At 39.5% G+C, this 288,358-nt stretch overlaps 5 protein-coding genes across 10 annotated transcripts; 4 read left to right on the plus strand and 1 right to left on the minus strand.

Annotated features, from left to right (window-relative positions):
• The first annotated feature begins 15,320 nt into the window (after window positions 1-15,320).
• Window positions 15,321-20,820, plus strand: LOC141803083 (mediator of RNA polymerase II transcription subunit 30). Its single transcript, XM_074686961.1, has 5 exons — window positions 15,321-15,513; window positions 15,908-16,134; window positions 17,846-18,004; window positions 18,226-18,315; window positions 20,035-20,820. The coding sequence occupies exons 2-5, from the start codon at window positions 15,910-15,912 to the stop codon at window positions 20,128-20,130; spliced, it is 570 nt and encodes a 189-aa protein (XP_074543062.1). The 5' UTR covers window positions 15,321-15,513; window positions 15,908-15,909; the 3' UTR covers window positions 20,131-20,820.
• Window positions 20,821-23,675: 2,855 nt separating this feature from the next.
• On the minus strand, window positions 23,676-150,899 carry ext1c (exostoses (multiple) 1c). Of its 3 annotated transcripts, none has more exons than XM_074686650.1 (12): window positions 150,820-150,899; window positions 126,355-127,720; window positions 41,593-41,686; window positions 37,660-37,767; window positions 35,024-35,143; window positions 32,052-32,184; window positions 30,987-31,105; window positions 30,754-30,849; window positions 30,219-30,305; window positions 29,965-30,125; window positions 24,447-24,618; window positions 23,676-24,359 (listed from the first exon to the last, which is right to left on the minus strand). In XM_074686650.1, exons 2-12 carry the CDS (start codon window positions 127,299-127,301, stop codon window positions 24,174-24,176), a joined length of 2,223 nt encoding a protein of 740 aa, XP_074542751.1. In that variant the 5' UTR covers window positions 127,302-127,720; window positions 150,820-150,899; the 3' UTR covers window positions 23,676-24,173. The 3 variants fall into 3 exon arrangements, with proteins under 3 accessions (XP_074542751.1, XP_074542750.1, XP_074542753.1); XM_074686649.1 differs by lacking the exon at window positions 150,820-150,899 and adding an exon at window positions 143,421-143,677; XM_074686652.1 differs by lacking the exon at window positions 150,820-150,899 and adding an exon at window positions 142,510-142,789.
• On the plus strand, window positions 144,488-149,210 carry LOC141803127 (putative thiopurine S-methyltransferase). 3 transcript variants are annotated; one of them, XM_074687035.1, is made up of 9 exons: window positions 144,488-144,589; window positions 146,923-147,045; window positions 147,204-147,296; window positions 147,385-147,517; window positions 147,738-147,790; window positions 147,885-147,959; window positions 148,116-148,201; window positions 148,662-148,706; window positions 148,861-149,210. In XM_074687035.1, exons 2-9 carry the CDS (start codon window positions 146,939-146,941, stop codon window positions 148,977-148,979), a joined length of 711 nt encoding a protein of 236 aa, XP_074543136.1. In that variant the 5' UTR covers window positions 144,488-144,589; window positions 146,923-146,938; the 3' UTR covers window positions 148,980-149,210. The 3 variants fall into 3 exon arrangements, with proteins under 3 accessions (XP_074543136.1, XP_074543134.1, XP_074543135.1); XM_074687033.1 differs by lacking the exon at window positions 144,488-144,589 and adding an exon at window positions 146,054-146,356; XM_074687034.1 differs by lacking the exon at window positions 144,488-144,589 and adding an exon at window positions 146,056-146,267.
• On the plus strand, window positions 150,095-158,245 carry ppp1r36 (protein phosphatase 1 regulatory subunit 36). Of its 2 annotated transcripts, XM_074686653.1 has the most exons (11): window positions 150,095-150,193; window positions 150,373-150,437; window positions 150,538-150,621; window positions 150,844-150,980; window positions 151,099-151,168; window positions 151,274-151,372; window positions 151,468-151,605; window positions 151,960-152,002; window positions 153,173-153,417; window positions 156,456-156,656; window positions 157,729-158,245. In XM_074686653.1, exons 1-11 carry the CDS (start codon window positions 150,164-150,166, stop codon window positions 157,844-157,846), a joined length of 1,230 nt encoding a protein of 409 aa, XP_074542754.1. In that variant the 5' UTR covers window positions 150,095-150,163; the 3' UTR covers window positions 157,847-158,245. The 2 variants fall into 2 exon arrangements, with proteins under 2 accessions (XP_074542754.1, XP_074542755.1); XM_074686654.1 differs by lacking the exon at window positions 151,960-152,002 and having other exon boundaries at window positions 153,220-153,417.
• Window positions 158,246-160,791: 2,546 nt separating this feature from the next.
• sdc2 (syndecan 2) lies at window positions 160,792-226,564 on the plus strand. The gene is made up of 5 exons (XM_074687521.1): window positions 160,792-161,223; window positions 217,230-217,335; window positions 218,091-218,263; window positions 221,182-221,311; window positions 224,238-226,564. The coding sequence occupies exons 1-5, from the start codon at window positions 161,164-161,166 to the stop codon at window positions 224,399-224,401; spliced, it is 633 nt and encodes a 210-aa protein (XP_074543622.1). The 5' UTR covers window positions 160,792-161,163; the 3' UTR covers window positions 224,402-226,564.
• Window positions 226,565-288,358: the final 61,794 nt, after the last annotated feature.

The raw sequence follows: 288,358 nt of genomic DNA on the forward strand, positions 1-288,358 counted from the left end.
TGGCACAGTTGTAGTTCCCTCCTCAGTGGTGGCAGTGGTTGTGGTTGTGAAGATGACTGTACCGTTTGGTGGTGCAGCAGTTGTAGACACTGGTGCAGGTGTAGTTCCCTCCTCAGTGGTGGCAGTGGTTGTGGTTGTGAAGATGGCTGTACTGTTTGGTGGTGCAGCAGTTGTAGTGATGGTGGTGGGCATGCTCGTAGAGCTCACTGTTGTGACTGTTGCAGATATCTTTGTGGTCATTGATCCTGATGTAGTTGGCATTGTTTCTGTTGTGTTAGCAGCAGTAGAATTATCTCCTACAGCCTGAAAAGCAACATTACTCGAATCAATGTTGCAAACAAAAACACTCCACGACACACTCAATAGTTACAATCTGTCTTAACACAATTCCATATCATTATTATAGTAAAAAGAAATTGTTTTCAAACTATTTTCAGCTGCACTTTTTTTGTCCTACTTCTAAGTGATTTTAAAACATTGGGTAACTATGCTGATTCTGCTGATCTTTGATATAAATTTTAAAACATGAAAACCTTTTGGTACAAAAAATAAAAAAAATAAGCAGTGCATTGCAAAGTAAGTTTGATTAAAAAAAAAAAAAAAAAAAAAAAAAAGAAAAAAAGAAAAACAGTTTTTGCAATTGTTTCTTTAAAACTCTGTTAAAGAGGTTTGTGTGAATTTTGGTCCCCTGGACAAATGGGACCAACTTTTTTCTACTGGTTTTTTTTTTTTTTTTTTCAGTTCTATTTATTTGGTTTTATAAATGTTTCTTTAATCTTACTTTATTTTTTATAAATTTATTTGCCAATTTAACTTATTTACCTGGTACATTTTTAGATTATTCCTTATTTCATTGATTACTTATTTCAAATCTATATTTTGTTATTTTATTTTGTTTAATTTTCATTTTATTTTTTCTTATTTTTTTAGCTTCATATACTTTTTTTTCAACTGCCTTTTCCTACTTTACCTTGACTTGTTATATATTTTCTATACTTTCTTGTCCTACACATGCATGAACAGCCTCTTCTGGCTAAATTTTGTCTTGATTGATTTTAACATTCAAACCAAATGTTCATTACTAATTTTCCTGTGCAGAAAAAAAAGGGAAAAGGGAAATTGCTAAAGCAAATTTAAGAAAGCTAGTATGCTAAAGATGGTCTTGTTTCCATATGTAGGTCATCGGGGCATGAATATTACCCCTTATAGAAGCTCTGAGTTTAACTGCTCTTTATATGTGTTCTGTGTCATATGTTTGTCAAATCAAGTATTTGTGAGTATTTTGTGAAAGTATCTCAACATATTTTCCCCAGAATTTAATTTACAGGAGTATCAAAAATATAAACTAATTAAAGTTTATAAGTCGTTACCTGTGAAAATGCCAGCACAGCCAATAAGTAAAACCTCAAAGCCATCATCTTGTTGAAGATCCTGTGATGTGACTGAAAATGTTTCCGATGAGCAGGATTCAAGCTGATGTGTCTCAGACTTCTCCTTGTTTGACCCACTCTGCTTTCTCTCCAGTAAACTGAGCCCAGACTTTTTGTTCCCACTTTTATACAAAAATATCACGTTTCAGGAGGGGCAGGTGTGAATTTATGACGTGCAGTATAACCTGGCTCTTGCTCCAGGAAGTTAGCTGGGGACCTATGCATTGCAGGTGCGTTTTTTTTTTTTTTTTTACTGGCATCGTTTCCATATCTGAGTCATTTTTCCTGAGCAATATAACAGTTAAATGAAAATATGTCATGCTTACGCTAAATATTGAAGTTTACGTTTTTTGATTCTATAAAGTTAATAACAATAAAACTTTCAATGTAACTTTCAAATATGTGAGTTTCTCATTCTCTTCTAACACTCTGAGACATGAGGATTTAGGAATACTTAGTAACGTGCATGAGTTTGAATATTATATAAAGGTTTAACTTTTATTGTCCCAGTGTGTTTAGAAAAGCATCCAACTTCCTTATTGTGACGGTGATGCATGGTTTAATTTTTAATTTGGGTAAATAAACAAGACTACATCCCTGTTGCAGAGGATGTTAAGAAACAAAAAATAAGTTTATTTCCTCCTGGTGGATCATTAGCAAGCTTCAGCTGCAGGATAGAAGTAATTCTTAAGATGCTTGTCCCAGATTAAAAACCTTAAAACCCCCTGCAGGGTGCAGATATGGATCTGTGCTACTAGTACACACTTATCAGCATTTTACAGCTCTTTTTATAAACCTGCTCTAATAGACAAGGTCAATAAATTTACAGAACCTCACGCTGTACAGTTTGTGCTCACAGTGAGTGTATGACTTAAGTTAAGCACATATTGGGCTTTGGGAGAACACAACGTCCAAAAGTTTATGATTTCAGACAAAGGGCTGATATTAAACTTTGAGTAAACACACAAGGTGGGAAACTTACAAAACACTGTTAGTCTTATCCTGGTAAAACCTCTATTTTGTTGAGTTTTTTCATTCCTTCTGTTCCCTGTTACTACTTTTTTTTCACGTAACAAACTTGGTATTATGTTAATAATTTTTATGTCTGACTGTATCTGTTGACCCACAAAGTGTCACCTGAGCACGCTGCTCTTATCTTAATCAGTCACAAGCTCAATAGGTCAACCACGTGTTGACATTCAGTGCCAGTATTTTCATTTATTTATGTGCTGGTTATAAAACGTGTCCAGCAAAAGTGGAGAGCTTTTCTTTTTTTAAAGAATGAAATAAAAACAAAAATTAAAAACAAAAATAAAAAAAAATTAAAGCCAGGGTAAGAATTTTTGATACTTTTTTAGAAATGGTGTCACAGCATGCTTTCAAAGAGCCTTTTCATCACAGTTCCCACAACTTAGTTCTCCTTGAGTGACATTATGAGGAAGGACAGACCACAGATTGCTTTTTTCCCACAAAGGGCAATAAAATTTTGAATTAGCAAAACTTCCTCACAGCAGCTTTGATACTGGGCTGTTGTCTCTGTGTGATATTATCCTCACAGTAGGTGCTTTCCATCAAACACAGGAACACACACAACCTTAACTTTCATTCTCCTACACTTATTGGTAAACACAATACCTATGCTTTTGTCTTCAAGTGTATCTATTGTGACAATAAAATTAATTATGTTTACATCTACATTTACTGTCAAGAGCACAAAGAAAAACAAAGTTTAGTCTGCTCAGTCCCTGTCTCCTGGATCCTGTCTGCTCACAGCAGGTTAAGTTCTTCCAATGTGGCCTTGGGGTCTGGTGTTAGCTCTGTTAGCCATGTCTGTGAATAGCATGATGCTACTCTGCCCTCTGGTATTCCCTCTGTTGCTGGGTTAGCACATCTAGCCTGTCCATCTTATTGGAGATAGATCTTACGTTCCCAATAACAATGGATGGAAGGACAGGTCCATGTCGTCACTTCTTAGCTCGCACCTGAGAACCAGCACGTCGTCCTCACCTCCTTCTCCTCACCTTGAGGGGAAACATCAGGCGTTACACCAGTTAGCATTGACATGCTTCAGACTGCTGACAGCTGATTTCACATGTAAACAATGTAGCCATGGTTACATGAAGGATCTCCAGACAAACACAGGAGAAAAAGAAGTTTGGTGTCCATGACCAACAAATGGGCCATACAAAGTAATGATCCATTCCAAATACAAATGTAAATGTAAATGTAAATGTTCTTTATTTATACAGCCCTTTACAAAAAGGCTTTTCAGTGAAGTGCTTTACAATAGTTGGAAGAAAGCAATAAATAAAACAATAAAAAATAGAAGCAATAAGAGCAATAAAAACAATAAAAGCAATAAAAATAATAAATGCAACAAGAGCAATAAAATACAATTTAAAAAAAGTAAAAACAGACTAAAAGTAAAAGTAAAAGTGTCACCATAATACTGGGTATTAAAAGCCATCCTAAATAAATGTCTTCAGTCTGGATTTGAAAAAGCCCAGGTTAGAAATTAGACGCATTTCAACAGGGAGCTTATTCCAAAGCCTGGGAGCAGCGACAGAAAAGGCTTGATCACCCCAGTGTTTGTATTTTGACCTGGGCACTTCCAGCAAAAGTTGGTTTGAGGACCTCAGTGCTCTACCAGGTTCTCGAACAGTTAAAAGCTCAGTTAAGTACACTGGGACGAGACCATGAAGAGCTTTAATCAATCCTATTAAATTCAAAATCCTGATCCTGCCATTAGAAAGATAAATCAATCAATCAATCAATCGATAAATGAATAAAATAATAATAATAATCCTGATTTATTTCCCCCATTGCGCCCCCTAATGGAAACATTTGCTGTGTGTTTGTTGGTTAGCTGATGTTTAAGACAGTACATAGCACTGCCGAAAACTGACCACTTATCATCTGATATCAAGAGAAAAAAACTACACCGATCAAAAATGACTGTATCTTTCTTGATTTTCACTCTTTATTCAGTGTCAATGTTCAAACAAAGAAATTATTACATACTAATGTACAAATAGATGCACATATGCACACAAAATATATTTGACAAGGGTCTAACTTCAGTCTACACCTGAAAAATGATCAAACTTCATCATATACATGAGTCATATATTTGATTATATAGTATTTTCTTACATTGGAAAATAAGGTTACAAAGTCTAAACATGTATTAGTATCTTCTAAATCAGGCAACACAAACTATATCTATATCTGTCTTCTGTCAGTGAATACATTATCTGTCTCCAACTTCATATAAGTGGAAAAAATATCTACGGACACATTTCCTCAACTGCTAAAATATAGACTCTGGTAAGCAATGTTTTTGACTGTAGTGCTATCGTTCAGGAATCACCTCCACTCCAAGCCACCAAGAGGCGCTTAGTGCCAAAGTACTTGGAGTGCCAATGGCCCAAGCAGCAGAGAGACAGAGGAGAAGAGGTTGCTCTGTCCATTTTTAGGCTTGGTGCATTTCTCCCCACTTCCATGCCCACCTGAACCTGAGCCTGAAGTGGATCCTGTGCCCGAGCCACCTTGGTTCATGTTGCCACCACTTCCGCTGTTGCCACCACTTCCGCTGTTGCCACCACTTCCACCATTGCCACTACTTCCGCCACTGCCACCACTTCCACCGTTGCCACCACTTCCGCCATTGCCATAACTTCCGCCGTTGCCATCACTTGTGCCGTTCCCACCACTTCCGCCATTGCCACCACTTCCACCATTGCCATCACTTCCGCCATTGCCATCACTTCCGTCATCGCCATCACGGTCGCCATTGCCACCTCCCATGTTCTTAGAGCTCTGAGTTTTGTTCGACTCCGTTGAATTGTCGTTTTCCATGTTTGACATCGACAAATCCATCTCTTCTTTCTCTGTAACCTCTTCTTTCTCTGTAATCTCTTCTTTCTCTGTAATCTCTTCTTTCTCTGTAACCTCTTCTTTCTCTGTAATCTCTTCTTTCTCTGTAATCTCCTCTCTGTTCAGCTTTTCATCCAAGAGTGAAAAAAAAACAAGATAGAGACGTTTTTAGATACAGTGCTAGTTTCTTAATCTAACACTTATTTTACCATAACAAATGTTCCATTAACACATTTCAAACTTTTTATTTACTGAATATAGAAAAACAGGAACAAACAAATGAAAACTGGATAAAGATCACCTAAATGTGATAAATAGACCCTATGAATAATCTGAGTCAACATTATAGTCTAATATCTATTCATTGTCAATATTTGGTCATTATTTATTTCATTGACGTAAAATAAAAAAAATCCAGTAATAGCACCATTTACCTGAAAAAGACGATTTTCTTTGGCACAAATCGATCCCAGTAGAGTCACTGAAACCAGTCCCAGCACCAGGTACCTCATTCTGGATTTAACACAATGTCCACTCGAAGAGAAACAGTTGATGATGATTTTATGTGAAGTTTTGTTCTCAGGTCCAACAGGACGTACTTAAGGCGTATCTGTCTTGGGCTTAGAGTTTCTACACTTGTCAAGTGAGACTCTCCTGCATATAAAGCATTCACATTATTCACTTATTTCCATTCAGGCAGCCTTCTGTTTGTCTCCACCCCAGCCTTGGATCACGGATGCAAAACTTCTCACTGAGTTGATATCAATCGAGCAATGGATGGAAGAGATATAACTTTGTCTTTGTTTATCAAAGTGCTTTCAGACACAGGGGCTATTTTTAGTCTGTAAGGCCTGTGAAACTTTCTTAATCTGAAGTCAAGTTTAATGTTAGATTCATATAATTTTTCCCCAATACAAACCACACTTTTAGTCCTCAAAGTTCTTATTTATACATATTTATTGAACATTAATGTTGAATTTTATCAAGTACCAGTAGTTTAAAGATCTCCCCTCACCATAAATATCATCCTCCCCTCTTGAATGAACAGTGAAGCTACATCACAACACAAAGGACACTTTTCAAACAGTTATGGCATACATTGTTCCAAAACTAGCATCCTACACAGTTCACTACAAATCAAATGTTCTTATAATTCTTCAAATGATATAAAGTGAGTTGTAACACTTAAAATCAGAGCTAAAAGCAAACTAACAAAAGTATCTGTGTGTGTGGTTAACATCAGCCTAATTTGAATGGCGCCTCTTCTTCATATCAAGGCCTAAAAACAAATAGGTGTGCATTTCTCGCACAATCACAGCAATTCTCCACATTGTCACTTGTCTCATAGTTTCAAGACTTCAAACAAAAAAAAGGAATGTTTTGGAATATAATTCAGTGGAACATATGCAAAAACTCAGTCGTATTTTCATTTGTTGCTTTTGTGATTTGAATGTCGTTTCTAAACAGGAAGCATGTGATTGGGCATCAATTTTCTAGGCTACGTGTTTTATTTATGACCAAAGTTGAAGAGAGCTCCTCACAGCATCCATGCTGATGACTTGAAACCATGTGGTCGTTGTGATGTGACTCATTACAGTGAGCAGTGGAAGTAGTGGCGTTAATATTAGACTAGCAAACAGTTTAGGCAAGTGAATTTCAACATATGGATTGCAATCCAAAACTGGGGGTTGCAGTTATTTTCCTGGCCAATAAAAAAAGTGGTAAGAAAAAAAATTCCATGCTTCCATTTTTTTTTTTTTTTTTTTTTTGTAGCATTGGGCTTGTTTCACATATTAGACTGTTGTTTCTTAACCGATTGGTCATCCACATGTGCTCATTGGGTGGTAGTCCTTTACCTTGCAAAAAAAAAAAAAAAAAAAATTTACAACAACAAAAAATAAATGATGCTTTTCAATAAATACCCCGTATATCCTGTGATTATATTTTATTTTGAAGGGATTTTTTTTAATGCTGCAACGTGCCATCTATTTACACTCCACACCAGTAGGTGGCGGTAATACATTTTAATGCCAATCGAATGCACTAATTCACAGTGTAGAAAAAGATTTTGTTTGTTTTCATGTGCTAATTGAGCAGCACGAAATGTTGGATTACACCGACTACACGACACATGTATTTTCTTACTTTGAGGGCTATGGGAAACAAAAATTTACTCATTAGCCTATTTTTGATTTTTTTTTTGTCCCTAAGCTGAATTTTTGGTTTTAACTACAATGCAGCTAACTGAGAGTAAAAGCTATCATAACCGCCTACTGGTTGTTTTGGCTTGTCATAAAACTCTATTTTTTTTTCTTTAGGCAAATTTTGATGTGTCTGTACTTCCAGGTTCAAACTGCACCATCTTTTCATATGAATAAATGGGAAGTAGGAAATTTACCTTGATTTGGGTCACAGCTTGGCATTATTGGGTGACGGTGGGTCCCAAGGCTATGACAGGCAAGAACCACTTTTATAGGTTATCATTTTATCTGAAGTGTATTTTGGAGTCATAAAAGTGACAAAAAGCAGCACAGTAGCTTTCACCCACTCTTCCTGAGACAAAAAATAAAATGAAGCTAGGGGAAGCTCTATTCAGAGGTAGGAGCTAGCAACGGGATTGTAACTGCAAAGGTTGTATGGATGTGATCCACACCTTCCTTCCTTTCACTTCTTTAAGCATATAACCAAAAGATCTACAAGCCTTGCCTTGACCCTTAGTACCCTCCACTACACAACAGGAGATAATCATGGTTGAAAATAAGAAAATGCATCTGGTAAGCATGGGGTCCCTTTTGTTGTTTGGATCAGGGCAGAAATTGTGAAGTCAAATGCAAAAGGTCTGGAGTGAGGGTCTGGTGTGAGAGTCAGTTTAAGAGCAGATTATAAGTGGCTTTGATTCAAAAATCAAATATAGCTTTAAATGAATCTGTCCGTTTCAGCATCTTCCCTCTCAGCCCACAGTGCAGTACATCAGCACAGAAATCACAGGCACCAGGAAGTGACTGCAGGACACAGCCAGAGACGCACCCCCTCCTCTTGGCGTCGTCGCCGTAGCTGGAGGGGATGTTGTTTTAGCCATGGTTGTAGGATTCTGAGAAATGGGTGATGTGGTTTTGGAGGACATCGTTGGACCCTGGGATGGAGTGGTGGGCGATGTGGGGGATGAAGCAGAGGTGGGAGATGAAGTGGGGTTGGATGATAAAGTGGATTTGGAGGATGAAGTAGATTTGGAGGATGAAGTGGGTGTGGAGGAGGTGGGAGGAGGTGCTTTGGTCTTCTTGTTGCTGTTTGAGGTATCTCGAGTTGAGGTGAGGAGTTGTGTTGTCATTGTAGTAGGTTGGGTGGTTCTGGCTGAATTCATGGTGGTGCTTGACACTGTTGAATTTGTACCATTTCGATCCTGCAGGAAAAAACAACAGCCGTTACAGTCAAACATTAACAGGAAGTGCTTAATAGCTATGTAAGATTTTTAACAAGTCTTTGTCATTATTACACAGACTGGTGGTCTGTGCTCCATGGCACGGGGTCTTACACTTAATGACCTTTGCTGTGTGCCTGATGGTTAATATATTTATAAATGAAATTTTTGACTGGACTATCATGCTACTTAGGCCAATTTTGAAAATGTAAAAAGATATATTTGTTTATTTTTGACACAGACAGCCAGCCCACATAGACAGCTGATAAATGCCACAAGGAGCACAGTCAGCTGGTCCATGCTGTGACGCATGGACACTCCGTGTCATGTGGAACACAGACAACCTGTGCCACTACCTGCACATCTCATATTGACTGCGACCCCTCCTCACTCACGGTTACAAAACACAGTCTCAGACACTAATGATTTTAAGTTGTGCTTCTTTAAACAGTAACAAAAGTTAAAACTACTGAGAAGTCATCAGTTTTTTACACTGTAAACTGAGACATTTGAGTAAATTGAATTCACTAACAAATTTGAAGTTTTCATAGCTTAATCCAATAAAGTAAATTGAACTTTGGTGTTAACTGTGAAATATTATCTGTCAGCAGAGTTAATATCAACCTTTATCCATTACTTTCAACTGTAAAACTAAATATTTTTCCTGAAATGTTTTCGTGTTGGCTTTTGTCTCTTGAGCCAATAAAACTTTTTGTACTGTCCAGGTGAAAATCTTTTTTAAACTAGAGAGACGAAAGCAAACACTTCATGCTACCATAGAAATGAAAAGAAGAGCATTTAATTATGAATCCAGGAAGCAATCTCTCAGCACTGGTCCACATTGTTATCATTTCCTCCTGTATTGTACTGTACTGTACTGTCAATCGATGTCACAGATAAAGCCACAATACAATGTCTCTGTCTCAGCGGCAAACCTTTTACCTTCACAACATGCAAAGGTCAAGCACTTGCTGCCAAACATGAGGCAGAGGCATGAAGAATTAAACCCGCTTTGCATACTGCTGTGGTTGGAAGAACCCCCACACACACGCACACACGCACACACGCACACATGCACACACACTTACTACATGTTTGCCCTTATTGTCCTCTGACTGCACAATGCTGATGTACATCTGTTCCCTCTTTTCTGATAAGTCACGCTGCGTATATCTGGAAATATTAGCACTCCCAATATTGACATGAAATGAGTTTCTACAGCGGAAGAATAGAGCAGTATGGACTGATAAATCCAAACTGATCTCATATTGTTAGTTTTGTGCAGTCGCACCAAAAAGGAGAAATTTGTTTTCTTAGCTTTGAAAAGTAAAAACTCCAAAAGCGTTTTGGAGTTACTTTTCCAAGTCCCTTACTCATCCCAAATTTTTTTATAAAAGTGTTCAACTGTTAACTTATCTTTAAAGTTAGTTACATATTGGGTCTAATTTAACTCATTGCTCCTCACAGTTTGTTAGAAAAAAAAAAGCACTTTAATATCATTATCTATTATCTTACCTCAGATGTATGTTCTTGATTTTAGAAGAGAATCTCTGAAAACAGCTTTGTGTTATTGCAAAACTACTTCACTTTTTTTTATCCCCCATTTGCCTGGATCGTCCAATGCATGTAAATTATTTGATTTACGTCTCACTGATTTGACTGCAGCCAAGCTCAGGGCTGAAAAACAAAGCCTGCTGTTCTTAAGACAAAAAGTGTCTCTCACTTCTGTCTCAACTCCATCCTGTCTGATTTCAAGATTTCCACATGTGTCTTACCTCAGTGTAGCCCAGAGACATGAAGCTCAAACACACACACAGGACCAGTATCCCAGTCTTCTCCATTATGGTTTACAGATGTTTCTGAAAGTTGAAGGATGTGTGCTTCTTTATGGCGATCCCACCCATGTGTGTGTCCTTTTATACCAGCCAGCTCTCCATAACGCTGATGCTGATAACTGTGAAGCGTCAGAGAGAGCAGAGCAGAAAAAAATCATGTAGGAAAGCGTTTCCAGCTTGACCTGCAGTGTGAATGACAGCAGACAATTGTTATATGTTTGATATGTAAACAAGACTTTTTGCATGTAAACCCTTTACTGAATTGGAAATGCACAAAGTTCATGTCACCCTAACTGACTCTTTATCAAACGTTAAGATAAAACTGAAGCCTGCTGAAAACAATGTTCTCATAATTTTATCTTTTAGCCAAGAACACAAAAAGTAAAGAGTTTGGACATTACCATGGTGTTGCAACATCTCTTCTGAGAACCAAGGACATCAGTTTCTTGAGTTTAGAAAGTGGAATGGTGTCCCTTTCTTGTCTAAACCAACAATGTGCTGTATGGTCCTTCTCCTTTTTGAAGTAGAAGATTTGAAGTTCATGATTTCCAAAAAGAATGTCAGATTGAACCTTGGAACTGTGTCCCACCTCACCCCACTCCATTTTTTAAACTTTTATTTATCCAAGAAATAACTCATTAAGATTAGAAAATTTCTTGTACAAGAGTGTACTTACCAAGATAGGCCCACAAAGCATCCAATTCCATGACACAAAAGAAAAAAAATGGAAATTTTGTCAAATTCATCCAAAGCCACTGGTACATTAAGCAGAACACCTGCAACCCGATGTCTCTGTCTCTTTCTCCAACATTTTGAGTTAACTTTAAACCCAGACAAGTCACGGTCATTTCTGTACCATGTTTAATTGTTTCCTCCTTGTATAATGTTTTTCAGCTACATTTGAAGATTTAGCCACAAACTTTGTTCACAGGTAACAGCTTTTTGGAAGTGATCAAAACAAGTTTTGAGCCCATGCAGTGACTTCCACTACAGAGTCATATCTGATTTTAATGCGGCACCACCCGAGAGCCCAAAGGTCACCACCATCAAGTACTGACTTTTTGTTTTGTCTGTTTTTGTGCACAGATTCTTCCAGATTATCTAAATCTTTTAGTCTAATGATTTTCTGTAGATGATGAAATGGCAAAAGTTTCCCCCAACATAAAAAGACAAAACAAAAAAGAAGAAAAACAAAAATGAAAACAAACAAAAAATCATTATTCAGGAGTTGTTGAACTATTTTCTCACACATTCTCTCACAAAGTGGTGAACCTTTTTCCAACCTATTTTACACCCAGTCATGTTACTAATCTGAATAGCATTTATTTATTTATTTATTTATTTATTTATTTATTTATTTATTTATTTATCTATTTATTTTTAATAACAGCTACCAGTTTACATGGAATCCTGTTTTTTCCGTTTATTTATTCATTTATGTATTTGTTTATTTATGCATTTATTTATTTATTTTTAATTAGAGTGTTTATCAAAACTTAATCATTTAATTCACTGTTTTCAAAGATGGGTGTGATGTACCTGTATTTTTTAGTAGCTATTTTAAACCACTGATTTATTGTCTCGCTTTTGTCAAAGAAGATCCTAAAAGTTAAAACTTAAAAAAATAAAAAAAATCACACATAAACAACTTGAAACAGTAAAATGAAAGAAAAAAATTAAAGAGGTTTTTTTTTTTTTTTTTTTTTGCTTCTTTAAGAAATGATCATAATTTATCAAGACTCAGTGTCTTTATGTATGGCATGCATGTTTTTTGCTCTTGTGTTGCTGAAGTTGGATTAGCTTTCACTTTAACTGAAGTTTCTTTCCCCTTCAGTCTAATCCGTAGGGAATGTAGGTATGCATTTGTAAAGTTTGACTGAAACAGAAACGCACCTGTGTTTTGCTTCATATTTAACATTTCACTTTCAACCAAGCTAAGATAAACAGAACAAAACTGATGTGATAAGATTTATTAAAGCAAACAGAAACCAAGGACCAGAGACCTCTATAGTTAACCCTGAAACACACAGGAATATTGTATTGAATGCCTGACATTGCCCTGCACTTGTGGACATCAGTGTGATGAAATTTTGGGCATAAAGTACGTTTGTTTCCAGCTTTCTCTGACTAACATCTTAGAGGTGTGTACGAATAACTGATGTAAATAACTGTGACTTTTGATAAGAAATTTGGACAAATAGATGAGGTAAAATCACACTTTTTCAGGAAGAAGCAACCACACCACACCCTGTGTCAAAATAACATTACAGTAGTAGTATGCTTGTAGTTTAATCCTGAGGATACGTGGGTCTTAACTTATAAATGTTTCACTTTTACCAGCTTGTAACTCTGCAGTATCTGATTCCCTGTCCTGGTAAAATTCTGCTCACCCATCTGTTAAAGAAAGGCAAACAGAAGATCCCGCTCCAGTTGATTTTATTTGGCTGGAGATGATAGTGGATGAGTCTTAAAGGGAGAAGTTTCACAATACCTGTGTGTCACAAGTACACACACCTTTCCCTCATCCCATCATCTCATCCCTACACAACTTTAAAGGAAGACAGTGAGAATAACAAAGCTGTTCCTGTAACAGAATGTTCAGCTTGCAAATAGTTGAACCTTTGTGGTGCTTTATCATCCGTCTTATCACCGAGCCACATATTTCCTTGTATCTCCCATTTCCATGTTTCTTTCAGATAACCTACAGCTTCATGTCACAGGTACCACTGGCTACTGGAACATACGACAAGAGCTGCTTGTTAAATTAATTTCACAGATTTTGTAAACCTTTCTCAAATTTCTTTTTGTTGACTCAGCTCGGAGTCATTAAACGACATTGTGGTTTCCTTGCTTTGTTCTGATTTCTGAAAGGGTTTTCTCCTCATGCGTGACACGTTTCACCTGATGACTTACTGATTGCATCAAGTGATGCTTTATTGCCTTGACAGGTTCATGGAAATTAACCGTAAAGATAAGAGAACACAATTAGACTGGGGAGGGGCTCCTGTAAACGTTTCATGTGATACTCACTGAGATGACTACGTTCGTATATATTCAAATTACAAAACTTTTTTGAACACAATGGACAAGGGATGACGTCAAAGACAGTCGTGTGATGTATCATGTTACTCATAAACAGGCTTGAGGGGTAACTAGAAGGCAAACAAAACTTAGAGCAAATATTGTGCCATATTAATTGTGGAATAGCCTTCCAGAGGACCTCATGGCTCTGGAGGTCATGTTTTTAAGGACATGCTCATGACCCACCTTTTTAGCTCAGCTTTTGGTCTATTTAATATTTTTAATAAAAATAATATTATTAAATAATGATAATAAAATAATATAATAATAATTAAATTATTTATCAGGCACTTTTCAAAAGCAATGTTACAAAGTGATACAATAATGAAACAAACAATGTAGGAAATAAAAGACAAGAAATTCAAAAGTAAAAGAAATGTGAGGAACAACAACAACAACAACAAAAAAAAACATTATATATAAGATGTTATATATATATATATAATTATATATAAGAAGAAAGGCTAAAAACCCCACCAAATAAAGGAAATGAAAACATCAGAAAAAGAAGAAACAGTGAAAACAATAAAACAGATTAAGACGACGAAAGATAAGACTTTTAGATCCTGCCCATGCACTGTGAAAGAAAAAACAAACACTGTGAAAAAAACAGATAATTATGAAATAACCACCCTTATTACATCACCCAGTGTTAACTGACCTGTGTTTGTTAAGCTCAATAAAACATTTACTTCAGCACGTGAAAAAAACAGCACGTTTTTCCATAAATTACCTGTCACAAGGGCTACAACCTTTGATCCTCATGGATTTGACCCAAACTACACATGGATGAGTTGAGAGGCCTCAGTGTCTAATACTTGAAATGCTTGCTTTTAATAAGTCATATTTATATTCATGGCCTTATCCAAGAATACACAGATAGGTCTTGCTGTTTAGGCCAATTCAAATAAAACAGATGAACACAATTTAGTATAGCCTAATTATTAAGTGTATACAAGTGTTGATATTCAATAGGTGAGGGTAAAAGAGGTAGTTATGCTTACTCTTAAACTCACTCTTTGTATGTGGCAGATATAAAAGCTTGGTTTAATCTTTTATTATTTTATGTAGCTGGCTCAATAACATATGGAAATATGTGTGATTAAAGTGCCTTGAGCTAAAGCCACATGACGTTAACTTTTCAATGAATAATGAAATATGTAATCCATCAACAGTGAACTGGGCACTATTCTGCATTCTTTTTATTTAACCAGATAAAAGACCCATTTAGATCAAGATATCTTTTAGAAGGGCGACCAGACCACAAGGTCAGCATACTTCTGTCTTGTAACTAACGAGAGTGAAGCTCTTATGGGGACTGATCTGCGGTGAATAAAGTAAAAATTCACACAACACAGGGAAACAACAAAACAAATACATGACAATTAACGTTAAATTGAAATGGACAAAAAAATAAAAAATAAAAATAAAAAAAAAACAGTAAAACGTAGCAATGGGAAAATGAAGCGTCTTTGAAGCTTGGAGTTTTAACAGTGCTCTGGTTTTTATGTTGTTGTGTATAATTTGTAGACTAGACAAAAAAAAAAAATCTCATTTGTAATGAATTTTATAAGGGTGAATCATGTTTAAAATATTGGTCAAACCATGAAGGCACAGCTCTAAAATTAGTAATGTGTAGTTGATAGGGAGCCCTTGAATGTAACCACTGACTCCATCTAGTGGCAGGAAATGCGCACTTCTGTATCCGGAAGTGACGCAACGAAAGCAAACCGTGCGGTGCTTTTTGAAAGAACTGGATACAGGATCACACTCATTATCTTATTTCCAACAATGATCAAGTAAATAGTAATTTGTGGTTAGCATAGGAATATATCGATAATTGGAAAGCGTTTTGTCGAAGGAGTTTATTCAGGTGAGACGTTTATTTGATTTTCAGGCAGCTAGCTTTGTTAGCATGAAAACGGCTAACTAGCTTGCAGTTGAATGGGTTTTAACATGGGGTAAGCTCCTTCGCTAGCCTTTTCGGGCTGTCTTTGCTCTTTGGTGCCTTTTTGTCATAAGAGAGCAAAGACACACATTTTTAATGGGTTAATTTTATGAAACAAATAATTTTACGTCTAAGAGAAACATCTGATTTTGCCCAGCTGTATCACTCTTTAACTAGTAGTTCGGTTAGCGCTGCTCACACGCACCAAAATCAGTGTTTACATTTTTGATGAGAAGAAATTGCGACGCCAATAAGTTGTGTGTTCGCCCTTTATTAAGCTATTACCCTAATACTGTATGATCATTTTGCTATTTTTCAGTGATGGCAGCCCCATTACCTCAGAAGCCAGGGATGCCAGGGGTTCACCCCCAGCAGCAACAACACCAGCAGCCCGGTGCTGCTCCAGCCCCAGGACAGCAGCCCATGCCTCCTCAGGGAGCTCTGAGGGAAATCTCTCCTGTGTTCCTCTGCCGGATCGGACAGGAGACGGTTCAGGATATTGTCACCCGAACAATGGAGATCTTCCAGATCACACGGGCTACACAGGTACTGGACGAGAGAGTGTTAAGTATGATTTATGCTTCTGTGTCGAACCTGTGCAGAAGCTTCTGGGGGGGGAAAAAAGCCTGAATACTGGTTAGAAAAACTTGGAATACTAGCTCTGTGGCCTGTATTTACACAAAATGTGACATCTGTTTTTCCACAACTTCCATCCACTTTGACATCTCTATTTTCATCCCTGCAAAAATTGCATTATCAACCTCTAATTCAAATCTATCAGCTTAGACTCCATAATTACATATGCTTGGATTCAGGAGCTGTGCACTGTATTAAATTCTGTTCCTCATCAGACTTAGTTTACAGTGATCAGGTTGAGCTTTAATCTATGCCTAAATAAAAAGAAAAAAGGGTGGATGCTTTATGAAATTTTAAAATAGAACTCAGGGGATTTAACTGGTTTATAACTCAGTCAATTAGAAAATATTGAAATCACTAGTGGGTAGAAACAAGGCTCAAAGCTCACCTTAACTTTGCCTCTTCAGCTTGAGGTTGACCAGGTTTGAGCTCAGTATTTTGAGAATGATGACTGACAATCAAAGGCTTCTAAACTCTGCATCAGAAACAAATGTGTGACATCATCATGTAGACTACGTCTGTTTATTACTTCAATGGCATCACTCTGTAGATGAGTGCGGGTGAACTGGAGCAGCTTGAATCATCTAACGTGCATCAATGGTACATTTCACTTTCAAAACTCCAGAAACTGATCTGCTTTCATTCTTTTCTTTTTTTCTTGCTTCTTTTCTTCTTCATTTCTGTTTTGTTTCTGGTCTAACTAAAGGTCAGTTTGATTAGAAAATAATTTAAATCGTAAGAATTGGCTTATAAAGGTAATTAAACATTAAGAAAAAAATAGTTTGCATTTGTTTGAGGGCAGAGTAGCAGAATAATTTTCAGACTCAAATTGGGGGGTCAAGGCTGGTCTAACATTGTCTGAGAGGTAATTCCAGGTCTGGTTTGCACTATTTTCAATAAACTTAACATTTTAAATGATTTGCAGATCACCAAAGTCTATTTTTATGAACATTTTACACTCAGCTCTTTGACTTCTGTCCAGAAATTGTCATACAAAAAACATAGTCCCACAGTACTTTTTTTGAAAGTGGACTAGACTACTAGAACTAGAGGAAAAGGACAAAATATGAAAAACTCTCATAAGTCACACTTTTGTAGAAATTACTTAAAAAAAAATTTGTCTGAGGGATCTTGCTCCAGCTACTTGGTATTCTTGGATCCATTCTTCGCTGACTCTCATCTCTGTGAACGTTACCGGTACGAACTGCTGCTGTTTTTCCAGCTAACAGGGCTCCTCTGCAGTCTGTCAGTCCACATTCTTCCTGTTCTCCCTTCAGGTTCACCTGCTTGGCACGCCTGTCAGCGTCTGTCTTACTCATCCTTCCATCCCCACCTGATCTGTGTCTCTAATCGTCTCCCTCTGTGTTTCCCAGCATATCGCTCACCTCTTTCAGCTCGTCCTTGTCCATTAAACTGAGCCTCTTCTTCCCTGTGCACTTAAAACTTCAAAAGCAAAGAGCATCATGGGCTCATGTCTAAAACACTGAAACACAAAAAGAGAGGAGAGAGGTTTTCTTCAGATCACTTTTGCTCACTTGGTATAAAAATAAATACTGTATCACTTTTTTTTCATGGTAATATGTAAATGATTGATGAAGGATGTTGGGTATCTCTGATGCAGCTTCCTAACGGTGTGACCCAGAGCCAGGCGATGTATCAGGACCGCTTTGGAAAACTCCAGGAACACCTCCGGCAGCTTGCCCTGCTGTTCAGAAAGCTGCGGCTCCTGTACGAGCGTTGCGTGGAAATGACCGCCGACCTGCAGGAGGGGCCAGCAGAGGTCAGGGAGGAGTTCGTAGATTTCTACTTAGATATTTATTTGCTGTCGTATTCATAGAGGACGGGTCAAGAACTCTGGCTTAAAAAGAATCTTTAATCTTCTCCAGACTTGGTTGAATACATTTACAGAATTTTAGTACACTGTCAAATGTCAGCACAGACACTTTCACACGGCCATGGAAAGCTTGAAAACAAACTCATTTACATGTTTTGTGTCTTCAGCTGCTGCCATATGTCGGGGAGGAGCTGGTTTCTGTCAAAGTCGAAGCCTGCAGTCCTGCCGTCAACCAGGAGAGAAAAGAGGTTCTAGAGGTTTGTTGATATGCATTCATGCTCACAATAACATGATTAAAGCAGAACTAGACAATGAGCTAGGCTATATTAATGTACTTATTAATGAGAATTTACCTCTAAATCATTCATGGTGCATCAAAAAACAATTTATTATCAGGATAACGATGGAAGTAATGTCTCCAAACTGATGTGGTGTGCCGAAAATTTCCAAAGATTTATTTATCAGGCCACTTTTTGATTGATTTGAAATGATTTTTGACACTGAGTGGTTCAAAGCCTACTTGTCTAATCTTAACAGACTTATGAAATCACACCTCACCTGTCCCTCAGTTGTGTCTCGATACCTGATGATAAGTGGTCAGTTTTCTGCAGTGATCCATGCGCAAACATCAGCAAACTCTGTTTCTTCTCAAGGAACATTTTCTCCATTAGGGGGCGATACAGGGGAAGATACGTCACTATTTTTTATGGCAGGATTAGGATCTGGATTTTTTCCAGGCTTGTTTTTCATATTCAGACTATTTTAACCCTTAAATAACCTTTTTAGCCCACTGAACGGCTTTCCTGCACCATTTCAAAACTTAATGTCCTCTGATGTGTTTTTGAACTCTTACATTTACACATAATGATAAAAACACTCATTAAAAGACGTAAGCTGTGAGATTTGGTGAGTTTCTGCAGAATGCATGGAGCTTGAGCTTTATAGAAGTAACCTATGCACAGTCTAAATGTAGTCTGAAATGATACTGGATAGAAGGGGTGGGAGCAAAAAGAAAAATCCATCCTGTTTTTTTTGTTTGACAATATCAAAATCATGGAATCTTTGTCAAAAAAATTTTTTTCAAATTCTTCTTTTCAATCTTTGTTTATAAAACGGATTGTAATAAAAACTCCACTTTTCTCCAGCAGAGGGTGAAATTTTTCTCTCTGACTCATGTGATTTGCATTTTATGGAGAAATATATAGTCTGTAGACATTAACTTCATTTAACTTTTTTACATGGTCTGGTGTTAAAAAAACAAACAAAAAAATGAAAAAATCGTAAATATCAAAGAATCAAAATTTAAATCAAATAGGCACCCCAAAAAACGTAATAGAATTGAACCGTGAGAGTAGCATTTCGTCACAGCCCTACTGGATAGACTTTGGCTTTCTTTGTGCACCTGACAGGGATTGTAAACCCAGAAGCAGGTAGTGTCTCCCTGACTTCACTGATGATTCCAAAACATGATTTTCTTCACAAAGATTCAGAACTTAAGTGTCCCAACCCTGCTGCAGTTTCTTACCTGAATGTAACAGTGACACAGACTGAAACACCGCTTCCCTCAAAGTCTTATAAATGTAACTGAACAAGATGTAGTTCTCTGAGATGCCTCTAGGTGGCAGTCCTGACACTGTCCAACATCACTCCTCACTTTTGTGAGTTGAATTGCAGAGACCATACATCAGGCTCTGTTTAAGCAAATGGTCCAAACCCGATGTTTGTTTTTGTGAACATTACAGACACCATCACAAGCATCCCAGGGTGATGAATATTTAAGATCAAGGTTTGGAAATGGCCCCCAGGCAGCCGGTGGCAACAACGTGTGAAATGTTGCCTGCGGCTGATCTTCTTGTTTGTTTCATCCTCAAACGAATTGCCAAAATCCATCAAAAGTTTCTCTCTTGAATGCTCAAAATCTTCACAAGTAATTGTTTATATTTTTCACTAATGTGTGTGTTGTGCTTCACTTGCAGAAAGTACGCCAGAAGAACCAGGAGATGAAAGTTCTGATGGACCAGATGAGGAACCTACTGTGGGATGTCAACGCGATGCTGACGCTCAGGAAATAGCGCCTCGACCTTCGACTTTGGGACACTTTCTTCAACTGGCACTTCATTCTCAAGACTCTCGATACAAATCACTGAGGGCTGTTTTTTTTTTCTATAGAAGAGTGTTTAAGGGTGAAACTTCTGATTGGGAAAGATCTGAAAACCGAACACTCCAGACTCACAACCTTTCATTTTATTTTGTAAAAATGGTTTCGAGTTTTATTTCTCCTTCCACGTGTCTCCAATCATCATTTTGTCGCTCTGTCTTTTTTCTAATAAGTTATGGAGTCCTGTTTTTTTATTGATGAGCTAAAACCTGAATTGCCTCCAGTCAAAACAATAACAAACTATCTTATAACACCACTCTCATGGTGTTTTGGCCCCAGGTGCTGACAGAGAGCGCAGAGGCTGGTCTGACGGCTGTGTTTCCAAAAGGAACAGTTTCTCTTATTATGCTCTGTCTGCTGTAAAAACACTATACAGTCAGAATTCTAATCAGCCCCTTTGGCAGCTATGTATCTCAGGTGCTTTGTACACATGTGTGTGTTTGTGTGTGTGTGTGTGTAATGAGATTAGCTTCCTGAGTGCTAGACACACACCTGTTTAGCCCGAGGCTGTCGAGACTCGCCTGTGAATTTTATTTTTGTAAACTGTGGCGCTAAAGGAAGGTATCATTTCTTTTTTGTATCAAATAAACTTTTCTTTTTTTAACTCACACATTTCAGAGTCCTGTTTCTAAATCCAGCCGGAGAAGACTTTGCAGCATGTGAACCGCCGTGTCGATTCTGATCCTGAGGCGCTGATGTAGGAACACGTTATGTCATCCAGAGCTGAGATGATATATAAGCACATCAAGGCACATCCTCCAACACAAGTGATGCATAATCTGCCCCTGACCCTTAGTATTCATCCATCTTCACGCAAAAATGGCTTATCAGTGTCGTGCTCCTACACTACAACCAGGCATCAAAAAACCCCGAGAGATTACAAGATACACAAAAACACACTGGATCCGTCACGAGTGGGCAGCACTTTAGCTGCTGTAATCGTATTAAGAATAATTTTGTTGCTAATTCAATCTGCGGGGAAGTGCATTTTTCTGTCCAATCCTAGAATTGCAACAGCATAAGCAGGCGCTTACACACTACAAATCACCAGCAAAGCCATTAAACAGGAAAATGAGTCTCCCAGTTTGCATGAGCTAAAAGTGAAAGTGAAACATCAGTTTTCACAGATTTCTATGACAAACTGAGCAACTTTAGACTCATGGCCAAGCAGAAGCCATTTAAAGTTCTGTCTACTTTCTGACATTTGACTAACAGGGTCTTCTATGAATTTCCAAATCACTGAAGCAAGACAGTCATCGGAGCGTACTCATACTGAACTTCTCCAAGGATGCTGCACACGCCCAACCTCAGCTCCTTTTTTCTCCTGTGTGATCTCTTGCTCTTTGAACACCGTCAAAAATATCGTCACCCAGAACTCACTGTGCATTTATATTTTGCGACTTGTGGCATGGTTTTTAAGCTTTATGCTAAGATAACTGCTGGTTACAAATAGTGTTAAATTCAATATACAGTCACCGGCCACTTTATGAGGCACACCTGTCCAAATGCTCGTTAAAAAATTTCAAAAATCAGCCAATTGCATGGCAGCAACTAAGTGCATCTAGGCATGTAGACATGGTCAAGACGATCTGCTGCTGTTCAAGCCGCGCATCAGAATGGGGAAGAAAGGCGATTGAAGTGACTTTGAACGTGACATGGTTGTTGGTGTCAGAAGACCTGGTCTAAGTATTTCAGAAACTGCTGATCTACTGGGATTTTAACCCACAACCATCCCTAGGGTTTACAGAGAATGGTCCCAAAAAGAGAAAATATCCAGTGAGCGGCAGTTCAAATTGCCTTGTTGATGCCAGAGGTCAGAGGAGAATGGACAGACTGGTTGGAGCTGATAGGAAGGCAACAGTAACTCAAGTAACCACTGGTTACAACCGAGATCTGCAGAAGAGCATCTCTGAACACGCAACACGTCCAACCTTGAGGCAGATGGGCTACAGCAGCAGAAGACCACAGTGGGTGACCCTCCTGTCAGCTAAGAACAGGAAACTGAGGCTACAATTCACACAGCAACACCAAAACTGGACAATAGAAGATTGGAAAAACGTTGCCTGGTTTGATGAGTCTGGATTTCTGCTCCACATTTAGATGGTAGGATCAGAATTTGGCGTCAACAACATGAAAGCATGGATCCATCCTGCCTTGAATTAACAGTTCAGGCTGCTGCTGGTGGTGTAATGGTGTGGGGGATATTTTCTTGGCTCACTTTGGGTCCCTTAGTATGAACTAAGCATAGTTTGAAGTCCACAGCCTACCTGAGTATTGTTGCTGACCATGTCCATCCCTTTATGACCATAGTGTACCCATCTTCTGATGGCTACTTCCAGCAGGATAACGCTCCATGTCATAAAGCTGGAATCATCTCAGACTGGTTTCCTCAACATGACAATGAGTTCTCTGTACTCAAATGGCCTCCACAGTCCTCAGATCTCAATCCAATAGAGCACCTTTGGGATGTGGTGGAACGGGAGATTCTCATCATGGACGTTCAGCCGACAAATCTGCAGCAACTGCGTGATGCTATCATGTCAATATGAACCAAACTCTCTGAGGAATGTTTCCAGTACCTTGTTGAATCTATGCCACCAAAGATTAAGGCAGTTCTGAAGGCAAAAGGGGGTCCAACCCTGTACTAGCAAGGTGTACCTAATAAAGTAGCCCATGAGTGTACATCCCATTCAAAAAACGCACAACTAAACGCTTGATAGATGGTATGCGCTTATTAAAGAGGGGGTATCATGCATTCCCATTTTTTAAACATGGATGTAAAGTAACAATGCTAGATATCCCATGTTCACATGTGGATTTCCAAACAGCTACATGTGTTATTTTTTTGCAGAAATCTCTGAATCAGTCAGTAAGCAGTTCAAAATGTACTGTTCTTAAAAAATGTCACAAGCTCTTCCAAAGACTTGATGAGGTCATCACATAAGGATCTCCTCACTGATTTATGACAGGTTGGAGGGGCGGGCCTCAAACACCAAGGTCTGCCTTTTGCTTCATATGGCTGGCCAATCAGAGGAAAGGGGGTTTGTGGAGCCTTAAAGCGACAGCAGCTGAAAAGAAGCTTTGCAGACAGGAGCGGAAATGAAGGTGAGATTTTTTTTTCCAGCTATACATCATTTAAAGCAGGGTACTGGAGGGACAATATAAAGCCTAAAACAAGCACAGTACCCTCTCTTTAAAGTTATTTCCATGCCCCTGACTTGGAAAATCCTCTCAAACAAAATTCTTTCCCCCCATTTTCTGTAGTGATAGCCCATCAAAGGTATCCAAGCCTCATCCCCTGTAGTCTTGCAGCTACATGCTGAGTTACAACATTCAGGATCTTTTAACGCACCATGAGAAAACCTGCTTCTTTTATCTCTGCAGAGAATCCCACTTCATATGCCAAGAAAAGAAAAAAAACACTCTTATTAATGCAGATCCATGAGTTTGCATTTATAAATCATTTTATTGATTTTACAGTTAGCATTTTGATGTGAAATGATCTGTCTCCATGGCAACAGTCCCTGCACAGTAATGCTCACACGCATGTTGACAGTAAGGGTGCATGGCACCGATACAAGTCCCTTGGTTGCTTTTGGCATGACATCCTTTTTTTTTAACTTTTCTTTGAGGCGTCCGTACATGTTTCTGTGTCCATTGGAGATCGTCCTCTCCCCAGGTCTTTTTGATTTTTTTTTAAGGCCCAGAAAAGAATCTTTTTAGGCTCCTTTAAACTTCAGTGGGCCTGTTTCTCTTCATGTTTCTATCTCTGTAGTCCAGAACAGTCCGCCAGGGTCTGTCTCCTGATTGGAGTTTGTCCTTCTCATGATTTCTTTAATCCCCCGACCTTGAATGTCCTCTCTTGACCTTCCACCTCAGGTTGGTCGCGCTATTTTATCCAAAAGGCCACAAGAAAAGACCTCACTTCTTCCTTGCTTGTCTGTTTTGCTTTTATTTTCATGCTCTCTCTAGATCTTTGTACTTCTTTCTGAGGACTGACACTTGATCTTTGAAGAGCACGGGGTCCAGGCGAAACTGTGAGTGGACCAGGGGCATGTAGCCAAACCAGTTGGCAAAGGTGTTGACACACTCCTGCCGCTGGTTGAAGTGCTCTGGATTGGCCCAGGGGACGCTCTTCGTGCCCTAGAAAGTAAAACAAAGTATTTAGCTCTCAGTTTTGACCACAACATGAGCAGACAAGGTGACACAGAGACAAATGAATCCACCTACCCCTGGACTTGGCAGCTCTTTGTACTGCTTCCTTTGAGCCACTTTGATTGGCGGCATGTGTGTGACAGCAGAAACCAGGAAGTTCATCAGGATGTCCTCACAGTTGGAGGTGCGATCCACCAGAGTCCGCAGAGACTGGGGCAGGTAGTGAGAGAACAGGTAGTGGTAGTACCTGTGGGATGAGTCAAAGTGTTAAACAGGCAATTAAAATTTTCATGAAGTATAAATTTTGCAGCACAGCCCTGTTGGCAAGTCAACCTGGTGGGACGATAAACCACCTCCACAACACTTACAATGAGCTTAAGAGTGTAATTTATCCTGCCAACTGCATTTTGTCCTCCCTGCTTTGTCTTATTTATTTTTGAGGAAACAAAAGCAGCTTCTTTGGATGCACAAACAAATTTGAACTATTATGTCCAAGTTAGACCAAGCTACATGCAGAGAAGTTCCTGTCAAACACGGAAATGAATTGAATTTAAGGGCTCAGCAAGCAATCTCTAATCCAGAGGTCAGAGTTTAAATGACATAACAAAAACAGACTAAGGTTGCTGAAATCTTTCCTCATGCAAACAATATGCAGAATCTGACATGAATTTGATGATTTTACAGAGTGTTTAAAGCTCCTATAAGTGACTTGAGGTTTTTGTTGCTGTTTGCATCATCTGTGTGAATCTTGCTCGGCACATGTGGATGTGGAATTATTTCACAAGAACAAAAAAAATCATCCATGTTACGTAACACATTTGAGATATTTACCCTGAAAAGTGAAAACAAGTTGCTTCAGTAGCATTTTGTTATAGCTGTCCTTGGCAACTTTTGATTTGTATCTGTTTTGCCCCCAGTTGACAAAATTTGTCCCATACAAAAGTACATGTGTTTCAAAAAATCAAAGAGGAACAATTCTACTTACGTTGAGCATCTGAGGGCCTTTTTTCATTAATTGCTTTTATTTTCAATTTTAATTTTTTTTTGTGCTGGCATTTTAAGCACTGAATCCGCCCCACTCTTGTTTTTTTCTTTGTAGACATTCTCCTACCACTCTCAGTTAAAAAATGGTTCAGCATTGGGACCACCAGTTCAATCAATGAAAGTCAAGAAGAGCTGGGACTAAAGATTTCAGTTATCTCCATAACAATAGGAGAAGTCCATATGGAAGAAAAACTAACTAACCACATTTGTCTTTCGAGGTACAGTTTCGAAGTCTGGCACTGCTGCTGATGCTATGACAAAGTTTCTACCAGCTAAATTTGAGTCATCATTGTGAAATTCCATTAACTGAAAGCTCAAATGTAGGCTACAGAGCATTAAAACAATGACTTACAAGTCGCGACTGAGGGCCTGTGTCCATTACATAGTAGCGTTCAATGGACACAGGTACACTTTCTAAGAACGCGGTCACACTGGCCATGCAAACCGTGCTGTGCTTAAGCACGATTGCCCCCCTAAAGCACTATTCCCCAGCTGGAGATTTGCCTACGGTCACACTACTCCAATATGAATCAGACTTTAGCATGTATCACGCATGCCTATGTCTGTTTAAATGAAGCCTGATCACCTCAGAGTCAGCACAATAAGACACAGAGAGCACTGCTACAACTTTAGAGACATTTTGGCTTATAGTAGGTCGTTTTGGTCCGACACGGCCCTCTAACACCCCCCCTTGTTTAAAATGATTGTCAAGAGATGCGCTCCTGGCGATCATACCTCATGGATCTCACGCGCTATCTGTGTGCTTGTGCTCGCGCATGAAGTAAACTGTGCTGAAGCCCACCTCTCTGAAGCTGCCAAAGCAGAGAAGTGAATCGTGCTTGAGCACGGCAAGGCTGCGGTCACACTGGCCATTCAAAACTTGCTTTAGGGCTGAAGCCTACTTAAGCACAAGTACAGTTCACCAGTGTGACCGCGTCCTTAGTCTAGCGCTGCTGCTAATGCTATGACATAAGTTCTCTAAACTATGTTTGTGTATCCTCTGCAAAGTACCTTTGAATGAAAGAAAATATGTAGCATACAGCGCATTCTGAAACAGACTTAAGGCTAACTACTAAGGGCTTGTGTCCATTAACCAACAGTGTTTAGTGAACACAGGCCCATATGTATCACCCATAAAGAAGCTGTGCTGTGGAAAATGTAAAAAAATATCTGTTTTAGTAGGGTACTGTTATTTGTCTGACCCTCAGCTGCATTTTTAGCCATTAATGTCAACAACATAACTACTGTGTAGAAAAAAAATGAATCAACATTTAAAGTTTCAGACTTGTTTGCTTTTGAAATCATGAAGAATCAAGCTTAATTTTAACCTGTTAGACAAATAGTGAAAATGTCAATGTACAGAAGCTTTAAATTAGGATATTACGATGATATAAGCTTGTACTGTATAACCCAACACAGCTTCAGTTTGGTCAAAAATACATGAAAAATGTGATCAAAATAAAGATTGAAAAACAACAAGAGTGTGCAGAAGTATTTAAAGTATGAGCTTGATATTTAGTGGGGCATATGCACTCATTTTCTCCACTCTTCACACCTCTTTGCAGAGGAATTAGACATTTTTGTTGACTTTGGCTCTAATTTTGTGTCTGATAAGAGGAGTAGAAAACAAACAGAATAAAAACAAGCGCTGATTAAACCACGACATCAAAGACTCTCCACATGAAGCTTGGACAGCTTTCTGGAACAAAAACGACACTTCATAAATCATAATGGTATTATTGACTAAACTTATTGTCTTCAAAGACTCTATGATTTCCTCCTCCTGATAGTCATCAGAGTGTTACCAAGCAGCTTAAAAGATTATTGAACTTAAAAAAAAAAGTTAGATACGCTGGGCGAGAAACAAACAGTTTATCTATGTGCTCCATTTTCTCTCCTGCTGGAATATTTCGTCACATCTGTTGCCAGCGAGCAGAACCTTATATGCGCCTCGCTATAATTAGTCTTTGATCACTTTTAGCTTCTTGTACTTCCACTAACAGCACAAATCTCTTTAGACAAGCACATAAGCCACACACCTACACACTGAATAAAGAGATATCCACATGGTTTTATCGTAGGTGGAGGGAGCAGTCACCTGTACGGAAGGATCTACAGAGAAGGGTTGTGCTGTTGTGATGTATGTTGATGATATGTATCTGGGACAGGTTAAGCATTTTACCTCCCACTGGGGCTTTATATTTATAGTGCAAGATAAGCTAAACTGAAGGAACCAAGGAACACGGCGTACTGTATACTCCTTATTCTTGCTTGACATCTTGACAGACTAAGCACCTGTCACTGTTAGAAGAACGTTATTTTAATACTTGAAACTTAAATGGACCACATTCAACTTTTCATACGTTGTCTGAAGTGACACGCTCATTTGATTTCCCCAGACGAAATGTTTTCTTTTCTTTTAGCACAGCAGCTGAAAAAGTCACCCAGTGCACTGTCACATAATTTAATAACCCAATACACAGTCAGTAATTGGATAATTTGCGTGCAAATGACTTAATCGAGCTTTGAGGACAGGTTTTAAATGACAACCCATTGTCATTTCACCGTTTAATTGCTGAAACAGGCGTTTCAGGTAATGCAAATGGACCCCAAATATATCTGTGGGCATAACCCGAGGCCTGCTTAGATTCAAATTAGCATAGAGAAATGTGTTTTCAAAGAAACTGCTGACACCTCGTCTAACTATGTCGCGAGCCTTCTGCAGCATTTAAAACACCCGTCTGTTGAGTAATTACATTCAGATTGTTGAGGAACTCGCGTCCCTCCACAGTCGCACCTTTACACTTCAGGCCTTTTCAAATTAATCACACTGCTCCCAGAAATCCCTGAGTAACTCACCCTCTTTCTCACTCATACATAAAAATAATTATCTTCAGAGCTGTTTTCTATCTGTGAGATTGTCCCTTTTTGGGATTCACAGAAATGTGCTGGCGGCAGATGCTGCATTCATCAAGTTGTCCCCTGTCTGAAGCTGTTGAACTCTGGAAGGAAATCTGTTTTCACCCCTGCTGCATGATCCATGACGGATCTGAATACATAAGTCTAAAAATAAAGAAACGTTCCCAGAATATGAAAACATACTCCATTCTACCTATACTCTTTGAAATCCACAGTTTAAAAAACTGCTGGACAGGGTGTAACTGATAATCTTAACAGTATTTTAGTGTAAAGCAGTAATTTACTGAGAAAGGTCTTTTCAGTATATTACTACCCTATAAAAAACAGTAAAAGGTACAACAAAACACTGTCATAGGGGAGACCGGGTATGGTTGTAACATGGGGAGAATTGTAACATCATGAATTTCACCAATCAAAGTATTTTTTTTTTTACCAAGACTATATTTTGTTTAGTTCTTATACTATTCTAGATAAAACCGTTTGACTTACATCAGAGTAATTTGTAGTTTCTCAGGCAAAATTTGATGTTTTCTTACAGAGGTCTGAATTGGTGCCATTTGTAGTTCACAAATGTGGGTACAGAAGCAAAAAGTGTTACAACCATACCTGGTCTCCCCTATAGCTACGGTAAAGGATCATTAACTTCGCTCACCCTAAGCCAAGTTGTCTTCTACTGCCTAAGATAACAGAATAATCAAGACACTAAAAAAAATAATCTCTGATTTTTACTGTGACAGAAAAATGTAAAAATGATTAAGATTTACTCTAAAAACAAATAAGTATGTACAAATTTATATAAAAAAAATACAGTCGTGGTAAAAATGTCTTAAAACCCTTAAATTATGGTTTAATTTGGGCAAAATTTATCTGGTTATTCCCATTTATATTTACAGTTTGAGTCTATTAGTTGTTAAACTAACAGGAACTTTCATTTTTAGAGATGTTATAAATATGCTCCACTATAAAATATCAACTAAAATTACTATTAAAATTGCAAAAATTAGCAGAAAATGACAAAAAAATTAAAAATGTTATCCTATTATAAGACAGTGAAAATGATGTATTTACAAGAACTTACTGTAAAATACTTTTAAAAGTGTATTTCTCTATTCATTTTTTACAACAATGATTTTCAGTAGAAAACATCTTTCCACAGTCAAATTTTAGGGTTACCAAATCAGTACACCATTTTGTCTTGTAGAAAAAAAGGTACAGTTCATTTCTGGCAACTACAGCTGCTGGTATTTTACTGCAGATGATGCTGTTTTTTTTTTTTTTTTTCTGAAAATTGTTGGAAACACCTGGTTTTGACCTGTATGGTACCACCCTGAAACAACTCCTGGTGCGATTTTGCGTACTTTGATATATCAACTAATTCTTAATTGGGATTTTTTCCTGCTAAAATAGTCTTAACTGATAATATCATACTTAATTGAACTTCTGGTCTTTTTTAGGGTAGGACTTGCCCTCCAAATTTCTTACTTTTGCTGTCTTCTTACTTTTTATCATCCAGTCACACTATCACAATACAATTGTTCAATTAATTAAATAATAGACACATGAGATAATGACATCGACATGAGATTTCTTTCCACCTTGGCTGTACTTTGGGTCTATGCAGTAGTCTAACCTGTGGTAGAAGGCAGCTCCAGTCAGGACGATGGAGTAGTCATTGGTCCATTTGGAGGTGTAGCCCCAGGCACGCTTCAAGGGGTCCCAGAAGTGACTCCTGGGAGGATAACCCACAATCCGCTCGGGGAAGCTCCGCCACACCAAGAAGGCAAAATTCACCTGAAATTACAGAAATGAGACTCTAAGAAAATTGTTTTACCAAGATTGATCAATTTTCAAAATCTTTGCTGCTCTCCTCTATGATTTCATTACCTCGCTGGTCAGCAGGACAGTATCCTCGTCCAGACTCAGCACCGCTTCCGTCTCTATGGCAACATGAGGTAGGAACCGACTGGTTGTCTAAGTGAGGAAAGGAGTCATAAATCTCAGCTCAGTTACTGTAAGATATATGTTTTCTGGTCTGTGCTTGGAGAGATTATAAGACCCAGAAAGAGATGATCATGTTACAGTAAATCATGCTGAGCGACTGAGAGGAGTGAATCACTACGGATCTTTTAGCCTCCGGAGTTAAAAATAAAAGAGAGACAGTGTAAGGGAGACAGAAAGAAATGTCAAGAGTGAGTGACATTTATGAAAGCGCACGCCTCACGGATCGGTGGACACGTCAGATACACACAGATAGCAGGAGGAAAAACATATCCAGGGGAGGGACGAAAAAAAAACTTCAGCAGGGATTTATGAGGTGAAAAAAAGAGGCACATAAACAGAGCGAGCAGCCGACAGTTTGTCACGCTGTCACTCAGACGTCAGAACACAGGGTGAGTCCTGAATGGCACCAGTCCCTCACCTTCCTCCTCCCGTCTGTCACAGTGAGGGGGACGGGCATGGGAGGCCATTTGCTGCGGTTCGGTGGCGGTTTCTCACTGTTCCAGAGGATGATGATCTGAAGGAGCAGTAAAAGGAAATTTAGCAAACTCATAAAGACTCATTTGACTCAACAAAAATAGCTTCTGACATAAATCATACAGATGGAAAGATTGGAGGATGCTTAAAGCTGAAGATGAAGTTTTCTGCGCTTACCTGCGAGCAGTATTTTGACTTGGAGACCACCTGAAGCAGCTTCATGATTGGCTGAGACTGGGAGATCAGGGGGGAGACAGCATGGATGACAGCAGTGAACTCCTGACCTGGAGTGACCCCTGAATAAGAAACAAAAGTATGTGTTTAAAGAGGGGTATTGTGTTTAAAGAGGGGTATTGTTTTTTTTTTCTAAGACTTAATTCTGTCCCTATGGAATCCCTTTGGTAGCTTTACATGATTTACAGCTCAAAAAGTTCTCAATACTGTTTTTTTTTTTTTCAAGAACCCTTATTTCAGCTATTGCCTCTTTAAGGCAGGTTGACAAACCCCCTTCCTTCTGATTGGCCAGGCCTCTGGAGACCTGTCAGGGGGGGCAGAACTATGAGCAGATGCCTTGTTGTTTTAGGCCCTCCAAAATGTCATGAACCAACATCTAACATCCTGGCGAAGATCTCAGTCTACTTCTGAAACTGACTGTTTTCAGCAGTTTAGAGATCCAGGGGTTTCTACAAAATATGACCCCATAGCAGTTTGGAAATTTGTGCAAATCTAGCACCCAGTATTGTTACTTAATGTCCATACCCCCTCTTTAACTGATTATTAATGAAGAGCTATTATATACAAACAGCTTCTAAAAGTATTACAATGGACAACATTTTGTAAACAAACCGTAGAACTGTGGAATATAAAATCATACCCTACATAAAAATAAAAAAATCGAAAAATAAATAAAATCAAGAAGCTCTTTGGTTCCTCAAAAGTGCTTCTGTTGTAGTCAAACCTGCATACTTACAAAAGCTTAAAGCCAACACGTGTATAATTCTGGCCCCTAATGCCTTAAGTATCATCAAACAAATGTCAAATAAATATAGAAATGATTGTTTTCAATTAACCTTGTTGCATTCATACAAAACTAAGACAGGATTAGAGGGATATTTGACAAATCTGCTGGTGTTGATTAATAATCTCTGCCTCCACAGCTCTGGCATAATAGTCTAATCTCCATCCTTAATGAGCAATCAAATCAACATTTGCATGTCTCATTAGAATAACTTGCATATTTACCTAATCCCAGGTAGTAGAAAGGAAAATGAGCGAGGTGAGTGGAGTACTCCGGCAGCACCAGCAGACCTCCTGGCAGCGAGTTCCACATGTACTTATTCCTCGATATGTGCGAGAAAACGCGGTCCTTGATGATCTGGTGAGAGAAAGAGAGACAGGAAGAGAGAAAGAAGCGTGAGTGTTTGTTGTGAAGTGGCTGTTGTGTTCGTCTAAGCCGGCACCAAATTTATTTCCTCCCCACTAAGCCCCTGGATGAGAGTCGTTGAGCTTAATGTAAACTCCGCTGACACTCTTGTGTCTGCATATTACAGCTCTTATGATACACTGTGTGTACTTCCCATTGTGCGCCAACAGGAGGTGTCCACGCAGCAGAAACGCAGACATCGCTGCAGCAGCCTTATGCCTCCCTGACCCCAGGGTGACTGCACAGCTGTCTCCCATGGGGAGAGGTTCCCCTCTGCATGCTGTATGTATATATAAGCAGCTTATCACCAACCTCCAGAACCCCTCCTTTTATTATCTCCAGTATAAATCCTCAGTAGAGAACACATCAGGGACTTGCCTTTTATAAACCTATGTGCAAGCCTCCCCCTGACTGTGATTCCTTTGATTTCAGAGGGGTTAAATGTGCCGTTCCCCCTCTTTTATAAGCTCAAATTGACACTGACAGTCCGTGCAGAAACTACTCATACAAGGGTTTTCTCTTTTTTCATGCCTCATGTAACCCTTGTAACCTTCAAATGACATTCCCTTAGCTGGAGCAGCTACCTTTGAAGAACATTTCTTCCTCAGCGTCTTAAAAAGCCAGACGAGAAAAACAAAAGATGGACAGGGAGAGAAGATTCACCCACGTATGAGAAAGACTGGATGATAGAGCTGTGAAAAATGGAGGAAAACAAGCCAGAAAGTGCTGTTTCTTCTCCGCACTGCAATAATTCTTTCAAAGATGAGATTCTTTCCCGAGCTGGACCTGTAGCTTCAGAAAGGAAACGTTTCTCAGAGTCTAATAACAGCAAGCACAGAGGCAGAAACAAGCAGGTTGAGACTGATATTTCACATGTAATGATATATAATTTCTATACATTAGGGGATTTCTCAGAGACTGCAGGCACATCGGATGTGGACTGCTTTGAAACGTTCCCTCAGACATGGCGCTGAGATAGTAAAAGAGTAGAAATATAGAGGATTGGCCGAGCTCCAACCCCATAATCATAATGATAGAAGGGTGGTTTGATTGAAATGTGGAAGCTCTGCTGGAAAGAGTTTCTGAAAGAGGACTGATCATAGCACACAGGCTGTAAAAAAACACAGAGGTAGCAACTACGGCTGCTGTGTGCTCAATGAAAAGCCTATGTTTACAGCAGTGGCTGCTTTTTGTGGATGTTTTCACTGGATGCTCCTTCACATTCCTCTGCAGAATTGTATAGTGGGAGGACACTGAGTTTTAAAATATAGGCTCAGATAGATTTGAGCCAATAATTAGTGGCCGGTAGCAACTCTGCTGGAGATACACGCTTGAGTGGTGGCACTAGAAGCTAAAGGTAAGATTTACTGGAGATAGGCCCGGATTTAAAACTGCTCAACACTGCAGCACAGTATATGGTGTGATTTTTTTAAATATCAACTGTTTAAGCTTAGGCTTTTATAAACTAAAGGACATATTTTAAAGCTTCAATGCTACGAAGCTTGGTTTTGCTAGCTCCCCCTCTTACAGTAAAATAAACCCTTTTCTCTTTCCGAAAATGAAAAGAACTTTTTGTCCAGTTAGCTAAAAAGGAAGTAACTGACTACTAATGAGCCCTTTCTTTCACTGGTAGAAACACCACTGGAAACACCAAAATGTTACTAGCTAACCAGTATGTTAGCATTCAGTCACCAAGCTAGGACCTTTTCACTTAAGCTCCTTTGACACAATGTTAAAAAATGCACATGGTGGGAAAACTTTAGTTTACTCTAACTGTGTTGACACATCATTCAAACAAAGTTTCCTCAAGTGGTAGTTAACTTGAAATTCTTGCTAAGTGTTTGGCATTTTGTGAGCAAGGATAGCGAACATGAATGTTTACAGCTTCCTTAGAATTTTGCTTAAAGCCAGGTTTTTCCTTACAGGTCTGTTTTGTATTTTATAGTGCTATACTAATCTCAAATTGAGACTAACCTTGACTAACAAGCTGCTTTGTACACTTTGCTAAAAAGCTAATATGCAACTACTTGTTAGCTTCTTTCTGTCACTGCTAAAAAACAGCCAAATGAAATGATTCACACTTCCAAGATCAGAATGTGTGTGCGTTTTGTTGCACTTTTTTACACCAAAATGTTTACAGGTAGCATTTAGTTTTCAAGCTAGGACCTCTTTACTTAAGCTGCTTTTGAAAGAATGCATAGAGCAGGAAAACTTCTCTTTAATCCAACTTTGTTTACGAATTATTCAGAGAAAGCTCCCCCCTAGCATTTGTTAGCTCGTTTCATGTAACTCAATTTAGCAAGTTTTGCTAGGTGAAAAGCTGGGTACTTTTTTACATGTTGGTTGGTCTTTTTTTTTATAGTTTTGTACCTTTATTAATGTAGAATAACTTATAAATTCAAGATATGTCCCACTAGTATTTACAAGGAGGATAAGAGGGAACTTTTGGTAACAGGGTTAGCATGCTAGCTGGCAGCTTGTTATTCGTTTTCGGCTTTGATTGAAAACACTTTTTTAGTTCATAAACTTTTCCCCTCCCATTGTCTGTTTTCAGAGTACAACAATCTAAAGAAACATGCTAGCTGGAAGAAATGATACAGAACAAAAATAAAAGCTTGAAGCTAGCTTGAGTGGTGTACTCAAGCTAGCGTCTTCTCAAATGGTTAAGTACCTTCAGCTGCAGCTGTTTACTGCTTTAAAGAAAGCTTATTTCTCAAAGTCAAGGATGATTTCTAAACTCTTGTTGTGAAGTGTTTATGTTGTGTGTGTGTTAAAGAAAGCTAAATCTTACCTCCAGTGTCGTGAGGACGATCTTGTCCACAGAGGAGAAGTAGGCTTCCCACAACATTTGGGTCCTCTGTCTGAGGGCCAGGACTCGCTCATTCCCCACCGCTCTCACAGTGGATGGCACCTGAGGACAAAATATGAGAGGAGTGAAATTAATTAAGACCAGAAAAGAGCAACAAAGAGCTCACTTGTTCCAAAGCAAGTCTCAAAATAGAGTCAAAAAGAGGAGGAAAAAGGCCTTTCAGTGATCAAAACTGCACCTACTGAATTGAGTGGCTGCTTAATTTGGCCTTCTGAGGAACACTTGACACAAAGCTGATTCTGGGGCTGCTGTTCAGACTATTAGGCTGTAATTAGTAAGGACTACATTGAGAGTTTTCAAGTGAAACACAGAAATTGATTTAATCATTTAAAGAGTAAAGCTCAGCAGCTTAGTCAAAGTGGAAGAGAGCTGGTTGAACTTAAAAAACTGAGCGTTTGACTCCTCCAAAGCCTTTTGTCTTTACGCTGCTAACACATTTTCTAATGAGCGTTGGTTAGAGAACCTAAGGGCAGCTAAATCTCTCTCCTTTTTTTGTCCTTGTTCTTTGAACCTCTGAGTCTCTCTTTGCATACCACCCTTAGCTACATTTCCCCTTCCTTTCCTCACTTGGTAGATCTGAAGGACGGCTCCACTACAGCCTCACTCTTGGTTTGTTTGAAGTACGTGCCCTGACGCGGTTTTAGATCATACACAGTGTGAATATTTGTGTGTTGTGTTCCCATGCAAGGGTTGTGCAGGTGGGCAAAAAGCGCGACCGACAAGGCCAGCTCATTCAAGCCAGGCCTGCTGTTATTTGAAAATGTCTCCAGTCAGAGCTCTCGGGGGCTTGTTCCTGTTCATTAGCTGAATGCCAATTCGTGTCCTCCTTTGGCCGAGATCAAAACGGATCAATGCAGAGGAGACATGATGTAATTTGTGCGAGGGAGAAGAGATAAAGGTTGTAGCCGTAAGAGAGAGCCAGCTTTGCTTGCTCATTGTGTTTATTTGTGTGTGAAAGGAGGCAGACACAGAGGATGAGTGAGCGGGTGCTTTTGAACTGACGCTGGATTAAGGCCTCATGGGGTGCTTAATCTCAGAGGGCTCCAACCTGTAAGCACAGCGTTTGATACAGGTAATAGAGCGTCTGGCTCGTCTCTGTGAAATGAATTTTGAGCAAGGTTTTCTCACATTCTGAACAGTTTGGTAGTGTGCCACTCAAAGGATGACCAAAAACTGCTCAGCCACTCTTTAATAAATACTTAAACTAGGTTTGCTGGCGACCAAAACTGGATTTTAACAAATGAGTAATTTTTATAATATTCTTTTAAGATTCTTATTAAATAGATTTTTTGTCACGTAACTTGTGCATAGATTTTGCATCAGATATCATATCATAACAAATAACTGTAAATACTACAAGTATTAAAGGAGGGGGTGTTGACAGCTCAAAACTAGAAAAGCCCTCAGAGAGCACAGACCTCCGCAAAACATATTGTGATTGTCACCAACACTTTAGTCCTACTTTAATGTTATACTGTAGCAGACTGTCTGCTACAGTTTGGTGTAAGTTGCAGGTTTGTACGATAATTTGTTACCTGACAATGTTGAAAATGATGATGACCCAGTACATATTTCATATTCCAGATCTTAGTATCCAGAATATTGGCAGGATCTGGATCGTTCTTTTACATCTGTCAGAAATTATGGTGACCTTGTCTTGTATTGTTTGGCAAAGCAATCCGACCATTTATTGTGGAGTTATATGCACATATGGTGAGACGGTCCTATCTCACAATGATAAAGAATCCTTTAAAAAAATCCTGGATCCAGACGGTGATCCGGATCACCTCCAAAATTTAATCACTTATTCCTTGTCTCAATTTGAACATTTCCTGAAAATTTCATGAAGATCTGTTGGTTAATTTTTGAGTTATGTTGTTCACAGACAGATAGACAAACTCTCCCAAAACATAACCTCCTTGGTGTAGGTAGGAATAGTTTTTTCCCCTCAAAACTGTTTTTTTTTTTAAATGACAAAAAAAAATAATTAAAAAACAAAAAGAATTAATAAAATTCTCGCTGTCTCCTCTCCACAAACCCCCTTCCCTCTGATTGGCCAGCATTCTGGAGTGGAGCTATGGACAGACTTGGTGTTTGAGTACCTATCCCTCCAACATGTCATAAACCAGTTAAAAGTGCTAAAAGACATATCATCACAACGTTGTGCGTGTGATTTCGGCCAAAGGTGTTGCTCCAATCCACTTCAAACAGATAGACCTCACAGTCTATTTAAAATACTGGAAATCTTAATACCCCCTCTTTAATGACTCTAGTTGTGTGTATTCTAGAAGGAATTTCATCTTTTCTACAGCTTAGACTCAACATATGACCCAAACCATAAGGCCAAAACTATAAAAAAAATATAAAGAATTAAGTCGGTTAATGGATCATATAGAACTATTTTGCTGGGGTGATCTCATTGATGTGCTAATTTCTTGATTAAGTTCTGTTTTTAAAGGTTTTGGTTTTTGATCAGTGGGTCTCAAACATGCTAAAAAAATAAGTTTATGAAGATGTCAGAGTTGTATATGTAAAATGAGAAAGTACAGTAGCGTTACCTGTAGTAGTAACCTCTCGTCGCCCTCTATGACGGCCTGGTTCCACTGTATGACGTCAGAGAACGGCAGCTCCCAACCATTACTCAGCAGCACAGGGATACACGCCGCCTGGAAACAAGCATATGTGGAGAAGAATGTTTTAAAAGACGGTACCCAAATTGAAAACACATACACAAAAAATCCATACACCATGTGACTTAAATTAAGCTGCAGTTTGGCTTCACTCCTCCCTCGCTGCAGGCTCGTCTTTGGCAGAAACCTGTGTAGCATGACATCCTACAGCTGCATGCATACAACACAATCAGCACGAGTCCAGTCCCAGCTGCTTGGCACTGCCACATCCCAGGCTGAGCAGATAAAATGATCAATGCCCTTGTGTGCAAATGTATGTGCAGCTGACTTTGTGTGTGTGTGTGTGTGAGGCGTTTTCACGGTAGCTGCAGTGACTAACATCTCCTATCTCTCCTTTCCCAGGAAGCCCTGGAGGTTTCTTAAAAGACTGTCACTCAGATGTATTCACACACAGATGTGGCTGACAGCGCTGAATCCTTGTGTACTAATTAGCTACATCCACTGAGGGGACGTATTCAGGAGAGGAGGTAAACTGCAGAAAAGGAGAGGAGGATTTGGGGATGGGAGGAGAATAAGAGGAAGCGGCTGGTGCATGGGGGCATCACGCTTTATTGAAGTTGATTTTTGAAGTTGTCTTATCCCCTCGTTCGCTGACAGGTGTTTGATGTTGTTCCACTTCTTTCTCTTTTTGCTATCCGAGCCCCCCTTTGCTCTCTGCACTCCTTTTTTCCTCTCCACTTCACGCCCTACACTCTCATCCCATCCTTGTCTCTTTCTCTTTCTCTTCACAGAAATCTGAGGTGTCAAGAGGTCTTGGGGTTATTTATTTTCCTCCACTTTTTTCCCCTTAATTAAACCACCAGAGAACAGCAGCAGCAGCAGCAGCAGCAGAAGCAGCAGGCGCTGAAGTGGTGGAGATCAAACGCCCCTTTCGGCCCATCGGGGCCGCATTTCATCTGAGAATAACCCCGGCTGAAGGACACTCAAGCAAATAGGGCAGCTTGTATGTGTGTGTCCGTGTCAGAATCAAGCCCCAGGTTACAACAAGGTCACACGCAGACTCCCAGAGTGATAATCCGAGGCCTCTAAAATTTGAAAAGCAGCCCGAGGCGAGCCTGAGTCTCCTCCCCAGGAGCTGAGGCCTTCTGAGCATGACTTTCAAACATTTTGCCCTCTTTTTCGCCTGCAGGAAAGGTGATATGAAAGCGTATGTGCCGCGTAGTTATGTTTGGTTTCGCTGCACAGGGAAGGCTCAGAGTGAATGTGTGCGCGGAAAGCTGGCGCTAAGTTTTCTACCACAACTTGTAATTGCCAGTTCTTTTGTGGGCTTGGCTGGCACAGAAATAAAAAAGAATAACACGAATGAAAAATCCTGAAAAGTGCCTCGGATAGAAAAAGGGGGAGAGGGGAATGACCAAGTGAAAGAGAAAGATAAGAAAATAAATGAGGGGAGGGAAATAGGACCCTGACTGCTGCACCAAAAAAACCATGAAATTTACAAGAAAATAAAAAAGTGCCCAAATGGAAAAAAGTGGACTCTGGGAGGAAAACAACTTAAAGAAGAGAGAGAAGAATGAGGCGAGGAAAACAGGACCCAAACCGCTGCCAAGCCAAGTGGGTAGTGTGTGTATGTGTGTGTGTTTTTGTGTGTGGATTTGTCCATTCAGCAGACATCAGTGGTGGTAAGGGCAGCCTGCCACTCCTATGGATACTTCCGGACCATTCACACACACGCACACACATAAAAACACACAAACGTAGCTCCAGAGAGCAGTGCAGCCAGGGAACATTTGTAGCAGCAAGAGAGTTCAACGTTTGGCAAATCTAAAAACAGCCACTACTGCTTCCTGTGCTTGGTGTGAGACTGTCGACTTGGGTGGCGAAGAAGGGGGATAAAAGTACACCAGACTGACTGCTTTAAACTGTTCTTTCACTCCACTGAGCGCGGTTCCTCCATTGTTTGCCTACTTGCACTTTCCCTGATGGGCTTAAATACCAGTGTTTGCACTCGCCCGTGTGTGTTAATGGACCCATTTTAGCTTAAAAGGCCCGACAAATAGCAAATAAAGCCTTTATAGTGAAATCTCCTCTCAGCACTGCACAATGGTCCGAGGGAAAACACTTGCAGATGTGACCATTAAGGTGTCAATAAGCAAAAGCCTACATAAACACCGGCTATGGAACATAAACATTCGGCTTCCTGTGCATTTCCCTGTTGACACATGAGCTGGATGTCTTCACTGCTTCCTGCGAAAGTATAATTTGGAAACTTTAATGTGTTTGTGTTATGCAGTGGGAAATGTTGCAGATAATGTAGGTTTGATGTCTGCTGCGTTGGCATGTATTCTGAGACGCTCTGAACTGTTTGTGTACGCAGCCTTAGAGAAACACGTGAGTCCTAAAATGCTCACCAGGACAACGGCTTTATGGGGGATACAAATCAAAAAGACAAGTCAGCATCGTTACTTTTATCTGACACGTTAAGCCAGCATGTAACTGAATGATTTATACTTGTTGACACCTTAAGTTTAAACATCAGCTGTAAAAAATGATAAAATTACAGGCATGACATTTTTCTCCTTGTAAAACCCCTGAAAAAAATCAGTTTAAATCCCCAAGTTCTGCTTGTTAACATGAAATATACAGCAAAGGTCTTACACTGTGTTACATCAGGGTCTAATAGCAGCTCATCCACCTCCACCTTCAACCCAGAGTTATTTAATCATGACTAAAAAGGGAACAGTCAGAGGTACAGTCTTGAAAAAGTCCCTCGACGTTAATTATTCATAGTTTAAAGGTCATGAATTCAGCTCATCTGCTTCATTAAAACTGTACTCAACAAACTCTGAGCAAATAACTGCATTAAAACATGGATGGCGTGCCTCTTCTCTCCAGAACTACACAAAAGTGAAGCCAAAATACTCATCACATCCAAAGCTGCTAATATTTGAACGATGGGATATATTTTGAACCAGAGATAGACAAGAGGAGCAGTGGTATTCAGAGACACTTCTTGTCAACAAACAAGGCAGGTAACTGCTCAGGGCCTCAGGCCGGAAAGGGGGCCCACAATAACTGATGACCTTTAAACCAATAGAGTGGCTCAAAATGTGCAATGTTTGAGATGACAGTAATGAACTCCCTGAGGGGTCTCCATCTGAGAGAACTCACAAAAAAAGACAGAGTAGTAAGTGGAACAGACGTTGAATAAATATATACGCTACATAGTGGCTTTTCCTCTTTGACATTATGATGTTAACATTGATTTCTTCAGCTAGCAAACAGCTTTATGTAGCCAGCTCTGTTGGCCAGATTGAGCGTTACCTCTTTAGCATCAAACAGAAGAGTTCAATGACTTGCAGCAAATGGATGAGGCAAGGTGACACTATAACCTTCGTACATGGGGTGCACCGAGCTGTTAATCATGGGGTTATACCCTTTTTTAACTCTTGAATGACTAATCAAGCTCAAATAATTTTGGCTTCACTTTAAGGGGCATGCTGTGCTATCCATTTTTAATAAGTACAGTACTATGCTTAGAACTACTAAAAAAAAAGTAAAACTATTTTCATCATTCTACTCATGGAAAGGGATTTTATGGCGGCCTGTAAATGTCAGATGATTTGCAAAAGCCACAATTTAACAGAAGTATGAAGTACATCCACAACAGAAGCCAAAAGAGGCAAGTTATCCCAACAGACACAGAAAAGTTTTGAAAGTAAGTAAATGACAGCTGTATGAATCAGTCATGTCATAATATTAGCATTAGAGCTATATTTATCATAGCTGAAGTTACAAAAGAAAACAATCATTAACTTACTACACAACCTTTTCTTATACACTGAATGTGTGAATATTTACCTGAAGGGACTCGAGGAAGCGAAAGGAGCCCAGGCGTCGACCCCGAGGAACCAAACAGAAGGTGGAGTTGTGGAGGAGCTCCTGATAATCAAACCTGAAAAGACAAGAAAAAAAAACTTAGTAAAGTGATCCATATATATTCATCCGATAATACACACATACTTTGAAAAAAATGGGGTGTCGTTCCGTTTATGATACCTGTGCTGACCTTAAGCAAAGTTTTTGAAAAGCATGTATGAGATGAAACTGATGAGTGATGTGTCGAATGCACAGCTTAGAATGGAGAAGGTTATTTAGAAGAGGTGTTAAGCTTCAGGAAGGTCACAGAAACACATTGCAAGTGCACATCCAAGGACTACGTTTAAGATGTGAAAGGAACCTGAATGGGGGACAGCATGAGGAATAATGTGAGAAATTCAGAGGGTTTGACTTGACATGATCATTCTATTCAGATATTTAATGTGTTTCTGGGTATGTGCTTTGAAAGTCTTAATGTGGACTCCAAAGCATCGAAAAGCCCTGAATTATAAGTATGTCTGTTGGCCTTGATTGAACAAAACCTTCTAAAAGGATGACAGCAATCGTTTTATGGCATTTAGATGATTGTTAAGAGACGCTTAGTGTGCCTTTAATGTAAGGACTCAAAGTCAGAGGAGATTCTTGTGAGAAAAGCGACAATAAAATTCCATTTTACACTAAAATGTTGTTCTGTTGACTGCAAATCTGAGGCAAACTCAAAAAGGAGTTGTTTTTCAGCACAGACAAATAAAAGTCTGCTGATGCTGAATTGCAATGAGCATTATACTGATAAATAGGACCTCAAAGTAAGCACCCCCAACTCTTGAAATAACCTCATAACAGCAATCAAATCTGATGAATCAGCTGTCACTGTGTCGACTCTCACACACACAAACACACACACACACGCACAGCTTGTGATATATGATACTTAGTGACTGTCACACACAACGTAAACCAGGACTTTTGTGGCTTTTCAATTCTAACGTTTAGCAATAATGGCTCAGATTACATGCTGTAATAAATCTCCCTGAGTTTTTTTTTCTCCTGCCACAGAAACGTTGGCGCCGCTCCAGATAGCTTCTGTACGTTGGAAAAGATATCCATCACTGAGCTGAGAAGTAAATATGCCCTAATCTCTGTTCTCTATTGATTTGTGCTGTAGACAAGAGGGCCTGAACTGCTGCCAAAGTAGGAAATTTTCAGCCCACTTCTTCGGCAAGCCGCTGCCATACGTCAACTCGCCAAGCTCCGACACTTCATGCTCATATTTCAAACTCTGAAAAAGAAGCTGCATGGAAACCTCTGCATCAATGCCGGCCTTCATCGGCTGAGTGAAACGGCTACAGATGAGCGCGGCGGAACAGCCTCATGGTGAAGAACTGCCTGCACAGCGGGGTGAACAGATGGGGAAACAAACAGACTCTTTTATGAGAGGTACACTTCTCCTTTCACTCCTCTTCCCCTCATCTTAAAACCCCACTTCTCCTCCTCATCCTCATTTCAAGGGTAAGGTCGGGTAATTTAAAGCAGGGATGTGAGGAACTCGACAGTACACAGTGTATTATACACATGATGCAGCGCTGCTTCTGTTAAATGAAGCGCACCAAAGTACCCACTGTTAATGTCTGCATTCAGTACGACTGAAGGCCAATATAACAAAGAAGAGAGCTGTGAAATCAGTGAGGTGTTCAGGACACTGTGCCATCTAAAAGACTGAAAAACAACAGTTTAAAAAAAAAAGAGGAAAAAAAAAGAATAAAAGATGTATGACACGACAGATTCCCAAAAGTGAAGCCAAAAACATGGAGCATTTGCATGACTGAAAAGCAACAGAAAAGGTAAAAAAAAACCTGTTCTCACAATGATAACAGATGGCAAAAAAGAAAAAGGCGTGACATCACTAGATGCGTTGTCCATCTTAACATCCAGTTTGTTGTTTCTTACCTAATCAGCTGATTTGCTTAGGAACAGTACTTTGCATGCACAGGATCACAGAACTCCTTGAGTCAAGGCAAGCTTAGTGCCACAGGGAGGGGCTGTCTGAAAACACAGTGTCAACTTTTACTGGTGTGACATTTTTGGTGAGACTTTCCTTCAATCCCTCACAACTGTGCCGAGATTAGCTTCCAAGTTGGTACTCTGAGTAGTTCCCACAAAATAATGACGATGCCAACTGCCATCGACTGTAACTACAGATAAACACCTCGTATGATCCCACTTTGAACAATCCAAGTCATCCTTTAAATCCTGCGTCTTAGCCTCCTCATCTCTCCCTCATTTAAGCATTCAGCTCTGTTTGTTTAACCACTGACAGAACGTCAGGGTAAAATACGCCCGTCATTAATCATTTCACTCCCACAGTCATTTATTCAACCTGCCATGAAAGACAAGATGCAGGCCCTGAAAAAAGAGAGATGTGTGAATGCTCTGCTGGTTTTGGCTTCATAAAACACAACTTTTGGGATTTAAAGCTAATCATTTTTGCTCAACTGTGAATAAATTAGCATCATTACAAAATATATTAACTGAAAAAAGTTTGCAGGTCAATCTGATTTGTTCAAACAGTTAAACAAAGGAGAGCAACTTGAAGGTGAATGTAGCAGGGCACCAAGGCAAACCAGTTACTAGCCCTAAGCCTGGTGTATACTTGTTCGTTGAATCGTTGTTTAGCCTGATGTGCACCTTCTCTCAAATCTTCTGATCACCAGATGTCCATTCAATCTCTTCTCATCTTTCTATCCTTATCCTAAGACAGTTGATAGTTGCTGTTTAATATAAAATGTAGAAAACAAACTATGGATACATCGTGACATTTTAGGTATTTTGTTAATCATACCACAGCAGAAAAATCATATTTGATTTTTAATCTTACACCAAAAGTTCTACTGTATATTTAAAAAAATCTGGAAGGGATTGACTTTTTATTTTTACAGCTGATGAAAAAAACACTACCCTATAATCCACGCATGGTTAGAAAAAAAGGGTTATTATTGGTTTATATGGGCTTTAATGAATTTGTAGAAGTAAACACCTCTTTTACAACAAGAAGTGAAAACATTTACGGGTATTTCTTTCTCATCACTTCACTTCTATCTCACTGACCGTCTAACGTTGGCGTTGATGTGTTGTAGTTATAACACTGACTCATTACAGTAGATGGCAGTAATTCACCGAAACCTGCCACCCGCATTGACAAACAGCATAAGTGCTTTGCATTGTGGGAAACAGTCTGTTGCATTCAGAGAAATTTCCCTGGATCGGTAGGACATTCGGGGATTTCTGGCATACTGCAGATTTTTCAAGTTTTCGCAAACTACCTCCTAAATTTTGGCGAAAATAGTAGGCACTGCTAGTTTAGTATGCGATTTGGAAAGCAGCCATTGACACAGAAGTATGCCGTGCTCATGACTGCATCAGTGACTACTGTGGACGGTAAACGCAGAAGTGCAAAACTTGGCTTATAGCAGGTGGTGGAGACCAAAACTGAGTAAAAGACAACGTGTGACGTTGAAAAAGACTCATCAAATCATAATGTTCTTAGAGGATACCTATTGTGCTGATTCATATTACACGCACTTAAAGTTACAATGGTGAATATCTGCACGTAACCTGAAACTTAGTTGTTTTCATTATCCTAAGATCATTATCCTTTTCAGAAATCCGCTCATCAGCTTGTTTCACAAGACCTGAAGTGAACCTGATGTTGTCCTTTCATGAAAATCTCAAGGACACACCAACGCCAAATCTGGCTTCTCTATTTTACTGCTTTGCCTTTTCCTTGTCTCTGCACTTTGTTTTTTCATATGCCATGGAAAGTTGCTTATAAGTGTTGAAAGGTAGAGTCACAGCTATTCTATCTCCCCAAACTTTGAAAACAGTTGGGAAGTTTTTTGAGACACTAACAGCCACAGCGTCGCTGTTTGTGCTCTCCACTTCATCGATGAATCCTTTGTAAACAAAAGCCGGTATGAGCTGGATTTGCGTCCCAGCGTTCACTGAAACTTGGGGCTGTTCCAACTGTAGAGACCCTCCATGAAGGCTCATGAGTAAAATACAGCAGCAGGTAATTTCACACAGGTCGTTTCATGACTTCAAAGCTGTGTGAAGGTAGCATCTACAGACTGAGTCTAACTTTAAATCAGTGGGAAAAAGCAGCCAACATTATGCTTTCAAGTAGAAGCTGGGTAGTTCTGTAACAAAGGTTTTCAGGGATGCCTGTACGAGACAAACAAGGAGGTTTTAGAGCTTCTCTGCAGGTGTCCCAGACTGACTTAATGAAAGGTGAAAGAAGGTATAAGAGACCTACCCGTGATGTGTAAACAAGCAACTGTTTGCTGCCATACTTGATCAAATATGCAGTTTTATTTGTGCTGCTTCTCCTCCATCTTCAGCACCAGGCTCTGTTTGTTTATTTGCAGACTAAATGTCAGAATGAAATATGTTTATTAGTCTTCTCACTCGCCCCGTCATTTATTTAGCCCTCCGTGAGCGACGCGGGCAGGCCTCCTCTTTGCTCCCTGGATGAGAGAGTTTGGAGAGCAGAGCTGATGTTGGCATCATTTAACACCGCAGTGCTCAGCCCTGGACATCAAGATCTGAATGGATGTCAGTGTGAGAGCGTATATTCAATATGAATGTGTCAAAACACAAATCACACACACACACACACACACACACACACACACACACACACACACACACACACACACACACACACACACACACACACACACACACACACACACACACACACTTCTAGCATCAGTTTACTGAAAGGCAGCCTTGTTTGGTGTTGACTCTGCATGCGCTCCATCTCCACCTGTTGATAGAGCGTACATATATATAGTCAATATGTGCGTGGGGGTTACATTATACGGATCACTGTGCATCTGCAGTTATATAAATCTGTAGCATAAAATGAAAATGTCTATTTCGGATGAGCGAATGTTAAAGAGATTTACACAGTGTATATCTGAGGGATTTAAAGTCCAAATCTGGTTCTGAGCTCTGGATTTAGGGCAAGGCATACATTTGGATATGCAAGAGTAATGAATTTATAGATTCTACTTATGTGACATTTAAAACCTTGTTTTTCATTTGCCCATTTTTTTTTCAAAGAGAACACAAAGCTCAAAAGGTAAACTAATACAAGCTTCCTTTTTATCAAGAAAATGGGATAATTACCTCTGCCAAGGAGGTTATGTATTTGGGAGAGGTTGTTTGTCTGTTTGCTTATCTGCGAACAACATAACACTGCAACAAAGTAACCTGAAATTTTCAGGAAATGTTCAAAATTGGATAAAGAAGAAGTGATCAAATTTTGGAGGTGATCCGGTTCACCGTCTGGATCCAGGATTTTTCTAAATGATTCTTAATCATTGTGAGATAGGGCCGATTTCACCATGAGTGTATATAACTCCACAATAAATGGTCGGATTGCTTTGCAAAATAATACAAGACAAGGTCACCATAATTTCTGACAAATGCCAAATTACAATCCAAAGCCTGCCAATATTCTTGTCATTATGATCCGGAATATGAAAATGTACTAGGTCATCGTAATTTTCAACACTGTCAGGTAACAAATTATCATACAAACCTGTAACTAACACCAAATTGTAGCAGACAGTCTGCTGAAAGGGAGTATAACATTAAAGTAGGACTAAAGTGTTGAATGACAATCACAATATGCTTGGCAGAGGTCTGCACTCTCTGAAGGCTTTTCTAGTTTACTTTTAAATTAACACAAAATCTAAAGTACAGATATAAAGTTACTATATTTTTTCACAGTTTTCCTCATGACTAAATGTTAACTAATAAGCTGACACTTATTACAGTGGCCCATAGACTGTATAAAACATAGACATAGTCTCAGCTACGTCACCCGTCTGTTCCTGATACCAGGAAATGAAGCCAATCCGCCATCGCAGCCACATTGGTTTTGATGCTGGCTGTGAGCTTCCTTTCGTACAGCTACAGGGTGCCTGTCAGTCACATGAGCCAAGCTGTGTCTCCAATCAGACAATCCTAATAACTTCTAAACTGCTGTATTAGCAAAAAATTCACTCCATGTTTAGTGAGTGCCGATGGCGAAATCAGCATTTCAGACCCAAGCTGCTTTTTGAACCACGCTGTAAATATGCTTTTTAATGCCGTAAAAATCTGGGTTTTTTTTTTGTCTGGTGTGCACATGACTTCTGGTCTTTCTTCAGCCAGCCTCAAGCTGATTCTTGATGAACAGCAACTTTTAGCCCTCCTGCATCAGCTTCATTTGGCATTATGCCGACCCTGGCTTATGATCAGGCTTGACCTACTGATTTGATTTTTAGATCACCTGAAGATTTTCTCATTGTCTCATTAAAAAAAGTTTTTTTTTTAAAAGGAGTTTTTTTAAAGTTATACTGAAATTTAGTAGAATATCTTGAGAACAGTTTTTAATCAGGACCTTTTAGGGCTTCCTCACTTTAAAGTGTATGTTGGATTGAAAACTTGTGCCGACATGATTTCAGTAATTGAAGCCTGTTTTTGTGTTTGTGCTTTTCATAAAAGTGGCAGAAAGGCAGTTCGACACGCTGCCTTTCTGCTAATGATAGCGATCAATCTACTGATTTAATAATTACACACACAAAAAATATCATTATCTTAGGAAAAAAAGGATTGTTTTCTCCAGATAAAAAGATATTTTGTGCCATTATTTCATAAAAACCATAGTTATTGTCTTGAGATGACAAGAAAAATAAGTTGTTGTTTTGAAAATACAATATACCTAATCATAACCTTTTAGGCCTTTCATACCAGAGTGTTATCTGCTTTCTTTCAAACAAAGTGAGATACTTTTTCCCATCATCTCGAGAAAAGATCACAAGACCACATTGAATTTATTGTGACATTTTCAGAAAATGGAGAAAATAAAACTTATTATATTACAATCTTTAAGGGCTTCCATACCTTGAATCATGTTTTAGATTTAAAAGTAAATATACTGACCAAACTCATCGAATGTCCTGGTGTGATGTCTGCTCTGCTGATTGTATGTGTGTGTGTGTGTTTGCATGTTTGATATCTAATATGAGACAGTAGAACTCCCTGAATATTGCAAATGTAGTGTGACTGAGCTGGTAATCCTGACCCACGTCTCGCTCTTTTCCTGCTGTCTCTGTGCGTACGTGCGTGCATGTGCACTTGTGCACAAATGCAACAATACATTACAAGGAGTCAGCTTTTGCATGCATGAGGTGACTTTGCGTGTGTATGTCAAATGCATAAGTCTCTCCGTGTGCAATCCTGCAGTCTAGCCGGTCAGTCTGCTGTTCTGTAATGAGCGACTGTGTTTTGATGCAGGGACCGAGTAAATGATTTAACAGCACTTTGTTTCCACAAACAAACTGCTGGGCCTGCCGGGTCTGCCTTACACCCTCTCTTTTCTCTTCTGCACTTCCAATTTCTTACATAATTTCTATTATAATGCATGAATTTGTTGCTTTTCTGCAGGAATTTTAATGCACCTACCCTTATCTGTTGTCTCCAACAGATAGATCCTGGCATTTAGAACGATAGAAAGTGACATATTTATGTTAAAATCACTCACCCAATGCATAAAACACATGATATCTTAAAAAGAAATAAAACTCTAAACCATGAGACACATTTTTCTAGTTTATAGTCATCTCTCAGAGCCAGTATTCACACCTTCCAACCCCTAAATTTGTAATGATCCTCAATTTCTTGGTCTAGCAGCTAAATTTCCAACAGCAGAAGTGAAAAACTGGGCCACTCTGTCTGAAATGGGGGGTTGCCTGCTAGGTAAATGCGGCAAAATAACAATGACTCACTGTGTAATCATGTGTGTATGATTGCATGCATGTCATTTTACATTGTGCAAAGCGAGGAATGTGCAGGCTACACTTGCTGCATTTTAATGTGGGAACGCATCCATACAGTATCCGTGCTGTAATGAACATGTGTCGACGTGCACTTACAGTATAATGAAGGGGTTTTTAAATGAAGGAGACGAGCACTACATGGTCGTTTGAATCACAGTTATCTGTAAGCACTCATTGTCAGTGCGAGTTGGATGTGGTATGTGTGGAGGTGGATTACATAAGATTACAGTATCAAAGAGATATGCTGGCAGATTATTGTGTCAAAGATCATTCCGAGTGAATACACTGGATTTATGGTGTAAGCTTGCAACTTAAACACAATATATATTATACTGTGCACTGTCTATTGAAACCCAGTAATATGCAATTGCAATGATGGCAAATCCTCCTATGATACATCTTTTGGATGACTGTTTTTTTTTTTAAAAAGCCACAGTTATTCTTACTCTCACACTAAGGTCAATCATTACTCCAGGTCTCACTTAAATACACAGAGCCTTTCAGCATCCATCAGCTGCTTGTTTGGATCTTTTTTTTTAGCTGTTTTCATATGTATCTGTTTGTAACCTGGAACTTTAAAATTGACATAAAAGTTTTGATTCCTAATTTTATTCAAACAAATTTTTAAAGAATCATGAGATAGGTCTAAATTCTGACTTTTTCCCAGGATTTCAGACTTTTTTTTTTTTTTAACATCAAATTCCTTTTTTTATTTATTTTTAGTTATTTACTTTTTAAAATTTATTTTTATTTATGTCCTTTTTCATTTATTTTTATTTATTTCCCCTGAATTCTGACCTATTTCTTTATTCTTTTTTTTTTTAATTGTGCTTTTTTTATATTTCGGAATTTGTTTTTGGCCCCTGCCTTCTTACTTTTTTCTTTAAGTCCTACAGCAGGTTTGAATTATGCCTTTTCCCCTCAGAGTTCTTACTTTTTTCTTAGTATTTTGAGTAAAAAGTTAAATAAAATAAAATAAAATAAAATAAAATAAAAAATGTCTTCTTTTTTAAGATTTCTGAATTCCTTTTCCTTAGACTTTTGACGTCTTCAAAGAGCCTTGATACAGATTTGAAAAAGCACTTTTTTCTTTCTTTCCATAAAATTATGACTTTGCTGCTGGCTTTTTCTATTCTTTTTATTTTGACTTCAAAGTGAAATTTCTGGTTTATTTTTCTTTACCTGAGGTGAAGTCTTGATTCCTAATTCTTTTCTCAAAACTTTTGGAGACACTGCACTTACTTAAACCACTGCTGTTTCACAGAAACGCCAACATGAAGCTCAGTGCAGACATTCAGTTATGTCAGGGTGCTTCGCTATCAGCTGCTCGTCACCTTGGTGCTGGTTAATGCTACAGCCACACAGCCAGACTGTTAGTTGGACTGTGTTACAGTGTTTGCTTTGAATGTCTACATCTGAAGCACACGGGAGGAAGTGCTGTGTGAGTCACCAGTGGCTCTATTACTCCTGTCAGAGAGCTGAAACCAGCAAAGATAGAATTACTGACCCAAATAACCAAGCTTTTTAATATCACAAAACATTTATATATATGAAATTATACACCATGAAATCCAATGTGTGAGACGAGCTTTAAGAGTGAACCGCATCCTATGGACAGGAGGGGTTACGTAAATCCTTGAAGTGAATTGAAGGTTTTGTTGTATGATTAAAGATTAAGTATTAATTGATTGGACTTTAAAAAATTATAACAACTGCAGTTAACATAACATCCTCAGCACCAAAACTAAGCTGTTTAAGAAGCTCATATTTTCCTCAGGCGCTGGTGGAGACCAAAACTGAGGTAAAAGAGGTTGAAACGCTTATAAATTTGAATGATTTCCTTGACCTGATAGATAGGTAAACTGGCATTTTTTGCTGAAGAGTTAGCCAAATGAAGTTTTTCTGTTCTGCATAAGCATGTTTTGCAGACTTTAAAGGCTTCACCTCACATATACTTCACATTTTTGTTTATTAGTAGCGCAATAACGTCTCAATCATCAATCAGCTGTTAAATTAATCAAGTGCTTTTTGTTTATTTGTGCGTACGATCTGGGAAAGCGAAGTGTACTTGACATTAAGGGATCTCTGAATACATTTACATTTATATCTCAGTTCTATGCTCTTGATTGCATATTGATGCGCTTGGTTTTTCAGATGAAAGATCCTGATTGTGGACACGTCAGCACTGCTCCTCTGTGTGTGTGTGTGTGTGTGCGATTCTGTGAGTGTATTCCTGTGTATGTGGATGCACACACTCCTTCTGAACCACCTTTCCTCCAATCCCTCGGCCTCTCAGGGGAATACACAGAGTTAAATATTAAAGATCCAATATGGAGCCAATCTATGTCTAAGGATAGTCAGGACACACTTACTCACACAAACACACACACATCAAGGCCTGATGTCATTGCATTGCTGTGATTTTTTCATATTTTTGTCTCATGGGCTGATGTAAATAAAGACACAGGCCTCAGAGCTTCTAACACCCACCGAGAGCCCTGCCCACAGCAAACACGCGCACCAACACACCACAGCAGGGTTCTCCTCTTCATGTTAAGGCATTGGGCTCAGTGTGAGGCTCTATTATCAGAGCTATGTTTACTAAGAAGGCACCATTCTGAGTTGTTGACCAGGCATGTGTTTGTCTGATAAGCCAGTCTCTCTTTTTTAACACTTTAGACTCCTGGTCACCCTCCGTGTCTGGATCCTCATCGCTCCGTACACAGTTAAAAACCTGCCTCTTACTCTCTGGTGTATCTATTGAATAACAGCAGCGATAGAAAAGGATGAAACGAGGCAGGAGAGGGGGTCGTGGGGTGGATGCGTCTTGACTGACAGCAGCTTCTGGTCAGTTGAGCTCCGCTTCGCTTCCTGTAAAAGGTCAGGTGTCAATAGGACTCGTGTGCTTCTGTATGTGTATGCGTCTTCACGGAAACGTCTATGAACAGGACTGCGTGCTCCACAGAGGTTATAGATTAGCCATCACAGCACTAACAGGCAACTGCCAATACTTTTCATCCTCATGCTTGCTTTATTGAGCACAACGAGACCTGGAGCAGGCACCAGGGACTGTCTTGTAATGTCAGCAAAGACGCACATCCGTACTCTGGTAACGATTGATTCATACAGTCATAGTAGCTACTGACGCTGTTGTACCGCAGCTATTTAACAAACACTGGACTATGATTGGTCAATTTTCAGCTTCAAAACATCCAATCTATTTATTTTTTTGTGAAGATTTGAATGGGAAGCTTTCAAAATAGCTTTTATTCGCTCCAGTTAACTTTGCTAGTTTGTGTTTTCGAGTTGGGTGCAGTCCTCACACTCTGATTACAACTTCCCCTGCCTGGTAGTAGACAGCAAATGCCATGTTATGAATTTTTTTCCACAGACATTTTCCAAAGCTTTCCACTTACTTCTGCCAAAATACTTGTGGAAACAAGGAAGAAAATTGCCAGAACTAAAGAAATATGTTTTAACAAGGCAATTTGGGCTTTTTGCATTTCCAGCATTAAAGCTCCAGTAAGGATTTTTTATGCTTAATACAGAAGAGACAGAAATGAGCAGAGATGTCTTATTATGACCCACAAAAGCAAATATGATCATCAGCATATAGATTGACTTTTTCCAAAAAGTTAACTTAAATGCCCTAAATAGCTGCTGCAGGGTAGACGTCAGTTAAAGTGATTATCAGGGACAATTTAATTTCTTTTTTTAAAAGTTTGAAATGGCAAAGTTTTTCAGTTTATTCTCCTTAAAATCAGCAAAGCATATAAAGAAGAACTGCTTCATTCATAGGGTGCGCCAATGTTGATCTACTTAAGATATTCCCCACAGGAGCTTTAACTTAAGCAAACTTCCAATTTCCTGTTTGAACTCTGCAAATAACTTTTCAAAATCTAACTACTGATTATGAAACAGACTGAAATGAACACAGATGCCTCTTCATGACACAAGACTAATTTTCCCCTAAAAGTGCATTTCACCACCTAAAATTGCTGCTACATGGTAGCTAACAAGCTAACAAAACACCTTTACTAACACTTTTTAATAAATATTGTATTAATCTTTTTTTTAAATTACAGGTCTCATTAAACAATAGAAAGAAATTAACATTGATGCTTTTATGTGAACCACAAAAGCAAATATGATCATCAGCATACAGATTGACTCTTTCCAAAATCGCCAAATATTTCAGCTGAGGGCAAGTGTCAGTTAAAGTAAGCAATTTAAGGTATTTAGAGCCAATTTCTAAAGTTTTATGTGACACAGATTCCCAATGATACATTTTGCTGTTGAAATTAGATTTCTTATAGAAAAACCCTTTGTCCATAGGGGGCGCCAAAAACTAAACTTTCCTCACAGAAGCTTGAAATAATCTGAGTTTTCTATTTCTCTTCCCAGGTCTGCAAATTCACAAAATCTGAAGTGCACTCATGGTAACACCTCCCTAGTATATTCAGTTTATATTCAGTCAGAGAATGACACTTTTGCAGAAGAAAAACTGCAGTTCCTCAAGTTTCCACATGAGGATGACCATAGACTGTATATAGAATGGACAGCGTGGCTCCGTCTTTTACCATTGTATAGTTTTGAGGCCAAAATAACCCAGTCACAGGCGCAGCCATTGGTAGCTGTTGTGCAGCCAGAGTCTGCGCAGTAGAGACTGTGAGGGATTCTGGGAGAATCTGAGTGGAGCCGGGTGACAAATAACATTTTCTTTCTTTCGCGACTCTAATCACTTCTTGACTCTACCTCCCAACATATTTTACAATCCCCGAAAAAAATACACAAGAACGGCAGCTGTAAATCATCGTTAAATGTGACCTAAAACCTTGTTTTTAACCTCTTATAACTAATGAAAACAAAACTTTTCTGAAAAAAGAGGACTTGAATACAAGGCAGCCAAATAATATCTTCAAATCACCACAACAATCGGACATGAGAAACATTTCTACGACGTGTGTTAATTTTTTTTATGTTTGACCATAGCCCATCTGGAATGACTTGAGAGACAGATTTTTTTGACCAATACTGCAGCCAGGGGGAGCAGTTTTTATGGTGACCTCACGTCGAGCCGAGCAAAATGACGTCCATTTTCTTTTACAGTCTATGAGGGTGAAGAAAACGTGTTCATAGCCTGGTGCAGATCACAGATTTGGTTTCTGTTGCCCATATGTTGTTCATCTGCACTGGACAGATTTTTTTAAACATCTGTTTTGAAGATATATAATGAACTTTGTGTAATGAGGCATAACAAGGGCAAAAGTAAAGTTGGTCAGCACTTCCAATATGGTGGCCACCATTGTTTGGCTTCTGGGAGGCTTAACATGAACTATGTCCACACTTTATGCACTCTGAGATCTCCACCCATCTCTCTCTTTCTCTGCTGTACAAAATGTGCTGACCACTTAATGACATCCTGTTCTGGCCGCTCCAACAGCACATATATTCTCCGATGTCCTCTAAAACAATATCTTCACTCTAGTTCTTGTGGCTGCATCCTGAACCACGTCCTCTTCTACCTCACGTGAACTCTGCTGCCACTGTCCTTCCTGCGGGCTCCCTTCCCACATGCCCGGCCTCCTCCTAACTGTGTTACACATGAATACGCACTACACATTAGGTTTTATAGCTTCCTCTAAAGCTATCCCAACCCAGGAAAAAATATGCTCCCATCTTGGTTAAAGAAAGATATCACCTTTTGGAAACTGAGACTTGATGCTTTTTTTAGTGTCGTGCTCTGCTACAACCAATCTCTCTGCTACTTCTCATGCTTTTATCAGTAGCCCTGTAAAAAAAAAAAAAAAGTAGTGCACTGTGCAAGACTGTTCCTGAGAGAGAAGGGTGTCTGTATTTAAACATCTCGGGGAGGACAAAGGGATTGTTTGGGAGCAGATGAAGATAAGGGGATGAAGGATAAAAAGGGACAGAAGGAGGATAAGAGAAAGACATAGAGGGAGTGTATGTATGCAGCCAGCTGCTGCTTTCGCCTCTGGGATTCATGGGAAAGGGAGGGTTGGAGGAGAAAAAGTCACAAAACTGCAGCTATGTCTGCAGGCAATGGGTCAGACGCTCGGCTTCTAACCCACAGTGAACACGCCAGCAGACTGAGGCAGAGTCAAAAGGGTCAAAAACTGAAGGACTATTTTATTTAGAATAAAAGAAACCAAATCTAAAGAACACGATGAGTGAAAAATTGAAAAATTAGAGGGTAAGGAAAGGGAAAAGGCAAATAAGATGCAGTTTTCTGGAATAGGAAAGATAGACAGGATGAAAGCCAGGAGTCTAAATAGACAGTTCAGGTTTCAGTGTGCAGGGGAATGAGGTCTTCCAGTATCCGCTTACATTAAACACACAGAGACAGAAACTGAAAGGGAGCTGGAGAGACGAGTATTCATGCTCATCTCAGTGTGGGGGGATGTGTTACAGAAGCAACAGCGTCTGTAATCTTCACTCCTTCTCCCTCATCGTTCCATCTTTTCTCTCATTTCAGTAATCTCCATGCAAAGGAAGAAAACTCAGCAGTGCTGTGTGTGTTCATGTGTGTGTGTGTGAGGGAGACAAATCAAGAAGAGAAAAAGAAGGTGTATCCAGATGTTAAATCCTCTCCTGCAGCTGTTGTAAGAAACTGTTTTACACACAAGGAGACTCACACATATCTACTTCTCAGTTCTAGCAGCAGATGGACAGATAAGCTTCATCCTTCGACCATATTTCCTTTTCATCTCCTCATCCTGTCTCTCTGCCTCCTCTTCTTTCAGCACTTTGTTTGTACTCTTTTGTAGCCCAAACATAAAACTTAAAGTTCTTGCAAACTTCAACTAACACAGAAGTTAACTTTAAGCATGGATAGCACTTACAAAATATTAAAACCAGAAGATAGAGTACAATGACTTTGCTGTCTCTAAACAATTGTACAACAAAATTACACTTAATTACACAAAAGTAAAAAATAGACTTAATAAGGATTAGTTTTGGCTTTGACTTTCAACTAGTGGCTGACTCAAAGAGGAGGGGTAACTATGGCAACCACCTCTGATAGAACCCAAATGTCCAAACAATTTGCAGCAGAAGTGGCCTTTTGGATGCCCCTGAAACATAAAATACCATTTAAGCTGCTCTTTAAGTTGTAAAAAATGTTTTTGCTCGGCCGCCTTTAGGTGGATGAAACATTATCAAGGCCCCTTCGGATGCTCTTCCAGTGGATAAAAATTAAAAAATGCCTGTCGAATGCCCTTTTAGTGTAAAAAAATGTCAAAAAAACATTTCTTTTGATTTACTTTCAAGTACCAAATAAATGTAAAAAAATACCCTGAGGGTGCTGTTCCAGTAAAAAAAAAAAAAAAAACTCTTCTGGATGCCTTTCCAGTGGGTTACACATAAAAAAGGCCGTTTTGAAACCCTTACACTGGATTAAAAAGGTTCCCTGAAAGCTCCACCAGACAAAATTTGACAAAGATTCCCCCCTGGATGCTCTTTCTGTAAAAACAAACCTACTAAAAAGACATCTGGATGCTCTTCCAGTGGTAAAGAACATTAAGAAGTGCTTTTGGATGCCCTTTCACTCTTTGAAAAAGTGCCCACTGGATGCTCTTCCACTGGATTAAACTCACAGATGTAAAAATATTGCCCTCTAGATGTCCTGGAAGTGGGTAAATCAACAGAAGTGCTCTGTGGAAGCCCTTCTAATGGAAAAAAAAGTAAATAAACCCACTGGATGCTCTACCAGGAGCTCAAACATTAAGATTTCTCTTTGGCTGTCTTTACATGGGATCAAAAAAACATGAAACATATGTCCTTACAGTAAAAAAAAACCCTAGCTCTTTCATTAGATAAACAAATCCCACCCCCTGGATGCCCTTCCAGTAGTTTAAACATAAAAAAATACCATTTGAAAGTCATTGAACTGGAAAAAAAGCCCCTCTGGATGCTCTTCCAGTGGCTAAAGCAATAATAGTGCTCCTTGCATTCCCTTCCAGCGAATTAAATGATTTAAAAAGTGCCCTTTAAATGCCCATCCAGTGGGATAGTGCCCTCTGGATGCTCTTCCAATGGATTAAACATTAGGAAAATGTCATAGATGCCCTTTGTGTGACAATAAGAAAATAAAAAAACGCCAGATGCTCTTCTGGAGGAAATGTAAAAAAGTGCCACTAAGGCCCCTTTCGTAGATAAATAGTAATGACACACTCTTCCACGTGTATTTTCTATGGATTAGAGATGATTAAGTTTCCATATTCTTGGTCATTGTGCAAGATTTTCAGAGTTTGAGTTTAATTTTATTCCTCTTTTTTGAAACCCCCAAAGACAGGCATCCTGACATTTTGACTCAATATCTTGGTCAGTCCCTAAATCTAAACCCTGTCCTCCCTTCCCTCTGACCTACACACTTGCTCACACACAAACACACCTCGGCCAGACTGCACAGTGTTTCAGATATTACTCATCCAGCGGGGTTCAGACATTGGGGATAACTCTGCCAGCTTTCTCAGACTCTTGCAATAAAAAAAAGAAAACACAAGGCATTTATTTGTGATGCCTGCAGAGCAGTCGGCCTCGCAGTATCAAAAGCCACCATTCCTCTGTGTCTCTTTGCTATCTCGCAGCAGACTCACTAATGGATTTTCTGCCACGCAGCTTTGTCTTCCTCAGTTACCAAGAGTCATTACTGTGGAGGTCTCGAGTGCTGGGCTAAAAGGGAGAGATTTTTTTTCTCTCTTTGCATTAGGCTGCCTTTCCCTGAAAAGAGTGAAAATTAAACTCTTCTGTAATAATAATGAATCTGAACTTTCCTTTCATGCTTTAAAACTCAATACCCTGATTTACAAATTCTTTAGACGCAGAAAATGTTTCATAAAACCGCTGTCTCACCAGTTTTAACAAACACAAAGACTGAATCACATTAGTTCAGTCACCTCTCTTCATGTCTGACCCTCTGATGCAGCATTTATCAGTAAGCCGTGTTGCATCTACTCACATTTTCGCCTAAATTAACACTTATCAACACCCTCCACAGCAGTAACAGCACCTCAAACACCTGATGTGTGACCACACTGTCAGACTTTGGGCCGTCAAGGTAACACATGACATGCTGTCCTTTCACAAAGTCTGTGCTGTCATTTCAAACTGTAGACCTCATAACAAGAAAGTGATAAATCTCAGGGTTCACAGGAGGTAAAAGCTATCACATAAGTTAAAATCCCTCTCTGGTCAAACTTAATCAAAACTAAAGACAAAAAAGCCTCTGGGTACCCTTTTAGTGTAAAAGTATACCTGCATGCCCTACCTATGGATAGGTTATGCCCCTGGATGCTCTTCTCTTACAGTGAATAAAACATTTTAAAAACACCCTCTTGATGCGGTCAGGTGAAAAATAAACACTAAAAACCCTCTTGGTGCCTTTTAAGTGTATATGTTCTGGAAACAAATGTAATTTGGATGCCCTTCCAGTGGAAAGGAATAAAGAAAATATCCTCTAGATGGAATGTCCTTTGATTGGCTACAAATTTAGAGAATGCTCTCTGAATGCTTTTCTGGTAGATAAAACTTTACAAAAATGCCCCCTGGGTGCTCTTCCAGATGTTAAAACTTAAAAAAGCCATCTGAATGCACTTATGGTGGGTGAACCTTTCAAAAAAATGCACCTGGATGCTCTTACAGCAGATTAAACAGCATAAAGTCCCTACTGGTTGCTCCTTCATTGGTTAAAACATTGCATAAACGCCCTCTGAATACTCTTCCAGGAAATAAAACTTCACAAAAATGGCCCTGAATACCCTTCCAGTAGATTTAACTGTATATAATTTTCCCCTGAATGCTCTTCCAGTGGTTACAACTTCAAACAAATGCCCTCTATATCATTTTCCAGTAGGTAAAACTTTACAAAAATGCCCCTGGATGCTCTTCCAGATGTTACAACTTTACACAAATGCCATTTGAATGCTTTTATGATGGATGAAACTATAAAAAAAAGGTAACTGGATGCTCTTCCAGCAGATTAAACAGTACAAATCCCCCCTTGGTTGCTCTTTTATTGGTTATAACTTTGCAAAAACGACCTCTGGATGCTCTTCCAGTAGATAAAACATCACAAAAATGGCCCTGAATGCCCTTCCAGTAATTAAACTGTATATTATTTTCCCCTGAATGCTCTTCCAGTTGTTACAACTTCACACAAATGCCCTCTATATGATTTTCTAGTAGATAAAACTTAACTAAAAATGTCCCCTGGATGCTTTTCACAAATGTCTTCTGAATGTTCTTCCGGACATATTTACAGCAAGGAACAAAAAATAACTTTTAATATCATGTCTGTTCTGTTTAAATCCACCATTCTGATTATAGTAAAGTCAAAAATTGTGCCTTATTTTATGTAAACAAAAGCAAAACAGATTTGACAGACAGGCTGAATTGTTGAAACTGTTTCCAGGCAGGTGAGCAATGGCCTCAACTCCATGTCTAGATTAGCCAAGTGCTAATCAGCATTTCCAAAATGGCAGCTGCATCCATACTTCCATATCTGAGACAATAAAATATATAACAATGTTTTTTTGGTGTGTGTGTGTAAATAAAAATCTGTTTCTCATACATATAAATGAATAAAAAGTTGACCATGAGACATTACTCTTTCTCAACAACAAAAATGAAAAAGACACTATTTTAATGTAAAGGAACACCAAAAAGTCCAGCCTCCTTCTCAATGACATCTATCATAATTACAAATGTCACTGACGTGTTTTTGTGTGTATGCAGACTCTTTCTTCCGGCGTATTTAAATCTTCATGTGGTTGCATTCCTGCCGTCCTGCAGTCCCTGTGGACATTCTCGAGGTCCTGAACTCCACAAGACAAAACCACAGACCCAGTCCAACCCTTTTACCAACCCTATCTGCTGTTGTTTCTGGACTCAGCACTCGGCTGCACACACGCTCATCATGTACACAAATACACCAACCACTGCGCACCCCGTCATTACACACAATCCCTTCTCTGCTGAGTGTGTTCCTGTTTTTATGCATGTGTACGATTCTTTTTTATAATACCGCTCTCCACGCGTACTCACGCTCCTCTCTGACTCTTTGTCTTTATCTGTTCCTCTCCCTGTCGTTAATTACACAGAGCCGGGAGGACTAAGCTCTCTAATCTGTAAGGATACGACCCCGGCACCAGCTGATCCCTTAACACTGTTACTTAAACCTCCATTGCACACACACAAATACACACATACAGAGCGTGTTAATATGAAAACACACAAGCAGGGGATTAGTTTGCTTAATAGTGTGCATTTCATGACACAAAATGAGGGGTAGACGGAGCAAAAGTGTCATTACTCGACTCTTTTTTTCCGAATTCCAGTACCGGTAGACGCATCCTGCTATTGTAGCCTAAACAATGCAGTTAGTGCAGAAATTCGAAAGACTTAAAAGGCTTTTGTTGCATCCATTTACAAGCAAAATTGTGCTTTTATTCAGATTAAATACCGTGTTTTAAGTAGCTCTAGCCAGGCTTAACAAAGTGCTTTCCACTTAATCTGTTAAATGTTCCTTTATTTGTTCATAAAACCACTTTTTTTTTCATTTTTGGCTAAAAATAGATTGAATTAAGAGAGCAGATATTCAGAGGACAAAAAAACCCAGAGATTTTTGCACAAAAAGGTTACAGATTAAATTTGGGTATTTAGGCCTTATCACTCAAAGAGCACACACACACTCTCACACTCACACATGCAGAGCAGAGATCCTCAGGCATTAGCACGGCGGTCAGCTCTGTAGTAGCTGGAGAGCGGGTGTGACAGACTTCATCATGTGGGGTTGTTAGTTATATATAGAAATGGGAGCACAGCTGTCCGTCCATTAGGCTAAAAGCACAGGAACACGGCCGAGAAGTCGGCGGCCCGCTTCCCTCTTTAGGACAAGACGGCGCAGAGGGGGAAGATCTTAACATAAGAGTGAGGAGAGGAGAGGTTGTAGAGGAAAAGACGTAAGCAGAGGTTTGATTTGAAGGACTTTGGACATCTGTGTAATGTTTGCCAAGACTTAACTGACTCAACGTGATGCAACGCAAAAAAAACCCAAAGAAATTTGAATCAGTATTTGGGTAACTGCCTCGAGGGCCAAGGTCCCTAGAGCCCAAAAAGCCTCAGTCTGAGCACACGTCAAAGGATTCTTGGTCATTGGCTTAATTGCATGAGTCCAAAAGAAACTGCACCATTAAAGAAAACCCTCAGCTACAGCCCATGCTGCAACATTTACTGCTGCTGTTTTCAGGATGGACCCGTCAAAATAAAGTTTTTGGACATTTTGGGAGTTACACACTGTACTGACCGCTCGGGACCTCGCCTCATAAGTTGTATTTGTGGAGCTGAGACACTCTGATGGTCTTTTGATAATCAGCACAACGGTCCTTGCCATCTATTGTTTCAGTAAAACCACTACATTTGAAACAAGGAGGCAGAGGAAAGCATTGGGAAGTAATTATGACACCAGGAAGCTAGGAGACAAAGGACAAACAGTTTGTATCAGGAAAAGGTCTGGGCGGATGGTTTGTTCCCACTAAAGAGGGGAGTTTTCATGGGAGACAGGGGGTTATGTCCCACATCAGACCTGACAGCCAAAGTACAGTTATTTTAGAGAGTGTAAATAAAAATCTAGCCTTCAGGTTTACTCAAGCACACAACATTCTCTATGGAAGAGCCTTTAAGGTCATCTATTGACTTCAAACTGTGATAATGTCACATATCTACAAACTATGGCTCCCAGATGACTTTTCTTGTCTGAAACTTCAGCCAGATCTGCGGATGGTCCATTTCTGCTTTCCCACCGGGTAGAACATGTAAGACAGGAAGTCAGGCATTGCAACAATACAACAGTTAACTATCTGAATAAGTCAGTCTGAGCTGACACTACATTGTATTTAACTTCAGTTTGACATCAAACTTCAGCAAGACAATCAAGACTTTATGCTGGGGATACACCAGATGCATCTCTGGTCTGGCTCTACCTCACTGCGCTTTGACTGTGCTGCTCTCATACCCTTCATCTCACACCTGCTGCCAGTTCAGTCCAGCACCTTGCAGGACCGCCAGACAGATGGAGTTTCAAGACTGAGGAGTTGCCATGCATTGCACTCCATTGATGAGCTTCTTGTTTGTTTTATTTTGAAAGTCACTGGGTCTTTTTTGGGTAGTTTCCCTGCACAACTTCCTGTCCTGCTCAATCAGCTCTATGGTGAGCTGATGCATCACAGCCAGAGATGAGTACCAAATTAGGTTAGGGTCCTCTGGCTTCCTCCCACAGACCAAAAAAATGCTCATCAGGGTAATTGAACATTCTAAATTGTCCGAAGGTGTGAGTGTGTGCGTAAATGGTTGTCTGTCTATGTGTCAGCCCTGTGATTGACCAGTGACCAGTCCAGGGTGCACCCCACCTCTCACCCAATGACAGCTGGGATAGGAAATAGCCACCCGCGACCCTGAACAGAATATGCGGTTCAGAAAATGAATGAATATACTGTATTATTACACAAATTGAAATATTTACCATATAAACACAAAAAGTACCGAAAATTGGTACAGTTGAGTACCAGTATTGATTGCCAGGCGCTAGGACAATTGCATATCTGCTGTGACCTGCTGGAGCAGGGATGCAGCTGGACTGCAACAGAGCAGATCCAATGTGAGATGACACTTTGACTTGAACAGAAACCTATCTGAACTGGAGCTGTGGCGAAGCAAAGCTGGACTATCTGGTGTAATTAGGCTATTTGAGACCTTCAGGGTCCAATATAAGCAACATGGATGAAGAAAGGTTTAAAGAAGTTTATCATGGAGGCAAAAAAACAAACAATGATTCTGTAAGTAAAATCCTTGATCTTGTGACCCTGGCTTTTTTGGTTGTGCTAGCCAAACCATAACAGAGTGGAGACGGACCAAACACAGGTCTAGAGAAAGGCAACTCTCCCTTCAGATGGAAACTGAGGATTTAAAAACCCACAATTGAGTATGTTTCAGAGACATCATTCTGTAATATTACCTTACTAAGAAAAAAGATTCAGGGCCAAACATTTGTTTTTATTGTACAATATTCAAAAAACTAATGGTCGAAATCTGAAATCTGTCTCATTTTTACAATATAAAAATAAGTGGTTCCAACCCATTTATTGGCCTGATAGAAGTCAGAGAACTAGACTGGCTACAGTTTTGTTTTCAGTTACAGATAATCACACAGAAGCTCAAAATTTTCAGGTCAAAATGTTCTCCTCACACCAGCAGTTTTCTTTGGAGACGGTAGCAAAGACTTCTGCGGTGTGGATAAATTGCACCCTCTCTGTGTGTTTGATGGTGAATTTCAATAGCACAAGAGGTAGAAGCAGAGGTATATAGAGACATAAATTTAAAATACAGTATGTACTCAGCGAGAGAAAGAAAACGGAGAGGCTCACTGTCTGCATGCAGAAGGTGTCTGCTGCAAGTCTACCGTGACTGATCTGAAATCAGGTTTCCTGCCTATAAATATAGAGCAGACCAAGGCCGAGGACTCTTCCACATCTCCTGTTTTTCTCACCGTGCGAGTGCGAAGGCCACAACGCTGCTTTTCATTTTCCATTACGGTTGGATACATTCTCCTGCCCAGGGAGTGAAGGAGGGAGGGTACGGATGATGGAGAGGTTTCCAGAAAACGCTGAACATGAGAGTGTTTTATTACTGTGCTCCATAAGTAATGATGCAGGAGGATGGATACAGGAAAGAGAAGGGGGGCAAGGCGGAAACTGAAAGCAGGAGCAGCAAACACGCGTCAGGTTGGTCTTTTGGGTGCGACAGGAGGGGAATTATTTATCGTGGATTTGCACATCAATGACAGTTTTCTCTCCCCCATGATTTCCCTGCTTCATGCTGAAATAAAACACGTAGGACGCTCACACGGATGGCCGTCCGTGCTGTATTTGTAAGAACATGCAAATTTGTATGTATGAGAGCGAGTGAGAGCAGGGGGGATGCAGCGATAAACAAAGTGTGTGTTCGTGTGTCATTGTGTGCCTCGTATTGTCTAACTGCAGGAAAGTGCCAAGAAGTGTTTTGTTTCTTCCTCGCCTGAGTCACGATTGCCAAAATTTGTTCCTTGTGATGTGACAAGCCAACTGGCAGCTCACTGGGAAGTCTATTAACAACAAAACACACACTAACACACACACAAACTAAAACACACACAAATTCAATCAACTTGCCAGGACTGTCATTGTTGGACCACCTTTAACACTAGAAATATCAGGGCATTGATTTTAATAGCGTATGAATTTCTCCTGTTGAAACTTGAACCAAAGCAATCATAAGACCAAAGCTTTTCCTGATTGTGCGTTTTTCTTTTTTTGACATTGTTGTTTTACGCTCATCAGTATGCAAATCACATTTGCCCCTAGTGTTTTTACACCTCCACAGAGCAAATCTTAGCATCGATTAGAGCTGCCAACAAAGGAAAACCTTCAAAACTACTGAAGCCCAAAGCAGACGTATTCAAACATTTTGTGTACTTTATTTCTGTGATTAGGATTTCATGAAAGTTTGTTTTTGCTTTTTGTTTTTGAACTCATTACTAAACAGCACTCTAGAGTCAAATCCTTCAACTTGTTTCCAATTATTTTTCACTAATTCTTTCTTCATTCAACCGATATCCCTGGTGTCTTTGAAAACTGTCACTGTAGCTTCTGTCTGAAATGTGACATTTCAGCAGCTTCTCTAAGATTCCATAAACATTCCAGGACAAACATTCTAGAAACCTCCTACACTGTTGCTGTGCTACAAAGTTGTGTTTTTCTTCTTCTTCTTTTCCCTTTTTTTTGTCTTTTTAAGTTGATTTGACAACTTGTGATATCACAAACTGAGCATTTCTGCAATTCATATTTAACTCCCAATGCAAAACATTTCCCATGTTTGGTATTAACAGCCAACATTTAACTCAATTTTTGTTTTAATACCATTCAAAAAGCATCACATCTTCTGCTCTTTTTTGTCTCCTAAAGTTTATTGCCACCTTTTCTGAAGCTATTTAATTTCTTTTCCTCTCTTAACATAACACATCACATTGCAAAAACTGTGTGTTTACTGATTCTATACCTCATTTCTCGAAAAAACTTCTATCAGAATCACTCTCTGAGTAAAAACCGGGGAAGGAAAATTTGTAGACATGCACCGATCAATTGGTGCTGATTTCCTTAATTTTGGGGGAACTGTGATTGGTGATCGGCCAGAAAATTGTATTCGGTGCAACCCTAAAAGTTTGCTCATCAAGTTTCTTGGAATAAAATGAATGTCTTCACCAATTCACTTGTCGAACCCCATCGTCAGATTTTCAACCCCCTTTGAGAAATTCAGGCCTCATATTTGTCTTTTATCATCTTAAAAACAGACATTTTCTGGAAGCTTCATTCACTATTGTCATACGATAAAGTTGTGTATCTCTTAAAAGGTTTAAAAGAGAGATTCAACAAATAGTGATGTCACAAATTGAGCAAATCTTGTGTCACTTTCACTGAACTGAGATGTTTCTCTTAAAGTGTCAATGACTGTGGCTCATAATAAGTTAAACAAATAAGATACTCACACTTGCTTTGATTTTTGCTTTTGCTGTGCTATCTTTTATTTCTTTGGGAGTTATGTGTGTACTCTGTGCAGTAAGGGTGACCACCATTGCCTCTTGAGTACTCATAGATTTATGTGTTGTGTAAGTGTTGAGCCAAACGAGCAACAACAGACATTAAATCAGTCACAATGGGGCTGTTTTGGAGCAGACATTACAAAGCTATTTTAGCTCTGAACAAATACGGCTGCTCAAAGACAGGCAGCTGTACTAATAGCAGTGGTTGAAACGCCCATGCACAGGTGGGGCTACAATAGGTATGGCTGTCATGTGGCGGCTTCTTTTGAAGTCAAACTAAAGAGAAAGTTTGTCTAGACTATAGGATCTTTAGTGTGAGTGTGCGTGTTGCCATCAGTCAAATGTATAAAACCCTCCTTTCATGTCCTCACAAAGCCTAAAATAGCTCTTCTGCTAACATAAAGGGCACAATGTGTATGTTCTTAACCCTGAATGTACACACGTAACGTTAAAACAGCCAACTCAACCACATAAGTTTCCAGACTGACATTAAACACTACTTGTTTTCTACTTTAATGAACATCATGTCACTAGAGATTAACTACCGGGCAGCAAAATGCGAGATTGAATCTCATTTTGGGGCTTCAAAAGGCACTGACCTTAGGTTTTATGATGAAACATAAAACAGTTGGACGGCTGCTTGTTTTATGGAGCAATCTCTAAATAGAGCCGCTATTCATAAAGTCAGCCCATTTATCATAAACCTTCACGGTCAAACAAGTGGGACTGACTCTTCAAAGTGGCTTGACTAAACTTATGATTGAATGGCTCTTGCTAGGAGATGTTCTGTAAAGAAGTTTTTGTTTTCTCCACAGGCGCCTTTGTGTTTGGGAAGTTCTCTCCAGCGATGTAGAAATGTCAAAGGAGTACTTGAGCGCAAGTTTTACACTTCTTTTATGAATGGAGTGGATCAGATGGCAATGCCTAGGACAGAGGAGTCTTTGTAGCCATAAAACATAATCTCCCTCTGCTCCAGGGACAGTTAGCATGATTTAGCTACTTGTTTTAATTTATGACCAAACACTTATGCCACTGTCTTGTTACCAGACGACACAGACACTGTTTACAACAACAACGCCAAGTGTTCCATAATAAACCCAATATGTTTCAGCTGCAAAGTTAGCTAAGCGGGATGAAAGACAGTTTAGCATTTAGCAGCTAGCAACTTGAGTAATTTCATCATGATGTGGTTAAGATCAAAGATGAATAAAAAAAAGACTGGATCTGTGTGTCTTAATAACCTAACATACTGGTTCTGACAATAAGCTAAAGAAGTATAGAAGTAAAAATATGTCATTGTTGTGCTAACATAGCATGTAGCACTTAAAATAACAATTTGAATCACTCTAAATATAGAGTTTTGATATTTTGAATTAAACTTGATTTCTTCAAATAAGATAAAAACAGAAAAACTGTCTTGCATTTGTAGGATAGGAAAGAAGCTACGCTAGCCGAGCTTAGCACAAAGTGAGGCAGTGTGCCAGACTATACGCGGGAGATCATAGTGTTATCTAATGCACAGCTAAAATCACAGAGTCTGCTTCTAAACAATAGCTAATTGGTTTTCTGAGTGTGGCTAACGTTAGCAGAACTAGCATACCTTGCTAGCTTATGCTTTCTGCCTGTAGTGCTTGTTTACAACCAGGTAGTACATCATGGAAGTAGCCGCTAGCCGGAGCTCAAAATCCTGTATGGTGGCAGATGGCTGCACAACAGGATTTTGAGCTAACAACAAAAATATCAAAAAAAATTGAGCTATCAAATAATTCTTGTTCCTAAAACAAAATTTAGCTTTAATCAGCAAATAAATATCAAAACACAGATTTCTTTTTACCTCAAAGATCAAAGCATTTATTTTTTAGGCTCTTTCTCCCCCTTATTTTAGAATCAATCAAATGCTTTAGCAAATCTTTGCAGGCACCTTGTTGGACTGTCAATATAGAGCTCATTCCAGAAAGACTGCTGAAAGGAAAAATTAAGAAAAGTCTCTTTCTCATTCCCTGCTGAAATTCCATCGCCTTACAAAAACAAAAACTGAAACATATGCACAGTAATTGCATGATATTAACCCAGATTGTTGCTGGGGAAAGAGTGTTATGCATTGTTGAGCGGGACTGCTAAAGATCGTTGAGGAAAATTCTCCACTGAGACTCCCTGCTGTGAACATAATCTGTCTCGGTGATATTTCTTCCTCTATTAATAGTCTCCCGGTTTAGAGGATTTTGCATATCTCAGGGAGCTGCGCTCTGCACCCAGAAACTCTTGAGTCATGATCAAGCCTGGCTTAGCACCCAACTGGCGATGTGGACTGTTATTGTTAAGCATTCTGTCTGACTAATGCAAGCGTGAAGTTTAGAAAGAAGAAAACAACAACACTATCCAAAACAAAACCATGGTGGTGAAAACTATAAATGACCTTCTACAGATGAAACAGATATTAAACAGATTGATAGGGGTAGGATTAAATAAGTTTAACTTCTTCCTACTCCTTTTCGAGCATGTAGTTATGTAACACATGCAGGTTGTTGCTGCAGTCTTCGTTTTTCTTTTAAGTTTAGTATGCATGTGTTTGTTTATGGTGACGACCTATTTCTGTTTTGTTTCTTTTTTTTTTGCATGTTCGAAATAAATTCATTCATTCATTCATTCATTCATTCATTCATTCATTCATTCATTCAAAATATTACACCAAGAAGAGACATATTTCCTGTAGAGTGAAGCACAAATGTGACACTTTTCACCTGTGGAAGATATTCGCTGGATACACACAGCCCTTATTATGGAGAGGGTTTAAAGGATATTGGAGCTTGCTGTGACCCTGTCACCTGTGAAAGATATTGAATGGACAAAGACAGTCTGAGGCGAGGTTTGCTGCAGACGTGTGCAGACAAGTGGAGCAGAGACAAGACCAACAACAGGGAAACAGACGGCTCGGGATGGGCAGAGAACAGATGTGTTCCTTTGTAGGGGTCATAAACATGAGGCATTCAACTCCGAAGATGGCTGAAGGGCACAGACAACAGTAAGGAAAAGTGTAAAGACAGGAGGTATGGAAGGAAATCAAGGTGTGGCTCACACTTTTGTTAGACGGATCTCTGCACTTCTCATTTTGTTTTGCTGTGTCACTGTGCACAGAGCAAGGCTATAGACAACACAGTGGACTATAAATTTAAACCTTGCCTCAAGTTGAAACTCAATCTTTAGAAGAACTTTCCAAAATAACACGTACTGAGAAGTTTGTGTTGAAAAATTGTGGTTCTTTCTTGCTCTTCTCTTTGTGAGTTTCCAAGCTACAAATGTTAGCAAAGCAGTGCTTCAGTTTTTCGCTGTGTCATTGTAATTAGCACGTCATCAGAAGCAAAAGCACTGGGATGGCAGGCTGATAACTTCATAAATAACATCTCAATAGAAACACAACCTTCTCTTACATCAGTTAAAGAAAAAGTGTCCACAGCTGGCTTAGAAATCAGAAAGGCAGCTGTTTGCTGAGCTGTAGCCAGCCTAGCATATCATAGCCTAGCTTCTTTTTTAACTGGCTCATTGTTCATTTTCTTTTCTTGATTACCCTAAATGGTAATTTCTCAACTAAAATTAACAGACCTCGTAATTTAATCAGTAAAAACGCACAAGTTATATTTTCATACAAATTTTGGGCTGTTAGCGAGCTGTAGCTAGCATGTTGCTGCTCAGTTTATTTCAGGATGAGTCTGAAGTTCACTGTTAATGAGATTTTGTGACAGCAGACAAATATCTCAGAGCTGTTTTTTTTTAATCAAAACAAACCAATAGAGAAACTAAACTTGAAATGATTATCATCACCAAGATGGGCTTGTTGAACTGCAGCTAGCACATATGTTAGCCAACTTGCTTTGGGTTAGATTCTGTGGCTGTTCAATGTTTTCAAAAAAGTCTTTCCCCTCAGGATGTCTGATACTTAAAACAACATCTTAGGTTTACAACTACTATTTTTTGTCCAAGGCCAAAAAAAGGTAGCGACATCCAGTGTTGATAAATGGGCCAACGGGGAAGCACAAAACCTACTTTTCAATGAGAGTCAACATGAACAGAACCCTAATGGGACCCTTTTATGATGCCATAACCACGAACCAATAGACTGCACCAGCCTTCAACTGACAACTTTGAGAGCAAAATCAAACGCGTTTAAAGCCTCTTTTGGTTTAAGTCTACAAAAATGTATTTTATATACTGTAAGTACACAATACACAGGGTTGATTTATCAACAAATTATCCATTTTTCAAATTGTGGTTGAGATGTTGGACAGGTCACCTTATTGTTAGACTATCAGTTCTCAAAGTGGAGGTCACAAATCTCTTCCCAAATCAATCATTACAACTGCATATTTAATATATGTAAAACATAAACAAATTTAGGGGTAACATTTAAGATAAAACCATGCAAATGTAAAATGTTTGATCTGTTTTCCACATTTTTATGTTGCCACAAAACCCCAGAGGTGACTAATCCAGGATTACATTTTTTGGATTGGCTGATTAGTGTATTCCCACAGCAGGGGGGTTGGCTGTCACTGTCACTACTATTTTTGGGGTCCCTGGCTGAAAAGATTGGGGATTCCTGTGTTAAGAGGCACAGTGAGCATCATAATTGACAGTCTTCAAAACGCCTCATTAAAAATCAATGGGTGATGTCATCAAGCCTACATTAATGGCTATATGATCGATGGTCAGGTGAAGGTTTTGTCAAACCAGCTATAGACACACATGGGAAGATTATTAACATGTGTCTGAAAGGTAAGGCTTTGGTTTGTCTCTGACCTCAACACAAAAGGAACCAGTTGTCTAGCTTTGTGATGAACAGCCAACCCTGACTCAACTTACAAATTCTGAGCCAGGTACACCTCTAACTCTGTGATAGAGGGAGCAAGAGAACAGGGAAGAAGTGGAGGAATTAAGAGAGCATTGTGGGTCAGTGAAAAAGCGGCAGGGAGACTAAATGGTCTGTTTTCAGCAGCAAATGTGCTCTGGGTGAAATCCATCACTGGAGGTACGGCTGGCAGCTCATCTACACTGCAGCCTTTGTTTTATAGCATTGACACCGCCACCGCTGCTGTGTTTTCATCAGTCAGGGCGCTGACACCACCCTGGGGAGTCTGTCGCACACGAACAGGAAGGCATATGAGTGGGCGAGGTGATGTGTGCATCTGCATATCAGTGTGTGTGTATGTGTGTGCTCACACCTGTACGTCATGGTGACTGATAGAGTGTGTTGAGATTATACAGATTAACAAGCCCTACGATACTGTGGAGGGGAAAAAACGAGGCACTGCAGCATCATCGTCCCCTGATTAAATCCTTAAAATACTCAAAGTAATCTACATAAGAGCCTCGACCGACCGTGCACTCTTTTTCTTCCTTTCCGGCAGCGGATTATACTTTTTCTTTGTGCCAGCCTTGCAGCTCCTTGCAGTTTGTATTTCAAACACTAATTCTTCATGCTCTGAGGACAGCAGCGATATTTCCCAAGGAAAAACTCCCATGGGTGTTTATTTAGGCCACATATACAAGTGTAGGGCTTTGTTCAGCAGTTACTAAACTGCAGAGCTACAGTTTAAGGGAAAACGGCTTTCTGTTGAATGTGTGTGAAAGGAGCAAATGTGGCAACTTGTACCTCTTTGTAATAACAGCAGAAAAAATGCCTTTTTTAATCTTAGATGCATGTGTTTCTTTCATCAGGAGCATGCCTTTGGTTCTGAAATTTATAACTTGATTCCTCTACTCTCTTTAATCCGTCCACAAACACTCTAACAAGCAGAATTAAGCAGAAACATCATGAAATATACATCTGTAAAACGGCCAAACACAACAAACTCAATTTATGTGAAGTGCCATGACATTTTTTCTCTCTTAAGACTCAGACTCTATCTTTACCCCTGAGGCCTGCATTCGTTATGGAACTTTCCGGCTAATGCTGTGTCCCAGTTCCATAATAACTACTAATGATCTGTATGTTTATCACATAAAGTCATCGTATATAGACATTTCCTTCCGCCTCTGTTTTTTTCACAAGCACACCCATAAACCATTAAATATTTAACTATTTTTGTTTTTAAAACCTGGTTTTCGATTTAAACACCAGCACTGCATTGTGGGAAAATAATGCATATTGTTTCACCAAACTACAGTTGGTTTTGTCAGTTCACACAGTCATGTAAAAACAAACTGTTCTGAGTTATTTTTAACTTTTTAACTTGAGATCATACTATTTTGGATTTGTTTCTATAAGGGCCCGTGTCCACTGACAACATTTTTGCTCTCCAGTGAAACCAATGTGGTTCAGTGTTTTCAGAGCACTAAATGCTCTCTGTGTTTGTTTACTCCATCACAGCTCCTTTATTAACTAATTGATTAAAGAAGGGGTGGGCCTCTTGATATCAACTCTATGAACAACAATGGAGGGCTGTACAGAAAAAAACACACTTGTATTTTAAGGAGTATAAATTCAGGTTCTGAACTGTTGCCAACATCCGGACATGATTCTCTCTAGTTGTGGTGAGAAGTGCTCTTAAAGATTGAGGTTGTAGACAATGCCAGTGCAAAAACAAAAACAAAAAATAAACTAAAGCAAACAAACAAACAAACAAATGTTCAAGAGGACACAGGCCCTCAAAGAAAACCAAAAATGTACCTCAAATTCAATAAGACGTTTCACTTGTTTGTGATTTGGTTTAAACACATTTTTGCAGTTGTGATACCATCAGTGTAAATTTTATTAATGTAAATTATGACGATAAATGTTCGTCAACTCCTCCCCTTTGAGTATCAAAGAGTACAAATTAAGTACTTTTATAGGTACCGACCGAATTCTGTCAAAAGTACCAAGTACCGATTCCTGTAAAATCAAAAGGTACCATGTTTAGGTACCTAAATGCATCCTTGTGACTGTGATGGGGAGGAAGGGTAGGAGATTGTCCATGCTGGACATGAACACAGCATTGCAAGGTTATATATTGTAGAGTTAATATGTTAAATTGAAAAAATTGTGTACTTTATTATTGAACAAATTGATATTTTTTACCACATAAACACAAAAAAGTACAGAAAATTGGTACCGTTAAGTACCAGTACCGATTGCCAGGTACCAGGCATTGGTACCATCTGATTTCCAATGTGAAAGGTACTCATCCATAACAAAGAGGGAACGATGATAAACACTTCACTGATGACAAAAACTCTCATGAACATATGTTTTGATTTCATTCACTGTCCCTTCGACAAGCTCTTGTCACTGCAGATGCATTTAAGGACGGTAAAAGTCGTAAAAGTGTAACACAGCCCTCGTATTCTGTGTCCTTAGCACCTTTATTTGAAGCTAAAGATTAAAAAACAGAGTCAAAGTGACCAGAGAAAGAGTGTTTTCTTTTTACAGTTTCTTTTTTCTACAATACTTTTATCCATTTGTAATGACCTTTCTTTATTCTATAGAACAGCAAGGACAGCTCAGCATATTCATATTGCTCACAGAGTAAAATAGTAGGGGTAAAATGTAGATGAATTTCCCCATCTTTGAGTTTTCTAAAACTAAACTACATCTAAAATGTGACTTAAACCAACAGGTATTTTCCTCAAAACACTATGCTGAAATCTAAAATACCTGCCAAATTTCAGACTGGATACCCTCTATGACATGTGTGAACACTTTTTACAAACAGGACACACTTTTGCTTCCACTTTCGTCACTGGCTGAATCATCTCTGTTCAATTTCGTACCATCCTGGATTCTTAATCCTCACTCCAAAATCTTGAAACCTGTATTCTAGTCACCTGTCTTCCAGCTTTCCCCATCGGGGATAATTTCTGTTAGTCTGACAGCCTGTAAGACATGTCCATTGACCATGAATTCCAGCAAAGTAAAGCCTTTAATTCAACCTGCTCTTCCCAAGTTTCTGCTTTTGGGTGACGTTGCTTTTTGCAATTTACCTGGATTTTGACAGCCGTTAAAACTTCCCTCTGTACAATGTGTTCAGTTCTCTAACACTCTTTCAGTGTGAAGCAGAGCACAGGTTAATAATAACTGACAAGCTCAGGAACACGTAAATATAGGTTCCTGTGTGCTTTCAGGCACAAACAGAAGGTTAGGAGGTGATTTCTTGGGCTCTTCTGGGGATGAGGGAGGTTGGGACCTTGAAGGAAGAGCTCAGTGGGAGGTGAGGAGAGCTGACCAGCAGGCTTTTCAATAAATCTATAAGCTTCTGTGGATGGAGTGTGTCAGACAAGTGGACACCAACCAACAAAGAGGTGATCTTTTTTCCACTTAAGGTTGTTTTTCCCCTTCTTCAATTGCTGTGTAACTTTTTCAAGGCCTGAAGAGGCGAAATAACAAGCAAAGCAGCTCCCCATCTTGGTATGTGCTCTGTGACCCCTCTGATTTATCTTGTGACCCCTTGTGGGGGCTCTGACCCCAGGTTGGGAACCACTGAAGTAGAAGATCATTGGGAAAATCTAACGTTGCACTTAATCTGGAAAGGTTACGGTTTATCTTCAAGCATGTTTTTCCAAGTGGTATGTTTGGGATGCAAGCAAGTAGCACTGAAATCTGTGTGTGTTCAAGTGTGTGTGTGTGTGTGTGTGTTTATGTACATGTGAGCAAGTGGAGACAGTGTGACTGTGCGTGACACCTGCGTAAACACAGATTGCTGAGATAAATAGCAGACACAAGAGGTCATGTCAAAGGAGCCAGTTGCATTTCTTTATGTGTGTTTGTGCATGTGTGTTTCTGTATATCTTTGTGCGTGTGTGTGTGTGTGTGTGTGTGTGATGGCTGCAAGGCAGCAGTTGTAGGTATGAGCATGTGTCTAATGGTATTCATGCCCTCTCAGACAGTTTTACAGCTTCCAGGCACAAACGCAATCGACTACTGTCTCTAACGGAGTCGCCAGTTTATCTAGACCACAACAAACATGTTCATTCACACACACACACACACACACACACACACACACACACACACACACACACACACACACACACAAGCACACACAAGCCCTAAACAACCTAACTGCAAATATAGACACACACACACACACACACACACACACACACACACACACACACACACACACACACACACACACACACACACACACACACACACACACACACACACACACACACACACCATGAGTCAAACCACGAAGCTTATGACCTCAATTGAGCAGGACACATAGGTCGCTTGTTTTGGAATGACAAAAGCGTATATCACCGACCTTTCTCACACACTTACACACACATAAACACTCGCACACATTTCTGTCTGTGGCATGTGTGGAATGTGGAGTATTTGCCTGCATTCTGCATTTCTGTGGGATTCCTTCCAATTCTCAGTGAATGTGTGTGTGTGTGTGTGTGTGTGTGTGTGTGTGTGTGTGTGTGTGTGTGTGTGTGTGTGTGTGTGTGTGTGTGTGTGTGTGTGTGAGTGTTTGTTAATTGTTTTCCCTCTGCTGTTGTTTGTGTTATTTGTGCGTCTGACTCTGAGTCATGATTATCTCCTCTCCACTTATTATTTATGACTTGGACTATTTGGTTCATTAGAGTTTTATGTAACAGCTTTCTAAGACCCTTGAAGGAAAGGCTCGATACTAACCACGAAAGTATGAATTGTTTAAAATGATGGACAGCACAACAGCTTTCTCCAGTGAAGCCAAAGCCACGTGACTAGCTAGAGTTTATCTCATAAAGCCCCTTCCAACAACTTAAGTAGATCACTCTAGCAGTCAGTTCTTATGCTGATTTATTGTGCTAATGTGTGGTGGAGTTTTGCGTGTTGTGGTTAGCGTAAGGTGCATGACGTTAGCCATGATGCTGCTGTGCATACCTTGGTTCCACCTGCATAGTACATCAGTACCTTTTGAGGCAGTATTTTAGCTTCACATTTTGCAATGGCAGGACATGTAGGGACATTGAAGATTTTAATAAATAGCCAATGGTTTAAAAAAAAAGTGGAATTACTTAACTTCCTAACTTGCATCTGGCTGCTAACAAGTAAGGATAAGAAATCAGAGTAAGGTCTTCTAAATTCAAAACTTAAGGTCTTCCTGTTAGCAATCAAGATTCGACATGTTAACTCATTGGCTTCCAGCCATTTTCAGAGCATCTAGAACAATCTTTCGAGACCCAAATAATATTATTTTCAATGAATATGTAAACAAACTACCTAAGAAGAGTGGACTCTTCTTTTGTGTCTCTCTTCCTTTTTTTGATCCAAAAAACACACAAAACGTCCTTTTTTTGATCACATTCATCTCAGGAGCTCCATTCTTTGATCCTCTTCATGGTCGTCTTTTCTCAAAATTGCGCCGCTCTTTCTCCCTAAACTACCGCGACACATCCTCAGTTTGAACGTGAGCTGCCTAAACTTTTCTGACTTGCAGTGTCTCACTATGTCTCTGTCATCTCACATCTTCTCCTCATATCCGTCCTGATCTCTCATCCAAAGAGCACATCGCTCTCACCCAAAGTTGTCTGATTGCATGATTTTGATTGACAAGCCCCGCCAGATACCGCCTCTCTTCGCTTAAATTTTTTTTTTTTACTTCTATAAACGCTGTAAATATTTGTGATCAAAATGACGTCTATAGAAGTCAATGGCAGCCAATGAGTTAATCAGTGAGCTCAATCCACATAGGTAATTTAAGCGCCAAGCTAGCTCCCACCTGGTTGTGATGCCAATGTTGAGCTTCGCTAACTTCAAGCATCAGTTTCATATCTGATATTTAGATGTGTGCACAAAAAAATGGTGGACAATTTTATAAGATTCAGCTAACTTTAGAGAAAGTTACAGAAAATTAGAGCTTTTTGGATGGCGAACTTTCTGTATTTGTCCAAAGTTTTGTTCTTACCCTCTTTTAGACCCTGGGTGCAAATAGTAGACAGTATTACCAAGTTTACAGCATTGTGGATATTTAAGCTCTAATAACAGTCTAACTCAAAGGATCAGAACAAGATTTGAATGAGATTTTTCACCCATCAGGAACGGGTAACTTCCACAAGATCCATGTTTGGTCAGTCTCAGCACCGGTAGTGATAGATTTTAGTTCTGTGCATGTTAAGACAAGTTAAGACAACTCGGACACAGATCTGGTGGAAGTCTGGTGAATAAAAAAAATGAAAATGAAAATGACAAAAAAGCCAGTCCCATTCTGCTCCCTCTTAAAACCTGAAAGTTTAACTCAAGTAATAGCTTCAGGGTTCTTAGCATAAAAAACAGAGACACCAAATGTCTCTTAAAGTTCATACTTTTGATTTCTTTCAAAACTCTGTTGTGTAAGTTTCTAAAACAAAAAGAGAAGTTGAAAAATATAAGTTATTGCTTTTAAGGCCTTAACCAATGGATACATGCATGTGTGAACATCGTTTCAAGCTGACGTAGCTTAGTGGCCCTAAGCACTACTATTTCTGCTCACCTCTAGCTCCAGTTTTCATACACTCTTAAATCTGTCGTCACATATAACTCATGTTAGCGTTTGATGCTATTTCAGTCTCATGAATTAAAGTTAAGGTCACCTTTGCTCCAGGAGTTTAGACCCTGCATGTATTTCATTTCTGCCCCTTCCTGGAGAGTGAGCTATCGCTCGCACAGAGCTCCAGCGGATCTCTTGTGTTTGTGATGTGAGTGTAGCCTCGCGGTGATCTCTTCCCTCCAGAAGCGCTATCAGCATTATCGGTCAGTGACAAACAGCAAAGGTTAACCAGCCCTCTTTTGCAACACTCTGCCTCGCAGTGCCTTTGAAGTTGAAAGTTACGAACATGCTGTCTCCTGTTGGAGAGTGAAAGGTTATTTCCCCGAACATACGCCGAGCCTGGTGTGAACAGCAACATATGTTCCCATTTCCACCTCCGGACCTCTGAGGATTCAAACACCAAACAGAGGCTCCTCTTACACTTATCACTACATCACACACACTGTTTTTAACACATTCTTTTTAAAAATACACCACTTGGAGGTATTGGATTTCAAAGTTAAACTTGACTACGCAAATAGAGATACTTAGAGAGTGATTGACAGCTGAAAGTGACGATGAATATAAATGCTCTAAGAATCTATTAAGAGACACATTAACAGCCCAGATTTATTTTCAGGCACTAACACAGACTGACTTCAGTAAATTAACCCTGTCTTGTCCTTTCTCTGTAAGAATAATGTCCCTGTGTCCTCTTGCTGAAGACTCATGAGGCTGTCATGGATACGCAGCACAGTAGCTTTGTGGCTTGAATTCACTGGGAGTCAAACACAAGAGTTGGTTTAGACAAACAAAACCCTCCAAACTGAAGGTCATCATCTTAACTGGGACTCAAAGCAAGTCTTATTAAAAGCATCAGCTGCTTCTCCTCACTCACTCAGGGTCACGCAGCCCTCGCTGAATATTCAGACATTCACATTCTGCCAAGAACCAAACAACACTCTGTTCAAATCTGGAAGACATTTTTTTTTTCTTTCCACAGTGGATTCACAATTACTGAAATACTTCACTTCAAATGCTTTTTATCTTGTGGTGCTCTATGCTTCAGTGATTCACCCCCTCAAAACTTAAAGATTACTCCAGACAGTGCTATACTAACATAATTTAGCCAAGGACACAATAAGCACATAGAGTCTGATTTTTTAAATTCTGGCTTTAAGGTCAGCTTTTTTTCTTAGAACTCTTCAACTGCAGTGAGACATCTGAAAAGTTCCTGACTTTTAAACCACAGCCAGTATTACAAGAAAAAGTCAGACTCTTGTCAGAAAATAATCAAATTTGACTTAAATCTCATAATTTAGAGGAAAAAATATAAATTCTGACTTATTGTAATGTTAAATACAAAATTATGGGGTATTCTGAGAAATAAATTCTTAAATACTAAAATTAGTAGGAACATACAGATCAAAATCTGAATAATGAGAAAAAAAATTATAAAGTTTGCTTTAATTTTAAAATCCTGAGAATAAATCTTGTACATTTCAGAGTAGGACAAAAACAACTAAAATTTTGGGATAGAATCAGAAATCCTGGATCACAGTCAGAATTATGAGTATAATGTATGAGTTTTTACTAAAATTCTGAAAACATACTAAAACTCAGAAAAAGTGTGAGCTTTGAAGTAGATCTGATAGTTGGAGTCATAATTTTTACTTTGGATTCAGAATTCTTGAAAAAAGTCTCAAATTTTGGGATTGTGGAAAAAAAATCAGAATTTTTTCCATGTCTGTCAGATTTTTTGAAAAAGCCAGATTTACACAATTCCAACTCTGAAGCCAGAAGAATTAAAAAAAAAATCCATTCATTCATTGTCCTTACTGTTCAAAGTTGCGGGTGGCTGGAGCCTATCCCAGCTGTCTCATGGTATGCTACACTGGACGCAAATTTGCGTTGAGATTACATACAAATCAATGCAAAGACGCGTATAGATGCTGATTTGCCCCAGACAGCATGTTTGAAGCGTTTGGGGCTTCTGCCTCCGGAGCATTGGCGCGCTTGGAGCGTCAGACGCCTCTACGCCCGAGTTGAAAATATTGAACTTTCGACGCGACACCGAATTCGTGTGCCACGGCAGCCAATCAGTGATGAAACTCCCCCACAACGTCATTGATTTGATGACGTCGTGGGGGAACTGCCACCTGCTCCGACTCCAACCCCACCGGGAGATGGAGGAGAGAATAATCCGTGTGGCGTGTCATTATCCAGAGTTATAGGATTCGACTTGTGTACTCTACAGAGACCAGAAAAAAAGGAGCAGGCTTGGATGAAAGTCGCTGAGGAGACAGGTTTTGAAGGTAAGTTCCGTAAATATTCGTTTGCAGCTGGATTTGCCTGCACGGATCATCACTGAGTCCGACTGTGTTTTCCTCAGTGGAGTTTTGTCATAAAGATGGAAGAGCCTGATAGAGAGGAGGAAGGAGCGGGGCAGGGGCAGAGCCAGGGAAAAGATGGAAGTTCTCTCCGTCTTTCCTCGACCCTTCATTATCTCCAGGGAGACCTCAGGGAACATGGGTCGGGGGTCGAGGATGAGGTCATAGGGAACAGCCAGGCAGGGCCAGTGGAGGTAGATTACCAGGGAGAGGCAGCAGGCATTGATTGAGATCTCCAAGGCTTTCACACACTCTCCTGTCATGCTTTTGAAACCACAGCTCATTGTTTTCCAGACGCTCTTTTGGGCTTTCCATCTTTAAATGAGCGGGCTCTCTACTCCGCCTGCACAGTGTCGCACGTCAACCCCTCAGCTTGTCAAAATAGTCCAGTGTCCAGACTCAGGAGTTCACGTGGCGCATTACAGGTGTGCCAAGTGTTTAAATTTGCGAATTAGCGATACGTGGGATACACCCTGGGCTAGTTGCCAGTCAATCCTGAGTTTGACACAAAGACAGACTCTTTCTTGTCTTTCTCCCTCCCTTTTTTAAATTTCTTTGTACTGGCCTCAGCTAAAAAAAAATGTTTCCCTTGGTTTCATCTTCTTTCATACTTCTGAGTTTCCACCAACCAGGCTGATGTTATATGCATCTGTAGGTTCATCACTCTAAGCACACTCTTCATCATTCAATAGATTTGCTTTTTTTAAAATAAAATATATGATTGGTTTCTGCTTGACTGTCTGATTGTCTTAAAAAAACAAATGTAGGATTGTTATGGAACTTTTTTAAGTTGTGGTTTTGTAACTGAAAACCTCTTCAACCCCTCATGAGTGCATGAAAAGCTGCCTCGATTGTATGACCTGTGGTTTCGGAGCCTGTTTAACCAGCACAGGCTCTTCTGCTCTCACATACAAACACACACACACATTCATGCACTGAGACACACACACACGCACACGCACACACTCTCAGGGCTTCTTTGTTGGCCATGCTGTCCTCAGCCTGCGAAGCTCTCAGTGCAGTGAGATGAGGAGACAGTGGGTGCAGTGTGGAGAGACTGGCTGCACTCCAGACACTCTCCAGAACATTCCACTGAGACCGCTGGCTGGCTGGATGGTTGCTGGTAAACACACCAAACAACAAACAACACAACCAGAACTACACAGCACTTACAGAGGAAAAAAATACTCCAAACAGGGATTACCTGTCGTATTAATTCTATGATTTCTGACAGTTCTTCATCATTCATGAGTGTAAGGGATAGGGTCTAATATCAAAGTCTGAGCAGGATCTGGGATTATTTTACAAGGAAAACTGCCTGTTCTGCAGCTATGAACCATAACAGTAAAGTATCGGTTTATTCTTCTATTTTTCAGCGGGTGGATGTTCACTTCAGCTGCACAATACTTGAAAATGCAGGACTTGTCCTACAGCAGTTTGGCTGTCAGAAAATGCTGTTAAACCCAGTCACTAACAGAATAAATTATCAGCGTTTTTCACAGGCGCCAGCTGTCACCCAGCAGACAAATCAGATTTCTTTCCACTCGTCTTACTCCTCTTTATATTTGTTTCTTGTTCATGAATGCAAACAGCCCCTGCTAATCTGTTTGATAACATGATGTTATATCTGCAGGGGTTAAATGAGGATTTGCTTAGTGAGCTAGCGGGGCTCACTGCAGTCTGGCGGCTTTTGGAGACAAATGTAAGTTCCCGCAGACTTAAACCCGCTAATGAACATGAGAGCACACACACAAGAAATACGGGCTCACTCATGATGTCATTAGATTTCCTCGAAATCTCAATAATTTCATTTCATCAAGTAAAACCAGTGAGACAAAGTCTGGCTCATTCATTTCCAGTTTAGCTGAGGTCTGCATGATCGACAGCGTCTGACTGGCTGCAGCTCAACACCAAACACAGAGTCCACACACATCAATCATGTTGTTATGTGTTGAAGCAGCACAGAGTGGGCAGTGAGACATTTCCACCTGGAGAAGTGATGTGGCTAAATTGATGCACTTCAGTGACTGACATTAGTCAACACTTTGGTTTCTATAACAGAAGACTGACTTCTAGTTAGTTATACCTATGATATAATTCAAAAGCTTTGTGGGGTGTGAAAAGGATTAACAGAACTTAAAGTGGGGGTACGATGCTTTGCCGTCTTTAAACATGGATATAAAATAACAACAATGCTGGATGTTCATACTATATGTGTTCAAATTTTCAATCTGCTGCATATTCACATTGTAGAAATTCCTCAATTTGTCTGAATACGCCTAAAAATTGTCCGTTTCAAAAGTAGCGTGGGATCTTCATGAGACTTCCTGAAATGATGACATCATCGTCTAAGGATTTCTATACTGGTTCATGTCGCGCTGGAGGGACAGACCTCAAACACCAAGGTCTGCCCCTGACAGGCCCCCAGAGGACTGGCCAGTCTGAGAAAAGGGGGTTTAAGGGGTGGGAAGCCTTAAAGATACAGTAACAAAAACAGAACATTTCAGACAGAGGCTGAAATAAAGTTTTATTCTTTTTTTTATTCTTTTTTTTTAAACAACAGGGTGAGAAAACAAATAAAAAATGATGTAAAGCTATTATGGGGTTGCTGGAGGGCTGGGATATACTCCCCAAAAAATCTCAACACCTCCTCTTTAATTTTTATTTTATCTAAAATCTTAAGAATTTAGAGGTCAATTTAAGAAATTTCAATTCTTCACACAAAAAAAAAACAGCTAGCGTTTTTCCCTAGCTTAGCATAAAGATTTAGCTAGTTTGAAAAAAGCTGCTCTTTTAACCCACATGCTATGAGCACATTATAAGAAATGCTCTATGTCATTGAATATAAAGAGCACTGACAGTCATCAAAAGCCATATTGAAAAATATCGACTCAACGTATCCATTTCCAGTTTCCATATATATTCAAAATAGATATGTTATTAATAAAGAAAAGACTATTTGATAATAAAACTGTTTTTAAAACCAGGCTGTAAATATGTTTAATTCTGCTGTAAAACAAAACAAAACAAAACAAAACAAAACAAAACAAAACAAAACAAAACAAAACAAAACAAAACAAAACAAAACAATTGACATTTTAACATGGGACCCAATGGGGATTCCTTTACTTTTGGAGCCAGCCTCAAGTGGTCTCTCATGGAACTGCACATTTTGCACTTCGATGTAGTTGAATCAACAGAGATGTGGGATTTTTGGGCATAAAATTTCCAAGGCTTTGAAGTGATCCACATGACACATATTTGAAAGGGATTCTTTTCCAAGTCTGAATTATTCATAATTTGGGTTGTTACAAATGTCAGTGGGACTTCAAACCAGGTCAGCGCTCTGACTGCTTAATGAGAAAGTGTAAGAGGTGCTGGTGGGCAGATTCTGTTACACTTGGACAAAATCCAACTGGTTGTGTTCCTGTGTCTGATCCTTCACACAAGCAGCTGCCTGTAGCTTTATGTTGGCGGTGTAAAAACAAAATAAACAGCAACAACTCCTGTTGTTTTATTTTCATTTATCATTTTTGTTTTGTTTTTCAGTTCTAAAACACATAATTTCAAGGAGGTAAAACAAAATAATTCTGCAAACACTGAATTCCTTTACGTGGGTGGACACATATGCATGCTGCTGTAATTGAACAAATCTTTATGAGACATTAGTGTGCAGCCAGCATGTTGAGCTGTTACACTGCTGCTAGGATGAAGCAGCAGCAGCAGCAGACATCTGCAGCAGAAAACACTGAAAGATTAAACATCCAGTCAAACGTTGGACTGACTTTAACTTACTCGTATTGATTCTGCCGCCATGCCTTGAGCAAAAGGAGTGCACAGCATGCAAGGTGTTGTAAGATTTAAGTTAACGTGTTTCTGTCTCTATTTTTTGTTAAATAACTCTAGATAAAAGTGTATTTGTTCAAATTTTACGAGCTTGCTGCCTTTCTTTGTACAATGATGCGGTACGTCTCACTTTGGAAAACACACTCTTGGTGTGGCAGACGCAGGGTCAGAGTTGCATTATGAATTTAAAACAGACGTTTGATTGATGAGTAAATACAACAGTGACCACAGGAGGCTCCACCGAATGACTGAACCCCACTGAGTGTGTGCTGTTGATATAAAGCCTGAGTGTGTGTGTGTGTGTGTCTCGGTCCGTCACATTGAGTATATAATCCCACTCAGTGTGATGCCTCTGTTAAAAGACCTCCTACCTCACACACACGTATACACACACACACTATTATCAACACATTAACACTGGCTTCTTGTTATTGCTGTCGCCAACGTCACACGTCTGACCTTTAACTTCTGATCCCAGCGCAGTCTGACGTACATAAACAGTGAGGTACTGAGGCGTCAGTGTGCTCCTCAAAATAGCTGCTTGGATTTTGAAATATAAAACCCATGCTTTCTTAAAAAAAGACGCATGATGGAGGAAAAATGTGACCGCAGAGACTGGAGGTGGAAACAATAGTGATCAACTTGAACTATAGCAATCATCACAGTTTACAAACCAACTCTGCGGTTCATGTTTAACTTTCCATTCTGGCTCTCCAGTTTGTGCAGTGTGGTATTTTTGCTTACATTTGTGAGGTCGCTGTTGGTTTCAGATTTTTGAAATCTGGTTTTTAACTTATGGTTCTATTTTGGTGTTATTGTCTGCAGCCTGTTTGTTTCCACATATGGCATTTCTATAAATACAGTCAGTTCTTAAATCACGCAAATAAAGAAAATATTGTGAAAGCTGGGTTTAAGTAAAAAGCTTTTCCCAAAGCTGAATCCAAATGTTCTACCACAGGAGCAGTCATGAGGTCAAATGTAAATAAGTGTATCTGTCAGAGCGCAGGCAGCTGATTCTGCTCAGACTTCTTCATATTTCTGTGCCACAATGTGATTGGATAATATCCTTATTATTGGTTGACTGTTGTCTGTTTTTCAGTGGCCGATGCTGATATTGATTATCAAAGAGTAGATTGGTCAGTGGTAGATATAAAAATGTAACTCTATAAACATAAAAATCAAATATCCATCATTAATTTAGCCCAAATGCTTCAAGTCAGTTGTTCATTAAAAAAAACATTATATTACGCTTTAGATTTCAAAGAATTACAGTTGTGAATGTCAAAAGCATCTTAAATAATTTTTTAGTCCTAGTCTTTTTATTCTTGCAACATTACAACTAATACTTTGTAAATCTGTGCCCTATTCTCCAAAATAAACTACATTTCTCTAATAAATTAATGATTCTAATCTTGTGAATTTACCTAATTTGTCTTGTACATTTATAATTTTGGCCTAGTTTATTTGTTTCATTAGTTTTGTAAAACTTTTACTTTCTACTTGTTAATTTATGACCTTAATCCTGTGAGTGTACAGCTCTAAATCCATAATTTAAAACTTTTTTTTCTGTTGATTAAAAACTTTTGCTCTATATTTTTTTTGAGTTTTGTTCCACTAATTTACAACTTTTATTCTCTTTACTTCCTTTATTTTTTGAAAGTACAATTTTTATATGTAGATAAATTATTGATGTTTTTTAATCTGAAATGTATGACTTTCAGACCATAGAGTTTTTTTAATGTACAATTTATGAATGTTGGCCTGTGATTCCTTTTTTTTTTTATTTAGTAAGTTTATGATTTTAATTCTGTAAATCCACAAATCTCAACTGATTCATGACACAATTGGAGGGGTGGGCCTGGAAAACCAAGGTCTGCCCAAAGCTCTAGGCCTAAACAGGTTAGCCAATCAGAGCGAAAGGGGTTTGCGGAGCAGTGAGCTTTAAAGAGACAGCAGCTGGAATGAGGCGTTTCAGAATGAGGCTGGAAGAAAAAGTTTTGAAGACACCAGTTTGAGAAAAATAGAGTTATCTTTTTAGCACTGAGCAAGGGATGCCATAGGGACGGTACAAAAGCACAATACCCCTCTTTAATGTTTTTTCAGTTTCCTTCAGGAGATATGCAGATGGATGCTCCACCTACAGCACATTAAGGTCAGATTTAAAATGTGAGACATATTGAGTCTGCAACACCCATTATGTTTACATTTGTTGATATGCCAAGAAAAGTTAACAGACTTTCACATTATGCCAATGTAGGAAATAAAAATTGGACTTGCATTTAACAAAACCTTCATACGAACAGAATGCTAATTTATGTTTCTGTGTCTGTTTTGGGCTCAAACAGCCTTTAAACAACCTTATATAACACTTCAAAGCACAATTTATCTCTAAAACCAACTGTGGTTAAACCAAAGAACGGTGACGACTGCAGAAAGTTAGCCTAAAGAAGAGAGCACTGAGGAAACCAAGGGAAAGTGGTACAAACCCTCGTAAACAGTCACAACAGCTTTGTTCTTCTCTGCAACATGATTTTGACATTCACATCAAAAACCAAAATAACACCCCCCTCAGTCCCTCTTCCTCTCTGAACTTCACTCCATCACACACTCGTCACACTTCCCTCTCCCTCCTTGTCTGCTGTATCCTCCGCCTCCCACCTTCTGCTGCAATACCAGTCCAAATATTTCAGTCTCCTCTTAAATATTTCACATTCTCTTTAAATAATTCGCTCTCATTTTTAGCGCTGGCAAAATAAGCCACAACGCACAGCCGAGCCCACACACACACACACTCACACACACACGTTACACAAACACAAGACAAAATGAGGCGTAAAGTTAATTAGACATGGAGCTGAGAGAGAGCCTCTTCCTGCTGTGACACAATCATCTACACGGCACCTCAAGGGGAGAGAGGAGTGTGTGTTTGTGCCTCATATACACACAGTTAGAAACACACACACAGAAGCTTATGTACATCTAAACACAGATAAATAAGTGAAGAGGACGCAAGTATAAATAAGTATGAACTCAGGCCGGCGAAAAACACACACAGAGAGAATAAACAGTGAGTCAGTGACTCACTTCACTGCTGTGAAACGACCAAATTTACAACAAAACACAGAGATGAATCATCATCGGGCTCCGTGAACGGCTCTCGGATGATACATAAACTTTGCATGGAAAGAAACACACACCAACTAACCCCAAGGACTTTTCCTTCTCATCACTTCAACCTCCTGTATTTCTTTGAATCAAGGTGAAGTAAGGCTACAGCAGGTGTTTCAAACATTCTTGTTTTATCTAAGCATGAGCACAGGAATGTGTATCCCGTGTTAGGAGATAACAAACTTTCAACTCAGACCTTAAAATCGTGGTATGGAGTCTGAAGTGTTGATTTTGATGTAGTTTGCATGGTGTCTTTGTTTGTAAAGAGACAAAAGAAGTCATCATGGAGAGCAAAAGCAGGAGAATACACCTGCCAGAACTCATCAGCAGAACATCAAACGACATTTTCACTTCCATCACAGCTGTAAACAGATAACATCATAAAAACTCAGCCAACTAATCACTCTTTGAACGCTTCGTGAACTCATTGTTTTTTAAGCAGCTGGTCAGACAGTAAACAATGGCTTTACATGTTGGCTAATTTTTACTTCCGCCAAGGAGGTTATGTTTTTGGGAGAGTTTTTCTGTCTGTCTGTTTGTTTGTCTGTGAACAACATAACTCAAAAACTAAGAAATTGATCTTGATGAAATTTTCAGGAAGTGTTCAAAATGGGATTAGGAAGAAGTGATTAAAGTTTGGAGGTAATCTGGATCACTGTCTGAATCCCGGATTTATTGTGAGATAGAGCCATTTTCACCATATATGCATATAAAGCCCCATTTCCACCAAACAGTCCGGTTCAGATCAGTATGTTTTGGAACGGGTTGGCTCGGTTAAGCTTGGTATTTTAGCGTTTCCACGGCCAACCATGCCCCCTTGTGGTAGGCGGCGTATAATCTGGATGCTGACAGCGGCATGTGGTGTGTCGCCATAGTAGCGTGACACAGTGTACCCCACTAATAAACCCATCAGAGAAGAAAACGCAACCTGTCCTTCCATCTATCATTATGGGAACGTAAGATCTATCCCCAATAACACGGACATCTTTCATCTAAAAAGACTAAAACGCAGTGAAAAAAAAATGCACAGAGGGACTGACAGCGCTTTAGTAAGCATCCCAGGCCTGCAGGTGGTGCTATAACTATCTTGTCCAAAGGCAGCTTTTGGGAGATCTCCACCGAAGTAGAGTTGAGCCGATCATCTGGTGTATTGGGGAATACTAAGTGCAAAAGTGGAGTAACAGATGCATATTTTGTATGAAGCCAGTCAGCAGATACAGCAGATTGAACAGCATAAGCACAACACAGTAGTTTGTGACATTTTTAACAACTGTACTGTTGTCCTATTGTATTAGCTCGCGCGAAGCAGAGTGTGACATCAGCGTTTCAACTGAAAACTCCGGCTTACTGTTTACACAGCAATGTGTCGGCAGTGTTTCAGAAAAATTCCACTCTGGAGGCCGTTTTCAAAAGTTCGCGTTTTAGGTCAGCTGAAACGCCATTTCCATATAAATGCAACAAAACGTTTGCGTTTCACCCTAAAACTGTTGTCACGTAAACGGCCCCTTGGTCCTGGACCCTGTGGAGGTGGAGGCTGTGCCTGGAGGATGATAACCAAGATGTCATCATCTATTTTGTTAAGACCTTTTTGCACTTTCTATAAACTTTTCTATACACTACTCTTACTTTTGTTTTCTTAATCACTGCTGTGACCCCTGAATGTCCCCTCTGGGAAAAATAAGAAAAAATCTATTCTATTTTATTTATTTGGGTGGGACAACCTAGGAGTGGCAGGAAATGTTGGGGTGAGAGAAGAAAATGACAAAAAGTCAGGCCAGGACTTTGAATCAATCCACCCACAAGTGTTGAGGAAAGTAGCCTCTCTCCATGGAGGGCCTGTTCTACCAAATAACCTAAACTGGCATCCTGTAACATCCCTACTTCTTACATCCAAAACAGAACCACATGCCAATCCACTCTGCATTTTCAGCACTTTTGCAGCATCTGCTCAAGAAGATTAAATCAAGGGCAGTATGAAGTTTGTGTGAGATACTTCTGCTCCCACTGCAAAACTCTGACCCTGCATCCACATTAAGCATTAAAAATGTATATGTGAAACATGCAACAGGGATGGAGGAGTTCCTCAGAATGACCTGTAGTCCTAATTTTAATCAGTGATCAAATACTCTGTTTACTTATGTAATGGTCCCCCAGTGCTAACTTTGTATTGAGAGAGTAAACAGTGGGCTCTGTGAATAATTCAGAGGACATAGGAAGCCCTTAAGAGCACACAATTTCACTCTTTTTAATATTTAACTTCTGTATGCCACAAATAAACCCAGTAACTACACCCACAGATGTGTACTCATCCACAACTGAAAGTAGACCCTAATATGTGAAATATTTTTTTACCTTTTGTCACCTGAAAACTACAGCACTGATGTTCACCAGCTGGGGGAAAACTCAAAAACAAACGCATTATTGGTTTTAATGTGGGTGTTTTTCTTTTACAGTTAATGCACACAGTGGGAAAAATATAGAATCAAACTTGCCTTACATCTGGCATTTCGCAGATATTAAAAAAAGAAAAACATCAGCTTAGTATTTGAAAGCACATCTATCAGAGTTAGCAGCAAAACCAACATACAAACACAAAACTCCCAGAGAGACGTCACTGAAAATAAATAAGTGGTTCTTGCAACTTCAGTATATAAAACACCGCAGACAAATAAAAAAGAGGGAAAAAAATTTATGAGCCATCGGTTGCCATCTGCTCCTGAGACATTGTTTCTGCTGATAAACCTCCTTCTTTAATCCCTCCTTCTCACTTTATTCCTTCCCTGCCAAAACTTTCCTCCGATTGTAAGGACGACTTTTGTTTTCCCTTGTTTCTAGACTTTACTTTTCTGCCTTTTTAACTCTGGTGTTTTATTCCGATCCTGCTTCTTTTTGTCTATAGCGCAGACGCCCAGGGTTACTGAGAGCACAGAGGGAGAAACGCTTGTGCCGTCCTTACGTGAGGAGAAAAAAATTGAAGGAGAAGAGGAACAAGGGGGGAGCTCTGGAGGGAGACGTCCAAATGTTTGTTTTTTTATCCTAATTGGGCCACGGATGAGCCAGCGGCCATATCAGTCAAGGATAGAGGAGGCGAAAGTGTAGGAAAGGGAAGGAGATAGGGAATACTGCAGAGGAGCAATGAGGAGCAGTGGCGGTGTTTCAAAGAAGAATAGAAGGAGGGAATGTTTGGCTGCAAGGAGAGGAAGATGGGATGAAAGAAGCAGGAGTGAGGAATGAAAGCAGTGGCAGCGCTACCTCGGGGGAAGTGGTATCCAGTAATTAAACAACAGGGCTCGTACATTGTGTGTGGCCGCACAACAAAAGTTCCTAAACGGCTCCCTGCTGAGCACATTCAAAACGACACATTGCATCTAATTAGAGCAACATATTGAAGCTAACATCCCCACTGAACCCGCTGGTGGGTAGAGGTGTAGAAGTAATGTACAATCAGACATAAAAGGGCACATCCAAGAAATATGCAAATAAGCTTTAGTGCAATGCTGGTGAATTTGCCTGGAGTTAAAAGGGTTGAAGGGAACGCTCAGTTCAAAGTGGGTGATGAAACGTGCAAAGAAGGAGTTTTTAAAAAAAGGAAGCAATCACATGAAGTTTTGGGTGGAAACAAGGCGAGCTGTGTACTGTCAAAACAAGCTGTGGGAATGTTTCACTCTCAATGTGACCCCTGCAAATCAGAGCAAGTGCTGATGACCGTCAGTCCGTGGTTTAATCTGAAAGGCGTCCTCCTGTCGCAGTGACGCCACAGCCAGTTTGAAACAGACCATGTGAGCGAATAATTAGTTTACATTGTGACTGGAAGTGGCTGAATCGAGCAGCACGGCACATGGGAGTTCTCCTGCGAGGAGGTTGGTTTGTGCCTGGAACTGAAACTTGACATTTTGAAACACAGAAGTAGGAATTAGGATGTGGAGACGTGAGTGGAAAACACATAAAAGTTGCAAGAATCAATATTTTCATATTAACAATGGATTAAATGGCTGTGTGCAATTATTTCGATGGGTACAAGCATTCATCACACAGGATTAAAATGACAACAGCTACAAAAGATATGGTAAAATTATTCATCAACTTTCTTTGTATAAACAGAACAGCATGCCCATTTATGCTTATTTCAACAACTCAGACTGATCCTTCAAAACTTTGTTGTAGCAAACAGTCAAATTATTTCAGAGTGAGCCCTTTTTTTTTTTACTGTCTTTCCCTTTTGGATATTTTTTGTGACAAAAAATCAGTCAGTGAGTTTCTTTTTTTCACACTGCCAAATTATAAAATGTAAACTAGCTTTCCAATAATGTCGCCTGTTAGTCATATCTACCAAGCCCCTTTTATGCAAATATCTGAAAAAGTGAGACTTAATAAAAATGTCAAAGTCAACTAGAAATTCAAATTCCTGCACCAGGTTGTAAACATGTTCAATTATGCTGTTTAAACTGTCATTTTAATATGGGTGTTAATGGGACTATCTCTGCTTTTGGGGACAACCTCAAGTGGACACTTGAGGAACTGCAGTTTTGGAACTTTTTTTAATTTTTTTGTGCAGTAGCTTAATTTTTCAACTCTTGATTATTTCACAATAGTCTCACCACATCATGTTATATGTGGATCACTACTTCCACAACAACTACTTCTAAGCCATAGACATGTCAGTGGCTCAAAATAGGATGCTATAGATTCATCTAGCAGTCCTGTCAGGTAAAAAAGTATGAGGTGTAGTTAATCTGGGAATCTTAATCTTTTTATGACAATGACTTCTTCTTTAGATGTAGAAAATGTTACAATTATGAGGTGTATATAAGTAAATAACCTCAAATTTGTTTGTTTGTCTTACATATGTAGCTTACTCCAATTAAATTCAGTAGCATTATTACCACAGAACTTGGGATTTTTTTTCTCTATACCTTACTATGTATTTTAAGTGCTGCAAAACAACTATACCAGATCGAACAAATGGAGCCTGTTTATCATTTTCCCGATAACTTGTGGGGTGCTTTCTGTGCTGAGCGATGCTAGAGTGTCACCTAGGTCAGTGCAAAAGAAGGGTCCGAGCCCAAAGAGTGTCAAAGATTTAAAGAGGGGGTATTTATTTATCTTTTTAAGCCTGTCTCTTTGGTAGACCTACAGTAGCTTTACATGATTTAAAATGCAAAAGTACAACTGGTGTTTTAGGAAACCCTATTTTAGCTGCTGTCTCTTTAAGGCTGCCTGCTCCACAAAGCCCCCTTTGCTCTGATTGGCCAGATTTCTGTAGCCAGAGCTATAGTCACCTTGATGTTGGAGGCCTGCCCCTCTAACATGTTTTGAACCAGTAAGGAGATCTTTACATGATAATCTCATTATTCCAAGAAATCTCATGAAGATCTTTTGCTATCTGTAGAACGGACTGCTCTGTTAGGTTTACTGACAGAGTCAGGAATTTCTACAACAAACAAAAACATAACATCTTAAAAATCTGCATACATGCAGTATGAAAATCCAGCATCATTATTTAATATCCATGTCTAAATATGGGAAAGCAAAGTACCCCCTTTTTAAGTTGGTGGAATTTGAAATATTCAGAAATATCAGTTGCCAAAAGCAACATTGAAAAAAGAAACAGGAGAGTCTTGGATTCAGATTCCCAGTGACTTGTAGACTAAGTACCCTGGTTGTGTAACAAACGCTGACACCAAGACCCCCCAACCTCCCCCATCATCATTCCAGCAGAGTGAAAAATTCATTACATTTTTCTCCACCTGTCCATCAACTGCTCCCTCCTGCCAGGGGTGACTTGTCTAGTATCATATTCTTTTTACAAGTTAGCGAAATATTACAGCGCCTTTTCACCCTCACCAACCCAGATTCCAATTTCTGGTGGGTGGCTGACGTCTGCTGGCTGTCGAAGCGTGATGACTGCGGGTTTTTGATGTCGGCTGTTGTTGGATGCAACTGGGTTTGGGTGCTCTCTGCTGGGACCCTAAAGCTCTTGGGAAAAAGTACAGAGAGCAGCGGGAGATTGAAGTCACTCCAGCTCCCGCCTCTGAAGCTGACAGCTGAGAGATTAGTGGTTAATTAAGTCGGGCGATTTGACTGGCACACAGGGAACAACCCCTCCAGCCAATCAGTTTTTGCGTTTGGTGGGAAAACAAGAGAAAGCGACGGCAGTCTCTTGGGAGGGCTCACTGTGAGAAGAGAAACTATAGCCATAAGCGCCACAAATACTTCCTGACTCCCTACTTTCTCATCCTTCCCTCACATCTGGAGAGGCCAGATAAGGAACGCGTAATGAAAACAAAATGGTGATTGACACCTAGCTTGCTCTGTGCATATTTAAAGCCATGCAAATTCTAATTTTCAGGTGCAGACGGATGCAAAAGAAAAAAGATGATGAGAGGAGAAGGGAGGGATGGCAGATACAGTATGAGACAGCTGAGAATGTGAAATGAAAGAGAAGAGGAAAATCAGAGAGAGAAGAAAAGGGATTTGCATGCAGTATTTTTAAAATGTCACACCCCAGTAGGAGTATAAACACCTTTCTCCAACCTCATCACCCAGCTACACACACACACACAAGCCTTTTTTAGAGGAGCTGGTCACCTCACAAAAAACACTACAGCTTTTTCCTTTGATAGCTCCATCAAAGAGAACTTTCTGCTTTTGAAAGACATGTAAATAGCTCTTCAAAAAAAAACATCAAACAGGTCATGGAAATCAGATCAAAAGGACGGCAAGTTTAAGGTTTACCTTGATGAAGGTCATGGCAATGTTTTTAAATTAGCTCTTCAACATCACTAATTATGTTTCAGGAACAAGCAAGCAACCAAACATTTAAACATTTAGTTTTTGTGTTCCCTTAGTTTTTTTGTTTGATAAATAGTTGCATGTTTTAAGAAATGCACTTGTACTTATTTTTTGAAGCTTGGAAAAAATAAATCCAGTTTAAACCAACAAACAAAAACAATAATTTCTGGATTGTCAACAAAAGACATAACTCAAGCTAACAACTGGTTAGCATAACAACATGAAAATAGCTAGCTAGGTTACCAAGTCTGTCCCTATTCAGTTTCTGTGTGGACTACATTAAGTTGTAACATATGGCTAGTTTTGTTTTTACAATCAAAGCTGTCCTATTTCTCTTTGTTGCGCTAAGCTATGCTAAGCTAACTGTAGCAACAAGTGTTACTCAAACATTATAGTAATATCAGTCATCTTGGATGCTCTTACACAGAGCGAACCAGTATTTTTTCATTTAAAGTTCCCGCAAAGAACATTTGGTTTGTGTTGGTTTTGGCGCCCCCTGTGGAAAAAGTTGTTTTTGCTGATTTGGGTTTACTCAGAAAATTCTCATCCTGTTCTCCTTTCATAGTCATATATATTTCTCACCTCAAGAGTCTTTGTCAAAGGACATGTGAAAAAATACTATCATTAGCATGCTAATCAACTGGGCTAATACCTACCCTCTACTGGTTGCTTCAGACAGAAAAAGTAGCTGTGAAGAAAAAGTCACTTCTCTTGTTGACTGACTGGTCTGATATCTTTAGGTCATAAAGAGACATCAATATGAGTAAAAGCTTGTTCTATAACTAGTTTAAAAAAGAATCTCACAGGAGCTTTAACTCTTTTTAAAAATAACTGGTTGCAGTTGGTTAGAATGGGTTAGCTTAAGACATAAGGAAACAACTAGCTAGGCAGGCAACACACTCAAACTTTTTACTCCAGTTTCCAGTGTCCTGGGAAATAACTGACTTATGAAAGTTGATATTGCTTCTCTTTGGAATTCTAAAAAACATGCCTCCTTTTGAGCTTCGGGGCAGCTTTAGTACATTTCCAGACAGCAATTTACAACACGGATGCACCAAAGATAGACTCTGCGCCTTACATTTACAATTTCCTGGATTATTTCGATCCCCAGAACTTTGTTTGCTCAGTTTCATTTTCCTTGAAAGCAAATATCAATATGAACCAAACAGCATACGCCCAAGGCTTTAAGGTGTACAAATCATTAATTTTAGTCTAGATTTATAAAACATAGAAAGCTTTCTGTGTAAATATACAGTCAGAAAAAAACTGAATTTAAACAAAGTCTCTGTCCTTGGCAAAGCTTCCACAGGCACAACTCTTTCGGGTTTACTTTAATTGTGGCCTCTGTGCTTTGGACATTGCCCCACCTGGTTTTAAGATGATGAATGAGGGAAGGAGTGAGCATCCTTCTGTTGCTAAGAGGGAGCAAAGGACAAGACACTTCTAATAAAGACAGAGAGGAGGTTATTGAGTTCAAAAGATAAAACAAAAACTCAACTGCAAGGAAATGCAGACTTAGACACCAGAAAACTTTAATTTAAAAACAGCATATTTAAGCTTAAATAAAGAAGAAAAACCCTGGGATTCTGAGAAAGAAATTCACATCTATAAATAAGTCGTAAATTTAAGATAACAAAGTCAAACATTTACAAGATCAAAGTCACAAGTTTTGTTTTTATCTATGATTCTGACTACAGTTAGAGTTCACAGAGTTGCTTCAGTTCAGTTCCAGACATTTCTTTATATCTGTAGAAAACATTAAAGTGGGGTATTGTGCTTCTTATTTTGGAGCTTTTTTAGCTTTGTCACTTTATAGAATTTACATCTAAAGAGGAAAAAATCCTAATTTTTCTCAAAGTGGTTATTTAAAAAGAAAAAGGTTTTTTCTAGCTGCTGTCTCTTTAAGCCTTTTTGCTCAACAACCCCCCGCCACCCCCTGATTGGTCAGCCCTCTGGAGGCCCTATAGAGGCAGAGCTTTAGACACTGGTGTTCGAGGCCCGCCCATCTAACCTGTAGACTTTTAAGCAAGTTTTAAGAAGATCTTTGTGAAGATCCCTATTTTTTTTTTTTTTTTTACCTTTTTTTTTTTACCTTTTTTTTTTTTCTTTTTCTTTTTTATTGAGCATCTAACAAATTCTGGGATTTCTACAATGTATGAATCTTTAGAGGTTTGAAAATTTGCACACTCTTAGTCTGAACATCAGGCATTGTTTCTTGATATCCATGTTTAAAACATGGGAAAACATAATAGCCCCTCTTTAAGTTTTCTCAATAAGGAGACGGTGCCCTCTTTAAAGAACTGACTGCCGATGGTCCTCAGCTGTTAAGTTAATTTTGTAAATGTATGTTTTTTTTGCTCTTGTAATGACTTAAACTTACAACTTTTTAATGTTCTATTTAACTTTACAGTGGCACTAATTGCCCATCATATAAAAGCAGTTAACCTAAAAATGGAATAATCAAAAAATTCTAGTAAAGATTTTTTTATCCTGATGCCAAATTTGAGTAAAACTGCTTTTGCCCAGGATACATTTGTTGTTGTTACTCTTTCTTCCAAGTTACACTTTTGTTTGGTACACTCTTGTTTTTCATTTGCTAGAGCTGCAGATGTTAAATTAACTTGATAATAAAAACACCTCTTCTGTATCTCGGTACGTTTTTATGATCAGCTCCATCAATCACATCTTCATTGCAGCTGCTAAATCCCAATCAGGGTCTACCTGTAACTTAATGAGCGACTTCATAATGACACCAAACCTCATCTCATATTTTCACACTTTTATGATTCTCTGGATGAAAGCGCCCAAGAATTAGACGGTGGGGAAAAAAGATGGGGCTCATCATTAAAATTAATTTGTCTCCAGTCAAACTGCGGCAGAAGTTTTCCTCCACAACTTTCTTCATTCCCCCCACCACTGCTGAAAGCGCTCCTCATCAAATCATCGCCAGAACCAACTCAGTTCGCTTGGCACTTGGACTCCGGCGCTGTCATCATTAGCACCAGTTGCTGCGGAGACGAGTCTGCCTCACCATTAGCCGGCAGCGGCCCTGCAGCACTATGAGTCTGAGGGGTTAAGCGTGTCCGGTTCGGGGCGCTGGTTAGAGCGGAGGGAAGACGAGGGGAAGCTCAAAGAGAAAGGGAACATTAAGGATGAACTGGTGCAATCAGCCCAAGGCAGAGCAGAGGCTGAGCAGGGTTCAGTGAATTAGCAATATCTTTTCCCAGCATAGATCAATGAAGCATTACCGTAAGAAAGAAGAAGGAGAGGGGAAGAGGGAGGGTAGAGACAGAAAGGGAGAGACAGTTACAAACTAATAGTTTGTCTCTGCCTCAAGCAAGCTTTCTCTCTTTTTCTAGCTCTTTCTTTCAATTTCAAATCCCATGAGTGACATCTTCAGTCAAATTGGAAGATCACAGAAGCAGCGTGGCAGGTTTCCAGCTGATAATCACTGTGAAAAACCATTACACTTCAAATAAAGGCCTTAATGAATCAAGAGGCTACTGGTTGCTAATAGCATCATGCAAACCCGGGGCCAAGCAGCCTTTATGCACTTGAAAAGGGTCTCAACAACTCTTATTTTCAATGAAACCCAACAATCTTGTGTCATAACTGTTACCAAAAGCCTTCCTGGCTGATTTGTCTGTCTTGAGCTGAGCTTGCACACGTTTTTTTAATACCAGCCTGTAGTCGAATAAAGTGCAACCAAAACATTTTCCTCCAGTCATCTCCCTCCAGTCTCTAGAGTGTCTCAAAATCCCTCTTATCCCTTCAGCTGACTTTAAAGTTCCCATAATCCACCACATAGGATTTTTTTTAATCTATTCTTGGTATACTGTACTTTCTAATTCAATTTTTTATTCCACTGCACCTAAGTTGAGAGTTTTCATATCAGTGCGAAAATGACATTACACTCAGTAATCGCTGTCAGTCACCTCACAGCTTCTGTTTCAAGCCTGCTGCAAAAAACGACTGTGAAAGTAAGAAATAACAAAAGTTACTCTACACTCACAGCCTGTCAGCTGGTGACAAATTAACGCTTGAATAATGTGGAAAAAAATACACGTGCAACTCATTAAGTCTTCACACCAGGGACCTGGGACTGAATTAGAAACGGGGAGTTAATAATGATCACATTCAAAATGTTCCTACTTAAAGGGCATTACGCTCAAAATGTAAAGGAACTCTTTAGACTGGAGTGCTTGGGTTTGTGGAAGGTCATGTATTTTCTTTTAAGTGTTGCATTGTTGACAGCCTCTGTTTTTATACATTAAAGAGGCGGTATTGTGCTTCTTTTATTGGCTTTATATTGTCCTGCTGTTGCCCTCGTAGTAGCTTTAGATGATTTTTAGCTCCAAACATTGTTTTCTTTCCCAGAAACTGGTCTTCAGAAAACCTGTAGTCCAGCCTGCAATGCTTCGTTTTAGCTGCTGTCTCTTTAAGACTCCCTACTCCACTAACCCCCCTTCCTCTGATTGGCCAGTCCTTTGGAGGCCAGTTATACGGTCTAGGTATGGGCAGACTTTGGTGTTAGAGGTTTGTTCCTTAAGCATGTCACGATCCAGTAAGGAACCTTCATGCGATGACATCATTATTTAAAAAAAAAATAATAATGAAGATCTCGTAAAAGATCCTGTGCGACATTATGAGAACAGACTGTTTTGATCAGTTTACAGACAGATTCCTTCGACATATCAATATGTAGTGATATAAGAATCTGCACACGGTTAGTATAAATGTCCAGCTTTGTTTTTCTATTTCTATCTTTTTAAAATATGGGAACGCACAATACCCCCTCTTTAAAGATCCCTCTATTGGACCTAAAATTTTGAGGGTTAATGACATCAAAATTGTAGTTTTTTGGGAAATGTTCTCTGAGACTTAAAAGTTCTTGGTAGTTTTGCTAAAAAAATACCATTTTTGAGGAGGCATGATGCATCTATGGTTAAGAATGGGAAATGAATTAGGTACTTTTATAGGTACCAACCAAATTCTGCCTGTAGTACCAGATACCAATTCACGTAAAATCCAAAGTCGCCATGTTTAGGTACCCAAATGCATCTTTGTGACTAAGAGGTAGTGGAAGAGTAGGCGATTTTCCATGCTGGATATGAACTTAGCATTGCAAGTTTATAAAGTGAAGAATAAACATGTCAATTTGAAAAACTTGTAGATTTTTTTAATAACAAATTGATATTTTTATCACGTAAACACAAAAAAGTACTGAAAATTGGTACAGTTGAGTACCCATACCAGTTGCCAGTTACCAGGCATCAGGTACCGTATCGGTTAAATGTGAAAGGTCGCCATCCCCATGAATTCAGTTCAGGTTTCTCATATAAGATGTGATGTATTGTGTAAGGTTACCTAAAGTGTTAGCTAGCTTTGTTTGAATTATTTCTGCAGGATTTCCTTCAACACATTACTCAAGTAACTTACGACACTGGCCTTATTCTTGAACAGCCACTCAGCGAGCAAAGTTCTGTGTGGTTTCACCTAACTTTATATGAAATACAGCGTTGCATTCAGGATATAATTCATAATAATCAGCTTATTACACAATGCTGTGGAAATCTGGAATCATCCATCTGAGCTCCTAAGCCGCGGATACAGAGAAGAGTGGAAAAAGTTCAGTTGGTTCATAAATTCAAGCCTTTTTCTCTCCCAGCTTTACCGTCTCAAACATTCAGTTAAATCTAGTCAAATAATTCCCCAAAATTCAGCCCGAGGTTGTCACAGGCATAAGATGCCGACTTATATGCAGAAAAAAGTACGCTCCTAATTTGTCTGGTACAGACAGGAAGATAAAAGACAAAGTATTGCAGCACGGTTTTTCTTCTTGCTGATGGTTACAAAGCAGATACTGCATGCTCCGTCGGTAAATTAAGCCCTGAGTCAAATTCAAACACTTTGAAACAACTCGGCTGCAGAAGCTGTCTCTGGTAAAGCGCCTGGTTTGAGAAAATGAAGAAAAGGCTTAATTGAGAACCTAATCCAGGGTTGTAGCTATAATCTGTCACCATACTGCAGTGGAGCAGAGTAAGACGCAGTTTCCTTTCAGCTCTGACACCTGTCCTGCAGTATTTCCTGACCTCTGAATAAAGAGAAACTGTCAGCAGAGATCAATAATGCCCCACATGTTTAATCATCATTACATTAACCTGAAAGGAGACATGGCAGCCAGGGCACTCTCATGGGAGGTCGCATTTTATGGGACGCTAATGTTGTTACTCCCACTTGCTCGTCTGCAGTAGTCGTTCTGTTGTAACGCTGAGAAAACCTTGCCTCATTACCTAATCCAATCTCTCTTTTTCTCTCTCTGACTCTGTCGCTTTCACTTAGCGGCTCTCTGTTACACACAGAGTGGCTAATGCCTGCACACAAACCTCCACCAAACCACTGGACCTTGTTCACAAATAAAAAAAAAAAGCACGGCACGCAGACACTCGGCCTTCACAGAAAAACAGTCGGTGCCCCGTGGAGTATAGATTGCATTCAAGGGAGGGTGCCTCCATAGATCACAGAGCGTTTATTGGCTCCACGGATTCCCTTGAGTTCATCCGGCTCCAGAGGAGGAGGAAGAAGAAGTGCAGAGACTGAATATAGATTCTCCCTACCACTGTCTGCTGAGCAGGCCCGGCTGCTCTGTCAGCCTTTACCCTATTAGAGGCCATGATGGAGTGTGACAGAGTGTGTGTGAGTGCTCGCATGTGCATAGTGAGTGAGCAGAGGCTTCGTGAGTGCAGGTTAATGCACCGGACATACAAAATATTAGAGGTAATTTCACACTGCAAACACTTGTGTGTGTTCGAATGGTTTATGATGCTGCTTTGTGTCCTCCAGAGTTAAAATCAATACAGTACTTTACCCAAATTTACCCACTTTGCATCATAAAAAGAGGAGAGTGGGTAATACATCAGTTTTTGACAGCATGTGTTTGTTGTTAAAATGTGTTTGTGTCGCTGTTGGTAAGTTGAAAAAGGATTACAAAAGTGCTTGAAACTTACAAAGTGCATCCAATCCAGGAGAATTTTCATCCTGTGTGTCTTACTGCTTCATTTTAGAAGTTGATATCCTCCTTTTAACTAAATTTTTCTACTTGCTTTGCAGAGTGAATACCCCACATGTTCACTGATACCCATAACTTGTTGTGACACTAAACCAAAGAAGCCGCAAGTCCATGTTAAACCCGAACAAACCAAGGAGTAAACCAAGCAGGTCATTGTTCAAGTAAACAGATCATGAGTGTCTAGCATTGACAAATGGAGGCAAAGCATAAGTGGAAAGACAAAAAAACCCAAACTGCAGTTCCTCAATTGCCCACTTGAGGTTGGCGCCAAAAGTCCATGAATCCCCATTAACACTCATGTTACATTGCAAATTGTAAGGAAAGTACATTCTTCTAATAACTTCTATGTATTTCTTGGCTCCTAGGCTGAGTGAAGGTTAAGTGGCAACCACCATCGCTGGGCTTCAAAACCTTTCTTCAAAAAACAAAGGATGCTATCATTAAAGCAGCATGCATGTTTTATACCAATGGTTGTCTAAGTATGGGAAGATGGCCCCCATGTAATGTCTTCTAAAATCAAAAAGTACTCACAGTTACCAATTTCATTCATTATTGTTGAAATATAAACAAAAATATGGGGTAAATTTTAAATAAAACCATGCAAGAAAATTAGGGATGCACCGATACTGATCAGTGGCATCAGTTATCGGTGTATTGGTGCCCCTTAAGGCTCGATTGGTATCGAGGACATAGATGGTACCGATCCAGGCAAACAGCTTTATGCCTTTCTGTTTTTTTTTCTTTGCTACTGGATTTGAAGTGTTGCCTCTGATGCACTTGCTTGTTTTTTGCTGCATTACCAGTCAACAGGGTATAAAAGTTTACATTTGAAAAGAACTTGTGTACATTCTGAAGAATTGTTTGGTGGTAAACATTTAAATATTTCATAGTTGAATAAATATTTACTTCAGTAATTCTACATACTCATTTTGTCTTTTAACCCAAGCATTACCAGTCTCTTATCCTACAGTAGGACATGCAGGTTATTATTTAACACTGGTATCAGATCGGTACTGGTATCGGTTGGAGATAGACCAATATGGATTTTTCAGGGCTGATATAGATACCGATTATTTGTAGTCAAGGAGGCCGATATCAGATATTTAAAGCGGATATTAATTTGCAGTCAAATTAGAAATATTGGTGTCAAAATTTTGAATAAAACAACACTTAACTTTCTTCAAATTCTTCAAGTATATGTTTATCAAACACTTACCAGGCTTAGCAGCATGTTTTATAAAGTGAAATGAAAACTTAAAAAAGTAAATAGCTTAAGTTTTCTACCGTAAATAAAGTTTTCCAAAATTTCAATGCAACTGCAATAACTGCACTGCTGATTGGCTGTTACCCAAGCCATGGCTCTGCTTGGAACCAATCAGATGATACTGTGGGTGGGACAGTGCTGGGGATTGAGTAGTGACAGCAGACAGCAGAGCGGCTGCATCAAAGCTGCAACAACACAGTTTTGTATTTGTTTCTTATTGGCTGTCAAATTTTTTAAAAAAAAAACAGCTGATGCCGATATGCCTCAAAACGCCAAATACGGGCCCGATAATCGTCCCGGCCTTATTATCGGTCTAACTCGAGGATCGGTTGACACCAAAGCCCAGGTATCGGTATTGATATCGGATATCAAGATATCGGTATCAGAACCAGAAAGGTTGGATCAGAGCATCCCTATAGAAAATGTTTGACACCCTGGATGACAAAGCCACAATCACAACAGTATCAGTGTTGACTGATTAATCTTGAAAACAGCAACACGTGCACATAGGTAGACACATTTTCTACTGATATGCTAAATTAAGTATCTTGAGGTTTTTTTGTTTGTTTATGTTCGTCTGCTTTTGAATTAGCATATTAGTGTGTTCCTAGCCCTACTACTGTGGGGGTTGTGGGATGAAAAGTTTGGGAACTTTTGTACAATACAGTCTGTGGTTAAGCTACTTAACACTCTTTCCTGTTTGTTTGAAAGGACATCTCAAGATAAAGGCTAGACCAAGAGTTAATATAAGAAAAGCTTAAATTTATCTAGGGAAACATTAGATAAGCTTATAAAATACAGTGACATTTTAAAATAGAAGTAGTTGTTGATGACCTTATATAAAAATGATAATGTAGCAAAGATGGCCAGAGCAAGACTTTGTATAATCTCTGTTTATCATGCCTGACTTTTTATTCAGAACTTGTACTTGTTAAGGAGTATTTAGGCATAATGCTGCTTTTTTAAGAGAAAAAGTCTGAAAACAACTTCCTCTGCGTCAGTTGGTGTTGAGCAATGAAGACATTACAGAGAAGGAGAAATACATCAGGGGGAGGATAAAAAGAGAAGAGGACACAGACATAATCTACTTTTTGAAGTGAATGCAACCAAGATGGTCTCACACTGCACCTGATCACATTACATCCTTAAGAGTGGTAAAGCAAGACGGGGTGGAGGAATTGACCAGATAGAGGCTGTTTTCTTTTTAACTTAACTGAATGGGAAGATCAAAAGCTGCTATGATGTTGTAAAGCTGTCTCTGAGGTTTTCACATCATAGAAATCTGGGATATCTATTCGAGGGGAGTCATCTAAACATGTCTAGATTGATTTTGCAACTCAAATGATACCGTAAATGAACAAAGATGGAGGAAGCTTGGTCATATTTGCAGCCGAAACAGCTTTTTTGACAAGAAGTTAGCCAAGGTGAGTCTGCAAGTAACGCTAGCATTTAGCCTTTTGATAGAGATGGTCCTGTTAGCTTAAAAATAACTGAAAGCTTCAACTGACTTTAACATAGATACATAAAATGGGAGCTGTACTTTATTCTCCTTTGACATATGCTACCTAGCTTAAATTATAATAATTTAAAATGAAGTTTCTTGCTAACACTGTGTTGGTAAGAAAGTGGTTGTTTGCCAACCTTAGCATTTGTTGAACCATACCACCTGCTGTCCATATGGACTTAACATTGGAATTGACTTTTCTATTTTTAGGTTAATAACGATGAAACAACTACATACATGTTGTCATATATGTTACATTTTAGGACTTAAAGCCTAAAACACTGGAACAACTCTGTCACAGCATTTGAAGCTCAAACCCTGGGTGTGAAGTAGGAGGGGAATTAGCTGCCTTGCGAATATGAATAGCAAATCCCTTTTCCTAAAGGAAACGTAACAGAAATAGAGAGTGGAAGTGGAGACAACAAAGAGAAGGAGGTATGTGAGGACTCATCTTACTGTGAGGAAGGGAAGGTCACTACATGGAGACGGAGTCATAGCGCTCTGGTTTCTGGACACAGAGACAGAGTGAGAACCAGGGGACAGCTGGAAACACAGGAGCAGGGCAGCACTGCCGGCTGGGCACACAGCGGGAAATATGAGCAGGGGCGTGTGTGACTACATGCATCCTGTGTTTGAAGGAGGACTGAGTAAAAGAAAGAGCAGCAGAGACGGGAATAGGAGAAAGAGTGTGTAAGGGCACTGGGGGGTATGTATGTTTGTCATCTGGGGATTGGCACTGGGTGAAAGGTTGGGAGTGACACTGAATGCTACAACTGAACAGTTGGAGGTCTTTATAGTAGATGCCAAATGTAAGCTAATAGTGGAAGTGGTGGGGCAATAAATAAACCAGGCTAGGGATCAGTGACTCCAAAATAAGTGGGTGACAGTTACTGCCGGATGAAACAAAATATACAACTTTAATCCATTTTCCATTTTTAGCTGCTGTGGGGCTAGAAATAGCCATTTTGGATGGCTGCCCCTCTGTTGAGGTCCAGACTAAAATACAGAAAAGATAACTGCATTGCCATTACAATGCATTCAAACAGTCATAATCCCCAGAGGATATCTCCCAAAAGGATGTGGTCATCCTCTGACTTTTAAACTTGTGACATCATTTGGTCACGGTTGCTACTCCTACTATCGGCTGAATAAACACACATTTGATACCATCATTCACAAGCCCAAGATGTTGTATCTTTTCTTTCATCTAGATTAAACCTGGCATTAAAGCTACTCTATTTTTAATCAGTTTTGCTCTCAACAGAATATTTTCTTACAATTTCCCAGGTACATTAGAAAAAACTTAGTTATAAATGATGTACTTTTCCCAGATGATGTACCCTTATGCCTAGTGGTAAGACTCTGACTTTTTTAATATGACAAGTTTAAGTTTGACAAGTTTGAAACAGGACTCTATATTTAGAAAAAAACAACAACTCAGTATTAATTTACAGGATTAGCAAAGTCTTCATTAACAGTTTCGTTGTCCCCAGATGGTGAATCATGTCTATCAAAATTAGACGACATATTAGTCTTAAACCTATAAGTGGGTCATTTATAGAATCATTTATTTTGCTTTCAAGAGTAAAATTACACACCATTTTCTAGGTGCATTAGCAAAATGGTTCCCAAGTGATGTATAATTTTCAACAACTAACCTGTCATAAATCTTGGGTCAAGGAGCTGGATCATATTTTATTGTTAGATTACTTTTTTTTTTTTTTTAAGTTTTCAACAGTGAAATACTTTGTCATTTCCAGGGTACACTTGCAAAAAACTTAGGTTCTGGTATTCATGGTTCTAAATGATGTATCATTTTCTTCAAAAACTAGCCCGACTTTATCCTTAGGCCTAGAAGTGTTTTTTTTTCTTAACTTCTTTTTTGTTGCTTTAAACAGTAAGCTACCTCTCTATTTCCTGTATTTATTGGCCAAAACTTAGGTATCAATACTCAGGGTTTACACATGATATACCCTTTTGACTACAGTGAGACACCGACTTTAGTGTTGAGCAAGACATACAGTAAAATACTCCACTCTTCTTTTGATAGATAGTTTTCATGGTCTCCAGATGATGTACCCCTATGACTTTAGTGATAACCAGATTCAGTCAATACTTGAAATTGGAAGCAAGAATTGGGTTAATGCCTTGAGAATCTATTGATTGATTACAAACCATTGTGGCTGGTTTGGACAAAAATTTAAATTTTATGTTCTCGATTTGTTTTGCCCTATTGTTGCTGACCAGAGTGATACTCATCTTTACTGTTGATTCAATTGGGGGACCATCTGTGGCTGATAAACCTGTATAAGGTCCCACAAGGTCAAACCCTTGGTATCGTAATGAGCATATGTGGTGTCATTTAGCAGCTAAAGCTTGGCTGTGGTCTAATTTTACACTGTATTGCTTTTTTATCATTTAAAGACACAGTGTTTTCCTAACTTTTCTTGGCACACCTGCTGCCACACACAGATAGCTTCATCATTAAGAGCACCAGAAAGCGCAATGTCTGATGCTGAACTTAATATGCTTAATGGCGTGTATAATGTAAAGGAAATGAGGACTGAAATGAACGGCAGATCGGGATGAGTCGGGGCCTGCTGTAGTGTGAAGGAGCTCAGTGTGCCGAGGTTTTAATCTTGAGACTTTTAGGTTGAGCAGGCGGAGGGAAACATAAAGCCCATTTTTCACACAGACCTGACAAAGTGTGTGTATATTCGGCACAGGGCCATTTGGAGGAAGGCTGTTTGTAGCGTGCTGTAGGTGAGTGTTCAGAGTAGTAGGCCATCTGACAAGGAAGTGCAGCAGGCCATACATCACACACTCTGGAGTGCGACTCCGGCTCATAAGGTTTGTGTCTATGGTGCATTTTCTGAGAGACTAAAGCACATAAGACATTTTGGGAGCAACTAAGGGAAGTTTTGACTCTCTGGCTCTTCCTCTCTTGACTTGTTTCTCATTCATCAAAGGTGATGAGGAGGGAGACGGGCTAGAGGTACGGAGCGGTCCCTGCACGGCTATCATTAAATAAGAGTTCAACACCAGAACTCATGAGTAATTCATGATGTTCTGCACACATTCTTCATTTGCTATAGGTAGCAGAATAAAAGCTCTTATCTAGGGCATACATACTCAGGATTTTGCCGCTGGGCTTGGCGACAGTGACGCACTAAAACTCACACCCATGCATGTAATTTGCAACTCATGATGTATAAGACCAGAGGTGAGGATCCTCAGTCGCTACTCATACACAAACATACAATTTGATGTACCTGTGAAAGAAAGGTATATGAGAAGTAGAGGTGTTCAAATGTCATTTTCGCTTCCTGATGTACAATAGCAAATAATGAGAACCCTTTCTTGGTATGAATCTATACATTTTCTTTGCTTTGACAAATATCAAACATGACGCTAACTCTGCACGTTAGCTGCTTCCTACCATCACATGATAACAATATGAAGTTTATCCTTCCAGGGGATCCAGTTTTGCATAGCACAATACCAGTGCATTACCATGTTAACTTAATAAAAAAAATAAAAAAATAAAAAATAAATGAATAAATAAAAATTAAAGAAAAAAAAATAAATGAATAAAAATAAAAAATAACAATAAAAAATAACAATAATAATAGTAATAATGAATTTAGTTTAATTTATAATGCACTTTAATTCTTAGAAATCTCAAAGTGCTACAAGATAAGTTAGAATGTAAAAAGCTTGCTAGTCCCAATAGCTGATTTTTCACAAAAAAAGAGAGGGAGTGCAAAGAAACTTCCAAAGTATTTTTTTTTTAGATGAAAAATTGTTGGATTATTGCCAAGTTTCAAACTTACCAAACTGATTTTGGTTGTTACTAATACTGATATTGATATGAAAACAGATAAAGTTATGGATAACAACATTGATCCTAATACTTTTAGGCTTCATAATGTCCCTCTCCACCTCTTAGCGGCTCTACATAAGTCAAAGCTAAAGAAAAAAAAAAACACACATATATATGTTTTTTTCTCACACTGGTGTTTTGGAAAACCCACATTTCAGCCCCTGCCTAAATGTTTCATTCTAGCTGCTGTCTCTTTAAGGCACCCTGCTCCACAAAACCCCCTTTCCTCTGATTGGCCAGCCCTCTGGACACCTATCTGAGGTATAGCTCTGGGCAGACCTTGGTGTTTGAGGTCTGTCCCATGTCATTAACCAGTTAGCAGAGCTCTGTGTGATGACCTCATCATTTCAGCAAAGCTTATGAAGAGCTCATGAAAACATTAAGAGATTTCTACAACATATGAATATGTAATACCCTGAAAATCTGAACACACTCAGAATGAACATCCAGAATCATTTACATCTATGTTTAAAATATGGGGAAGGAAATTAGACAATGCAATAAACTTAAGAGGGCGTTTTCTTAACAATGTAACATACAGGCACCCTTTGTCTGATCTCAAAACCTTTCTGACATCACACAAGTCCAAAGTGAAGAGATGCAGGATCCTCTTATTCACACAAGATGCTCTGACTAAGCCACTCACCTATTTATTCAAAAGGTACCCAGTGTACTCCTTCAGCAGCAGAATAAGAATAACTTAAGTAGTCCCCAGATGATGGCTTAAATAGACGGGTTAGGTGAAAAAAAAAAAGAAAAAAAAAGAAAAACAACAACCCTTAAAGAGTCTTTTATCCACTTCTTGTACCATTTCTAACTCCCAAAGTAGAAAGGAACAATTTACTCGGGTGAAAAACTTGAGGACAGTCTGTATGTAAGCTGTCAGTACTAAAAGCAAAGAAGAGCATGAGAAATGAAATGAAACGAGAAATTAAAAATAAGGTATAAAAAACAGCTCCCGTTTTTAACATGATGGGCTACATATGCTCAGTTACAGGGTGATGTATCAGTGAAATAATTAAGAAACATACTGTTCATGGAAGGTAATGAGTACTCTAAATCAAAAAATCCTAGACGCCCTCTTTTCCAAATCCCAGTTTAACCCTAATACCCCACTGCGTTATTAAAAAGGGGCTACATAGATAATTTTCTTAACACTGATAGAGCAGCATACATTAGTGAGTCCTTTGAACCCTCCAGTGGTATGGATTATCACTTTGTATCAGTCGTTCATCTCGAGACCGGCCAATCGGAGCGCTGCCTCCACATCAAAGAGAGTTTAGAAAAAAAAAAAGCTGCTGTTATTAAAACGCCTTTTCATCTTATTGCAAACTTACACTTCACAATATTTTCTGACCTAATTTCACGCCATATATCTCAGGCAATTTGAGGGTCCTGTGAGGAAGTGCTTGAGTCTTCAGAACGTGTTTGGGACGGACTAATTGAGGCATTGAGAAATGCCTTGTGTCTGTAAGTCATAATTGGCTGCTAGCTTCTCCTCGATGGTAATGGTTTGAACTTTTGAAACCTTGACAGTTTTAGCATATTTCTTCCATCGTTCCTATCTTTCTCTTGTAAGGCTGAGCTTTTTGAAAAGCTTTAAAGTTAATAAGCCAGAAACCACCTTATATTCAATATCATGTCTTTCTTGGTCTTTAAGACTTTTTCAGATTTCAGCAGAAATCTTGCAGCTAGCTTCCTCCCCACATTAATGGTTTGAACTCTTAACCTTGAAATTTTTCACATCTTTTTCAGCCTTTATATCCTTCTTCTTTTTGTTCAGTTAAGAAAAAAGATAAAGAGTTTAAGTTGAAAACCCAAGACAAAGAAAGGGCCCAAATTTGACATCCGTTATTTTTCAATAGCTCAACACTTTTCTGTTAACAAAAAAAAAAGGCTTCCTGCCAGCTCACATTGACTGATTGATATTTGAAATTGTGACAATTTAAGTATCTACTTTTCTCCTATCTTCCTTTTTTGCTGCTTTTTTCTACTAATAGTCCATCGGCTGCAAAAACCTGAAATGAAACGTTGCTGCTGCTAGCTTACTTGTACAACTTCAGTTTGAACTCTTTCATCCTGACAGTTTCAGCTTTTGCATTTCAGTCTTGATCAATCTAAAATTCTATGAGTTAATGACCAACAAACCATCTTACATCCAAGAAAATTTCATTCTGATAAAACAGAATTTATCAAACTTCTCTATGTTTCATGCTTACATATGTTAGCTTCAACTACGTAGTTAAAAATGTAATATCTCACAAGTTTTAGCATGATTCAGGTTTTGTGTTTCTTTAAATTAACCCCAAATTAACTTGCCTTTTTAGCTGGCAAGCAAGGCTTCTTTCATATGAAAAAAAATGTTATTTTTGATGCTAATAGCTTCAATCTTGAGACTGACGCTAGCTAGCCAGGCTTATGGGTGTAAAAACAAACAAAAACAATCCTTTAACAGACAAAGAAATTATATATTTTTCTAATCATCTATTTACTTGCATTCTCAAATTTCAATCAATAAACAAGAAAGACAAAGGAATATAACATTAATCTCACTGCCAGCTGCTAGCTGCTGAGCTGTAGACCCACAACATGTGGTGCAAAGGCCAAAGGTCAAATAGATGCTATCAAAACCTAGCAAACAAGCAAAATCGAGGCCACTTCAGCTCCTTAACTACATAAGGTTTGAGAAACATCTCCCTCCATGTTTCTCTCCCTTCTCCCTCCCGACCACATTGTCATTGTCAAAGCCTTTTACGCTCCAGTTGGCCGGAACAAAAGCGAGCAAGGTCGCCAGAGGCTTTTCCTGCTATGATCACTGTGCTGTTAGCAGGGGTTGATAAAGGGCCCATTAGGGCGCTGAATGGACACCCATTAAGAGGACACCCACACCAGTGAAGGAGCCCCAGGGCCAGACGGCTTTCCTTAGGAAATCTGATAGGCACCTGACAGACAGGGCCGCCTCGTCGCTGTGTATATTCTGGACTTAAAGAAAGAAAACAAAACTCCGAGCTTAGATAATTGGGAAAGGAGGAGCTTAAAGTGTGAATCTGTGCGATACAAGTGTGAAACTGGTGTTACTCACAAGCTGCAGCAGCCTCTGCAAATTGTGTCTGGCTTGGATTTCCCTTGCAAATACAGAGTGAAACCTCATCTAAACCAAAACAGAGAGGCCTGAACAATAGGTCATAGTTTAAGGACACTGAACTCAACTCCTACATCATTCCTCAGAAATTTTGGCTGATATAAAAAAAGTTAAAGCGTTGGGACCATAAAAAAACCTGACAACTTACAAATGGTCCAAGCCAAAACCCCAGCTGATATATTTCACTTCAAAAACAATCATCCATCAAAACTGACTCATCACTTTCCACTGACAGGAACAAAAAGATAAAAGTCCCGAAATGTCTCGAAATCCCTACAAATCAAAAAAGAACATAACGTTCAGGCCCTGATAAAATGATGGCTGTAAAAGGGTTTCTGTTCATTCTTCTTTTCATTTCTCCTTAAAGCCACAGTATGCACATAAAAAATGGCCTTGATTAAATAAAAAGGTAAAGAAGCCAGACAGGCTCAGGCTTCGGTGAGTCACGTCATACATCTATTCATTTAGTGCTGAATCCAAATTAAGACAGTGAAGGACACTGTTAGTTAAGAGGGGTTTAGCCAATTTAGTTCATTGTGAACATATTTAGGGCCTGTGTCCATTTACGTTATTCTTTTGTGTGGTGCCAGTTTATCCCTCCAGTACAAAACAAACACAGCAGAGTTATTTCAGCATTTTTTGCCTTTGGTCCAAAGACCTAAATGATTATTGTGTAAAGTTAAATATGGTTCAGTGTTTGGTACGCCACTGCCCTTATCGGATCACTTCTCCATCACCAACCAATCCAACCAAGGAGGGTCAGACTTCTGGTGTCCACTTTTTTAATCAAAACTGCTTAGATCTGTATGGAAACTATGTCTTAGCAATTTTTAAGTGACAACTTTTGGGTCCAGAGCTACTCTTAAGGCTATGAGTTGATTTCTACTAATTGTTTTTTTGAGTTTGCTTCGTAAACACCATTTAATGTAAGAAAATATTAGGCATACTGAGTTAAAAAAATAAAAATTAAAAAATTAAAAAAAACATTAGAAACTTAAGCACTGTAGAATAACTTTTGAAACCTAACTTTAATATTATATCCAAATTTAAAAAAAGGATTTTTTTTTTGTTTATGTAATGAATATGTGTATTTTTTATGCTGGGGCCATGGACTGTAAAAAAAAAAAGTAAGTCATCTTGCGCAGCTTGAAGTGAGGTTGCCACAAAAACTGCTCCCCCTGGTGGCTGGCTGCAGTATAGGTCAAAAAATCCAGCTCCCAAGCCATTCCAAATGGGCCGTGGTCAACCTAAAAATGAATACACCTCGTAGAAATGTTTCTCACGTCCGTTTGTTGTGCTGATTGAAGATATTGTTTGGCTACCTTGTATTCAAATCCTCTTTGTTCTGAAAAGTTTCGTTTTTGTTGGTTTTATGAGATAAAAAATGAGGTGTTGCCTTATGTTTAACTATGATTGACAGCTGCCTTTCTTGTGTATTTTTTTCGTGGATTGTGAAATATGTTAAAAGGGAAATCAAAGAAGAGATTATACTCTTAAAAGAAAAATTATAATTATTATTTTTGTCGCCCAGCTCCACTCAGATTCTCCCAGAATCCCTCACAGACTCTGGCTGCACAACTGCTGCCAATGGGAATTTTTGCTTCAAAACCGTAAAGTTGTAAATGGCAGAGCCACATTATCCACTCTATAAACAGTCTATGGTTGGGGCACTGAGATCAAAAACCACAAAGATCAGAAAAAGAAATTCAAGCTGTAGAGATCAAGATCAGGTTTTACTCAATTCAACATATTTTCAATGAAATAAAGTGACTCACAAAGCTCTAGACCAAATGGTTGAGTTGCAAGGTAAAAAGGTAAGCGCTGGTAAAAAGAACTGAAATTGAAGTTTTGGGCAAGTCCTCCTAAAAAAACCCAGTCAGTAAAAACAGGCTCTTACAGGAACAAATCTAAATGCACTATCAAAAAGAATTGGCACAAAAACTCACTTGTTTTGGCAGAAAACTAGTTCAAGTTGTTATTTCTAGTTGGATAGCCATCCATTGGGAACATGGTGAAGAAATGAAAAATAGTAGCATCTGTAAAGCCTCAAAAATCCTGATTTAAAACTTCAGACTTCAACATGAGCCAACTATAACTATACCAATCTCCCTCCACAGAGAAGAAATAGATTTTGATGAACAGGATTTTTAACAATCTATTCTTTTCTAACTCAGAGGAAAAGATGCTTTCTGCATTTATTGTCTCCCTCTCTGCTCCTTTCTCCTCAAAATCTCACACTCACACTTTCTTCCATAACTGTTCTCATAACTCTGAGCCAACATTATCAGTGCAATGCATGCAGAGCCCTCTCTGTATCTCCACGGCTCCGCTTCTGCAGTCTACCTGGATTAAACAGATCTTCAAATCCTTGGGAAGAAATTGAGGTTATGCTCGCCAAGATTCTTATCTATGGTTGTGTTCCTGTGTGCCCTGTGACAGCAGCCATTGCCTCCAAATGGAAAATGGACTCATTTATGTATTATTGACCACAGAAAATAAATCAATACAACAAAAGACAAAATATTACACAAAACAAAAATGGCGCCAACCAAAATCTGCAATTTGCATGAATTGAAAGTACAGTGCAGGTGGACGTCTTGCTGGCAGAGGGCAACATGCTGCAGCTCAACACGCTACCCTGATTCACTGCTCCTTATAGATGGGATTAGACAAAACCTTCCTTGACACTCAGAGGCCGCCATACTGTCAGAGCTTTCCCTCTCCTAACCTTTCACATGCTGTCCAGCGCATCAAAACATGCATGAAGGCAAAGCGCCGGGGGGATGGGAAGAAGGAATGCACAGATTATCAAGTAAGAGCAAAAAGGAAGGGACTGTTGGTCTGTGTTCATGAGTATGTTTACGTGCATCCATGTGCAGCCAACACAATGGTGTGCAAGACAATTGTGTGTAACTCCAGAGACAAAGCTGTGCTGTCAAAAACGATAAAAAAAAGTTTGCTCTCATGGAGAAGCCTAGTCTGCTGATAAATTATGCATACCAGAGCTTAGGAATATGGGGGGAGGCTGGCAGTCAGCTGTAGGAGGCCTCTGTGCAGTACAGTAAAGGAAGAGAAGAGGAGGACAAGATGTTGGGAGGAAAGTTCTGGGGTCGTTCAGAGGATACACGCTTAGAGGATGTGAATTAGAGACAGAAAAGAATCAATACTGGAAGCTAAAAGGATCCTATAAACAGAGATCTAGATGAAGAATTCAGAAAATGTAGGGCGAAGGCCAAATGCTAACTTGATTTCCGCTTATTCATTTAACTTCAGCTCAATGACTTCAACCACTTCTCCTTTGGATTTTAAAGATTTGTTATGGCTTCTAAATTTGAGTCCTGTTTATCTTTTTCAAAATTAGATTTTTAGGGCTTTTTATCCCTTTAATCAAAAAGGACTGGACAATGCATGGAGCAGGAAACAGGGTTGGAGTTGGGAGGGACAAACAGGAAAGAGGCCGCGGGTAATCTTCAAACTTCATGGTTCTAAACCTTTAGGTAATGTCAAAATTTAGTTTATATTATAGTTTAATGAATGTCTTAGATACTAAGAACAAATCTCTGAATTTCTGAGAATGAAGTGTAAGAACAACTGCAGTTCCTCAAGTGTCCACTTGAGACTCCAAAACTCAAAGAAACCTGGATTAAAAGTAGGGCTGCACGATTATCGCAATCGCAATCGCAATCGCAATCGCAATGTCAACACATGCAATTATGTAATCGCAAAAGAGGATATCGCAATCGCAATCGCAATGTCAGCACATGCAATTCAGATTTTTCTCCATGATAACCATGCAAGTCTGTAGACTCATCATGACACAACTTTTTTTATTAAATCGCAAGCACAATCGCAATCGCAATATTGTCCACCTAATCGCAAATCGCACCTTTTCCCCAAATCGTGCAGCTCTAATTAAAAGTCCTTTTAATCACAAAATACCCTCACATTTCCTAGGTTAAATTTTAAATACTTGTTAATTAGTCAAAATATTTAAAAAAAAAAAAAAGTTAAAAAAAATAATATATCCATTCCATTTATACATTTCTAGTAATAATTAAGGATTTGGTCAGCCTCATGGGGTGTGCGGCCTTAACCACTGAGTAATATGATGCCCAAAAATTCACTTTGTTCTAAAAAAGTTTTTTGTTCCTGATCTGAAAATCTAAAAATCTACCATAACATAATGAGTGCATCAGATACCATGAAGAGTTTTTGAGAATAAAGCTACTGCAGAAGTGGATAAACTGCAGTTCCTCAAGCATCCACTTGAGGCTGGTTCCAAAAGCTTAAGACCTCCATTGAGGCCAATATCAATCCTGTAAAGTCTGACCCATCCAGAAATAGCCAGAAAATACTATTTTTTTTATTAAGCTGAGATGTTAAACTTTTTTTTTTTTTTTTTTTTTTACAAAATCAACAATAAAGGAAAAAATATTGCTATATCATTTTTTGTGATGCATTTTTTTGTGCATACATTTTTTCTAATTCTTTATAAATTAGTAAATATGCATTTATTTTCAATGCAGAAAACACTTATTTAAAGAAATGAGTAACAATTTAGATGTTATTCTTACAGCAACTTTTTGAAAATTAGCGAGTATTTTCCTAAAAAAAATAAAGAAAGAAAAAATTAATTAAATAAAAACTAAAGTGTGTGGATAATTTCATGAGAGCAGCAATTTTGAAAAGAGCCAAAATACAACTTGAGCTGCCTGTAGTGGGATGATAACCCTTAATTGGGTAGACTACTGTTTTTTTTGACAGGTTTTCATTGAAATCATGTATCATGTTTTTGAGATAGAGGTCTTTGAAACAAACATGACACATTCTGCAATACAGGGTCAGAAACCCCTTTTATTGCAAAATTGGTTGCAGCCTTGTACAGAAAATGGTTTATGGTAGGGATACACAATGAAAGAGTGGAGGTGCAAATTTTTATGGGAGGTCAGACAAATGCTTTTTTTTTTTTGACTTTTCAAGATTAAAGTCAAAATTCTGACTTCAAAGAATGATAAAATATCAGAAAAACAAATGATGTTGTTGATGCATTCTACGGGATAATTAAGGGGGCTAATTTGATCGTCAGGTGGGTGTGTTAGCAGGCAAGGCTACAGTTTCAACTCCATCTATCTGCCACAATTTATAAGCCAGAAGTGAGTTAGCATTTCCATTGTACTGCCCAATATAGATCTTTATATACCTCTTTCAGAACCACTCAGCGCTCATTTTATCAGCTGTTAACAAAGCACTGTACTGTATTCACTGAAGTGAAAAAGAAAAGGTCATTTCTAAGTAAGGTCTGAAGGTATGTCTTTGAGTGCCATACATTGCGTCAAGTGGCATTTTCTGAACTTGTTTCCTCAGAAAACAAAGCCAGATCTTTTCACTTGTACAACACAAAGTCTCTGAGACCTCGTTTGCCCCATGTGGTGGTGCGGCTGCACTGAGTTTGTCTTTGCCTCTGTGACTTGTAAACAACAAGATTTTGTCAGTACAAAAGCCCTCAGACCAGACGGATGAATTACAACCCAATTTAAAGAAACCAAGGAGCATGACTGACGAAACACTCCAACTCAAACACCATCTCATTAAGAAAGTAGGAGGCAACCAGTTGGACTCAAAGAGACAGCAGCAGTGGAGAAAAAACAATGAGGGGCTGAAGATTTGGCCACAAACATTTAATGAGAAATGACAAGCAGGTTGCGACTGGTTTCTATTTGACCAGGAATGAAGTTTTGTTTTTGCAAGCCATAGGAATGAACACTGTGGTTTCTTCCTGCTTTTCAGATGAGCAGTCTGACTCTCAGTGAGGGCAAAACCTCCGCCAACACAGAGCCAAACACGCTGCCAAGTCAGTGCTACAGCCAAAGACATCATAGCCATCACTCCAAGAGAAGATCAATTTATTTCCTGACCTCGCAGACATGCCTTTTGGATTTCATATCAAGTGTCTCACTCTCTCATAGTTGAGGCTAACCAAAAGTTGAGAATTCAGACAGGGTCAGACCCAAAATCTGACAAACCATTTCTTGGCATTAGTATTATCTTTCAATTGAGACTCATGAAAGTCAATTATTCGTCAGATAATGAACACTTAAAAACACATCATCTCACATGACATCTTAAACAAGTTTAGGGTAAAATGATAACTTGATAAGGATTCTCAATAGTAATCATGCACGCATTTGTGGGTCTATGAATACAAAAATGGGTGTACGTTGCATGCTATATGCATAGCCAAGCTGTGTACAAATTTGTGGATCTATGTACCCAATTAGACATTTGTGGATTTTAGCTCACATTAGTAGACATATGTTAGCATTTGTAGATCTTTGTATACATTGGTACATCTATGTACCTGATAAAGACCTATGAACCATAGACTGTATAAAACATGGACGTAGCATCCGTGACGTCACCTGTCCTGAAACCGTGAAATGAAGCCAATCCACGAACACAGCCACATTCACTATGACCCCGGCTGTGAGTTTTTCTTCGAGCAGCTACAGGGCGCCTGGCGATCACATGACCTGAGCTGTGCCTCTGATTGGAAAATCAAACGATCAAAATAACTTATAAACCGCAGTGATAGAGAAAAATTCACTCACCGTACAGAGTGTGCAGATAGAGAAATCAGCATTTTAGACCAAAGCTGTTTTTTGAACCAGGCTGTAAATATGCTATTTAATGCCGTATAAGTCCATTTTTTTTGGCTGGGTGCCTACGTGGCTTCCAGTCTTTCTGCAGCCAGTCTCAAGCGGATTCTCAATGAACAGCAACTTTTAGCACTTTTGCATAGGCATCATTTTTACTAACTGGATGTCGCCCCTTGCTATGAACATATTTGTAGATCTACATAAATACTAAGGATCTATGTGCCCTAATGTGAATTTATGTATGCACCAGTGAATCTGTACATACATTTGTAGATAAATATATATTTATATATTTACAAATGTATGGAACTCTAATGCATTTTTGCATCTGTCTACCCATTTGTAGATCAATATATTAGACAAGTATAGGGAATCCCACAGATTCTAAACCCTGTCTGCTAGTGGGTTTTATGTTTGTGGGTTTTTTTTTTCCACTTTCTTTTTTTCTGGTGAAGCCTAAGTTTTATGTTTGTGAATCGTTTTGTTCCAAGAATGATCCGATAGAAGGTTAATATGGCATACTGGTTGTCCTAGTGTTACTTCTTTTGTTTGCGTTTTGTCTAGTGTTTTGATAACATTTTGTGAGGGAGGGGGCAGATGCAATTAGATTTTTCTTCTTTCTGCTCCTTTTCATTCATTTCAGTTTTTTTCCTTGTTTCTTATACTGTATGTATATCTTTTTAAATAACAAAATGAATGAAATATGACTATAACTATGAATATAATATATACACATTTATAGATCTAGTATGCATTTGTGGATCTATTCATGCATTCATGCATCTATTAACAGATTGATGAATTTATGTATGCAAATGTGGATCTATTTAAGTAACCTGAGTTGGAGTGCTGACGACACATTTGTTGGTAGTCATTCACATTTGCTAACCTGTTTACACCTTTACATACAGTTCAGCTGCAAAAACAGCACTGAGCTGAGCTGTGAATGGATTTGTGAAATTATTAGTTCATTATTTCAGTTATCAGAGATTCTTTCTGCAACTGGAGTCCACAGAGATGAGAGTGGTGACAGTGACACAGATGTTCCTGAACAACTTGCCAAAAGACATGATAATCAGAAATCTCACTCTTCATGCTTTTATTGGACACATTGTTCTCAAAAAAATAATATCAGCAGCTTTAATAGGAAGCAAAATCAGATCATCAACTTTTAAGAAAGCAGGCTCATGTGAAGCCTTCAGCAGAACCTGTCACTTCCCTGCTCTGTAAATGTATTTGACAAGACTTGACAAAAGCACACAGAGGGAGGAAGAGCGCTGTGTGGGATTAGAGAGACACGAGCTGGGGCTAAAAAGGAGAGAAAGCAGAGAACGGATGGAGGACGGAGAGTACGAGAGCCAGAGAAACACAAGGCTGCCTCTCTTTTCCAAGTATTCTAAACAGAGACAGCGTAGTCGGGCCACGCAAACCACACAAACACACACACGCACACACTCAGACCACAGCATCTTCAGAGGTACAATTTCACAGGCTTTAATTACAGCGGTCTGCAGCGTTTCTTATTTGGTTTGACAGAATCTCAAATCACACATGCTCCCTTACAAGGTTTGATAAACACACTGCAAACACACATTTTTATTTAAATTAACTTCACGGACGAATCAACAATAGGAGGCTTCTTTTATGTCTCCCGGCTGATAACAATGATACTGTTTTCTTTTCAGTGCTGAGTCAGTTTTCACGCTGCACACTGAATTTCTTTGTAGGAGTTATTGGACTGTTTTTACATGCTCCCAGTTCTGCAAATTTCCTCTTTAGATTCTGCATGCGTAAGAGCCTTTCTAACGCATTTTTGTCCAAGTTTTACCGTAGCTAATATATCATTCTCACTTCCCTCCAGTTGTTTTGTGTGGGATTAGTATTCTGCAATCATCCACACAGGTTTTAAAGTCTGATTCTCAGCCTTTGTAGAGAACCTTGAGTTTCTCCAAGGAGGCTTTTGAATAATGACCCTTCGGTTTCCAATACAAGCGCTGTGTTGAAAGTTGAAAAGAGAGGTGCAGAGTTTTACACGTCTTCTTCATCGTCTCATCTTCTCCACACAAGCAGGCACACTTGGTTCTCAAGCGGTCCAAGAGGGAGCTGAGAACTTAGTGTCTCCTGGTGTACCTTTTGTATCTCCTAAACACTGTTTTCTACACTCCTGCTCATTTACATTCACTGTACGGTGCAACGTTTCTCTTCCCTTTTCTTCAAGAATTCTCCAAAGTGAGGGAAACTAGGCCATTAGGCTGCAGCACGGCTTCTCCCAGGCTTCAAGTATCCTCTCACTTCCAATTCCCCTCTTTCTCTACTCCCTCCATCTCTCCACATCCCGTCTCACTCTCGCATTTCCCCCCTAAGTTGCCCGCGGTATCCCTTGCTCTTTTCCCCATTTTTTTTGTCATCTCTATCACATGACATTCTGCTTTTCTGCCTTTCTCTCTTGCTGCTCTTATTGCCTTGGGTACCACTGTGTCCTACCTCCAACTTGTATTTCTGCTGTTTCGTTCTGTACTCTCTCCTATCATCTATAATCCATGCACATACGCACACACATACACACACTTAAAGTTACACAGCAATTCAATAGACCAGAAAAGTATTTCCAGGCGCCTTCTGTTCCTATTCAGATGTCTTTTTTTGCCTATGGCAGATTTTAATGGGATTTTTTGGGTGCCATTTACTGATCATTACATACTTTGAAAGAGTGAAATTATGTTAATAGAAATGGAGTAGACATAGATATTCCAACTCAGTCTGTTTTTAAACACTATTAAACTAACAATGGGGCTATTAACATTGTTTTATGAAGGATTACACATTTACATAATGGAGCTATTCAGTGGCACAGCAGAAAACAAACAAATCCAAAGTATGTCATCGTTAAACCCCAATGCGATCATTTTTTATTTGAGCTTTTTTAACCAAAAAAGAATGCACACATGTTGCTGATGATATCTTAACGATCTCCAAACCATTGGCTACCATCTGACAACAATCCTGGCTCTGAAAGAGGAACTGTTTGGCGAATCTTCAGTAGTAGTGGGAATTCCAGCCTTTGTATGGGATCTGGATATTTTGGCTCACTTCATCATTGAGAAACGACTCTTTTTGCTTTCATCAGCCATTTGTAGCAACCAATCCAAGAGTAACCCTGTTTAAAATGATATTAATATAAAAATATTTATATTATACCATCAAGCACCAGTTCTCTGATCACCATCATCACCTCCACCCTGCATCTGATTGGTCGCACAACACACACACATTGACTCATCATCTGACTGTCTCTTGGAGTGATGTTTAAAATGATGTCAAAATATTACATGCAATAACTTAAATTTGGCAATATGGCTCTGTAGTGATGTATAATGTGCAATAGATGCGACTCTCAGAGCTTGCAAAATGAGGAAACGTTATGGCTTCTCATCAAAACACTAAATGTAAAAAGGTTTATCAATACACAAAATATTTATATTAACCAGGTTAGACTAAAATATGAGGCTACAAATACTACCAAATAAGGAGTCGTTTGGGAGCCGTTTGGGAGCCGTGTAAAAAGAGTCAGCTCTTGGTAAAGAGCTGAACCTCCCATTACTAATACATGGAATGCAAAATCCATAAAGCAGGGAGAGCACGCCTTATATGTCTCTCGAATGCATGCATGGCAAGCCAAGGCAGGGAGAGCAGCAGCAAAAACCTTAAGAGATACAGAACATAGCGAGCATCAGGGATAAATATGACACTATATTTGTGATTTGCCAATTGGATTCATTGATATAATCAGTGGAGTTGTCAGCTGAAAGGGGCTAGTGCTAGGAGCGGCTGATATTCTGCCAGCCGAGCTTGACTTTACAGCCTGCCTGAACTAACACAAAACTCAATTTCTGCTGCTGCAGGCAGTTAGTCATAAAAGACTTCAAGCAAAAACTGCTTTTTTTTCTGTTCATCCAGAGAGATTGTTAAATGTAAGGTTGTCATTGGACAGCTGTTTCTGTTCTGTTTCCTCTCTTTCTGTTCCTCTTGTTGATCTCAACACAGACTTACAGCGATGGACAATAACACAACAGAAACTTCAGATACTAAAATGTGACTCGTTAAACTTCTTTTTCTTTGCTCTGAGTGTCAGGATTACAGGCTGGACTGAGCTGACAAGAGGTGACCTTCAGTATGACAGTAGTCTTGCTCATATGGCGTGCAGGGATGTCTCACCAGCCTGTATCTAAAAACACCAATCTGAGTAACACATGCAAGGTTAAAGGCAAGAGGCAGAAAAACACAACTTATGTACATGAGTAGTTTGTTTAAGTGGTTAAAAATCACAGTTTTTTTCTTTGGCATGATAGTCAGGTAACAAGTCTCTGCTTTTAAGTAGAAGCGACCTAACAAGGAAATGAGCTTGCCTTCAGTTGATTGGCTTAAGGTGTTTGATGATGCTGACTCGTGATACAGCAAAAATTGGCAGTACGGCTCTGTTCCGAAAGCCCTTCGCTCTTCCACATGCTTAGAGGGATTGCCAAACCCTAAGAAGGGAAGAGCACACTGACCCTTTTGTTTGTGTGCATCCATGAAAAGCAAAGGCAGGGAGAGCAGCAGCACAGTCCCCCAGAGTACAGAAAAGAGTGGATGACTGTTCAAATATATTAATTTTTTAACGCTTTCTTAAAAAATCTGCAATAAATTGAACATTAACTGATATACAAGTCAGTAATTATCCTCCTCAAAGACAGTCCCTCTTTTCAGGAAGAAGCTGGATTTAAAGGTTTCTACTTTGTTAAAATAATGATGTCATGACAGACTATTGATCTGTCTGTGTTTCCTTACGCCCTACTTCCTCTTTCCCTCCCCCCACCCCCTCCTTGCCTCATGCCCTGTCTTGGTCCCTGTCTTGTCCAGGTCCCTCAAGGGTAATCTGCTGGTGTACCAGATGCAAGCGCTCATTAACCTGGTGCCACCTTCTAAGAGCCTCACTGGCCGTGGCACTCAAAAACAATCTCATGCATATAGAGCTGTGACAGTCACACACACAGAGGAAAAAAAAAAAAGGAAAACCAGACACACGCTCAGTGGTGACATAGCCTATTATTTTTAGGTGTAGGTGTTTGGCAAACACTGAAGAGAGCAGTGTGACAGAAAAGGATAAAAACTTAAAAGAGAAGGAGAACATGCCAGAAAAACAGACAGATGGAGGAGCAAGGGTGTGTCTCTACCTGGCCTGAGCCAGCGTTTCAAACAGAAGCCTTCATTATGCAGTCTGTTTTTTGTTCTTTTTCTTCCCCCCTGTGAAATCCCTCTCTCTTCTTTACAAAAGGAAAGATGGATCTTTCGCTTTCCCTTCCTTCACACTTCTTTCTCCAAGGCTAAAAACCTCGCATTTCCACAGAAGGAGACACCACACAAGAGAGGAATAAAAACCCTCAAAAATGGCAGCTGTCTCTCACATCTCTCCCCAATTCACACCCTCACACCCTCAGAGCTGCTAGCTGTCTCCAGATCTACCACAAAACACCACATGGGACCCTACCCACCTCCACCACTCAACTCCCCTTCCCCTTCTCCCCCGCATCCCACACACACGCCCCCTGCCCACCCGGGTGTCTGAGTAGTGGGTTGTGTGGAATAAATGAGCTCATTCATACAGTGTCGAGGAGCTCCATTCCTTCCCTGCCTGGCCCAATGTAAACACGCTAAAGGTAGCCTGTTGTATGCCACAGCAGCTTGCAGTGTTCTTGAATTATAACCGCCTCCTAACTGCTAGTTTTAGGGTGAATGATACTTGAAAAGTCATATTGTGGAGGTTGAAAGCATTTGCTTTGAGCATTCATTTGAGAGTAACTGAAAATAACTGCCGCTTCAGAGCGGCTTGACTTTAAATGAAGCTCAGCAGTTTGTCAGACTTCAGTTATGCTAGCAAAGTTTGCTCTTGGTGGAAGAGTTCAGTGATACAAACAGAAAGATACAGAAACACACTTTTCTTATACTTATGAGTGAAATAACACATGGTAAGTTTAATCTTTGGCTAGAATAGCTTTAGACAACTGGCAGGGCTAAGAAAAGCTAACATGCTAACAAATTAGCTCTTTGAAAAATTAAAATTCAGCCCAAGTTTAATATAATACAGCATTTTAATAGCATACTGGATCAAAACAAACAGATTATATTATGGATGTGAGCAATCGCCATATTCTGTCTTCATCTAATTGATGTTTAATTTTAGCTAGCTTGTAGCGGTGAAGTAGGCAACATTTGTGAATACAATAATCCTCTACTTTAGTTTAAAAAAGGTTGTTGTTTTTTTAGGGAAGGTTTATAAAATTTTTTACGGTGCTTTAAGGTCTTTTGGCTAAACTGTTCTCAAATGATTTAAAAATCGTTTTAACCTAGCTAGCTAGCTCTAGCCTGATTTTCAGCTAACTATCACTGTGGCTGGTAAAGTTGTCTTTACAGTAATTTGTCTTTTGGCTTTTTGAGTTTCCATCAATGAAACAATCAAGCTAACTAACCTTGCTAACTCACATAGTTTGTCTAGCATTATTTGGCTCACCATTACTTTAGCCACTTAAGTTGTTATGGTGAAAATATGTCTCTTGACTTTATCATGATTGTGTCAAGTAAGCAACCAAGCTAAGTATCTTGCTAAATAACAGTTACTATCTAGCTAGCTAGCTCACAGCCTTTGTAGCTTCCTAGCACAGACATGCTTTTTTTTTTTTGCTGTAAAATAAATGAAAAATCCAGTGTAAGATGCACTTTTAAAACCCCCTTTTCCTGTCTGAAATGTTGCCCATCCACTGATGAGACATTATAACAATACAAAATGTAGACAGAGGACTGTTTTGATTTAAGACTCCTCAGTTCAAGATGCTAAGTGACCAGTGGAGGCGGGTGCTGTGACTGTGGGCAAACCATCCATGGGCAGTGAAACCCACTAGCCACAGCCAATCACACAGGCTGCTTCACAGCTATCAAAGTTACCATAGCCTGAGCTCAACTGATATACCGTAGTTAGCAGGATTGCGAACCCCACATGGAGAAAACAGATGGTACCAGAAAGAGCTCCAGAGCTCCACACAAGCTGCTCGAGGTGTTTGCTGAGCACAATGGAAATCATTGCAGGGAGACAGTTAAAGCCTATTTCCCTCTGACAGACCCCCCAAATACACAGGGTATCATCTAAACCTGGGAAGAGTTGCACCAAAGGGGAAAGTCTGTTAAAATTAAGAAATGCAACTCTCGGCTTCCAAAGGAGAAAAACAAAATCAACAATCTCTTCCTTGAAACCTTGTCTACAGAACATTTTCAAGCCTTCATTTCCAGTAAATGTTTCTGACTTTAAGTTTATTCCGTGTGTCAAAACACGAACCAAGTGATTAATTCTCTCCCACTTCTGAACACTTGAAATATCTTTGTGGATTAATTATCCAATAATGGAAGTAAGACAGCAATGATAGGTCTTCTAAATGTTGCTTTGCGGTCTAATTGTGTTTGTCACACACTCCAGAGGGTCTGCATACTTCATTAGACAGTTTCCTCAGGCTCAAACTCTTTCTTCTCTCTCCTTTTCTTCTGTTCCATATTCCTACTCTCAGTGAAATCCATCTTCTGCTGTCTGTGAATGTTCTGCACCATCAGAAAATCTTGCTATCTGTGTATGAATGGACGGACACGGACTTTAAAGCTAATGAGGAGCTCTGTCAGCATTTCATAGAGTTTTACTGCTAAGTGTTAGAAGTAGAAGTTAAGCAGGAGTGTGGTGTAAGTTAGCATAGATAGCTGCCTGAAACTAAGGACCTGACTCTTGGAAATCCCCAAATTTCTATTGTATGTATCATGGAAATGAATTTGTCTTCCTGAAAATCACTTTCTGAGCAAGAATAACACAATAGGAAAAATACAGACTTGTTTACCAAACCGTTGCAGCATCTATACTGGCACATGGGTGTGTTTCCCAAAGCTTTTCATTATAACTCAACAATGCCGCCTACATACTTCAAAACCACTCTGTTAAAGGCCTCCACCAAACATTTAGCTGAAGCTGAAATATGTACTGTGTATGTTTAAAATGCTTGTTTTCGAGTGCTAGAGAAGGTCATATGCTGAAATTAATTAGCTTAAATAATAAATCATTGCTATAAGTATTGGAGATGTCGCCAGAATCTCATTTCCCAATGTCTTCAAATCTACTCCACCCACCATCTCATCAGCAAACTGTGAAATGTAATTGAATTTAAAGTGGAAAAGGCAAGCAAGGAGAAACCATTTAAAAAAAAAATAACAGAAAAGACTGATTAAAAAAAAAGGGGATAATCATCTACACCTCACGCCCAGCAGGGATTTATTCACAGAGGTATCCAGAGATTTCATAAAGCCATTTTTTGTGGTGACCTTTGTTACGCCTCATTACACAGTCTAGTTTCATTTGTAATTAATTAGGTGTTTCTTTTTCTTTGTGTAGCACTGGTAAACACACAAACACAAAATGAATTCCAGGGTACTTGTTTTTCACGTGTTGTGACAAGCACATATTATTATACTTATTCACACTCTGAATAATAGAAAAGGTCAAGGTCAGTTCTCATGAGTTCCCCCACATTACAACAACTGTTCAGCTGCAGTTTTACAAATACAAGAGCAAGAAAACAGCTTGAAACAGTGACCTGAATCTAAATTTCAAGAGACTTGAGACTGGGACTAAAATCTTTGAACTGCCAAACATCATAAATCCAAACAGTCAAGGATTTGTGCAGCCGTAAAAGAGAGACAGAAATAACCAGTGGGACTTGAATCTCTGCGACTGACAGTGCTTGTAGAAAATCAGTGACATCTAAAAGACCAATAAAACAGCATGTAAAGTTCAAATAACACGCAAATGGAACAACACCGCTGTGTATTTCCCAATAAAAGAGAATGCTTGACACTTTGTTCCCCATGAATCCCTGTTTAGCGCCACACAGGCCTTTTATTTCAACGCCACCTCAATGCTCCCATCATTCCGACAGAGTAACCGCAGCCTTACCTTTCATACTCCAGGTTGTCATGATCACAGCGGGCATCCTTGTGCTTCTCCCAGTCCTTCCCATGGCGGCAAGTCGTCAGAGACACAATGTCCTTGCCGTTGTGGATGTGATGAAGCGCGTTCCTAGTGTCCGATCCAATGCCTGTGAGGTAACGTTTCCCTTTAAACATCAGCAGGTACTTCCTCCTTGGAGGTATAGTGTTCCTCACAAGCCAGCCCCGCTCTCCGCCTTTCTGTGGGTGATCCTTCGAGAAAAGCGGGATGGAGACGTCAAAGCCTGGCCTGAAATGTTCTGTGTTCAGGCTGGCTTTAGCTAGGATGGCCTGGCCGATATTGAAGCCCAGATCCTCAGTGTAGTTAGGCCAGGTGCCTGAGTACAGGTTGAAGATGAGGTGGTTCCGCCCGTCGTTCCACAGCGGGTAACCACGGATGCGTTCGTCCACATTGGGAACGAATTGTCCTGATAGTTGGTCCCGGTCTAAGGTGTCTATCCCAAGCACAAACAGGCATGCTTCACGAGGGTCTGTTGTGTAATACCGGGACTCACCTATCGATGTCAGGATCTTCCTGTAGCTTTCCGAAACACGCTCATTTTTCTCTGATGGATATATATAGACCCTGAACCCTTCCCTTCCTCTGCGGCGACACCGCGAGAAGTCAAAACAGGTCTCCATACGGCAACGACTGTCCTTATAGATGGCAGACCATGCTTGGCGGCGCTGACGGGGCGACTCAGCCGTCCCGGGGTCCGTCTGGAGCTCATCCAGGTGGGCATAGCGGGGCAGGAAGGCCTTGTCAGTCCAGTTGGGCCAGGGGCGCACCACTTCCCCACGGTGCCGTGTCAGCAGGCGAAGCAGACGCAGCTGGGCTCCTCCACCCCAGTAAAAGAGCACCAGCCAGCAGCACGCACACAAGCCCAGCAGAACATACTTCTTACGCGCCTGCATGGGGGCCTGTCACAGTCTCTTTTTTCCGCTCTGTCTCTCTGTTTCCTCTCCTCAGCCCCTCAGCTCAGTAGCCTCACAGGGGCGGGGGCTGGTTTGTGATTTCTAACAAGGAGCTTCCAACGGAGGACAATGTGTTAACAAGGACATCCCTGCCTCTGAGTGCCCGGTCCACTTTGCCATTTAGGAAGATGAATTCTAAGTAACTTACTCCCTACCCTCAATCTCGTCCTGCTTCCCCATTTGCTCTCCACTGTACTTTCAGATGAGTGAATTAGCCTGTCTCTGCTGCTGCTGCTTCTGTGTGCATTTCCTCCCTTGCCCCGTCCAGTTGAGAGTGATGAAAGGTGATTTCTCCGCTCTCTCAGGCCAAGCTTGCTGCCTCATGGTGCCTGGCGCGACTGCTGTCTGCAGGGCCTCTCCTGGGGAGGAGTAAACAAACAAGAATACAGATCAGTACACAGACAGAGTGGCCACTCTGCAACCAGCGAGGAGGAACACTCTGGGGTTGATCATGAAAAATCTGCCTCAGGAGACATCAGAAGTCACACTCAAAGGGTAGCTACATCAAACTTTTATTTTATTTCTATTGAGGAGACCTGGGACCACAAACACATTCAAACACGTCAGGTTTGCAAATTTTCAAATCAAGGATTTTACAATGAGCATTAGCCTATAATTAGCATTTTGAAATAGGTGAGCAACTCAAAAACAATGACCAGATAAATGATACAGACAAAACCAGCCATTTTTAAAATCAAAACAAAAATATAGAAACCACATAGCTTTCTTAAGAAAATGGCCATTGTTGGCATTTTGTAATTTTCAAGCCAAAACTCTAGTTTTTAAGTTTTTAGCTAGCCAACATTTACTTGTTTCTTTCCAGCTTGTGCTTGTGTTAGCTGGCTAATATATTACAGATTTATAATTTGCAGTAATGTTCGTTGGCTATTGGCAATGTAAGCTAACTAAGTAAAGTGTGAAATTAAAGTATTGCTAGCTAGCTTATGGTTTACTGTTCCTATGAGCTGTGGATAAGTGGATATAGATGCAAATCATCTACAGTTTTTAGAAATGACAGTGGCAAACATTTTAGGATTCTTTAACCAATTAGCAGCTTAACATAAACAACATTGCATAACCTATTAACTTTTTTTAGACAACAGCCAATGTTAGCATTTCTCTAATTTCAAGCTAAAATTCTAAATGGTGAGTGTAAAGCTAGCAAACAGTTATTGATTTCCTATCAGCTGAATATTGTATTAGCAGGCTTATGTAATTTTATAACTTAGGTTATTTGGCTTTTGGCAATGTAAACTAGATTAGTGAAGTGTCAAGTAAGAGTATTGTTAGCTAGCTAATGGTTCACTGTTCCCATTAGCTTTTTGGTGTAAATAAGTTATGTTCTGAAAAAGGGCAAGATTTTAATCCTCATTGTCTTTTAGTTGTTGTTTAATAAACACTGAAGAAGTTAAATGCAAAATATATGTCAGATTCTATTTATGTACACGATTTGAAAACCTGGAACTCAGTGCAGTGCAGTATGGGAACAGCATTGGAGCGCCCCACCCTGAGCTGGACATCAGAGGAATAAGGCTGTCGTGTGAACACAGCGATGTAATTGTAATCTTCCTCGCCCCGCAGAGGATTTCAAACTGTCAAACTCCGTCTTCTGCTTGAGCTCATAGAGAGAAAAATGAGAAAGGTACGACTCAGTGCACACTCAAAAAGGCATCCACTCCTGATTAGCCACACATCAGAACCATCTCTGCATGACGTCACCCATCCTTCTCTCTCCATCCCTCAATAACTTCCACATTCCTGAGAAAAGGATGAGTATTTACAGTCTGTGTCAACTTCTGGTACAATCTGCTATAGTACATTTTATCTTGAGGAGCAGACAGGACAAGATACTATCATTCTCTTCAAGGTTCGGCTCAACAGAGCCAGATACAGTTGATGGTCGTCAGAGGAGAACATACAAGAGCGTTACGAAACTAAAATGAAAATTTGCATTGGCATTTTGAAAACATGCGTTTACGCCGTAGGGACTAAGTGAAAGCCTTTTTTTGTAACATTTCCAAACCTGCAACGGTTTTTCAACCTCATGTTTTGGCCAAACATTCCCCCTTAACTTCCTAACATGTACAGTATGCTTGTGTGACTCTCTTTGTGTGTGTGTGTGTGTTTGGAAAGCATCTCACAGTGAAGGGTAGTGTTCACCCTGCCAGCTGCCACACAAAGGCAGCTTTCAGGTCTCACCTGGCCGCTCCTCTCATTCACATTCCCCATTTCTGCCTCCTCTCCAGCCAAGCAGAAGTGATGCCTGCCTTCTCTGTTCACCATAAAACAAACTGTGCACTGGTGATGTAGGTAAACAATGCATCCTCTGATTTCCCCACGTCAAAGGAGGCGAGGAAATGGGCATTTATGTGGAAACACCATCAGGCTCAAAGAAACTAGCAAATAATAGTGTTCAGGCTTGACCAATTTTCTGTTACTGGGCTCTAACGGGATGTAAACACAGGGGTCCTGCTTTTTTCTCAAGTGATAAAACTGAAAAGTTAAGACTCCTCTGATAGAGAAGTACTTGATCCTGCAAAATAATTGCAGTCAATTCATTCAAGCTTATAAAATGCAAGTGGTCTTTTGTTTTTATGGTGATAAAAATGACAAAGAGTTAGGATGCCATCTTGGCCCAAAGGTCCAGGCTTGTGCCCCATGTAAAGAGGCTGTAAATCTGTATGTAATCCTCACTTCTGACCTGTGCTCCTGCTTTATCCACTGCCCTATCCCCTCTGATTAAAAGGCATAAAACCTGTATAAATTTAGTTTTTTGAAAGTTGGTTTTGTTTCATGTCATTTTAACCCCTCCAGGCAAGAAAGATAAAATAATAGAATTAGACTCAGAGCTCATAAACCCTTAAATATAGTTGGCTGCCAAAAGAGTCAAATAAGAAGCACTTTTGTTTCAACAATAAATATAGAAAAACTTTGAATTAAGGTAGAAACATTGGCCACATATGTAGAACTGCAAAAAAAAACTGCAAAAAAAAACTGCAACAGCATGGCAGTGGTGTTGTATTTTGAGTACGGATGGGTACCAAATTAGGCACTTTTATAGGTACCAACCGAAATCTGTCAAAAGTACCGGGTACCCATTCACGAAAAATCAAAAGGTACCATGTGTAGGTACCTAAATGCATCCATGTGACTATGAGGGAGTGGAAGAGTAGATGATTTTCCATGATGGGCATGAACACAGCATTACAAGGTTATATATTAAAGAATAAATATGTCAAAATAAAAAATAAAAAAAAAACCTATTTATAAAAAAATTGATATTTTTTACTAAATAAGCACAAAAAAGTACCAAAAATTGGTACTGCTGAGTACTGGTACCGGGTATCGGTATCGTGTCATTTCTTATGTGAAAGGTACCCATCCCTAATTTTGAGATATATAAACCTACATCAATATTACTATTTATGTATGTGACTTTGTTAATGGAACTGTAAATAAACAGATAAAACACCAAGTGTCTTATAAGACAAAGTGCTTTTTATGTTTGCTTAATACAATCCTGCTATAAAACTACCTGAAGTCCTGGTGAAGAGGCTTATTTTGTCTGTTGACCTTTTCATGCTGAACTAATAAAGAAAATCTTGCTTTATAAAATTTATGCTACAGTCATACTTAAGCATAAAAATATTATTAACAGCCAAAAAAACACAAGATGCGTCTCCAGTTGGGCTTTGCGCAATCACAACACCAGACAGATAGATTTCTATTCAAGTCAATGTGCCACCTCATACAGGATCCACTCAGGCTGCTTCCCTGCTCCAGCAGTTCACAGCAGATATATGAGATTTTTGGGAGCTGTGATGCAGCAATTCACCATAGAGCCAACTGAACTACCTATAAATAGCCATTAACTTTCACAACAAAACAAATCGCATCAAAAAAGATCATATGTAGCTTTACTATAGCAAGAAACTGACGTAATGACTGGTTTGAGGTTTTGAAGCCCAACATCAATGAAGAATCTCGCAACTCCAGCGGGGGAGACACATCTGGTTTATTCTTGGTGTAAGCACCACAGTGTGTCTAAACTGAATTATTTATTTCCAATCACCTGATCTCACTTGACGGTCAACAGTTGCAATGAGCTACTGAGCAGGGTGTTTGCTAAGCTAGTACAGTCCCATGATGTCTGTGAAAACTTAGTTTTAGAGCTAGGCTACAGCCTGATATGCTTTGGTTCCATTTAAGTAAAAGTTTTTCAAAGGACACAGCCCTTAGCCTGTAGCAGACCCGTTCAGGCATATGACTGTTTCTTGAAATGATTCCTAACTGTAACACTTTGTCCCCCTCACAGCTGGTAGTGTCAGCCAAACAGCACCAGCTAATTCAGGTCAGCTACTCTGCCGCTGGAGATAGAAGTGGGGGTTGTTTGGCACCTTCCTCGTTTCTACTTCACTGGCTTTGACTTGTGGCAGCCTGAGCAGCCAGCTGCAGTCCAAGTTGGGGGAGAAATAGACACTTGGGATCCCATTACATACTCCTCATCAATAATTCACTCCCTACTTTAGTTAAGGCATTGATTTTTCCTTTCTTTATTTTTTTTCTTTTTGTACACTTTACATCCCCTGCCATCGACGCACAGTTGGACCCCTGTCTTTATCAGAATACGCTCCAGTGAGGGATCTGTTTCGTGATGCCTCCCTGTGATTTGTGGTTGCAGGGATAATTGATGGTGATGGGGAAGAAGGTGTAATTGAAAAGTGATGAAGGGTATCATTATGTTGGTGGTAATGATGATGGGCATGAAGAATTCATCCCAGTGGGTTATCTTTCCTAATACCATTGGATACTTTTGCAAAGATCACAGTCTATTAAGAATATTTACGCACAAGGTGACTCTATTAGATCGACAATAGGAGTTTCGATTCCAGCGCTAACACAGTCATTTTGAAATGAATGTAAAAAAAAACAACCTTTGTGTAATTCATTTTTTCTTTCTCAGGAAAATAGCAGCCTGAAGCTTGTACTTGGATTGATTTCAAAACAACATGAACAGAATTTTCAGTGACAAGATGTTAAAGGTTTAGAGGAATTGGAGGACAACACGTTATTTAAAATATCACAAGCTATCAGGGCATGAAACGAAATCCAACCCTTTGTCTTACTACTGACAGCTCCAGGTGAAAGTTTCTGTGCCACATCACGACCAACCCACTTTCGCGTGGCCAATCTGTCCCGTGTTTGGCCATAAACAAGCATCCAGCAATGATGAATGTAAGCCAGGAAACCTCAGTGCAAGTCTAGACCAGACCAGGCCTGACAACATCCGTGGCACTTGGTGAAAAGACACACATGTATAAGTGGCTGTAAGTGGAGAGAGAAGTCCCTCTGTCTCGGATCAATGATGGATCATTATGGTTGGGTGACTAGTGCTGGAAAAAGCCTCAAGGCTCATTGAATAAAGAGGCCTGAAGGTGGAAGGATGGGGTTCAAGGAAAGGTGAGAGCAAGATCCAGAGCCCCTCAATCTCACCCCTCGTCATTTGTTTCCCATTTATATTTTCTTCCCTGCCATCCATCGTTTCTTCCATCTTTTCTTGTTCGCATTCTTTTTTTTTTCCACCCTACCTAAGCTGACTGGAGGGTTTTCACGTAGAAACAAAAAGCCTCTTTTTCTGCATGGCTTTCCTTTTTGGAATTATTCTTGCTTCATCCTCAAAACAGAGCGAGGCTGAAGGAGGTGAGATAAAGCAAGGGGGCCCAAAACACTTAATCACAGACATGAGGAATACACTCAGCAAGGCCAGCAATTCTTTGATCATTGGCTCGCCTTGAGTGCTAAAGAAAACTTCTCGGACGGTTCATTATGAGAGTACTGAGCAAGCAATGCAACTGTGTCAACACTGCAAAGAAGAAAAATGTTGTATTGCACACTGTGTTTAGCATTTAAAGTGGCAGGTAAGTCATGTACCAACTGGGTAAGACAAATGAGCTTTTTTCCCTTTATATCTGCACTAAACAGGAGCTCCTATCAGGTTCCCTTTACTTCTTTTACCGTCCAAAAAGCAACTGTTTTTTAGGTACTCTCTTACCAAACGTAGACTGTACAAAACAGATAGAGGCTTTCACCCAAGGCCCCTCCTTTTGGATACAAGGATTTGGCATGTTGGGGTTTTGTTAGCAGGAGTTACAAGTACAAGTCCGTAATTCTTCATTTAAATTGATAGATAAGGCAATTTTTTGAAAGACCTTTAAGGAAATATGAAGCCTTTATGAAAGTGCTGAAAACTGTGGTTCTTCAAGTGTCCACTTGAGGATGGTTGCAGAAAGACTGGAAACCACATACAAACCAAGTCAAAAAAGCTTTTAAGAGGCCATTTACAAGACGATGGTTTTAGGGGGAAACGCCAAAGTATTGTCGCATTTCAGCCTTGTGTTTACATGGAAACAGCATTTTGGCCGACCTAAAACACAAAATTTTGAAAATGGCGTCCAGAGTAGAATTTTTCTAAAATGCTGCTGACACCATTGCCGTGTAAACAGTAAGCTGACATTTTCGGTGGCGTCATGCTCCACTTTGCACAAGCGCATTCAACAGTACAGGTGTGGCAGACACCTTGTGGCTGTCCCCAAGAGACTAAAAACACACCTTGATGAATATCACACAAGCGGCAACTTCCAATGCAGAAATATAAGGCCATGCAACAGTGTTTAAATCTGCAGTTTGTTGAGTGTCCGCTTTAGGGTGGCTCTGGGAGTACCAAAAAACCACAAACACACCAAGCCAAAAATAGCAATTTTCACAGCAGAAAAAACAACATGTCAAGACACAAAGCACACACTGTGTGGGTCTGACTTTCTTTTAATTCAGCAGTTGGGAAGAATATTAAGATCATGAGTTCATCCAATCAGAGACACAGCTCAGCTGATTGACAGGCAGGCGACTTATAGCCGTTTCGGTGGAGGCTCAAAGCATGTCCCATTTCCAAAATGGCCCCTGCAAACAATTTACTTCAAAACTCTGTTTAATATCCGTAAAACTTTAAAATGGATGACGTCATGGAGACGCCCATTTACTATACAGTCTATGATCTTGAACCAAGCTAAGCTGTGTTTAATATTACCAATGTGGCACCTATCAACAACTGTCTTCAAAACAATGTATCAAAAACAAATGTATGATGTTGAAGAGGCTACATCCATATTTTACACAGTTTATGCTTTAAACCCACATAATCTGTGTTTGATATTTGTTACGTTAGCTTAAAACAATAGTTCCCTTTGAATCGAGAACCACTGTCTTAAACCCTTTCAGCTGCTTAAGCTAACTCTATATTGAGACTCCAATGGTGTTAGCTAACACAAGCATACTTGCTCAAGCATAGTGTATCACGGTTCACCGGTCAGTTTATTAGTTGCAAGCTCATTTGCAGCTGAAAGCTAAAGTTAGCTAAATGAAACTGTTACAATGGGTCAACAGTGTGGAATGCTGTGAGACTTTTCAGGTGATTGTTTCTAATAAGGAACTGAAAAATTTGTGTAACTTCATTATTTGTTGTCCAGCTGATCAGGTGATTGTGGTTAGCCAATATGAAAGTGCTAGGAAGGATGTATCCCTAATGTGTTGACTTTTTTCAGATACAGTCTGCGTTAGACTTGTCAATATATTGAATAATGATGTATAAAGTAATGAGAAGACAAAATAAATCCTCTGTCAGAGACTTAAATTTGAACATAGTCCGATCTGGGGGACTTGTAAAGGTCAGAAATTTCAAGGACAGGACAGTAACAAGTGGAGGATGAGGAGTATTAAGGAGGCATGGAAGGAGAGAAACACAAAAAGGACAAATACTTAATCATCAATATCCAGAAATGACAGCTGCACCAAATCCTTGATCTCCCCCTCCTCAGAGCTTCCATGGACTGTTTCTACCTGCCTCGATTTTTCACTGAACCACACCATTAAGCCATTCATGGAAATGGAGTTTAACTTTGTCATCCCATCTGTCTCCTTTAGATTGTGTTGACACAGCGGCTTATTCAGCCGTGCTTATACAGGCTTTGATAGAAAATGAAAACTGACATGCTCTGAAATGGATGTCAGCGATGATGGCCTTGTGCAGGAAATTTTGAATTTTCTCTGTTTCTCTTTTTCCCTCGACTGAATGGGGAATTTTTATCTCCCTATTTCTGCCTTTCAAGCACAGATTGGCTTTTCCTTTATTTATCCAATTTGCTGTTTTGTGGCCACAGCCCCAGAGCTGAGCACAATTGAATGAAATCCACCACTATTACAGCCGTTTTCCATGTAAGCAGAGCCACTGCCACAGTAACAGAAGCTGCAGCGGCATTATTATGACTGAGATGATCTGGATAGTAGCACAGAGCAGGTTGTAAATTGACACTGGATGAGCCAAATGGCTGGTAAAATGAGATTTCCATCCCGTCACAAATGATAGGGTGAGTTTGTAAAGGCGGCAGCACCTGAGTGATGAAAGCCCACAATACACTGATGCAGATCCCCGTTGATAGCACTGTACAGATGCCAGAGTTGTGATATTTTTGTGGTCGCGTGTGTAAGCGTGGGCCTGGACTACACTTAAACCTGCATCTGGTGTGTGTATTAGTCCAAGAAAATTAAGTGTTGTGAAGAGAACGCAAATCTTGTGGTGGGTGAAAGGCTCACTCAAGTTAAAATTGAACCATGGACTCTGTCATTACGGGTCTGACAGATATGACAGCATGACCGGGGAGGAGAGGATAGCTGCACTGTAATGTCTCTGCTATTGTTTCCAAATATTTTTCTCTTGTCAGCCTCAATACCAGCTGCATATTTCACCAAATAGAGGCCACTTTAAAAGTTTGCTGGGTTAATTTTCTAGGGGAAAAGTTTCAACTCTGGTTGATTTGGAAAGACAAGTTATGAAAAGTTGGATGTGATGAAATATCTGATTCTTCCCAAGACAGGTATTTGGAAGCAGATGAATGGAGTTAAGATCGCACATTTCTTTGTTAGGACATTTTTTTTTGCAGATGAAAAAGAGACAGGGGAATGTATGTATTTATAGTTAGGTTGGGCTATTGGTTAAAACATGACAACAAGCAAACTTTGTACACTCAGTTCATAGTGTAGTTTAGTAGTCAGCTATATTTAGGGCCACTCAAAGCCTGGCGCCCTAAGTGTAGAGTGAAATGTTAGTGAATCTGGGTTATGCTCTACTAGTGCTCATCTACCAACGCCAACCTCACCAAGCAGAGCTAACGTAACCTCACTCTTCGTTTTACTGATAGACAAGTTTGAACAGACTACTGCTTAATAACTACTGCATTAGTTTAGACAGAGGCAATACAGTCCTCAGTCTGACATGACAAAGGTTTTCCAGAGGTCTGACATGTGAGGATGTCTCAAACTGCAAAAGCCTGACCCATCAAAAAATTGGCAGAAAATTCACAATTTTTGGAACTGAGATTTTTATTAACCCTTTTGACAAAATACACAAGAAAAAAGATACAGCTTTATCACTTTGTGTACAATTTTTGTATCACTTTCGACACATTGGGTGAATTTTTTAGTAAAGTTGTTAGTACGTTTGCATTCTTTCAATGCAGAAAAGGGAACCGTGATGGGGGTTCACACTTGTCTCAGACTAGGGACTTAAGATTGAGATTGAGACTTGCAAAATTTTGCAGCATTTTTTGCTTTATGTCATTATTTGGAGGTCAGGTGGCCAGTTAAATGAAATCTTACTTTTTAAAACTATTGAGGGTAGTATCATGGTATCATTTGTGCAGACTGCTGTTAAACTCTAAAAGGCCCAAATAAGTTGATTTGAATTGAAGTTTTAACAGTGTAAACTGAGGAAAAGTCCAAGAAGTTGAATTCTGATGTTGGGTGTTTATATCTTTCCAGAAAAAAAATGTTGAAGATAAATAAACCAAATATTTTCTGTCTGTATGTAACCGCTAAATGGGTCTTTTTGACCTGTAGGAGGCCTCAGACCCACAGATTTGGAACCAATGCTTTAGCCCATATACCTTGGTAATACTGATCCGTTCAGCAGTGGTTCTCGCTAACACTCTACTTATGTATTCAGCAAATTTGTGTTTTTACTAGGGATGAGTACCTTTAACATTTGAAACGATACGTTACCGATGCCTGGTGAACAAATTTATTCTTCAGTATATAAACCTGCAATGCTGTGTTCATGTCCACCATGGAAAATCACCTACTCTTCCACTCCCTCACAGTCACAAGGATGCATTTAGATTCCTAAACATGATACCTTTTGATTTTACGTGAATTGGTACCCAGTACTTTTGACAGAATTTGGTGGGTACCTATAAAAGTACAAAATTTGGTACCCATCACTAGTTTTTAATGGCGTGAATGGAAACGGAGGAGGTTATCTATTTCCAACCTGAGCAGGAGTCACTGAGAGTTTGTCTGTTCTTATATCAGTCAGTTTGTGGCTTGCCAAAGAAAGACGAGGAAAAAATAAACAACTGCAATGAAAACAAACAAACAGGGTCCTTCCCCCCTGACAGACCTGCATCAAGAGCTTACAACTGGGATGGGATCCATGTTCTATTTCTGCCCTCACCTACCAACTGCCCTTAAACATGGAGCTACTCTTTACACTCCCACACACTGTATGTATATAAACACACACACACACACACTAAACAAATATCTTTTAATGGGGAAGTAGAGCCATCTCTCCTGCTGTCTACACACAACTACACAAGTGCTTTTTCATTAACTCGACCACCTCCGAACCAAAATGGCCGTAAACATAATCAAGCTCTGTTTTCTTTTTCTTCATAATATGCGGAACAAGACTTTTGTCTGCTCCTTAATAAAACCATACAGGGACTCTGACATGCTTAATAAGATGTTTACCTCGAGCCGAACTCCCCGCAAATGCAACCAGCCTCCCAACCGGGCTCGCATACCAAAACCCGGCGTAATTACAAGCTGGCTTGATTAATTATGTCTCAACAATATGCTGCACTCCAACGCCACAAGGGCTAATTAACAGAATGAACAAGATGGGTAGGAGCAGTTATTAGGAGGTTCAGGCTTGTGCTCTTAATCTGAAAGAGCTGTTTACAGGACAAGAAAAAAGAAGGCGCAGAAAATGTGCTATATCACACGTAAACGCAAAGATCACAGGTAACAGAAGAGAGTGAGAAAAACCGACTGGGGACACTGATGCAGCGAGAGCACCGTGCTGCGCTCAGGGCGTCCGCCTGTGCACCTGACAACACACGCAGCAGAGAAAGCATGTAGTGAAATCCATCTGCCTTATTAACTGGTGCTGCTCGCAGTGCGTCCTCCCCTCTGCTCATCTTATCTGCAGCTACTCCAGCCTGCAGGCATTCCTATCACTGGACTCAGATCAGATCGGCCTGCAAACAAGCTGACCTTGACAACGCCGGGATGATATACGATCTGACCCTGGGATAAGGAAGAAGAGGCGCATTCCAAACGGGGTTCAATTAGAAGAGTCCCTGATGTGTGAGATTAAAGCAGTAGATTTGGCAGAAAATAGCTTAAAAGACGGGTGACTTCAAAGCTTACAGCTTCCTCCCTGAGTGAAGCTACAACAAATGATAACTTCTGTTGCTCATCAATCTGTTCAGTATTTTTAAAATCAACTGATTAATTGCTTTATCTTAAAAATGTCAAAAGGTCATTCAAACTACTAATCTCAATTTCATGGGGCAGAAGGTAATGCCATCCAGTTCAGTCTTTTTCTTAATCACATGAAACTAATGAATTTTACAATTTTAACTTAATAGCAGCAAATCTTGTGATTAAAAAGCCCAGAACCAGCAGGTCATCATCCTTAGATGAAGATAGTTGTATTATCATAACTGCCCAAAGATTTTGTAACTCCAACTTTTTCCTACCTATGAACACAGCTACAACTTGCATTTTTGTTTTTTTGAAGATGGCCCATCACTTTTATAATTAACCACTTAATCAATTAGTCAATTAATTGTCAAACGAAAAGTTTATTGAATTCACTGCTTAATCACCAAAATATTTTGATTCGTCAAAGCATTTTTTGAATCCAAAGTTTAACTTACCTCTAAATCGAGCTGCAACTAGCTTAAGTTTGTTTTTTGGCCATGGCCCATAATCCAAACAATCAAGAATCCAGTGATTGACTGAATTATCAGTTAACAAATATATGTTAATTAACAAAACATTTCTTTGATTCCAAGGCTTTTCTTCTTCTCAAACAGCTCCAACTACTTTAGTTTTTTGCTTTTAATCAAGACTCATTGATTTTACGATTTATCTGATTAACAGATTAACTGGTCTATCGACTAACTGGTCAGTTTATTACTTCACTGATTCATCATTTCACTACTTATATCTTTGTCTGTTATTTCACAGAAAGTTGCGAACACACGCCACCTTCTCCTACACCTCAAAGTGATATCTTCATGTTACTTCCTTCGTCAAACTAAAAACTTAAAACCAAAAGACTTTGAATTTTAAAAAAAATGAAGACCTGTTCTGGGTGTCCTCTTTCTGATAGGAGGACTGGAGGAGGGAGAGCTCCAAAAGGCTTCCCATCACGGCCCTTCCTTTTTTTAACATCTTTCTACTAGGGATGCACCATTACTGATCGGTGGTATCGGTTATAAGTGTATCAGTGCCCCATAAAGCTGGATCGGTATTGGTGGGAAGAGATCCATGAATCCGATCCAAGCAAACAGCTCTATGCCTTTTTGTTTTTTTAACCAGCGCTCTTTGCTACTTGATTTGAAATGTTGCCTCTGATGCACTTGCTTGTTTTTTGCTGCATTACCAGTCAACAGGGTATAAAAGTTTGTATTCAAAAAGAACTTGTGTATATTGGGAATAATTTTTTTCATGGTGAACATTCAATATTCCATAGTTTAAATGAATTATCACTTCAGTGGTTCCAGATACTAATTTTTTTGCCTTTTACCCAAAACATTACCAGTCTTATCCCACAGTAGGGCATGCAGGTTATTATTTAACACTGGTATTGGATCAGGATCAGGGTCTATATAGGTTGATACCAGAGCCCAGGTATTGTATCGGAACCAGAAAAGTTGGATCCATGCATCCCTACTTTCTACTCTTTCCTTGTCTCTTCTCATGTGGGTATGACCATGGTAGGAGCTAGAATGAAGGAAGGTGGTACTGGAAACTGTTTTTGGCCTACCAAAGGTTTTGTGGGCCAAACTTGTTGAAACATCGAAAGGAGGAGGAGGTGCCCAGCTGATAACCTCATAGATGTGTTGGCTCTTGTTGCCCATTAAGTTCTGTGGTCAGATATGGAGGTCATTGGAGCTCCCATATTATTTATAATTCATACAGTATTCATTCATCTTCTACTGCTTATCCTGTTCAGGGTTGTGGACGGAGCCTATCCCAGCTGTCTTAAAGCAAGGGCGGGGTAAACCCTGGACTGGTTGCCAGTCAATCCCAGGGCTGATACACAGAGACAGACAACCTTTTGTTGTCGTGTACACTCATCCCAACAGGGAATGTAAAATAAACAACTATAACCTGATGAACATGTTTTTGGACTGTGGGAGGAAGCCGGTGTACCTGACAGAAACTAACCCACCTTGCAAATTTTTTTTTAAAAATCACAAGTTGCAACACTGTTTGGTTTCCAGTTGCTAATAAGGGATATTTAGTAGACTCTGTAACTAACTGCTTTGGCAAAAGCACTGGGATGGAGGCAAAATATTATCCTACTGAGAGCTTGTATTTTTACTTTGGGAAAAAGTTCCTTTAAAAAAGTTCATATGAAGCCAAACGTGTCAGATCATTACTGTACAGAACAACATGAGGATGCATGATAAGTAAGCACAGTGACCCACCCACTGGGATTAACAGCCTTCAAAGCCTGCAAACCTTCTTGACTGAAACACCCAAAGACTCTTGAATAAAAAATATGCTCATACTGGACAATTTTCCAACAAGACAAGATTTGTGCTTCTTTTGATCACCAGGGATGTTACTACAGAGGCATCATACATGCAGAATCCCATTAAGACATGAAGGCTGCCATTACAATAAAGCCATTTCATAATTCAGATGAAATCCAGGCATAACTTGTAACGGAGGATCCACCTTCCCCAGAGAGTTCTTTCTCCTCCCTTTTTCTCTGATAATGACAGTGTTTTTCCTGGCATCGCTTAAGTCTCCATTTCATATCAAAACTATAACTTCATACTTGGATTTAATTGCTGAGATGAACCCAGGCAGGCTTGTTTGCTTCTTTGGGATTCATTAATACCAGGGCACTTAGCAGAATGTGAAAGCAGGTAATTTTCTGCCTCTTTCTGAGCTATTAGCCACTGGATCTTGAATGCATGAGGGACGGGCGAGGAGAACAAAGTGTGGACTTTATCAAGTTAAACAGCCCTGTGGTTTGTTTCTTTTTAATGTAGGACAAGTGTTTGAAGAGGCTTTCATGTAAATAGAAATTCCCTCTGGAGAAATACTGTATTTTTACTTTAACAAATGATCTCAGTTGTTGAATGGATTATTAAACTAGTTCTTTTTGTTGTTTTTGAACTGAAATTGTAAAATAAAATGTGTGTTGCTCTTTTTCAGCACATTTTTATTTTCAAATTCAACCCAATGACATCCTATTACCTTAAAAGCAGCAACTTTTTGCATTTTCAGGTCTGAACCAGACTTTTTTAGCTTCAAAAATTACCTATCATCAATTTGAAACTGTTTCTAAAGCTTCTTTTGAGTCTCTACTGCTAAATGTTCTGTATATTTCCACTTCCTCTCTTCTCTATTTTTATCAATAAGACTCTGCATCCTGCCAAGGGATTCTCCGCTTATCTTTCACTACTTTGCACCCACTAACAGCCCGACAGCTGAACTCGTAGGAACATTATTTAATATTCTTGGATGGTGATGGAGAAATGTGCTACCCTACAGCCCATCTGTGCTGTTGGAGAGGGATGCAGATCATCTGCCAAAAGATTTCTACGTGAGCTGAAGGTTTCCTCAACACTTAGAGGGCTGATATACAGCCTTTTAAAGCAGCCACACAGTGCAGATTATCTACAGAAGCTGCAGAGAAACGCTTAATTATCAAGGTCTGTCAATGCATCAGTGACACAGGATCTGAAGGGTGGATTTACTGTCAAAACACGCTGCTCTTTCAGCCTACCTGTCACAAAGTGACACTGTGATCCGGTGCAGGTGGCGGCAGGTTCATCCAGTTCTGTGATCCACACTCTCCACTCAGCAGCCACAGCAGCGCCCTGACTGAACTGTTGAGCGTCCTGCAACACCTCAGTCAGCTGTGGAGCCTCGAAAACACTAACTTCTCAATTTACGATCCGATTCAGTTGCAAAGGTGCGCACACACACGCACCGTCCGGAAAAATAATCCGAGCTGGAGCGTCCCGCCACCCCCTTCCTAAATTCCCAGATCGCTCTCTCGCAGCTGTGTCGCGTGCTCTTTTATTATCCAGCATGCACCTCTCTCGTGGACCATCACATCATCACTCCCTGCTGCTCCTACAGCCACCCAGATTTACTGCCACAGGCTGTCAGACAGGCTAAAGGCTGGCATGATAATCCAGCGGTGAATTAAAGTGCCCCTGTTGCACTTACACTCAGTTTAGGTTTCAGTGACCTTCTGGGATTATTTCATCGCTTTAAAATCACAACAGCAAAACAAAAGACTGTTGTTTGCTTTCATTTCGTAAGGGATCCAACATGTGCGATTTCAGTTAGTGAAAAGGAAACAATGCAGCAGGAGCTGATCGCAGTTAGAGCTGTCTTAAGGTGGAAATGCATTCGTAGTGATACAATCGCAACCTGAGCCGTCACATCATGTCAGGGGACAATAAAGCTGTGCATTTTCATGAACACGAGCGTTTACAAATGATCTAGAGCAGAAGATAGATCCATAAAAGCCTCATGAAGGAAACTCGGAATACACATGTACCTTTAATCTCATCACGTTTATCCGCTATTACTCAGATGCACCTACAATGAACACAGACAGCAGGAATCACCCAGCACCATCCCCGCTGCGCTCACACTTCTCCCCGACACACAGCTCGCCCTTACCGGGTAACAAGCCGCGCTCCTCCGCTCTCTGGTCGTTTTCCTTTTCACACCACGGCCGGGCATTTGCGACTCAATTCCGCGTGCGAGGAGCAGGTCTCCCCATCGGGATATGAATGATGAATGTGCGTGTTAAATTGTCCATTTTTCCATATCCACAACAGTCCACACACATACGACCCGCCCCCGGGCAGTGCTGATTGGTTCAGAGGCTGCTCGACGTCTCCGTCGCACCGTAAAGACAAACACACACATCTGGATGCGACCCCGCGCGACTGGAGCGCTTTGGAAACACCGTGTTACGCACAGGCATTGAACTGACGTGAAGGGGCGTGACATTTCTCAAGACCCCTTCAAATACAGGTTCATATTCAGTGTGTGTAGAGAGACAGCGATTTTTTCAGATATTCATCAAGTATGTTTTATAAAAACTTAATGTAAATAAGTTCCCTGCTAGCATGATGGTTTTGTGGTTAAATGAGAATAAAAAGTATTGTAGAATTTTGTTGTTTCAGTAGTTTTTAATGACTTGGACTTTGTGGTCCAATGAATGGGCTTAATACCCTAATTACTAGATTGAAATACAATTACATCTTGATTAAAATAATAATAATAATAATAATTTAGAAAAAAATAAATAAATAAAAAAAAAAAAAAAAAAAACATTATTTACCCAATATTTTAACTTTTTCATACAGGCCCACTCAACATGTGGGCCTGTACATTTTCAGAATCATATTTTTGAGCTACAGTACCTATTTTTATAGCCTTAAGAAAAGGATTTGTTGACGTAGCAAGAATCTTCTAAAATTTACCTGGCTATCTCATTTTGACACATGTAATGGCCCATAACGTGATAATATCTCAGGTAACAGAGCTGAGAAAGACAAAGCACCTCGCTGCCATATTCCCACCAGTATTTCTGAGACTCTGGCGCCGCCCTGTGTCCAAACACAGTCAAAGCACCCCCTTTCCTTTTGCTTCCACATTGTCTTGCTTTGGCAGATTATCTTATCTCTCCCTGGCTCCGTCTCCTCCTGGCTCCAGCGCAGCACTGAACCGAGGCAGGCTGGGCAAGCGAGACTAATCACAGAGCAACAGTGCAGAGACTCCCCGAGGAAGATTAGTGACAGCTGTCACAGTCTCAGCGTGGATTCTGCATCATTTCACAGGCAAGAGGAAGGAAAATGAATGCATTAAAATGCATAAATGATGTCATAAGATATACAATGCACATTGATTTGAATTATATAATATGAAGATGGATATGATTATTATTGTCTAGCTTCTTGAAGGAGATTCAGCTGACAGAGTTGCTCTATTAGATCCACTAGACCTCAAGCATGGTAAAGAATTTTAATCATTGTTATAAGAAGGAGATATACTTTACAACCGGTCTTAAGTTAAATGAAACAGAAGTTCATACAGGTTCACAAGCATTTGGAGTTTTAAATTCAAGTTTAGTTCATGACTGGAATATTCATTTCACAACTGTATGGAAGCCCTTAGCCAACATATATTCCATTCAATTATTATTATTTTTGTGTGTGAATGTTCTGAAGCTGTGGCAGTAGAGTCACTCATTTGTGAAGCGATTATTTTCATTATGTTGTGGTAAGATAAATTACAGTGTATGCTTTGTAGAAACTGAGTTCCTGTTGTTGTTGTTATTTATTTGTTTGTTTTTAGAAAGATCACTTTGTGCCTTTTTGATAAACCTGATGATGTTAAAAGACCAGAATAGGAAGTCCATGATGTAGATGTCTAAAAAAAATGAAGGAGCTAATTATTTAAACAGGGGTGTTTTATCAGTCAACATCCATTCTGTTTCATCTTGTCGGTTCCTACCATTATAAGGATTAATTTCCTGTTGGTCTTTTGTTCTAATAACAATGCTACGTTAATTTTTAATAACAATGATCTAAGTTTATATTTCTACTACAACTAAATTTATCTTAGTATCTTGCTATAACAAAACTAGTTATATCATTACATTGATTATAACAGGATTATTTTCTGGTGATCTAGAAGACAAAACAAAGGGCTGATTGTCTCCGATAGACTAGACCACCAAATGCCATGCTGTCATTTGTGACACAAATGAATCAAATCAAACCTTTTTTGTTAGCTTTGTCCCTCTGTTACTGTTAAAAATAAACAAAAAAGTCAGTGTCACAGAAATGCACGCCTACCTAATTGTGGTTTTTGAATAAATTTTCTTTTAACAGAACAGGATATGGTGTGTTATTGTGTTGACAGAAGCCTGTTAAATAAACAAAACGCAATTTTACTATGGGATTAAGCTGTTAAATGGTGTCGTAAACATAGTTGCCTCATGTTTTGCTTGTAAAAATATATTATACACCTTCAGGGACTATAAATAGTAATAGAAAAAGCAAATAAAATACGGTATATACTGCAAAGATGGTTCTCTAGCATTTTTAACGAGTTGGTTGTTTATGAAGCTCATGTTGACTAACTTCTAGGCTCAGGGCTAACCCTTTCAAATTGGAGAGTTTGTTGTATTTGATTCCATTACTTCCTATACTTTCTGTGTTTGTGAACGCAGCATTAGGCTCCGCCCAAACCAGAAGTGAACTGGTGAAAATATTATCACCAAACCCGGAGCTTGGCCTGACAGGCAAAACATCCGCAAGCATTTGTCGTTGCAGCTGTCTGCGAATCAACTGCTTGTGGTTGAAATCATTCTCCTGACAGACTAAACTCCGGGCTGGAGATTCAGATGGCTCATTGAGATTGATCGAGCAAACAGTACCATTGAAGATCCTCCTGATCACGCTGCTGTCTGTGTGCTGCTAAACAAATATTAGCTGTCTTCTGTCGGTAAAGGTACGCTGATCGTTTGACTTCAGAAACATGCGGGACTCAGATTTATTGTTTAGTGTTCTGTGGTTGGTTTTATGCCAGGCTGCTGCAAGGTAAGCCCGGGAATCGACGCAGTACAAAGCTTTGCAAAAACTTATAGGCTGTGATTATTATCTGACACATTTGACTGAGTTTTTTTCCCATCATGGCACTGAGATAAGATCTCATGTATTCACTCTGGAAATGATTTGTTATGTCACGAAAGCCCTTACGTCACCTAAGGTTAATCACGTGACTAAAAGTTAAATGGATCAATGTTAAAAAGCGAAGCTGTCAAATAATTCAAGACTAAAAAAGCACAGTTGTTCTCCTTTCCACCTTTGAATTTAGGATCAGGGCAAGAGGATGTTACAGATTTTACTCTACATGACCTTTGACCTCAGTTCTGACTCCATCTGACTCTGGCTCATTAATAATCTACCAAACCCCTTCCTTTTGTTCCTTTTGGCTTTTCAAGCTTATTGGCAGCTCTCTTCATAGTACATTTAGAGAATAGGCATGACTGTTGGCAGGATTACCTAACTGATTTGTGTTGAGAAAACATTACACACCCTTGTGTTAATCCATATGTGAATGCAGTTTTCTCTCCTCTGCCGTCTTTCTGTTTCTGTCACTGTAGTTTGGGTGAGACAAACATGACCAGCATGTTGGCACCACAAGCCGATCGGGTCATGGCGATCGGAGAGTGGGAGGAACGCTGGCATGAGGGCAGGATTGGTTTCCATCAGCTCCAAGTTCATAAGTAAATACTCCACTTTTGTTTTTGTGGAATTCTGACATTTTGGCAAGTTTCATTCAACTGATCCCATAAAAAATGCAAATCTGCATAAAACAAGTGGTTTTCAACTCTAATCAGCTTAAATTCTGTCCGCGTTTTGTTGCTTTGTTTGTGTGAAACAGGATGCTGGAGACACATATTGAAAAAGTTCTGGCTGGGCGCACAGGAGTTCGCTTCTTCTTCCCACTGTGTGGGAAAGCTGTGGATATGAAGTGGTATGAAAATCACGCGACAAAAAATAAAAAAGGTTACATTTGGTGTTGTTATTTATAGCTGTTTTTATCTGTCATTTGTCGATCTCAGGCTTGCAGACATGGGCCATTCAGTGGTGGGGGTGGAGATATCTGAAAAGGGTATAAAAGAGTTCTTCACAGAGAACAATATGACTTACAGCGAAGAAGATGTCCCTGCTCTACCTGGAGCAAAAGTGTATAAGGTGAGCTTTACATTTGGGCACAATTATTACCCAAGAGCTAAATTTGGACCTCAGTTCCCACTATTAAAATGCATCAGGCAAGGTTCCTATAGTCCGTTACACCATTTGTAGTCTTGGCACCGCAGAGTCAGACACTGGCAGGCCCAACAGCACTGACAGAACTTGTTGGAAATACATATGTCGTGTTCACTCTGAGATGAGCTTGTTTTTTTTTCTACAGGGTGTGGAGAGAAATATCTCTCTTTATCAATGTGACCTGTTTAACTTCTCCAGGTCTGAAATCCAGTTTTTCATTTGGTCTCTATTTATTCCTTCCATCTCTTCCCAGGCAAATATTTCAAAGAAGCTTTGTTTTTCTATTTCACAGTGCCATTGGGGGCCAGTTTGGGGCAATTTGGGACAGAGGATCTCTGGTGGCAATCAACCCACAAGATAGAGAAAAGTAAGATGAGATTGATCCCTCAACAGAGAATTGATGCTCTTTTAAATTTAAAATTGAAACCTTTTTGAAAATGATTGTTAGAATTTAATACCTTAGGAATAAATCTGTGCACTTGCTCTAGCTTGTCTCTCCAAATCATCTCCTTCAACATTACAGGTACGCCGCTCTCATAACCTCCCTCATGGCCAAAGACTGCAGATACCTCCTGGACACGTTATTGTACAATCCTGAATTATATGCAGGTAAACTGAAAAACCAGTAGTATTAGAACAAGATAGATCACATTTTTCCCACATTGAAAAGTCTGTCTCCTGAAAGCGATAGAAGTGAATTCTTTTGTGAAATGGTTCATGTAAAGTTGGATAAAACATGTTTAGACTCCTTGACCCACTCATTCCAATAGGGTGTTCCTCAATGATACAGTGTTGCCTGCAGGGAACGTTCAGACATGAACTCTAATAAAAAGTTATTTTTAAAAAGTTTTTACACTTTTTATGGCATGCATTGTAAACTGTTGAGGCCATCAAGTGTTATCAATGTGTTTTTGAAAAAAATGGGTTGAAATATAAATAAATATATTCTTTAGATTATGTTAATTTTGTCTATTTTAAGACAAAAAACACTCAAAACATTTTTTTCTAACTGCCATCACTATACGTACCATAGAGGGATAAGAAAGCTTTTTTGTTATCTTTCCTTTAGGTCCTCCATTTCTTGTTCCTGATGAGCAAGTGCAAAGCCTGTTTGGTGAGTGCTTGCACATTATAAAACATGTATCTTTGAATTGACTACACGATGCACAATGCTTAAATGTTATAAGAACTTAATCCTAGAGACAGGAGAAATGTATTGGATGATGAGATCAAATTGCATGTTTAAATGGTGTGTTTTTCCTCCTTAGGGAACAGCTGCAATATCGAATTCCTGGAGTCGGCAGATGCCTTCACTGAAAGACACCGAGGCTGGGGGCTGGATTATCTGACTGAACATGTGCACCTCCTCACTCTAAAAAACAACTAGAAGTAAACATGAAAGGTCACAGACCATCATTGCAAACACAGGTCCTGGTTGATTTTTTTTAATGCTTAAGCCTCTTTGATTTTAACATTTTGTAAGTAAATGAAGCTGCATGTTAAATAAATCAAGAGAATTTCTAATAAACCATTTGAAGCTTGATATTTTTATACAGCCTTTGACAACTGTAACAAAGTTTGAATTCCTGAAAAATAAAAAATAAAAAATAGATTTTAATGAAGTGTCAGTGTCTTAATTTGTACCATGGGTGGATTTTGTTTGTTACTGGTAAAAAAAAGAAAATGAATGATTTAACCTCCTGAAAAACCACATAATATAAGCACAGGAAGTATGATGTTTAAGGCAAAATAGATGGAAGGAAAAGTGTTGTTAGGATGTCTGGAATTTTTGCACAGGCTTTTCTGGCCCTTCAATTTTAACTGAGTTTCAGGGTTCATCCAAGATACCCTACCAATCTGACTGAAAATACACAAATTTTACTTTGTTTTATGGTTCAAAAACAGGCCGGCTTCAATATTTCACATTCAAAGATAAAAAAAAATTCATGATGATTTACAAGTCTCTAAAATACTCCATACTGCAGAAATACACACCGGAAGCCCTTAAAAATCATGGTGAGATCCCATTTTCTTTGTTAATCGTTTTGGTTTACTTAAAATCTCGACTATATCGAGAGAAAGAAAATCAAATCTTCAGACAATTTCTAAAGAGAACAAGAAATTTGAGTTGGGATCTTGAGAAAATGACTGACACCTTGTAATCACTATAAAACAGAGAGACTACAATTTATAGACAATCATTTGCATGTACGTAAACAAAAAGTACTCGATAAGCCTGTAGCTTGAAACTAACTGCCATTTCGGATTTGGGAGGAAAACACCACTGAAGTCACTTCAACGGCGAGAGAGATTCATAAACCGTTTGGATTTCTGAAACATGACATTTACGTTGAGGAAAACGTTGCTATGTAACTCTCATTGTTAAAACGAGCCTATTCTTGTGCTCGAGCGGTTAGCACTGACCTGTCCTCAGACAGGTGCTGAAAAAGCCGTTAGTATTTGAAGGCGGCACGTGAAGATGTGCCATTGGCTGTTGCCTGGATACTGTCTAACATTGGCTGGGCTGAGTATTGAGCACACGCTTACGGTGTTTGCCTTAATTCCAAAGAAATGCGGAAATATAACGAAGAAAAAATAAACGTAAGTTGACACATTAAGGCAGACGAATTTAAAAAGATATGTTGTGTGACAATAAAATACTTCGACGCTACTTTTGTGTTTATGCGCAGTTTAAAACTTATTAACCGTCCAAAATACGAGCCATGGTAAACGACTTAAACATGTTAAACGCCATGTGACGTGAGTTGAATACCTTGCAGGTAAATGTGCCTCCTCCAGGTCGTTGGTTGTGGAATAATGAAGCTGAAACATTGGAGTTTGTCAGGTAAAGAGAGATGCGGGGCCTGTACTAGCATACCACATCTGCTGACAGCCCTTTGAAGCTGTTCATATTATATCTATTAATAATTTTACCTGTTTCCCAGTTCTAGCCCAGCAGAAAAAGGAGTTACAAGAGAAAGGAAGCAAAGAAATGATACTTTTAGAGAGCTTCGGGTGCGAGCAGAGTGGTAAGTAAAGCTATGAACCACAGCTGACCCCAGGCCAGAGTCAGTCTATATCCAGCTTGAAGAAGTCTTTATGTTTTATCCACCTACTTTTTTAATCTGTGTTTGTGTTTAATCGACTCAAATTTTGCTTTCATACCACCTAACTGTTTTGAAACTAAACTGCTTTTGAAAGTTTTGACACAAACATTTGAGACTCACCTGCACATGTTGCTGTTCCCACAGGTTGGCTGGCGTCTGTGCATTGAACCACAGAGGGCGCCAAAGTACCAGGAAGAGCCTGAGCCCTGCCCATCTGAGTGCTTACAGATCCTCAGTGATGAAGAGGGAAGGGACCCAAGTTACCCTTGATGATGTGAAACGCAAGTGTCAAGATATGGTTGAATTCATAAGACAATTATAGGATGTTTACTTCAGAGGTTGTATCCTAACAATATCGAAGGGTCTAACCACATTCTGACAAAGCTCTTTGTGTTACAGAAGTGGCCGTTCATTTGCTGCAAGAGAATTATTTGCTTCCGATTCCTTTCAGCTTCCTGGCTCTATTGAAGTAAGAGATAGAACGAAAAAACTCTTCACTACATGAATAGTGTAAATTCTTGTACACAGATAGTGTAAAATTCACACACTGATAACAATTGTTTGTTATTTCCAGGGGCAAAGAGCTCGATGGTGTCCTTACTTGCCTTCTCCTGTACCTGTCTTGTTTCTTTGATCAAAAATATCTAGAGAATAAATCCACATCTCAAATGCTGTAAGTGTGATAAGAATGAAAGAAAGTGGGTAGGATTGTTATTATCTATTTTTCAGCCCTCCTTCTCTTCACTCCTTTGCTCACAATCCTTCCAGTGACATCATCACAGAGCGCCAAATGATGGCTAAAGCTTTGGCCAAAAAAGAGATTTCTCAAAAGAAACTGGCTGTGAACTACTTCAGCCTTATCATGGACCTGGAAATAGAACAGCATCAACGCTCATCCTATTGCAAGTGAGTATATGTTCAGTTTTGAGCAGGTGGTAGACAGAAAAAAAATGTTCCTTGAATTTAAGATACCTCCTGGTAGCAGCAGCAGCAGCAGCATTTAATGTCTTCCCAAGGGACATAAAAACCATCAGCGACACTCAGCTGTCACGCCGACTCAGTGTAAAATCTGCATGGAAGCGTCTAATAGTCTCAGGTTTCTCCTGGAAAAAGCTTTGCTCCCAATAAAGGTACACTGCTGAAATATACAGGAGCTATTTGCTAGGAAACAGCTTCCTGATTCTGACCTAAAATGTGAGATCTAGTGATGAATTTATCATGTCAGCCTTGAATAAAAGTGAACCTGATGTGTTTTTCCAGGAGCCGGATGTCTTCAAACAGCACAGAGTGGCTTCTACATGCTGTAAGTGCATTTTGGATTAGGCATCACATTTGCACTTGCATTTGCTTAAAGTCTTGATCAATCAAAACAGACGATTTTACGCTACCTAGACTTTAAACTTAACTGAAATTACTCTCATAAAGAAATGGATGCTGAAAGTACATAATGATGGATGACATGCATCAATTTCTTGCTGTTATACAAAAGTGATGCCAAAATATGTCACAAGGCAGAAACTGCATTGTCAACAGAACTGAGAATACAGGTGTTATTCATATATTTTTTTTAATCAAATTTCTAATTAGAAGTAAATTCTACAAAAAAAATGAATGACATCAATTAGCATAAAAGCAAGTTTGCACAAAGTCAAAAACAAATTTCAGAGAAGAATGTTTGATGTGTATTTTGATTTTAAAGTTGGACCCATGTCCCATCTGTTTACATGGAAAGGAAAGAAAGGCTTTTTGATCCATGCTGCAGCCAGTTAGTAGAGGAGGAGCTTTTAATATTTTGGTTTCACTTTTGGGAAGATGACACATTGTCAATCGATGGTGTACAAGATCCATGGCAAAGTTTTAACCTAACTACCCAATCTAAATGTTATTATTTTTAATTGAAGGAGCTTCTTTATTATCCTTTTTTCTGCCATCATTTTTACCTCATCTCTTGATTAATTTGACTAGCTAATAACCCAAAATTTTGTATCCTTGCAAAACATTCAAGAATGTATTTCGTCATCTGCACAGAAAAAAGTTCTTCCTTCAGCTGGTCAAAGTCGAGGCCACTTCACCATCTGTGAACACAGACGGCAGTGAGCAGAACAGATCGACATTGAGTGCTGGTTCTGCCCGGTGGCCTCGCTGAATTAGTTATTGCTAGAAGATGTTGACTCAGTGCAGGTGCTTTGCTTTGACAGGCTCCTTACAGTATTTAGGCAGGTGGGTGAACATTGAGAGAAAAATTACTCTAACAGCATTTACTCTGGATGTGACCTTTATTTTGGACAGGAATAGCGGCTGTGACCTTTTAAAAGTACAGAAGATTAGTTTGCTTCCTGTGGTTTAAGTCCCAAGGAAAAAAGTTTGAATCGTTTAAGAATGCATCAACCAACAGAGATCAGTTTCATGAAATAACATAACATTACAGGTTTTGTTGAAAAATCCAAGGTGACTATCCCAACTCTGTTTCCAGTGCTTGTACAGCTTCTTCTGTTTTGTGGCCTGGGTGACATTTGGCAGAAAGGACATGAAGGACATTCAAGAAGAGGTGGGGCGTCTCTTCTACTCCGACACCTTTAACACAGCAGTGAGGAGCAGGGCAGATGGGGACCCAGAAACGACCTCTGCTGTTGGTGATGGTTCAGTGAAGACGGGAGAAACTGACCCCGAAGAGACAGGATCTAATTGCTCATTCCAGCAGCGGCAGGTTGAAAAGAGGTAAAGGGTTGGGTTGATGTGGCATGTGGTACCTTCACTTTCACTCATCTATTTTTCTCTTTAAGAAGATCCATAGTAGATCAATATGAGTATCTATCTTCTTTTTACAAAAAAAGGGGTCGTGAAATGGCTTACTTATTTATGTTAGGTGTTATTTGTTGTTCAGTGAGAGGCGCTTGTTTAAATGTGGATCGTTGTTTAAGTGTTTTTTTTATGTATTTATGCTATGATGATTTATATTATCATAACATGTCCTTACAAGTTCTGTTGTGCCTTATCTGATTATATCATATCATAGCATAGTGCACTTTTTTACTACATACTGTTTCAAGCACAACACATCACATTATATTGTATTAAAGCAAAGCATAGCGCAAAGTTTGCATCATATCCCATCCAATCATGTTGCACCTTACTGTACCGTGACGTGTCATGTCGTAAGACTTCTTTTCACATACTGCTTTGTTGTGTCATATCATTTTGTAAGGCCTGATATTTTTATATTTTTTTGTATCGTATTGTAGTGTAACTTTGCATAGTGTAGCATAGCACAGCCTAGCACAGGGTGCGTCTCAAAGCTCCAAAGTTCCATCTTTCCTTCCTCCACAGGCGTCGTTCACTTGCGTCTTAGTCCCTCCCACCAGAGTTGCATGGGAGAGACACGAGGAAATGAAGAGAGGAGAGAGGATGGAGGAGATTCCTTTTTAGAGTAATGGGACATCCTCTCCTTTGGAGCGTCACATGAAGCGACGTGTTTTATTGATGACGGCATCAGCTGATCACCTCTGGATCATCTGTCAGTCAGCTATAACAGCTGTTTGAGTGTCTGCACATGTGAGCTGTAATAACTCATAAAACATAAACAGTTACAGAGGTTTGTCTGTTCCTTTAACCTGTTAAACAAACACGTTACCATGAAGAAAACCTGCTCTCTGTTTGTTCTGTGTGCTGTTTAGAAGCTCGCGGATCACTTTACAGGTAAAATGCGTAATCTTTAGATTATTTGTGAATTATTCAGCCCTTTTCTAGAGCGCATCTGATCGTGAACTCTGAAACTTATTAACGCAACTTAGCTTATTTTGTTTCAGGAAGATATTAGTTATTAGGTTTCAGTATTAATCCTCCATTATATTGATTTGATGATGGTTGTGTTCAGTATTTTGTGCTTTAAACTCACAACAAACACTTTATTACCAGATTTATGATCAGTTTCTGAACGATCCTCAGTGCCTGGTTCCAGCTCGTCTTTTCTCTCAAACTCTGTTGTTTGTGAAGTTTCATGTAGAGAAGTCTGAGCCTCTGCACCATCCAATCAGAGAGTGATATTCCATATGGGGGTGTGTCTGACGGTGAAAAGACCTCAGCAAAGACAGCTCTTGTGTTTCCTCGATCATAGCTCCTCCAATCAGTCTCCTCCATCCTCTCTCCTCTCTCCTCCGAGCGCAATTATCGCTTTGGGACAGTCTTTAAAATGGTGACTGGGAAAGTACTTTCGGAGCCACGGAGGAGATAGTATGGAGGAGGCACGAAGTTAACGCATTGAGACGCACCCACAGTGTATTGCTTTGTGTTGCATTGAATTGTGCCAGTTGCAGCATAGCATTGTGTTCTTTAACATATGTATCAAATCATAAAGTATTGTCACGTACACCATATCGAATAGCACCACATTGTTTGTTTCTAGGGGTGGGTACCAAATTAGGTACTTTTATCGGTACCGACCAATTCCTTATGTAGTACTGGGTGCATCCGTACTGTGTTCAACTGAAAAACTATGAGATTTAATTATTGAATAAATTAATGTTTATTTCCACATAAAAACACAAAAAAGTACCAAAAATGATTTACTGATTACCAGGTACCAGGCATCAGTGAACACATCAGATGTGAAAGGTACACATCCCTAGTACCATCACATTGTATCATCGTAATGTAAAGTATTGTAATGTATTGGATTGTGTTCGTCGTATCACATTGCGTCATACTGTACAGTATGGTACTCGGGATCAGAATCTGTAGGTTTACTACTCCTAGTAGTGGTTCTGGTATAAAAACAGTGTGTGATCATATGTTTGTTTGTACATGAACTTCTCTAACCAGTAGAATATATTCTCATTCATGTGTTTAGCTACTCAAACTCAGATTTGGAATACTTGTCAGTAAACAGCTGAATACTTTCAGCAGTAAAGCTGTCAGTGCGTGATGGATATCATGTCAGACCTAAAACTGAAATATGATTGATGCAGACAGATTTGTAGCTCAATCCAGCAAGAGGGAGTGTCTGACAGCCTGTTTTCTGTTGCTCTGCTGTGTCTGACACCAGATTGGCAGGTGTGTAAGCTGTCAGAGGCCCGGCGCTCTTTCCTGCTGTCAGGTTTGAGACCAAACAATCCGGAGCTGGGCCTGAAGCTTTGCTCTGCTCCTGAGGGTGGATATACTTGACATGATTTGGATGAGCTTCAGGAACGCTTCCAGCTGCCTCACAGACATAGAAAAGATTGTGATTTTGAGACTACAATGTTTTTTGTATTAGTTCTGGATAGGAACCTGGATCTTGACAACTTGGCTACCATAGCTGTTTTCCTGATTAATTAGTTCTGGATATTTGTTTAAGTTTCCTCCATGAATACTATAGGTATGTATGACAAAATGGAACATGAGAGGAATGTCTGATGCTTATACAGCTGCTGTCTGGGGTGGAATAGACTGATGTAGAGTGGTTTGTTTAAATAAATGATGCAACAGATGTCCAGGGAAAGTGCAACAGCTATTGTGTTCATCTATTTGTCAAGCAAAAAAAAAAAAAAAAATTAAACACAGTTCTTTTCAACTGTAAAATTTCTAAATTCCATTACTTTTTGTGAGTATGTGATTAAAAAATTATCAGGCTCTTTGAATAAAACATTTTTCAAAAGGCTGTTATTATAATACTCATTTTGCTACTAGAATGAAGTGCACCACTACCACAGACTTTAAGTTAAGACTAAATAAGTTCCTGAATTTTTATTTTTCTGTTCACCATGTGTCTCTTTCCCCAGATCTTTCCAGAAGCTCCCATCCCTCAACTCTATTGCTAATCAGCGATCCCCACTCTTGGTGTCCCTGCTGCCCTCGCCCAAAGAACTTTCCCTCCATCTGTTCCACAGCAGACGAGCCAGGAGGCAGAGCCCACTGCCAGTCGAGCACTGTGACACCACGTCCCTGACAGAGGAGCTCGACCAGCAGCTGGCTGATGTCAGGTGAGGTAAAGGTTCACAAAAGATGTCACACATTAGGTTTTACATGCATTATTGTGTGTTGTATTTTTGTGTTTTATGTTCAGGGCTCTCAAAACCAAGCTCTAAGTGGTGTCCCTTGTTTTTATTTACTCTATGTTCTTGTGATAACAAGAAGTTGCCAGGTATTTTCTTGAAATTTCAGCTTTCTTCCTCGCAGTCGTTCAATACCAAACTTGTACCAGAGAGTACAATGGTTTCATTTTTATAATCATGGGGACAAAAAAGTTGGTACTGTATCTCCAAATTTGAAGTCCATTTTATGTAATAATAATAGGATTTTGAGAGTGCTATGATCGGACAGAAGACATGGCAAAAAAAATGTATAATTGTTTTTCAATACACTTAAAAACATATATATTTAAAGTGAAATTGTAATTAAGTTTAAAATCCATTTGTTCGAGTTTCATGTTGTTATAGCTTTTTATAATTACATTAAATTGAAAAAATATTTAATTTTCTTTTTTTCTTTAGTTAATAAAAACCACTTGGCAATTGGCCTTTACGAAATTTAATAAATTTCAAAGATATTTTTTAAAATGTATGTATTTTATTGCAATAATTGCTGCAGCAGATAATTTGAATTACTTTTTCAAATAATTCAAAATGTGTTTTTCATATTATACTAGTGAATTTGATTTATGAAATATAATTACAATTTTAGGATTTTAGGATTTTCAGTTCATTTGAAAAATACTTTTTTAAGTTTTTGAAAAGTATGGGAGCATGTCTTCTTGGGGCTTTGGCCATGAAACCTGTAGTTAAATTATTTTAATAGTGTGTTGTTTACGTAATTCCTACACTGAAATTATATTATTATAAATTATATTATTCCTATATCATTAAAATGGAAACTGCCGTATTAAGAGAGATTTGAAGCGCTGAAAGGGCAGAATGGATAAACCATTACTATTAAATTACTTTAAGACCCTGTGTACTTTTCATGTTCTTTGCTGCCAGTAGAACAGGTGACTCTTGCTCTTGAAAGATAACTAATCTTTCCCCATTTTTCTCTCTGGATTCATTTATCAACCAGCTTTGGGATTCTTGGGAAGCCTTTGAGTCACTTCAGCCGCAGCACCCTGATACCCCTTGGAGAACAGCAAAACGACAGTGATGAAGAAGAAGACCAAGAACTGAGGCGTGATTTTTAAAACAGTGAGGATCATCCTGCTTTTTGTTTTAGAGGGTAGCACGTGGCCCCAAATAAGACCCAAGTCAACCAACATTACCAGACACGGCTTCACCATCAATTTGAACACGTGAAACTCTGGTTCTCACACAGAGGCTGTGACCTCGGACACTGAATGACTTGCATCATGTGTTGTTTCATTTGCATACAGCAAACATTGTGTGTGCAAATGAATTCCCCAGCTCAACCAACCAACCAAGTCAGAAAGGCTCAGGTAGCACCTGATTTTTCATTCTGTGTTTCTTATTTCAAAAAAGCACCCTGACTTTCATCACACCATCAATGTTATTTTGAATTTTTAGCTGAATTTTAAATCAGTGTTGTATTATTTCCAGCTGGTGGTGCTGTTGAATAATAAAACCCATGACATTACTGCTCTGTCTGCACAGTCTATGCAATTCACATATCAAGGAAGTTCAGCATGTTTCATGCATTATTCAAATATGTGAAAACCTATTCATATGATCTTTGACCAGTTTTTCCACACCTGTCTTTTTTTTTCCATTCAGATTTTTGAAGGCTTCTACTTAGTCATTTTGTGTCCTTGTGTTACCTCATGACAGGCTTACAACAACTGGTGCCACATTCAAAACACTCACACACACACTCACAGCTTTCCATCCAGGCTCGGTGGCAGAAGGGACTTTGCCTTTGTCCTAATTGGCTGCGTAATCTGGGACACCGGGAGCAGGGTTAAGCTCTCCAGGGAGGCAGGGAAGGAGGAGGCAAAGGAAGCCTGTGCATTTGGAATGGGGATAGGGCGCACGGTGTTCTGAAAAATTTAGGGACAAAAACCAAAATGTAGTCACTTTAAATTAACAATGATCCAAATTATTTTTACTTTCACTTTAACATTCTGCCTCCTCCCCTCACTCCTCAGGTGCAGTTTGGTCAAGACAAAACAAACAGTCACATAATTGACAAACTTGGAGCTTATCGACTGACACATCCTTTTCCCTGGTCTGACTGAAAAGTCACCTGAAGAGCAGAGTGTACATCTACAATCAATACTGGATCTTACTCTCTCAAAGAAAAATACTGTAAACTTCTTTCTTTATTCCTGACAAGAACATTCAAAGTGTGGGCTTGGAATAAACAGCTAGCCTGAAACATTTGCAACTATGTCTCAAATTACAGGAAAAAAAACCTTGAATTTATATCTGATTAGCATAGCATAGCATTTAACCAGCTATCCAGAAACTTTTGTCACTTGGTTTCAAATAACAAAAAAAACTTGAGTTTATACCTGATGAGCTGTTACTGGGTATAAAATTACAACAGTAGCTTGGGCTAATACTGGTTAGCTTATCATAGAGTTCAACCAGCTAGCTTAACATTTTTGTCTCTTTCAAATAACAAGAGTAACTTGAGTTTATAGCTAGTTAGCCATCACTGGGTTTGCATTTTATTTATTTATTTTTTTTAAGGATTTTGCATTTGGAGAAAAGTAAAGCAATCCAAGTGATTGTGGGTTTTTTTTTCTCTCCATTGGCACTCTTTAAATAATAACTAAGAAAAAAAGAGTTGTGACTTCTTGGGGAATATCTGTTTTCTCATAGTCTGAAAGAAAAAGATTTCTTGCTTCCCTCCCTACCACAGTCTATATTACTCACCTCCTTCAGTTTTAAGCTTCTAATGGGAGTCCCCATCTAGCCACAGTGCAAACTAAATTCCAGAGGAATTTAGTTTGCAGTACTTGTGATCAGTGGAGTTGTAGGGTTTATGTGCACAAAGGGCAGCCTGTTATAGGATGGGATTAGGGGTTTTCAAAAGGTTTCTTGGGTAATGCTGTTTTCCATCGCCCTGAATGGATTCTAGTGTGCTGGAAACTTGACTGGGGTGGAGGAACATTGTGTTGGCAAACTTAGTGTACCATTATTAGCAGCTCTGGAAATATAACACCTTTTTAAATAAATTGGATAATTACAGAATTACCTTTCAAAACATTCATTAGCCACAAGTTATGGGGCCGAATGGTTTTCATGGAAAAAAAAATTCTTCACCATAATTTTTGAGCATTTTGTGAGGGCCTGGGGTTGTGGGATTCAAAGCAAATGCTGAATGGTAAAGTCTGCCACTGATAAGATAAGAAAAAACTTCTCAGAAGAGCTTGTAAACCAAGTATGTATGAACAAAATTCAATAAATCCTAAAATAATAATAATAATAATAATGATAATAATACAAACGGTGCCGAGACATACATTTTTTTTGCCCTCAAAACAACACAACAACAAAACAAAACAAAACCGTTTTTAACTCTAATTGGGTGATTTCTCTTGTAAATTGCCGTTGTAGTTCCACCTTTCCACAACTAGGGGGAGACTTTGCCCATAAAAGTCAGAACTCAATGATACCCAAAGCTTCCGAGTCATAAAGCCAATGTCTCACCTTTTAAGGTTTTATGCCACCACGCACGTGAGATGTAGTTTTAACAGTAGCCTTCTGGTCAGATGTAAAGATGGAGCTTTGATTTTTATGAGAAGCTTAAATGCAGTAGGAACAAACAGCTAATCTTCAGTCGTGTTCATTATACTGGTGCATAGTAAACACAAGACTTGATTGTAATTTAGTGCAGTGATTGAATTAAACAGCGGAATCCTCATTAGGGCGCAATTAATGATCATTATCTAGACATGGAGATAAATGGCTCAATTAGTTGTGAGGCTTTTCGTCGTACAGCTTGTTATACTGTCTCCCCAGCGGAAAATACAATAATCAATAGTAATTCTTATAATGGGCATTGTGCGTCAATAAACAGTGGAGTGGGTTTGTTTTGATTGCGACGTCGTAATTAGAGTCTTTTTTGATACTTTGTTGCAAGTTCCCCCAGCGTCTCGCGGTGACATGGCCGAAGAGAAGCGCACGCTCTCAGCAGAGCGTGCGTCGTGCTCGTGCCTCTCTCTCCCCCTGTCTCTACTTTGTCCTCGTTATTTGAAGTGAACGCTGAGGGAGAGAGGAGAGGAGAGCGAGCGAGGTGTCTCGTGCGGATTTCGGTCACACCAGGCGCGAGGACATTGCAGTTAAACCGCGCTCATTTGTATATAGTTTGACCGATTTTATCAGAGTGCAGAAAACAAAGTGCCTGGAGTGAGAGAAGAAGGGGGGAGGAATTACCAAAAACGCAACACGTATCCGGTGGGATCCCACTCCTGAGAGAGAGAAGCGGCAGGAGTTTGTGAGCGAAGGGTGCAAGGAGAGGAGACCGACGAAGAAGAAGAGGGGGGAAGATTTGATATTTCACTCGTAACAACGCGTTTTTGGTTGACAAAGAGGAATAATGAGGAACGTTTGGATAATTTTGACCCTCGCGCTGACCGTCTTCCTCTCCGGGGAAAGGGTAAGTTTTGAGGAAAGGAAAACTTAAAAAGGGGTGAGCTGTGGGGGGAGAACTTAAAGTCCACGTATGGTCCACTCGGTGCTTATTTTCCAGTTTAATTTTGGAAAAACAGTCGAGAACATTCTACCTTTCTAATATTTTCTAACAAACGCCCCTGTCATTTGACGGAACATGCGTTCAAAACCGTTTAATGTGCAGTTTACGGACAGTTTGTCCGCTGAAGCCCCTGAATCTGTCAGGCCTTTCTGCCACTTTGCACGAGTCTCAGCCTATAGCTGTAATGTTTATTCTATGAAAACAATAACCAAGAAGTGCTTTCAAGTACTGTTTGAACTTTTTATTACGTGTATGTTGTGAATATCCCATTTTAGTTGAGCAACACTTTAAAGCAACCCATTTCTGTATTTGTTGCTTTAAGCTGCAAAGTAAACCCAGAAATAACACTACCTGAGAGAATATCTTTAGAAAAATCACTTTCAATGCGAGCTTTATAAATTTAATGACTCCTCAAATAGATGATACATTCAAGACAGCTGACACAAGTACACAACTATGCCTCAAAAACATTATTGAATCTGTGTTACAGTGATTGGTCGCCCTTTGTTGATCTTATGACAGGTCGACACTCGCTGGAGAGATGCAGTATTGAGTAAATGTCATCCTTATTGGAGTCATGCAGCTCAGCAGACAGATAAATCTTTGTTTTCTTTTTCCTGTTGATGACATTTCGACACGAAAGCCTTCAACTTTCTTTCTTTAAACTCATCTGTCTCATTTTAATGCATCCTAATCCTTGTTTTCTTTTGTCCACTTTCTGTGTCAAGGCTTCTCGCTGAGTGTGCATCGCCTCACAAATTGGCCGGGTTGTGGGAATGACAGATTTTGGCACTTTCATGTCCCTGCCCCTGTCATTATTGTCCCCTCCTGTTGTTTCTCTGTGGGTTGTGACTCGGCGCTTGGCGCTCTGCCTCCTCCACTGTTGGAACCGCTTGTCCAATTAGCTGATTCAGACACTGTTGTTTTAATGACTCATTGTTTTGCATGAGGTCAGCCTTCGGAGTACAGTTTTCACATGTTTTCTGTTTGCGTTTCACGGCTGTGAACCTACACCCAGAAAGATGCCAAGGTACCATGAAAGTACCATGAGAGTTAAAGAACTTTTTTGGCATTAAATCAATTTGTGCATCCTTTTTACTCTTCTCCCCTGAAGGCATCCCTGAAAGCTGGCACGTGACATTGATTCCCAATATTGGCACTGGTGTTTACAAGTAGTTGTGAACCTGCTGCAGGCACATCTGTCTGAGTTTGAATCACCCATCACATTGCAGAGGGACAGTTTAACTCTGGCAGCTTTTGAATAAAGCTTGGAATGAGGCACACAGCTCCTGGCTCTTATAAATAAGGATTTCATCACTAATTTTCTTCACTTTAGGGTGACTCAGGGCCTTGTTCGTCATTTTTGAACGCTGTTTTTTCTGCTCTCCATCTCACTCGGCTTATTCTGTGACAGATATGCAACATGTGAGGTCTGTGCACATGTTAAAGCCTCCAGGGAAACACACACCACGCCATTGTGTGTGTGTGTGCATGTTTATCATATCAATCATTCGCTGAGATCAACATGTGGACATAGGACTCTTTTGTCGCCGCTCTTGCTTCCAGGAACTTTTTGTGGACACGCAGTGAAGGAGGGGGTTTGTATATTCTCATCCCACCCTGCCGTGTTTTCAGTGCAGGCCACTCACCAGATGTTGTGGTCTGTAATTTGTGTCATGTTTTGGTGGGTGGGAAGAGTGGGTGTTGTTCACCTCCCTGTACGTCTGTGATTTACACAGGGGCTTCTGAGTGCTGGGATGCTCGACCTTCAGGGAAGATGGAGGAAAAGTGGAGTGTGGCAGAAGGGAGAGAGACTTCAAATTACACAGTGTCTCTTTTTTTGAAGCTAAAGGGAAATGCTCTGACCCTGTAGAGTCGACAGATCAAACCATCAGTTCGTTGACTCGCATTCTGTGCTGGAACGTACTCAAGACATGAAGGTGCAACATTTTGGCTGTCTGGTTATTTCTGCAGGGGGCAAACTATCGTCAACAACAAATCAAACATGACATGTAAACAAGAAAAATGAAGCAGTTTCAAGTTGAGAAGCCGTGTATCTGTGATTTTATGGAAGGGAACTCTAAAAGTGGTGGCAAGTTGAGCTTCATAGTCAAAATAAGTTGACCTCTGGCCTCGACTGTTGCAAGCTTAAGCTCCAGACCTTTATGTATCCTTCAAACTGTGTCGGAAACTTCTCTTAAAGTCTACAGTAAAGCACAACAAACCATCCAAGTGTGAGGGCTTTGCAATAGGGAGCAAGTGAAACAGAGTGCTAGACGGTCTGCAACTCTCAGATCAACAGAAAAAGCAAGTTTCACAAGTATAAGTCTCATCTTTATGCTAAGTGTGGTCGAGCACATCAGTCAGATGCCAGCAGATGTCTAAGAGCCACTTCCTTTTGAGATGCAAGCTATAAATATGAAGAATTAATCAAATTTGATAGTGTCAAATCGATGACGTACCTTTTGCCGTAAGTTTGCGCAGCACAGAAACAGAGGCCTGATGTACACCTCCTCCCAAAAGTAACTACACATTGAAACTACCTGGATCAACTGTACTTCCTGTATGGTTGATATTCTGGAAGTTGTTACACATTTAATCTCTTCTTGTGGAAGTTACAATACAAAATATGACAACATGTATCAGCATCAGTAGAACATTAAACACCAAAAGAGGATAGAGTGACGTTGGACGGTTATCTGGTAGACACTGCCCTCCTGTGTTTTGGAGTGGTACTGCAGTGTACCCCGGTAACTATGTCATAGGGTCAATGCAGAATTGAGCCCCCTATCCACCAAGCGGCGCGGCATGTACTTTACGGCGTTTCCACTGACTAATCCTTGGACAGACACCCAAATAACCGAAACAAGCCGTCCCACCTTTTGGGACCCTTCTGTAGGAGTGACATACTAAACCAATCCAATCTTGGAAGGTGGAGCTACAGTACTGAAGACTGTTGATTGGTTGATAAGACTGCCACATACCATGTCTGAAAACAAAGCTTGATGCACTTTGTAAACAAGAGCCACACGCCAATCACAAAGAAGATGAATTGCTAGATGTCTTCCATTGTTGTTCTTTGTCTACTGTGCCGCGTTTTTCTTCTTCGTTGGATTTATTAGCGGGGTACACTGTGTCACGCTGCTATGACGTCACGCTCTCATGTTACTGATGCGGCTGTCAGCATTAAGCTTACAGGCCCCCTACCACAAGGAAGCACGGTTGGCTGTGGAAACCAAGCTTAAGAGAACCAAACGGTACTAAACCAAACTGATTTGAACGGGACTGCTCTGTGGAAATGGGGCTTTAGAAATAAAAAGATAAAAAAATTAAATGGCATTCTTGAGCTGCAGTTCCTCAAGTGTCCACTAGAGGCTGGCCTGAAAGACAAGAAAACCCTGTCAGAGCCCCTATCAAACAGTTGTTTTTTTGACACATTTTCTTCTCTCTACCGCTTTTTGTTATTTATAACGAATGTGCACTGAAGGAATATTGTATAAATGATCTGTTTTGTTTATAAATGGTTTGACCGACAGTAAGCCACACTCGCTAGTTTGTCGATTAGCTGAGGGCTTGATAATGCTTCTTTTTGAAACCAAGTTGTGACATCACAAGTGGGGAAACTCATGGGCTTGTACAGGAAAGAAGAAGAAACAAAGTGTAGAAGCTAAATCAAATCCAAATGACACATTTTTGGTCCCAGCCTTCAATATTTGAGGCGATGGTATGAAAATTTCACGTTTACTTCCTCTGTGTCGTCATGCACTGATTCCATTTGTGAAGATAATTCAACGTGAAAGCTTCACTCTTTCATTTTAAAGAAAGGTAAGTGGGGTTGCATTGCTCTGATAAACTACCTTGAAATAGCTCAAAGAAAAGGCGCTAAGCCTGATAAATCCCTGCTTGTATCATTTTTAGGGTGAAAAGGCCAAGGCTCAAAATACAGGACTTGGACTTGAGGCTTTGATGGCTTTTGGAGAGGGGGCGAAAGGTGCAGCCTGTGTATTGTGAAGGATGTATTATCTTGGTCCTGCAGCGGTCTTCCAGTTTCATTTTCTGGCTTGAATGCCAGTTTTGTATCTCCTGATTTCGCTGGTATTGAAATGAACAGCAGAGACGCAAAGGCTGACCTTCCTCTCAACTTAACGCTGTCAAGTTCAAATTTCCTGATAAATGCGCCGGAAGAAGATGTGAACGCACTGAGACTGCTATTTCCTAATATTTGAAGGCTCTTTGACTCCTGAGAGGCCTCTTATTTCCACCTGGGCTTCAGGTTTTGTAATCCTCCTGACACCCTCTCCAAGGCTACTGAACTGAATGTGACGCCTCGCTTGTTTTGTCGCACAGCGGCGCCTGAACCGGCGTGTGTACAAGGAAATTTTTCTCTTGATTCTCGTGTGATAAAAGCAATCTGCCTCGTCTGAAGCTCTAAATATCCAATGACCTCCTTGATGAATAAGTAAAAAACATGTCTGTAGTTGCTGGACAAAATATCTTCCTTCATTTGAAGCAGGAAGTGCATGAAAAAAGGTGTCAAAATAAAGGGTGTTAGAATAAAAGGGTAGGAGAATGAAAAGATGTGCCACACAGAAACACGCCAGATGCTGACTGCAGCTTCTCCTTTTGTATATTTAATGATGCTCTTTTATTTTGCATTAACCCAGTATTCCTCAAACTGAACACACCACCAGCACTCCCTGCCTGCATGCAGCCCTTTAGAAAACCCTCTGCTGTCTCTTTATTTCTCTTATAAATCCACCAGTGACACACATGGGAACAGCCAGTTTTCTTCCCGGCCTCCCTCGCTGCTGTCCGACCCTTCAGGGGGTTGCATTCACGGTGCAGGTCCCTGTCTGCCAAGCATTATGCAATCACTAATGGACTCCACAGAAGGCAGGAGCTGTTGGACCACTGAAAGCACCACCAACCCCACCTCCACCACCTCCTCCTCCCCCTCCTCTTTTCCTCCCCTGAATCCATCTGTGTCCACGCATGAACTCCTGTTTTGTCACTGAGCAGGCACACACTCACAAGTAGATAAACACACATTGGACACATGGTCTCTCACGCCTCCCCCATGTGTGTCTTTTTTTCTCTGTCAGAGTGGTCAAGATGCTGCCTGGTGTTACTAGGCCTTACGACTCATACAGCTGGAACAAATATAAACAAAAAGACACTTTTTCCGACTTTCTTTTCCACATCACATCTGACATGTTTTTACCTTTAAATGGTGTTAACCTCATACGTAACCTCTTCTCTGTCCCTTAACATCCTTTTCTTGTACAAAAATGCAACTATTTGCTTTTTGTCTCTGCACAGGAAGTGGTGTTTTTATCTAGTGGATCAACAAATCTTAAAAAAAAAAAAATGTTTTTATTCTTTTTTTGCTCCACCCATATGCAGGCCTTTTCTAGAATTTACCATAAGTTCTGTAAAAAACTGCATCTCCTCTTCCTTTTTTACTTTTACTTTATGACGCCTCTTTATGTTTGTCTTTCTTCAGACAAATGCTATTTTTTTTGTTTTTCTTTGTTTTTCAAAAATGGCACAATCTTTTGGTTTTCTTTGTTCTTTTCTTTCCCACAGTTTTTCTTTTTTTGCCCCCCCCCCCAAAAAAAAAGGAACAGTGTTCTCTTCTTCCAAAAGTAATACTTTTCTGTTTCTTTGTCCTTTATTTTAACACATTTTAATTTTTTCCTTCTTTTGGTTTATTGAAAAATAGCACCCATTCGTCTTCTTTCCTTCAAAATGCATCACTTGTCTTTCATTGTTGTTGGTTTTTAATTTGTCTTCACAAAGACAAGTTTGATCCTTACTTTTTTCACTGGAACCATATTTCCACCTTTTCTTTGTTTTTGCGCAAATGTCAACTTTTTTTTCTCTGACAAAAAAAGTACACCTTGTCTTCCTTTTGCCAAAAAGAATCACATTTTTGACCCATTTTCCTTTTCTATTTCATTTTTTGTTGACAGTTATACATTTGTTCTTTCTTTTTCTGTCCACTCTTTTTCTCTTTTCTTCTTTTTTTTTCATATATTTAAAAAATCTTCTCAATGTCCCTGTACTTCCTTCTTTTTCACACAAAAAAATCAACATCTTTTCTTCTTCTTCAGTTATTTGATGCTAATCATGCCCTTGTTTTCTCTTTTTTTTTCTTGTCTTTACAGAGTACATCTTATTTTTTTCCCCTTGTTTCACTGAACTCATTTTTCTGTTTTCACCCCATGCACCAACTTTTTTTTTCTTTGTTTTCCAAATGCAGCCTTTCTTTTTTGCTTGTACCTTTTACCCAGAATGCACTATTTTCTTTTCTTTCCCTTCTCTTTATTATGGAGTCAATAAGCCAACATCTGCAGAACGTGTGTTTCTGAAAGGCCTTCCTCTCTTCTCCTCCTCCGCCACCTTCCTCTCTTGTTGAGAAGCAAAAATAAAAAAAGAGGCTCTTATTTTGGCGGGGGCTCATGCGTACTAGTAAAGCCTCCTAAATAGTCCCACTTTGTTGACTGTGCACGTGTTTGCGTATGCTGGTGCGTGCCTTTTTACGTCCCAGCGTGTTGTGTGTGTGTGACTTTATAGCCACATGTTTTAAAATACACTGCCGTCCCGGCCGCTGGAGCAGAGGGAAAACACATTAGGGAGATGTGGCGACAGCAGCGCTGGTTTGTGTTGGGCCGCAGTCGCAGAAAGCTGCAACAGTGGACACTGAAAAACCTCTGCATGTGCCTGTGGCAGTCTGGGTGAAAATATTTACATATCCAAGACTTGGATCATAACTTCATCTCCTTTTTTCCCTCTCTTCTCACCCTCTGTCTTCCTCTTCTTTTCTTCAATTAAATTAGCTTAGCAAATGGAAACTTCCTCAGCCTCACTGCGGTGGAAGAGATTGTGGTTGTGACAAAGAGAAATGGGGGAAAACCCTCTGTGAGGACGTCTGTTTTCTCCTTTTTTCACTGCTCTTGTGTTTTGAACAGAACAGAAGATGAAGGAAAAAGTAAGGAGGAAGAGTGTGAACTCAGCCGTCCTTCTGGTGTTCAGGTTTTCTTCACAAACCAGACAGGACCTGTCTGGAGCTCTGCAGTGTGAGGTGTGAAAAGTGTCTCACAGCGGGGGGTCGAATGACAGAAACAAACCCATGTGGTAAACGCAGTGCTAGTAATGGCGTGTGACGGCTGGACTGCTTTGGGGAGCAGCCTGTGAGACTTTCAGGAATCTGCTCCTGCTATTTACTGTGAAAATACAGTGAAATACTTCCTGCAGCTCTTTGTTATTTGGTGGATGTAAAACAAAAAATGCAAATTTGTTCAGTGAAAGAGCTGAAATTATGATCATCTTCACTCATCTTAAATCTAGAAAGAATACAAAAGAGGCTGTTCCCAGAAGAAGATCTTTGTGTGACTCCCTCTTAATCCCAACAACAGTATCACCGACTTCAGAAAACTGTTTTTCAGCTTTAGTCTTATCCAAACAATGATTGAAGCTAACGACAGCTGTTGTTACCGACTCATTAGCAGATGATTTATACATGACAGTCCATGAGGACTTGAAAAAGTTTAATAAGAGAACGAAACACTTTTGGGACATCACTTTTAGTCTAAAAACAGTTCAGTATAACCTCATTTAGCAGACACTTTTGTCCAAAGCAACATAAACCACTGAGCAGTTGGGGGTTTGGTGCATTGCTCAAGGGTACCCCACCAGTGCCCAGTAAATTATGCTAACACCTCTCCAGCTATTGGCCTAATTCCCAACCTTAGTCCATGCTGGGTCTTGAACCAGTGACCCTCCAGTTACCAACCCTTGTCCCTATGGACTGAAGCATCTTGAAAAGCACAAAAGGCATTTTTACAAACAAGAAATAAGAAAACTTTTTCACAAAGATTTTCCTTAAACTTAGCTTGTTTTGTGGGGCGGGGGTTGGAAGGTCAGAGTCGTAGTGGGAAATGTCCTTTAGCAAGGCACTGAACCCCCAAATTCCTTCAGTTATTCCTAGCTCGCCACTAGAGGGTCAAAAGTCAGTGTTTCCATAAGTTGCGGTCTGAAGCCCAGATATACAGAGAGGGTTTTGTCAGGAACAACATCCAACATAAAACTGTGCCAATTCAAAGTGCGGAAAACAAAATTGGACACCAGTGATCCACTGTGAAAGGAAAATTTCGAAAGAAGAACCGTAGCCACGGTTACATGAGGAGTTTTTCTTCTTTCCGAATGGAATCTTTCTGAATGACTTTCCCGAAAACAATAGTATACATGGAAAGGAATATTCCAATCTCTGGTCTTCATGCGCCGCTATACTCAAACAGAATTATCAATGAGGCTTGCGCAGAAAAACGTAAATATCACGTGATTTATCAGAGTATGGTCTTGCGTAATATCTGAGCTTGCGCTGACAGAACGCACCCTGACAACTTTCTGTTTGAGTGGATACATGATACCTCAATCGGTTTGAGGAAAGGAATATTCCACCCCTGTGAAACCGATTAAATGTCCGTTCGGATTGGCACTTTTATTTCGGAATGAGATGTATACAAAGGTTAATTTTTTCCTGTTTGAGCAAATAAACTGAATGCAAGCGTAAAATTTGGGTCCATGTATACGGGGCTAGTGTTTCCCTTAGTTTACAGCCTTGGTTGGACGGTGACGTTGTCAGCAGTCGAAGTGTTGAAGTTCTTTGCAATGAAGAACCACATTCTTCACATCACCAAGTTTGTCCCACATAAGCATCATCGCAAGGGTCAGAAAGCTGACACATCTCTTGTTTTCAGTTATTTAAAGCCTTTTTTTGTTTCATTTTGGAAAGACAGGGCAGTGGCTGAAGTCAGAGACATGTCGTGATTGGTGCGGGAAAGGTGCCACAGGTTAGATTCCAACCTTGGTCAATCACTTGAGAGGGAACCTTGTGGAGCTGTGTGAACCAACCAATACTCCATACGGTCATCCTAGAGAGATTATACACTTGTCATGAAAGGAGAAAAGCTTTAATCTCACACTCACTTACACTGTGCAAATTAAAGCTGATTCTGGCTCAATCTATGGGTTGCACATTGATTGAGGGCATATTGAGGGCTAACCTTGTGGTGGGTATGATGGAACCACTAGGCCATACCAGCGCCTCATAGAGCTTAAACACTTGGTGCAACAATGGGACAGCCTTAAGCACTCACACACTTACACTCAGCATACTCTGCAAATTAAAGCTGATTCTGACTCGATTTGTGAGTTGCTCTGATCTGATTTAGAGATCAGGTTGAATTTCAGAGCCTCACTTGCGGTGCACTGTACAAGAGGGCACAAGAGCCAATCACAGCCCAATCAGCTGCCCCTGACTTGACGGATGAATTTCTAGCTTCTGAACGTCCAATGCAATTTAATTCACCAGCTCTACCACAAGTTTTAGTTTCACAATCTGCATTTTCTGGAGAAAGGTTGTTCTATGTAATGATTGCTAGAGTCATATTGGAAACTTTATCGTCAGATCTCTGGCACAGTATGAGCACATAAACAGTGAGCTTTGGTCATGCATCATGAATGATTCACTCATCCAGGATGAGTTCACTTTCCACCACGACATTTATAAAATGATACAGTATGAGCTCGCTCTCATTGGGAAGATCCATGGGTGCGGGTTTTCGGATTAGGTGTTGTGTTTTGAATTTTGGAGGATGGTGAAAAAGGAAACTCATCTAACCGCCCAGTCACTCAGAAAGACATTGTTTAAAGATAACATTAAAAAAAAAAATTCACAGCCAGTGAGGATCTTTTTTCACATCACAAATTATCCCTGCGTCATTTGCTGAGACTAAGCCATCCTGGGGATATTGGCAAAGAAAAAAAAAGTTATTTGGCACCAATTTTCAAAATGAAAGTGCCTCAGATGGAGACTAAATTTTGTAATCCCTTCTCAGAAGTATGCCACTCTTCATTCCCAATCCCATCATTTCCTCAGCCCACGTAAAAAAAAAAGATAAATAGAATTGGAAACAAGATAAGTAGTTTAAGGGAAATCAATTCCCCTCCTGATACAAAGATTCAGTTTTTATAGCCATTAGCTAATTCCTCAGTCGAGCTATGCATTCAGCATTCATCAATATGCTAACGTTTAGATTACACACTCCATTTCCTTTGAAGCTGTATCGGATATCATTAGCTCAGGTTGTGGTCAGTTCAGGTTTAGTTGGTTCGCTTGTTAAAGAACCAAGTGAAACCAAACACTGCCTGTGAAACTGTCGTGGTTGACTTTGCAGTCCTGTGTTGACAGCGATCTCAGAGCCAAATGTGTTCCATCTGTACACTTTCCAACAAAAAGAAAAAAACACACAGCAGATATTTGGAAAGGCATGACGTCACTTTGGTTTTTTTCTTTCCCCCCGAGCTCCCAAGATTGCTGTGGAAAACAGCACGCCGCATTTAACACATCTGCGCTCACTCATATTTACGAGCACGCTTTATCGTCTCTAAAAGGCGCCAAATTGATATGTGCACTGGCGGTCCTCCAGGCAGAAAAAAATGTGCCCCTAATGTCTGGTGTTCTCATTATTCCCACATCTCAAGTCAAAACAGCAATGAATGAGCTTAAGTGTGTAGATCATGCTTTTTTTCTTTTTTTTTGCTGGGTGTAACACCAACCACAAATTACACTCCACTTCATTTGAAGCTGTTTTCCTGAGAAAACTTTGAGCTGGAGATTCATTAGTGAACTCTTTTCAAAGCACGTTGTTTGTCTTTTCTAAGTAAATGCTGGTGTGCAAACTCATCTCATTTCAGTGGAAAACTCATCCTTTAAAAGCTTCAATTAAACGCTCATGAATATTCAATAATGAGATGTTTTTCATGGCTCACAGAAAAACAGGAAGTAGATGTGTTTCCAATGCCGTCTCCATGTGGGAAGTCTCTAGACTCCCTCAGCCTCCAGCTTTTAATAATTTCCTCGTGAGCGCATAACCTGTAATTTAATATACCCCATTTTTTTCCACACTTAGGAAAAATGTGCATCCGTCTCCAGCGCTTCACATTCCTAATAACAAACATTTGACTCTTCAGTTTCACATCCCGGCTTTTAATCTGTTTTTAATTTCAAAGGCGAGTGCTGACACCGCCGAGTTCCCTTCACATCCTTATTTTGACTTGTGATGTCGAGACCCCCGGATCTGCATCCAGATGTGACTGTGTACTGTTGTGGCAGACATCTGATGTTTGAAAGTCTGAACTGTGACCACATTAGCAAACGTGTCCAGACGGTGACTCACACTGAAAGAGCGAGTGAGCTAATGGTGGTGAAAAAAGGGGCAGATGTATGAAAGGACATTACTGGGCAGAGGAGAAATTCAAATTTATAATTAAGTTTTGTTTGTACTAGGGGTCAAAATGAAGATCATTTCACACATAGCCATAAAGTAACAAGATTTAGGATAATTTGGGTGAAATTTTTTTACCTCTATTAATGAAAATTTTCCCTGCTCTGGATGAAGTAAGGGATCATGTATGTGAGTGAGTGGTTATGGGAATTAGAATCCCAGCAGGGTTAGCAGGACCCTGACACAAGGTAAAGAGGCCTTTTCTCAAGGGATTCACATTACCTTGCAACCAATGGAAACCATAGACAGGTTGACACAATTTCTTCTTCTTCTTCTTCTTTAAATTTTTTTTCTCATCATTTCAAAACAACTTATGTAGTCCCATATAAACCACAGTTGACAGTACTTCTAGGCATTTGTGTTTCATCAGCTGACTATGAAACAAATTGTCATAATGCCTAATATTTCAATACCGTAAATAAAATTGCGCTATGGGACAGACTTATGCAAAAATATTGTCGACCTCTCACACAAAAGTTTGGCAAAAGTATCAACTGTCAACTCTCTTGCTGTTACTTTCAGCAACTGAAAGTAAAATAAGCTCACCAGATCTGTGCCTGGATTGCAGGACAGGATTACCATAGTATCAACAGGCAGAGCTCCTTCCTTAACAGAAATTAATTTGATATGACATGCATGATCAAGTTTTCTTTGATGTCTCCTTTTTACCTTTTTAAGAATTAATTATGTCATTTTAGGGTTTTAACCAATCAGATTCTAGTATTCAAAACAGCAGGGTGATAAGTTTGAAGAGATAATTAAAGATCAATAAATTCAACAGCTGAACCCCTTTTCACACATGTCCTGTGCTCCTTAAAAATGTTCTAAAATGATCCTGATAGGTCGCATGTGTGAACGCAAATAGTTAATTTCTACTGGCCTTACTTTTTTGGGGCATTTTTTCCTCCAACCCCACAACAAAATTTGCAAGAAGTTGGGTGAGTGTGAACACAGCAGGTAAAGATCAAAGGATAAGGGTGCTAATGCTGCTAAAACTGAAAAAACTTCTTTACTTTTTCACTCATGACTTTACTCTCAGACTGTTTTCGTTTACGTTTGTATTACTGAATTTTCCTCATTAGTGTTTCAGTGATACTAAAATTTAGCATTCTTAGCTTCCTGCGTACACCAAGCTTGCCTCTTGCCTACTCTAAACTGAATGTGGTGTTGTGAAAGTATGGCTGACAGAATATTTCCCACTGTATGGTGCATGTGTGAACGGGCCTGAGAGGCTTGAAATTATCTTAGAAATTTCAGGAGTTTGTGTTAAAAGCTGGTTCTCACCATTATTTTTTAATGAATTAATCTGTAAATTATTTTTAAACATTATCTGATTTCATTTATAACAGTAGGCATTATTCATTGGCAAAAATGCCCAAGAAATAGGTAAAAATAGCCTACCCAAGCCTTTCAAGCCCAGTGTAAAAAATCTTCCTTGCATGACCAAAATTTCAAAATCCCAAAACATGAAGTTTACCTTTGCATAACCAAAGCAAAAAACAGCAAATCTCAGTGATCCAGATGTGAAACTCTTGACTAAAAGGGTGAAAGTGCGTTGCGTCTTTTCATTTTTAAGTCCCTTTGGGAAATATTAAACACTGTTTGACATTTCAAAATCACATTTATTCTCAAAGTAATCAATTTCTGAAAGTGGATTTGACACACAATCAAGCTTGGATCTCCAGGTCGCATTGCACGGCTTATCATGCCACACACCACACACTGCCTCTGTGCTGTGGTTGTTAACATGATCAGAGGCACTAATGTGGCGACTCTACCAGGCGAGTTAATCTTTACTAATGCACTCTGTTAACAGCCATCTGTGATCTCCACGCTGACTGTAAAACCCTTTTTAGCAGAGCACCGAGCCACATTCAGTCACTGCTCCATTACGCCCAGGGATTGGGTTTATTATCAGCCCGGGGAGGCTTTAGACCAGAGAAAACCGTGTCAGATGGAATCCATTTTGATTTTAAATGCAAATACCGCTGACACGCTCACTGGCTGACCACACAGGCCTGTTGATGGGTGGAAAATTTCAGGCAGAGGTCTCTAAACAAACAGAGGCTGCCAGTCTGAGTGTGTTCATGTCCGCAGTCAGGTGCAGGGCTAACTCTCTGACTCCTTTACTGGAAGTCTGATTTTTCATGACTGTGTTTGGGTTAAAGGATTTAGACTGCTCATAAATTAAAGCTGGGAGTCAAAAATAAAGTAAAATACAGGGAAAAAAAAGTTGTGCAGTAGCTTTCTGGCTAGTATCCACCAAAAAAACAACTTAAGCCCCTTGGACAGTTACATCAGCCAAGGTCAAGGCTTCACGTTTAATCTGTATGCTTTTCATACCACGCTCAAATTGGTTTCCATGGTGTAATGGAAGCCGGGCTGGTGGGGTGCACAGCCTGATTACTTCGACAGCGATAATTTGTATAATCAAGTGATTTGATGGCTCAGAAGAATGGCTGCATGACCGATACCCTCCGGACTCAGCAGGATACCCCTCTAAGATGATTCCGCAAAGCTCTAAAGGCTACTTCACAAAGACTTTAATAGTGGAAGGGGAAAAAGCCAACTTCAAAAAGCTTTAAGCAGCTTAAGCTTTATAGCCTTATAACATTTTGGCTAAGTGTTTGTCGTCTGAATTCAGTCGTGCTGCTCAATTAACCTCTGGAACCAGTTTTAGGAATCATAAGAGCAGATTACTGCACTTTCTGAGTGTCTTTGCAGAATTTAGCCAAAATTAAAGCTACCCTCAGGAGATTTTTAACACGACTTGGGCAATCAAGAAATGGTATTATGAGTGAATGTATTGCTTGGCTTATTGGCAATAGCCCCAAAATTCCTGATATATTTCACTTTTTTAAAAACAAAGACCTGACAAAGAGTTGGTTTTCTTCAGAGTCACAATTTACTACAATTACTGTTTAATCCTGAATAGAAGTCACACTGGTGTAAAAGTTTTTGGTGGTCTCTAAGGAGTCTCTACCATCTGTTTAGTTTTCTGTTTTTCAGCACCACTCTCATCAAAACAATTGATTGTTTGCACTCAGTGAGTTATATCTGGTGGTATTGCATTGTTTTGGGGGCTCCTGGTAGGGACCAAATTCTGTCTAAAGTACCGGGTACTGATTCACGTAAAATCAAAAGGTACCAAGTTTAGGTACCTGTATGCATCCTCTTGACTGTAGAAGAGTAGGCAATTTTTTTTCCATGCTGGACTAGAGCACAGCATTGTAAGGCTGTATACTGAAGAATGAATACGTAAAATTTAAAAAATATACATATTTTATTATTGTAGAAATTTATATTTTTTACCACTTAAACGTACAAAAGTTCAGAAAATTGGTACCGTTTAATACTGGTACCTATTGCCAGGTACCAGGCATTGGTACCGTGTCATTTCAAATGTTAAAGATACCCATCCCTAGCTTCTGGCCCTTCCGGATTACAAAAAAACTGAAATCTTATCAAGTGTTTTTTGTCATATTTTAGGTAAAAATTGTCTTGTTATACCTGATATGAGCCACATTCAGCTTATGAGGCCAGAAAAATGTCTTGATTTAAGTTGTTAAAATACAAAAATGAGGTCTGAATTGCGTGTAAGAAATTAAAAAATAATCGACCAATGGAACAAGAAAAATTTGCGCGAAATTTTGTTTTAAACTAGAATAATGTCTCAGTCAAGTAACTTTTCTCTTTTTCCATTGGCAGATTTTTTTTATACTAGTTACAAGCAATTCAGACCCCATTTTTAGGGTCCGAGGCCTGAGCTGAGGACACCTTCTAGCAAGAGCTAGAAGGTGTCCTTGGCCGCTTGAAACAAGACCTTTTTTGGAATGGTCAGATAAATGTCGCTCATTAAGTCTAAAAAGACATTTTGGACTGAAAATAAGACAAAAACGTGTATTAAAATTTTATTTTTTTTGGAGTGCACATGCCAATGTGAAATCTCAAAGCCGAAGGCAGGGAGAACACACCTCCCCTGTCTTTTCTGTGCATACATGAAAAGCCAAGGCAGGGAGAGCATCAGCAAAGACCCCTGGATATGACAACCAGGTCCCGTTTGCACGTCCAGTCATTACACACACAAGGCCATTAGTCATAATGCATTGTTATGGGTTAGGGTTAGGGTTGGCTATTGCGTTAGCTGCATGCAAGACTGCAGAAAATTAGTCATTTAGCTAATTGTGCCACAAAAGCCAGACAAAGTTTGAATAACATATATGTACCCCACGAAAAACTGTGATAATCATGGCATGAGAATAAGCCAGACTGTCGTGTTTTCATTCTGACATCATCAGTCAGAATTTCTATCTAGAGGTTATGTTTGAAAGTTTCTCATTACAAAAAGACCTAATATTTCATCAGTTGTTCCAACATTTCACTCAGTTCCTCATGTAATTTTCAAAGATTCTTTGTCAAGGAGAAACATCCTCACTTGTCCTTCAACAGCTTCTTTTTCAGTTGCAGTATGGGTAGAAATGAGTACGTCTCAACCCCAGCTGCCTCAACTTGACCTTAACTTCTCTCTAAAATCTCCATTTAATGACTCCTCTCAACGTTGCGGAAATGGAAAAACTAATTGCTGGAGTAGTCTTTTCAACGAAAGGTCAGGATGTTCTGATCTTCATACTTTGACTGTTAGAGAGATAAAAAGGTCTCTTTTAACACCCTGAGACCAGAGTTAAAGAAGCCACAAATTTTCTCAAGTGGTGAGAGCACTACATGACTTTCTAAATGTTCAAGGTCTGTGACTGTGGCTCTCGTCTCCTTTAAGGCTTCTTCTTTTTTTGTAGTCTGTGGAGTGACATTGTGGCAGACAGCGCTGCCTACACGTTCGCTGCATCATCACACAGCTCAGAGGGGTCGACTGAAGGCGTCCTTTTGAAGATGATTGCTTTCTGTCGCAGCCTCTGCTTTTTGTTTATTGTGGTTTCACTCCGCTATGTGCGACTCTGTGACCACATGAGGCTTCATGACAAGTTTGCTTAGACCTGCAGAGCGAGAGCAGCTGGGAACATCTGGAGCTCGGTGGCTTTTTGATATTAGCTCCTCTTTAGTGTGGGATGCACCACCACAAATCCCGTCCCCACGGCTTTCACAGTGTATCTGTTTTTACTTTACACTTACAGTGCCATTCATTCAAGATTTCAGATATAATGTATTCAAAGGTTTAGAGCTTTTTCAATCCAACTGAAAGGATGTAGTTCAAACTTGCAACGATGCTACAGAGAGCGATTTGAAAGCAGTTAGCTGTCAATTAACTAGGCCTGTCACGATAAAAAAAAATGTCCTCGGTAAGGTTGCCAGCCTCGATAAACTGACACGTGCATGCATGTTTGTTTTCCTCCTCTCTTTCGACTAAAGAGGCTGAATGAGAAGATGGCTCACTACGTCTTTCTTTCCTAACATCCGGGTGCATAGGTTCTGTAGCGGATTTATAGCGGAGTGAGCATCTGTCAAAAATGCGATCTCTGGCATCTTTTGCCACGGGGCTGCTCGCGAGGGTCCTGAGGGGTGAGGAGGAAACACACGCTAATCTTAAGCCGCCTGCCACAGTCCCAGTGTGGGAATATTTTGTTTTTTATCAGAATGAACAAAGTATGAGCTCATTAACACCAACGAGCTGATATGTAGCATTTGTTTGAAAATAGTGGCGACGAAGAAGAAGAAGGGGAGGTGCAGCGGAGCCTTGTCCTTTGACAATCCGCTCTTACTGAGACTTTTGGTCTGCAAAGTAAATAGAAATAAAAGCTCCAAATGGTGGGCGCTCAAAGACAGCTACATTGCCAAAGAAATGCAGCCCTTCAATACGGTTGAGAGCCAGAAATGTTAAAAATGTTTGACAGACAGTACGGATTGACTGGGAAAAAGTACATGTTACAAACAATTCAGGAACTGTATAAACTCCCTTTTATTTAGGCTATAGTTTTTGAAGTTTTTTTTTTTTTTTGGAGTTTCATTTTTTTCTTTAGAGACAGGGTCTATGTTTTATTGTTTTTGAGTAGTATTAATTATTTTCATTGACATGTATTTTTTTCTAAAAGAGAGTCCATTTCATTTTCATTGTATTTTTTTTCACTTTCTTGTTTGTTCAGTTTATTATACTTTTTGTTTGATTTATTTTATTTAAAAGATCCTGACCTTTTAATTACAGTTAAATACCCCTAAGAAATTAAACTTCCTTGCTTTTGATATGGTGTACTCACTTTATTATCCCATTTAGCATAATTACATCAATAAAAAAATGGAAAAAAAATCAAAATAATATTGACAATAATATCGTTTATCGGCAATAATATTTTGGAAAATTATCGTCTTGCAAAATTTGATATTGTGACAGGCCTACAATGAACTACTTAACGATTTCTCTCTGATCTCCATGTATGCCAATGTAACTGTTTTCTTATAAAACTTTCACTTTATCATTCCAGGGATGTACCCTTTGTGCCTTTTCAAAATAAAAGCATGTTATGAAAACTTAGAATAGGTAAATCCTGGAAAAGATAGGGACTTAAAAAGTTGGAACAGTACTTAACCTTTTAACTAATTGTGTCTGAATAACCCCAGATAATTTGGAGAAAATGCAAACCATCCTAAATCTGAGTCTTTGACCTTAAACTGGTTTTATTTTTCTTCCACACCCCCGTGAATCCACTCCTGAGACCCCAGCCTTGGCAGAACCATCCGTAACGAGGTGGTGAAGTCAGACCTGGATCTCAGGGTGGAGCGCCAGTCAACACAGCGCCAACACAGCCTCTTTCTGTGTTGTTTCTGGACCCTTCAGGAAAGCCAGACTACAGTCCTCTGAAACCTCACATTCTTTCAGAATTACAGCACAGAGGAGAGAATCGGGGAACGGCGCAGAGGTTTGGCAGACGCGTTGAGAGCCATTTTTAGCTGCAGTTAGTGATCTCTGTCCTGCTTCCAAAAGGATGTGGAAGATTTGGCTACTTACTGATTGTGTGTTCTCTCAGCCGAAAGTGTGTTTTGTGTCTTGATAATCTGGCGCTCTTTCAAAGTCCCAGTGTTTTTTTTTCTTTTTCCACAGCGTCATTAAAGATTGAAAACACTGACGAGCTGTGGTTTGAGCACTGGGCCTATTTTGGTTGCCAGAATTCAATTATTTACATAGGATGGAGCATGAATAAGAATTTCACTCCTGCATTTCAAAATGAGGGTTGGAGGCTGGAACATTAGTGTTCATTTAAAAGTCACAATAATATTCCCGAGACCTTCATTTACATCAAATCTTTACGTTTGTGGTTCAGTTAAAGCTCAGATTTAAGCCAGTGAGGAGGATATGATCCATCCTGATGTGAGTTGTTTACTTCTGTTGTCTTCTTCTTCTTCTCTGAGCTCACTTGTGGTTGTATGTTAAGAGATGAATTCATTGAGCGTGAAGCAGCTGGCCTGCACATGTTAAGCGTGGAAGCGGTTTTTGTTTAAGCGAGCAGAGGAATCGAACTCACAAAGTGGTGGTGTTCTGTCCGTCAAACATCAGTCATACACAGAGACACGAAGACGCACACACAGATGTGTGTTAAAAAGGCTTCCTCTCGGAGTGATCGGTGTTTGATCCTTGTGACAGGCTGTTTTCTAAATACAAGTCAGATTTTTTTTTCTTTTTAAATTCTGCTTTTTTCCCCTTAAACCAAGGGCAGCATGTGCAGCCACTCTAAGTTTTCTTATACATCAGTATTCACCGAAGTCATGTATTGGAGTTGCTTGAACAAGCCAATTGTTTTCCACTTTTTGTTTCCTTTTTTGAGAAAAAGCTGTGAGATAAAACATTCAAATATTTGTGTATCGTGTGAATCACCAAATCAATATTTTGTTGGTTTTTTTTTCCATTTACTAAAAAAATGAACTTTTTCACATCAGATTTTTTCCTTTTGGGCTGGTTTGTTTGTATTTTTGTGGGTTTCTGCTGCACTTTTGTGGCATACTACTATTAGAATTTTGCTTTCTGTTTTTTTTTTCTTTTTTTTTCTTTTTTTTTTTCTTTGATAATTATTCTTTTTTTTAGATTTCATTCATTTTGTTTTGGACCCAAAAACAAAAAAAAAATATTCCTAAAACAATACCAAAAAAGAGAAAAACTATTATAGTAGTGCACAACTTTCGCCACTTTTTGTCACAGGTTTGTTTTTTCTTTTAAAATTTTTGTCAGTACCAAAAAATATTCAACTCTTAATGAATCGACAAAAACATTCCTAACATTTATGATGCAGAAGCTAGAATGTGCAAATTTGTTTATACGTAACACCTTTTGTTTAATGGAAGATTTTTTGGGGGGGTCCCAAAAAGTAAACATCCTTTGCTTGAAAAGCTGAAATCTGAATACTTTCTGCACTCCCTCTTGAGAAAAAGAGCCTTTTCATCAGATAATAATCACTTCATCAGCTAATGGTTTTAGCTTCACTTGCTTGTCTTGCATCTCCCACTGTTACTCCAAACCAAGTTAAATTGGGGTTGACACCATCAGGTGAACAGCCCGTGTTTTGCAGTGAGTGTTCTACTATTTGCACGCCAAGTTCTGTTGAGTCCATACTACCCTGCTCTTTAGCCACAGCGGGCTAATCTTTAGCATCTGCCAGCTGAATCTCAGCCAGGTGGCTCTATGGGTGTTGTTAATCCTAACAGGTGACCGTGTCACTGTCTGAGTGTCTGTCTCTGCAGTCATGGTATTAAGATCTAGGTGATGGCACATTAGAGTGACTGTACAATCAGAGCGTTAGTGTAAGTGACCAAATTTTGAGCTAATTGTTAAGCTAATCCAAGGTTCAACAGGTGAATGAGAGCACATCAGTCAGCATCAGCATTTGAGGCATAAATTTAATGCAACTGTAAGAAATAACCTTCTCTTTGATAACGTGGCATGAAAATGAAATCTTTGCTTTGAAGATGTTTTATGTTGAAAATGTTATATCATTGCAGACAGAAGATAAAACAAGCCCGTGTTGTGTTTGTAGAACTGTACACAGAGCCTGGCAGGCAGCTCAGCTCATGCTCCCATAATTAGACCGAGTCATTAATGTGCAATTATATGAGTCATGCTGAACCCACGCTGGAGCCCACCGAGAGCTGCCCTTCTGTTCGTCATGATTTTCAACTTAGCCATGTATGGAGAGAGGGGTCCTGCAATAGATACACTCAATTAGGAGATTTAGTTCCTCCAAAGTCAGAGGGAGGAGGAATATTAATGTTAAAATGGTTCGGGAGACCATGAAATTACTCAGGCCACATGCTAACACAGGCCCCACAGTTTGCTATGGTTAGGCTAGCAAGCTACAAGGTAGGACTGGGGCACAGTTCTGCTTAATTCTTCCAAAACAAAATAACTTTGCTTGAAGAAAGTACTAAAATAAAAAGATTTGTGCCACTAAAATTTTACATTTTTAAACAAGAACACAAAACATTGGCATGAAATTTCAAGGGCCCCTGAAAAAGTTTAGGTAACCAGAAAAATGGAGCTGAACACATCAGCTATGAGGAACAGGTTCATTGTAGAGGAGTGAGGACACCAGAGTTAATAGAAAAATGAAACTCTTTCCTATAAGTTGGACAGTGGGCCGGATTTCTCTAACTTTGAAGTTTAGCTAACAAAAGTTTAGCTAATGAAAGTAGCAAATGTTCAAAGAAGCAAACCTTGCTGCTCTTGCTGATATTCCAACATTTTCCTCTGAGGTAAGGAGTCTATCTTGAACAATATAAACATGGTTAAGAGAAAGTTACCTTGATCATAATATTTAATACATATCAGCAAAACCTTGAAAACTTTGAAGTTATGCTAGCAATAAATGCTAATGTAGGACACAAGATGAAATGTTCGAGTTTGAAAAAGCAAAACAAAAGCAGGACAAAATGCTGATAGCTGCTTCAAAAGGAGCTATCAGCTACGTTCTCTTTCCCCAGTCAAGTTTTGACACATTAAGAAATTAAAAGTTCCTAATCCACCAGCCAAACTTCCCATGAACTCAAGCCAGCTCCTGACTTTTAAAAGCTCTTTATCCAAGTTTGGATGATGTGTGTGATCAGTGTGTCACTACTTCAGCGGCTGATAACACATTTTGTCTCCAGTTTGAACAAAGGAGGGATTAAAGTGTCTTCGGACAGACATTTTATTCCGGGGCTTAACATCTTAGCATAATAACGACCTGCACATCTACATCTGGGACGGTCGTCAGTCGACATGATCATGTGACGTGTCAGTGCAGACTGGATTAGAGGCGGGGGATAAAACCCTCCTCATACGAAACAATACCATGATGATAGAGCTTTATCAGAGATCATTAAAGATATACCACACACACACACACACACACACACACACACACACACACACACACACACACACACACACACACATTGTTTCTAAATGATTGGACTCAGGTTATAAAGTATTAAAGTCAGTTGATCTATAAGCTGCTGTTAGTTAAGGTGTCACTGGAAAGAGATTCAAAGAAGTCACATCTGAATTACCTCTTCTGCACTTGTTTTCCATTAACATACCAAGTCCCTCAAACTCAAACACATTTCATTTAGCACTTTTTATACTTTTAAGATGCAGTCCTAAGTTTTTGATAAAAACAGACAGAAATAGGAGAAGAGTTGACAGCCATTTGATATAATTAAAAGAAAAAACATTGAAGTCACTCTTTAGAGTCGTTAAAACCTACTATTGTTTGCCTGGTGAAAAACCTGGTTGCCATTCACAGCAACTTAAAGACAGTTGTGTTGTATTGATGTTGATAAATGTTGCTGTTTACGTCAGAGGAGATTAAATGTACAGCAAATGTGTGGAAATACCCAGACCCAAGCCGTTTTTTGAACCAGGCAGTAAATGTTTTCTTTTTAATGCTCGATATCTTAAACTAGAGTTTGCTGCTTGGGCAATACCAGAAATGTTGTTAAAACAGGAAGCACAATCAAAACCAGTGGACTAATCACAGGGCTTGCAGTCTGCATCACTTTGGCCCCATTTACACGACAATGGTTTTAGGGTAGAATGCAAAAGAATTGTTGTGTTTCGTCCTCACGTTTACACAGAATCTGCATTTTGGAGGCAAACTTTTGAAAATGGCCTCCAGAGTGGAATTTTTCTTAAATGCTGCCACCACCGTTGCCTTGTAAACAGTAAGCCGGCATTTTCAGTGCAAGTGCTGATGTCACGCTCAGCTTCACACGTTCAACAGTGCAACAGTACCAGTCCTGCAACAAAATGTGCATCTGTTGCTTCACTTCTGCACTTAGCATTCTGAGATCTACCAAAAGCTGCTACAGGATAAGACAGTTATAGTGCCAACTACAGGCCTGGCATGCTTACTACAGCATTTTCAGTCCCTTAATGTTTCCGTGTAAACACAAATTTTTTTTTCACTGCGTTTTAGCGTTTTTAGCTGAAATGTTGTTGTGTAAACGTTGCATTAGTGTGCAAAAACCCCCCCACCTCTAAACTATTTTTTTGGGTATGAACAGACTTAGGAATGACGACATAGACCTAGGAATGACGACATAGACCTAGGAATGAAGACATTGACTTAGGAATGACGACATAGACCTAGGAATGAAGACATAGACCTAGGAATGACGACATAGACCTAGGAATGAAGACATGGACCTAGGAATGACAACATAGACCTAGGAGTGAAGACATAGACCTAGGAATGACGACATGGACCTAGGAATGAAGACATAGACCTAGGAATGAAGACATAGACCTAGGAATGACGACATAGACCTAGGAATGACGTAAACCTAGGAACAATGTAGATGTAGTGGATGAGGTGCACTTTTCATTCAATGCAGAAGTTTGAATCAGGTTTCTCTCTTGACGCACTTTGACGTTTACTTATCAAGAAATGTAACTTTCTCAGAATGCTCCTTACCACTGGCTTAGAGTTTCTGGATGTCATTTCCAGCAGAAGATACCAATTTAAAACTTGTCAGTTGTACTCAACTGGATCATCTCTGTCTTGATTTGTAATGTTAATGTGTGTGTGTATTACATGTAGTGGACAGAGCATCCAGTGTGGAGATATGAAGTGATAGTTGGCTGCTCGTCTGCTGTCAGAGTATGCATTTCAGATTACATGAGAGGATGGATAGCTGATAAAGGTGGAAGTAGAACAGTAGAAATCCTGATAACAGGTTTACCATCACGTGGACTACATTTCTGTGCCTGTTAGTACAGCACATATGGCTTTTTCTGCACTTATCATGCAGGAGGAAAAAAATGATGAGGTGCCACATTCCTCCATCCAGGACGCCAATCTCTCGCTGCTGCCAGCTCTGACAAATAAGCCTTTATCACCTGAGATGAAAGCCAGGGAGAGAGGGAGAGAAGCAGATGGGGCAAAAGCATGCAGGGAAGAAGAGGAGGAGGAGGGGGTTGAGGAAGAGAGGGAGGGAGGAGAACGATTTTGCCGCTTTGTTGGCTGATCTGGTTCAATCCTTGTGGCGCAGCGATTGAATTCCCATCCAAGCCTTTTCCCTTAAGAGGATTTGGGCTCATGGGAGTCGGCAGGCCACAAGACGACAGTGTGAGGGGAGGAACCCGTGATGGGGGTGACGGAGGACAAGGGGAGAGAAGGAAGAAAGGGATGGAGGAAATTGCAGGAAATAAAAAAGCAATCTATATTTACAAGGAGGACAAAAAAAAAGACAAGGTCAAGGATAAATTCTGCTCAGAGTCGGAGCAAACTTGTTATCACTTCCAGCAGGGATAATGTGTTTCTCTATTTAAAGACGGGGCAGAGGCAAAGAGAGCGACAGAGGTTGATGAAAGAAGTCACACACATTATAAGCATGAGATGGAGAAATAAAGGGGGCGGTAGTGATTCCAAATGACAGATAAACAGAAGGAGCATAGAGGCATAGAAAGGAGGAGATGACAGGAGAGGAGCGGCAGGTGGTGATCTCTGATCCCATTATCCAGGCTAATCCTGACCAGCAGCAAGCGTGTTCGTATGTGTGCCGGTGTGCACGAGTGTGTGTGTTTGTTGTTGGCGTGACACTGACACATCAGGTCTGTCAGAAAACCTGCAGCAGGATTTGAGGCGAAAATACAGATTCAGACGTGCAAAAATGGGTCGATTGGTAATTAAAAAAGTGTGTTTGAGCAGCACACATGGGTGGAAAGCGTCAGCATCTGATGTCAGTTTAAACAAATATTTTCCACCAGGGGAAAAATATCTCCTGACACATGAACCGCTGCATGTCTCAGCTCACGTCCACAAAATAATAACAAAACCCAGAGGTTAACTTTTGCAGAGTTTGAGAAACAGCAGGTACAGGGTGTGATGGGGTGAGTCATGAGACTTGGCAGCCCCCTCAGTGTCAGTTCAGAGTGCCGTCACCTCAAGTACGGCATGCACAGGGTGTATTAATAGTCATCCGGCCGGTGCGTGTGTGTGTGGCACAATGTGTTTGTGGGACAGCAGATCTGTCAACAAAGTGGTATCTTTGGATGAACCAGAACACAATACATGAACTGAATCAGAAAAACTACAACTTTAGCTGCTTTCACACATGCACTAAACTCCCCAAAATGTCACAAAATTTTAATAAAAGGCCTTTTTAAATGCAAATAGCCGAATTTTCCAACTTGACTATGTGCTAATTTTTGTGCTTGCTGACAAATGGGCTTTTGCACAAGAAGTCTGGGTCAGGTAAATACATTTTTTTTTTCAAAATTAGCTCATAGTTTCAAAAACGTGGTAACCCTGGTCTAAAAATTTGAATCCTGTGTAGAAGTGCTTGAAACTGCATTTCACTGAGATTCCACTTGGAGGTTGCAGAACATGTCACACAGAAACCCCATAAAAGCAAAAAATAAATATGCTTATGCCTGGTTCATTAAACAACTTCTATATGAATAGCTAATTTTTCTACTTACACATGCTATACGGGGGTGAATTTTTGTATAACTAGTTAGTTAATCTATGAGGCACGGCTGACTTGACTGAGAGCTGTCAGCACAGAAGCCAAAGACCTGCCTCTTTACCTGATCCCAACTCAAACAATGCCAGGTTGAATTTTTGCATTTCCGATATGGCGTCAGTGACTGGCTTCAAAATTAATCATCAGAATCAGAAACATACAAGATAAGTAAAAAAAAAAAAGAAAAAAAAGGATACCATCAGACTTTGCTTTGCCTGCCATCTTTGATATCATAACTTTTCACTTTGTTTCAAATCAAGTTCTTCTGCACTCACACTCACTATTGCTGGTGCTGAAAAACCATCAAAGATGAGTGCAAACCACTGGAGGTGGGAGGTAGTGGAGGGGGTGGGAACGGATCAAATGAAGAATGACCGTTGCATCTAACAAAAAGCAGGACACCTATGCATGTTTTTGAAATGCAATTGTTACTTCCTGTAAGTGTGAAGTAACTGTGTTTGATTTGAGACAACACTAAGGTGTAAGGTTTTGTGCACTGCTCCAGTGAGCAGTTGGACGCAGTGCACTTCACTAACTGAAGTACCGGATATGAGACGCAACAACAGTTTACTTAATGCTAGCCACAAACACAGAGCTATGGGGGATATTAATCTTGCTTGCTAACTTTGTTGTCTTATATTTTGGTCCTCCATGTGGTGTGTAAGCCTTTTATTTTTTTAGTGTTATCTTAACATCATGTCCTACCTTCTTTTTCTGTGTCCCATGTGTTCTGTGTGTTGGTTTTAAGTTGGTCTTTTTGGTCTTTAGTACAAAGTATGGATGGGCACTTCAAGCAAAACAGCTATTCCATATTTGCTCAGAACTATTCTGTTCGAAAATTATTTGAAGATTGCCATGGCTAAGTTAAATATGATCTGGTTTGGACACTGTTTGTTTTATTTTAAAAGTCACTGGGCATTTAAGACTGTTTCCGTGCACAACTTCCTGTCTTGCTTGACAGGCTTTTTTGTGAAATTGATACGTAACAGCCCTGGCATAAAACTGCGACCTGCTCCAGACAGGACAAAGCCGTCGTAACATGAACTTTTTGTTTTTTTAATGTTAATGACTATTCGAATATTTGGGAATCATTGCCCATTCCTAGATCAAAGGGCAGTTGAAGAAAGATATGAAATGTGGAGAACAGAGAGTAGTGGAAGAGATGCTGCAAATTGTCGAGGCTGGGAGTCAAACCACAGGCGGCATGTTCAAACCACTGGGCTAACAGCGCCTCCAGACAATTGATCTTTTGGTAAAACTGAGCAAACTTTGATGTTTCTCAACCTTAACCAGACTCAATCAACCTGTACAGGAACCTGAGGAGAGACATGCCTTTTGTGGAGTGCATCATCCACCTCTGACATCAAACTGAGCCATGGACAAAAACAGAAGCTAGCTACGCTCCTGTTAGCCATGTAGCTAGTAGCTCCATTAGCTGGCTGTAAATACAGAGTGTGGCTTGATCACAGAGCTCGGTTAGCTCTGAAGCCACTCTGTTATTGACGCTGCTGCCTGTCATCGCACTTTCTCATCTTCATAGTAAGTCATGTCATATTTAGACAAACATCCAGCGAGCTTAAATAGTTTCAGCATTGTCAGGCTATTTTTTCTTATTGAGATCTTCGAGTTTTCAGTAAGCATGAAAAACAATCAGGTTTCTAAATGTCTTACTTATTTGTTTTCACCCTCATGTGCCACTCTTTGCATTCTGAGTTCCCAAAGTAGTGTCTCCTCCCGCATCCCCCAGCCATTCTTAGTGTCCGTCGTATTTTATGTTCTGAGGGAGACATGTGGCGAACTTTGACCTCTACTCTGCTTTCATGTCATGGTGTTAATGATCTGGCAACCAAAGAGCTCAGAGTGTCCTTTTTGGGGACAGATTGGTGAAAGAAACACATGCGAGGCCTCAAATGGGGAAAATATGAAGTATATCAACCATCAAAGAAACATGCACACACTTTTTTTTTGGTGCACTCTGTATTTGATCACAGCCACATGCATACGCTGGCACTAAACGTACAATCACACACACATCTTGCCTCAGGGATTTTTACAACACCAGAGAAACACTCACAGGCTTTTAAAAGCAGGGTTGATGGAAACCATGCCCTTTTATTGACAAAGTGACAGAGGAAAGCAGACTGTGTGAGGTGAGAGAAACAAGCTCTGTGGCATATGAGGCCTCTAACATTTCATTTCTTTTACTTTAAAAATAGTTTTTACTTCAGGTTATACTTGTAAGTTTTCTCTTTATACGTAACCCTGAGATGTGATTGGCTGATTTATTAATGGGAGAGTTGTTGTGAGGACAAGTTAGTTAGCATCGCTAAGTCTGAAGCACATGATCCGTGATTAATGCCTCCATATCCTGGGAAAGAAACAATGTCCATGCCATTGTTCTACAGATTAAGGGCACCAGGTTTAAAGCACTTAACCGCCCCCCTTTAGGTTGGACATTACGTGCATGCCAGAGATGGAGCCCCCCCATCAGATTAAACTCAGAGACATTTGTGGTCCTCGGCATGTAATTTGAATGATTAGCATTTGGCAAGAACAAAGCATGTGAGTACAAAGCATGTGCAGGCATCATGGAACAGATGCACACACATACGCAAAGCCTAATTATAGTGATAGGGTTCAAACAACAACACATTCCACATCGTGTGGTGTTTCAGCTTCGTTCACAAAGTGCAGAGGTGGAGAAAAGACTCTGACTGACCTTAAGGGACACAATCTCTCTTGCACAACAGACTCAACACAAAGAACATGGAAGTTTTAGAGTAGACAGCTGACAATGGGTTACGACTAATAGGAGTCAACGTCTCTAGAAAAAATACTACTTAACTATTTTTTCGCACATTATCCATTTGTCATGTATCCTTTGGTACAACTCTTTTGTGCAGCCAAAGTGTCTTGTTTTTTCTCGAATTCTGAATCTCACAGTGTTGCTCCCGTTTTTACGAGCAACTCGCCCAAGCGTGTGCTAGCTTATGTTGTGTAGGAATGATTTAACATTATTATGATGCTGGAAAAAACTCTTTTAAACACATTTTAAAGATGAGATAGTTGTCACATGAACAATTATCTTAACATTTGGAAATCATGAGTCATCTCTTGTGGCTATGAGGACAGCTAACAATAACAATTTTTACAATGGGAAAGTATATAAGTGAAAATTGGTTATTCCTGCAGACAAGTCAAGTGAATGGGAAAAAAAACCTTTAAAAAAAAAAAAAACCTTAAAAAAAAAACCCTGCAGTTAGTTAAGTGTCCACTAGATGCTGGTTCCTAAATTGCACTTAGCCCCATTAGCACACAACTGAAATACCTATTTACAGCAAAAACAAATATGGCTCCAGCCTGCCAGAAATATGAAAAAACAAAAATTGGCATATGAAAACAAATTGGTGATGTGGAATTATTTTTTCTTTATATAACTTATTAAAAACACCAAGTTTTGTATAATTAGGGGCGTGGCTTACTTGATGTGGGTACATTTTTAATATGCTGTAGGCTTTGGTTAGACTCTGAAACTCAGCTTGAGAAACTTATATATGACTTTCTAATGAATTGACCCACTATATAAACTTGATGAAAAGACAATAGAAATAGAAGCTTGATTGGGATGTTTGGGAGAGAAACCTCTTATACAGTTTCCAAGCTGTCCATAACATAACTTCAAATCTGGTTTTTAAGCATGGATTTCCAAGATATTGAAATGCACAAGCAAACTTTTTGGGGTATTTTCCCAGCATTGCCTACCTATGTGAAATTAAATGTTTGAATGCCAAGAAGAGAGTTTGATGATGTACATGTTCTTAATATAAATAGAAGTAATTTTCAGGTCTGAGCAACCACCTACAAATGAAGCATACAGGACTAATGCCAGCAGATGAACTGGTGGAAAGGTTGCAGACCAAACAGTGTAGCTAAGTCAAGCTGAATACACAAGTAATGCTTGAACATGCTAACGCTGGAGAAATTAAACATCTTCCATATTTTTATGCACATGTGATCATTCACTTCAATGCAGCAGCACCTGTGTTAGTGCAGGAATGGTTGATTTTGTCAGCCTGCTGCAGCTTGAAAGACCGCATTCATCTGTTTCCAGAGCACTGACTGACACACTGACGACCTGATGGAGGAACAGCCTGTGCGTGAACGTGTGTGTGTGCTTGTGCATAGATAACACAGGCAGACTGGCTGTATACACACGCTGTGTGAAGACGAGTCAATGCACAGGTCAAAGCCGCCCATAGTTTGTGTGCTCATGAACATGTGAGAGCTCATGTGTACATATATATCCAAGGGGTGTGCGTGTTTGCCTACCTGAAGCACGCTAGCGAAAGCGTGTGTTTGCCTGTGGCACAGGTGTGTGTATGCACAGCAGAGGTTTATATAACAAACAGCGTGATGGATCTCAGCTGGGAGCACTGTGAAGCTTTTGAAGTCTTTAAACGCTGAATAATGGAGGTTATATTTACCCAGAAATGTGCTTTTAATGCAAAAGAATATAATTCCTTTCATTTGTCAATCCTCGTGATCCGTAAAAGCACCCACAACACTTCTTATTATGAACACTGAACCTGAAATATCCACACAGACAGGAGGAGCCGGGTTTCTTCTATTTACTGAAAATCCTTCCAAAACAGCAGTATTTAATATTTATACCGATTTAAATTTGTTATTAGTTGCCTGCAAAGTCGAAAAAAAAAGCCAGACCACAAATCCAAAAACTGAACTTCCTATGTTAGAAGCAGGATGTGTTATATTTAGTATTCATGGCTCTGTTTTGACCACAGAAGGATAAATTTGGCAGCTTGTTAAAGCAGCAGAAGCTGATGCTGCCAACGCAGAGAGCTGCCGAACATTTCCAATACAAAAGAGGAAGTGGTCGGATATCAAATGCTAAGAGCAGGTATGCTTACTAGTGGGGCAACGGTGTCACCGGTGGGGGTCAAAGGACACTAAAGTCTGGCTGCTATAATTGGACACATGGTCATTAGCAAGAGACATGAATCCTGCAGGGGCTGCAGTACTTCAACACAAAAATTCAAAGGATTTTGACCATGTGAATGAGCCACAGTTCATCACGTAATAAAGATATCCAATATTATCAAGCAGGGATGCATCTCGTTGTTATGATTTAACTAATTCACTTTTGTTGGAAAGTTTTGAAAAATGTTCATCAAAACTTTTATAGTCCAAGTTTCAACAAGAATGCATGGATTATTATTACCATAGAGTACATTTCTGAGCTGCTTTTCACTACTAGTCATTAATGATGTCCTGATCATGTTTATTTGCTCCCGATCCGATTCCGATTTTTTATTTTGAGTATCTGACGATCCCGATATTTCCTGATCTGATCTTTCAGCAATGTATTAAGAAATAAAAAATCATACAAGTTGTCCTTTGAGTTTTTTTTTTTTATTATTTTATTTAAATGTAGGTATCATTCTAGCCAACATGGATGTAGCCTTTTTCTCCACTTAGTGCAGCGTTGGATCAACAAAATAAAAATAAAGCTTCTCAGTTGTGCACCACAAGATTACCTTGTATGTAGGGATGCACAATATTGAATTTTTGCCGATATCTGATATGCCAATATATATCGAAACCTCTTTTGGCCGATACTGATACCAATACCTATAATCACAAGTGTGTTTGTTTTTTTACTGTAAAGAAAGCGAAGTCTATCCTGTACTGGAATTTATATGTTACTCTTATTGTGATGGTCTTATTTGTTTAAGAAACTCACATAAAACAAGACAAAAAACATTTGATTTTACCATAAATAAGAAATGTATTATTTTTTCAAACTCAAGACATTCAGTATTGAAATACAGAAAAATAATTTCTTTAGATCACATGAACTTTAAATGTACAATGCATTTTTAAACATCACCAAGTTTCATTTGATTATTTTAGAGCTACTGTAACAACCTGGTGACAGACACAGAGCTCTGCAGTGCAAATAAATGAAGTGCTACATTTTATTTAAGGAGCTTATTTTTCAGATGGAAAATAATAATAATCCTAACTGAAAAGCACCTTATCAGCTGTGCCTATCGGCAGAAATTTTCACATCTGCCGATACCGATAAACGTGTTTTTAAGCTTTTATACACTTCTGAATTAAAAACAAGAACTAAGGCCCCAGGCTTTTTCCATGATTTTTTTTTCTGTGATTGGATCGGGACATCCCTACTAGTCATGGCTATGGCTTGAATAGGCGAATCCCATCATACATAGGACTTTCAGTTGACAGCAGGGGGCGCTAGAGTTGGTGAAGATAAAAAGAGATAGATGCACTTAGGCTGTGACACCAAAGATATTTGTGTACTTTAGTCCAGATCCAACATTGTACATGAGAGTTATTAAGATTTGCATGTTTCCAAAAAAATCGTTATCTTTGGCTGTCTTCTTTGGCCACGCCCTCTGAGCTACGAAAAAGCTTTTGATCTTTTTTTTTCGTCACTTTGTCTAGTATACAAATGTTAAATTTGAAGATGATCCTAAACAAACTGTGTGATTAGTTCGTTCTAAAACATATCCTTTAAATCGTCAAAATCCGACATCCAACTCAAATTTCTGAACTTTCTGTTTGGATATTACGATGTTGATAACAGACTTTTTTGTAGGTCTTGGTATGACAGTTATGCACGTAAAATTTCAGGCATTTAGTTTAAAGTAGCTGGAGGGCTATTTTTTTCTAAGTTAGGGGGCGCTATGGAGTATACATCAGCACAGAAACACTGGATTCATAAGTTTTTTGCCATGACTAAATATTTTGCCAAATTTGATGTTTAACATCGATTAACTGTGCATCTTTTTCTTGTTAAGTCTTCAGTAGTTGCGTTACTTAAGAGGTTTGAGATCAATTCTCTGTCGACACTCTGACTCATTATTTAACCACTCTGTTTCCTCTAAACCAAATTAATTACATTGTCCCTGTTGGATGATATCGAAACACTCCTCTGTTTGAACAGTATATCCAGTAAAACACTCCAGTTCAAGCCTCCACACTTGATCTTTGGAAGCCTTTCCATCCATCCACCCCCCGTCCTCTTCGCAAGCTGGTCCAAGGACACGAGATAAAGAGGGACCTGTTTCCTCTCCTGCGCTCCCTTACAGATGGTCTTGGCACCGTCTTTAAGTATCCTCCTCCTGCTGCCCAGCTTTAAAAAGCAGTCCGTGTGTCTGACAGCAGCTGATCACAGCACAGCTTCAGCGCTGGGCCACATGCTGCTCATCTAAAAACCCAGAATGCTTGCGTCAGGGGAGCAAGCGGAGGTAGATGAGAGTCAGCCATGCGTGCAGTGCCCTGTGAAGTGTCGATGCAGTGAATCTAGGAATTAATCCAAAAGTTGGTGTTCATATTAGAGTTCTTGAGCAGTTTGCAGTCACCATCCTCAGGATGATAACACCTCTTCAGGAAACAAATTGTGATGCCACTGAGACTCCCCATGTTTCACTCAGTCTCTGGTTTTGACACAACACGAGACTGGAACCAAGGTTATAATAGTTAAGTAAAACGAAACTAAAAACGAAAACTGAAATTTAAAATACATTGCAGTTAACTCAAACTAATAAAAACTAGACAAAAACAATAAGTAAACTATAACTGTATCTTGTGTTCATAAAACTAACTAAAATTATAGACAAAATTTCCTTAGTCATAGTTTCTGACAATATTAACAGCCTTTAGAATTTAAATTAATCCGACATATTTTCCCAACCAATTTTAAGACAGTTTTCGGCAGTTGTCAGTGCCGTACGGCACCATCACAGTGATGGACTGGGACGTGCTTGTTTACTGCACTGACTGGCTGTGCGCTATGTTGTGACAAAACGTAGGGAAGCAATGAATCAGAGCATCTGTAATAGTTTCATTGCATGGGAGTCTAACTTAATTGTTAGAGAGTCCAAGTTTCTAATTATTAAAGCTCATATTTTATTGTTTTACATAATTTAGGTTTATATTAGTTTATTTAAGTTTATATTATTTTTTGTGTTGAAGGCAGCAGCCAACAGTTCAGTATCAGCATTGACTGAGCAGTGAGCACTATGATGGACTTGGAAATAAACAGTATTACAAAATATTTACTCTGACCTTTTTGAATCCTGCACCTGGCAAATAAGGTATGAAAAAACTGAAACTAAACTAAGACTAAACTAAAACTTAGCCTTGTTGCAAAAATCAAAACTAAATAAAAACTAGAATGCCCGCTCTAAAACTAATGAAAACTAAACTGTAATGGAAAAAAAATGTCAAATCTAACTTAAACTTAACTATAATGACAAATCCAAAACTATTTTAACCTTGACTGGAACTAATGGTAGAGGACACGCAACTTCCTTTAATCTGTAACCCTAAAACATCTCAACCTGTTTCAGCTTGCATTACAACCTTTCCAGAAATAAATCCTGGTGAGACTTCTCGGGGTATGAACTCTTTCACGCACTGCATAAAGAGCAGAGTATTACACATATAGCAGAGTTGTGAGATTCTGCACATGCAGCAAAGGAGGGATATTAAACAAGCTCTGTATTCTCCCGTCTCGCTGCAGCTCCTGGGAGAATACCTGCTAAGTTCACTGCATAAGTATTAATTTCCTGCTCCTGCTTAGACAAAAGGCTACGGTCTGGTATAGTGTGCACCTGTGGGCTAACAGCTAAGCTGAATGAGCGTTAATGCGATACAGGTGAAGGGCTGGAAATGCGGAGCGAAGAGGGATATTAGTGGCTGCACTGATAGGGGGCCAGATGCTTGATTGCCTTCATGTCGTATTAAAAGTGAGTGAACGGACGAGGGTCACAAAGACCTTCCCGACAGAATGAGCTTTTGTCACAATGCTAATGCTCTCCACGTGTTAAGTGGGCACTGCAGGCTGAGTCATTTTCAGCGATGATTTGGTGAGGATATTACAGAGAAGGGCCTCTTTGGGTCCAGTTAAAGGTTACAATCAGAGGCAGAGGTGGCTGTAAATTAAAGGAACAACTGGCGATGTCTCAGGGTGTCTTTGTGTGTTTTTGTTGCGTCAGCTGAGGCTTTCAGATCCCACATTGGACAGTCTCTTTGTTGATGTGAGTTTGCTGTTCTTCAACCCACAGTCTGTGAGCTGATTTCAAGAATAACAAACAAACACAGCGTCCTTTAAACCCCTGTGAGCTAAAATTAGCTACCATCACACTGTTTTTGTAATTATATACACTTACATACACAAAATGAGTTGACTCGTCCTTTTAAATGCAGTTGTTTTACTGAGCATTGAAAAATTATAGATTCATTTATCTTGTGTTAGCATAAACATAAGTATAGCTGAAATAATTGGTTGATTCATCTATAGAAAACAATTAGCAACCACCTTGACTATGAGCTTTATCACACTGACCCAAATTTAAAGGTCCCATATTATACGAAAATCACTTCATTAAGTCTTTTGGTAAAATTTGTGGGTCTTTGGCTTTCCTACCAGCCCACAAAATGTGATATTTAATAACCAAACCTGTACTTCGTAGTGCTTGAGAATGTAAAATCCTGACCTCATACGAGCTGTTTGGATTTTGGGGATTTGCTGATGTCAGCACTTCCCTTATTTGACCAATCAGGAGCAAGTCTGACCTGATTGGTCCACCGCAGCTAGCTTAATTTCAAATAGCACTGAAAAAAATATCTTCTGCCCAAAGTTATTGAAAACAGTTTACTTCTTCTTACATAATCAGGTTGACAAGAGTTGTTGAGTGATTTGTGAACGACTTTTTAACAAGTCGTTCAAAAAAACCTTTGTTACATTCATTATACTTTGTGGGAAACTTAGAATCTAGAGGAAGAACAGTCTGAACCTGCAAATCCGACAATTATCTTTGAGCCATTGGACTGGTCCAAGCAGTGGTCATCATTTTCAGGCCAAAGAGGGATCTCATCAATGTCCAGCAGGGACTTGAACTGTCTTTTCCATTATCAGCTCTGGTTTAACAAGCGCTGGCTCATATTCATACAGCTGCTCACATTTGTATGTACCTGGCTAGACTCCATTTCTGGTCCCTGAGAGAAGCTTTAGCCTCTGATAGGTGCTATTCATGATATGAGCCTCTCTGTCACTCCCAGCTGAAAGGAGAAAGTCTAGATGGTTCCCATGCTGTGCCTTAGTGCTTTCAGGTTACAGGAGTCTTTGAGGCAATGAATATGAAGCCTGTTTTATATAACACACTTAAATCTCTTGCTCTCTTTCTGGGTTTGCTCTTCTCCCAGCTTTCCTCTTAAGCTTCATATTTCTCTCCTGTCTGGGGGGAAAGAAAGCTGTCGTGCTGCAGCAAATCTCTCTGTTTTCCTTCCCTTCCTCAGCACCAGAGATGACTGCAAGGTGAAGCCCTATTTCCCAGTGTCTCGAGTTTCACAGCTGACAAAGAATCTCAGCTTTCTCGTGCGTATCAGGAGCCGTTTAACGGTGCCGAGGAATTTCCCCAATTCCCAACCGGTGCACGGGCAAGCAGAGAGGCGCATAGGAGGGTGGAGAAGTCATGGGAGCTCCCGCTAGAGCATGAAGGCAGAAAGAAAGTCGGTTACGGTCCAGGAGGCTGGATACCATAGCACTGAGGTATTCGCTAAGCAGGGCCATGTTGAAGCCACATGAGCTCCAGATTGTTCCCTGGGCTTTATGAGCTCTGGCAGTGCTGAGGGAGGAATTTCACCAAAGGAAGGTTTACATTAACTTTACATTAAATCTGATCAGAGCCCCCTGGAGAGCCACATGACGACATCAAACAGACTTTAATTACAGAGGGGAAATATGTAGTGATTTGAAATGGAGTAAATCAGCTGTAATGTGTTGTATTCGGTTAAACTGACATTCTGGTAGAAAAATGAGAAAACCAAGCAGCAGTGTCCGGTTAGTTGACTAAAGCTGTAACCATTTAAAGGATTATTTCAGCCATAACAAAAGATTTTTTTTATTATGTCTGCATTGGGATTAATGTTCATAAGTAATGCAACATTATTTGGTTTATTACCCCCTTTCCTCTGCTGCCACCATGGGCGAAAGTAATAATATATTAGTGCTTTCCCCAAAAAAATCTCCAGGAAACTTATTTTGCAGGTCAGAAGTAATTTACAAAGCATTAGAAGTAAATAATGAACAAAAGTCTTTGCAATCACCTTCGGACAAAACATACATGCAGGGGCTTATGTGGCGCCACAGACCTATACATGAAACTAAGACACTGCAAATTCACGCACTGTCTTCAAAGCCATGGTTTTAGATCACACTGGTGTAACAGAGCAGCATTTAAATTAAAACCAAATTAAACAGTCAATATAAAGTGTTTTTTTTGTGTTCATTGTCAAACTACAGTAGAAAATAAAAGAAAAAAAAGCTTTATATGGCGTAGAAAATATGGACGTAATAAAATGTTTTTTCGTAATGTAAAATTATGGAATTTTGCACATGGTAAAGAAAGTGAATTTTGCTAATTAATTGTCAAAGTGATTGACAGCTGTAGTTCTTATCTAACTTTGTTTGATTCAGGTTTTTGATGCTTACAGTGTAAGGTTTTCTTTTTTCTGAGGTGGAGACCAAATATGAGGGAAAAGTTCAGATTTAAAAATTCAGATAGAATCAAAGTAGACCAGAAGCAACATTTGAAGGGAATTAATATTTATAGTTTGCTTTTCTTTTTTTTTTTAAATCTAACTTTGTTGGAATGACTTTGAACTTATAAATTTGTGACAGGAATGGGGCCCAGGTTCAAAGTCAGTCTTGGGCCTCTTTCCTGCATTTCATTCCCCACTCTTGCCCTGTTTCCTGCTCTATCCACTGTCCTCTCTACTAACTTATTAAAGGCATAGAAGCCTCCCAAGAATAAAATGTGTAAAAAAAGAAAAAAAAAAATGATACAACTTTTTTTTGAGGTGGAGACCAAAACTGAGGGAAAATATCAGATTAACCCCCCCACCCCCCAAAAAAAAATGCCTTTTTAAATGAGCAACTGTCGGTGTACAGATTTATTAAAGCTGCTACTAGTTTAAATGTTATACTGTTTATTTTTTGATATGAATGTAATATTCCATTAAAACCTATTGGCTTCCAAACACAGCTACACAGGTACATTAGAGGGTGAAGCTAAAGCAAACTAAGGCACCATTGGCCCTTCTTGCCAGAAGTAGTCTGTCAGCACGCCACTTTGTTTTTCCAGGAAACCATGAAATTGGCTTTCTTCCTGTTGGGAAGCAATACTGCAAGGGAGGAAATCATAGGCGCTCCGTGTTGTGACTTACTGGTCTGTGGAAGGAAAACAGAGGCGCCTGTGGTGCTTGTTCAATAGCAGCATGATATGGTTGGTGGGGTCATGAGTCTACTCTTGAAGCAAATTTTGCTTCTCAAATACAAGAACCTGCTGTTGTCCCTTGTTTTGCACATCTACTAACTGGACTTTAGTTTGTTCCTGACTTAAAGCCCCAAAAGAACAACCCACTCCTTTGGAGTTGTGATGACCATTTGGTGGTTTTGTGTTTTGCCCCAAACAGAGCTAAAAGATTGTGAAAACCTGATTTTAATGTACATGGTTTAATATAATATACAACCAACTATAACTTTTCTTTTCTTTTTAGTTCACTTTTGTTTGCTAGCTTGGGGCGAGCAAAGCTAAAACAATACCTACACTCATCTTCATTCACCCCATCCATCATCCTAACCCTCCAACAGCCTCCAGTAAAATTTCTCAGTTCTATCTTTATAGGCAGGAAATGTTCTGCTTGTGCAGTGTGAAGTTATCTGTCATATTTTTTATATTCCCAAAAGTCAGTGTTTTTGCTCGGCAGTAACAGGCCAGAGCCAGTTACCTGACACGTCTGAAGAGGTCTGCTGCGTTTGATTGTCCTGCAGTCTCAGACCGTTTACTTAAATCTTTATGGGGGTATAAAGCTGTGCTAATGGCTCCAGTAAAAAGGCCGGCCTCATCCTTTTTAATAATAGTGTGCAGGGTAGTCACAGAGGAACAAAAGGGGAGACTCAGCTTCTCACTCTCATTCTCAAGCCAGTGTGAAAGTCTTGTTGGCTTCTTGTCCTGAGATGACGGATATCGTAAAAGTTTAATAATCCGACTCTCAAAGGTCTCTTTTGGTTTTTGCAGCTGAGAATTCTCAATTTATTATGAGAAACATTTGTTAGTAACTATCTTTTTTGCATTCAACAACAGCTGTCACCAACCCCATGATGTAAAAGCACAGCTTTCAGCATGTTAGATCACCCTCAACCACCTGCTCGCTACAAAAAACAGTAGGGACTTAGTAGCTTGTGAAGACATCCAAACATCCAGAAAGTCACAGATGTTTCTCCTCAAAGAGTTGGCAGACCAGGCGAGATACGAGTTATTGTTGGACTCGCATTTAAGGGCAAGAAGAGGAGGATTTCTACAGGAAGTTCTGCACTCTGTGGTTGATCCACATGGCAATGAGGAAACCATTAAGGAACACTGCAGCCAAAAGAAGTTAATAGTTTGATTTATTACTTGGAGTGCTTTGCTTCTCTACCTTTTAAAACAGAAGTTTGTCATTCAGAAGTTCTCTACTCTGTCATTTTCAGCCCCCCCTGCTTATGAGTATAATATATGCACTGACTTCTTTTAACAGCTTTAAGCTATAAGATGGCAAGACTCAAACATGAAAAAGCAACAAAGTTTTGGATTGTTTAGGGCTGGGAAAAAAACTCATGTGGTGAACTTGTGAGTATTTACAGAAGCACGCTGCTGTTTGTGGGATTTGGTCAACAATGGAGCTCTTTGGTGCAGAAGAATAAGCTACATCAGGCCCATGCTATTTACTGGGTCTTTTCGTGAGAGATAAATATGTAATACCACCCGTTTTTGTCTTAAATTGCACAGAAAGGCTGATAAGTTGCCCACCCCAGTTTATAGTACATAAACCCCTGAAACTCAGTGCAGGAAACCCCTCCTACTCCTGCCCACCCCCTTTATTTTATGGATTGGCTCAGGCCCTGTGGAATGCGGCGTATGCCTTTCTGTGTCAGACGGCCGTTTGTTTTGGAACAGGAGACGATATGAATCTGAGCCAAACGCTGCCACATGCTCACTTTGTGCTCAGGTTGTTGATTGTGAGGAGGAGGGGGCGGGGCTTTCTCATACAGAGAATATGTGACCTAATCCTTGAGGAGCTGAGAAGAACTGAGAAGTGTCAGGATTATGTCATATCAGATTATTGGATGTTGAGACCTGAAAAACAACACCACAGAGAAAAAACTTTTTTTTTACTTGATAGCAGAGTTTGCTTTTATCAGAGATTTTTCTTTGTACTCCCAAAATTGGATGTATGTCTTCTATAAATAAACCTTTTTTGACTTATATTGCACCAAATAGAAAATTTATCTGAATGAACTCAACATTGAAGCTCGTGTAAGTGAAACAAAAAGTGATGTTTTTTATATGAACTTTAAAAACAAACAAAACAATCTGAGAGATGATTAATTATGTAAGTGAGCCGTGGTGGTTGGCTCACCCTGTCAGGATTCTATTTTGCATAATCACCTTCTCACTAAACACCATCTGATTAATTACCTGGCTACCAATATACAAACAAGTTGACACCAACTAATGATTTAAAAATGACATATTAATGCAACTAAAGAAGTAGTCCCTCAGATTTAGTAGCTAGCACAGTTGTGTTGTCACCACACAGGTCAAAAAGGTTGAATTTTTGTGTAACTTAAAACAGTAACACCAAAATAGAAGCATTTGTCTTAGAAGATAAAGAAAAGAACAATTACACTTTCATTATTAATACTGTCACAAACCTATCAGAGAGAGGACTGGTTGTGCAGGGGATCATGTATAGTGAGCAGGTGGTCATTCTCAATAGGATCCTGACAGGGTGAGACAGGACTGATCTTGTCCACTCTTTCAGGGTTCTGTTTTGCATAATCACCTGCTCACTTTTCATCTCCCAACCTCGTTACCCAGATTTTAGTCCAAGATACAAACAAGTTGACATAAAGAATTGATTTGAAGATCCTGGAAGATTTTTTTGATGCAAGGTCGTCTTACCCGTAATGTTAATGTTGGCAGTTTCTTCTCATATAGTGTCGTGGTTGGTGGTTGCTTTGCATTTGTTTTCTCCAACTTGTTGACATCTTTTAACATCCATTTATCTTCTGGTATCTAGCCTGCCATTTGGTAATCTGAAGTTTTGTGCTCTCCAAATAGATTGAGAGTAATGTGAAAAATATCCTTCGATGGTTTTACTGACAAAATCCAAAACTAAGGTTTTTGCAACATAGACAACAGGAAGAGGTATGAATGTGCTGTTCTTCTTTTAGCAGATTGATTTAATAAGTGTGAAGTGTGTGATCAGGTTGTCCCTTGCATGATTTTTGCTATTAGGAGTTATTATCTGTGGTTATGGGGTTTTGGCCAATCAGATTCGAGTATATGACACATCCAGGTGATTAGTAAGAAAAGCCAGGCAGTGATTTTTTTCTTCTTCTTTATATTCGTTTACCAGAGCGAAGATATATGTAAGGTATTTAGGATTTCACATGGATAGGGAGGATGTTGACATTTAGCTGTAGTGTTTGTACTTTCCTTAGTTCAGGGTCAGAAGCACTAACTTAATGCGGTTAAACGAGGAGGCGACTTCCAGAAGTACACAGTAAATGTCAGCCTCAGACTCTTGCTCTTTCTTTATCTCAGTCGCACTCTTTCCCGTTTCCTCTCTCTGCCCTCTGTCTGTCTCTTTCCTAACCACCCACACACACACACACACACACGCACACACATACATGCACACAGCCACTGTTACCCACCACAACTCAGCTGGAGTCGCTCCAGACCTTAAGGGCTCAGGGAGAGTTTGATTTGTGTTGACTTCCTGCAGGAACTCCCCCTCTCCTCAGCCCGCGGCTCAAAGACTATCAATTAGTTCCTTATTATGATCCCTGGGAGGGCAATAAAAGTTAGAGTGGGTTCAAAGAGCACAGACGCAGGCACACACATACACAAACCGTTTTTTTTTTTTTGGCCTTGTTGTTGGAGTTACCGTTTGGGAAGCCTCTCCTTGAGTCCTGTAGGTGGTTGTTACTTCCTGTCGTTTATATCAGCTATCCAAACAATGCCTTTTTGGCTGCCAATTCGTTCAGTTATCAGCAGGTGTTTCTGGGACAAATTTAATAAACTCCCACTGTCTGTTTTTTCCTCTCTAATAACACCAACACAGATCCAGCTGTTATTCATTCCTCTTCATGAAGGCTGCAGCTGTTGATGGCCACTGCTGCTGGATTTCAGAGAAGCCAATTTGTGTCTTATACAGCTGCCAAATTCACTTGGACTTGTCTTTTTTTCTGTCATTCTCTACTGGTGTCCACTTCCCCTGAACATCTGGGAAGATTTGCCGGTCACATAAGAGTTCCAAACTAGGAGGAAGCTATTGTTCAAACCACTTTAAAAGCAGTGGAGATTAAAGAAAATTGTCAGTCAAGATCAATATTCAAAAGTTGAGAGCTATCTTACCCTTAACCTTTCATATGTAAATGATTAAAACTGTAATGTGTAATATCAGGCAACAAAAGTCGATAACAATCCGCAGGCAACATTTTTTTCTCATGGATTGGATATTTCTTCTTTCACACTCTGAATGAGATGTAGATGTGAGGTACATAATTGGCTATCCATGCTTCCACAGCAGTTAAATATTGCAATTTGGCTTTTTTAAGGGGTGGAAATAAAAGGGAAGAAAATTTAATGCACATTGAATACAGTTATCCTGGCAGTAAGGCCACGTAATGAAATTTACTTCCAGGACATGAGACCAAGTCCTTATGAGAATTTAGTATTTTGGAGAAAAAAAAGTCATTATGAGAATAAAGTTGTCCAAACAATAAACTCATTATAAAAAAAAGCTTCATGAGAATCAGGTTGTTTTGAGAGTAAAATTGTGATGAGAAATGAGAATTAAGTCAATATGAGAATTAAGTCCTCATGACAATCCAGTTGTTGTGAGAGTAAGGTTTTTATTAGAATCTGGTTGCTTTGAGAGAAAAAAAATTTCTCTGAGAAAAGTTCTTGTGAGGATAAAATTGTTATGAGAACAAAGTTATCATGAGAATCTAGTCGTCATGAGAATAAAGTCATGAGAGTAAAGTCGTCTTGAAAATGAAGTCATTTTGACAACTAATTCGTTTTGACAATTAACTCATGGGAATAATGTTATTATGAGAATTACGTTTTTATGAGAAAAACATAGTTGTGAGAATTGAGTGGTTATGAGAATTAAGCCATTTTGAGAATAAAGCTTCTATGATGTAAATTTGGTCTATAATAAACTTGTTATTAGAATAATGGTTTCATGAGAAAAAAGTTTTCATGAGACCAAAGTCTTTATGAGAATGACATTTTTATGAGAATCACTGCTTTCTTCTCATAATAAAAGTTTGTTGTCTATAAGTTTGAAGTTAAAGTCGAGAGCAAAGTCATACATTTATGATAGGAAAGCAGAAACATGAGACTAAATTCAATTAGTATTCTGCGTTGTCATTTCAGTCTGGTTTTATTTTGAAGGGGAACATTTGAAGAGCAGCCAGCTAACAGCCTTTAAATTTAGGAATGTGATGCATGGTGCCAAGTTAAAGCTTTTCATAGGGATAGATTTCAGCTGTACATTTTCATACCCATCAGGTCTGTGAAAAGGCTGTGCTGAGACATAAACAAAAAGGATCCATTCTGTGGAAGGGATTGAGTCAGACAGGCGGTTTGAGCAAGCTCCTGCAATCACTGTTTGTCCTTTAGATGAGATTTAAGATGATCCACGTTCCTCATATTTGCACAGGTGGCTGGCTGCTCTTTTAATGTCCTCTTATATTGTTTTACATATAGATGAATAATAGCCTGTGCTGTTCTCATTACCATCTTTCTCATTAATGCACAGTTCTTATCTGATTATAAGTTTATACATATTTGACTTTCTTTAAAAACAACATATTGTCTTTATGTTATCAAGATTGCTGCAAGTACAAGCACAAACTTGCAGGAGAGACATCATGAGGATTCATAACAGAGACTTTTCCACACCGCTGCTCTCCCAATTCTACTTGTCCCTCCAGCTCCAAGTGGAGGACACTCTTGATCCCCTTCTCAGCCCACCTACCTCCTCAGTTCTGCTGTGTTCATGCATCGTGTCTGTTGTGGAGTGGGTAAAGCCCAGGTCAGGAGGGAGGCAGTGGGAGGAAGAAGGGAGAAGGAGTTTGGTTTGTTGACAGCAGAGTGAATCAGGGCAGAGCACAGATCCTGCCTCTGTTGCTGTATTGACTGGGTGTATGGATCTGTGGCAGGCCAAGAAGAAGAGATAAAGTGAAATCCAGCTGATCTGCCACCTTTAAGAAGTTTGTTAATGAGGGATTAACAAACCGTCTCCCTCTCTTTCACACAAACTACCGCCTCCTCTTATTATTCAGTGAACTCAATATGCAAACAAAACACCTTGATGGTTGTAAAAGTTGATGCAGTTAATAGAGAGACAAAGAGAGCCTTTAGCGTGACTGCTCAGAGGAGCGGGTGTGGTGAATTAGAAGCTGAGAGCTGCATCTTAAACTGAGGTTTGTGCTGGTAATGAATTATTTAGCCAAAGTAACATCTCCAGGTTGCATGTTTGCTCAAAAGGATGTTCATTTTGAAGTGAAATTAAAAAGGTGGAAGAAGCACATTTACCCACACACTTAAGGCAGTTTTTCAACACTTAATTATCCCAGGCATTTCAAGCTTAGCTCGGCGTATGCTAACCTGGCTTTCACTCTGGTTCTCCAGCAGGAGCAGTATCATCGACTGTACATTGATGTGAATGATGTGCCTCCATCTCCCACTATAACAGAAGTGAAGCCAAATAAAGGAAGCTGAAATATTCAACATCAAAAACCTTGAGGATCGTAAAATCCAAAGCGAAACAGATTCTTGCGTTGACTTAAAGTGAGCACTCATGCTAGTCATCCATTTTTCCTCTGCTGTGCTAACCAGCGCCCCCAAGTGGTACCATTTATATTATCTGTTAAATCTCTGAGCCCATACAATATATCAGTGCAAGGACAACCATGATCAAAAGTTGACACTTCTGCCAATCTATTATGTTGTCTTCGTTGATATTTACATGGCAGAGGGTTTTTAACCAAATGATTAAGTTTGGTGTTCATTCATTTGCACTGTGTCAACCAGGTTAAAGTGCATGCTCATGTGATGAATTTGCACTATTTTGTGAACCTGCCTCTATCTTTAATCAAAAAGTGGCAAGATACCAATGTTTATGTACCTCTCCACACTGAAACGTTTGTATATGCGCATTAAGCACATGGGGCATTGTATGGTAGCCACCCTGGGGCACATTTAGAATGAATGTGGGGTTTTTAGAAAGATGTGTTATTTTCTAACCCTGACAGCAAGGGGCTTGGAAACCATATTGAGAATTGAAAAAGCTTGGGCACAGCTGATTTGACTTTGATTCAAATGAACTTTCATTTCCATTTTATTATTAATTTATTATTATTTATTTATTTTTAAGTTTTATTGACCTATTTCAACACTTGACAGCACTGTCTATATCTGAAACCCCTTTAGATTACATATTTGGTAGCTCAGGTTATTATGAAAAGAGTTATGTTTAACTCAACAATTATTTAAAATTTTTAGGTTATACATGTGTTATTACACAATAATACCCTTAATAGACCAAAAATAGGAAAAAAGGAAATGGTGCTTCATGGAACATCTCAATCCTTCCCTTTAACATTAGATAAGTAAATAAAACTATACATGATATGAACACTTACGCATAAATTAGCAGGATAAGAACTATCTGAAATGACTGAAGCATAATCTTGGCTTCACTTTAGGAGAGCTGTTGTGCTCTCCCTGTTTTATACCGGATTGGTTTTTATTATTTCTTAACCAACTAACACACAATGAATATCATTAATTAGTATTTTTTAAGTTGGTTAGCTTAAATACCAAGAGTCTCTTATGAATGAAATTATGGGGTTTTCAGTTTTGTACAGAGAAATTCTCATTGGTAACAAAAGCAAATACAACCTTCTGTTGATGCTGGTTATAGCTTCTTAGAAGACAGGACTCCAGTCACGTTGACCTAGTGCTTTAAGGAACTAAAGCAAGAGAATATTTGCTAACAAAAGAGTCATAAAATGAATCATTAAAAAGAACCTCTTATTCACAAGTGTTCCTCTAAGAACTCCCTGTGTACAAAGAGTGAAGGCATGTTAAAAGAAATCTAAGAATAGGGTTTGCATGTTTGCAGCTATTCTTATTAAATATAAATGCTGCTTTGCATTTAGTCACTACGCTGTGCTTCTTTCTAAGCTTTCTGCAGCTCAGAGGTCGACTTAAGGAAATAGTTAAGAGGCAGAGACAGCAGCCGCCTGATGAAGGAGGATCTGAGATGCAGTCTGTCTGCCAGCCTCCGTGCACTTGTTTCCATCTTTTTTTCCTCTCTCTGAAGTCGCTCTATGATGTGCGTCTGTGTATTCGTCTCACGCCTCTGAGATGTGAGAGCTGGATAAGGGTGTGTGTGTGTGTGTGTGTGTGTGTGTGTGTGTGTGTGTGTGTGTGTGTGTGTGTGTGTGTGTGTGTGTGTGTGTGTGTGTGTGTGTGTGTGTGTGTGTGTGTGTGTGTGTTGCCACATGTGCGTGTCCCATGGGTGCTTTCATGGGCACGCAGATGCTCTTGTGTGTGTGTGTGTGTGTGTGTGTGTGTGTGTGCATTCCTTTAAGGCACGCTATTTCCCCTGGCCGGGCTTGGAGTTATGCTAATATTTGTTGTGTTAGAAGTGAGAGCGGTGTGTACACAGGAGGAAGTCAGGAGCCCAGGGTTACTTCAGATGACTCTATTTTCCTCCATGAATCCCCTCCATCCATCTCTTTTTAGAAAGACGAGAGAGATGCAAACACTCCACTGTCACACACACATACTGTAAGGAAGATCCAGTGCCTTTTAAAGCCCTGCCAGGCATGTGCATGGTGGTTCTGACAGGCTTTTAGCAGAGCAACCTCCAGGCTGGGTTTCATCCCCCCTCCTCTCCTCTCTTCCCTCTCCTTTTTGTCCCTCTTCACATCTCTTTTATCTCCCACTCTTGTCTCCTCAATCCCTACTTCTCTGCCTTGTCTGTCATCCATGTTTCACCCAGTCTTGGTTTGCGTTTCCCTCTGTCGTCTCTGTGTCTAAAGGTCAGCCGGACAGACAGAAAGACGATGACACACACAGACAGCGTTTGGGCTGCCCTCCCACCAGTTAATCAGTTCATTAGCAGGCAGAGATGCCAGTTACAGCAGTTCTTCTCACAGCTAATAGAGGGCTAACATTGCAAGCTACTAGCTCATTATGTCAGCTAGTCCTCCTTCTAGTTCTCTCGCTGTCTTCTTTTCAGCAGCTACTGGACAGACAGTGTAGGATCCGTTCGTTAAGGTGTCCAAATGAGGATCATTTTGTGTGTCTGTGTGTTTCTGTGTGTCAGTGTAAACGTGTCCTTGAGTCTGACTGCACAAGGGACAAGTTCCTCACTCTAATGATGAATAGAATTAAACGGTTGCAGCAAGGCCAGGCCAAAGACAATTGAGACTGCAACACAATTTAGAAAACAGTCTGAAGAGTCAAGCTCAAGCTTCATACATTCATTACTCTATTGAAAATCAAATCTTTAATATGATTATCATTAGAAAATAACAATTTTACTTGTTTTTGAGCGTTGCCTGGTTGTATCACAGTGTTCCTACCAGAATGTTCCTAGCTGCATTACAGATCTAGAGAAGAAGTATGGTGACTACATTCGCAAACAAAGAAGAAAACATTTTAAAAGTCACTGGAAATACGACTACTAGTAGTAGTTGATTAATTGCTAAATTGTTGGATGAAAAAAGCAGAGCATTCAAATAAGTTCTTGAAGCTATTTTTTTTTTGTTAGCGCTAGTTTTTGTGTTTGATACTTGAATGTGATTGTCTAAAACCTCAAGCAAGGTGAGCAATTCTCAACAGCATTTGGGTCCCCAGGGACAGCCTGATCACCACTGCCTGTTGCCTTTTGGCAAAATTTTTGATCTCGTTTTTCACATAATAAATTGGTAAAACTGTCTCTAATATTCTCACATTTCTGCTTATTGTACATTATCCTACCTCACTACATGGCTGTTAACTTCCTGATACCAATTGGTCATCAGCATTTCTTAGCAACAGAATGCTACTTCTCAATAACACACTGATCAGCTGATAACATCTACACATCGTCGACAAATCCCAAACTGGTATGTTCAAACTGCTATAGCCGGTCTACTCCAACCTTATTAACATTTAATGCTGTGTCTGATTTTATCAGTGTCATATGTATTGTTACTGATTTGTGTTTTGTAACCTTGAGGTCTTTGCTGATGCTCTCCCTGCATTTATGCGGTTAAAAGAGAGGGAAAGTGTGCTCTCTCTTTCTCATTGGAATGGCATGTGGAAGGGCAGGGAGCTCCCAAACAGAGCCATACTTCCAAATATAATGTATTGAATGCAAATAATTAAAGCTTTTAAATGGAAGAGGTCCTGACTGAAGCTAGCTTGATGTTTTTTGTTGCATTTTTAAAAGGGAAAGTAAACAGGAACAGAGAAAAGGCAGGAAAGGTTGGTGACATAAGTAGGCTCCTTTTTGTTGATAACTAAGCAGTGAATCTTTTTTCCTATTTTTTCCTGAAAGGTTTTGCCCATATAAACTTCTTCCAAGAAATCTTACACATCAATACCTACTGTTAACACAAGGTAGAGTACACGTTGTGGGCTTTCATACATGTGACCTTCTTTCCTTTCTTCTATAAGAAAGCGACATTTCTCTTAGAGGACCTGTGCCTGTTTATGTGCAGACTGAATATTACACTCAGACTGTTACTCAGCAGCATTTATGTCTCTCTTCTCCCTCTACCACATTGCTCCAAGGCCTCTTCTCTCTGAAGCGGCGTCTTTTTTTAGCCCACTGTGAGGTGTGCTGCCTGAGCTGAGCTGAAGAATGATACTCGTCAAAGCAGGACCAGGGGGAAAGTTGAGCTTCGTTTTGAAGAGTGCGGCTGAGTTTGCCTGTGATGCAATTTATTCCCAGACGGCTCAATACTGGTTTCATAATGCAGTGTTGCGACTGTACACTACTTTACTGATTTACATGTCCAATAACTGGTTTGAATCTTTGGGAGAGAAGAACCACCAATACTTTCTACAAATAGGCTGATTTATAATGTGATTATATCAAACTCCACAGTCTCTATACCCTATAACCTTCACATCAACCTTTAGCATCCAATAAAATAACTCAGTAAGCCTTCAGAAATCTACGTTCACTGAGGTTACAATGCAACTTAAATGAAGCTCCATAAAATTGATTGTTAGCTGCTATAAAAATGGTTTATGACAAAAAATTCAATCGTAAATGGCTGCAGGTCTTCAAGATTTTATTTCAGGACTGGAAAAGTCTATATAACAAGATAGCTTTCAGATTTAATGACTTAAGACCCAGACAGTGAGAAGAGTCCAGAGTTCTTTTTTGGATGCATCCTAGTTGAAATTCAGAAACTGTGGTTAAAAGATCAACTATTCCTTTACAACTTAAAAGGTTAAGTTGCTAAAGCTCTTACTGACCCAGAACTATTTCACAAGTAAACACGAGGGGATTTAAAAATACCACTAACAGGCGTCAGATATGCATTATCATTCCAAAGTAAAGGAAAAATACAAAAAGTTTTGCTTTCTCAAGGTTGCACCCAACTGATTTTTCCGATGTCCACTCCGCCTCACTTGTGTACAGATTGATGCCTGCTCCAGTGCTGCCTCAGCGATAAGGCCTGGAAGCAGAGACTACCTGTAAATGTCACTGGGTTGATAGAGAGAGTAAAGTTTATCAGTCCGTTTGTGTCTGCACAAACGCATGTGTGTGTTTTGGCGATAGAAACAGACAGCTTTATCAAGTTTAAATTGTGTACAGCAGCAGACACACGTGCTCTCTGTGTCTCCCAGCGGTCAGATAAAGCGAGTGAAGTTTATCGAGGTCAAACAGACCGTTTCCTCCGCTCTGATCAGGACTGATTTGTTGTTGCAGCATAGCTTGTCCGGTTGAAAAGCTCTAATTTAAACTCTTTCCAAACTGGTGAGACATGAAGATATAGAGGAGTCAGAGGCCTTGTGAATCTAAGAGTCAGAAACAAACAAGGCCTTTGTACACACTCTTGTGTCTCAGTGGACATCTGAGAGGCAGCATAACTCTAGTTTGGTTTGCCCAGATGTTGATGTTAAAGGAAAGGTTCGTCTGACATTTGTGTTGTTAGTACACTCGTCACTTTCTGTTTTAGTTTTTAAAACGGGTTCAAATTGGCATCAGAAAATAGCAGGTGTCTATAAAACTGAAAAACCAACCTATACCTTATAAACTCACAGAAGGTAATCCTCTTTCTCTCAAAACCATAACAATATGAAGTAGGGATATTTACGCATCTTAAATGATCTTTCAAGACCCAAATAATATTGTTTTTTATGACTGTGTAACCACCAAAAGTTCCTAAGAAGAGTGGACCCTCTTCTTTCATATACCTCTTCCTGTTTTTGATTAAAAAAAAAACAGACAAAACATACTTTTTTGATCGCAATCATCTTGGGCACTGCATCCTTTGATCCTCTTATTGGTCGTCTCTCCTCACAATCACACCACTCTTTCTCTCTGAACTACCATGACACATCATTTCAGATGGTTTTCTTTTTTTCCCCCCAAACTCGATATGGGTAAATATCGGTTATTGGCCATAACAGCAATATTAATATTGGAAAATCTGTGTCAGCCAAAATTTTCAACTTACAAATTAAGCAAGTTAGTCGCAAGAATTAAGCAAGTGAACACTGAAATCATTCAGCTTTGATGTGAACAGGTTTTTACAGTTAATACATTTGATTTACTGGCACAACCCCGTTCCATACATAATGCTAGTTAGCTTAGCTTTTATCTCAAAAACTTAAAACAGTAGAAGCTGAATAACTGTTAACAAAGCTGTTTAAAACTTGTTTCATAACAACTGCCTTTTGAGTTTTTATATATCATATTGTGAGACAAGCAAAATGTTAATTAGTGAACTATAGCGGTTGTGCTACGTAGGTTTTGCTTTCAAGCTAATACTTTGTCCTGTCTTCAATCCTTGTACTAGCTTAAGCAAGCATGGTGTGAATTCTTCACTTGGTTTGTAACACAATAACATGATGGATAACAACTCACCTGTGACGCTTTTTGGTGAAATATTTAATATACAAAACATCTCCACTCCATACATGATGCTAATTAGCTTAGTTCTTCAAACAGGAACAAAAAATAGTAGAAGCTGGATTATAGGCGATAAAGATATTAAACAATTGCTTGTAAAACTACTGTCTTTTGAGATTTTGTATTCTCTTTCTGTAAAACAAGAAAAGCATGCATTAGTGAGCTTTAGCATTGAAGCTAGGACAATTTTATTTAGCCTCCTGTATGTAGTTTTTACTTGAGCCTAAGCAAACATGGTGCTAGCATTACCCTCAAATTCATGCAATGTTTACAAACTCTGGAGATAAAAAAATGGTCTAAAACCTTGAATAAGTTTTGTAATGTAAATTTATGTACATGATGGGTTGTTTTGAATAATTCAAACAAGCAAACACACTTTTAAGCTTTCTTCTTCTTTTATAACCTGGAAGCATTTTCAAAAAAATAACCAGGGCCTGTGGGTGCAATGTGCTGAGCTTTTTCTGACTATTTGTTGACATGTACAATGAATAATTGTCCCAAAAACTATTATCAGAATAATAAGTAATAAATTCAATTTTTGATCAATTTTTTTTCTTTACCCTAATCCTTTTTGAGTTTAAAGAGAAAGGACAAAAAATATCACTAAAGTTACAGTTAAATTGTCTTTGAATAGTTGTTTAATTGCCCTTGGAGACTTGTTAAAGTGTTATTGTTTAATCTGCATTTCTTCACGTTTTCATGCTGCTGTTTTAGTGTGTGCTCAATTTCTCCTTCTAATGTGTGTGTATGTGTAATCAGTGAACAAATGAATGCTTGCATACATTTGTAAAACATGTCTAGTCATGCATGCCCGTGTGTGTGGCCTCTATCTCATTAGCGGGCTTTTGTCACAGTTTGATCTGTGGCCTGCCTCCTTTCGCTTCATTGTGCTCACATCGCCTATGCATAAAGACCTGCAGACCGCATGCACCGATGAATCAGTTAGCCGGCTGCTGCAGTCAAATTGGGGGGGGGAGGCAAGAAAGGTTAAGATAAAGTTGCTTTGAACAAATTCTGTCTTTGATCAAGGCGGCTCGGCGGTGAAAGGCCTTTCTCTCAAAAGTCAGAGCTGGTTGAGAGAGAAGATGGAGATATGCATTGTTCTGTTTCATCTGGCCTCTGTCTTTCTTTCTCTGTCCTTTATGCTGTTGTAAGCTGTGTGTACTCCCTGGTTCTTTGTTATGGAGAGCACCAGGCTTCTCTTTCATGACTCCACACGCATATGCATATACAATGACTTGAAAGTGCTACTAAACACTCCCATTGTTAGGGATACTGAGTGTAATTGGTGATAGTGAAATGCAGCAGGGTGTCTGAACATTGTAGAACCAAAATCAGTTACAATTAAAATGAGAAAAAAAATCTGAAACAATGCCAAAAATAAACTTCGGAGCTGCAACAAGAACATACGATTTTCAAGAAGATAACTGGGATGTGGAATAATTTAAAGAATATACTCTGATTAATCACTGAATTTCAATTTACAGTCAAGCACACAATTCAAAATGTTAACTTTCTGTGAACTTATTTACTGTGATACAGTTTTTTTTAATTTCAATTTAAAATCTTAATTATAAGCAGGTTTTTTGCTTTATTGTTTAGTATAGTTGTCCTGAAAAACTTAACATGAGCCACATACACCTGACAAATCCGGCAAATTAATTTTTTCACAATATCAAAAACTTTAAATGACCCTTTAATTGCTTGTAAAGAGCAAAAAGATCACTGCTAATGGGGTAAGAAAAATTCACCTGTTAGTTTTTCATAACTTGATGAGCAAACTCATTCTACCCTATTTCTTTTTGTTTTTTTTTGTTTTTTACTACCTGGGAATTTTTTTGTTTGTTTGTATTCGTAATATCAATGTGGCTCATAAGAAGTCTAATAATACTACCTTTAACCCCCCCCCCCCCCCCACACACACACACACACACACACACACAAAAAAAAAAAAAAATAAATAAATAAACATCTGCTCTAGATTTTAGTTTTTACAATAAAGATTTCACCAGTGTAGAACATTTGTTGACTCGGTGACGCTGAGGGATTCCTGGTTATTGCAACACAACTTGCACTTTTCAGGAGTTTCAGTTTAGTGTGCATGCAACCATTTCCCCCGACATGGTAAGGCATGTAATTTGTCACAACTTGCCAACTTGAGGACGTCCCTTCATTGCATTTTACTTTGAGTTGTATTTAACCTTTTTTAGTGTATAGACCTCTTTGGTTGCATGCACAGCAAAGGAGAACATTTATTGACTCACCTACGTCCAGGGATTCCAAGTTAATGCAACAGCATCTGCTCTTGTTCAGAGTTCCAGTTTGTTTTCTCAATTATTTTTTTTTATAGTTCCTGTACGCTTTGTATTGATTCCCCTGTTTACCCATTCTGGTGTAGACCTCTATCTGCTTAGCAGTTATGTTTTGCTTCATGCTTTGCAAACAGTGCTGATAGCATAGTAAGCTACCACATATGAACATGTTCTGTGGCAAACTGCGTGATGCAGTGTTTGTGAAATGTCCCCTTAATACATGATAGCTCCTAAAATAAATAAAGAAACAAATATTTTCAGCATCTCTGACTGGTTGCTATCTGCTCAGCCAATCAAAATCTCCATCACATGCTGGTGATTCATCAAGCGTTTTACCACTAGCATGTTTCAAGAAATTTACCATTTTCTTGTCCAAGTGGAAAAGTTTTGATGCACTCTGAAGATGCTACTACCAGAAAATTGTGATTGCAATATTCAGAAGGCATGCTGACTTTTTATTCCTGTAGTGCCATGGGGAAAAGGCAGCAAATAGAAACACAGAAAACACATGCTGGAACTACTCCTCAAAGAGAAACAAAACAACATATGTTAAAATCCTCACATAACACTTTATTACTCCAAAAATGACTTGATTTCAATCATTAAGATGTCATCTATGCACAGCAGTTCAACCCCTTTCTGAAGCTGAGTGATTACATGGAGTATTACATCTTGTTGCCTCTTTTCTCAAGGAGAGCATGATGCCAGTGTCTCCTCATTATTACCGTAGCATTTATTTCCTACCAATCGATTATTTCCTTTAACTGGACTTCACCCAGTCTCAGATTTATCAGTACAACATCCTCGGAGCAGACCTGGGGCTGTAGCAACCAGCTTAATGGGTGCTACAGCCACACAGGGATGATATATTGTGGGGTCTCTCTTTTGTACTCTGTTTCTAAAGCAGGACTATCAGTAAAGGAGGCCGAACAGCTGACCACAGATTGGTGAATAGGGGTTGAATAGATGTTGCCATGGATGCGTTTGTAGCAATTCTAGTCACATACTCAACAGCACACATAAATAGTGACTTACAGCACACATTTGTTTATAAGCTGAGAGTACATATCCCGGATACATGTGAGCCAATTAGTGTGAAAGCTCCAGTTTCTTATGTTATATCTCATTAAGCTTCAACACTCACCATGTGAGGTGCTGCTTTTTAAACAAACAGGCTCTGTGAAACTGTGGTCCTATAAGCCAATAACTCCATTAAGCTGGAACACAAACATTCCCACCACTTAGGCTTGTTGTCCAGACAACAAAGCTGTGGGAGGGCTAACACAGTTTGATTGGACGGTCACCTGTACGACTGTGCTGAATGTGGAGCTGGTTGAGTCATTTTACCAGCATCATGGGCAGTTCAGCTGTCTGTTGGGTATTTCTAGGCCTAGATTAAAAAATTTCAACAACTTTCAGATATGTTGCAATGGAATTTGAAGCAATGAGATTAGCCTTGTGTTTATGAAGTGAGATATTGAAAACATCTATGGGATTGATTGCCATGAAGTTTGGCTCAGCCATTCATGTTCACCAGAGGATAATTAAAGACTTTATGGTGGCACTTCAGAGGCATTGGTTTGTGTTTGGTGAAATGTCTCAGCATGGATTTTTATGAATTTAAACTTTACAATATGAATTATGCTCCCCAGAGGATAAACCTGAACTACACAGTTAAATTGTAGAGTCCAGGGATTGTCATTCATGCTACCAAGAGGGATCATCTATATTCCCTGGTGACACCAGAGCGCAAAAGGTGTAGGGTGAGTTTAGTAAAACATCTCAACTCTACATAGTGGATTGTCATGAATTTAAACAGCATAATTCATGCTCCCCAGAGGATGAATCTTAACCTAACAGTTGCGCAATAGAGCAAAAGTCAAAAGGTCAATGTAGATATTGGTGTTTGTTGTGATTTGTGAAATATCTTGGTAACTACAGGATGGATTGCCACAAAGTTTTATTCAGTCTTTAATGCTCCCTAGAGGGTAGATCTTAATTTCTTGGAGACACCAGGGACAAAAAGAACATAGGGATAAGACATTTTGAGGTAGCATTGTGTTAAGTGAAACATCCTACCACCACCAGGTTGGATTGTCATGACTCTACAGAGGATAGATTTTTTGGCACTGGGTTGCACCGTGGAACAAAAGATACTTTTTATTTCAATTCAAGACACTTTTATTGTGTTTTTTTTTAAGTATTATGAGAATGACAGAATGGACCTTTAGTTCTAGAGACTTTGGTGACCCTCTTTCTTTTTGGTCATAGCGCGTTGAAGTTCAGATTACCCCACACTGAGCTACTAGATTGTTTTGGTGTAAATTTGGTTAAAAAGGATCACGTTGAAAAACACAACAGCAACTGAAGTGATTGTAATTCTGTTTTGTTGTAAGCAATCCAATCTCTGAACTTCCAATCAGGTGAAAACAATTTGGCGTTTTATTACTAAAGTTAGCGCTTGGTTCAAACACTGCTGTCCCTGAGTGCTGCCTCACAGACTCTTTGTCTTGCACTAGAGGAAGCTCTTAAAGCTCTGAAGTAAAACACAGGGTGATCTGTTGATACCAGCTCTCTCTAAGGCAAACACTCTGCTAAACATTAGTGTCTGTATTGTGCACTAATTCCCACTCTGCTGCAGATACTAAAGAAAGATTGTTATCTAAACTGTCTGATCCACACATAGTGCTTTCATAATGGTAAATTTAGCAAAGATTTGTGCTGTTTACGATGAATTAATGATGTGTGCTTTGAATTGCCACCCAAGAGGATTTAATGTTTGCCAATTAAAGGAATAATCACCAACTCACAGCAAAGAGGCGGCATTAAATGATTCAAAGGCTAAAATGAAAACTAAATACTTAAAGAGTGGCTGTGTGTAAACATTAAAAGCTCTGCACAAACGATGCAGAATGAAAACTTTTCACTGTGGCAACACCGACATGAGTCCTCACCGCCTTGTTATCTCTTTGTCTTGCAGATAGCAGAAGCTGCCTCTCAGACTGATGACCTGTACCTGGATGACACGGGCTCAGGAGGCTACTACCCTGAAGACGATGATGACTTTAACTCAGGGTCTGGCTCAGGTAAAACGCATTAACACTCACCCATCCGCTCCCAGACTTGCAAGCTCAGCAGACAATTACACCGAGGCATTTTGTATTCATCTTTCAGTCTGCTGCAGATAAACACTAAGTTTGTCCATCTTTCACTGGCAGCCTGGAGTTCTTCCCTCACTTTCTCTGCTTTCAATTTACTGCTCCTATTTCTCTCTGTCCGTGCTTTTCTTCCACCGCCTCCTTTTCTTTCTCCTTTCCCTTGATTTGAATTGAGACTGCCTTGTCACCCACACTGCCGTGGGCAAGTGTGCGTATTTTACATGTCTTTTTTATTACCTCTTCTCCTCCACTCGCTTCAAGCACCATTACAATGCTCATGCCTTTGTCAAAGTAACTATTCTTTCTGAGAGAGTTGTTTAACTGCAGTGGAAAAAGGTTATTCTAGGTTAAAGGAGACAGGACTGTGATCGATAGCTCTTCCAATACTGTATAGGTGGCCTATTACTCTGCTCTGCCACTCTGTATTCAACAGGAGATTCAGCCTGTAAATAATATATCACAATAAAATCCATAGTGTAAATTTAAGTAAGACAAACTACATAGCTGGGGGCTTAGAATATGGACAACATGAAAACTGACATTTTAATTTTTTGCGCATATAGACAACACGATTCATATATTCCATTCTGTGTTTTACATTCAATGAAATATGGACTAGTGGGTGTTTTAAGCTCTGCTTTTTAATGGAGAGACATTTCTTACCTTTTTCTTTGTTCCCCTAGGTGGAGGTGAAGAAGGGGTGGCAGAAACAGCAACTGTCAGTATGGTTTATATCGAGCCCAAAGCAGCAGAACCCACCCAGGACTCCACCAAAGATTTCACCCCAAGGGTGGAGACAGCCACAGTTAGAGAAAAGTCCAAGGAGATCACATCCAGGAAACCTCTCAGAACAGAGGTAAGATGTAGAGCTCGGCTGATACCTGTACAGTTACAATTACAGGTTATTGAGCTGTTTGAAAAACCCATAATATGTTTTTTTATTTACTTTTAACTCGACTTGTGTGACTGTTTATTAATAACAAATGAACAAATGAAAATCTTCTTCGACTACTCAAATCAAGAGGATACAAAAGCAGTTTTATGCGTTACAAAACCTGGATGTTGGTTGTTTTCAAAACCACCTAGTAAGGATGAGTACTGAATCAGGTACTCTTAGAGGTACTGACGGAATTCTGTCAAAAGTAGCGGGTACCTATTCAATTAAAATCGAAATGTGTTAAGGTACCATGTTTAGGTACCTTAACACAACCTGTGACTCTGGGGGACTGGAATAGTAGTTGATTTTCCATGCTGGACATGAACACAGGATTGCAAGGTTATATATTGAAGAATAAATATGTTAAACTGGAAGAAATTGAGATTTTACTATTAAACAAATTGATCACCACCACAAAAAAGTATAGGCAACACTAATACCAATTGACAGGTACCGCACATTGGTACTGTATTGTTTCAAATGTGAAAGGTACCCATCCCTACTATCTACTATTCTAACATTAGACACCAAAATGTAGTGCCACAAAAAATACCCCAATGTCCAACTGATTCAAGAAAAAATCTCAATATGCAACGGGACAGTCTAACTTGCATATGGTTTTCCGCATTGCACGGTGTTGAAGTTCTGCTTCTTCTTTTTCCATGTCAGGTGGCACTCAGTTGTAAGCTGCATCACTGCCACCCACTGGGCTGAGGAAGCATTACAAAAACACTAGCGTATAAAACGGTTCTATCACATTTACAGTATGATAATAAGAAAGAAACGCCCATAATTTTGTCACTTAAAGAAGTTACTTTCGACTGACCAGCTGGAGATCTGATGGAGATGATGTAGGCCTTGGCCTCCTGGTGGGAGAAGGATGTGCCAAGCTTTTGGACAAGTCAGCCATGCCGTTAATTATTTAAAAGCTGATCTTTTTTAATAACATTATTTGGTAGTAGTTTGTAAATACTGTTATTTCTGCTGTAAACATGAGTGTTGTAACACTCATGTTAATGAGGTTTCTTTCTTGTGACAGCAGCCTCAAGTGGATAGTCAGGGGAACTGCATTTATTAATTAATTTATTTATTCATTATCAAGTTATTTTTTGTGCTTTCCATGTCTTTTATGTGAAAAGAGAGGACAAAGGATAGAGTTGGAAATGGGGCAAGAATGACCTGAGGGAAACAGGCCACAGGCTGGATCGGAATCAGGGCCACCCACTTGAGGGCAAACCTCATGGGGTACAACCTAGACCTGCTGAGCCCTTTTTACTTTTTTTCAAAAGCAAGGTTTCGCCTTCTCTTTGACAGGCTTGGATAGTTACATGGCTGAAAGGATATGCAAAATGAATAGAATAGGAAAAAAGCTTTTTTTTTTTTTTTTTTTTTTTTTTTTTTACTTAAAGTAAGAACAGCAGTAGCTTCCCAGAACAGTCAAACTGGTCTTGCTCTTAGGGTGTGAATAGAAAAGTTAAGTTTCTTTGCTAAACTTGGAGCTGAAATTGTTAAGTGCAGCTTTGTATTCCTTTAAATACTAGCAAGAAAATAACAAATAACCCAGTTGTATTTGATAAGTTAGTGTATACAAGTGTATCATATTTGCACATTGTGGATTACAACCCCATTCAAAACTCTGATGGCTTATTTGTAACTATCCTGACCCAACTCATCTCCTCAGCTTGTTTTAACATGACCCAAAATGTTACCAAATCCTCTCTAATACCAGAAGCTGTAATGTTGCTTTCAGGATAGAGATCAAGCGTTCACATCAATTCTCAATGTTTTCGCTCCGTTGCAAATTATGGAGGATTACATCTCTCTCGGACGTAATCACATATTCTGGAACCATCCTAGATCTCACGTCTGTGTTGCACTCTTACTGTTCTGGACTGGATACTACATCTGTTTGGGATTAGTCTTTAAGGTCTCTACCCCATAAGCCAAGCATACCTGGCCCCATTCCATTTTTCTCCTCCTTCATTTCTCCTTAAGCCAAATATACTGGCTCTGTTCCATTTTTGTCCTTTGCTCCACTCTCTTGTGTGTTAGGAAAAAACATAGGATGCGAGGGCCAGGATCCATTCTGCTCTTTTTCCTAGACTCACAGAGAAACCTCAGGGTCGCTGGCTCTGCTTTCATTGCACTAATCTTCTTGGTCAATCTGGATGTGTTCCATTTTTTTTCTCTGGTCGGCCTCTATAGATTTCACTGGCCAGGTTCCACTTTGTTCCCTGTTCTTCTCTTTTGGCTAGATCTGCTTTTTATGTGGAATAAAGGGAACTTTTGGAGAAAGACTTGATGCTTTTCATGATAGAAGCTCGTTCAGATACTTGTTGTACATATTTCACTTTGGATAAAAAGCTTCGGAGCTAGCAACGAGTTTGCTTGCTTAGCATCGTAGAAGTAAAGGAGAACAAATCCACCGAAGCTTATAAACAAAGACAAGTTAAACAAGCTATAGTTACATCAAAAAGAGCTGTTTAGGACCTGGTAAGAAGAAAATGCTACCACCTGAGCCAAGTCATTTTCTCTTTTGCTGTCTACAAGCTAAGCTAAGCTAATCAGTTGCTTGTTTTCCTGATATGAGCAAAGTATCAATCCTTATTCGAGTCCAATCCAGAAAACAAAGTAAAGCACATTTACTTAAATCTTGGGACATTTCTCGAATATATTAACGGTCCTGATCTTACTAGTAAGAAATTAAGTGAGAGTGTCACAACACCGTAGAGAATCAAAGTCATGCAAACACAAAAACAACAAATCTGGGGTAGAAATGTGAATTAAAAATGTCAAACCTGATCTTTTCCTTATGTTTTGTCATCCTCTTTATTTAGGCACCTGTGCCAGTTACAGAGGACATGCAGAAGAACGTGCTGACTAGTACGACTAGTGCCCCCGGCTCACCTGAGGAAGCTGTGGAGGTCCGCACCGAAAACCTCTTCCAGAGGACGGAGGTGTTGGCAGGTATGTGTTTTATTTATTTTTGCTGGTTTCATCCCCATATTTTTGTATAAAGGCACTTGTGGTTTGGTATAGCAGGTAGACTATTTTAGTTCCAAGTTATGGGAAAAGAGCTAACAAGCTTTCATGGTTTGAATTAGTTGAGAAGATAGACAACAATCTGGCTGTATTGAACACTTGCAGCTCTATTGAGCTAACCAAGCCTAGCATATAAAGCTGATACCATGGACATGGAAAGGTTGGACTGACCCACACAGCTGTTGCAGCCAGTTTCCACTCCTCATGCTAAGCTAACCCAAAGCTTGCAATAAAATTGGCCTCAATCATTTCCTGTTACTTCCAACAAGAGAGTAAATTCCCCAGAATGCCAAACCCTTTTCCACAGTATTATAGTAATATTGTAGTGCAGATAACGTGCTCTCAAAGTCTGTGATGAATTTTGCAAGTGTTTCATTAATTTCTCATCAAAAGTTTCTCCACCTCTTGTACATTACAGCATGTTGGCATATTTGCAGTGAACAGCAAAGTCTTCAATCTCTGAAATATGTTCCATAATATCTCCCACCTGATCCACTTCTCAAAATAATTACTTTTAATAAACCCCATCTGCTTCCCTCGGAGGGACCTTGTAGAGTTCACAGCATTGTGGGTGTTTGGAATATGTGTTTCTCACTCTGAATACATGAAAGAAGACGGAGAGGAAATCATCGGACTGGAAATCACTCTTCTGTCTGTTGCTGGGTCTCTTTTTTCCTGGCGTATCTGAGACAAACATTGATTGGCACCTCGCTTTCACTTTGTTGTGATATCCATCTGGTGTTGGCAATGTGCAGAAACAACTTTAACAAGGACAAATCAAGACGGCTTCGGTTTAATAAGAACACAGCTTACATCTCTCTCCTACTAATATTCCTGTTTTGTCTTTGAGCACCATTCTTCGTCGCAGAAGGGAAAACTCAGAATAAGTCTTCAACTTAGGGCGTAGAAAATGCAAATTTATGAACTATACCTGCATCTCAGTCAGCCACCTGTACTCCTGCCTCCTCTACCTCGCTCTCTGTTCGCTCTTCTAGATTATAGCCATTAATCTTCATCTCCCGTAAGACTTCCATAAAAATAATTGCCCATGATCTAATTTTCATTTATTCACTCTGTATTGCGTTACTGCTTCTTGGAGCTTAGCAGCAAGGGTGTCTGCCAGGATCTTTACCCATGGGGCTGTGGGGCCAGTCAACATGTGGAAATCTAAAGCGGAGCTGAGGCCCAACTGCAGCACCAAGAAGAACCTAAACAGATTAGGGAGCTATAAAGAACCTCATAGAGGCATAATTGGAAGGGAGAATGAAGAAAGCCCATGTGGCGAGTTATGAGCATTAGTGAGCAGAGTCAGGGTCAAAGCTGGAGGGTTGTTAAATCAGCCTAGGTGGATTCTATTCAGAATTCCCCAGATGGTTTCCCACTTTTGGTCATTTGGTGACTTTTACGTCCCACTGACTCTTCAATAAGGACCACGGAACCTTCGTACAGTAATTTGTGCAATGTTCTGTTTGCCACAGAAATCTTTGGACACTCCTCTTCTGAGGCAGGAATTTCGACTTTCAGTGGCGCCCCTTTGTGGATGCATTGGCAAACATGGGCACCTCGAAAAATAATACGTGAGAGTATGTGGGTAGTGACAGTGCTAACCTTTAAAGGCACAGATCTTTTTTCATACCTGAAGAGGTAATACTGCGACAAGTTTTGTATTTATAACAACAGCTAGCTAATGCTAATGTTTGCAATAGCCACTGGTGTTATGAATATGTCTACATCAGCTGAACCTATTTTTTTAGTAAATTTTTTTACATTCTGCCTTTTTATTTTTGAGCCTGAAGTTCTACAGCTCTACAGTTTTATTTAGCAGACGCTTTTATCCAAAGCAATGTACAACACAAGCAAGAATTTAGACAGAAGAACCGCAATTAATTGCTCCAACAATATACTTCAACTGTCAACAACAATCAGTTTGCCCTTTATTTTAGTTATTTGGGACAAAAAATGTAGTACTCTTTTGTTGTTGTGTTCTTTTATTTAAATATGGGGACACAAAAACCTGGTTAAGTAGATTAATTGCCATTAAAGTGTGTTCACAAGCCTCCACAGACTGACAATGTGAGACGTCACACAGTATTGTTGCAGATTTGAAACCCATGTCAGACAAAACTTTGAGACAGTCTGAAAACTTTTCTTTTTCTTTATCACACAGTCTTTAAATACTATCTGGCCCTAAAACTTATCTTCTTTAAAATCATTCAACTGAGGAACTCATCTCACATAAATGACCTTTCCGTCTGCGTCGCTGTCAATATTTCAGTCATGCAGTAAGATTCATTGGCCAATTCAGGAAACAGAAAAAGGATTTAGTTCAAGCTGTTGTTTGTCTGGCCTCCATTGGATTTATTCACCCAACTGTTTAGCAATGAAACCAACACCATCCAAAGCCCCAATCGGCCTGTCGCTGATTGGAATAAAGACCGTGTCGAATCAACCACGCTCGGGACAGCAAAGCGCTGTGAACCAATCATGGATCAAAGCTTTAATTTACCTAAATGGAATGCTTCCTTTTAAACAGGACACACATTAGCAGAGGTGAAATGAAGCAAACGAAACGCCTGACTTTTCATCTCTTGAGACCAATCAAGTGTTTTCACTTGGACAGGAAGTTATCAGTTTCTACATTCAGCTGCCACTTAGTTTCAAGACATTTAAGCCCTCATGTTTGAGCGTTTCTAGGGGAGGTTGCATTAGTATTGAAATTGACTCTGTTGAAAGTAATTTCACAAAATGTCTCTGACTCAAAGAGGCAGACCTGGAACAAACAAAAGGCCTCTTTCTCCGCCGACTTTTGCAGCATTGATTCTTACCCGTCCTTTCTGTCTCTTCTCCTCAGCTGTTATCGCAGGCGGCGTCATCGGCTTCCTGTTTGCCATCTTCCTCATCCTCCTCCTGGTTTACCGCATGAGGAAGAAGGACGAGGGCAGCTACGACCTGGGAGAGAGGAAACCCTCCGGCGCGGCCTATCAGAAGGCCCCAACCAAGGAGTTTTATGCATAAAAAAACCCGCCCCCCTCTCCGTCATGAGAACGACACATCGCGAGCGACTGTTCGGAAGAGCGCAGTCCACGTCAACAGCGAAACCCTGTTCACACCCAACAACGAAACATGTTTGAGTAAGGAAAACTAGCATAAAGGAAAGCTTTTGCATAGAGTATTGTAATTAAGACCTTTTCTTTCTTCTTTTTTTAAAAAAATGAAAAACAAGCATTTCTCATTTTATGGCAAATCTCAGTGTATTTAAACATTTTGTGTATTATTTGAAAAAGGCTGAAAAAAAAACAGGATGTGTAAAGGCGAGGAAACTAATCGCATCTGTCTTCTGTCAAAGGAGCCGTTTTTAGTCGCTGACTACTTTTAACTGTAGCAGTCTGTTCTTTGTAAAGAAAAAAAAAATTAAAAGTGGAAATAATTGAGTATAATTATTCTGTATCAATCCTTTTTTTCTTTTTTCTTTTTATTTTGTCCTAGCATGTATGATGTTGATCTCTAAAAGGTGTATAACATTAATTTATCTTTTCTCTGATGTTAAAAAAATGCCTTTGTAGTTTTGATGAAGCTCTTTTGTCTTCATATTAACGCTGTTAATGGTCAATGTAAATGTTCTCCCATCAGGTTACAATGTTTATTATTTGCTCTCACATCGTTACTTTCCTCTTTGTCTCGTTTTTCATTTCTTATCTACTCGGTTTCTGTTTGACAGCGTTTTGATTTCAGGTCTTTAAAAGATAGAGATAAGCGTGTCAGGGCTCAAGAAAAAACACAACTTCTGTTTTCACGTCTTCGTTTTTCTATTCAAACCCTTTCGCATTCACATCTTGCACATTCGCTGCTTTGGCTTCCCGCTGCTGTTTTTCAGCTTTGCGAGTTTGTCGAGTGTTTCGGGTGTTTTCACCTCCCTCCCTGATGTGTCCCTTGAGTTTATTGACAGCACCCAAACTCTGCTAGCACCCTTTCACCCTTACACCTCCTCCCACATCTCTCTGTTTACCCTCACTCCCACCTTCTTTTTTAATCAGATTGGAGCTCCGCCAGTTTTGTTTTCAACCCCCGACCAGCCCCCCGCCCCCGTTGCTCTGTCTCTTTACGGAGCCACCCGGGTAGCCTGGTGTTTTTTGTCCCTGTCCTGGTGTTGATCTGCAAACTAAAAGGCCTGCTTCTGCTTGGAAACAGGGGCCGAGTCCCCACATGCAGAGCACATACCTCTTCAGCAAACACCACCAGGGACCCCCTTAAAGCATCTCTCAGAGGGATGTTTAGAAAGTGAGGCTGCACGGATAATTTTAGGCTTAGCGTAACTCTGGATTTTCTTTGAAACAGCTGTCAAATTGAGGGCTATTCTTTTTTTATTAGTGGTCAGCGAACCTATTTCAAAACATGATGAGAGATGAGTTGTTTACCAGGTTCTAAACCTAAAGAAGGTGATTTTTGATGCCATTTTGCATCCCTAAATAAGTCACAAAATGGCTGTTACAGAAAAGTCAAGCAGCTATAACGAAGGATTGCTTTGTTACGTCACATGACAGGTAGTTACTATTTTTTTCTTTAAATAAAAAAGTAAATAAACTTGCTCTGAAGAAAAACAAAAATGTCGTGCAGGTTTATAAATTGCCTTTTCAGCTGTGTCGTAATGTGAAGTAGAAGAAGTCACATGTTCAAAACAAAGAACACCTCTGTCAATAACCCCCTCTCCTGCTCTTCTGTTCCTTCTATCGTCCACTTCCATCCTCTTTCTCGTCCTCTCTCATCATAGGACTTAAGGTACTGAACGATACTGAAAAACCCAAAGACTCACAGTATTTCTACCCCCCTCCACCATGGCCACATCATGTTGTTTCCTCATCTTTTTTTTTGCCCTCTTAGTTTTTTGTTCTTCATTAGAGACCTGACTTTTGAGTCCAATTGCTTATTAGTATATGGAAAGATATATAAATATATATAAATGTATATTCACAAATGTTTTAAACCTTCAAAGTGCCTACCATTTGGAAATGTAATCGCTCACGGTGAGCATGTGGCAGGTTTGTACACATAGGAAAGGTGTAAACGACTTGACTGGCATTCTGTGAGCATGGATGACTGTAATGGTAACTTTTTTTTAGTCTTACAAAAGCTGACAGTATTGTACCTATAAGTTGAAACAACACTACTGAATAAACATTGTGGCCTAATATCCAACTGCTGTTGTTATTTTGTCTCTTCTTTCCTGGTTGTGTGCTTGAATAGTTAATCGTTACCACCATACAAAGTTGTACAGTGGTACAACAGCCATCATTAGCTCGAAGTTCATAAAAAAGTAAAAATTAACAAGATACTATATATGTATATACATATATAAATATTTAATGTTTAGTTTTCACAGGGGTCCGAGGACAACTTTTATTCTCGTTTTTTTGTTTTTCTTTTTTCTTCTATCTGTTAACAGTCCCTTAGTCAATATTTTCATCTGTGTTCAGGCTTAATGCTAGGCTATTGTTAAATCTAGAGCATAGCCAGTCCATTTCCCCATTCTTTTTAGCTAGGCTAAGGCTGAGTCGCACATTTGACTTGACTCACAGACTTTGATTGACATCATTTTCAGATGTGACAAGCAAAATATGATCCTAGAAAAGTTTATTTCTTCATTATTTGATTTATTGAGTGACATAGCTAGTCTTTTTTCTGTTATCATTTTTACACTAGGCTAAGGTTCAGCTATTGGCCTCTTAGACCTAGCACTAAACCTAATCAGATTTGTGTATAATGTATATCAAAATTTACATGTGACAAGATACAAAATGTTAATTCATTAAAAATTTAGAAACTGGAACCACCTTTTTTTTTAACCTTATAAAAAGGCAAATTGGTCTCCCTAAACATTTTGTGCTAGGCTATAGCTGAGCTAAAGTACTCCCAAGTCCAGCACCTATCATAAGTGACAAACATGATCAGGATTGAAATACTGGTGTGACAAAAAAAAAAAAAATTAAAGATCCATTCTTTTTTAAAATGGACAGGGCCATTTACCTTGTTAAAATTTTTTTAGCCAAGGCTTAGCTAATGATCTCCTGGACCTAGCTCGAAACCTAATCAATATTCATTTAATACGTGTCAAAATTTAGATGCAACAAGATACAAATTATTAAAAATAAGTTAATAAATTAAAAAAATGCAAAAGAAATCTTTGATTAATTAGTTTCTTGTAAAAGACTGTCCCAAATAATTTTGATGCTAGGCTATAGCTAAGCTTGAAGACTCTCAGATCCAGCTCCTAAGAAATTGACAAAGGTGACTTAAAACGCAGATGTAACAAGATATAATAGGTTAATTCATTGAAGATACACTCTTATTGAATCTAAACAGAGCAAGTCTTTTCGTCATTGTTTTTAATGCTAGGTGAAGGCTAAGCTTATCAAAACCAAGCTGATTCAGACTCTTACATAGAGAAAAAATTGACGTTATTTGCATCTAATATAATGTTTCAGTTACGTCAGTTTGGATAATTTCTACATTTGTTTCTGTTACTGGAGGGTTTTTCTTAAATCTTTAAACGAATGGCTGATAATTTTGCCAATTTACAGGTTAGACAAACAGGAAACAACATGGTAATTGAGTTTTGGAGTTGCTTGTAGACAGATTTTGGACAGCTGGCTGCTGCCAGACTGTATGCTTAACGGAGTCTAACCATCTAATCACCTCCTGGCTCCGGGAATGAGAGTGGCATCAATCTACTGATCTAAATAGCTTCATCAAGGTAAATTAGTGTAGTTCTCAAACTGATCCTTTAACATACTCACTGATACAGTCAAACATTAGCCTACTATTGCGATCGTTTACAAAACTTGTGGTTCAAAGTTTACACATTGTGCTTTTTATTCTGAAAGCATCAAAGCAGCGTTTTCGCCTGGGATTCATTACCAAATGGTTTTTGTCTCAAAAGTTGAGAGCAGACGCCTCACTTTATGGCTCATTAGCAACTTTGAAAAAGAATACTGTCTAATAAAGTGCTCATTTGGATAATTACCCAAAGGTTATTTTCCACAGTTACCCTGAAGCTGAAAAACAGCCTGAAGCGTAGCCGCTCCCAGATAATCTGTTATAAATAGAACGTTTAAAAATGTAGGCCTGTCTTTAATACACTCGGTCTCTTAACATTACTTAAACTCTCAGGGGATTATAAATGTGCAGATGAGTAATCTTTATGTGACAATGTGGCCTGACCATATCATTTTAGTGCTCTAATCTGACCCTGTTACAGACAGAGATTAGAGAAACGGTGGGATTAATCTGGGCTAGGATTTCGCAGGAGAGGAGAGCAAAGCTAGTCAGGCTGAGGAGACTCTCAGGGAGGACACATTTATTTGTCTTACAGGTGTTTTCCCTGCATAATAATGTGCTACTGTTCTACTCTGACATTTTGTCACACCTGACCTGTGATTTCACACACTGCTTTTTCACAAAAGGGTTAATTATACTCTGAAAAATCCTCCTTAAGGAGACCCATGTGTGCAAAAAAACCACCTTGTGATGTTTCTTTGAAGATGGAGAAAAGAAAAGAAGAGGCCCTGCACATGCATGCATCAGTGCATACTCCAAAAGTGTCTGCATGTGCATTTAGTCTCCTTTCATATCCGACCCGAGGGGAGGGGGATCATTTGGGACAGGATAAAGCTACCTCTGGGCACTGATTTGTTGTTTTAAGTGAATACTCCTCTTTCTACTCCTTTCTGAGGAATCGGGTCAGTACGTTCCAATACGGTATGTGATATTTACCCAGAGGCAGTTTATACAAGACATCCCACCAGGGTAGGACCCATTCAGAGGGGTGGTGCAGCAGGGAACCAATAGGAAAAGCCATTTCTATTGAATCTGAAGCAGGAACTGACATTTCCCAATCCGTCTGCTCCACTTGGTTTAGATGTGTTGCATGTGTTTGCACTGTCGGTCTCCAGTTTGCGTCACTGTGCTGTGTTTGTGTTGAGTGTAGGTTAATGTAAGGGGTCAAAATATGTTTATGTGAGGAAACAGAGCAAAAATGTAAACAAGACTAAAAAATTATTGAGCAGATGTGCTATTTTTTTCAAAACTTTTTGTGATCGCTTTGATCATTTTCTCTCCGTCCCTTTGACTGTTTTTCGACTTCCCTGCCTTTTTAGCTACAAAGCTAATTCAATAAAGCATACCGGCCATCAACTGCTAGTCAGCGCCAAACCATGCAGAAACGTTAAGGAAATGGCGTCCAAGATAAACAGGCTGTCAGGCCACATAAGAGCTCATGGCTGGAGACTGAGCCCTGGTCTGACTGGGGTGCACACATTGCACCTCCGTGACCCAAACACAGAGAACAGCAGCAGGGCACACAGACACAACACCACATTGCATCAGACCGAGCCCCGGCAAATAAAACGGTGATAATTATAGCGTGATGAAGATCAAGCCGGAGTCCAAGCTCCAAGCCTCAAGTCTGCATACTTGCCTGGCGTTGGTTAAAGCTGGCTTAGCCACAAGCCTCAGTCTGGAGTTTGGCAGCTGCAGTGCTTCTGCACAGCGCTGTGCAATATCAAACAAAGTAAAAAGCCAGACTGTTTTTGCACTAACTGAGATGCATTAGACTGGAAGTAATATAAGCTCATAGTCCACGAATTGGTCACCAGGCTTCAAAAACAAAAAGGTAAAATTAAAATTAGACTGGACACAAGACTGAACTGAAAATGTCAGAACACCACAAAATGAATTGCTAATGAAATTATAAATATAGTTTTGGTTTCTCTTTTTTCCCACTTCTCACTTCCCTGGAAAAGAAGAGACAGGAGAAAATACAGGATATGATTTCAGTGAAAAAAAAAAAAAAAACTTTCTCTGTAAACCAGAGACTAACCTAGCCATTTGTACCACATTAGCGTGCAAAAATACAGTTAGCTTGCCCAAATATCAAAAAGAGATGTAATTTAGAAGAAAGATATATGACAGCAGGTCAGTGCCAAAGGATCAAAAAGAATATGTATTTCATCATTTTCAGGCTAAAACAAAGGTGTTTGACTGCTTAGCTTATATCGCTGTTAGCATGCAAAACAAACTAAAGTTAGCTTGTTATAGCTACAAAAAATTGTAACTGATTTAAATAAGTTTAAATATATATATACATATATATATATATATATATATATATATATATATATATATATATATATATATATATATATATATATATATATATATAAGGGGGAAAATGTAACAAGATTAGCCTACTATATTACATTAATCTTTAAACAAAAGTGATGGCCAGCTATTTCTAGCATGATAACATGCCTACACAGCCAAAAATACAAAAAGCTAGAAATACAAAAAGCTAAACTTGAATGTAAATTGTTTTCAATCGGTCAAAAGGAAACTGATTTTGGACTGTACCCACTGTGGTAAAAAGTGAAAAGCCAATGGGGCAGCATTACTGTCAATAAAGACATGCTGCTAACATCCCTACAACTCAGTGCTAGCTTGGTTAAACTACTCACCGCTATAGAAAAATAACTACAAGTAACTGTGGAAATCAGGGTCAAAAGGACCTTGTCTTACTTAGCGTAAAAAAAAAGAAAAAAAAGTGTTAGATCAGCTGATCAATAGCACTACCATGATGCTAGCATGCCAACAACAAAATGTTAGCTTGTCAAAACTACAAAAGGTATAGCATAGTAAAAACAGATACACATGAATGTAGGTAGATAAAACAAAATTGGTGGACCAACAGACATTTGTTATTTACATTGCTGTATGCTGCTTACTCACTTACAACTTGCTCTTAGCTCATTAAAACTACAAAAAAAAAAAGCCAGAAGGCTCAGATACAACATTAATGCAGGTTGATATCAGTAGGTGGCGAAATTGTATTTATCCTTTACAAAAAGTGGTAAGTTGACTGTAAAACAACTCTGTAATTGTATCATCAGATGAATTGATATTATACTAAAATTACAAAACAGTTCAGACTTCCAACTACAGTTGCAAGATGCAGGTTAACATTTAAAAGCCCAGAGAACAAGTAGTGCACTGACTGTGTAACACTGCTGTCAATAGATCTGTGCTGCTAACATGCTATGAGTGTGAGTGGATCTAAGATGCTAGCATGACAAAAGAAATCTAGCATTAGCTTAAAGGACTACATATGAAAGTAAGTTACCACTCTTGATGGACATTGTTTAGAAGAATTTGTGTTGGAATACGCGCAGTCTGAAATAAAAGTGTTAAACTTAAAGAGGGACAACACTCTATTAGCATGATTGCTAAAGCTACACAGGGATTAAAGTCACACATAAAGCAGAATGTCATTCATCTGATGTTTTTCCCCATTATTTGACAGCTTTTTTTATTCAAACTGCATTGCTTGTGTTCCCTTTTCCAGAGAAGCACTGTCACAAAAAAAAAAAAATGCTAACATGAGTGTTATGAATATGTTGCTGTATTTTCCGTCTGTTGCTAGCTTCTGTTTCTGTCCTGCCTGAGTTGAACTAAAGTTGTTTTATCAAATGTTTCACTGGATTAAGGAGAGTGGGTCAGGGAGCACAAAGGAGATGAAAGCTTAAAGAGCATTTCCACACCTTTTCTGGAAGCAAAGTAGTCTAAGAGCTGGTGTAATTTACCTCTTTGCGGGTGGTGAGCTCAGCTGAGTACTTCTGAGGATCAGAGGTTTTAGTGCTTAGAAATACTTAGGAGGTAAATCGTGTCTCCATGTTGAGAAAAAAAGGCTACAATGTGGTGAATTTGGACCAATTTTGTATGAGCTTAATCACCATCTACATTATTGTCCTTCCACTTTTTAAAGGCTCTGAGTCATCCATAAAAAGGTAATTTTGCTCTTGAGGTTTAAAAGCTTAATGATGCTTTTTACATAAGGCAGGGAAGCATAAAACTAATTATGCAACAATTTTGCTTGGTTGGGATGATCCACAAGGGAATTTGAACAATTTTAATTTGTTGTTTTTAAGTATAAACAGAGCCAGTCCAGGGTAGAATTGAAGCGCCTGGCTGCTGTCTTAATTCTAACATTAAGCAATCAAGGCATTGCCTTAGCATTAGGAAAAGTACATTTGGATTAGAAAAATGTAATGACTGCTTCAAACAGTCAGATGATGAGATTTGAAACACTGAAGTGGCAAAACAAAATAAACTTGGTGCATTATTTTTGAGTTAGAAGAATGAAATTGGGGAAATTTACAATTCAGGTCTTCAAAGCAGCCTCCTTTTTTTTCTTTTTTTTAAAGAAATAATGAGTTTTAAGATTTATTCATGGAACTACATTTTGTTGTTTGTAATCTCTTCACACACAAAGCTTATTGTTACACAGCACAATAGCATGTTTCACCCCAAAGGATGCCTGCTCCCTCGTTCTGCTCTTTCAAACAAAAGTCCCTGTATCATTTCCCACAATGATCTTCATATAAATACTGAGACAATAGAATCTAAACATTCTGCTCTGAAAACCTCACATTTTTCCCATTAAGATTTATACTCTCCGGCAAGACTCGGGGGTGTAAATATACAGACTGTATTATTAAATGATGGAAATGTCCCAAAAAACTTTGAGCTCTAACCATGTAACACAAAATTCTGCAATATACAATTTTATATCCATTGAACCTCTTTCTTGAATACAGAGTTTGGGAAACCTTTCTTAACTACAAATCTATTAGATTAACTAGACAAAATCTAGCAGCTCTGTGGGGCTGAATGCAGGTACACCATGCTTTAAGCTCAATAGGACAACATGCATTTAGGTTACACTGACCGTTAAAGAGGGAGTATTGTACTTTGTTTTCCCCCTTATTCCTATCCCTCTAGTCACGCTGTAATAGAGAACAAAAAAAAAAAAACAGTCTCTGTTAGCTGCTGTGGCTTTAAGACTGCCACACCACAAACCCTCTTACCTCTGATTGGCCATCCCTCCGGAGTCCTGTTGGGGATAGAATTATGGGTAGACCTTAGTATCTGCTACTCAAACACGTCTTGCACAAGTTGGGTTATTGTTGAGATGAGCTCATCATTTGGTGAAAATCTGGTAAAGACCGGGTGCTATTTTTAGAATGGTCCATTTTGAGCAGTTTACAGACAGATTCAGGAATTTCTACAACATGTTTAATTGCAGTCATTTGAAAATCTGGCCATGGTTACTATGAACATCCAGCGTCTTTACTGATTTTAGAGAGATCCTTATATGGTCAGGAATAGACAGATATAACAACCTCAGGAATGATAAATACTGAACACAGCATGGTCTATTGGAATTGACATTGCATTACACTACTCATCCAAGTGTGTTGTCTGTCGCTTCTCCTCAGCTGTACAAACTATATCAACTTAAGCCATCTGAGTTCCTAAGTTTTCTTCTTCAAGTAGTCAAGTTTTATTCATTTTCCTCAACAATACCCAGGTTTGAAACCTAAAATAACACAATACCCCCCCTTTGAGGTCATAGCTGTATAATTAAAGATGGCTCCCCAACAGTAACAGCTGAAGGGAATGGCAATACATTGGTCATCTACAAAAGACACTCATGGATATGGAAAGTTCAGTGACTCTTGAGTTAAAGGATAAGTTCGGTTTATACAGCTTTTATATATTTTTTTTATATATCTATACTGTGCATGCGGAGTACTCTCTGGAGAGCTGACTCCTTTCTTTGAGGGACAATCGTAAACAAAGTCTTCGTCAGTTCAGAGGTCATTACAGCCACACAGCGCTGTCTGGAGTGACACAGACTGCAGCAGAGGACTAACCTGGAGCGGGCCATGATGGAATATTGGTGAAAAACACAAGTTTTTGGACGATTAATGCAGTTTTAGGAGCGGCGCTGTCAATGCCCTATGATGGATCCCATTATACGGACGTCCGCTGCACTATTTTGGATCTAAATATCTCCCGAAGCACTTCTTGGATCAGGAAAGCTTTCTGGGTGTGTATTTTGTTGTACATCATTCTATAAACAATGTAAAAAGCTGTATAAACCAAACTTATCCTTTAATGTTCCTCATGTTTCTTTTTTTACCTTTCTTCCTTTACTCCGCTAATCTAGTAAAGAATGCTGCAGGAGCCCTCATATGTCAACACAGCTGTCAATCATAATGTCACGACCCCCCTGTTGGTGTCAAGAGACTTATCTAAGCTTAGCTTCTCAAAAAAAGAAACCTCTTTGACATAAATCAGCATGATAACCAAACCAAATGACAGAAACCATGCCTTGGAAAAATGTATTCAGGAAGGCAGAAGGTTAATGTCTTATACTGCAGCTAGCCAGCAGGGGGAGCTTTAAATCTTTTTGCTTCACAGTGAGTGAACACTAAAGGTGTCCATGATACCCAGACCAACTTTGTAACAGTAGTTGCTTGCTTGCAATTAAGTTTAATGATTTGAAAATTAGGTACGATTCATCCTGTGGAGAACATGAAAGTCTTCCCCAAAAGTTAACACAACGTTAAACTAATTGCTAATGCAAAGTCGAAGGAACGACAAATTCAGTTTGTTTCATCAGTTGTGGAGCATGAATGGTTGTGACAAAGTTTGATGTAAACAATCCAAAAGTTGTTGAGATATTCCCTAAAGAAAAAATCTCACCACTGGACTCTTACTGCTAGCATGGCTAAAAAATACACTTTCTAAAGTTTCTTGACGGAATAGCTGGTGTGATAACACACAGTACAAACTCTACCTGGAACAATGTACAGACAGATAATATAACCTTCCACACAAACGACAAACTCAATTTGGAGAAACGACAAGCTGCTCAGTTTGCTACTTAATCACTGAGTTTCTTGATTAAACGCTGACTCACCATGAATGCCAATGTGCCACCTTACTTCTTCTTGATAGGATTTGGAAATCATTTTGTTCCCCCGGCGCCATCATGAGCACACACTTCTCATCTTCCTCGGCCGTAGCCTGAAACATGATATCACCGTCATTTTGTTTAAATTCTGCCCGCTCATTGGAGGTCCATTGGGGGAAAATGGAAGTTTTGTTTTTGATTAGAGTCTCCGCAATGGGAACGTTTATAACCATTATGTACTAATTAGATCTGAAGCTATGGGGAGGAAAAGTCATATGGATTTGTGCTCAGAGCCCATGGGAACGCTCTGTTTTCTGGAGCTGGTGCACTTATTCAGCGATGGTTTGAATTAAGGGTTTTAGGAGTGTTAAGGCCTCGTAACACGGACAGCATCTGCACCCATTCACTCTGCAGCACTTTGAGTATTCTACACAGTGAAACTTAAGCCGTACAGTGAATAGTGAAAGACTGCAGACACGTCCATAACTTTCCAGTAAAGATCAAAGCTCAAAGGAAAAGTTGGGTTTTGATGGTAGAGGTTGTGGATTAACTTGATAATAAAAGACATATACGTTTCAGTCAGAAGTTTCTGAACATGCTGATCCCATCTTTTTTATTGTTTGATTATATATTCATCACAGTAAAGGCATGAACTCCTACAGACCTTTTCAAGACCTGGCTTTGCACTGCTGCCTTTGTTCTTATAATCATTGAGGCGCTGCTTGATGAAAGCCTCATATCTCCAAATAAATCATCCATCCAGGATGTTCAGACCAGGGGGCCGAGGAAGGGGATGTGTCTTTGTAGTCTAATGTGGATGGAAAAAAGAATCAGGGGGTGATGAACACAAGTGGAGATGCCAGACTAAATATTTGTTAGTCCTTAAATGACTTTGTTCATCATTTATTTGTTGTGATGTGAACAAGAATCTGTCTGACGACAGCAGTTGAATGCATCAAGCCTCCCGTCCTGTCACATTAATCTGCCTGTGATGGGTGCAGTGATGGGTGACCAACACTGAAAGCTCCTTCTGTGAGGGGAGGATGTGTTTTTCTGAGGACAAGCTGGACAGATCATTAACAGACAGACTCCCCCCTGGGTGTTAATGATCTGCTCAGTCCTTCCTGTGAGCAGAGCTGCAGAGAACTTGTGGGATCTCAGGTATATGGACCACCTCTTTTGGTGATCTGTGCTCGCTTGTTGTGGTCTGCATCAGGGTATATTAACATCAGTCCAATCGAACAAAAACAACCTCTGACGATCCAGATGTGAATAAAACTTCTTTTGCCATAAATTTTGGTAAAAAAGACTCTTGTTCTTCTACTTCCACTTTTCTGGTTTTTGAAACTTTCAAAATGGAATAAGGAAGGAGTGATTACATTTGGAGGTGATCTGGCAATATTGTGGATACTAAGATCCTGGTTATGAAATATGTACTGGGTCATCATAATTTTCAACACTGTCAGGTAACAAACTATCATAAAAACCTGCAAGTAACACCAAACTGTAGCAGACAGTCTGCTGAAAGGAGGTATAACATTAAAGTAGGACTTAAGTGTTGCATGACTATCACATTATGCTTAGCTGAGGTATGCACTCTCTGAGTGCTTTTCTAGTTTTTTGGCAAGTTTTTTGTCACTTCAGTTGCCCTCTCTGACACAACCCTCCCAATATGTCCAGCCTCAGGGGTGGCACCAATGAGACCACTGGCTTGTGACCCCGTCTGAATAGGAACACTGCTGAACAACAGTGGATGCAATTTGAGATTCAGTGTCATTCAGAATTAATTTTTTTTTAAAGTCTTTTATGCCTTTAATCAGAGAGAACAGAACAGTGGACAGAGGAGGAAACAGGCACCACAAGCTGGACTCCAACCTGGGCCACCCACAGGGCTTACCTCACGGGCTGACCAACCTGGACCACTAGGCCATACAGGCGCCCCATTTTTACTTTTCTCTTAGGAGGAGTTTTATTTCCTCAAAGTTCTTAGGAAATAAGGTGAAAACTGGGGACAACATTCCAAAGGTTGGATATTAACCCAGGCCTACGACTTGACTGCTAGGCCAATAAAAAATGTCTGGAATCATGCAAGTCTAGTATAATGACTTATTTCAAAGCATTTAAAAAGAAAAATGATGCCTGAACTACTTGCTGATGAGGTTAGAAAATTGAGTTCCTTGAAATGAGAATAAGTTCCTAATTTTTGTCTGTTGTATCTTGAAATAAGATATTTTTCTGGACTTTTTCAGCAACATGGCTCATATAAGATTACCAAAACAATTTGTACTCAAAGGAAAACTTAAAATGGGTGATTCTTCAATTAAGGGAGTTTTTCCATCCTTAGGGTAGATTTCCAAGAAGAAAAATGGTTTTTACAAAAAATAAAAAATAAAATAATAATAATAAATAAATAGTAAGGGTTGAGTTGAGGAAGTTACAAAAAAGTAGCTGTGTCTTTATGATAATATTTTAATACTTTTCCTCTATGTTGAGAATTTACATGTGCAACATTTTCACCATTTTGGGCTTGTCACCTGTGCGATAGTAATGACAAATTTCACATTTTGCAGAAAATGTTGGTCAAGTTTTAGACTTGCCAAGCTAACAGGTTAGCCAGCATACAATGTATCAAAAATATATGTAAACAAAGTGAAATTTCCTACTAATTACTTAAAATATTCAAGCAGTAGCTTGTTTGGTCACGACACCTAATAAAAACTCTCACATCAGAAATGTATAAAAGATCAAATGACTCACATATGTGGCCATCAAAAAATCAGGCTACTGCTTCATGTCTTTAATGTTCCTCAGGAGCATCTACTTAGCATGCAACAATGTCAGTAACTTTTTTGTAAAACTTTATTAGTCTGTAAAATGTTGAATGTGATGGTCAAGGCGGAAGCAATATTTAGCTATGAAATAGTTGCAAATTGAACAAATATAAACTATATGAATTTGAAAAAATATTTTTGAGTTGCCATAAGGAAATTTAGGCAAAGACTTAAATGAATGTAGCACTTTTGTTACTTTATTAAAGAGGGGATGCTGAAATACCTGGATTGGGAACTAGCCCCAAACAGTAAAATTCTTGCACATTTGAATTTTTAACACACACAAAAAAGTATTTAAACATGACCATTAAGGTAGTTATTTTTGTATATACCTTCTTTAACTTAACTCTTACAAATACAATAATTGTTTTTTGTAAAAACACTTTTTTCTTATGGAAATTGATTTTTGTGATTTCTGCAGATGAATGGTACTGGTTTAGCTTAGCTGGTGGAGTAGATAAACAAAACAGTATTTCTCCTACTACATACATATCTGTTGGTAGCACTGGTCATTGGATCACTTCCTGGTCCCGGCTGTATTTGGTTCCTGTTGGCCCCTTTCTATCCCAACACTTCCTGTTTCTCTCAAGCCATCACATCACAAAAAAGGCCCCCAAAAAATGTCTTTTAAGAAATAACAACAATGTGTTTTAACAGATTTGTTGAAGTCAAATTTGATTAGAAGGTAAAAAAGACAGCAAACCATAAACCAACAAGTGTGGGCTCTGTTTGCATCAAAAGACTAACCTGAAGCTACTGCAATGCAATCATCAATAATAAACAGTGATGCAGCTTTGATGTCAGTGTAGCTGTACGTCTAATTGGCAGATCTGACAGCTCCATGTAGCAGCTGTAAACCCACAATGCCGATGATGTGACAGCCTGGGCAAACATTGTGAGGCAAAAACCAGCTCCTGGCAATTCAGCTGTAAGCCTTTCTCATTAGATGTGTTCTTTGTATCTCTCTATCACTGCTTCCATCATGGCTACAGATCATCATCTGTGTCACATTCGGTGTTTTTTATTGGTTATCCTGCTTGACAGGAGTTGACGCCTGAACATCCTATCAGAGCAAAATGACACTTTTTTCTTTGACTCCCAATTTGTTGACTGAAGCGTGTTCCTCCAGAGGATGCAGTGTATAGTTTTTGACCTCTTCCTGCTAATAATCAGCTGTGTTTCTCTCTCAGTACGGTGGGAAAAACATCAGATCATGAACAGCTCTTGACATATTAATTAGATCACCACCCAGTGTTTGTTGGTTTGTTTTTCTTCTTTTCTTTGCTGCTCTTAATTGACAAAATGTTGCTCATTGCAAAAATGGTTTTCTATACTTCTGTAGAGGTTAATCCACCAGTAAATGTGAACTCTTCAAAGTTAACTTTAATGATTAAAAAAAGAAAGGAAAGTTATTTATAAATATTTAAATAAATTTTTGATTAAAAAAATAAAAAAATAAAAAAATAAAGCAAATCAGTATCCTTTGATTGTGGGATTACACTTATTACTGAGTTTGAACAAATATAGTTATTAATGTAATTTCACTCAAACAACAGATATTAACTTTATTTAACCCAAATTACAGCTATTTTACCCTGAAAAGCCTGATGCACCCCCCCCCAAAAAAAAAAAAAAAAAAAAAAATTTAAATGTGACGTTTCTTACTCCCCTGATAAATAAATAAATAAATAAATAAATAAACAAACAAATAAATAAATAATTATAAATAAGGTTACATAAAAATAAATAAATAAAATACATAAGTAAATAAACTTAAAAATAGATAAGAAAATAAACTTAAAAATAGATTAAAAAAATACATTTTTTTAAATAAAAAATATTTTTTGTATCATATTTGATCATTTGATAAATTGACTGGTTTCAGCAACTCTTCCAAGGGCCAAAATCCAACAAATCGGCTGCCTGTAGTGGTACAGTAATCCTCAAGTGGGGTAAATGCCTTTTTTTTCTTTTTTAACTTTTTTTTTTTCCCCAGGAAATTATCATGATGATGACACAGAGGTTTTTTAAACTCATGTATGAAAAGTGATATGTTTGGCAGCATAGGGTTTAAGTATTTCTCACTGGGCTGTGAGGACTAGCTGGAAAAGCTAGTGATTTTCTAGGAGAAAAGACTCTGTTCCCCATGAGCTCTTGCACCCACTGTCATGATATAATGCAACAAGGACAAATTTTTATTTATTTTTATTTTTTGTAGTTTTGTAGCGCTATTGTTTGAAACACGAACACTTTGTAAACTCAGTTTGTACCGTATATTAGTAGTCAGCTCTAGTTAGCCATAGTGACAACCCCATGCTCTGAGACCTGTTTGTAACATGTAACTTTAGTAAGTGGAGCTAATGTAACCTCACTATTCATTTTATTGATAGACTCTTAAGTTTGAACAGACCACTGCAGAATAATGCTGCATGTGGGTTGGAATGAACATTATCATAAACAGTTTAGCTCGTGTTTTAGCCATTAGCCTGTACTCTATCACTCTCCTGTTAAGCTTTCTTCTGCTCTCACATCTGTTTTCTTTGTGGCAGTTCAGCTCCAGTGTTTGAAATTACAACAAAATTAATAATAATAAAAAAACAAACAAACGGGAAACACAGAACTTTTTTATTGAGGCTAAACTTTGCTGGCTTACGTGGCCATAGGGACTTTTATGTGTAAATCAATACAGACATGGACTACCCGACCACGGAAGCTGAGAAATAACATTCAGAAGTGCTTATTTTCTAATACTAAATTGTGGACTATGATCAGGATTATATCTAAAAGTGAGACTTTTTACAGGTACTTAAAACAAATTACAGTTATTTTCTGTTATTTTCTAACCTCTCAGAGAATTCCAGTGTGCTTACTCAAACTTGGACCTGAAAACTTCTGAAATTTCTCACTTCCGTTCCAAATGCTGGAATTTAGAGAACTCACTAAAAGAGAAGCATCCAAATTAGTTCACTTTAGTTTTTTAATGACAGAAACATAAATATGTTGTGGCTGAAAACACAAACTCAGACAAGCAGGATGAGGATTTTAGATATGCTGCCCCATTTTGATGAATTTTAATGTCAAACACTTTTGCCAATTGCACAGTTTCTTCCTCCTGAGATTGACTTTTTGGGAGCGTTGCGTCTTCATGTGATGCCTGATAAGTTATGTGACACATCACCCCGCCGCAGCAGGCTTCAAACGCCGTGATGAATTCTTCTCTGTTTCTATTCTGATTCTTCACTCAAGCCTGCGTTCACCTTTTCATCCGTCTCTGACTCAACTCATTCAAGCCGTGAAGGAGAAGAGCGAGACAACACCGCTGATTGAGCTCCAGCGACAACAAAGAGGAGACGGATTCTAAAAAAAAAGACATAGCCCGTTTGACTCGACAGACGTGGCTTTTCTGTTTTCCCTGCATGGTTGATCCTTCTGTCTTTGTGTCCTTTTGTCTCCTCCTCGCTCTTCTTCTCCTTCATTGCTTCTCTACCTGCTGATTTTAATGGCTTCGAGGAGGGAGGAGGGGGGAGAAAAAGAGGGAGTGAGTGGAGAAAAGAGGGGATGAGAAGGATGAGGAGAGAAGGTGGGGGCTCCCGTCTCCAGGCAAGGCTTTAATGAAGAGCCTTTGAAGTTCGCTGTGATTGAGCAGCGCCCGTGTCCTCTTCAAAAGGGACCAGCACCTCTCTGAAGACATGCTGTCATTTCCTCTCTCTCTCCATCCTCCATCTCTCCCTCTTCACTTCTTTTCTTTTTGTCTCTGTCGATTCCACACAAGATCTTCACCACCTCTCTTTCCTCTTGCTCCCTTCACCACCAACCCCCTTCGCCTCCTGTCCTCCTCTGTGATCAGGACATGGATCATGTCTCTACTTAACTAACCGTGGTGGTCCCGTCCTGTTAGCTTCAGGACTTTGAAGCCTATGGCAGCAGGATGGATGGATGGATGGATGGAGGGGTTATGGAGAGAAAGTCTGCATCTGTATGTACGCAACATACGCACTCAAAGATGCACATGACTGCCTCCAGCATCCAGGAAGAGATTGTGATTCCCCTCCTCATCCTCCCCTCGCGCTGATACCACTCTGTTATCTTTACAAAGTGGCTCCGTGGGCGATTCCACCGCTGTCCACCCATCAATCCAGCCCTCCCACGCTCTTCCTGCAGGTCATCTTCTCCTCGTGCTTTATCCATCTGCTGCTCCTCCAGCTAATTGATCCGTACTCCTCTGTGATGGGCTCCTGCCATGTACAGTCTGTGTCTGCTGCCTGAAGGGATCCGCTGAGGCCTTGTGTTATCAGAAAGAAGATATGCTGCAGTGCACACGGTTTGCATTGAACTCTGGGGAAGTGAACTCCAGATCGTTCTTCTTTCTGCGTGATGTTATTGCTATCTTATTGTTTATGTAGCAGCTGTTTAAAGGACCACACTTGGACCATGTACTTTATTAACTTAAAGGAGCAGTGAGGAGTTTCAAAGTGATCCTGAAAAAGTCTCCCCTCTAGATATATGCCTGATCATAATCCACACTTTAAAATTAGATTATCAGCGCCAATGTTGCTGGTTACAGGTTATTTTAAATTGCTACTTCTTAGCTTCCAGTTCGGGTCTCCCAGGACCGGATTGATCTACGGCACGCCCAGGTTTCTATGACAACACCACGCCGGCTGACAAAGTTTAGTAGTGAGAAGAGATAAGACACAGATATCTGTGTTTTTCTCTGCTAAAAATAATTTCTGTGATTAATTTTGTAGAGATGGTGGACACAGGAGCCTAACTGTGCATTCACACCAAAATAGGCAAAAGTGGCAAGCACGCCCATCAAAATAAAATCGCGCTTGTCATTTAAAGGAGCCGCACAGCAGACGTCTTCACAGTGGCAGCTGCTTGTTGTTCAACTTCACTTTAAAGCATAGCATGAACATAATGTAAAATCACAATCTAATCAGTCACGAACGGAGCAAGTGAAAACCAGGTCACCAGCGTCCATTTAGATCCTGGCACACAGTCCGGTACGAAGCTATCCACGGAAAGATCCAGAAGGATCCAGCCGGAGACTGTTTGATAATAAAAGTAACCTGCCCCGCTCCAGCGTAAACCTCAGATCAATGCTGAAAAAAAGTTAGTCTGGAGCCCTGGTGTCATTCATTCAGATGAAGCGAGAAATGCTTGCATGCTAGGCTAGGCTATGACTTTGCCTCAGACTACACTTCACTTCACTATTTTCTGCTATTACAGCACATTTTTTTGAACTTACAAGAACAATCTACCACCTCCGCGACACGATCCCAGGCAACAATTTTTTGTTGTTGGTGGTGGACATTAAAAAGAATAGGATGAACCCAAACACAATTTATGAGCTTTTTGGTATCCATGACGGAATTAGGAACCGGAGTTACATGCCTTGTTCTTTAGGGCCCGCTCGGTCAAAGGATATCTCTACTCTGTTTGGTTGCCACCGTTTGAACTGTGTCATAGCTAATTACCATAATGTTGACCGAGGCTGAACTTTTTGTCTGGTGCTGCTTTTGATGCTTTTGATGCTTTAGCCGCTTTAGCCGCTGTAGCCGCTTTAGCCTCTCAGGATGTTGGGCTCACATTGAAAATAGATTAACTTCCGGTGTGCTTGCCGCTTTTGCCTCTTTTACCTCTTTTGGTGTGAACGCACAGTAACTGTTGGACACAAAAAGGAGAGAAGAGCAGAAGAGAGCTAAACAGGAGAGCCTGTTTAGCCTGAGCTACAGGCTAATTAGCTTGTAGCTCGGGCTGTATCACTCTATAACACAGGGGCTAAACTGTTTTTGATAATGTCCATTCCAACCTATAGTCAGCAGTTATTCTGCAATGGTCTGTTCAAACTCAAGAGTCTATCAATAAAATGAAGAGTGAGGTTAAGTTAGCTCTGCTTGGCAGGACATAGCTAACCAGGATTCAGTAACGTTACACATTACAGACATGTCTTAGAGCACCGGACTGCCAGCTGCACTGAATATAAACAGCTACTAAACTACCTTTACACTGATAGTGTTTACTTGCTGTCACGTTAGCCTACAGATAATTCGGGCTAACATATGCCAGCTGCTACGTTTGCTTAATGTCATGTTTCAAACAGTAGCGCTATATAACTGTACTGATAAATACTTTACCTTTAGAGCGTTGTATCCAGTAAAAAGTTGTCTTGAACAAAGAAAATTTGTTTTCATCTGATCTCCATTTAATTCCAAAGCTAACACTCGTCTCACTGAAAGTAATTTACCACAGTGTGCGGAGACTCCAGGCCACAAGGTGGCGAGGGAGTGCAATCAAAACAGATCCTCCTCATAGCATCTTTAAAGAGTTACATAAAGGATAACATGATTGGATCACATGAGCCCATAAGTTGGGAAAGAGTCCTGATGATGTTTTTGAACAATTTCACACAGGTGTTCTCCCCGACTGATCTATGTTGTGCCAATTTCTGAAGATGGATGGGGTTAATGTCACAGCCCCGCAGGAGGTCTTCAGTGCTGTCCTCACAAAACCTCCTTTGTCCACCTGCAGAGTTTTGCATCGCTGAGTTTCCCCGGGCTGTGGTGGTCAGGCATGCACGCAGCCCAGTGAAGATTTTTGTTTGCTCTTCCAGAAGGAGTTGGTCCTGCAAAGAATTTTTGGTATGAGGAATTTGATCTTCTGAAGTTGAGCCAAGGAGCTTTTGAAGTCAGTGGATGTGGAAGACCTCCAAGTTTGTGAATGGGGTCCACATGTCTGCTCTGTACAGCAGGGTGGAGGCGTAAAGAGCCTTAACCCTGCAATCCAGGCTTTTGTTTTAAATAAAATATGATACATATTGCTTCCAAATGTTTGAAATTATCCCCCTGACTGAGTTTTGGGCATTTTAAGAGGAGAACTGTCATTTTAGGAAGAATGTGTCTAGTTTGAATGAAAACTTTCAGTGTTATAAGACTCTCATGTTACAGGATCACTGCTGTTAAAGTTAGTTTGCTAACTTGTCTGTTGTAGTGGAACAAGAGATGCTTTATGATCAGAAATACCCAGATCTCCTAGTTTCAGACCCTTCCATAGGTTAAGTTGTAGGTCACTGCAAGATTCCACCATCAAGAAGAGAAAACTTAAAGAGTGGGTATCCTGCTTTCTCATATTTTAAACATGGATATATACAGTCAGAATGATGGATTTTTAGATGTTTATGCCAAACCTGGGCAGATTTTCAGGGAGCTACCTGTTCATGTATTGTAGAAATCCCCAAACCTGTCTGGAAACTGCTCAAAACAGTTTGTTTTAAAATAAGCACGAGCTCTTCACAAAATCTTCTTGAGACTCTCTAAAATGATGACATGATAGAGTTAGTATCTGGTAATCTGGTTAATAACACGTTGAAGAGGGCAGGTACTCAAACACCAAGGTCTTTCCCTAAGACAGGCCTCCAGAGAGCTGGCCAATCAGGGGGAAAGGGGTTTGTGATGTGAGGAATCTTAAAGAGACAGCAGCTAAAAAAAAACAAAAACGTTTCACACTGCAGATGAAATCAGTGTCAACAACTCAGTGACTATTCAGACCCTTTGGTGACTCTTTTTCAAAAAAGTGACTAGCAAGAAATCTAGCAACTTATTCTGAAGTTTGGAGACTCAGGGAAGAACTCAAGGAGCAGTGGGTGCTGCCGTGCCCCTCTTGTTTCAACCCACATGGGAGCAAGTCCAACTTGTGCTGCAGTCCCTCTCAGCTGAAACTGTATTATATAGTCAATGAGCTTAAGCAGAATCAGAATCGCTTTTTTTCAGCAAGTATCTCAAGAATACAAGGACTTTGACTCCGGTTAACCACACTCTCACTGTACAATTATTATAAATACACACTAAATATTACAAAAATAGAGAAAACAAAATTTAAGTGGTAAGAAAAAATAAATTATTATTATTATTATTATTATTATTATTATTATTATTATTATTGTTAATAATAATAATTATCTATTTATTTATAATAATAATAATAATAATAATAATAATAATAACAATAATAATAATAATAATAATAATATTTAGGAGCTTTGTACAATTTTTTTTTTTTTTTTTTTTTTAAAGGACATGACTGCAGTCAAATTAATCATGCATGCGGTATCTCTTTTGGGTCACTTTTGCTGGTCCCAAGCCCAGATAAGGAGGAGGGTTGATAATTTGATTCTAAAAAAGAGACAAGACAAAGTCAAAAGAACAAATGAACATAAAACAAAACAAACAACAACAACAACAACAACAACAACAACAACAAACAAGAATCAACAAATTGATTTTTTTTTTCAAATTTTAAACATATTACCAGTGGGTTTTTTTTCACTCACTTTTGTTTTTCCTCTCTTTTACAGGGTCCACTGCAATTGTATGCAAATGGACAATTGTGGAAATCAGGGGTTGACGTCATTTAGTAACTTTTGGCGGCTCCAAGAAACAGCCAATAAGCTACTTTCCTTACTGAGGAGTTGTCAACACTGACAATCAAAACGCCCTTCTCTTTAAGGATTAAGGAAAGCTTTCCTAAAAGGAGAACAACAAATTTTAATAGTAAGCACTAGAGGGTCTGTTTTACATGAGTATCGTACTTTAGAGACAGAATAAAGTGGCTCCCAGAGTCCAGGTATGACAGGCAGACAGAACACATACTTGATCTAACAGAATGGAGCTAGTGAAAAAAAAACCCTGAAAACTTGCTGTAAAACTGAGGAAGAAAATGTAAAACCTGTGTGTGTGGGTAGAAGAGTCCAGGCAGGTGATAGGAGGCAGTGAGCAGGTGAATTTAATGAGGCAGGTAATAAAACAGGAGTAAAACACAAGGGCAGAAAGACAAACATGACATGACAATCCTGGGGGAGAGTGGAGGATGCAGAAGACCAAAATCTACATCAAGCCTTACTTCTATACTACCAAAGTACGTGACTTGCCGTCATGTGCGGTTGTGTTTTCGAGGCCGAGGCTGGCATGCGTGAATTTTACTCTGGATTTCATCAGACGGACAGGAGGCCAGGAGCGGCCAGTCAGCCACTGGTGAGCTTAGTCTGTGTGATTACAGCCCCCTTCTCATCCATGGCCCTGTGTTTGCGCCGTGGCCAGCGAGAGATTAATGGGTTGAAAGAAAACATCAGCGCAGCGCTACGGTTCGTGCTCACCTCTCTGATTCTGCCCGTTTGAGCGTGCCGCCCTCGCCCTTTTTCTCACTCTGCCTCCCTCTTCCACTGAGCTCAGAAAACCCTACATGAACTCATCTTCACTGTGGAGGGGATCTTTGAAGGACGTCTTAATCACTATGGCTTCAGGTCCTGCTACTTAATATGGAGCTAATCCAGCTATTTGAGATAAAACTCTTCAGACTGAGCCAAATTTATGGAGTTCAGAGCCAAATATAACCAGAAAATATCTTTTTGCTTTTTAGAGAAAGGTGCACTACAAATGAAAATCAGTTACCCACAATTCGAGGCATTATCTTTCTTTAATTCAAGCAACAGGTGTCTTATCTTACATGAGCAGAGCTTAGATCTACACAAAAACTGTCTTCAGTCATTTCCCCATGGCAGATTTTCACATTACTTGTTTCTGAAAGGGTAACTTTTCAGGAAAACATAAAAGAAACAGACGACGTACATGGAAGCTCTTCAAAAGGTTAACTGTATTTCTGTTTTGTGTTTGGTTTTCCACCCAGGAGTCTCCATGTGGGCACGAATGTACCTGTCACCTAAACTGTGGACCTCAGTGAAGTGTTATGTCAATGAAAAAACTTTCTGCACAAATAACACAATAGCCAATCTCACACACATGTTGGCATGGGAGGACCTGAGGACAAAGTGAAGCCACACAGTCGTGTTTTACCTTGAATGGGTGTAAGGGTGAAAATAGAAGTTAAAGCCCATGAGGAGAGGTTATTTTCTCCTCTTACACTCAGAAAGAGTCAGGTGTTACATTGAACTGAGCAAGAGAACAATCTTTTGTGTATCTCACAAAACAGAAAACTAGGTTCACAATGTCAAAAACTGTATGTCACAACTATAGACTGTATAATTAATATTCTCCCCAACGTCCCCTGTCTGTTCCTGAAAGAGACTTTTGAAGCAAATTGGCTGTCACAGTCATATTGGAAGTAACAGGGGCATAGAGTAGAGCTAAAGGGCGCATGTTAGTCACATGATCTGAGCTGTGCCTCTAATTGGGCGAGCTCACCATCCTAATATCCTCTAAACTGCAGAGTTAGAAAAAAATTCACCCCCGTTCAGTGTGTGCTGCTAGTAAAATTAACAATTCAGACAAGAGACGTTTTTTGAACCAGGTTGTAAATATGTAAGTCTTCTGCTGTGAAAACAGCTTTTATTTGGCTTGGTGTGAATGTGACTTCCAGGACTCTCTGGAGCCAGCCTCAAGCGGACACTTGAGAAACAGCAGATTTTAGCACTTCCGCATTGTCTCATATTCTTAGACTGGAGGTTGCCGGTTGGTCACAACAAGGCAACGTAGCTAAGTTGGAGAGGGAATGTCAATAAATGTCTGCTGTCTAAAGAAAGACTTTGGCACAAATCAAGGCCAGCATATCAAAGAAGCTTGTATCTATGGTCTGACCAAGGACCAATGAAAATGATCCAAAGGCTTTGGGAAGCATTACAAAGTTACATTTGACTTCCACCAGATCCATGTCCAATCCATCTCTGTTACATTACAGCTTAGCTCTGTGCTCTCTCGCATGTCAACATCCAACATTAGAACAAAGCATGGAGCAGGACTGATGGACAGATTTTTGATCACTGAACCAAAATTTTTCTCACCCCTTAAACTGCTTTTTAGAAAATGCTACTGTCTCTTTAAGGCTCCCGACTCAACAGACCCTCTCCCCTTTGATTGGCCAGCGCTTGACACTTGTTATTGGGCAGAGCTATGGGCAAACCTTGGTGTTTGAGGTCATACCTTGAGGGAATCCTTATTTGATGACCTCATCATTTCAGCAAGTCTCATAAAGACCTCATGGATTTAGATATAAATGTATTTTTAAAGTCATTTTTGGGGCTTTTCTATGCCTTTAAGTAGATAGAAGAGGACAGTGGATAGAGCAGGAAAAAAAGCCACAGGCTAGATTGGAACTCAGGCTGCCTGCATGAGGGCAAACCTCATTGAAACCTCACTGATCATTATTGTTTCTTTATATTCACGTTCAAGATATGGGAAAGCTGAATACCCCCTCTTTAAACCAACTAATGTAAACTTTACTTTTTTAGATCCAGTTCATCTAATTGTCAGGGGACACTTATTGTATCATGATTATTTGTTTTCTTGTGCTCAGTAGGGTCAGTGGCTAGATCATCTCAAACTTTTCTCAGAAACGGGGCCCAAAAATAAGAAACAGACAGAAATGACACATCGAAGCAAAGACAGGAGCCGAGCGATGTCATCCAAGCAGCCTCGTACACTCCGCTACACACACGAACACACTCACAGGCTCTGCTGTTTTCCTGTTTTGACTTATTGCTTTGCGATGCACTTTTCACCTCCCAAACATCATGAAAAATAAATACGTCCACCTCTTGCGAAAGACCGAGGCTGCTGATAATCCAGAGTGCTGGAGATGGGTCCTGCATATTTCTCCACTCTGCAGAGTATTTTACTCTTTTTTTTTTCTATTTTTTTTTAGTAACAATTACTTTGACGAGCAGCAGTTGTTGTGCTGCAATGACACATTTCATAAAGAAGACGGATGTGAGTTGAATGTGCTCCTGGCTCCTCTAATGCTGGTTATTCAGATATGTCACAGGGTTCACGCGCTCTTTAATGGCACTTTTCTGTGTTTGCAGGTACCGAGCGCTTCTCTATTTATGATAATGCAGTTCTGAGCTTTCCCAGTTCTCTTATTACCCGCAGCTAGTGGTAACGACTGACTGTAAATCACATTTGTAGTGTGGGAAAGAGTGGGTGTTAGAATGTGAATAATCTTTCATTTCTCTACTTCCGTGGAATTATGAATACATTTTGTTCTCTCATTTCACAGGAACATCGGATAATCTTCTGGTGCTCTCACTCTTTGTCTCTCCTTGCCTCCCTTTTGTTTTGTACGCTCCCTCTTGGTTGTAAAACGAAGGCAGGAGTCTAAAACTCATCACATGGATCTATATTTGGATGCCAAGCTGTTCAGAGGAAAGATCTCCGCTACAGCCTCTAACTTATGATGTCGGCCTCTTTATTGGCAGCAGAGTTCAGGGTGTAAAGGAAACGGATCCAGAGATCAAGAATTTTTCTCCACGCTGTCGAATCAAAGCACAAGAGTGTTGTTCCCTCCCTTTCAGACTGGAAATGTTTGAAAATGCCACCATACGTGGATAAAAAGAGCTAATAATGTTGCATTTTCTTCCCGTGCCCGTTTATAGAAGCGTCTCTCGGTCGCATCATCGCATGTTCATTATGAAAACAGAGCGACTGCTTCACCATAATACTTCTGCAGCAGCCCAAGCTGTCGGGGTAAGAGGAGCTGCTGCTATGATATCACAGCAGTGAGTTTAATAATGTGTTGATTGAACCACGGCTGCCTCTACACCAGCAGTGTTCACTTTTTTAATATGAGATCCCAGCAAAAAGGCAAACCATGAACACTGCATGCTACATCCTGCTTTAAAGCTTTTATTTTTTAATTCAGTTTCTGTGATTTTTTTTCTTTATTAAAACAAAGGATAACCATAACCATAAAACCATAAAAATCTGGATGTTTTGTCAGAGGCAAATTTAATGCTGAAATTGACAGTCTGTATTTCAATTAAGCTCATTTCATTTTGTCGGTACGTTGAAGAAGGAGTATAATGCTCATTTTCAGGCTGTATGTTGCCTGTGAATACACCTTTGGTAGCCTCAGGAAGCTCTTAGGCCATGTTTACACGACGCCAAAAACGGTCAAATCCGGTAACAATTTGTTGCGCTTTGGCCTTGCGTTAAGATGAGACCATGTTGTGTTTTGTCCGAAAATGGAAACTTTTGAAAATGCTCTTCAGAGTGGGTAGTTTTCAAGCGCTCCTCCATCCAGCCTCGTATAAATACAGAGCAGCTGACGGTTCTGACGTCACTGCATGCGCACTCTCAGTTTCAGGAGTAGGTTGCGCGGTAATGTGCCTCATGGTTGGATTGCCTACCGTCTCACACAATAAAACGGCAGAAAAAGAAAGAACAACCACAACAATGATGGCTGATTTCCGAGTAGCATGTATACACACATCACCAACTACTGGCCTGGCATTGCCACTACATCGTTGTGACCTGTCCTCTTGAAGTCATATGAACGCGTATTCAAGACGTCCTCCTGGTAATGCAGGTGGCTTTTGGAAACTTAAAGGAAGAATCTTTGCAGGAGTCTCCGTGTAAAAGTGGCCTTAATTTATTGAAAACTGATTGGCTATCTGGAAGCCTCCTCCACTGTTGACATGCTTAAAAGACATTTCTATTGAGTTACCTGCAGACTCTGGGTGGGGTTGGGGTGTTCAGTATGAACTCAGATAAATGTTTCTTTTTTTTATTACATAAATCTAATTAGACAAACTTGGTTGTTTCATGCCACCTCCTTTTAAGCTGTGACTGATTTAATTAGTGTCATATGTATCCTCACTGTTGCCCGCTCTGTTATGTAGTGCCATTGTTGCTGCTGCTCTCTCTGCCTTAGTGTTTCAGGTATGTATAAGAAAGACAGGGGAGGTGTGTGTGCTCTCCCCACCTCAAGGCATTGGCATTTCACATTGGTACATGGAACCGAAGTCAAATCCTTGTATTCTTGAAAATACTAGGCGAATAAAGGAGATTCTGATTCTGATTCTGATAATGGAAAGTTAGAGAGCCTCTACAACACAGCTTTATACCAAAACACAACTTTTTACAAATAATGAATCATTTTTGCTTAAAGTGTCTAAACTAACATCAAAAATCCTATTTAGTTGCTAACAGGCTAACCTCCGTTTTTGTGTTTGACTTTGGTCACATTCTGCTCTATTAGCTTCTCCCAACAGCATTCAATGGCCTCAACCAACTAAATATGTCCCTGAAAGCCTAAACATGTCAGGATGGAACAAGTGCAACACCAAGTAAAGATTGATGTACTTGCTAGCTTGTTTCTGCTGCCTCTAGTGGTGAAAAAATTGTTTAGCTTCCTTAGCTTTATCATAAAAAAAGTTACTAATGTTATTAAGTTAGCTAATTTTCAATTTACAAGGGTGGTCATCAGTAAACAGACCAAAAAGCAACAACAAGATATTTGATCAAGCCTGCAGGCAGCTGGATACTAGGTGAAACATCTAGTTCATTTAGCATTTGGTAGGGTAAAAAATAACACATGAAAAATGTGAGCTACTTAATCCTCCCTGACACTTCTCTGAATTAGATCAACAGTTTGGATTGGCCCAACCACTCTCAGGGTGGATAGAGATCTGTCTAAACAAGAAGAGCACCATACTCATCTGTCAGAGGAAGTACAACATGTGTTAGTGGCTACATCTGGTCCGAGGGCTTTTGTTGATGGTGTTACTGTTGTCTTGGAAATCTGAATCTGCCACACACACACACACACACACACACACATAGAGGGGGAGAGGAAATTTTGATCCCACAGAGTTGTATCTAAAATGAGTTCATGGTACTAATGTGGTGAGGTCATTTCACACAATGACTGCACTGAGCTCCACCTATCTGTTCATGCTCTGTGTGGGCCGCGTCACAGATTACAGTTTGTTTAAGCAGAGAACTGCTGAAGTGGTTATGTTTGGACCTTGACTCCACCCTGAGTCACACCACCAACCGCCCAGCACCCAGCACCCCCACACTCATCTAACCAACCCCTTCATAGAGAAAATTGCATTTCTTGCTAAAGCACTGGGAGAAAACCACTCCCTTCTAAAGTCCGAGTGGTTGCATTCAACTGCTTATAAAAACAGACAGTGGCCTATTAGCACCAAATTAGGCTTTAACACGGTGTTCTGAAACAGGAGGCTGTACACCTAACATGGCAAGCTGAAGTGAAGTGAGAAAGAAACGGTGCTTGTAGAGCTAAGTGGAGTTTACACAGAAATCTCTCCTGTCAATAGCTGCATGTTCTTTGGTTGCTCAGTGCTTGCTGCCAAACACCTGAGAGCTCTTCTTCTCAGACAGCTGAGTCACGTTTCCTCTGAGGAAGGTGTCTACTAAAACCAACAGAAGGCTTGAAGATGGACATCACTGTAGCTGGATACATTCTGATTGGCTGGCACAGGTTTTACACCTGACAAACACTGCTACATAAAGGTTTAAAATGTCCTGAGTTGCACTTGTTGGTGGATTTGCCCACTACATGTGAACAAAAGTATTTTGAAAAACAAATGGGGGTTGTAAATGCCCGGCTACATGTTCAAAAGGCCTTAAAGGGATAGTTCAGTTTTTTTGAAGTGGGGTTGTATGAGCTCTATGTGACCACTAAGGACATTAGATACAGTAGAAAGTTGTCTCTCGCTAACAGGGACAGATGGTACCAAATTCAAAGGCTATTTTCTCTGCCTACAAGAACTAAAATCGAAAAGTAATACCACAGTTTAAGAGTACGATACATAAAATATTTTTTAAGTGCATTAAGTCTTCGGAAATATAAACATTTACCTGGACCTAACCAACTCATGTGTCCTTACGCGCAGCGCTAGTGCGCTCCGTCCCTCCTCCAAACAAGCTATGCTTCGGGCGCCGGTTTTAGCCTCGTGTAAGTTTGATCAAGTATCGTAATTCTTTTGTTTGTACTCTAAGGATTGTGAGGCAGCGTAGGAAATTCAAAATGAGTAACTATGACAGCGACGATGAAGTTTCATTCACTTTGGAACCAAAAGGATACCTGTATGAACCGAAGTAGCTACACAGAGCTGCTACAGATGGAGACTGAAAGGAATATGCGCTATGCGCTCGAAGCATAGCTTGTTTACATTTCCTACAGCTGAAAGGAGGAGGGGGACAGAGCGCACTAGCGCTGCGCGTAAGGACACATGAGTTAGTTAGGTCCAGATAAATGTTTATATTTCCAAAGACTTAATGCACTTAAAAAATATTTTATGTATCGTACTCTTAAACTGTGGTATTACTTTTTGATTTTAGTTCTTGTAGGCAGAGAAAATAGCCTTTGAATTTGGTACGGTCTGTCCCTGTTAGCGTCTATTTCCTCGTCACCATCGATTACAGTCTGTGTCTTACTGAGGGAGAGGACACAACGTTCTACTGTATCTAATGTCCTTAGTGGTCACATAGAGCTCATACAACTCCACTTAAAAAAAACTGAACTATCCCTCTAACTGACGCTGGATAGAGAGAAACACGTTTGGACACAGGTGAAACTAACAAGGGGAATCAAAGTGGAGAGAAACTAAGGAGATATTCATTTCTCATTATATCTAGGTGAGTTGGTCAAGTTTTTGGAGATATGTATACAAACAAATGTATCTGCACAGTTTTTGCTCTCACTTGAAAATCTGTCACAAATGTATTTTGATCCCTCAAACAAACCCAACCTTCAACTTGTTTACTTTCAAAAGAGACACCTGGAGTGAGTATACAAATCCTGATGAACTTCAACCTCCTGTGTGGTTACACCGCACCAACAAACCAGCAGGATCCTCTCACTCACAGGTCTGCATATGTATCAGCCTGTATAAAATGACTCTTTTTTTTTTTGCTTTTTGTTGGATGCACCTGCTCTCTGTTTGTTTTAGACAACTGTTTTTTGCATTTCAACGAGCTGTGCGAGACGCACCGCTGAGAGTCAGAGCTCATCAAGTGGTGAAGCGTGGTGCTGTTGTTACCAGAGAGGGCTACACCGAGGAGCAAAAAGCCTCCTTTGTTTCTCCTCCAGACAAGAGACGTGGGTGCACCGTCACTCCAAACGCTCCTCGTCTGGACCCCGCACCAAAAAGAGCCCAATAAAAGCCCTCAGGTTTTGTATTACACCCAATCAACATACCAGGAGGGCGTGCTTCAGACACACTTCTGATGAGCAGAGGAAAAAAGAAGATGAGACTGTCTTCTTTTTAAAGGGGGATTCCACTCAAATGAACACACTTTGATGTGTGCTTAGCATCAGAGCTTTGTGTTGTATACACACACAGTACACCAACACCTGAAAAAAAAAAAAAAAAAAAACTACAGCTGCATTTACAGGAAGAGAATTGTGGTCATGGCTTGTGGTGGAAAATGTGTTCGACAGCAAACAAGCTTACGTGGGGTTTCTGAATACTTTAACACAGCTGTGTTTGCACATCGAGGAGATTCGTACGTATTCATGACTGTATAAGGAGAGGATTGTGTAAAAAGGATGGATTCAGATCTCTTTGGACTTTTAAACACCAACACGTGCCAGGCAGCGCGGAGGCAGCACATCTGTGACGTGAGACTCTTTCTAATAAGGACAGATGTGAGTTTGCTATGAATCAAATGAAAACAAACCAAACTAATGAGGTCTGACATCAGCCTAATCAAATCTGTGGGCTTTTTTGTACTTAACACCCCCTCCTCAGCTTAATCAAGAATTTCTTCATCTCTAATCTTCATTTGATCCCACAGCACTTCTCTAAATTCACTGTATCATCCGTCTGTGTCCCGCCTTGTCATTTTAGCACATTTATGGGTCATTTATTTGACTGACAGGTTTTTGAATCTTCCTATCAGCTGCTTAGATCTGACTGACACACTAAACTCTTTTTAGTTTCCACCTGCAGAGGTGTTAAATGTCAAGTTTTCATTTCACTTCTGCAGGATCAAAGGGAAAATGCTTCTGACGATTACCACAGAAGGAGAAGTGAAGCAGCAGCAGATACACAAGTCTGACTCTGCACAACAACAACAAGGTGGAATCAACAGCGGTTTGTTACAGTCATAATAAAACAAAAGAAGTAATCATGCCCCAAGAAATAAAAAAACTGACTGGAACTGGAAAGAAGAATAGAAGATATAAAAGTACCAAATTTTACAGAAACAGAAACTTGGTAAATCGTATTTAAAGAAACCATGTTGTATCACTAAGGAACTTCTGGAACTATTACAAAGTAACACCCATACGTAGCTATATTTATTATTGATTAAGTTCAATTTTCGTGTCTGTTCGGAAAACTAACCTCATTTAACTTCAGTAGTGGCTGTACTTCTGCTGTGATGAAGCGCTTGCATTTACCTGTGGCTTTTGCAAATCGTCTGACACCCACCGGCAACCATACGTGTGGTCATAATCATATACGCTAAATCTAACTGTAAAGTACAATTGAATAAGACTGAGCACAGCAGTTGTCAAACACAGTATGAGCACCTGATTTCTGTGTTGTTTTGTCTTTTAAATTTACAACCCTATAGTCTCAAGTTTGTTACTTTTTTTCTCAAAAACTTGCAACATTTTTCTTGCTTACATGGAAGTTTCTTTTTTTTTCACCCAAATTTGTCACTCTGTTCTTTCAATTGTGCAACCTCACTTCTCACAAAATTAAGGAAGTTCTTTTTACAAAATTCAAAATATTTTTTTCCCTAATGTGTGACTTCATAATCTCAAAAAGTTACTCATTCTAACCAGTTTGGGCTTTAATCTGGAACTCCTTCTGTGGCCCTTATTATTTCTATCTATATGATAGTCATATTACACCATCAAGGAATCAAACAAAGAAAGGAGTTAAGTTTTTGTTATCACCACTGACATCGTAAACCCCAACAGCCAGACTCAAACCAGTGCTTAAACTTCCACCAACTGGTCTGGTATGGATCGATACAGTTTTATACTGGTCGGATCAGTAATCCTTATCCTGTTACCCCCCTCATAAATCCAAAGAACAAGAAAAATGTAACACAGTGAACAAAGAGCAAAAATGAAGGACATTCAGCAATTTGTCCTATTCGTGATCGTAATGTGTCTCTTTGTTGCAATCAGTCTTTGTTTCAGAGAAGGTTGTGTGCCGCTGTCACACAGTGAGTGATGATTTTCTCGCTCGATTAGTGGACTGCAGTGTTTCTAGGTCCGGGAAGGCAGAAGGGAACCAAAAGGTGGGATGGTACAGGTCCGTAATTTGGGGACCTGTCCTGGGATTAGTGCGTGCTGTACCAAACTAAACCATTTGGTGGAAAGAAGGCAGACACGGAGAAGAGACTAAATCCATTAAACCAATGAGACTTTTCAGACTTTATCAACATGTTATACAATGAGGCAAAGGTTGGAATGGAACGAACAACCCAGACAGTGAATTTTAACACGTATTTTGTTCTGACAAACACTTAAGTGAGCAAATAAAATGAAATTGAAAGTAAACAAGTGTTTCAGACAAATTCATAGGACAGGTGCTAAAGCTGGTATGCTATGGATACTTTCTAAAATTGAATTGAATTCATCATATTAATGTGTAATGGTATCTAAAGCCCCGTTTCCACCAAGCAGTCCGGTTCAGATCAGTACAGTTTGATACAGGTTGGCTCGGTTAAGCTTGGTCCTGTTTGGGTTTTCACAGCCAACCTTCCCCCTTCGTGGTAGGTGGCATGTAAGCTAGATGCCGACAGCCACATCAGTAACATAATAGAGTGACGCAACACTATCCCGACACAGTGTACCCACTAATAAATCCAACAAAGAAGAAAAACGCGACACAGTAAACAAAGAGCAACAATGGAAGACATCCAACAATTTGTCCTCTCTGTGATTGGCATGTGGCTCTTTGATACAAAGAGCAAACAAGTTTTGTTTCAGATAAGTCTGTGTGCCACCAGGAGAAATACAGCCGCTGTGGGGGTAAGTGACGATTCTTTTGGCCAATCAATGGTCTGCAGTGTTGGAGCTCCACCTTTCAGGATCAGATCGATTTAATCTGGCACCCATACAAAAGGGTGTCAAAAGTGGGATGTCTCGTCTTGGTAATTTGGGGATCTGTCCATGGAAATGTCGTAAAATGCGTGTGGAGACGAATCGAACTGAACCGCTTGGTGGAAACGGGGCTTAAGATGTTATTAATGATCATCACCCCAACGGAATGGGAGACTGGATTACTGGAAAGAAAAGGGTTGGAATCATAACCACAGCTGCATGGTTTGGAACGATCAACATTTGGTAATATTTCACCTTTATCTAACCAGGAAGTTATCAAACTACTTATCATGCCCTTATTGGAATTGAGTGTTTGGAGTTTGAATTTATTTTAGTGTGGCTTCATTCTAATGTTGAATTAATGGACAATGACAGGAATGAGAGGGACAATCGGATCGGTGTCTTGTTCAAAACATGAGGCAGGTTCTTATCGACAGAACTTCAAGAGTAACTTCCTCAAGGAGGTGATTGAGACCTATGAATGATCACTTTGACAAGCTCAAAGCTAGCCGACACTCCCTGCAATTATAAACACATTGATCATATGAGACAGCTGAAATTAAAGGATAAATTTGGGCATTTCAACAAAGATCAAGAAAAAGGAGGTGTTTTAAATGTTTTCTACAGGTTGGTAGTTTCTCTCTGTATACACTTCAGTATTTACCACAAAGAGGGTTTTTTTGGTTCAAAAAGTGTAAAAGGCCTGTTTCTTTCTTTGTTTTTAGGTACACAGATGTATCTTTGAGGACTTGCATATGCCTCGCTTGGTGCTCAAAATGTTTCTGCATCACTGTATTAAAAAGCTAAATGTTTTTTCTAAAACCTTTCAGACTTCAAGTTCCGTCTGTCTCTTCCAATCCAGACTCTTAGTCAGACACGCAGCTCCGCTCTGCTTGTAACTCCTGATTCACTTCCTCTACGTGCCTTAGAAATGGCAGCGCTGACAGATACAAGTTTAGTAAAAGATGTAAAAGAAGAAAAAATACTCTTCTCGACTTCTGATGGGTCTTAAGTAGCTTCATCATAAAAGCAGCTGAAGCAAAGCATCATGGTAGCTCAGCGGGTTAAGGAGCAAACCGTGTATCTGTGATGTTAAATTCATTAAAAAGTAAAGTGAAAAAGGCAGCTGGAGCCAAGAATAAATCGTGTTTTAGGAGGGCAGCTTTTACCCAAGCTGCTGCCAAAAAGAAGTGAAGGGGGGAACAGGCAAAGTCAGTTCAGCCCACTTCAAAATAAAAGCGCTAGAAGGAACTCAAAGTATTATAATTTATTCTGCCTTCCAGATTTTAAACTGAAAAAACGTTACCAAGTGTCACACATAGCAGGATTTAACACACATAGGTTAAACAATAAAAACATTCAAGCACAAATTCACACTCAACCTCTGGTGACCTCTTCACCCACACACTCACACACACACACACACACACACACACACACACGCACACATACAGCAGCGGGTGTGATTACAGCCGAGGGTGTGTGCGGCTGGGCCCAGCTGTGGCAGGCCAGCGTGTGGATGTGGTGCATCAGTCTCTCAGCCCCCCTCAATGAAAACTAAATGAAAGGCTCTCAGATGGTGTGAGCGTTGCGTAAGCGAGGCACCGAGCGAGCTAGCGAGGTCCCGGGATAAGCTGATTACGTGGCAGACTCATATTCATTTCCACGGCCCCTAAAGAGCTGAGCGGTGCGGCTTAGCGAGACCCGCTCGCTCAACGCTGCTGCACCAAATCTGCTCCTCTCTTTGTTCCAGATCTTCCTCAATTTCTTCCCTCGTGTGTGTGTGTGTGTGTGTGTGTGTGTGTGTGTGTGTGTGTTTGCGCGTGTGTGTATGCGGTCAGTGTGTTTCTAAGTATGTGCCATAAATGGTTTCTAAAACGACTGCAGGAGTCAAAGGCGACTGCTAAATCTGCTTTGGATGGCTGGAGCAACAAGGCTAAGAAATGTGGCTCAAACACAATGTAAACAAGTACTCCTAGATTTACGCTAAAATGAAGTAGCAGCTTAAGGGCTTTAAAATAAACCAGAAGACTAAAAAATTCAGGATGGCGGTAGCAGTTTAGGCAGTTATGGAATAGGTGCCACAGGTTGGAATCTCACCTGTGGCGCTTTGTCACAGCCCTCTCTCACCCTGACTCCTGCTCTAACATCCATGTGAAAAAAAAACCTTGAAAATAACTTACTAACTTGAAAATAAAATACAATTAAAAGCAGCATCTACAGTGTCCACTAGGGGCTGACCCCAAAAGTGTGTCAACCCCAATTTTGCACTTAATTTATGTGCTCAACTTTAGAGCATAATTTAAGGGGACTCAGAGAAAATCTGAATAGAGCGTGGTGACAAAAATAAAATTTGTTTTTCTTTTGAGAGTCTAATAACTTCTTGTCTCTCCCTCCCGACATATAATAGAGTCCCCGAAAAAAGTACACAAAAATGGCAGCTGTCAATCATCAATAAACTCGATCAATAAACTTAAAGCCTCGTTCTAACCTCTTTAAACTAAGTAAAATGACACTTTTCAGAAAAAAAGGACCTGAATAGAGGGAGTCAAATAACATCTTGAAATCACTACAACAAATGGATGTGAGAAACATTTCTATGGGCTGTATACATTTTTTCAGTTTGACCATAGCTCATCTGGAATAACTGGGGAGATGATCTTTTTTTTTTTTTTTTTCACCTTTACTGAAGCCAGCCACCAGGGGGAGCTTTTTTTGTTTGTTTGTTAGTTACAGTCTATGCTCACTGCTAGTCAACAACTCAGCTAATGCCGTAACTCTGGATGTTTTATTCTTGATGCATTTGTTGTCTTTTTTAAATAGTAGCATTAAAGAGATAATAGCTCTTAGCTCTTACTATGCAATTCCTTTCACTAGCTAGCAGTCTGTGAAGCGATATAGACCTTGCTACATTTTAGCACTTGTTAGCATATAAACTTTGATTTTTAGTCTGTTTTTTTTTTGTAAATAATAAATATATGTATTTGTGCACTTGTGTCATAGGACTCCGGGTTATTGTAGAGATGAGAAGAATAACTAGCCACTAGCTATATAGCATGTGTCTTTACTCGCCACTTTCTCACGAGCTTCAAGCCTGCAATATTTCACTTGTGCTAAGCTTCTCATAGGAAAACATCTCTGATCTACTTGCATCACACATCAAATTTTGAGAAACAAGATCTTAAACGTTCTAATTTTCTAGCTACAGGATTAGCTACATGCTGTTCTCCCACCAAGTACAAGTGTTACCTCCAAGTTTGGTCACATCTGGCTCCAAAAAGAAGCAACTATTTGTTGCCAGATGCCAAAATCAAGGCTGAATAAACATCTCCTGTCAGCTTGCACCACAAATTAAGTCTCTCATTTTAGGAAACAGGATTTTTTGAGTAGCTAATTTGTTAGCAGAAGAAATAGCCTTGATCTGTGGAATTGCTCGAGGAAGCATTTGTGGCCAAATGCCAGACTCAAGGCAACTGATAAACCATCAGGTTACGTCACAGGAGCCACGTCTGTTATTCAGTCCAAGCACACACGCAAACAGAAGCTGAATCGTCCACATAGCTGAACCTAATGTAATGTACACACCAAGGCAGCTGTAGAGGTGAAAGTGACGGGACAGCTGGCCATGTTATCCAATTGTCAGAGTATGTCCTGTATGTCACTGCATGCTTGTTTGTGCGGTTTGTTCAACAGGAGCCGTGCTGTCAGGAGGTCAGAATTTATGTCACAGGAGAAAGGTCCAGATGAGAGCTCAAGGTGATTTGTTATAGTTGTTTTCCTCCACAGGGAGGGGAGAAAAAAGAAGGGGCTGATGGGAGAGGGAGGCTGTCGCTGGGAATGATCTTCAACAGGTGGAAACACTTCGCCTGGCCTTTCCTCTCATTATAAGATACGCCTGTGTCATACGTGTCGTGTGTGTGTGTAACACAGGGTCTGTTATTCTACAGCTAATCCCCCAGCTGAGGCTGCAGTGTATAATGGAACAACTGTGCTCTCCATGTGACCGACTCAAAGGACCAAGGAAACACCAGCACCTCTCCGTTTACACTTACATATCTCTGGACAGTTTCAAAACGATGGCTTTATTTTAAACACAAATAGAAAATTTAAAAACAACACTGAGCCACAACCTGTGTTCATTTTCTAACTCCCCAGCAGCTCCTCTAATCGAAAAGAGAAGTACTGTCATGCCTGCAGAGTAACATCCTGCAATCCGGAGTTTATTCAAGCATTTCCTCCAGATTTATAACCACGTCACAGTGCAGCAAGCAGGATGCTCATAATACTGTAGTTCCTCTTCAGCTGCACTGTATCCTGTGCAGAATGAATGAACATGTTGGTCTGAATAAAACAGAACTCTGGAGACAATAAGACATTAATCAAAACAGGGACACGGACATGTTTCAGTGTAAGGGCAGCTCCTGGTGTAAGAAAATGTAACTCTATTTGTTTGTACTGAATCTTTATGCTACAAAGCAGAAGCTTTGAATGTATTATTACTCAAGGGCAGGCATGGCTGAAGGAGATTAGACTTTAAATAAATACAAACAGAGTTTGGGTTTGATATGATGGAGGTTATGAAACGAAACAAAAGCAAAAACTTCCCCTTTTTGTGACTGTGTTTGCGTGCTGTACTCCACCTCCTGTAAAAAAAGCTTGTCCGCTTTGATCCTCATGAGTTCTGACAACAGAGACTCACACTCCGATTCAAAAAGACACATTGTCACATCACTGTACAAAACATTTGGTCCAAATCTAACTTTCTGTTTGGTGTCCAAAAGCATTATTTCCGGCCTTAAATGCGTCACTGTGATGTTTTTTTCCCCCTGTGTGCTGACATAACTGGTGGACTTTTGAGCCTCACTGATTTTAAACTTCTTATTCCAAAATCACGAACTCTTGGCAAGGTTATCTGAAAAAGTCTGATTTGAAGCTTAAAGAGGGGTATCATACCTCTACGTATTTCAAACATGGATCTGAAGTAACAATGCTGGGTGTCCAAACAAAACCTGTGCAGATTTTCAAACAGCTACATATTCATATGTTGTAGAAATCCCTGAAAGTGTAAACTGCTCAAAATGGTCCGTTCTAAAAATAGCGGGAGATTTGTATGAGATCTTAACGAGATCTTAACGAGACTTGCTGAAATGATGAGGTCACTGCATAAGGGTCTCCTTATTGCTTCATGACTTGTTGGAGAAATGGGCCTCAAACACCAAGGTCTACCTGACAAGCCTTCAGAGGGCTGGCCAATCAGAGGGAAAGGGGGTTTGTGGAGCAAGGAGCCTAAAAGAGACAGCAGCTTAAATGAAGAATTTCAGAAAGAGGCTAAAATAAGTTTATTTATTTTTTATTTTTTTAACACCCATGTGAGAAAAATTGGATTTTTAGAGCAGAAAATTATGTTAAGTGAGTTAAAGTGAAAGGGGAACTGGGGTGACAGTCTAAAGTCTAAAAAGAAAAAGCACAACACCCCCTCTTTAAACCAAAACTGACTGCACCCAACATTTGGATATTTTCATTTACTTGTCGAATCAAGTTTTTTGCATGCCCTTGATTTGGTTCCAAAAAGATATTCAGTGTTTTCAGTGTGCCTTTAATTCAGCTGGCACTGTGTGTGTATGAGAGAGTTTGTGTTTGTGTGTTTTCTGTTTGTTACCTGCCAGCCAGCCAGCCTATTATCAGAGCAATGACAGCCAGGTCACAGTAACTGCCCTTTATCCACACACACACACACACAAACACACAGTCTCACCTGCACACACATGTACACACACATCCCCGCCAACCTTCTGTCTGCAACCATCGCCCCACACAGAGCCATCTGTGTCCATAGCAACAGGACAAAATAAGTTACTTATTATATGATAGGGGTTCAGCTGGCAGCTGGTTTTCTATGAGATTTGTCATATCCTCTTCCACACAGGTCTACTGCTCACTGCGAGCAGGAAGTCGGCTGTTAAGGCTGTTAGCATAACTGTGAGAGATTAGTTTTTCTGTTTTTGAGGAAAGTGCCTTGTGTGCTGATTCTGTGAAGTGTGCTGAATCATTCAAGAGACAGTTAGTCAACTTTTTAGTGGGGTCATGATGTGAGAGGAAGTTTTCAATCAGGATCATTTTATAAACTGTGTTTGGAATGGATCACAAAGAGGACGTGGAGCCCAGGGAGTTAACATAGCCATTTGTTTTACTTTAAATGAGACAAGCACTGTGTCTGTGACTTCACTCACTGGTTTCAAAAGCACAAAGAAGTTGGGGGCCATATTGGAAATGCTGCCTCCACCTAACATTTAGCTAACCAAGCAATGCAGACCTTAGGTTAAATCAGCCATGCCTCCCAAAATATAATATAAATTAATATACTTTATAATGTCCCTCTGGAACCACTGTAGTCGTTGTACATGAGCAACATCTCAAAAAAAAAAAAAAAAAAAAATCTCTATTTTTCCCACTCTGGTGTTTTTGAAACCCTTATTTCAGCCTCTGTCTGAAACGACTCATTTTAGCTGCTGTCTCTTTAAAGTTCCTTGCTTCAAAACCCCCTTGCCTTTGATTGGCCAGTCCTTTGGAGGCCTTTTAGAGGCAGAACTATGGTCAGACCTTGGTGTTCGAGGCCCACTCCACTGTGTCATGTTTCATGAATCAGTTAGGAGATCCTCATGGGACGATGACCTCATCATTTCATCAAGTCTCATGAACAACTCATTCAGATCTCATGTTTGCAGGTGTAAACAGTTTAAAGAGTGATTCATGGATTTATACAACGTGAATATGTAAGTCTGAAATTTTGCACATAATTTGTATGAATATCTGGCACTGATACTTTTTATTTTTTCAAAGTATAAGCAAGCATCAATCATCTCCTTTAAGAATATTGTTGGAGTTATTATACTTAACTACTAGTCATCTAATGTGCTTAAAAGCTTCATTTTTGGATGAATATGTGACCAAAATTTAGTTTCCTCTGATTCTTTTACTGAGCTTGAGCAGCCTTGCAACTCTTACCTAAGACAGTTTCAAAGTGAAACCAAATACTTAATGTGTCTTTTACTCTTTTCATATTAATAGAGACATTTTCTTCAACTCAAAAGCATTCTTAATAAATATTTTGCCTAAGATTCAGACTCTTATACAACCCCTGGACTTCCACAGTGCTTGTCTAGGAAGTATGTGGGTGATTCTCACAACAACATAAAGTGAGTGACACTTTAAATGACTTCATGTACTCCAAAAGGGTGAAGACAGGAGGAGGAGGAGGAGGAGGAAGAGGGGGAGGTCAGTTGGTAGCAGCTGCGGGTGGAGATTGAGAGATAGCATTGCAGATCGTGAAATTCCTCCCCTATCCCCCTCTGTCCTCTGAAGCACATCTGTGAGGAGGCCGGCGAGCAGGGACCTCAACAATGGAGGACATTCAGAGGCTGAGATAAAGTCCTCTGCTGCTCCCACCACACCACCATCACTGCTGTTATCGCTCTGACTCCTGTCCCCTCCTCCTCCTCCTCCTCCTCCATGCTCCGGTAGTACATTTTCTCCTCCTGCACCGCCTCTGTATCTCCGCTGCTGTCCCCTTTTCACCCCTGTGATAAAGTAGTGCCTGCTCTGCCTTCACCACAGTCCCTCTTGTTATCACCCTGCTGTTACGCTGCACCATGAGGGCTTTACCAGATGTGACACGCTGCTGCACCAGCACTTTCTCAACAACACTGCAGACACTTTTTCACCCTTTGCCCAGGCTTTGGTTTCTGTATTTGACTTCTGCTGTTTTATACTGATTCAAATTATGTTGTAAAATAAACTCTGATTGTTGTTTCAGTGACAAATTTAGGGACCCCCTTTATCAGCAGGTATAAAACAGACAGAAAAGTTGGCCTTAATAACAACCCCCTAAATTTTAAAGTCAAAGTCCTGAAACAGTAAATCATAATTTAGTCAACTTTAGGTATAAATGTTGCAATTATGACATAGTGAGTTAACTGTGACATAAAATATCCTATGAGATAAAAACTCAAAATTACAAAGTCATACCAGTGAGAAAATAAATAAATAAATAAAAAAAAAAAATCCTGATTAAAACTAAAAGCTCAAATATGAGATAATAATAATAATAAAAATAATGAAAAAAATTATAAAAATGATAATAATAATAATAATAACCACCTTTTTTTAGATAAACAGTTGCAACATTGTGGTGAGAAATACAAATATGAGATTATAATCTGAAAATTTGGTAAATAAGGTAATAAAAATGATTAAAAGATGAAATTATTGTAACAAAAGTCATAATTATAATAATAATTCAAAATGATGACTTAAAAAGTTCAAATAGTAAGATTAAAAAATGAAATTGGATGAAAAATGAAAATTAAATTAGATTAAAATAAATCAAGATTATAAAATAAAAATGTGACATTGTGTGAGAAAAATCAGAAATTTTTAAAAACTTACTTAAAATTTTGATGCAAAAAGTTAAAATTGTTGAAAATCATATTCATCAAATTGAAAGTTGAATGCCTGGAAAAACAATATTTTTACAGTTAGTTTTGCAGTAAAGTTAATCAAAAATTGCAGTCAAAAATATTTTGCAACCTAAAGTTAAAATCATAACAACTTGAGGCATTTCCTGTCATTATAAGCAAGAATATTACTTGAAAAGTTAAATTTATGAGATGAAAAGTACAAATTTTGAGGTACTGTCATGAGCATGAACCTGAAAGACAAATTTATTAGAAAATGCCAAATTACTTACAGTTGAAGTAATAGTCATAATTGTGAGAGTTTTACAGGCATTTTAACAAGATGAAAAGTAGAAATAATTTCCCAGATTACTGACCATTTTTTCTTTCAGACATCGAGAAACTCACAGTTAAAATCCATGTAAATCACTGAAAGATGGAGTCAAAACTTACGGAGTGTTTAAGAGCTGCAAAGATAATCATTTTTCCTAGAAGATGGTAAAACACACATTTCTCACATTTATGTGGCCATACTCAGAAACCTCAGTCACTCCATCACTGTCTAAAGTCTCCTGCAGCACATTCAGTCATTTCTCTATAGTCAGCAGAACACACTCTGTATGTACAGTTTGATGAGTATATAGGCTCACACAGCTTAAAGACACCACTGCTGTGTTTGCTCTTCACCATCACAGCAATTAAAAAGAGCCAATCAAGGCGGCTGCAGCTTCATTATCAGAATGCTGGATTACATGTATCAGCGTCAGAACTGTAATAAAGCGAATCCTCCCTATAATGAGCACATTAATCCCCCCTCCCCTCCCTATCCTCTCTGTCTGTTTGCTGTGATAAACCTGCAGGAACAGATATAACTATCACACCGCCTGCCACCGAGTGGAAATTAGAAATTAATCATGATGTGTTTCACATGGATCATAAACTCCCTTAAACGCTCATGCCTGGGTTTGATTTATTTAACATTCAAACAAATGCAGCAGGGGAACAGGAATAATCCCTCTGGTAATCTGGCCTATAGGTGAAGAACAGTTTAATCCTGAGGAGTGACTCATGCGTGTTGAGGCTGCGGGCTGTGAAAGCTCACAGGGGGAGAACTCAGGTGAGTCGAATGGATCCCACTTCACATGTTTAAAGATTTCTAATTTGTTATTTGATCACAAACTGTGACAGCAGAGAAAAAAACGAGCGTCTATTTCTCCCAAACACGGCAGGCTGATAACAAATGTGCAGCTATGATGGCAGGCTATTAAACTAATGTAACGTCTCTGATTTAAGAGCAGACGAGGGACAAAACTGGCATAAGCTAGTATGTTTTCTCATTTTCCCTCATTAACAGAAGTATGCTCTTTCCACTATCATTAAACTGGAATGTGGACATTACTCAAGCTGAAAGTCTGTTCTTTTGTTGGAACAGACTTTCAGCCTTTATTGAGAGCAAAACTGAGACAAAGACGTAAACAAGCTCATCATTTCTGAAGTGACATTTAAATTAAGAGCTGCAAAAGATTATGAAATCAGGACGTATAAACGCACATGTTTTTTTTTTTTTCTTTCCTTTTTTTGAGCATTCATTATCTGTAGAAGTAAGAAGCCTAATCATCAACTTTAAGTGCTTCTTTTTAAGCTGCAACATCAGCCCACTGTACAGAGAATCACATCGATGCAATTACTCCATTAGAGCCAAACTGGCTAACAAAGGCCGTACCCTTGAACATGTGGATGGAGAATGATGTTTCCTATTAGAGGAGCTGTGCTGTCGTCTCAGAGTTGCTTTTCTGCTTCCATGACAACATCAAGTTAACCCTGCAAATTAAAATCCAGTTCATGGCATCAAATACTTTTTTTTTCTCCAAGTGTGATGGCAGCAATAATCCTGCTTCAAACTCGAGATGTGGGGCGGAGGATGAGATGAGCGCCTGAGCAGCAGGCTAAATGAATAATGAGACAACAGTGAGCCGTCCTCATTGTGACCTCCTCATGGTCTGACCACAAGAATGTACACGAGACCCAGTCAGTTATATAAGGACACGAGACATTCAAACTGCTGTTTCTGAAACCTAATGTTGAACTTTAAAGGTTTATGATCATAAACTTTGGGGAAAAAATATTGGCAACCAAACTATCAAAAATTGTGGTTTGAATGTTTTTCCTTGGGTTTTTTTTTCCTCAGGTTTTCCTCAACCTCAAAGCTCAAATACTGTTTGGAAATGTGCTGCACATAAACTCTGAACCTTACTGTTATAAAATATAACATAAGATAGTCCTCCTTAAATGTTTCCATTACTCCATAGTGAAAAACATTTAGCAGTATGGCTTTGTTATGGAAGTCCCCTGCCTTTCCAGGTGCCTACATGGAATGCCAAAGCCTGAGGCAGGTAGAGCACGCCTCTCCTCTCCCTCCCCCCAATCAATCCATTAGTGTCCAGTCACAAAAATTGTTGTTCTAAGACACTTTCCAAAAACGGAAACACATTTAGACTTGATCATGTTATATCATTAACAAAGACCCCAAAATCAAGACAAGGAAAGGAGTCTGAACACACTGCGAGTGGAGACCTTTGCAGCATTAAGTAAGTTAGCTTTAACATGCAGAAACCTTCGACAGAACCTATCTAAATCGTGTTTGCCTTAGTGGCTGGGATAAGAGAAAAAAAGAGATATTCCATGTGCAAACATGAAAAGCCAAGGCGGGTAGAGCAGCAGCAAAGACACTCAGACGTACAGAACAGAGCAGGCATCAGTGAGGATATGACACTGGTGAAATCAGAAACAGCATAAAATTAGAAGCTGGGTTGGCAGGAAGTTGCAAAGCGGTTCCCTCAACAACGCTAGTTTCGCTGACGTTCTGTTGGCCGAGCTTGACTTTTTGGGCAACCCAAACCAAAAACCAACTCTATGACAACTAGGATTAAATGAATTAAGACAATTATTGCGCAGTCACACTGGCCATTCATGCTGGCTTTGGCACACTTTGGATAGGTGTGCATCGGTACACTTCATGCTAGAGCACAAGTACGCATATACAACCAGAATATGACGTATAATCCGTGACATATAATTGCTCCTAACTGCTCCTCTTTGCAATCATTTTAAACAATGGCGGGGTAATTACAGGGCTTTATGTCAGACAAAAATGACTTAGCATAAGCCAAAAAGGAACTGAAGCCGTTGCAATGTTCTCTGTGATCTCCATTGTATTGACTTTGATGAGACTTGTAAACAGACGCTAATCATGCTCAAGCCTGGGTCATATCATAGCCACTTGCTAGCCTTCCTTATTACATTCTGTAATAATGCTTAGCAGCATCTGAGCTAAATGCTAATGTAGGCATATTAACGTGGTCAGAGTGGAAAAAAAAGATTCTTCTTTTTTTCACAGCTAGTTTCCTATTTAGTGGAGTCTCAAATTTAGCTTAGCTGGAGGAAAGAACAGTCAAAACTGTGCACAACATGGCTCAACATGGGGTCAGAGTCTGTATGTAAACAATGTCAGCTAACATTCGCAGAGCTAGCGCCACCTTTATGGGGTGTGTTTAAACATGTTCAATCACTAAAGCTGGAGTTTCTAAAATCTATAAGCAGAATTTATATGAGAAAATGTTGACAGATGAGTATAAATATCTAAACAGGGCATGGTTCCTGGTAAACACAGTTATATTTCTTGCTTTCAGATCAAACCCCAGCCTGTACGTCCGTGCTATGACATCCTGAACATTCCTTCCAGGGCTCATCGTGTAATGACAGCACCTTATTCATACTCATAGTTCTCACATCTTTCCTCCTCTTCCTCTCTTTAAATCCTTTCATCCCCTCCTCTACTCCTCACGTCTCACTCTGATCTCCCCTTGCTTATCTTATTCAGGGGGGTCTCTGAGCGATGGGGCCCTTTTGTGAAAAGGCAGATCCTGAGATAAAAGGCGAGTTTAAAACGCTGGTGACTCAGCCGAGGAGCCGTCAGATAAATCAGGACGACACCTCTCGGGTCCCATTGGACGTTACCTGCTCCACTTTGATTCCTGAATCCGATGAGCGAGTAACGGCTAACGAAGGTGCGATGTTTCTCCTCGCAATCTTCACAATGATTCATGAAGTTTAGCTCCCTCACGCTATCGCTCTCTGACATGTTTTTTCCCAGCCTCTCCCCTTTAATCAGCTCTCTCTGCAGTTATTTGGAGTAAGTGATTGCCTGTAATGTGCTCTGGTTCTGAGGGGCCAGAGCACAGGACCTCACTGAAAACCATACATCTTCTCCCACCGCTATCGCTAGCTCTCTGGGTGTGAGTGATGATCTCCATATGCCCCTATTCTCACTGCTCAGGCTCTGTGTATTAGTCATGCTGCATGCCATTATCACCATGTGTCAAGTGCACACCTGGTATGTACGGGCACGAATGTGTGTTTGTGTGAGTGTGTGTGTGGGACCTGGCGCCTCACCTCATCACAGCCTCACCTCCTTACTCATGTTAGCTTTTAGCCACAGCTGCTCACTGGTTGTTTACGCTGACCTTGTCTGCGCTGCTCGGCTCACCTGGGCTGCTCTTCCTGCTGCATCTGTATTAAGTCATAATAAGACAAAAACATGGAGCGACACACAACAGCTGTGTGCAGGACGTCTTATCTTTATGGGGGTATAACATTATGAATTCACTTAAAGTGGAGGTGATTTATCCAGGGCTTTAATTATGTATACAATAGCCCGACATGTAATATAATATAATAGCATATAATACACAATGCTTTATGAACCATTACATATTAATGATACCTTACTTTACATTATGCTGAGTTTTATTTCATTTCATTATGTTACGTTGTGTTTACATGTTACGAGACATTACGAACATTAACTCTGTTTTATGAGGAGGCGGGTAATTAGTCTAGCTTTCATCAATAAAACAATAATTGCACTATAAAGAACAAATTCATGATTTTGTGGACTAAGCTGAGGAAATGGTCTCTATTTGGGGTATTTGTTGTTTTCTATAGCCTGTATAAAAATGGACAGCGTAACAGCTCCCAAGAAGTGAAGCCAAAATATCTAAAGCTCCCTGGTGACTAGATGCAAGGAAAGACTGTCTCTGTGACATCACCCATATGTTTTTGATGCCTAGTTATAATGCCTATTGTTAATGGAGGGGGTATGTTTAAGATGTGGACCTCAATATAGATTAGTTTGAGCTTGGATGAGGTAAAGAGGCGGGCCATTAGCCTCTTTGCAGACAGCTACAGGATGTCCACCTGTCAGTCAAGTCATCCATGCTCTTATATGGGTAAAACTTGTAGGCTTAATTAAAGGTTAAAAAAATGTCATCCTTCGTACTGTTTGTGCTGACAGGTGGACCAAAACTTCTGAGTCTGCGCCATAGACTGTAAAAAAAAAAAAAAAAAAAAAAAAAAATTGGACATCTTGCTCTGTTCAAAGTGAGGTTGCCACAAAAACTGCTCCCCCTGGTGGCTGGCTGCAGTATAGGTAAAAAAAATCCAGCTCTCCAGCCATTCCAGATGGGCTGTGGTCAAACTTTAAAAAATTAATACACCATGTAGAAATGTTTCTCACGCCTGATTGTTGTGGCGATTTGAAGATACCATTTGGCTGCCTTGTATTCAAGTCCTCTTTTTTTCTGAAAAGTTTCGTTTTCATTAGTTATAAGAAGTTAAAAACAAGGTTTTACAGCACATTTAACGATGATTGACAGCTGCAATTCTTGTGTATTTTTGGGGGGGATTGCAAAATATGTTGGGAGATAGAGTCAAGAAGCGATTAGACTCTCAAAGAAAAAAAATATATATTATTTTTGTCACCCAGCTCCACTCAGAGTCTCCCAGACTCCTTCACAGTCTCTACTGCGCAGACTCTGGCTGCAATTACCGCAACTGTACAATGGTTAATGGCGGAACAATGCGGTCCACTCTATAGTCTATGGTCTGTGCCCAACCTCAGGTGGACACTTAAAGGACTGCAGTTTTTGGGACTTCATATTTTTTGACCCAAGACTGAATCCTGACAGCAATATAAGTCACACTTTGACATTTCATCCCTAAGTGTAACAGGTGTTTTGGTTAACAGAATTGTTTTGACAGTATTTTGCAGCTTGACCAGCAAAATCACTGCTCACATGCCACGGCTCAAAACAAAATATGTCACCAGCACTATATGTCATCTAAGGTCATAAAAGTACAATTTGGCTTCACTTTTCACAAAGCGTGGTTATGGAGGTGTGTTGTCCAGCTTTATATGAAGGTGGTGTTTAAACTTAGTCAAGAAAACTGAATCACCACCTTCTATAAAACAGTTTATTCATTAAAAAATGAGTTGTATGTCAAAAGGAGTTGATTTAGGCACCAAAAATAAAAAGTCAAAAAATGACTCAGGCAATTATTTTGTGAAGGTGACAATTTAGACTTTTGCACCATGACAGTGGGTCAAAGGTGGATATTTTATGGATGGACAGGCCAAAAGAGGTAGAGCAATACATTGAACTGTGTGTTCCAGAAACTTCTCTCTGTTTGGATTTAATGACCAGCAGGAATCTGAAAAACATATGCTGTCCTCTATTAAAAGAAACTCCTTGTTAAATTTGACATTTCTCTGTTTAAATAGAGTTATGTAACTGGTTCAGACTTGCGATATGGAACACTGATTTTAATTGATGAACGTCCAATATGCTCCCCTCCAGCAATAACCCAATAGTACTGGTAATATGTGATACTTTATTGTAGCTGGGAAAGAAAACATTCTTCATCTCCACGCTCTGGCAGAGATTCAACATCTCGCTCTTTAATGCCTAAGGAGGGAGGCTCAGCACTTCCAACTCATAACACTCTGCCGCCTGTTAGATCTGCTTTTATAAACAGACATAGAGAGTCTTCTGACAGAGAAAAAAGAGAGATGAAGAGAAGAGAAAGAAGTGTGAGCAGAGAGGGAATTACAGAAAGAAAGTTAAAAAAAAGTAATAAAAAAGTTAAAGAGAGCAAAGAAGTAAAAAAAGGTACACAGAGAAAAATACATTAAAGGAAAAGATAAAGAAAAGAAAATGGAAAAACAAAATAGAAAGAATCAGAAAGGGGAGATAAAGGAATAGAAGAGAAAAAAACGAGAAAAAAACGAGAAAAACAGAAAATATTGTACGTTAAAGTGAGGAAAATAATAATAGAAGTGAAAAGGAGAGCAAGGATATCTTAAATTAGTGAGAGCAATAATGACTAGACACAGAGGGGAAAAAAAATCTACATCACTGAAAAAAGAAAAATTAAAAAGAAGTAAGTTAAAAGAATTAAAGAGAGGAAAAGAAATTAAGAAAAAGACAGACGAAAGAAAAAGAAATAATACAAAGGACAAAAGGGAAATTGAAAGAGAAAGAGAAATAAAGAAAGGAAAAATTGGAAAATAAGATAAAAAAGAAAAAAACAGGAAGAAAAAACGACAGTGAAAAGAAATAAAGTAATGAATCAAAAAAGAAAGGGGAAAATATTACATACAGAAAATATAACAGAAACAAAAAAGGAATCAAGATTAAGCAAAAAGAAAATAAGAAGGAATGTAGGATAATTAGAGAAAAATAGGAGAGGGACAAAAGAAAAAATCATAAGAAAAGAAAGAAAGAAAAGCAAAAAAAGAACGAAAATATAAAAATTAAAATGAAAAAAGTCAATAGAAAAAGAAATGAAATTGAAAGAAAGAAAATAAAAAAATCGGTGTTTTTGACTCTTCATGTTTGTAACTGTCACAGAACCAATAATTTGTCACCCTGAGATCTTTCTCCTCGGCTGCTTCAGACGTCTCAGGCCTCTGACACACACCGGCTGTGGCTCCGTTTCGTCAGATCCTCCTGACAAGTAGCGCCACGGTGGCAGTCTCCACACAGACACACGAAAAATATGAACTTCTACTCTCAGATGATGGCAAGATGAAGAAGGGATGCCGTGAGGAAGGGAGGGAGGCAATGGAAAAATGAGCATCAGAAAGAACAAAAAAAAAGAAGAAGGAAGGAAAGTCTTTTAATTGACGCCGGATAATAAAGCAGGAAGTGGATTGTATTTCATAATTTCCGCTTCAGGATCTTTACCCAGACTCCTGTACATTCTAATTTAAAGACCTGGGCTTGCTATGTACAGTATGAAACACACACACACACACACACACACACACACACACACACACACACACACACACACACACACACACACACACATTTGAGGAAACAGCTTGATACACAGGCTGTTTGGAGAACTAGGTCATGCATGTTCAGGTTATTAAAATCAAAGTACGAGTTTGGTGGAAATCCATCGAGTTCATGGTTATTGGATCAATCACAGCAAAGAATGACATCTCCAGATAATAAACAGTCAAACCCACACACACTCGCTCACACACACGCAAAGACATCTGCATGCACACACACCCTTATAGAACCAAGAAATTTAATCCAGCCCCACCACACCCTGCTGAGAGTGCACAGCACTACTTTCCCTGCCAGAGACCGGCTTTAATGGGACTGTGAGGGACCATGGGCTGGAGTCTGCACACACATGCACACACACATGCAAACATTAATTAAGGGTATATATAATACCTCCGATGAATAATTAGTCTATTCTGTGTGCACATCACTATAGAAACACTGCGTATTCTCCTGTTGACTCCACAGAGCAGGTGGGTACACAGTGTAAAGCTGAAGCCTCTAAACAAGCCCATAAAGCTGCAGCCACATGTGCTTCCTATTACTCTGCAGGGAAACTGTGTATATCATGCTGCTGTGGGAGTTTTGTGTGAAAGGTATGCTTTAATAAGCACATGTAAGCAAGAATCTCTGGTTCCACTTGCATGTCTGTGTTTACGTTTTTGTTGCACATGAGATTTAATGCGTGTACTGTACATGTTCATGAATTGACTGTGAGGAACAGGAGATGCCTTGCAGCTGAGAGAAAGGTAGACGACTCTAGTTAATAAATGAGGACTGTGTGGAGCTGTTTTCCATAATAGAAACTGTTCCCTGTAGATGAAATGTTTATTTTAAGATCATTCAGTGTGTACAGAGGATAATATGGCAACTTACTTGCAATGATTCAAGCCATCTACAAATTCAGACACGCATGGCACAATAATACATACACATATCTCTTTACCTTAAAGAGGGAGTATTGTGTGTGTTTTTTTTTTTTTTTTTTTAGATTTTATACTGTCCCTCTGTAGTAGCTTTAGCTTCACTTGATATAAAACTAAAAAATCCCAATTTTTCTCAGACTGGAAATGAGAAAACCCTTACTTTAACCTCTGTATGAAACCATAAACTGTATAGTTAATGGACGTAGTCTCCCCGACGTCACCCATCTGTTTCTGAAATGGAAAATGAAGCAGATTGGCTGTCGCGGCCATATTGGAAGTGGTAAGGGCTGTGCGTACAGCTATAGGGTGCCTGTTGGTCATGTGACCCTGAGTTATGCCTCTGATTGGGTGAGCTAACAGTCTTAATATCCTCAGAACAACTGAGTTTGAAAATTTTTACCCCCGTACAGTGTGTGTGCCAATAGTAAAATTAGCGATTCAGACAGGGGACGTTTTTTGAACCAGGCTTCAAATAGGTTCATTTCTGCTTTGAAAACAGCTTTTTTTTGGCTTGGTGTGTATGTGAATTTTGGTGCTCCCGGAGCCAGCCTCAAGTGGACATTCAAGAAACAGCAGATTCTAGCACTTCTGCATTGTCTCATATTCTTAGACTGAAGGTTGCTGCTCATATGAAACATTCCATCTTAGCTACTGTCTCTTTAAGGCTTGCTGCTCCACATTCCCCTTTGCTCTGATTGGCCAGCTCTCTGGAAACCTGTCAGAGAAAATTCTTGATGTTTGAGGCCCACAACCCTGTCATGTCATGAATCAGTTTGAGGATATTGATGTGATGACATCATCATTTTAGTCAGCCTCATTTGGAACAGGTGGAGATCTCATGCTGTTTAAGTAACAGACGGACATGAGCAGTTTGGTAATCTGAACATACTGAGTTTTGACATCCAGCATTGTTACTTCATATCAATATTTAAGATTTGGGAAAGCAATGATACCCCCTCTTCAAGCATTGAGCACGGACTTACACTGGTTAAAGTTTTCAGCAGTGAAGATTAATGTAATTCTCCTTTAATCCACAGCTGGGTGAAAACACTACAATCCTCACAGCAGAGAGAAAAATCTGGAAGGTTGTGATATAGCTCCAGGAAGTCTCATAAAAAGAACAATAAACTTCAAGGCAACAGAATGCACTCTCCCTTCCAAAGGGAAAAAAAGCCTGTGTAAAGTTATCCATAGAAAAAGAACAACATTAATAGTCTGCTTCAGCGTGGAGCTCTTTGCACAAAACACGGACCAGATAATTGCAAACACCAGAGCAAAAAAGCAGGTGAGGTCGCAGGTGATTGATACAAACTACAAGGTCAGCGGTGAGTCCAAAATCTATGCATACTGAATGCAAAGTAGGTGCTAAAGAGGAATAACTGCTGTACAACTGAGTGAAAGGAAATACAGAAATACAAAGTGGAACTCTGGCGCACTGACTACAAAACCAGTGAACTTTAAAGGCTGCACAAACTTTAGAGGAGAGAGAAAAACAATACAGCTCAGTCTAATGTAACTGCTGTGAAACATCAGCGCTATGCTGAGAGGCTGTTTGAGTTTGAGACCTGTATATAACCCTTCTTTTTCAAAATGCTCAATTTATATTTTTTAAACTACTAGATTTTAATGTTATGTCCATACACCTTGTGCTATGACCTTTAGATTTCATTATTTAACCCCCTTTCTGAAATAAAAACTATACATTCTGTGGTGCATGCAGGATCTGTATCTGTCCATGTTTTGCTCTATGCTCTGCCATTTGGTTCTGAATTATTATTATTATTATTTTTTTTGTACTTCGAAAAGAAAATTTTAATATTTTTTAATGTTATCATGAAAATTTGGGGGGAAAAAAGGAATGGATCACATAATCCATGTGGTTTGTTTGTCAAATAGTTGGAAAAATCTGAACATTGATCCGTTTTGTCATTTAAAATTTAAATGTGTTTTTATTTTGAAATGTATTCACCACTCATCTGTTTCACAAACCTCTTTTACACTATGTTTGAACCACTCTTGTCAAACGAAATGTGATTATCAAATTTGCAATTAAAATTATTTAAATTTGATACAATTGCTCTTTTCTGTAACCCCCCTGCCCTTCCATGTGCCTAAGTGGAATGCCAAAGTCTTTTACCAATGTTTCAATCTGTTGGATTAAACAAAACAAGAAAAAAAAATCTGAGTTTCAGAAAGGTGTCCACCATTAGAAAAGTATAAATGTGGTAATGTTCAGTGTAATGAGCAGATATGACATCTGAATACATGTGTCTTTGGGAATTATAGTGATTTTTTTTACTCTGTTCTGCCCCTCTGGTACCCCCTTAGTTTCTTACCACAATTTGAAGCTAGAAAAAAAAAATCACTATTTTTGATGTACTTGTGTTTTAAAAAGCCTTTATGTAAGCCTTTGTCTGGAATGCTTCATTTTAGCTGCTGACTTTTATTTTGAAATTTTGATACTCTTCACCTATTTCACCAATTTCATACACTGCAATTCAGTCAGAATCAGGTTTGTAAGATGAAATACTCATTTGCATGGGGCAGCAGTGGCTCAGTCCATAAGGACTTTGCTGGCCCCAGAATGGACCAAGATTGAGAATTGTTTGTGCATATGAGTGTGTACTTTCAGCGTGGTTGAGAGTGTAAAAAACTGCATTTCCCTCAAAGAGTTTAAAGTCTTAAAAAGTTGGCCCTTCCACATGCTTATGTGTGATACCAAAGCATTTTGTTGATATTTTGTTCTGTACCTTAAACCCATTGAGCACAGTGATGGACAAGATAATGGCAAAGATGAGATGTAACATGAGGGAGGAAGGGAATGAGTCAGGAAAGTATCACAATAGAGGAGAGCAGAGAGGTGGCTGTGGAAGAAAACAGATCATTTACTTACAATATTTCACATTTGTCAAAGCACATATAAGACTTATAAGAAAATGATCTGCTTTCCTTCTTCTAAACCCATTTCTCCGCTTCTATTGTGATACTTTTCTTGCCTCATTCCCCTCCTCCCTCATGCTACATCTCATCTTTGCCATCATGTCCCAGCTCACCTGACACTAATTCCTCCTCTCCTCCCTCCTTCTCTCCCTCTTCATCCCTGGATTTTAAATTCCAGCCCCTGTAGTCCTCCCAGGTTTCGGGCAGCGGGCCAGGACAGTGAGCAGCGCCTGTCTGATCTCCTCCTGAAGAAGAAGAAGCTGTCTGCTGGGTCTGCCCTGTAGGCAGATGGAGCGAGCAGTAAACAGTGCAGAGGGGGGTTATGACAAATTACAAAGAGTCTGGAAATGGTTTTGTGTGTACTGCCGGCATTATTCATGGAGTACTTGAATTGTTTGGATCTTGAATATTCATACACCTGCCAGTAAATGTGAAGCTTTGGGGCTTTTAATGCTTCTGAATACATGCAGGAGATAAGAAAAGGGAACAAACAAAGCAGGACTGCAAGCATGCAGACTTGTGACATCATTATAGATAACGGAAATCATCTAAGAATGGACTCATAGATTTACAGTCACAACTTCTGCCGCAGAAAACCTAAACCAACACTATGGGTTCAATAAGTTGCGACTTATAGATGTCTCCTGCTGATATTCATCACCCCGTGCTCTCTCCATCCGTTTCCCAGCATGCATTTGATAAATGAGACAGCTTCTGTAACCCGATTCCCCGTCTCCTCCCTGCATACCTGAATAATAACACGTATACGGAGGAAATGTAGACAGGTCACAGAGGGCAGCGACCCGCTCTCTGCGCAGGGGTCACGGCCTCTGTGCGACTTCAACATCAGATCTAAACATAACTCGTTGAGGCGCCTTGGGGAAAAAAAAAAAAGAAACAAGAAGAGATGAGTTGTTGTTTTGGAAAGAGCGCGTCTGTTTTAGATATTTTTAAGCATATCGCCCCAAAATAACTTACAAATCATTGCAACGCGGAAGCCAAGCCTGACTACAAAAGCTGTTTGCTGCAACATCTTGAAACTTTTATGAGGCAGAAAATGTGTCACTCTTTGAAGAAGAAAGCCTTAATGACTCCTGTGATTTATTTCCTTTTTTTTTTTTTTACACTACAGGGATGAGCTCATCCTCTGTCTGACTGATCTGACATCATATGAAATCACTGTCCTCATAATGATCCCTTTAACTAAGTCACCCTCAGATAACCCCATCTTTAAACACTGACTGATGACCCACTAATGTCTATCAGTTCTTCCTGTGCTGAGCTGACTGATGGTGACTCAGGCTCCGAGTGTCTCCTCGGCTCCAGCCAGGATGACCTCTGACCCCTGTGACATCATGGTTGAGACTGTGTCTCTACCAGCTGTTGTCATAAATACTGATAGTATTGAACACCTCAGCTCCTAGTGATTAGTTCTTTTTTTTTCTTATAGAAATGATACAAATAGTATAAAACTTGGTCAAATTTGAGGAGTTCTCGTTATATTGGTGTTGCCGACACACAACCTTGGTGCAGTCCTGTGCAGCCCAGCAGAGGGCAGTGTTTCCCACCATGTGCCAAAGAATTTACTAGCTTAATTCACCTGAATAACTCATTCCATTCATGGGTATTCCAAAACACAAATATTATGAGGAGGGAGGGTTTTCTTCAAATAACCACAGCTTTCATCAAATATTGCTATTGTAATTTGGGCAGTGCTTACTTACTAGCACAATCAAGATTTAGGATGAAGTATTCGGCAAAAGTTTTCACAATTTACCAGCTAATCTGACCCCCTTTTTAGGTCCCAATCCTGTGAAATAAATAGGTTGCATCATAAAGTTTGGTAAAGCCGCTGATAATTACAATCAGTTTGTCATATTAATAAATATGTATGTATTAGTAAACCTTAATGGTTCAATTAATCATTCATCACCAAAAGGATCTCCATGCTGATTGGCTCGTGCAGCGCTAATTGTTCGCTGAAGATCAATTTTTCAAACCATCACAAAGCAGAGCGTTGAACCTTTGCAATTAATGCCATTCCCACACAGAACTCACTCAGTGTTAGTAAGAAACCGCCAAATTTGCATCACCTTTTCACTGTCCAGGTGAGTCAGAACCCTATTGATGTGTCTGGACTCATTCATAGATATACTAATAACAACCACTAAATTTGTGTCAGCCAGTTGAAACATGCAAATCACTCATAATTCTGGTGTGAACACATTCCATGATAGCAAAAATAAAGTTAGCGTTGCATCTTTTATGAATAATGTTCCCCTGTTTGACAACTTGACTATTTCTGGGGTTGAAATCCTACAGAGGAACTGAAAAAGCCAGACTTCAAGCCTGTATCAGTTTAATAATTCAGCTGTGCATTTTGGTTAAATTTTCTTCCAAATATGTGTCCAAAAGTGTTTAATGTCAAATCTAAAATAACAATAAATGTGTCTTTTAAAGGCACTGTGAGGAGTATCTGTGTGCCGATGTTTGTAGTGACCCCTCTGGTTGAAGTTGGTAGTGTTTTCTTACAGAATTAAGCCACTCTATCACATGAGCACCATCACCCACTGTGTTCAAGATGTGCTACATGGCTGACAGTGTGAGACCTTACTTCCTTTTTGATTTTTTCACTGTAATCAGTCTTACCTGCTGCACCCATGAATTAAATGATCAGTTCTTGAGATTCTTCATAGACACACACAGATGTTGCACCTTGTTAATCCAGCTCAGCTTTCTCTTGTTGTTGTTGTAAAATAAACCTTTTTATATATTTAAGGAGCTATGACACTGGTTTTGTTGCTGATAAATTTGATGAATCTGATTCTTTGATTGTAATTTACTTCTCTGCTGTTAACAGGGACACAAAACCTGACTCTTGCTATGGTGTTCATTTGTTTTGGAAGTCCAGGCCTTGGGGTGTGAAATGTTACAACAAAATCAATCCAAGAAACTGTTTTCTTCAAGAAAAGGAAGAGATTTTACTTCTCACTGCTAAAGTTTGCTGGCTGGTGTAGTGGTGTTGTTGGGGCCTTTGGTCAGTGTATTATGCAAGGATTCCTGTTTTCCTGAGGAAACCCGACTGAACCACGGATACCGAGAATTAAAAAAGAAAAAAAAATGGATTGTGAACCTGCAAAAACATAAGAAAGAGAAAATTTCAAGTTCACCAATGAAGTCCTCAGATGGCCTCTGACTACATCCATTGGCATGTATTTCAAGTGTGCTTCAGAAATTCTCAAAGTATGAAAATGTGCAGTCAGAACCAAAACAAGTAGCTAGAGAGCTAATTAAGTCTTACATTGAAGGCAGATTCTTCTTTTCCCTCTTGGTCTACAGTAACAGGTCAACCACATTTTCCAACTCAAAGTTCAGAGTGACCTGAAGCTCCATCTTGTTTACGTCTTCCTCCAGAACCACACGGACCCATCTCCAGCTCCTCTCGTGGCCTTTCCCCGCTGCATCCTTCCATCAGCATATTTACTGGACTACTCATTCAAGTAATTGTCCACAACTGTCAAATCCAATTGAATCACTTTACGAGGACTTATTGGAGCGCATAATAAAAACAGTGAAAACCATCATCATTACCAGGCCTTTGCTCAACGTTTATTCTTCCTTAGCCCGGCTATTTAACAAGCATGACGGTTTTATTAGCATCCCTGCACTGTAATAGGCCTCTTATTGTTACGGAGCCATGTGGCCTCGGGCTAGCGGGCTGGTTCAAGGATGGATCTGGTTGACTGTAGAAATAATCTTGAAACATTAGTCTGTGAATATGTCAGCTTGGCCCGGGGCGCTAGTTTGTACTTGTTGTAATTCCAAACTGTGATTTATGTATGAATATATTCCTCTGCCAGCATTCAGCTGCTGTCTCTATGTCTGACTGTTCCTGTAAATTTGAAGCATGTACTGGGAAATGCTTCAAACATTTCCATTCATTTCGATGTCCTCCATAACGACTCACTCTATAAGTCACATTCTTATTATATATTCTGTGCTTCGAGCAGTTTTCCATCCTTTACAGCACACTGTGGAAGAACAGGAGGATACATGTAAGCTCAATGTGCTGTTGCCCTTGACAAAATGCACAACATTTTGCGGCAGCCCCAGAGAATAGAAGAACGACAACTCCTAATCGATCTGTGCTCTTTTTCTGCAAAATTGTGCATCGGAGCAAATGCTCAGAACAGATCAGGTCACTTTTCCTGAATAAAATATGTGCACCGCCTTGTCCTTGCTGCAGTTTTGACCTTTCTTTCCAGAGTTTTTGTCAAAGTTTGAGCACATCAGGTCACCCGTTAAGAGTCGTTTATTTCAACCTGAGCGAACAGACGTAAATATCATTTTCTCCCAATGAGATTCACTTCACTGTTTCATTTTCCTGTAGAGCCAGTTTTTCCACAATGAACGTGTGTTTCAAAGGAATTTATAGACAAATAAAGAGTTTGAGACTGTCCAGTTTCTGCGCCGAGGTCTCAGAGTGTAACAGAAAGAGCAGCTGCAGCCAAGTGTGCAGCCAGTGCATCACGCAATGTCAAATGTTGGGGTGTGCTGCTGGTGTCCCATGAGACGCTGGGCAGTCGGTTCAGAGCAGCAACCACAGGTCAGAGAACACTGTGTGAGAGAGGGTGTGTGTGTGTGTGTGTGTGGTCACATGGCCTCAGACATGTGTGCACTGATGAAACTGAAATAAGGTCCTAACACTTATTTTCGTCTGCAAAACAAACCACAACAGATAAGTATGAAGTTTAAGTAGAAATCATTGACAAGATTAGTACAAAACTTGTAAAATTCAAGTAGTGCTGAGATTTAGCTTTGAAATATAATCTTATTAAACAGAGGTTTATTAATCAATTGCAGTTAATAAATCATGGTGAATGGCATTTAAATTACATATTAGTATTTGACACAAGAAGCAACATTTTCTCAATTCGAATGAATTCTGGATGACTGTGCCAATGAACGGACTTGAACATAAACTTATAGGTCCCATTTTATGCAAAAATCTCTTTATTAAGTCTTTTAGTGAAATTTGTGGGTCTTTGGCTTTCCTCCCAGCCCACAAAATGTGATATTTAATGACAAAACCTGTACTTAGTAGTGCTTGTGAATGTAAAATCCTGACCTAAAACGAGCTGTTGGGATTTTGGATTTTGTTTTGGATTTTCCTCAGTGTCCCCCCTGTCTCTGTGTTAGCTCCAGGATGCTAACTTTAGCTGCGGTTTGCCTGTTGTTTCAGCCTGTAATGTTACGGTAAACATGCTTCGCTGTTTTCTAAACATTGTGCACTCAGAGCTCGTGGAACCGCACTCAGTGACGCTGAAGAGTGGGGCGGTATCAGCGGTGGCTCAATTACATATGAAGGTCGCGCCCACTAAATCAAACCGTTCTGAACAGGGGCTATGAGAGCCTGGAAACAATGCTGCTGTGCTTGATTTATTGGCTTTTTGGACCAAAACTTGTTACTACCATTTCATGAAGACACCAATGACCCATATTAAACTGCAGAAAAGGAGCATAATATGGGACCTTTAAACAACAAAATCCTGTTTTTTTTTTTCAACAAAATATACTTTTTCAATGTAAAGTGTTGTTGAAGGAACTTTACCGCAAACTGTGCAGACAATGCTCAACTAATAAATTCACATTTTTAATTCTTTATCAACTTAATTGTCATACAGGCCACCTTGTCTTTTGTAATATGGTCTTTAAAAGAGTCAGAAATCTTACTAAAGCTCTTCTTCTCTTCTGTCAAGAACAGTGTGACTTGTTTCGATAGTCCAAATGGGTGTAGAACAGCTTGCTTTGATTGTTGCCTGTGATTGGCAACGTTACTGTCCATGCACCTGAATCCACTCTATTGCAGTACGTCTGCGTGGCTGCTTTATCCCGTTGCTGGTAGTATGCAACCATCATATTTTTGATGGATGTGGAGCTATGACACATAGATTCAGGGTAGGGGAGATCGAGCGGGACATGAAGTTGTTACCAGAGACTACCGAAAAACACCCAGTGACTTTCAAAGTAAAACAGACCGTGCTGAAAATCAGTTTGTATTTAGATTGGCTACCATGATAAGCGGACATGAGTGGAGCCACACCAGGAGTCAACAGGTTTTACAGCCCAACATGAATGAAGAAAGACTTATCAATGGAGAGGGAAACACAGGAACATTGAGTAATGCAGTCAAGATGCAGCACAACGGAGCCGCACTAAGTCCTGTTGCAGCATTGGACTAACTTTGGAACGACTAAGACAAGATAGTTCATCATTTAAAAAGGGGAAACCAAACCTTTAATTCAGAAGGTGTTCATTTGAAAAGCAGAAAGAGGTTATAAAATCTCACATATTACGCCTTAGATTGTCCTCTAAGACGATCATATGGTTAACACTCACTGTGGGCTGAATATGTAGTAAATTAACCAGAGCAAAGCACAGTCTGTGGGAGGTTATTCCCACTCTGATGACTGTCCTGGTGTCAGACTGAATCACTGACTCCTCTTTGATCTGGTTTCTCTGAAGCAGCCCATATGGCTCGACACTTAAAGGGCATATTTACCATTTAACGTGAGGTGAAAAGTGTCCCCCATTAATAACACTGGAATGTTTCGTCTGCGTGCTATCTGCCTGGCATTGGTTGACTGCTGGTTCCCTGAAAACAAAGGCATGCATCAGAGCTGAATAAGCCTTTGACAAGTCAGTGGTAGGTAGGACACTCAGCTGCTAATCTGAATATTAAACACAAACGTTCAGCTTGCGTTAGTCAGGAAAGCCGCTTACATTTTCAAACGAGACGGGGGGATTTAAATGGAAAAAGGTATGTTGGCGTGTGCATTCATGAGTGTTTGCATACGTGTCAGACATGCATATCAGAATGTCCTCACAGCTGAGGAGACGGGGGGATTTGGCGTGTTGGATTTCACCGGTTGAGCTCTGCAGTCTGATATATGAATGAGGTAAATCACAGAGCGGTGACTGCTGTCAGGAAGGAGACACCTCCAGCAGCAGCAGCGAGGGTCACATGGGAGTCCGATGACGCCTTAACTCTCTGTTTCTCTTGTTCCGAACATGTTTGTTGTGTTTATTTATTATTACCCTGAATGATATGCTCTGTAATCCCCTCTGAAGCACCTCTTGTCTAATCTCCCAGACCCCATGACTCATCAACTTACCGCCTCACTACAACCCAGCTTTTTATTATCAGATTCTATTCCTCCTCTGTGGGAAGCTTAATGCGTCTTATTGTCATTGAACTGTATTCGTAATTGTGCAGCGTGGAAAGAAAAGAAGATACTGAATCTATGAATTTCAATCAAGAGCACCCCCATGTGATCCGTGTGCTGCAGCCACATGCCACGGCGGGGATGGAGGCTTATTGGACTAAGAGAGGTTGGCTTATGAATTCATCACATGGAGGATGTTTTTGTCCTGGAGCTATACAACCAGCTTTTGTGTTTTCATTACGCTAATATGGAGAGGTCTTTTAAGGAGGTCTTCTGAGGGTACGTGCAGGCGTGTGTGTGTGTGTGTGTGTGTGGAGTGTGGATCTGCCGTCATTAAAAAAAACACTCCCAATTTAGAAAGTAACAGCGTTTTGAATCAGAAGCATGTTTCATAACACTCTACCATCAATCCTATTTGGGGTGTGTCGTAACATTTTGACAAAAAGGGAAAGTGTCCTGACTTAATCTTGACATGTAATCACACGCTGCGTGGAAAAATCAAATGATCTGACAGAATTCTTCCAATTTAAAAAGAAAAAGAAGAGAAAAACCTCAAACAGTCTTTCTGTTAGTTAAGAAAGAGGAACACTCACAGCAGAAGAGAAGTAGCAAGGTGAACTTCAGGTGCCCATCGGTCATTCGTCCACTTAAGGCATTTTTTGTCCTGGCAGCTTCCACGGCCTCTAATTAAGAGTGCTTCTCACCAGCACTTACTGTTGCCAGGTTACAAAAGTTGTCCTGTAGCAACAATGCTGGTCACCAAAGTGACTGTTAAGTCGGTTTTAAATTGCTTTGTATGAGTTTTACAAAGACTATAAAACAACTGTACCCTTTAAAGGCTGTTATTCTTTTTGTATAACGTGACGCGCAGAAATGAGACGCACAAGATCCGTGTGAGAGAATGTGTCAGGCTTCCGTTGGTGTCCATTCCCAAACTGCAGGGGGCAGTGTATCACAAACTTACGTCTACCAGGGCACTAAACGAGAGTCGAAGAAGTCTGGCTTTGTTTACAAGATATTTACATCTATTTCCCAGGGATTTGTCCAGGTTCTTTTAACTGATTCCTCTTCTCTGCCAAGGATGGTCACAATTTTTCCCCCTTGAATTATTTACCACTCTGTTATCGAGTTGATCTCTGTGTGAAAAGTCATACAGTTGCCTGTGTTTCTGCATTTCGACCACTTTTGCCACATTGTCCACACATCTCCGTCAAGCAGCAACCTCGGGTCTAAGAATATGAGACAATGCAAAAGTGCTCAAATCTGCTGTTTCTTGAGTGTTCGGTTGAGGCTGGCTCCGAAAGTACCGGAAGTCATATACACATCAAGCCAAAAAAAGCCATTTTCAAAGCAGAAATTAACCTATTTACAGCCTGGTTTAAAAAAATTAGGTGAATTGTTTTCAAACTCGGCCGTTCAGAGGATATTAAGATCGCAAACTCGCCCAATCAGAGGCACAGTTCAGGGTCACATGATCAACAGGTGCCCTATAGCTGTACACGAAGCCCTTGCCACTACCAATATGGCCGCTTTAGCCGATGTGCTACATTTACCGCTTCAAAAACAGACGGGTGACTTTGGGAGACTACGTCCATGTTTTTACAGTCTATGGTCTCCTTCAGGCAGGTTGGAAAATGACGTAAATCATCCGCAAGAAGCTGCGCAGACCCCGCGGTCACGTCAAGCATAAACCAGCCTTAATGATTGAGTTGTTTCTCATTTCTCCTCCATTGTTGTTGACAGAGTGGTATCAGACGTTCTGCCCCTTCTTGTTTTGATTGGTTGATGAAGAAGAAGTAACATTGATGTGTGCAGCAATGTTCCAAAAGTTTACCTTTTTTATTAACTTAGAGGATATTGAGCTGCTTTGGTTTTATATGAAAAACAGGTGTTAGTGGACAAAGGCACTCAAAGAGGAGGTGTTGTGCTTTCCCAACATAGGTAAACATGAATGTAAAGTAACCATGCATGATGTTCAAACCCATACATATTCATATGCTGTAGAAATCTCAGAATCTGTCAGTAAACTGTCTGTAAACAGGCCTTCAGAGGGCTAGCCAATCAGAGAGAAGGGGGTTTGTGTCTTTAAAAAGACAGCATCTTTCTATTTATCAAAACAGAAGTTATATTAAACACTAACCAGTGACTGTTATGTAACTGATCTGCTGTCATTTCAGATTTCATTTCAGACTAAGGAAAATTACTGTTTATAGAAGACAATGGTGTTACCAGTATTAGCTTACGCCCATCGTTACAATCAGTTTATCTTTGGTCTGGATGTGCTCTTCATGTCAAGAGACCATGAGTACTTTTTTCTTTAAATTTGGCTCTATCAAAATAAAAATATGTCTATTGACATTTACCTCTCTCAACTGGAAATTTCCTGATGACTGCAGTTTGTTAAGTGGACAAAAGTGACACTATTGGAGAAAAGGAGTAAACAGGATCTGAAAGTTGGAGGTCAGAAAGCTCAGCAAGGCAAAAAAGTAATTAATGCTGTTGATTTACTTCAGTAAAAAACAAAATACATCATTTGTTCTACTTTTAATCTATAAGTTCTGAACATTGCCATATGTACTAACATATACCCCACAAGTGAGTGGATAGGACCATGATGACATGGAGTCTGGTCGAGTTGTAACCTGTCTCGTCTCATTGTGTACATTGGGCAGCAAAGAATTTGGGAATTTTGAAGGATTAAGACAATGTGCTCAAGTGTGTGTGTGTGTGTGTGTGTGTGTGTGTGTGTGTGTGTGTGTGTGTG

Source organism: Halichoeres trimaculatus, unplaced genomic scaffold (assembly GCF_033239565.1).
Source record: "Halichoeres trimaculatus isolate MK-OKI-2021-1 unplaced genomic scaffold, fHalTri1.1 fHalTri1_scaffold_14, whole genome shotgun sequence".
NCBI classification, from domain to species: domain Eukaryota; kingdom Metazoa; phylum Chordata; class Actinopteri; order Labriformes; family Labridae; genus Halichoeres; species Halichoeres trimaculatus.

Coding starts and splice junctions, on each gene's coding strand:
- LOC141803083 (XM_074686961.1), top strand. CDS start 15,910: ATGGCAGCCCCATTACCTCAGAAGCCAGGGATGCCAGGGGTTCACCCC. Junction 16,135..17,845: donor AGATCACACGGGCTACACAG/GTACTGGACGAG, acceptor TCTCTGATGCAG/CTTCCTAACGGTGTGACCCA. Junction 18,316..20,034: donor AGAGAAAAGAGGTTCTAGAG/GTTTGTTGATAT, acceptor CTTCACTTGCAG/AAAGTACGCCAGAAGAACCA.
- ext1c (XM_074686650.1), bottom strand. CDS start 127,301: ATGCAGGCGCGTAAGAAGTATGTTCTGCTGGGCTTGTGTGCGTGCTGC. Junction 30,850..30,986: donor AGTCAAAATACTGCTCGCAG/GTAAGCGCAGAA, acceptor CTGCTCCTTCAG/ATCATCATCCTCTGGAACAG. Junction 30,126..30,218: donor CTGTCCTGCTGACCAGCGAG/GTAATGAAATCA, acceptor CTGTAATTTCAG/GTGAATTTTGCCTTCTTGGT.
- LOC141803127 (XM_074687033.1), top strand. CDS start 146,295: ATGCGGGACTCAGATTTATTGTTTAGTGTTCTGTGGTTGGTTTTATGC. Junction 146,357..146,922: donor TTATGCCAGGCTGCTGCAAG/GTAAGCCCGGGA, acceptor CTGTCACTGTAG/TTTGGGTGAGACAAACATGA. Junction 147,046..147,203: donor CATCAGCTCCAAGTTCATAA/GTAAATACTCCA, acceptor TGTGTGAAACAG/GATGCTGGAGACACATATTG.
- ppp1r36 (XM_074686653.1), top strand. CDS start 150,164: ATGCGGAAATATAACGAAGAAAAAATAAAC. Junction 150,194..150,372: donor ATAACGAAGAAAAAATAAAC/GTAAGTTGACAC, acceptor AATACCTTGCAG/GTAAATGTGCCTCCTCCAGG. Junction 150,622..150,843: donor CTTCGGGTGCGAGCAGAGTG/GTAAGTAAAGCT, acceptor CTGTTCCCACAG/GTTGGCTGGCGTCTGTGCAT.
- sdc2 (XM_074687521.1), top strand. CDS start 161,164: ATGAGGAACGTTTGGATAATTTTGACCCTCGCGCTGACCGTCTTCCTC. Junction 217,336..218,090: donor TAACTCAGGGTCTGGCTCAG/GTAAAACGCATT, acceptor TTGTTCCCCTAG/GTGGAGGTGAAGAAGGGGTG. Junction 218,264..221,181: donor GGAAACCTCTCAGAACAGAG/GTAAGATGTAGA, acceptor CTCTTTATTTAG/GCACCTGTGCCAGTTACAGA.